This window comes from Melanerpes formicivorus, unplaced genomic scaffold (assembly GCF_026170545.1).
Source record: "Melanerpes formicivorus ecotype bairdi unplaced genomic scaffold, bMelFor1.0.p_v2 SCAF_22, whole genome shotgun sequence".
NCBI lineage: Eukaryota > Metazoa > Chordata > Aves > Piciformes > Picidae > Melanerpes > Melanerpes formicivorus.
The window spans coordinates 9,738,310-9,965,442 of NW_027142374.1; the positions used below are offsets into that span (position 1 = coordinate 9,738,310).

The window sequence follows — 227,133 nt, forward strand, 5'->3', positions numbered from 1 at the left end:
AGCAGATTTCTGAGGCTTTGTGTCAGGAGGAGTTTCATAATTTGATACAATTGGGGTGGCTGATGAAACCGGCTGCAGTTTGCTTTCAGGACACAAGTTCATTTACTGTGCAGTGGTATCAAAGAATGGCTTTTGTTGCACTGATTTTTTTACAAGAATTTTTTTTCACATACTAATATCTTGTTACCAGTCCTTTCCTTTTCTTTCGATCTGTTTCACTTTCCTTCCTTTTATTTCTTTTTTTATATTTTTCTTTTTTACTTTTCCTTCCCTTTCTTACTTTCTTTTTTTCTTTTCTCTTTTCTTTCCTTTTCTCTTTCTTTTCTTTTCTCTTTTATTTTCTTTTATCTCTTCCTTTCTTTTTGTTTTTTCTCCTTTTCTCTTTTATTCTTTTCTCTTTTCTTTTCTCTTTTTTTCTTTTCTTTTCTTTTCTTTTCTTTTCTTTTCTTTTCTTTTCTTTTCTTTTCTTTTCTTTTCTTTTCTTTTCTTTTCTTTTCTTTTCTTTTCTTTTCTTTTCTTCTTTCTTTTTTACTTTGTTTTATTTTTTCTTTTATTTTTCTTTCGTCTTTTTTCTTGTCTTCCTTCCTTTCCTTTTTTCTTCTTTTTTTTTCTTTTCTTTTTCTCTTCCTCCCTTTTCCTTTTTTTCTTTCCTTTTCTCCCTTTATTTATTTTTTCTTTCCTTTCCTTATTTTTTTCCTTTTCTTTCCTTATTTTTTTTCTTTTTTTTTTTTTTCTTTTCCTTTTTCTTCAAGCAAAGCAAGAATATTTCAGTGATGGTTTGCATTGTTGTGAGTCTCAGAGTCTTCCATAAGGCACTGAAGGAAAAAATATCAGTTTTTCCTATTAAAAGTACATTGCACCATCATCAATACGTGTCATGCCTGACACCTTGGAGAGAGTATGACTGGCTCAGGTGGTCCGAATCCATGAAGTAGCCACATTCTCTGCTGCTTCTCCTCTTGCATGCTGTCAGGTTGATGATCTACAACAAAACCAGAAAGATTTCATCACTGCTGGCAGCAAAAGCCAGGGAAGCTCAGCCTGCAGAGAGGCATAGTCTGTGGGCCATAGGCTAATCGGGCTTTTCCAGGGTCATTTTTCAGCAATTCAACTCTACTTTTCGTGCTTTAGAAAGATTTTTTCCTGGTGCAGAGGTTTTTGTTCTATTGTAGATTTTTTGGAGACTTCCTCAAAGCACTTACCTGACCTGATTATAGCTTAAAAAACAAAACGGGAAGAGGTCACTAGCACAAGAGATTAAATTCTGATTGCAGTAATTTAAAAGCAATTAATGAAATACTTTTATCTGTGCTGAATTAACACGATGCTGGAGAGAGGAGTTACTCACTTCAGCATGAAGCCAGCCATCACGTATTTTAACGTGGGCTGGCACCAAGCTTACTGCTGTTCAGGGAAGAAATACAAACCACTTCTACTTTGAGACTGCCAACAGACGATGCTTCAAAAGCCCTTTTGCAGCAGCTCGCACCAAAATATCACACACAGCTTGAAAAAAACCCAAGAAAGACAGAAAACCCAGAGGGTTTCAGCTCGTGGCCCGCAGCCGTACCCCTAGATTTTCACACTTTCTGTGCCGTACACGTTGTAGCCTTCTCTGTAGGTAGCATAATTCTGGGTGTTGGTGGTGGGGGCAGGTTTGAAGTTCTGTGTGTTCTTGGTGAGTTTCATTCGCTTGGACTCGGCCCGAGACTTGTAGCAGAACTCGATCAGTGCCACCATCATGGCCAGCCCAAGGCCTCCAACAAGGATATAGAAAACCCCAGCAACATTGCTCAGGCTCAGAGCACTGGTCTTGTCCTAAGAGAAATGAGCCACACTGTTAGTTTGGCTGTGAGGAGCAGACAGACACAACAAGCTACTTTGCACATAGCCCTAGCTGGGATGACTACACTCATGGCATTTAATGTCCCACTGTTGGATCAGTGCTGTCCCCCCCGGCCTTGGCAGCCCAGGGCAGTAGCTGATCTGTCTCTCACCCTTTGGTGGGTGAAACCCTGTCTGACTCCAAGGCAATGAGATTTTTTTTTTGGCCACTGACTTCCCCAAGGCCTTCAGTGTCCCAGAGTAAACCTGTCTACGGATGAGCATCTTTGGTGGCAGAGTCACCTTGGGAAAGCTCTGACAGGGAAAGTAGGTTTTACAGAAGGCCATTATGAAAACAGAAAAAGAAAAACCCAAACCACTGTACACCTGGTGTTGGTGAATGTAGACAAAATGACTGAGATGCTGCTGAGATTCTCTACCTGCTTTTCAACAGTTAGGGGATAATTGAAAAACATCCTAGGAAGGTGGTCAGTTACTTAAAGGTCAAGCAGCAGAGCCCTAAGCTAAACTAGCACCTTCAGTGACCAAGGGAGTTACTGAGAAAAACCCAGTCATTGTAACACAAAAAGTGCTGGCCAGGGTTTGCCTTCCTTCAGTACATGTCAGATGGGGGAGAAAGCTTGCATTTTTAAAATCAGGATTCTGTAACCACATTAAATAGTGCTGCAACCCTTTTGCTGCTGCACAGGCTGGCTGACTGTGTGCAGGAATCACTGTTGGCAGGGGCAGGACATGGTCCCTGGCTGGGCTGCCACACCATACGATGCCGCACCTTGCCTTGCCTTGCTGCACCAGCCCAGCTGGAAGGGTAGATGCCAGAGCAACCTGTAGCAAGGGGCTGTGCCCAGGGAAGATACTTGCTGATGGAGCTTTGATTAAAAGTATCTCCAGGGACAGCAAAACTCGCATGTAGACAGAATAAAACATGATCTACCTTGAGTGTGTCCATACATTTCACAGGCAGCTTGGAAAGGTGCAGTTGTAGCAAACAGGCTGCCATTTAAACTAAAGATGTGACTAATTTACACCATTTAAACTGAAGATATGAGTAATTAACATCTTTTTTTGAATTACAGTTTCCTTCTGTAGCTGATGTTTATTCATATGTCCCCCAATCCCAAATTTTACTCATACAGCAGCTACAGGTTTGTGCAGTTTGTGCCCTAAGCGACTTCCAGTCCAGCTGAAATCAATAAATTTTTATTATCGGCTTTGATGGAACTTGAAATTGTCCTCTGACACTGAGAGGGTGCTTCCAAATTATAGTTTTCTGTTTGAATGATTATAGAGAGCACTTCCAAAGGCAACAGGGGAGTTAGTCACTCGACTGCAACTGATTTCAGCTGGAGCTGGGTTTCTCCTCCTCTTGGTGCCTTTGAAAATGTCCTTCACTCCAAAAAGCCCAGCACTTCTACAGGATTTTTTTCATCAATGGCCCTATAAGCATAAAAGAACAAAAATCAAATTCATTTTCTTTTAATTGAGTGGTGCAAATAAATTTGCAATTTAAGTGTGCAGCTAACATCAAGTTGATCCACCTCAGATCTCCACTGGGGTCTGCAGTGGTCCTGCCTGAGGAGCAACTGGAGGCTGACCAGTCCCTGAAGCATGGCTGGTGTAGGACAGGGAAGTACAGCAGCAAAATGGTTTAAAGCAGAATAGAAAAGAATACATAATATTTATCTAGTGAATTACCAATGTTCTTTCTAGATTTTTGTTTAAAAAAAAATCAAGCCAATTTCAAATTGAACTGGGAAACAGGGCAGGAAGGGCACTTTTATCTTAGCATGGCTCTGTCCTGAACTTGTCCACCCTTAGCAAGCAGGTGACTGTTCCCCAAACTGACATGTAGAGAATCTAAGAAGTCCTGATTATGAAACAAAAAAGATTTTTTTCTTCAATAAAACTAAATCCAAAAAAACCAAACCCAACCAACCAAGAAAAAAACCAACCAACCCCAACCAAAAACCCCCCATCAAAACAAACAAACAAAAAAAAAACACAATAAAAAAGGAGATGCTGGCCTGAATAATAATAATACACATGGACTGTGTTGAAACTTGCACATTTAAATGAAGATACCAGCTTGGGAGGCTCTAGGGGCTCCTCTTTCCATATTTCTCTAGCAAAACACTCAAGTAGTAAAACATACTTACAACTACAGTCTGTCACTGCATAAAAGAAAAATGCTGTCACGTTCAGAGACTTTTTATTTTTGGTTGGTTTTTTTTTTTCCTATTCTTTTCTTTCAACCTTCAAAATGTAAATATCAACTCTTGAAAGTCATTCTTTGTATAAACAAACAGTGGGTCAAAATGTGATTGCTAATCAGTACAAAAAGACCTTCAGCGACTGACCTTACTTCCGGAGTCCTTGGCTCCACATTCACCCTTATCGTACCACCATTTGTTTTTCAGCTTGTCTAAGATGCCTTGTTCACTGAGTTTCAATACTGCAAGGTTTACAGGAGTTCTTCACGTGGGAAATAACATAAATAACATTATATTATGTTATTTTATGTTATTCAATCTTTAAACTACTTTAAAACTATACAAAGCGATAAAGCAGGGTTCCTGGCCACAAAGTATTTACACTGCAGGCAACTGGATCATCCCCTTAAGTTAACGCTAGAGCAACTCTATATTACCAGGTCCTGCCCATATCGCTTCGAGTAATCGGCACCCACTGTTAAATGAAGGTAGAAGAAACAAAGCAAGGCCAATTCCCCAGTTTGGCACAGTCACAAGCACTCACAGTAGCTTTTTGGTTCAAGGTGGGTTTGATCCAGCAGGACTCCTCATGTTGCACTAACAGACAGCAAGTCCCACTAACGAGCAACTGGGGCTCCAGACCCCCAGACAGATTCCCCACTCTGGGGGAGTGTGTGTGTGTGCACATCAGCAAAGCAAAACCCCAGGGTGGGTGCCATGGAGGGAGGTTTTGCCAGCCCTCATGGCTCCTTCCCTGTCAGCAGTGGCTTTCCTAGCTCCAGCAGTTGTGGCTGCAGGGGCTGTGTTTGGTGGCACTGCATGGGCAGCTGCTCTCCCCTGGAGCTACTGCATCCCCAAGTTTGCCGGTCCAGGAAACTGCGGTAGAGAAGAAGCAAATGCAGACCATTATGAAACAAATTAGTGATCATGGAAACTTGGGCTGAAAGTGCCCAGGGTGGAAAACGTTGGCAGGATGAAGGGAGCTGCTGTCTGTGGTGTTTCTAGGAGGACCTGAGTTTGTTCATCCATTCCCTGTGGGAAAAAAGCATCTGAGGAGCCCTCAGTTGGGTTTTGTCATTTCCATTTCCTTCTGTAATGTTCTGATTTTTTTCCCACCTGTCAGTTTCCATGAGACAAGCTCCCTGCATGAGAGACATATCCAGTTCCTCCTCCTGCTCCAACATCCTCACTCAATGGCTGTACAGGGCAGGTAGTGGGGAGGAAAGGGACGGGTCCTTCTTCCCAGCAAATGCTGTACCTCTTTGTATGGGATAGCAGCAGGCAGCCCCACACAACAAGCCCTGCTGCAGGTCCATCTACACCTGCTGTCAGCAGAGGAGATGCAGGAGGCCAGCCCGTGCCCAACTCCCTGTCATCCTCACTTCTCACTCTTGCTGCTCCCTGCCTTTCTCCTGCCCTGGCCCAAAGTGCCTGACTCTCTGCACAGAGGAAGTGACCCAGGAGACAGGGCAACATGATCCACACCAAACACCTTAATTACAATCTTAGTTGCATGTCAGCAGTTAGGGAAATGTCCACAGACTGGGAAGGGCCACAGCCCTGGAGCACCAGGAGTAGCTGAGCCCTGCTGCTGGGGCAGGTAGATACTGGAGGAAACAGCTGGAGAAGAAAAACACTGATCCCTCATCTGCCAAGAAGCTGCCTCCAAGATGGCCATGAGACCTGCTGGTGCCTGATGGTGAAAAGTGCTGCCCTCAGAGGTGCTACTTTGGGCCCTTCAGGAGGATAGTGGGCAGGAGGTGCCACCATGTAGGATGGCAGCCCATGGAGTGATGAACTGGCTATGCTCAGCTGAGCACACCATGAAAAAAAAAAAGCATGTTCAAGACCTCCTGAGCTGAATGTTCCACAGGCTGCACCAATGTGACCCAGGGTGCTGGCATTACTGAGGCCAGCAAGGAGGGCAAAAGCAGGGAAAAGCCATTGACAGGGGGAGAACCACTGGTCCCAGTGGCTGCAATGATGGCACTGCCCACTCTGGCAGAGCTTCCTGGCTGGCCAGACAGAGGCAGAACCACTCTTCCTGGTCTGCAATGAGTTCAGTTTGACAACAGCCAAGATTTTATTTTTGTAAAATGGCTATTTTTAAGCAGCAGCTGTAATCTAATTAAGTATCAATCAGCAAGGGCTGTACGCACTCAGCTGGACACAGCTGACGGGCAGCAGCGACAAGCCACATGAGACAGGACATGTTTGCTGGCTTGGCATTAGCAGCCCGCATGGAGCCCCTCCACCAGGAGCTGGCAGCATGGTAAAAAGCCAGCTGTGCTGCAGCTATGCTGGCATCCACCTATAGAGAGGGCTATAAATTATCAAGTGGATCAAAGCATGCAAACACCCTGGGTGCCACACGTAGGGCACCTGACCTGTTGGTTTATGCTGATGGGGTCTAGCCAGGTTCTGGCCTTGGAGCTGCCTATGGATGTCCCTGGACAGCTGCACTGAGCCAAGGCCCCTGGTGTCACCTGCGCACATATGCTACAAGATGCCACACGCAATTGCATTGCAAGGCAGGGGAAGCTGAATGCCTTTACCCTCCTGTTACAAGCCCCAGCAGAGAGTGCTGTGGGTTATTGCTTAGAGAACAGTGCTCCCATTTTAAATTTCATTTAAAACCCATCCAATTTGGAGAGATTTTACGCAGTACATCTCTCTGCTTTGAAAAGCACTGCGCAGCTGAGAGTACAGGAACAATAGGGAGAAGGTTATAAACACCTCTTCTCCTACCCGCATATTTTACTGTGCAAATTTCCCCCTCCCCCCAGTCCTATTCCAAACACTATTTTTAATTTGCATGCCTTTATAAACCCCATATGGAGTAGAGAGAATTTGCATAGCATCCAATACATTATAGATTAGCTTTCACAACATTATACAGTATTGGGAAATGAGAAGGCTTAACATGCTAATTAGGGTGCTTTATTTTTTTTTTCAAAGCCAAGATTGCAGCTAATTGTGCACATGCAACTGCCAAAAGGGGAAAAAAAATGTAGTAAACTAAAATTATCTTAACTAAACAGATGGGAATTTGCCTAAAGTGGGGTTTTCACTATAGTTTGTCATGGCCTTATTTGTCAGGTGAGGTATTGCAATACCACAGCCTGGGTGAGAAGGTGGTGATTTGCTCTGCCTGTCTGTCCCAGAGCTGTCACCATGCTGGGATTGCTCCCGTGCTGGGGGGGGTGGGGGGGCTGTCAGTCATCTTGTCTGGCATGGGGCTGTCTGCTGGAGGCTGGTACAAGATGGGCAGGTTGTGTAAGGAGAGACTGGAGGAGGAAAGCCTGACACAGAATCGTAGAATCACAGAACCATTTCAGTTGGAAGAGAAATTTAAGATCATCAAGTCCAACCATTAACCCAGCACTGACAGGTCACCACTAAACTATGTCCTTCACCACCACATATACATGGCTTCTACATACCTCCACCATTTCCCTGGGCAGCCTGTTCCAGTGCCTCACAATACTTTTGGTGAGGAAGTTTTTCCTGATATCCAACCTAAACTTTCTCTTGAATAATTTGAGGCCATTTCCTCTTGTCCATGAAGGAGTCTTGACATGTCTTCTTTACCTGAAGCAGAAGCTGGATTGTCCTTCCAGCGAGCAGGTGTCCTGGAGATTTGCCTGAGTGAACTCTCTTGTGCAGCATGGCTTGAGTGACTGTGGGACGAAGACCATTGCTTCTGCAACCTCCAGGCCAGGGCTTCATCTATGGGGACACAGTGTGAGCTGGTGTGGGATGGACACCCAAATTCCCATGAATATATTGAGAAGTGAGCCTGGCTGCTGGTATATTTCCAGTTGCTCATCTCCAAGTAGCCTTATTCAGTTTAACAGTTAGAGCCAGGAATGGCTTTGGCCAAGATCCTGATGAAGATGCAGAAGGATCATGTCTGGATCATGGTATTTTTCTCAGAGTGCTCAGCAGTGCCCATTGAATGTGAACTCTCCATGCCATGCCTTGGCTTTTAGCTCATCTCATCTCAAATAAGGCTCTCAGGCAGCATCAGTGCCCTGCCCACACTGGCAAGTCAAAGGCTACCAAGATGCAAAGTGTTTTGTTTGCTGTTACAGAGGAAAGTGCAGGGCTCTGATGGGAGACAGGGTTCTGCTGGCTGAAGGAAGAGAATTTTTCATAGCTTTCCCTGGCACCACTTGTTTGAGGGGGGATGTTTTATTTTGCCTTAGAGGCAGAGAAATGGAGAGACCAAATAACTTGCCCAGGTCCTAAGGGAAAGCTGTGTCACAGCTACCCACCTGCCTCCTCAGCCAGTTGTGTCATCCCAAGAGCAGTTGAGAAGATCATTTGCTCAGTTTCAGGGTCTCTCAAAATATTTCCACTTCCTCATCTCTTTCCTAGGATAATGTTGTGCTTTCCAGCTGCTTTTTTAATTAGGTTGCTGTAGATTTGTACAGGATATCCTATGAGGTCCTCAGCTCTTTCCCGGGTGGCTGCAGTTGTTTTTCTTCTGCCTTTAATTTATGATGGGATTCTTTTTCATCTCGCCCTGTGTGGTTTCCAGCCCAGCTCTCTGGTAGTTTGGTTGCTTTTATCAAAGTAAAATGTTGAGAGGTTTGAGAGCTTGTGCTCTTTTGTTGTGCTCTGTACTCCCACGAAAAGAAGCTAGGGCAGTTAGAACAGAGATGTCAGCATCCCTGATGTCACAGGACAGTGTTCCTGGGCAGAAACTTGCAGTGTTTTTCTTCCTCACCATAACAGAAGATTTTTTTGTTGTTAATTTACCTGTGCTCTTTCCACCCAGATGTAGTAGGTTTGGCTGATCCAGGCTTAACCACATGAGGTTGGGTCTGTTGGGCAACTTTAACAAACTGTACTAGCAAAGAGGGGTTTTTTTTTTGCTGACATCTACAAATGACTGGAAGATTTGAGTCTAGAGAAATGGTACCAGGAGCCTCATACTGCATAGTATTGCCCCCAGTGGAAAATTAAACCATTTGCTTTGGCTGATTTACTTAAGAGAAGCATGATATTAAGAAGATCAGTGCTCATCTATTCTCACAGGCTTCACTTTATCAGAGTTGCAAACATGATTTTACACCTGAGACAGAGGTGGGTTTTATTGGTGTTTCAGCAGTTTGGTTTCTCTGCTTCCCTATCAGAAGACTTTGCTTGGTTGCTAGCAGCATTATCTTTCCCTCTTCGGCCAGTTTCTGCTAGAAAATAAGCTGTGCCAGTCTTTTTCCAAATGCATCATGACACTGTCTCAAAGGGAGCCTCCTGTTCCTTTTGTCCCTGTGGCCTCTTTCCTTCTGTATTTCATTTCCTCTTGGCTCAGGACAGCAGTCCTGAAAATCATGCTGAAACCCTTAGTGCTGGTACTCCAGGTGAGACGATGATGCTAACAGAATGAACTGAACTGATGGGCATTCACTCAAAACCTCACCCCTGAACTAGATCCCCAAAGCTTTGAGTTCAGTTTAAAGATCCTGGCCACCACTCCCTTCAAGCTCAGGAATTGCTCCTTTGGCATGAAGGTCATCATGCATAAAATACAGCATTGCTTACAGAGTATGTTCCCCACACTGATCCCTCTGAAGAGCCAGCTGTTATATGCTCTTTGTAGAGTATCTATTATTTCTATTCCATTATTATCTATTTTCCATCCACACCATGTGGAAAACAGGGAATGTAATGATGTGGAGCCCATCTGCTCTCTCAAGACACCATCACCCTGTCTGAGGAACCTCTTGTCCTGCCTCCTCTCACCACAACACCCATTTCAGGTTAGTTGCAGTAATTTTTATCTCAATTGACTGAAGACTTTAAGATTCATCTTCATGTTTTCATCTGCACCTGTATAAATTAAGATAACCTCAACCATGTATTTCACCTACTGCCACCCCTCTAGTTTCTTCTGGCCTAAGAAAGAGACTTTGCAGGCTGAAGTCCTGCATACAACTGCAAAAGCTGGCTAGGATGTTCTTTTGGCACCCTGATTCCAGTCACTGGCCATCATGTTTACAAGCTGGTGCTCAAACAGGACCCTTCCCTGAAAAAACTTAGACTGCAGAGAAGATTCTGAGCAGCTCCTTGGAAAACTGCTGTTAATCTATGAAAAGAATGTTCTGATCTTGCCAGGAAATGGCCATTTTCCAGGAATGAGTGACAGGATGTACTGATGCTAGTAGGCTTTGTAGTCAGGGTATGGGTTGGTCTTCACAAGTCACAGGATGTGATGTAGAGAAGAGCCAGTGACCATTATAGGTGAGACTTAGGAGTAAAAAAGTCACTTAGGGACTCAAAAATCTCACTCAATAACCTGTACACTTCCATCTGCTTCATGTAACCAATACTTGAGTGGCATAAGTCTTGGCAACACTATAGTTATATTTGTTACTTGCAATCGATAAAGATTTAAGTGGTGACTGGAACAGCTTTGGCTAATTCACATCCCACTCTGTGGTCTAATGGATGTAATATAAATGTTATACCCAAACCTGGTCATTGCCAAGGAGACCAAAGGAACATGGCAGACAGCACACTGTTCTCTCAAACCAGATGAACCTTTGCTCACATTTAATTTAGACTTTTTAGAAGCAATCTTTCAGAAAACAGAGCTACAAAGAAAAGGTAACAAGGCTCCTTACAGCACAAATTAAAGGGCTTCCTTGGTGTTGTGTGGGACGAGATGGCTGGTGCATGGGTTGCACTGAATATCCCAGGTAGTGGGGCTGTCCAAGGGCTCACCTGAAAGCTTTCTCCATCTGGGTTAAAAAAGCTGAAGGTACTTGTCCACCCATTACCAGCTAGTTTCTGATGTTCTGTAGAATATTTGGTGTACACTAAATGTTGTTGATTGCAGCATCTTGAGAGTCCAAATTCAGCCTTTTTGGAGGTAGGGGTTGAAGAAATCCCCCATGAACTTGAAGAAAGACCAGAATAACACAGAATCATAGAATACCAGGTTGGAAGGGACCTCAAAGATCATCTGGCAAAAGAACGGAGCAGACAAGATAGCCCAGCAATTTTTTTCAGCTGAATTTGAAAAGTGTCCAATGTTGGGAACTTCCCCACTTCCCTGGGGAGGTCACTCCGACGGATGATTGCCCTTTTTGTGAAACACCAGCAGTGCGAGCTCCTCTCTGGTCTTGAAAACATCCTTTCTTTGCTTGTGCCCAGGACTGAGGACCAGGATAGCAAGAACAATTGCAGAAAAGCTGATCAGCATTCCAGCCCAGGGAGGGATGCCCAGGGCCTGGCCTGTTCAGGAGGATGCCAACCACTGGACAAGATCTCCAGCTACCACAGCTTCATTGCTTTTATGAGGAGTCCCCGGGCTGGAGAGATCAGTGAATTCTGCAGTGCTACACAGGCAGGATGTCTGCATCCCCAGTGGCACCAGGGAGGGATATGTGCCATCTCACCCAGGGACAGTTCACTGAGTGATGAAACTAAGAAATTTAAGGTTAGTGGCAACAAGGATTCTCCTCACAAAGCAGATGGATGTGGGCTCCAAACATATAGTAAACATGGGCAGTGGGAGCAGTTCTGGTTAGAAGGTCAGAGACAAGAGTTCCTGAGGTGCGTAATACTGCATCTGCCACAAAATGAAATCCTGCATGGTCTCTAATGTCCCTTTTTCATTTTTTCCCCAGCAGTTTAACATCAGGTGCCAAATAATTCTGGTTGGAGAAGCGTGCTGGAAATGCAGAAGCAGGAAGTGGTATTTACAGCAAAGCTGTTTGTGTTTTAATGTACCTGGCACTGGTCGCTTGGGTACATCATGGGAGGCGAAATCACAGCACCAAAGACACCCCTGGGCACCGGCTGTGTCACACCACCCAGGCACAGAACAGCTGTAAATCTGGTCTAATATCTGGCTGGGCTGGGTTTATCGCTGATTTGTGGGATTAGAACAACAAAAAGCCACAGGAGGGTTCTGGTAAATCCATCCCACTGAAGATCACAAGATAAATGAAGTGTGACGTCCATCACCCTCAGAGCCAGTGTACAGCTCTTGCCAAGCCATCAGACCAAGAGCTGCAACCTTTGCAAAAGGCTCTTCATTTTCCCATCCAAATTCCTGTGGTGTGAAGGAGGTGAAAGTCCATGGTGGCACTAGGTCTCGGTTAGTGCCTTGTAAAGTATTTTTTGACTTGTTCTGTTTTTAATCCCTGTTATTTTTACCCAACCTTTACTCAGGAATCTGCGCACTCTTACTTTTGCAGCAGGAATTGATTTTATCTTGTTTATTATGTCCAAGGCTGTCCTTGCTGATTGCTGACATCAACACCACTCAACCAAAAATGCTGTAATGTCAGAGTTTAGACATGAAATGCTTGGGATCCTCAAACCACCTCATCGTGTCAGAGGAAAGGCAAGTGGACTAAGGTGCAAACAGATACTTAATTCAAAATGCTTCCTAAAATCCTCTGGGGTGAAACTACTGAAAATACAGAATTGTTCCTGTTGGTATCACTGGCAAATCTCCACTAACTTCAGGGGAAGCAGTGTGGAAGACATATGTGAAGTGTCTGAGAAATAAATATCTGAAAGGGACAGAGAGAACGACTGCACCACTGCTTTGTGCTGAGATTTCAGCCTCATGCATGCAGCACTGCAGAGCAGCCCCCCGACTAGGCACCATGGTGAATCACCAGCACTCCCCACTCAGCTCTGATGGGAGGATGGGGAGCTGATGCTAACAGGGCCTCCAGTTCTGCTTGCTGTACCTGAGCAAGGCAGAAGGCAAGCGGCCCATCGCCACGTCCTCGAGATGGCCTGCAGAGACGCACAGCAGCACAGGGCACTGACAATGTAGATATCAAGCCTGGGCACTCTGCTTAATATGACAGGATACCATACAAATCTCACTAACAACCATCTTAGTATCATTAAAATATAAAGATAGAAACAATCCAGGAAGAGAAACCGAATCCAGCGTTATTCTATTATGCTTGAGCACTTTATTCCCCCAAGCTCTATAAATCCCAGCTTGATATGCAACTATGGAATGGACTTTTTGTCAGATCTTGTTACTGAAATAACTTCTGACTAGCTACAAAACCTGCGGGTGAATGCACTGTCCAAGTCCTCTGCTCTTTCTGAGATCAGATCTATCTGCCTGTCATAATTTACCAATCTAGCAATGCCTCTGTGCCAAAACCTCACATTTTGCTACACACTGATATATGAGGGACAGGGAAGAATTTGTATGGAGATGGGCTCATTGTTAAAACCCACTGCGTTTGTTTAAAGACCACAGCCACTTGGTACTTCAAACAGGTCTGAACAGAGCCCTGAAAATATGTGCACAAAAATGTATGGTCACTCACTATTCCTATTTATTGCTGTCTGTCTCAAAAAGCCATCCTCTGTAATTCACACTGAACATTTAATATTTGTGGGAATAGCACCAGGCATTTCTTATTTAAAAATGAACATGTGGTTGCTTTTTCTACTATTTCAGACCTGCACCACTCTTCCCCTATTCTGTGTTACTAGAAGTTGCACCTCTACAAGATTTAACATTTGAGGGATTGAAATGCTTTATGGGTGGGCAGAGGAAGGGATAAAAGTGAAAGCCATCTAGTTTGAAAAGACAAAGAGCTTTCAAAATGAGAAGATTAAAACTCGGTGCCTCAAGGCCCATATATTCCCCAGCCACCTTAGAAATACACTGCATGTCGATGGCTTGGATAGTGCTCGAAAGCACTGGGCACAGCAATAAATTCCACAGCAGAAGGATGCTGTTTTTTCTCAAGAGCAGTGCCAGAAGCAGTCGCCTTTGCTCAAGGCCCCACGTACTGGTTAGCATCACTCTGGGACTGCAGCTCCCCAGCTACCAGCACTGACTATGGACTTGTCTGGGGCCATCACCAATAGCTGGCTGTTACTGTCCTTGAGGAGGTCACTGCACATTTTGCTTTTTTTGGTGACTTTTGGAACTGAAGGGTGTCACAGGATGATGAAAATCTTATTTCTGAAAAAACACACTATGTAGGTTTTATATTGCCAGTAACTATGGGAGACAGGGACAGGAGGTGGCTTCTCCAGCCATAGTGCCAGGGCATGCCAGCCCGCGCGCACTGCTTCTGTTCTGCGGGCATTAGTGACCCCTGCACAGGCACACTGGCTGTCACTTCTGCTCTGATGGCAAATGCTTGCAAGCGAGAGGCTTTGCAAAGCTGCTGGACACAGATTTGCAATGGTCATTTGAGTGCTATGCAAATCATCTGCTCAGATATACTTTTTCTAGTTGCTTCTGAGTATTTAATAGCTGAGGCAGTTCTAGTTTTCAATGCTGTTGTTCCATAAATAGCCTCTTTTTGGTCAGTGCATGGATATTTTTTTAGAGGCAGGTTGGGGCAGTCTTGGGGTATCTGTAGGGTTCTTCCTTGAAGTGACTAGGACTGCATTTTAAATTCACATTTCAGCTGATGCTGTATTTGCTGCAACTGGGAGACATACACAGGTGCATGATACAACATGTAGCACGCTCCAAATACACCTACATGGAGCTAGGCATTTTACCAGCAGAGAACTGCAAGTTCTTCCACTCTGTGGATAGTGTGCAGCCTGTGTTTGGCAGCAGCAACTGTCTCTAGGAAAGTATATTTATATGTTTCATAAATGCAGCTCAAACAAATTAAACTCTGTACTAACAGGATCATAATTTAATACAAGTGCTGAGTGCTAATGTGATAAAAGGTGCCTATTGAATTAGGAAGTGCAAGCCAAAACGAGTCACTGCAGTTCATTTACAGCAGTGCCTGGGACTTGAGCTACAGATGTGGTGAGGGGGTGGAAGAAAGAGCTACTCGAACAGGGAGGGAGAGTAAGGATGGGCAGGTGCACAATGTCATGCTCAAGCTTACGACAACTGAAACAGCAATGTGGATCTCTCCTGTTGTTGCCTCAATTCTTTCTAACCTGGGTGGATATGAGCAAGAGACTGAACTTACCTTGCATGCAGGCTATCCCCTCACCTTCTCTTTCTCTTGCCTCTAGACATATCCATTTTCCCCCTCGTCTTCTATAATTTATTTTCCTCCTGGGACGACTTCCTCTGTGACTCCTGCTCTTGGGCTCCTCAGCAGGCTGCAGGTAGGTGCTGCTTAGTCCAAAGGCTACATAAGACATTCAAAGAACGTCGCTGGTATAAAGCTAGAGGTGTCCAAACCATGAATACAGTGCTGGGGAGCACAGAGAAATCCACCAGGGCAGCACAAGTGCCTCTATCCACGTGAGCTCAGTGCTGAAACGTTAGAATCACTTTGAAGAAGAAGAAGAAAGGCATTTACTTCTCTCTTTGTATGTAAGTGACAGCAGTTACTATTAAAGAGGAAACAGCCAAGCCCAGAACCCCAGGGAGATATTCAAAGGAAGGGCCATGCTCCTGCTGCTGGGAGCCCCACTTCAAGCTGCTGGCTTTCCTTTTTTCCTTTTCCAGTCCCAAGGAACTCTGCCTCTGCTTTTCCCATACTGAGGCTTACAATGCAGGATAAATGACTCATGCCAAAAATTTATGGAAATTAACTAAGCACCACGGGTATTACCAAAACTGGTGCATGACTCACAAGTCTTCCTCCCAGATTTCTTGTGGCCATGAAGCTGGGACACAGTGTCACTGCTCGGAGCCCAGCTCTGCCGTGACTGACATGGCACTAGCAAGTTTCCTTCCACACCTGGGGCCAGCCTTGTCAAGGTAGCAAAGCCAGTCCCTGTGATGCTAAAGGGTAAACAGGCAAACCAAATTGGTTCTCAGTTCTTACATGCCAGCCCTGACTCCACCAGTTCCCTCCCAGCCCGGGCAACCTGCTCATCCCAAATTCTTGTTGAGTCTCCTAGTTGCATTCCCAGGAAAATCTCCTCAAAAAACATGCACCACAGCACAGACACTTCCACACGCCAGAGCAGGCTCTCTACCCTTCTTGGCAAAGCTCTGAGATGCACTGATGAACTCCTAGAGCATTAAGACTTCATTATTGGCACAAAACATGCACAATATTATTTTCTAATATGCTATAAAGTAATAGCTGTCAATTAAACAAATATTCTGCTGTCTTCCTTTACAAATATTATTTTGCTTTGTCACTAATTTGTACAATACAATAATTTAGCACTACTTTCCTAGCTCTGAGCATGAATTAGCTCTGTGCTGCTATCACTGTCTCTCACTGTCCATTTCATCTCTTTCCAGCTCATAACCTAGGCCTGTAGAATGGGTGGCCAGTAAATTCATGGTGATGAACATAATTTCAAACAAATTGCTCAAATAAATTGTGCTGCATCTTCTGAAGGTAGCCATTTCCCCAAGTGTTCTCTTTAAGGCACGACACACTTGGCAATGATGCTCTTTAGATGTCAGGTACCATCTAAAACAATGCATAACAGATTTGATCTAAATATATACCACTTAAAAAAATTTATGCTGCAAATGATAACGGCTGTGCTGAAAATGTATCAAAGCAAAACAGCACAGAGAAAAGGGGGAACAAATCCCATCTGCTAATGGTCACATTCACAGCTCGGGAGGGCTTTGGAATGTGATGCTTTATGGAGCATGATGGCTCTGAGGGCAGAACTCAACTAGCACGCCAGAGAAGTAATCCTATGATTAAAAAGAAACAACTGGGAGGTGAAGTAGTATTGCATTCCATGTCATTTCACAGGTGTACTGCAATAGAGTATCAGCCTACAAAAAAAAGAGGCATATATTAAAGAAATTAAGTCAAATAATTAACAAATAATCTTGGCATATGGAGTTGGTGAGATGCCGCATTCAGACATTCTCCTTCTGTGTTGGTTGTCATTAAATGCTACCATGGAAGTATAAAAATAGGAGAGATGTATCAACAGCAGACCTACAGAAATGTATCTCATCAGAAAATGGTTCCTATGCAAGTGAATAATTAGTTTCACTTAAGTCACTCAGTCTGCTACCCCTGTCTGCATCCCCCTTTGTCTGTTTCTTGTTAAATTCCTATTCAGCCATCACTCAGCTCTGAGATGACAGGGTTGCATAATAAACAAAATAATTAGTTTCCAAACTCGTAATACACTGTAACGTATTTCCTGGAATATGTTTGGGGATTTTTCATAACTGCTATTTAGCATTCTCTCGTGACTGAGAACTCAGCTCACATGTAGAAGAAAATTTGGAGACAGTATGATTTTGCCATGAAGCCAACTGATGAAACTAAATTCACGCTCATTCAGGAGAGCTAAGTGAACAAATTTTGATGTACATACCAGAATGTCTGCACCAGACAAGTCAGCCCACACGTATCAACATGCATCACAGACAAATTATGTATGTGTGGAGCATGCTCCCCTTCAGACTTCTTAAATAAGCACCACTACTGAAACGGGGTAACTCCCTTCTCGAGGGCAGCACTGACAGCCAAGATACTGCAGGGCAGACAGGCACCCCTCTGCTCCACACCAGTGCTGACCTGTACTGGTAGCACTGAAAATGAGACATATGTCAGCTGAGGCCTTTAAAACCATCTCATTAAACTAGCACAGTCTCTTTAGTCTTAAATTACCAGTGGACCCCAAGTCTAACCTTACAGTCTGTGTAACCAAACAGATTCAAAAACTTGCAGAAAGCCAGTTGAGTACTTTTTCCTTTTCCCTGCTGTAAGACTCAACATCCTTGAGAAAGTTGAAGACACTGTTTAATTTTCCAGTGGTGATGAAGATGCCATAACAAGAGGTGAACTCACAGCTCAGAATCATTCACCTCCAGACACAGGCGAACCCCATGCTAACGGCGCGGAGTGTGAACATGGGACAGCATTTCCTGGGTAACTGGGGCTTTTTCAGTACAACAGTGGGCATTGGCACAAGCCAACAGGCTCCATACTTACCTCTGGCCTTCAGCACAAGCTAGAAGATCAGACTACACAGAGGAATTCAGCTAAGAAACTGGCATCATCAGTTTGCAGCAACTGACAGCTATACAGAACTTGTTAGCAGTAAGTAGAAAAAGGCTGATTACAAACTTGGTGCGGCAGTTTCCCAAGCCTGGGTCTCTACTGGTGAAGCTAAGAGAGGTGGTCTCTCAGCTTAGCCGGTAGAGAGAGCTGCCCCAAGTGAGTAATGATCTCCATGCTACCCTGCGTTCTGGGGTGCAAGGAACATTTTTGAAGCAACTCCTCTGAAATGCTCTAGAAATGAAGCCATGTTCATACGAACAATTGACTGGAGAGATGGAATGAGATGACCAGGATAACTCAGGTTCTGGTGGGAGGATGGAGAGGAGGAGAGACAGGTCAGTGAGACTGTTGGGGTCACAGCACCCTGAGCGCAATACCTCAAGTTCTTGCCTTCCCTGAGAGGGCAGCGGGGCTTCTGTGGGGCTGGGGCACAGCTTGAATTCAACGTTAGTAAGTAATGCTGAGGAGGCATCTGCCTGCCTGTGTACTGCTGCGGGTAACAGCCTGCAGCATGCAGTGCCTACAAAATGCTACCTCAAAAGAAAAGCCATTTGGTAACAAAAAACCCCGCTGATTTATGATAAGTCTAGAAACACCTAACCCCTTCCTTGACTCCTCTTGTTTAGACTCCTGCAGGAGGTCTTCTCTGACCCACATTCTCCTCCCTGGGGACTTCTGCCCTGAGCTGTAGCTCAAATAAACAAGTAGCCCTTCATCACAGCGTGCTATGACAAACTGTGGAAAGACAGTGCTTTGTGATTTATGGATCAAAACAGCAAAACACACATCATGGTGTTCGCTCCTCTTCCTTCTTCACTGGATATGTACCCATGGTAGTGTGGCACCTAAGTCCATTGCCTTAACATCTACGGACAAGGGCCAAGGGCTTGCTAACAGATGGTACTGCTATTTGCAAAAGGTCTTTCAGCACAAGGAAAAATAGAAGGATGGCTCTGCCCTAATTATGACCATTTAAAAAGTCCTTTTTAGTTTCCTTAAGGCTGTAAGCATTACTTGGCTGGGTTTAATTCAATGAACTTGGAGCAATGAAGTTCATTGAAGCTAGTTTGTACAAAGGTTTTTTTTCATGGAGGCAGCATTAGACAATGCAGTGCTGGATCCCAGGAGAATATTAAACATTTAATATACTGGCAAGTATAACATTATATTAAAATGTTATGTGAAGGATGAGCAGCTGAGCTAAAAAGCATAAAAAAGCTCATGCTCATCTCCAGGTTGCTGCTGAGCACTGCAGACCTCTAGCTATCAAACAAAGCTGACTCCCAGAGCTTTTCCTTCCTTTATTACTATACAGAGGCTTTTGCTAACAGCAGAGATGAGTAGCTGAGTAACTTCCTATGTAGCCAACTGTAAGTACTCTTATTAATAGAATGCAGCAGTAATTTGCAGTAATTGTCTGAAATTGCAGTTTACTGAAAATACTGTTGTTATTGATTTTGGACCAAAGCTGAAGCATTTTTATAAAGAGAGATTAGGAATTATTGTTCCTTAAGGAACTGGTTTTACTAGCTGTAGGAGAGTGTCACTATGAAAATTAATCTCAGTACTTCTCAGTCTAACAATGTCTTTTAAATTAATTTTATTGGTAAGTCCTGTACTCAAGGTGACCAATAGTACACAGCCTACTCTAGCTACAGCTTCTTCTCACCAGGTTAAGGGCTGCAGACACTGCCAGTTTTAGAGGGTTCGTTTGGCAACGTGAAACCTTACTGGTTAACTTTTGCAATACACAAGCTCATAAAAGCAGCTTTGAAAGCCTTGCTACTGTAAAGGCTGCCTGAAAGATTGGGGAAAGCAGAAGGCAGTGACAACTCTGTCACCATCATCACTGGGGCTAGGATCTAAATCCACATCTGCGTCCAAAGCACATCAAAGGCAGCTGCAGGGCTCCCGCATAGGTGTGTGCAGAGGCTGGTCCATAGAATGCAAAAGGTGACATGAATATTCTAGGTAAAACTATCACACCCCCTTTCCTTAAGACTTTTTTTCAGTTTAGTGAATCAATTCACTTCCTCACTTCAAGCAACATATCTTTTTCCAGTTTTGCCTATTGCAAGCTCTAGCTTCTTATATACTACCATTATTGCTATTGTTTTACCATTAATGGGTGACTACCATCTCTGCTTAACGTTATGTCTCTGCTATAACTGCAGTTAGATGAGCAGCCACTCTTTCCTGCTCTGAGCTACAGATCCACCCAAGCAGCTCTTCCCTAGAGATCAGAGTTCCTTCAAGGTGCTCTAGGGGCACGAGTTCATGTTAGTAAAGCAGTATGTGCTGATTTGCTCAACTTCTCTCCAAAAGAGCAAAGGAGCAGGGAGTCTGTTCACCTTCAATTCTGTGCTAGCCCAGCTGGTACTGGTAAAATAAGCCTCTCATAAACCACTCTACATCACAGCTAAAACATGGAGAAGCACCAAAGCCTTGTAGTCAGGGGCTAATACAGTGGCCAGATGTGATCACTGGTTTCTTGTGCAGTTACGAGTACTGAGTTGCTCTGTGTAGTTCTCACCAATACTGGACTTTCTATCTGTTAGTTTAATAAGGTTTCCAAGCTTGACCAAGCCTGTTGGTGATACTAAATAAGACCGTTTCTTTGAAAGAGCTACTGGGCAAGCAAATGGCTTTTTTTGTTTTCCCCACCACAATTATTCAAATGGTTTTAATCTGTGGTTTTTGGTTTTGTTTTGGTTTGTTTTAACTTGAGAAGTGAAATAACAGCCTTGCCGATTACTCTTTGCTAAGGTACCCGATTGTGGTGACATTGAGGCTGACCTTGGAGTCACCTCCCCCGCTGCCGCACTCTCCTTTGTCGTACCACCATTTGTTTTTCAATTTGTCCAAGAGGCCTTGCTCATTCAGTTTTAATACTGCCAGGTTAACAGCATTTCTTGAAACGATAAAACATAACTTGTAAGAAAAAAATGCACAAATGCTTAGGAAATCGTAACGTATAAAAAAAGGAGCACAAGAGGACAAATTGGCTAAAATTTCACAGAACGTGGAGCTATCAAAATGTCTGTACAGCAAATACAGGGTTAAATCTTGGAAGGTGGCATGGAGGATAACATTTGCTCAGAACTGAAGTGTGCGGGATGGGGAAATCGTCTTTGAGAAAAAAAGTAACAAGAACACCACATCATGCAGTTAACATTCGTCACATATGGCAGGTTAACTCGGCTTTTACCATTTAAATTGAAAAAGCCATTGAACTGTAAAATTAAAACAGCAACAAACAATCAGAAAGGACAACACAAAGAGAACACTAAAGAAATGGATGCATTAAATAAACGAAACCATAATTTACCGTCTTATTTAACTCCATGGAATATTGAAGATTTTAAACTTTAAAGTTACCTCAAAATCCACAAGAAAGAAAATGACAACACAATACATCAGGGTAGGTGGAATACTATAACAACATGGATATTGTTATATTATTCCACCCACCTTAATGCTGAGCCTTTGGGGGTTGCTACACCATAGCCCTTGGAATCCAGGTTGCCGCCAACTTTCATGGTGTCGCAGGGCTTGCGCTGCTCGATGTACTCGTTCATGGTGGACTCCAGCAGGAAGGCAAACTTCCCCTTGGACTTCCTCACCCTCGCCACCCCGTCCGCTGTTGTTTTGGTGAACACCGAGGGCTCAGCTGACTTCATGTAAGACCACATTTTCTCGTAGACAGCTATTTTTGACCTCTGGGAGAGAGGAAAGGAGGGAAACAAAGAGTCATCTTGGCAGTGGCACAAGACTGAGATCCTTGGCCTTAGAGGTACAGTTAACACCCTATAACTAAAACTAACAAATAAAAACATCAAGGTAGCTCGGAGAGACATATTGCCTCTCAAACAATGACCAAACCATGAAATGGTTGGGGAGAGGGAAACATATCTCAGACATTTATTTTAGCAATTGCCATGTAATCGGCATCCTGGCACTCAGAGTGAGAAATGGTGCATGCCTGTCCCAGTACCTCAGTTCCTGCTCTGTGGCACATTTATCCACCTGCATGTTGCTCTGATACTGAGCCTAAGGGAGGACCTTAAATCCCAGCCCATCCACCATGGCGAACAGATGCAAAAGAAGCCTCTCTTCTTCACACATATCCTCAGCACTGGTTTTTGTGCTATCTGGCAGCTAGGAAGCACCACCAACATGTGCTTATCATGAGTTTCCAGCAAGGCACGAGTTCGCTTTTCACAGTGGCGATGGCAGGTCTATTATACAGGGGACCAGAACAGCTCTAGTGGCTTCTAATAGTGACACTCATGAGGGAGATAAATAATAAGGACAAAATCCTTTATGAATCACTAGTGAAACTTACAAAATTCAATGTCACATTTCCCTAAAAGACAGCAAACACAAACATAACCTGAAAAAAACTGTTTAACTGCTTGCAGGTGACCTCTTTAAAGGCCCCCTCCAACCCCTACCAATCTGTGATTTTGTGATTTCCCCCCCCCTCCATTTTACTAATTTTGAGACTGAGTCAATTCTTACAGCCTCTAGCTCAGGACACAGGTTTTGCAAAACTGGAAATGTTGAGAAATATGCTAACTTCTTCCTCCTCCCCACCAGTAACATTCAAACCACCTCCAGACTCGTAAGCATTCATATCCTGGAACACTAGTTAAACTTTCCTACTTGGCCAACAGAAAGCAGTAATGCCAACTGTATTTCTCTAAAGTCTAGAAATCTGAAGGATTTACATAAAGCTTTTGGTCCAAGCTGTGGGTATCTCAAATTATGCCTCCTACTCTTTGGCAGGTTCCTGTCTATAAGCTTTCCTTGCAGAATGGGAACGAGGTAGGCAGGAACTAAATCTAGCTTGAATGAAACAAACTTGTGGCAGAAGATTGCTAATGTCCATCAGCCTGATGATCAAAGCATGTTTCTTTCTCATTGAGGACAATTGAATGTGTTTTGAATAAAGGAATGCTTAACAACCAGATTTCAAACACTGCATAGGAGTAGCCCTGCCTCCACTGTTCTCCAGATTAACATGCTCAGATAGTGTCACTACAATGGATGGAGGGGAGCACAGAGGGCACCAGTTTATTTTAATTACCTTTCCTGATGAGCTGAAAAACAACTGAAAATGCAAACCAATTAAAATCAGCCCAACTGACAATAGGAAATCAGACAGACAACAATGCAAGTGCAGCTTCATTAGGAGCTGGCTGGGTGGTGAGGTTGTGAAAAACAAGCCAGAGGGATTCCAGCTGAGAGCATTTCTTGGCTAAAGATGGGCTGTATGGCTCTGTTCATCCAGCATCAGGAGGGAAGTGATGGGAGGAAATAAAGCTTGAAATGGTCCTTACACAGGTACAAGAAGGAACTGGGGGATTTGCTTGGCTTCCTCCTGCAACAGCAAACTCTGAATAATCTGAGATGAGGCCAGGGAGCTCTGAAGCCATGAGGGTAATCATGGCAGATCAGCTTCTGGCAGAGAGCATGTGCTCTGGCTAGAGTGAGAGGGTGAGGGGATCATTAGGAGGTGAAGCAAGCTCAGAGCCCCAGTGTTGATGGGGCTTTGAAGAGTCAGCGTTGCTCCAGCAATACCTTGCCAGCCTCAGACAGCTGCGTTTGGACACGGGCAGCTCTGAGCCCCAAGACCATGGATCCTGATCAAGGAGAGATGTCTCACTGGGACTCTTGGTCAGACACCCACGGGCTAGCAGATAAAACACCCAGATAGTTGCTTCTCACTGATTACCTGAGATGTCTTCTCCAAGCACGATGACCTTAGTGTCCTGCTTTTCAACAACCCCTTGATGCACATGGGCATTTTCATACCATCTTCCCTGCTGGGACCTGCTCAGGGCACTGCCCTCAAGCACCTGCCAGAGGTCTCCTGGAGACCCCAGGGCTACCAGAGCTACTGGGAGGTAGTGTCTTCTCACTGGCTGATGGGCTGCCACGATCCTTGTGCCCTATGGGAAGCAGAGCCTGTGGCAGCTGCATGCAGCTGCATGAGTGGCAGAGCAGGCAGAGCGTGCCACAGCCCAAGGCATGCACTGCCCACAGCCCATCTACCTGCTCCATTGCATCTCTCTCACACAGAAAGGTATTCAAAATATCCTGGCTAGCCAACACAATGAGAGCTCTGGTGTGACCTAGTTTCAAGGTGCTTGTCCTTCTTTTAACATAAATAATACAAATGTATCTGCCCACTTATATTTGCAAATGGGCACCTAAAGGACAAAGAAAGGTAAAAATACAGCTTGCTTCTTTCTGTTTGTATTTCTCAGCAAGCCCAAGTGGTTAGCCTTCAGAAATTGTGAATGTATGCTTTCGCTTGTTATCCCACTCACAGTGCACCTTTAATTACACAGATAAACTGGAATTTCTTTTCCTTTTCATCTTCTTACTCACACTGGAATATCTGTCTTTAATAAGTTCTTTCATACCCTTTCCAGCTGGCCTGACTACCTAAAAGCAATTGCCAATACATCTGTGCATTGTTAGTAATAACAGTTATCTGATGAGTGCCAACAGCATGCTCAGGGCTGCAAATGGTCCAAACAAAGCATGTTCCCTGCTCCAAGGGCAATGGGTGAATATCACCCTTCATGCTTCAAAAAAACAAATTCCACAACTCAAAAGCATATCTCAGCTTTAACAAATAGCCTAAGCTTTATAGCTTGCTCCTTTCATTTAACTCTTTCGGATGATCTGGTTAATAAAAATATGTTTCTATATGATCACTGCCCACCTCTTCTTCTGCCAAGTGGGATTTTCATAATATACTGTTATTACCAAATTAACTAAATGAGTATAGATCTTGTGGAAGTGGGCAAAAATACAAGCTAGAAATGAACACAGCAGGGACTGCCTGGGAAAGGTTACAACAAAATGCACTGGGCATGTGTTAATTTTGGAGTGGCAAGAGCCTGTCTGGGGGAGCCTGACCGAGGCCACACAATCACAGAATGACAGTAGTTGAAAAGGACCTCTGGGGATCATCTAGTATACCCCCCCTGCTAAAGCAGGTTCACCTAAATCAGGTTGCACAGGGGCACATCCAGATGGGTTTTGAAAGTCCAGGGACCAGGGAGGTGATGAACTCCAGCACCATGTCCTGCTAGGTTAGTGCTGCTCTTTGCAGCCATTATCTGATATTCATAATGAGATTGAAATAATTATTTAAGATGAGGCTTCTTAAAGAAAGGGACAGTGTCACCAGAGGAGCTGTAAAAAACAGTAATTTCTATGCTTGAGGGAGTTTTCTGCTCCAGGAGCCATATTTTACACCTACTCAATGACATGAAATCACTGGTTGACTAAAGGCAAAACCAGATGAAATGAAAAGTAATTTTTTGAGTAAATATTTTTGTTTTTCCAGTTGCCTCAGGAAAACCCCAGAAGATCCCCAAAGACTTATAGAAAAGGAACATTTATTTCCTAACTAGAAAGCTGCAAATCCTCTGCTGAAAGAACATTTTCACCCATCTGTCCTCCTCTGCAGACACTCACTCCACCCCTGTCAGCACCTGTGTGCCCCCGAGGAGTCTGACACCCGAGAGGGGCCAGACAGCCGGAGCCACTACAGAGAGAGGATTTACACTCCAAAATAAGGTGAGGTCTGACAGATCTGCACTGCTGCTAGAGTTCAGTGGCAGTAAAACATTTTCCCTCTCATTAAAGTGTTACTTTTAAAGAGATACTGAGAGAAAAAGCTTAAAAGCCAAGATTTAAACCAATTCAAAGCCCATAACTGCAGTAACTCCCTATGCACTGCAACTCCTATTTCATTCCTTTGATATTGCTCTCAAGAACTCCGTCACACACATTTCCTCAGGATTTCAAGGGGATATTATTATCACTTTTTTCTTAAAAGCAACATTTTCAGTGTTTCATCTAGGCCTTGGGACACATTAAAGCATCTTTTCATTATCACAGCCTTACTGCAGATATAAATAGAGCTGGCCTTTGCTTTGTCAATAGTGCTGGCTTTCAGCTTTATTTGGAGCTGTTTATGCAGAAATATGAACCACACACACCTCAGCACAAGGGTGTAGGCAGCTCCCTTTTGTGTCAGCAGAGCCAGAAGCTCTCACACTCTTCACTCAGCCCCTTACTAACCCATGCCTAAACACACACTGCTTCTGGGTGCAATGTGCTCATTTTAAAAGAAGGTGCCAATTCAATCAGTCCACAATTTTGATGCTGCCTTCCAATCTGATCCTGCTAGTTTTGATGTGTGGTTGGCTCCAGCACTGAGCTAAAAAAATCAAATGAACACACAGAGTGCCTGAGCATCCAAAAGCACAGCTGGCCAGGGCAGGGCGGCAGGGAGGAGGCAGGTTTGCCTCCCAGTTGTGGTTACTTTTTCAATCCCTTCAACAACAAAACCCTTGCACTCACAAACCTGTCTCCAGCTGAGCAGGACCAGATGCCTTGGCTTCATTTTCACACATCCTTAACCGCCTAGAGATACAGTGCAAAGCCCAGCATATCCTGGATGATTCCTTGACATTGGATAAATTTAGCTCTAAAAGATGTGACTGAAGTCTTCTCCCACTGACCGAATTACCTTTCCCCCTCTGCAGACATCTCTCTCACACTTTGCTGAAGTGACATTGCATCACCCCCTCCACTACAGAGCAGCAGCGAAGCTATTGTATTTGAAAGAAACAGCACCTTCCAGATACAGCTGAAGTATGTTACAGGGATGCCCTTTGCCTGTTTTAGAATGCTTTGCCCTCTCTGCCACCTTCTCTGCAACCTGCAGGTCATCTTCAAAATGCACCCTGTTGGGATATTTCACCAAAACTACCAAAATGGTCCCTTTGTGTCTTATGACAAGCACCACAAAAGGATTTCCCAGCAGTTAAGCTCAAAATGTTCTCTTATAGGTGATGCAGTCATGATACAAACTGACTCCAATCAATTTTACTTTTAAAATTCTATATTCTCCATTTTATGGAATGCCATGTTTAACATTTTATATTATATTGATGTTAAATTTTTTACCTCTGTCTTCAAAACTAAGAGAGTGACAAACATGCTCAAAAGACAAGAGGGAGGAGAGAGACCTCAAGTCCCCCACAGTAATCCATGACCTGGGCTACAAGGAAGAGCAGAACACTTCATGCTGGGCAGTATTAACATAAGAAATGGAACAGGCATACTGGAGAGGGAGAAGACCTGGTCTCAGGGCTGGGTCCAGGCTACATAAACTGCAATAAACTCTGGAGCAGGCCAGCAAATCCAACTGGGAAGTGCAGCAAATGGGAGTGAGAGAAGTGCTAAGCAGACAAGAGTATTCTGACCTCGGCGCACACACAAAGGTAGGCAGAGACATGGATAAGGATCTAAAGCAGCCGAGTTAGCACGCTGCTCTGGTCCACCGGCCCTATGAACACTTTATAGCTCTTTAACAAGGGAAATCTATAGCCCTAAATCAGACAGATGCTGCTGATACAAAACACAAAGGTCTGCACTAAAACCAGTGCAGGTATTTAATCTGAATAATACATGCTGCCTTTATATAGACACACACTTCACTGGTCTGAACTTAGGTAGTTAAGTTTGAACCGTAGCTTCATTAGCATCACTCATTACTTTTCTTTCACGTCTGCAATTAGCTTTTCTATAGTAGATAATGAATCCTGTAGCTTATGAACCATTAAAAAGCAAGTCACTAAACAGGAGTGAAAAAACACCAGGAGACTGCCTTGGTACTACCGCCATTGCCTGGCTTGGGGAGCACTTTGAGATCCATAGGGCTTAGGCTATTGCGCTCTTGGACTTTCAATACAGCAAACTGCAATGGAGTAGCTACCCCTGTCTTGGTCTTTTGGGTAACACTTTAACCAGGTGCTTTTCTGCCTCCTGCAAGCCTGACATTGAGTCATCCCTGCTACAGATGCCTCTGAGAGGAGTGAGGGACAGGGGTTGAAGCCCCCAGCCTATTGCCAGCTATGCAGCACATGAAGGCTGGCCTAATGATGCTATATTAATAATAAGAACATGATAAATACTATTAGTAAGGTCCATCTCCCTGAGTTTTCCAAGCTCTTTATTGAGAAGGAAAAACTAGGTCTCAGAAAGGCCAGAGGGCATCATTAGTCCCCTTTCCCAAGTGCAGACATGAAAGCGGAGATGTCATTTACTGAAGGTCAGAGGGCAAAGTCTAATAGATCAATGTCACAGCTTTTAGCTGCAGATAACTTGTGATGCCAGCAATTTACTTACCTATATGGACAGAAAAATCAATCCCATCATTACATGAACCTCTTGTTTTTATTACATTCTCAGCAGAAGAAAGTAGGTCAGATGCCATGAGCATGCACAGGACACTTCTATTAGCAAGGCCAGCCCCCAGAACTACCAAACTCTGCCCATGGTTTGTGATTCTATGGAATGCCACAGATATATGAGGTTCAAGCATTCCCATGCACATGTGTAGGAATACACAACAATATTTCACAGTCAAGTTTGTGATGGGAGACACCATGTTGGTTGATTGTTCAGATTAATGACATTATCACTTCTGCTTTAGAAATGGCATTTCCCTTTGGGGCACATGAAACCCAGACAGCTGAATGATCAGGCCCACAAACCCTGGGGCTGTCTGCTTTCCTCCAGCCTCTCCTAAATCTAGAGCACAAGTCTTATGAAGAGTGGCTCAAGGAACTGGGGTTGTTTAGAATGAAGAAAAGGAGGCTCAGGGGAGACCTTACCTCTCTCTACAACTCTCTGAAAGGTGGAGGTTGAGGTGAAGGCAGGTCTCTTCTCTCAAGTAACAAGTGACAGGTAAAGAGGAAACTGCCTCAAGCTGCACCAGGGAAGGTTTAGCTTGGATATTAGGAAAATTTTCTTCACCAAAGTGGTTGTCAAGCCCTGGAACAGGCTGCCCAGGGAAACAGTAATCATCCCTTGAGGGATTTAAAAAACATGTAGATGTGGTGTTGAGGGACATGGTTTAGCAATGACCTGACAGTGCTGGGTTAACACTTGGACTTGATGATCCAAAATGTCTTCAACCAAAACAATTCTATCATTCTGTGATTCTAAGTCAAGATTCAGGCAACCCTTGTACAGGAAATGTAAGGAGAGTTACTGTCTTTCAGAAACAGCCCTCTCATCCCACTGACAGTGTTCCCTCCCCTGAAAGAAACAGGGATGGAAGCCCAGCAGAGAGCTGGGGGAAGAGGAGGTGGTGGGGAAGGAGGGTCAAGCCAGCACTGTACACACAGGCAGCTGGGGAAGCAGCCTGTGAAACACCCTCCAGACTTCAGCAACACTACAGGTTTGCCACACTGTAGGTAATGGGCCAATTACAAAAGAAGTCTAATCTATCTCACAAATATAACAGAATATTTCAGGAGTTTCCCTCCATATCAAGGTAATTTTGAAATTGTGTGCTTTGTTAGCTGGCAGGTAGGTGCTGTAGGTGCTGTAAGACTTCTTTTCTGGAGTGAGCTCCACTCATACAAACAGACAACCAAAGAGTTACTCCGGCTGTAACTAGAAGTCGTTGACGTATCAGTGACAGTCTTGAGTAGCAGAATGTAAATCAAGACTTTAAGAGGTCCTTTGGTGGCACAACTGTGAATTTCAGACTACACCTATATTCATCTCCTCGCTTTATTGCTGCCATCCATTCCTCCCTCCTGCAACACTGATCGGGAAATTAAAATGAGAGTCTTACCGAGAGACAAGAAGCTGCCTTTGTAAATCCTCTGTGATTCATGGCCAGAGCCAGTGCTCGGCCAGCACTGCCCCTGAGCACCCACACTGTGAGACGCCAGGGGCTGGGGATCAGTACGGCCGTGCTCCATGTGCCTGTCTGTCTGCCTGCCTGTCTGTCTGTGGGCCCGGGGAGCTGGAGGCAGAATGCACCGGAGCCGGCCGTAGGCAGGGATTACATCAGCCTTCAGGCTAAGGGGCATCTTTCCAGCAGTGACATATTTAGCAGAGTAGTCTTGTCTGGGCAAGTGAGCAGCACACCAGCACTGCTCTGGATTTGGCCGGTAATAAATTAACAGAGAACAGCGTTTCCAGCACACGATCTGAACATTGTCAGGTCTAATGAGTTTTCAGCTCCAGACAGAACAGGCCAACATACAGGCAATGATGGAGAAATCCCGATGGATTGCAAGAGGGGATGCTTCATATTCACATCATTAGTTTCTAAACCATCATGTATTTTCTAATTATTCTAAAGCAAGAGCAGCAGCACTGTGAGTAGTTTATCATCACCCATGTATTTTAAATGAATCCCTAACGAGCATGTATTAATATGACACAGCAGCATTACATAAAATAGGAGAGACTTGAAGTACCCGGGTCCTGGCTGTCTTGAGCAATGTCATTATCATTATCATAGAGCTGCTCTTCAAAAAGTAGAACATTCAAACAGCAAGTGATTTTCCCCTGAGGCACTCTCTGCTTGCCTTTGTAGTGCAGACACAGTTCTGGCGTTAACCCACTGCTTGTTACTGTGACAGGCTTCACCCTGGGCTGCATCTACACACACTGACCCAGGCAAACCATCCACATCTATAATGCATCCCTGTTCTTACGGAGATCAACTTCTGAGCAGTATTGAGGCACAGGTGAGCTGCAAAACCTAAACCACAAATGCAAGTAGGGCTGTTAGACAAATGCCATCAGCTACTGAAGATAATAGAGAGACTTACTAAAATATTTGTTATTAAGGAAAAGCTTTGTTAAATCCTGACTTGTCTGCTGAAAGTAGTAAAATGATTCCAGCATCTTAACCCCAGTACCATCCAAATGTTTCCTTTCCAATGGGTGGATGATTGATGAGCTGTTAATTTTAGTTCCCGTAAAGATACATTTTCCTCTCCAATCTACGGGTTTAAGGACATTAGATCACTTTGTGGGAAACCATTTCTTTTGTAATTATGTCACATTTGATTTCCTGATGCCTTTAAAACTGCCAGTTAGCCACGTGGCAGAAAGGAGGTTCAACAGATTAAGAGAAACATCCCCCGTACACTCCCAACAAGGCCATCCATCATTTACACAGAGGCTGTGGTCTCTCTGCACAGTTACATTCAGCTTTTAATATTTGTGCACACCCTCACCTGTATCAAACAGGGAAGATAGAGAGGGAATATATGGGTAAGTTTTTTCACACTTTCTGTGTTGAAACACAATTAAACCACAGTACTTTTTTCCTGATTAATCACTGCCATGTTGCCTGTCAAAGATCTGTACAGCTCCTATTTGGAGCTATCACTTTTCTGTGATGTTTTGTTCTTCAAAGTCCATAAATACAATCACACTTCAATATTTTTGTCAGGCATTTGTTATGATGACTGTGTTGTTTTGCTTGATGCCAAGAACACAGAAAGCTTAAAGCTGCTAATCATAGTTTTATCCAATGGCAAAAGCAAGGTATTTGTATGAATGCTGTGTTAGAAACAAGTCCTTCATCTTCACTAGCAAAGTGGTTCTGAAATTAAAAATCAAAGAGTTTAACTACAGATGAAACCCTTAGTGCTGCGTGCACAGAGTTCACTATGCTGTTTTTAATAGGCTGTAATGATTATTTCAACATTATTTCATTACACAGAATGCATAAAAATCACACAGTAGCTATTGGTTCATAATTCAAAGCTTTTTCTTACCTAAACCACTTCCTGGTGGAATTTATTTCCCCTAAGTCTTGTCTTTCCACCACCTCATCATCAGAGGAAAACAATAAGCTCTTTACCTCAGAACTGTCCTGGATTGAATTGAATCTGCTGCATTATGGTCCTTATTCCTCCATCTCCCCATGATGGGTGTGAGATGGTGAATAATTTTTATTTCCAAGGAATTTGGGATTAATCTGTGAATTTATTTTCTGCTTTGGTGCAAATCTGTCAGGTGTTTTTGTCTTTTCTTTGGAACAAAATGTTTGCTGTATTGGTTTTACCTTTACTAGCTTCACAAGCTGTACTTTAAGTTCTTTTCAAGAGATACCTCATCAGTCTCCTCAGCATATTTATATGTTTTTTGGTTTTTGTTTGTTTTTTTTCTCCTGGTACCTATTTGCATGTCAAAGCACCTTTCCTCAGCATGGGCAATCAGAGCTTCAGACAGAGATGCAAAGACTTTTACCAGGGCATCTTGAGCTTTTCTCTCTGCTCTTGCTGAACTATGCAGACTTGATGAAATCAAGGAGAGGGAAAGAGAGGGGCGACCTTAGAGGCCATCCCTAATACGACTTCCTGTGTTCTACAAAATGTAGTTTTAAATCAGATTGTATGTGTATATGAAATTCAGAACAGCTTCACAACTGAACCTGGTTTGGAAAGCACCTCTGAAAAAAATGATGAAGAGGAATTTCAAGTGCTGAATGTGCCCACCATGGAATAAAAAGAAAGCATCACCTTCTTGTAAAACATTAATTCAGAGCAAAATATTACTGGAGAGTGTGGGCAGGCTATCTAAGGGCAATGAGAAGAGAAGCATTCACAGAGGAGGCAAAAGGAAAACATGTGCAGACTTCTGAGTGCCTCAAGTCAGCTATCACTCTGGTGTGTCCTGAGGTAATGGAGACTTCAGCTGCAGCTGTGAATTTCTTGTTGCAAAAAAAGTCCTAGAAATGATATCTCAAGTATCTAAGCTGTGCTTGAAGGCTGTCAGCCTGTGTGACTCCTCCAGGCACTGAGCCTACAGCCTTTATTGACAGCAGAGCAATGTCAGTGTCAAAATCTCTATCCAATACTCCTGAGCAACAGTGCCAGGTAGGAGTAATCAACCATAAAAGCAGAGGGTCTTTGGTCTTTCTACTGAAACTCCTAGCAGACCTGGCAATTTAATGCTATCTTCAGGAGAAAAATTTGGGAACTGACTTCAGAGCAGTAAGTTATTTCATCTGAGGCACAGGAGGGCCATCAGATAGCAGTCATTTTGTCATGGACACCCTTGGAACCACTGCTGAGAAAACACAACGTTCTACAATAAAATATCAGTCTTTTGAGACCTCTTTTCCCCCGTAGTTAGCAGTGATTAACTACATTGGTAATGACATGATATGAGTTGTCTTCAATTTCCCATAAAAGGGAGAAAGAAGGATCTGGTACGGGACCTTGCTGCATGTTACCTGCCTCAATATTTCAACCTCTAAAGCCTGGTCACGTCACATCGATATCAAGGATGCCTTCTGAGATGTCAAGTTTCCAGTAAAGTGCATAGCTGTGTTTGTCAATGACCAAGCATGTACTTTGCAACTGATTTCACAGAGGCTTCTTAACACAGATATCTGCTACCAGAAACCACCTTAAACTCAAGAGGCATTTGTATTTCTAAACATCTAGAAACATCTACTGAAGTTTAAATACAGCCATGCCACGTTTACATAAGAGTTACTAATTGGTCGCAAAAATCATGCCTCTTGAATGTATGCTTATTGGAGGTGTGAAACTTATTGGACTGTGGAATTAGGCCTAGTGCTGAATTTGGATTAAATGGTGTTACACTGATTTGATGAGCTGCTCGGATATGCTGAAGGTTTAATTGTATTTGAAGATGTTAATTCTAGCAGACACACCCTTAAAAGTAGCGGCTTAGTGACTTGTAATTGCTTTCTAGCACAGGCCTTTGTAGTTTTTCAAGAAAGAGAAAGGGGTAGTTTTGTGTCCTTAACCACAGAATCATTGAATGGTTTGAGTTGGAAGGGACCTCTAAAGGTCATCTAGTCCAATCCTTCTACAGTGAGTAGTGACATTTTTAACTAGATGAGGTTGCTCAGAGTCCTGAACAACCTGACCTGGAATGTTCTCAGGGGTGGGACTTTGACTACTTCTCTGGGCAACCTGGGCCAGTGTCTCACCACCCTTACTGTGAAAAATTTATTCCTTAGATCTGTTCTAATCTCCCGTCTTTTAGTTCAAAACCATCAGCCCTTTTCCTGTTACAACAGGCCCTACTAAAAAGATTGTTCTCATCAGACCCTGTAAGTACTGAAAGGTTGCTGTAAGGTCTCCCTGGAGCCTTCTCTTCTCCAGGCTGAGCAAGGCCAACTCTCTCAGCCTTTCCTCACAGGAGAGGTGTTCCACCCTTCTGATCAATTTTGTAGCCTCCTCTGGATCTACTACAGAAGACTGTATGTTAATAAATATATAAGCAGAGGCTCTTTCCCAAAAGGGAATTGATGCAATTGATTGCTTACCATTTAAATGCCTTTATAAGCTAATTAGTGCAAAATGTTAAATGTTTCTAAGGAGAAACAAGTAATAACCATGAAAATACAGAAAGGCTCATTGGGTTCTCAGACATACTGGGGGACAAATGCCCTGGTGTAGAGTCACCCACAGATGAAGAGTGTGAATAATGGTTACTGTGAATCTGTAACAAAACCCAGGCTTTGCTATTTGTAACTGGGAGAGCCACATCAAGCTGATGGCAGTCATCATACACGCTTCAAACAGCAATGGTGTATCTAGCTTTAACTCACATATCTGGGATAGAATCTATGCGGGAAACAATGAAATGGCCAAGACTATAAAATAGGTCACTGGCTGGAGCCTCCCCAGGTTTGAAGTGGCTGAAAGTTATTACCATCTGTTCTTCTGAAATGAGGTGCTGGCATCAGTCCAGTTCCTAGCAGATAGGTATCCATGCTCTAAAAAATAAACTTTAAAAGTGATCTCAGTTGAAAATGGGGTTGGCAGGAAGGAGCCATGGACTGAAGGCTCTGAAGGAGCTTCTTCTAGCACATGGAGACAAGATGGCAGGTATCTGAAGCTGAAATATATGTAACCCCTCTATTAGGAGGCACTTCATCCTTGCTGTTGTTGATCTGGCACTTCTCCCTGGCCAACAATGGCCACTAAGACCAGTATCTGACTAATAGCTTTGTTTGAGAAACACTTTGGTATTACAACTCTAAAAAGAGATATACCCATACAAGCTTATTTATGGGACTGCCCTGCACCTCTTGTGTGATATCATGGCCCCACTACAAAGCCCAGTTACTTTCTTGGTGCCTTTACACAAGCACTGACCTGCTCACAACCAGGTAACTCCTCCCACCTCTAGGGAAAATGTAGCTACCTCTCACATGCCTCAGCCAGTGTGTTTGTAGATATGTGTGGGCAAACAGTGTAAGTCAGGATTGTATTGACTTGCTCATGCAGCCATTTGCCCAGTCAGAAGCTTCCTTTCTCACTGGGTGGTTGATCCTTACCTACTCAGCCAGCTACTGCTTAAACTGGTTAAATGCTGTTGTGGAATGGGTGGAGAAGGCTATTCCCCTCATGGAGGCATTAAGCATCTCCTTGTACCCAGGAGAACTCATGGCTTTTTCTGACTCTGACCACTATCACTCCTACGGATGCTCTAGCAGTAGTGAGAAATGAGTTTACAGGGAGAAAGGTATCCCAAACCACACAGCAGGCATGGTCTATGCAGTAGACACTTGTAAAACAAGAGTCCTCTAAGAGTTATTTCAAGTTTCAGCCATCATTACCGTAGTAAGTAGCTAATGAATACTGTACAACAAAGTATTTATGTGAACATACGCATTTAATCTAAGGCAAAGCTTTTGCCCTTCTCAAATCAACTGAAGAAGAGTCTAATTACAACAGTTTCATAGCTGCATCACTCTATTCAAATTAATTACTCTGCAAAAGTTAATACAACTGAAATTATGTTGTGTGCCTTGAGAATGCTGAGGGGAGAGAAGCACCACTTAGAGCCCATTCTCCTTCCCACTTGGCCCATCTGGATTGCCCTGAGCAGGTGTTATGCCTTGCTCCACAACTCCCAGGGCTCTGCTCTCCTCCTTCCTCATATGACTCCTCTCCCTGCCTGATGGAGCTGGCAGCTCCTGATAGATAATCCTCATTTACAGCCCTGCTTCCCCCAGTACCAGGAGAGTCACAGCTCATCTCAAGACTATTAACAGCACAACAAAGTATTCATACATTTACTAGACTTTGTATCCTTTCACATGAAACACTTATTCCTTTGATCTGTGTGAGAAGGGATTTCCTCGTTATGTCAAACTATTAAGGAAATGAAGAAACAGCCCCATACAATCCCTCTTTCTGTATTAATGGCAACAAGATATTGAAAAGGGGACCCCCCTTTCCCCCCAGAACAGTATGGTGACTAAAGAGCCCCAATATTTCTAACCAAGTTGTGCTCCCTCTTCTGACAGGTTCACTCAACTCATTTTTGCTATGCAGACAATACTGCCTCAGGCTGACAAAGAGAATACACATTTTTATGCACTCATGTCACCCTTACAAGGCCAGTGTTTATCTTGCAGGGCTTTAATACAAAAAGAAGCTGTTGTAATGTACCAGCCACAACAGTTAATGAAGAACTACTGAGTATCTATTTTTATATGAAGACCTTGCATATAAGTAAGGCAGAGTACAAAAGCTTCAAAAAATAAAGCATAAAGCATTCACTTTCAGCTTTATATCAGATTCATCTGTACATCTCTCTGTGTTTGGTCATGTATTGAAATTTTAAGCAAATTCAAGGAGCCATCAGTATTTATTCAAGGAGCCTTCTGTATTTCATCAGCCTACATCAGTAAGAAGTTTTTTTGCCTCCCTCCTCCCTCACACTTGCACCTGGCCAGTGTGCACAGGCAGCACTGACCACTTCTTTATATATAAGAAAAATGTTGGTTTGAGTGGCATCTGATTGACACTGCTGAGAAAGAACCAGGAGCTTCCTGAAAGGGCTGAGCATTCCAGTTCACCCTGAGAACAGTCAGAAAAGAGCTTTTCAGGTTGCAACATTTCTAGACACGTGAAAGTGGTCTGAGGTCATTAGAGTTCTTCATCAGTCTCACCAAGCTCTGCAGTTCAGTTTCTGGCTTGGTAAGTGGAGAAAGAAAGGATGATCTTAAATATAAGTGTATTCTTCCCACTACCCCCAGATATTGCCAACCAGCAACTAAGGTGACTGCACATCCCTAACTAAGGTGAATACACATCAGTGCTCTGGGGTACAGAAGTTTCACCCCTGACTGGTTGATACAGACCTAGCGAGATGCTAGTGAGCCATGGAGACACAGCAGCAACAATTGCAGCAATCAATGTACCATATAGAAAGGAATGGCAACACATGGCTCCCATCCCCCTGCACATGCTGGCAGGCAAACACCCACTCGGATGGCATAAACGGCTGCCAGCTGGGCAAACACAGCAAGTAGGTCAAGAGCATCACTCTTCCAAGAGTTTTCTTTGCTAAATATTGTGCTAACGACTGCATTATTGCTCACCAGACCGAGGTTCTGAAACTCACGTTAAAAAGCTCCTTCCTGTGATAGCAAACGCCAGGCTTTCCATCTTGAGACGTTTCAGGTTGAGCAAACCTACCCATTTTTGATAAAACACCTTTTGATATTAAAATCTGCACTCAGGCCTGTTCTGACTGCACAAAGCAGCTTTCACTGGAACAGCTATTACAGTTGGGTAAAAACAAACAACTGGAAACCATATATTAGGCACTCAGAGTTTAGAAAAGCTCTGATGGGGATTGAACAGACTTACTCTGAAGAATTCTTTGGTTGAGCCTGAATCCAAAGTGCCATAGGCTATTTCAGTTTGTTTAGCCAGGTCCTCTGCGCTCTCTATGGGAGAAACCATCCTTTCCACCGTAAGGAAGGCAGCAAGATTAGCAGTGTAGGAAGAGATAATGATGAGAGTGAAGAACCACCAGACTCCTCCAACAATTCGCCCTGAGAGAGATCTAGGGAAAAACACACATCATCAAATTGCTTTGAAGCCATTCCTTCACTATTTGTTATTTTCTTCTTTTGAAGACACATCCACATGCACAACCCTTTTGTCCAGATCTTCCACCTATCTGTGGAGGACTGTGAGCCAGTTCCTGGTAGCCTTCCTAAGGAGAGTAAACTTGATGTGCACCTGTCTTACTTACTTAAATATTCTCTCCAGTTTTTTGGTGAAAACAAGGACAGTCAATTAAGAAATAATGCGTCTGATCAAACTCCCACCAGAGGTTTGGAGAGGAACAAGCTCTCCTGGTTTCCACAGACTCTCTGTTGGAAAAGTCCTTTGCCAGGAGACTTTTGTCTTCTCTGCTTGCCCAGCCTTTCCCTAAGGCTGAATTTGCCTGCTGTGATGTGCCAGGATCATGTCTCTTTGGGGGCTGCCCAGCTTGGAGGACACAAATGTACCATTTACTGCACCAACCCTCAAAACGTAAAATGCAGTAAACTGCAAAATCCAGTATCCTTCTCTCCTCATGCTCTAGCAGGAATTACAGACTGAATCTGCATATTGAAGTGAGGAGAGAGGCTGCTTTATGTTTTATGTTAATTAAAATTTGCACATTGCACTCTTCCAAGTCACATGCATTCCTGCTTTATAACCACCAGGACAACAGAGAGGAAGCAGGAAAAAATTTAATTGTGCTCTGGTTTTGTTGTGTCATCCTTTGTTTTTTAAAGAAATACCACAGGGATTGAAAAAGAGCCTATTTGTGAACACATAATTGCAAAATGCTCAGTGGTCAGAAGGTCTAGATGCTGTCAGCAAGAGCTCCTGATGATATAAAGCAATTGAACATCAAGGTCAAAATATTTGTTCAGGATTGAAGGATGCCAGTGCCGTGTTGCTCGGCTGGGTGGGGAATGTGCCGTGCTCATTCTTCAAACATGGCATGTTGACCAGGAATCATTTCAGCAGCTGAGACAAATCTATTTCATATGTTTTGTCTTAACTCTGCTCATACCAGTGGAAGAAAAACCAACCTGAGATGCATTAGATACGTGGAACTTGAATGCTGTAGTCCTCAATTTGTGTGAAGGGAAGAAAGAGAAAGCAAGAAAACTCTTACCTGTTTATTTGTTTCCTTCAAGCCCCTCAGTGCCATCCCCAGACAGTGGGTACAAGTTGTCCTACCACCAGATGGAGACAGGAAAAAACCTCACCCACACAGGGGGGGTTAGCTGGTAAAGTGCCTAGTCTTGGCCTGAACCTGAGATTGCCTGAGCCATTAAAAAATCCCATTAAAGAAAAAACAGTAAAAACCCCCAACAAACAAAACCCCAAACAAACAGAAAAACAAACAACAAAAACCCCCTAGCAATCCAACATTAAAGAACACAGTAACAAACAAACAAAGAAATTGCCAACATAACAAAAACAGAGAGAGCAATCTGGAATAAGTGGGAAGAATATGGAGAAGTGAACTGAAAGGTGAAGCACTGCTGTTCTCCACTCTCTTCTACCCAGGAACCTGAAGCTGCAGCTCCTACAGAGAGGACAGATGTAGGCTGGTTTCTACACATGCACTACTTGCTGGTGCAGTTAGCACCTCAGGGTCTGTTGCGTCAAGTCTGTACCAATGTGCAAGGTGGTTCAGGTGGTTACAAAGCTCAGGGAAGCTTGGCAGGTGAAGTGTCACTGCTTTGTCCATCAGGGAGCAGTGACTTCTGATGAGTGAGCTCTAAGAGATGTTGCCATCGCTCTGGCCTGAATGTGCTTCCTTGGGACAGGCACACATTCACTGGATCACTGACAAGGGGACGAAACTTTCCTGCGGGCCTCCCAAGAGGATAAAAGGCTTCCACACTTCAGCCTGGGCTGTGCTGCAGCTGCTCTCAGAAGGCTACTGAGAAGATGGAACAGCAAGTTGCAGAAATATAAACCTAGAATGATAAAATCAAGGAATTTCTCTACTCTGCTCTACATTTTTATAGGTATCAAGTGAGTGTCTTGGGACTTTATAGGTGGCTGAAGTCCTTTCTGGCCAGCCCCCTGACCAGTTAGATTCTTGGCTTTAGCTACTCTAAAACTTGGTACTCCCCGCATCAAATCAGTCTCTTAAATGGACTGATGTAATTTTTGCCAACACAGAGCAGTGCCTGCTGAACTTGTCACATAAGGCTCCCTTTGGAGTCAGCAGAGAGGAGAGGAGACAGACACTCTCTGAAAGAGATTTTGCTCACTTGCTCATGTTGGATAAATCTGAAGGTGCCCATCTGTCTCATGACTTTGTAAGGAACTTGCCTAACCAAAACACCAACTATTGCTTTTAGATGACTACATCAGGTGAAATTAATCTCCCTTTTGTTTATTCCTTCATTGCATACTTTCCATCTTCAGAGAAGAGCTGGAGTTGATTCCTCCTCCTAGCAGTGAGTTGGGCAGTTTCAGAGCCAGTTGAGCAAAAGTCTGCCTAGTAAGTACAGCAGATCAAACATCTGCTTGAATACAGCAAGACTAGCTTCATCTGGGGTTTCCAGATTCCTGTATCTTCCTTTCTTCATAGTAAGCCTTGAAATAGGAAGATTAATAAAAAAAAAAAAAAAAGAAAAGAAAGAAAAGACTTGCTATGGTGTTTAGATAAATTCAGCAGAACTACTGGGAGCAAAACAGTATGCTCCTGTTCTCCCTGCAGCTTCCTATAGGACATGTCTTACTTGCATTGGCAGCTGCCCTTTCTGTTAGCAGGAGAGATGGATTGCTGGGATGAAGACATGAAGAAGACATTTACCAAACCAGTGAAACCACAGGCTCACACCGATGCAACGCTAAAGTCTGTGTTGAGCTGCATGCTTGTATGGTGTATTATATACAGAGAAAGGTAAAAATATCTTGCCCCGGAGATCCTGCAACCTGCTCGAACCAAGTCAGACAGATACAGGACAAAAGAATGGAGAACAGCTGAGCATCAGGGGAAGTGGACATGGCTGGAGCCCTTAATGAAGAAGGCACTTCCCTGGGGGTCCTACATGTAAGAGAAGGGTCTTGCTAGATGAGGATCGGAGCTGATCTCAGAAGACTTTAGGTCACTTGAAAAAAACCTGGATGTCACTACAGAGCTGTTTCTCCCAGTCTTCCAATGAGCATGAAAAGGAAGGTTAAATGGCTGCTGTTAAATGGCTGCTACTACAAAGCAGTCTGGGCTGGCCTAGCTGTAAGTGGTGGTAGAATGGAATGGGGCAAACCAAAACAAACCACAAAGTTGACACTGAAGGAAAGAAGGACAGAGTATAAGAACAAGAACACAGACGAGCATAACTTGGCAGCCTCCATGTCCAAAGGACACCAGTCCCACCCAGTCCATCTGCTGATTTGAAGACTCCTTATACCCACTGCAGGGGCTGGTGTGGAGGGATGTGGGAGAAAAAGGGTTAGTACATAAATACTGTGCTGGCAATAAAAGAATACTTGTATGGTTTGTGCTGTGGACCACAGAAATGTTTGTCCATTACTCAGGTAATAATTACAGAAAAATCAATCACAGATTTAACACCATCAGCAACTTTTCTGATGAAGACATCCCTGTCCAAGTGTGCAGTGTTGTAATTTAAAAACAAGCAACTAATGCTTTTTCCCAACATGTCATTTTCCAAATTACCTCAATAAATATTTGCTCTGTACCACACTATTTTAGAGTGAATTAGTGTGTTAACAAGGGAGAGCAGCAACAAAGACCTGGAACAACAGAATTATAACTTAGTTATCAAAACAAGGTCAGACAGCGTTTTCAAAAGGAAGTAAACAGGAAGAGTGCATACCTTGAGAGGAAATTTAAAAGGAAGCATGGAGTCAAATGAGAGCCAGTTAGTGACAAAAGGAAAACAAAACATACATTCAAATTCAAATTCAGTTTCCAGGAGAATAATACACTTAAACAAAACCTCATTCATTTATCACAATAGCTGGAATTCTGTTTCTACTCCTAGCCATAAAACAAATCTGATTTCCTACATGACACAGAAACAATAAGCCTCTCACACCACTCAGTTTTTAATTGGGCTCCTCTGATCGATACAAGGTGGCTGTTAAACTGACAAATAATCCTGAAAAATGTTGGTGCAAACTCTTCTTGTCTAGAACCCCTTCAATAATATTCTGACACATGCTATCTGGTTTCTCTCTAAGCTGAGAGCTCTGGCCCTTGCTCGCTCACTGGCCAGCCCTCTACCTCTCCTGCCAGCCTCCAGCGGCCAGGCAGCCCTCACCTCACCTGCTGAGACAGAACACAAGAAAAGACAGCATCTAAAGTGCTGACTTGAGATGCTTCCATCATAGGAACTGGCAGTGGGAGTTTCAGGAATATCTAGTTCCTCAGCTCTCATTGTTACTTTGAAAGTCCCACAAAGTCATTCCCATGGTCTTTAATAGGAGTCTCTTGAGTTTTCAGCTGTGAAAATAGGGATCTAGAAATACAGCCTCTTAAATGACCAACCTCATGAGACATATTTTAATGAATCCCTTGTCTTTTTCCATCAGCAATTAATTAATCTGGCCTCTTTGTTCTGCATGAATAAAGAGCAAAATGAAAATACATGTTCTCATAGAGATTTAAAAGATATTTTCACTTAGAACAGTGTTACAAATTTGACTGTGTTTGCTCCTGATTTCATTTTCTGTACACATCTTACATTAAAGCAAGTTTAATAATCTACTTTTGATCCATCAAAAGTGAATTTTCAATGCTTTAGCTCACTATGCAGAAAACACAGCAGCCTTTGATAGCAGAACAAAACTGCTGGAACAAATGTTGATTCCATCAAGGGATGCACTAACCCCCATCCTTTGGCTGCTATCTGAATCTGTTTAGATGACTCCTATTAAATACAAAGAGGAGAGTATAGGGATATATCCTCTGGAATATCCGCACAGCATACTCACCAAGGATAGATCTAACTAGTCATTAGATGTCACAGCTGTTCCACACAAAGGCAGCTGAAAGAGCCTTTATCAGCAAGTACAAAAGTGATCTCTCCAGACTGCTTGTCGGCATCTCTCTACAAGTGCTGTACGCTCTCATATAAGAAATTTATTCAGACAAAACTCACAATGGAAGAATGAAGCCCCCTTTAATGGCAATAAAATAGTATGAAACACTCATATAGTCAATGTACTGTGAATGGCATAACCTTACAAAGATTAAGAATGGAATACTTGGGAAAAGTCCCTTCTATGGAGAAGAATTTTGACATTTAATCAACTTAAAATCAACATATCAGTCAAAGGAACAGTGTTTCTGGAATTTAAACCAAAGGATTAGATTTCTCTCTCTCTCTCTGCTTTTTTTCCCCCCCACCCCCAGTAACAATGCATGGAACTGACTAGAATCTGTTATCATGATGGGTAACAAAATAACTGGACAATGTCTTCAAATGAGGGCCATGTATTCATACTGAGCTAATAGCTTCTGATGGACAGATAAAATAAATAGGCCTACTGCTGTCTTTTTGGGGGGTAGGTATTTCCAAGGCACTTACCATGGCAGTATTGAAAAAAAATAGAATATGTTCCTCTCATTATATAAGGTAAAGGGCTGAAAATGTCACATGAGAGCTTAACAAAAATCCTATGCACTTCTATTTAACTGTCAATAAACAGACCTAGCGGAAACAGTGCAATGCCTGCAGCTTTCCATGTGATGTCCCAGTGCTTATTTCCCGGTCCTTTATATTGGGTACACACATGGTCAACAGCAATTTAAATGTTATCACTACGCATCACCTTTAACGGCAAGCAGAGAGGCAAAGTTTCAATACAGGATTTAGGCACAAAGCAGAATGCAGTGTATAAACAGGAGGAGAAGGCCAACGGCCAGAGCTCTACAGTGAGGCACTCACGGGTTACTGCAAAGACTAAGTCACAGTGACATCCAGGTGAAAATGTGTGCGTGTCTTATATAGTATATATACACATCTGTTGATAAGTAATAAATCTAATTGCTGCTATCAAGACTTGTTAAACATTTGCATGACATGCACCAAATACCACCAGGTGTATGCCAGTATCTTTGAGTCCTGGGCTTTTTGAAAGAGTTTTGAATATGCGGGAACCTGAAGGACCATTATTACACTATAATGAGTAAAATCATGATCCTTTCCATAGAACTTCATAGAAGCTTTGTCACTAGCTCCAGTGTGGCTGCTCAAGATCTCTGCTGCTAGATGGACAAGGAAAAGCTGGTACCTTTTCCATGATGTAGCAATTGAGAAAGGCACACAAATATGGAGACCAAGAAGGTGTATTTTGAATCCGAGAGCTTGCTTGTAAAAGAGCTCTCTCTCGTGCTTTAATTAGCAGCCTTGTTAAAGGGAAAAACTGCATCCTTTTCATATTAAGCATGTGTTTTTAATAATTAAAATGGCTGTAAACTTGTTAGTAAAATATTGTCATACAAAATACAACTAGTGCTCCATCACTATGAAACCTAGACAGTTTTACTTATCACAGGCACATCACTGAAGTATTTTACCAGCATAAATGTAGAAACATTCTCTCTATATTACTCAAAAAACATTTATGGTATGCATTGCTCAATTAGAGAGAACTTCACTAGTCTGGGGTGGTTTTCAAAATGCTTCTTTTCAAAAAAGAAATGTAACTCTACAATAGTTCATACCAGTGCTCCCTGTTAAATTTGAACTAGTATCAAACATGTTTTACTATAGCCTTATTCAGAATGTCTTTGTGACTAAGAAAAATCTTTATGGAAACTGGCAATGCTTATTGGACCATATTGACCGTGGACACAGGGACAACAGACTAGAGTGGACTGAAATAATGACACAGACAGAGGGGAGTACACAGTAACTGTTAGAGGGGGAGCACATACAGAGACCTGAACATATGGAAGACAGTAGTAAGTGAATTAGTAATAGATGAAAGGATGGTTCAAGAACAAAACTAGATCAAGTGGGCACGAAAGAAAGCAAAAAGGCAGAAGCCATGACAGGAATGGAGGCGTTTTAAAGTGCTGTTGCATGTGGCTTTTTAAAATCAATGTCTGGTTTTGCAAAGCAGAATATGTTATATGCACCAAGGAGATGACCGTAAAATGAGATATGCAGCAAAAACACGGTAGCCCTCCAAGCATTGCTGAAAAGAGATGACCCTATGCATTTTACAGCCTCAACATGGTGTATATAAGTTTGGCAGAAATGCATAAACGGTATTATAAAGCAATGCCACTCAGTATGGAGGTGAACGTCAGCAAGCATGGTGCTTGATGATGATGCTTAGCACTGAATGGGATGTCAGAACAAAAAGAAATTTGGAATCAAAAAGAAATTTGAAAACGTAACATATATGCACCATGGCATCAGAAAATGACCATAAAATGCAAAAAGGTGATGGAGTGATATGGAACAAACCTTGGAGAAATATCGCATCCTTGCTGCATAAAGGCACCCAGGGAAAACCAAAGGCTGTTAAATATTCCAAACTCATTTGGAGGGTCAGGAGGATTCTGAGGGTCACGTGGTTCTTCATTGCTGTCTTCCAAATGCCATTCGTAAGGGCTGAATCTGCTGACTAGGAAAAGAACCACGCTGACGCCAATGTAAGCAAAGACTATACACATCCAAATTTCATAAGCCAAAGGATCCAGGAAAGAGAATACGCCCGGTTTAGATTTCTGAGGCTTCTTGATCATGATGGAGATGCCCAGGCTCATAAAGGGTTTGGAAAAGTCTATGACTTCTTCTCGCACCAGTGTTATGGTGAGGGGGGCAACAGCTATATCTGCTCTCTGAAAAGGGAAAACAAACTCAAGTTAGTTACAAAACAGTTGCAACACAATCACTACCTAGAGTCTCAGGCTAATGAATCAGATGACAAATCACAAGAGTAGGAAACATGGTCTTTGCAGCCTATTTTTGCAGTCACTGAAGTTAAGGACTACATGATGTTGATAGAAAATCATTAATAAGAAAAAATACAATCAAAACTGTGCAAGGGCCTCATGATAGGAAGGCATGTACCAACATATATTTATGTTTTTACTACATTAAAATGGGTGAATAATGCTCTGTATCCATCTGTCTTGAAGACTTTGGGCAAATTTTGCTATTTTTCCATTTTTTCAGAAAGTTTTCTTACACTAAAGATTAGTCCAGAATCTAAAGAACCTAAGAGAAGCAATCAGTCACTGACTTTCAGATGCATTTGGGTACTACTGCTCATATACTCCTATGAAACCCCACTGCAATAAGGGATAGAAGATATTAAAATGGAGGAGTGATAGGAGTGAGACAGCCCACCCTTTCTGTGGTCACTGAAGAACAATAAGACAGATTTGTGAGTCCCTGAGAAGTAAATAGCCTGGGATATCTGAGAAGAATGCAAAGCAGCATTTTTACTGTATAACGTATGCTATCCTGTTTTACAGAACTTAACTCTGCAGCTCTCTCAGATCTGTAACACAGACCACGCTCTGGGGCTGTGTCATCTGGAAGCACAATCTTATCTCATTGCATCTGTCATTCACCAGCCTGTTGGAATACCCTTCCCTTCAATCAATACATCCCTGCTGGGTGTTACAGAGGGGTAAGAATGTGGAGTGAAAAAACCCCAAATTACTTAGTTACATGACTAAAAATAACATTCCAGAATAAAATGTCAACATATTTAATTGTATCTCTATGGCTGTGCTAGAAAGATTCAAGTCATGCTGTTTAGATAACCTAGCCTTGACTCAGCCAAGTACTCAAGCAGGTGTCAGCATTTGCAATAGAGGGAAGTAGAGTATTAAAGAAAGAGAGGCACTTTTAATTTCAAAGGTTTTGCTATGAGAACTTACATACTTACAGACATTTTTTGGGGTAATCTTCTAATCTGAACACTCTAACTATTCATGTTAGTGATATTTGGAATGATGACCTTTCACTGGTAAAAAATTCAGAAAGAGAAAATATTTCTTGGGGGAAGTTTAACTTACCACTACCTAAACCATTGTACATCTCTTAAAATAGCTTTTTATTTCCCACTAGCAAGTATGTATCTCTTTCTGGTGGAAAAATAAAACTCAATTAAGTAGAAGCTTGAATAAAAGTTAATAGGAAATGTTAATAAGAAGTGATTAAAATCTGTGCCATAAAATAATTGAAGATGCTTTTATGTAAATCTGATGGTGATGTGCGTGACTTTCGTTAATGTCTGATTCATTCCTGCTCCTAAATATTTGTGGGTTTGTGTTTTTTTTCTTCTTTCTTCTCCCCCCCCCAAGTTTAATAAGCAGAAAAGACAAAGGATTCTCATAAGGTTAATCTGAGTACCACAGGCTCTGTGCCAGCTGGTGCCTCAGCAGCACTGTGCAGCCATGCCCAAGGCACTTTTTGTTTAAAGGCTGAGGCTAATGGCAGATTTGTTGGACTGACCCTCTATGGCGCTGCCCATGGCAAATTTCCCTCCATGAAGCACCCATCTGCACACATGACCTCTAGATTTTCTCCAGCCACTCAGGAAAATCTCAGCACTGGCATGAGCAACTCCAAGTGCACGTACAAGTTCACCGCTTGAAATAATCACATAAACCATGCCTGTGCGTGTAAGGAAGCCATTCGGAAATCATGGCCCTTGGTGCACCCTCTCACAGCCCTCCTCAGCTCCTTTAGACATTCATGCCTGCTAGGATATTGCCTTTCCCCTTGAGTGACTGCTTTCCTCAAGGAGAAACCCTTCAACTCATTTGTGGTAACCTACTGCAAAAATCTAGCTTAATGTGGCTTGAATATAACAACTGGAAGTGCCATCTGCCTTTGGATGCCTGGGTGTCTATTGTCTCTGCGGAGGAATGTGCTAACAGCCCAGGTAACACACTTGGGGGAACATGGGTAGAGCATGAAAGAGGGACCAGGTGATGCTTGAACCTGTTCACTGATGAATCTCCCAAACAGAGATATTTGTCTTGTAGCTGCTGCTTGGTGAGCTGCTGTTAAATATTACATGTCAGTGAATATTCTTTACAGACTATCAGTTTTAAATGTAGTCAGAGCCCATGGCTGGCTGGAAGACTAAGCACTTTGACCATGACTACTGTATTTCATGTTGATCTAATGAAGTACTTGCAAATTAATCCTCATCAGGGCAGGCTTAATGCAGCAGGACTCTTGCAGAGACTTTACTGCCAGGTATTTCTGTACACGGACAACCAGTCTCAGAATAGCCTGTCACGGCAGGAAAGGCTGGTTCAGCTATAATAGCATTTAGTTTCTGTAGCATTTTCCTGGACCTGGAACCAAATTCTCCCAAACTAGCATTTTAAGGGCCAAGGCAGACACAGTGGAACTCTTCCCAAGTGCTGATGCAGTATACAATAAAGCCTGTATTTCCTTCTTGAGCACTTGAGTTCATGCAGGATGCTCCTGTGTGGTCTCTGGGGGTGATGAAGTTGATGCTGTGGTGACAGACAAATATTTTTCCAAAAGCTTGGTTGTTACCATGTCCTCAGTCACATTATATATATTGATAGGTGTTCAATATATTAGAAACACCAATACTCTCATGTCTTAAATGAATATGGCAGCAATTGTTTTCTGCAGAGGGGACAAGCATGGGTTCAGACACAGGGTCTCAGGAAACCATCCACAATTAGGGCACTGAGAGTGGACCAGCTACAATCCAGCACCCAAGCATGTTTTCCCATATTGGTTGTACTAGAGAGGTTAAAACCCAGAGCACTTATTGCTTATTTATTTAGAGATACAGTATTTGAAATGAAGAGCTTATGGAGAGCTCTAAGCACTGTAAAGCATCATTAATAACTGCAGCACAGTTATGAATTTGCCTTTCTGTTATGGCTGCAGATAAGCAGAACTCCTAAAAAGTGAGCTCAGTTAAAAAGAACACAACCACAGCCATGCCCAACCTCAACAACTAAGCTTTGCCAATCACTCACAACTAATGGCGTTTCAAACATCATCTTCACTGCATTTGAGCTGGGCAAGAAATGTCATGGATTCCTCTCAGGCTTGTTCTGTCTTTCACTACTAGTGTGGGAGGGATGGATTTAGCGAGGACATGAGGCACAGAGACACTACCCACTCTGTTCAAAAGTTGACTCTGGGGGCTGCAAACCTCAAGACTCTTAAAGGAAGGGAGAAAAAACAGCAAAAGGAAATACTCTTCTACATGAAGAAAGAAAAATGATAAGATGTTCCATCTCTGTAATCCAAAAGAAAGTCGTCTTCTTATGGACCTTAGGGTGAGTCTTCCTAATTTCAAAGCCATGCACTAGAGAACAGCCAGAGATACTGATTATCCTCCTGCCTGTACTTCTGGTCATTCATGCTTGCAGAACTGAACAATTTCTTTGCTGTTGTTGCTTTTCAAGAAGTGGGTCTGGGCTACAGTCACCTTTGTATGATGGGCAACCAGCCAGCACTCACTATGTGCAGACTGAACCAGAGAGACACTGCCCGATTTCCATCAGGACCTGAGGTTCCAGGAACCACGGAAGTGCTGAATGCAGGTACACAGCAGTGTAGGAAGAGACTGTGCTGCAATGATGACTGACTCTGAGCACATTTTAGGACTTCTCAGTGCAGTCTGAGATTTCCAGGAATCAGAATATGGTGTCAAACATAGCAACACATCACCTGTGGTATCTGCTGGTAAAAGCTACCTTGTGAAGAGAGTGCAGTATACCCATGGATATCAGGGTGTGCTGAGAGGCCAGGTCATGGGGACAGCACGTTTTTAGCACATTAGCTCACACTTACTTAAAAACAACAGCTGATATTTGACTGGCAGCATGCTGTACTGAAGTCTTGGTGTGTATCAGCTGAACAGGGTAAAAAGGTATTAAGGTGTTAAAAGCACAGCTGGCCTTGTCTGCCGTAGTCTGTCAGTGTTGAGTCCATGCGTGCATGATGTGGATACCCACAGCTCCTGCTGAGGCACTGCCACTGTACGCAGACGGAGAATTTAAGGGTACATCTGCTTTTTTGAGCTGTGGACATATGTGTGCTTCCTCTGCTTGTGCTCAGACACAGGTCACCTGAAGTCTGGGACCACATCAGCCTGGTTCTGTGCCAGGACTGAGGTCCTGTCACACTGTGTGGCATGGTGGCAACAGGGCTCAGTGCTTGGGCAGGGACCCCACATCTGTCCATGCATGCACAGGGCAAAGGTCTATCTGAGCTGCAGGGCAGTGGCACCGCATGGCTGCCTTCAGACACTTGCGCCTGGGCTTCCCTCCTGCAGAATCTGGGGTGAGGGATGAAGGATGAGCTTCTCCCACTCTTGGCACAGTCAGGCTCTGCCATAGGCTAACAGCACATGGAACACTTTGAGGAGAATTAGGAATTGAATCAGTCTTCCCCTCTGCTACTATTCAAAGGCTGCGTGTGCCATCTGAAGCCTTTCTTTTGCTGGTGGGAAAGCCAGAGAGGCCAGCACAAGCTGAGGCTGGTTAGGCTGTTCAAGGCAAGAAGATGTGTAGGTGGGCCCTTTTTGACAGACTGCGGAGGCTGCCTGTGTTCAGGGGACTGCCTGTCCTTTACATCTCTGCTTCATTCCTTTATGCTATTTTACATATTGAAAGGCTTTTATAAAGACCTTTTTTATCTGAGAAGAGCTTTAAAGGCTGTGAGGTCTGGTTGCTCTTTCCACTCCCAAAGCATCTGAGGTTACAATTGGAATCTGTGTTAAACCTGCTGTCAATTAGCCTCAGCGATGTGTAAAGCATCAGGCCCAGGGAGGGAAGGCTGAGAAGTGAAGGAGGAACAGCAGCCTGCTGTAAAAGGGAAAGAAGAAATAAAAGCCTGCAGAAGGAGGCGTACCCTACAGAAGAGGAAAGATGAGAGACTGGTGCTCAGCGGCTGGTGGGTACAAAGCCCTCAGCACCAGACTTACTGGATGTGTGCAGCAAGAGATGATGTTGCTCACCAGCCTGTGTGGAGGGCATGGCCTTACTGGGTGGATCACTGGAGAACAGCAGTGGCATTGCTGGTTTGCTTTTCTGGTTAGATTTAAATAGTGATTCAGTCTCCCAGACTGGGAATGATTTAGCTACTTCTCTTTTCTAAAATGCCCAGGAAAAAAGCTTTACCTATTTGCTATCTTTGTTCTGTCAAAAGTTTCCATTATGTTTCAGAAAATTCTCTTAATTTAAAACATAACAGAGCTTGAATTGTTCTCTTGTTTTTTCTTTTCTTTTTTTTTCCTAGTAGGAAGAAGAGACTTATTTTGATACCATCAGAGTGAAAGAGCAAATTTTAGCTTTTCTTCAACCTAAATGGAAACTTTTTGATCTGTGGGAAAAAAATAATTCATTTTTATAGCAAATGTTAGTATTATAATTATTAATTATTATTGTTACTGTTAGTACTGCTACCACCACCATCACCATCTGAAAATTGCTTACAACCTACAAGGCCCTGACTAGCTCCTCTCTAACAAAGCTTATGGGTTCTCCAGTCCAAAGCAAAGCAGTTTGGTGATATCTGCTTGGCAGAATTCCCAGCCTCCAGGGCTGCCATCCCTATGCTGCACAGGAGAAAGTCCTTCTCTGTAACCAGGTTCATTTGTACACCCCATTGTAAAACCACAAGAAAAGGTCCAAGAGGACCAGCTGACCTTGTCCTTGACTTTGGGGGGCCCTATGACACTGCAGACTCTTATGCTCTCCAACCAGCCCTGATGTGATGTGGGACAGGGGAGGGAGAATTGGAACGGGAAATATTTTAGTGTGTCTATCCCAGAGATTGCTCGAGTCAGCCTACCTAATACAGACCTCCAGCTAGTCTCACAAGGCTGTACTGGCCAGTCTCAGGACCTGCAGTACCAGAACAGAGCACCCTCACTGCTTTGGGTACAGCTCAGTGCACACTAAGCCCCCACCCAGCCCTCCCTGCTCCATACCATCCAGAGCACTCCAACAATGCAGTGGTCTGGAGGCTGCCAGGACCCAGCTGCACTTTCTCTCCTGGCTTTATGCTGCATCCCATAGGAAGCAAAAGCCACAGTAACAATGAACTGGCACAAACTAAACATTAATTACAGTTAATTAGGTTTGGGCATTAAAATGACAAGCCATTCACTTCCTATGACTGTCTTAAGAGTGATTTTAGAAGAGTTTCATAGCACAGGGCTATGAAAAAAAGGGCACAGCATTCAAAAAGCCTGGTAAGACTTCCCAGCAGTGCCAGGTGGTGGAGAGAAGCTTGTTGGGTCAGGAATGTGCTGTATTTGACAAATTACCAGTCATTGTTTATCACTTGAGACAAAAGCAATCTAAAAGATTGTGTTTTCTGCCCCTGCTTGATTCTGCTGCTGGATAACTGGTACCAAAGCCAATCAAGCCCCTTTTATCCCCCCATGCCTGTCTTCCATACATGCTAATAAAGGCATTTAAAATCTAATCTCCCTCTTGTCTTCCCAAAATGGAATCCAGAGGAGCCAAATATGATAGCAATTTTGCAGACAAGGCACACAGGGGCATGAGGGGTAACGTACAGTTTTAGTTCCCTAATAGAGTTTTAAACCCCTGAGAGATAAAGGAAAGTCAGCACGTAAATGAAGCACTTGCTCCACATAATTAGCACTTCTAGAGAACTTTTCATCTCCAAAGGGCTTTGTGCACATCCTTGTGAGAGTGGTACACAGCCCCCTCTCAACAGATGGAGAAAGAGGCCAAGGGTATTTCATGTTGTTTGCAAACAGGGCTGAGAAATGGTCTGGAGGGCTGGTGAGATTTGTGTTTAGAGTTTAGGGGCTGCTTTCCTGCTTACAGAAAGCCAGGTGGATTTCTGTACAGCTTGCCAGCTCAGTTCAGCTTGGCAGGATGGGGAGCTAGCTCAGCAGCGTTGGGCTGTAAGCATTAACCTGGGTCTACAGTGAAACCTCAAGGGATGCATCTGACCTTTGAATAATTGAGCACTGCAGTTACTGAGGTTTCAGTAACTGAGCTCACAGCGTGAGAAGAGTTGCTGTTGGGGGTCATGGAGGGAACCATTCCTCAATTTTTCATTAATGAGAAAATACAGATGAAAACTGTGCTTCAGAATACAAAGGAACAGACCTTGTTGCAAAGGAAAATGACAATGTCAGAGTGGGTTTGGGGATGCTTTAAGGTATGGTTTCTGAAGCCTGTGAGGCATTTTTTTGCTGGTGTGGACAGGTCACAAGTATGGTCAGGTCAAGGGGAAGTATCTGGGGCTTGATTTGATGTTAAGGAGGCAGAGCTTGCTGAGCTAGGCTTGTCCCAAGGGGCTGTGGAAAAGGCAGCTGCAGTCAAACTGTATATCATAGAATCACAGAACAGTTTGGGTTGGAAAACACCTTTTAAGGTCACCCAGTATAATCCCTCTGCAGGGAGAAGCGAACTCTTTAACTAGATAAGGTTGCTCAGAGCCCTAAACAATCTGACCTGGAATGTTTCCAAGGATTAGGCAGCTACCACCTCTCTGGATAACCTAGGTCAGTGTTTCACCACCCTCATTGTAAAAATGTTCTTCTATAGATCTATTCTAAATCTCTCCTCTTTATCACAGAATCACACACAGAATCACAGAATTATAGGGGTTTGAAGTGACCTCTTGAGATTGTCTAGTTAAACCATCACCCCTCACCCCTTGTCCTATCACTGAAGTCTTTGCTAAAAGGATTGTCTCCATCTTTCCTATAGACCCCTTTAAGTACTGCAAGGCCACAAGAAGGTTTCTCTGAAGCCTTCTCTTCTCCAGGCTGAACAACCCCAGCTCTCTCAGTCCATCCTCAAAGCAGAGGTGCTCCAGCCTTTTATCCACACGTGTCTTGCATCATACAGCAGCTGCACAGGCTAATCTTATTTGGCTCAAGTCCCACAGGTAGTGGCCTGTATCACACCTTTCCTCCTCTGGTGTAGATGGCTCCTGTGCCCTGGCTGTTAGCAGTAATTTCAGGTTCTCTTTTGCTATGCCTTCTGCATATGGTATGATTATTTTTTGAAATGAATAAACTGTTCCATTGCTTGCCAGTTGCAAATATATCAAAAGGTCCCAATTACAGCTAATACTCTTGATATTTCATAAACCACACACAGGGAAACTGAGGGTTTAGGTTTCCCCTGCCAATGTAATTATGCTTGGAACTAAACTAAACCTTTGCTTCAGAGGTTCTCTATGTACTTGTATTCTCTAAGAGAGAATCACTTTCCCAAATCACATAACTGAGGCACGGGGAGTTCAGAAGATTTGCATTATGGTAAACGTCAATCAACAAGGAAGTGAAGATATAAACCAAGGGTCCAGACCCCTGTTTCATTTCTCTAATCAGTAGATTTCACTCTCTCCTCTTAATACAATACTACTTACATAAATACTACTTCTTGTATTAAACATTTTGAAGTCAAATAGGCTACCAAGAATACAATAAGGCATTAGGACTGGCTGCTCCAGAATAGGAAAACTTTTGCAATTCTCAGTCATTCGAAAAGAATTCTCTTGCCAAGCATTTTGCAGCAATGACAATATGTTATTCCAAGGAAAATTTTGAGGTGACTTTCAGAGATTGCACTCAGCCATGGAACAAAAGGAGGCACTGGAAATACCCACTTCTGCTCAGATATTTTTAATAAAGGAAAGATGGTTAAAAATAAACTGTAAAGAAGAGTTGGGCGGAATCACAAATCATCTCATTAGCATTGGGGGAGGAAAAAAAAGCAAAAAAAAAAAAAAGCAGAGATGAAATATCAGCTTGTAAAGTCTTTTCTGCAAAGCCAATTTTCTCCCCCTTCCATCTGGTTTATCTATATTCCAAAATTCTCCTTTTCAAAGGAGTTTCTAAACCGGCAATTCCGGTCTGTTTTTGTTCTTGCTAAACAAAGCGATGGATGCCCAATATAGGAATATAAAGAGGAATGTAATGAATTAGAGGCTTGGTGTTTGTGGGATTTTTTTTCTTTTCTTTTTTTTTTGGGTGTCTTGGCAGTTGATTTTAAAAGCAAACCCCAGGGTTTTTTTTAAAAAAAAAAGGTGTGGGTGATTTCTCACCTGCATTGCATCTTACCCTGAAAAGCAATCAGAGGGATAACTGAGACTTCAGTCTCGGATCAAACACAAATTGACATGAGTGATCCAACAAGGCCAGCGTCCTTTAAAAGGAGGGACACCATCCCAGCATGTACAAGAGTGGCAGGGAAAAAGGAGACATGGCAAATGCAAAAGCAGCCCTTGAAGGGCAAATTGGAAATTCTGCTGTAGACGAGAATTTGAAATTTGCCCAGTGCCACTTCTCAGCATTCTGGGGACTCTGATTTGGAGAACAGCAGTAGAAAAGTGACACCTTCCTGCAATCAAAAGATTAGAAAAGCAGACTATAAAAATGCCACTACAAAGAAATATCTAGAATATTAAAGGTGGTATTCAAACAAATGATCTTTATTTTGCAGTTTATTAACTTTGAGCATAACGTTTTATAAAGAACATTAAAATGAAGGTTAAGAGAAACTTACCCCATAGACCAGTTCACCCACCATGCCATTCCATATCTTAGTCTCAGGGTCCCTAGCTCCATATTTCCCATCTCCAACAATTGACAGTTTGTATTTTATTCCAACATGTTTTGCTATTTCAGAAGCTAAGTCTACACAATATCCTTCATATCTCTCATTCCCTTCTAGTTGTTCATGGTTTTTCTTATACATTACATATGGTGATTCCTTTGAAACAAAAGTAAAGATCAAAAGTCTATGAATGTAAAATACAGCCTTAAAACATACAAAATGAGAGCTGTTAATATCCTTATATTACTGTCAAGTTTTTACAACATTTCCTGCTTTGGTACAGAAATTAGAAAGACAGACTACTGCACTTTAAAAATCCTTGGATGATCCTACAGCCACACATACTATGGATTTTATTCCAACTAAGACAACAGGACTATTCCACTTCAACAAAGCTACACTTTTGTTTGCAGGATTAGGCCTGATTAGACAGTCAAATATCACCACTGTAACCAACAATTCAGGTTTTAGTGCTTAAAAAACTGACATACCCAACATCTGTACCATCAAAATAATTTCTTAAGGCCCCAGTAGCCTAGAATGGGGCTCTGATGGAGACTTTTTCAAAGCAGCCTAAGGGAATCCTCAGCAGCAATTTTTGTCACTAAATTCCCTTAGCCTTCTTGGAAAATCCTAGCCAAAATGCCAATTATAGTTCTCTAAATTCATAGGAGTATAAAATACAATGCTTCAGGAAACAGCATAAAATTGGTTCATGCTTAGTAGAATTGCAACAGGCATAAAAGTCACAAACAATACTGTACAGAGCACATCTGCTAGAGGCATTGGGACTGACACAGGTGCTGCTGTTTATGAGACACAGGAAGAGCTTTACTCCTTTGGAATTGCACAGGTATAGGTCGCTTTTCACCCCGTGCTAGAGCAGTTCCAGTTCTCTACAGGCTTCATTGTGCCACCCTTACTCAGTCCACACGGGTTGAGTTTACAGCAGCTGTACCTGAGTGAGGGGTACAAGATTTGACCCTACAGCAGGAAGGCCAAATCCTGCAGTCAGTTACATACATGCATAATAACTTCACTTATGTGAGACATTTGATTGAGTTCAAGTGTCTGAGAAGCAGCAAAGTGTAATGCTGAGCTCAGTGAGCTCCTCCTGTGAGTACAGTTACTGATATGCACAGAAGTTTGCAGGGTCAAGCCTTCAGTACATCTCTGGAAGATGCTGAACTTTTCAGTCACTTGAAGTCACATAATATTGAATACCTGCCTCCTGGCAAGGTGTCTAACACACCTCAGGAGCCATGCGTCTTATTTCCTAAACACAAACACACTAAGAACATGATACTTACCAAGATAGTAGTGACTACTATAGTTCTGTTCTCCACAGATGAAGTGTCATTAGAGGGCAGCTGATCTAATGCTGGCACAAATCTTTCATACTCATTCCAATAACCAGCCTGTAAAAATGGAGATTGTTACCTTGTTACGTATGTTTACAAGGACTGCCTCAGAATCTTCTCTCAAAACACATGGCTTTGTAACACTAATGCTACACTTTTGTCATGAAAGGACTACATTAACTATAATTTAATTTCCTTATTGGAGCATTATTCTCAAGCCCACGTGCAGATAAACACAACCCAAATCTAAATGAAAATACTTATTAACGTCTGTCTATCTCAGTTCACATAATCACATACATTTCCATGTATCTATAGCACAAGAACATACTACAGATGAGAAAATAAACTGCACAGAGGTTTGTCTGAGAAGGATATTTTATTTTCTAATTATTCCCCATATTGTGCTGGGGTTCAGAGAGTGAAGACAGTCCCTGTACACACGACTGAGCGAGCTTTAGAGGAGATGCACAGGTATCGTTGGCCATGCAGGCACAGGAGTAATATCTTCAGTAGGGGAAACAAAACCCTCTGTGAGCAGGAGGTGATTATTCGTCAGCTGGCTTGCACTGACCTTCACAGTGCTGTGGCCACATTTCTGTGCTAGTTTTTGTATCTCAGCACAACACCGAAGTGATGCTTTTGTCTGCACTGTAAACCCAGCTGAATGGCTGAGCCATGACCAGAGGTATTTTGTTATCAAGGATTTGCAGAGGAGTCTCAGCAGTGACTAAACAGGTGAGGTAACTGTTGCCAGGTGAAATCGGGGGAAATTTAGGTGCCTCAGCCACACTGACTCTTCTCTTGCTACTCCTGGGACCCCATCTACCTAACTGTGACCTAATTGTGGCCTTCCAGTATCTGAAGGGGGCCTACAGGAAGGCTGGGGAAGGACTTCTCAGGATCTCAGGTAGTGATAGGACTAGGGGGAATGGAATGAAGCTGGAGGTGGGGAGATTCAGGCTGGATGTGAGGAGGAAGTTCTTCACCATGAGAGTGGTGAAGCCCTGGAATGGGTTGTGCAGGGAGGTGGTTGAGGCCCCGTCCCTGGAGGTGTTTAAGACCAGGTTGGATGAGGCTCTGACCAGCCTGATCTAGTGTGAGGTGTCCCTGCCCATGGCAGGGGGGTTGGAACTAGATGATCCTTGTGGTCCCTTCCAACCCTGACTGATACTATGATACTATGAATTATTTTTTTAAAATCTGCCCTAAATTTCTTGTGTAACAGGAATTTAGGCAACTATCCCACTTAGGTTCTGGACTTTGTCTAGGAGAAAGGAGAATGATAGCAAATTCTAATTAAAACCAAACATTTTCTGTTAATTTCAGGTTTCTGAAGTACACTCTGAAGGCTCCAGCTACACTAGTGCTCTGAAGCATATTAGAGAGAGGAAGGAAAAGATAGAGAAAAATTTAGAAGAGCACAAGAACATGACAGCAGGTATTACACTTGGAAGTGAAAAAGCTCCAGAAGGGTTTTAAGGAAAAAAGAAGCATCTGAAGTTGACATGGAAACCAAGGAAGACACTAAGCAGGGCAAGTGGTTTGGTCAGAAACAGAAAAGAACAAGGTTCCTGGGATAGGGAAGACAACAAGAAGATGAGGTTTCTTTAGAGCCCTGTGGTACTTTTGAGTTTCATTAGTTCATTGGAGTAAATATTTGTGAAGATGTGAAATCTGAATGCATGTCTTGAAACTCACCTTCCGTGATCCACCAGCTTTCATCTCATACACATCAATTGTATAATTTGTTCTTCTCCCATATGTGTCAAACTGGATGTTCCCTGTCATTCCTTGAACTTGAACCTTAAGGGAAAAAACAGAAAACACATTTTAATAAAAGATTCACTCTGTTTTTCTCTCTGCTACACTTTACAGGCACCCACTAGCTCTAGCACAACTTTTACCTACCTAAGAGACTGACACAGCCAGTTACACTCTTCACAACAAAAACGACCCCAATTCTCTCATTTTCAGCTGTTAGTTAGTACTCAGCCGGTGACTCACTACCACAGAGCGAGCTGCATTTAAGTGAAATTGGCCCTGTAAGTACGTTAAATATAATAAAGGCTGATCCTGCCATGCTTCATCACGCTGGGCTCACTGCTACAGCGCGGAGCATCGGCAAGGCGCGTGTAACAATTCAGTGTCATTAGCCCCTCACACTGTGGTGTAGGGTGATTTGTGATAGGGACCACAATCTCTTAGCACTGCTCATTCTGGGAAGTGCTTTATTTTAAGATCAGTCCCAGTGTAGGAGAAGGGAATGAATGTCTTCTCTGAAAGAGCACAGACAACTGTCTCTACTGCTTATGGAGTTTTGGTCTCAATCTGGATGGATGGGTGTACAGACGGTAAGTCATTATCATTACCTACTCACATGAATCATCCTAAGGGGAAGTATAAAGTACTTTGTTTCAAAGAAACAATCTTTCTTATTTCCCTGTATGAAAGGGTGAGATATTTCCATCTATCACTTATCAACACTGACAAGCTGTCATCTCAGGCAGAAGCCTGAAACTTCAGTAGGGGTAAATTAGCTTTAATATTTAGCAGAAAGCTGCAGAAGTTACAGGGAAAAGCAATGGAAGACTAGTCAAATGGAAACTGTTCAGGGCTGGTGACTGATCTGCTATTTCTGGTTTAAAGATGGTGCAATCAGACTTGTTATGGTGGACAAGGCTACATGAATGAACCAGTTAAAATTCCTTGCACTCCAAATTATCCAGCAAGTCAAATTCAGACTGATATACAAGAAGTGTGATTTTCTTTTTTATCAGTAAGTAGATTTGAATCTTAAAATGGTTTATATCATTTCAGGGATCTGGAAGAACGTGTGGGTTATTCCTGGCTCCAGACAGCTAGAGAGATGAATGGGACTGTGAAAACCAAATTTGCCCCCAAAAGGTTTTATCCACTGTGGACAGAGCAAATATATGTGTAAAATAATTTAAACACAACTTGCAGCCAGATGTGAGTTACTGTGCCTGCTTTTGGTACTTACTGGAAGCTGTCTGGCTACCTTAGCACAGCAGTGACCGTGTGTCTCAGCAGAGCTTGTTAGGTTGGCTTCATCTGGCATGTGCTGAGACATGAGTGTTGTGCATTTGACACCTCTGACTTCAAAATCAGTTTCTTTCTATCTTTTGGTGGGAAGCCTCATCACTTTTCAAAATCTGGTTGCACTGAGGCAGGACAACTCGTCAGGATTGAGAGTGGTTCTGGTGGCAGTGTGGAGAGGCAATCACAAATGGAGTCACTATTCATAACTGCCGAGACCTGTCCAGATGAACTGTCTGCCACTGATCTGATGTCTTAGAATCAGCTTTATGAATACACACACAAAGAGTTCTCAAGACTGTAGAGAAGCAGAGTCAGGTGATGCCTATTTCCCTTTTGCCAATGGGGTAACTATAGCATGGCAATGAACCTTCTCCTGGCACAGGAGTTTTCAAAGATGTCTTGGAAAAACTATTATCTGAGTAGTTGCTATGAAGTGGAGAAGCAGCATTGTTAAATCAAATGTTTTTTTCCTGAAGCAAAGATTCAAGATTGTCGTGTGCACAGAGGGAGAGAGTGTGAAGAATAGAATGGGGTCTGGCAGGCAGTGTGGGATGATCTTGGGTAGCACTTGGAGGTGTACATAAACCTCACTTAGATGACTTTGAACTGCTAAGATCACACAAGGCAAGCAGATGCAAGTCAAACTCCTGCATTTTTTGCCAGTCATGAGTTTGGCTTTGTATATCACATGAAGTATGCTTTTAAAGTAAATACACCCAAATAAGGGAGTGTCCTATAGAACTGCTGGCTTTCTTTGTTGCCACGAATACCTGGCATCTCATCTGGGGGAGATTTATGCCTTACTTGCAATTACATACAAACAGACAATACAAATTCTTTAACTACTGTGAAAGTCAAATTTAATAGGCTTCTCTTCCAAAGCATGTAGTGCTATGTCAGTGAACATGCAGGTAGGGCATTTTTTAGGAAGTCACATAAAAGAGCTCTGGCAATGTCAGACTGAACCATCGCTATCACTCTTAAGAGTGATACAATGTGAGTAAAACCTTCTATAACTCATTAGAACTTTCTGATATAATCCTTTCAATGTGGTGTTGGGGAAAAAGCAGTAATTAAGCTAAGTGTATGAAGGCTGACCTAGGATTTGTTTATACTCCCTCCACTCCCATGCCTACAATCATATAATCGATCCTAACAGGTTTGTTTTGGGGTTGAGTCAGATAAAAGCAGATCATATTCTTGTCTTTTATGTCTACAAAAATGTTACCTGATCTTCTCTGTTGTCACTTCCTTTGACACATAGTAAAAAGAGTAAAAAATCAACGAAATCTGGGATGTAAATGAAGTAGGATCCCATGCAGTAACTAGTATTAGGAACAAAAATTAGGCCATGCAGAAGGTAATTGGGCTGAGTGCAAAGTTATGTCAGGAATCGAAAGTGGTTTGAGGCCAAACTGTGTAAAGGTTCAGGCTTGCGCTGAAATCCAGCCCTATTGCTCTGATCAACAATCTTTACTCCACCGAACAATCTGAGTTGACTTTTTACTGGTAAATTATCAAAACTGCATACATGTGTTTCAGTTCATAAATACCCATAGCCCTGCAAGACTTACAATATACATGCTAAGGACATAGCCTAGTTCTGTAAAGAAAGGTTTGCACCCTGACTTTAGAAACTTCCAGTGTTAGGGGTGAGTCAGACTATAGCTGCTTTGGTGTGGACAATCGAGTGGCTGCTGCACACATGGCAGAAGGCTGTAATTTTGACAAAGGCTTTGAGAACTAATTTATCCTCTATTGAATATATTTTAGCCACCCTTTGTTTTTACTTATTTTTTCTTTTTTTTTTTTTTTTCCTTTTCTTTCTTTTTCTTTTCCTTGTTTTTCCTTTTCCCTGCAGCTCTTTGAGTACAGAAGCTTTGTGCAGATGAAAGCTCAGTCCCAGTGGAACTGTTGCTGTTGTGGAATATACTCACACATTCATTAGCTAATATGTTTGTTCTTACCATTTTCAGTGCTCTTTCTATATCAATTCCTTGGCTCCATGGCACTGCAGGGTTAGCCAGGCAGTCTCCAGCACTACCTCTCCTGGAGACATCCACACGCTGTCTTCGGAGGTACCGGAAGGCCTCTGCTATGACTAGGACTGCATCATGGGTCAGTGCAGATGTATACTGAAATTGATGCAAATAAAGTATGGTGAAAAACTACAGTCTTATAATTGCCCCCAGGTTTATCAGTCTAGTCCCTCTCTTTGTTAAGATACCCTTAGAAGAATCATGCTTGCAAGCCCTTTTGCTTGCTCTCTGTCTTGCTGCAGGTGCTTTGTGTAGTTTAGCAATTTCATCTATTTCAATTAACAAATTAAAAATACTTTCATTTTGAATAGCATACAGCAGCAAAATAACAAAGCTGCTTTGTAGTTGCATAGAGTTTGAATTCAATTAGAAGCCTGCTCATCTAAATGAGGTCACTACCGAAGTTTACAATTCCACTCTGGCCCATATTGCTACCAAGAGCAAAGAGGAGTTCATATTTGGTTTTTCTTTGGAGCATACTTTTTCTTTTTAACAAGGTTGCCAAGGCAGTTTTGAATTGAAGTTAACATAAATCATTTCTGTTTAGACCACAGTCCTGATTAGGTAGCATCTGTGGCAAGGAGCAGATCAGATTACTTTTCTTGGAAGCAAGTAATCACAAAAAACTTTCTGCATTATGTCTCCTTGGTAATTCCACATCCGCCTTTTCTTACTCCGCGGTAAATCTGAGGAGGGTGGTAAGCTTTGAGTAGCAGCAACTCTTCAACAAAACCCCCAGACTCCTTAACTACCTGTTCATGTTGCTGACAGCTTCAGCCTTCAGCCATTGCTTTTTGTATGTATCTGGTGACATGTCCCAATGTGATAAATTTAGTGCCACTTACAAAATACCATGGAGGGTTTGTTCTCCACATTTCTTCTCAATTGATGTAGTTTGTCTGAACATATTCCTTCCTAGAATGGCCAAGGCTTTGCATATGACGTCACTGGTTTTCAGCAACACTACAGCACACCTGTACTTTCAGGGTCTGTGTGCAGGGGACCATTTCAACAGGTACATGCTAAGAGCAACTGAATGGGTTCGGTGTGTAAGAATAGATTTCAAGCCTCTTGTAACTGGTATTTGTATTGCTACAGTGTTCGTAAGAGAATGAAGAGAAACAAAAAATAATGCAGGGGGCATCTACATGTACTGGTGCACCTGCCCTCTGCCTGTCTGTGTGATACCACAGACCACCTGGCTCACTAACACCTGACACTGGAGTTAATACAAATGTTAGAATAAACCTTTATTAGAATAAACCAAACCAGGTTGGAAGAGACCTTCAAGATCATCGTGTCCAACCCATCAACCAATCCAACCCACCCAAACAGCTAACCCATGGCACCAAGCACCCCATCAAGTCTCCTCCTGAACACCTTCAATGACGGTGACTCTACCACCTCCCCAGGCAGCCCATTCCAATGGGCAATCACTCTTTCTGTATAACTTCTTCCTAACATCCAACCTGAACCTCCCCTGGTGCAGCCTGAGACTGTGTCCTCTTGTTCTGGTACTGGGTGCCTGGGAGAAGAGACCATCATCCGCCTGTCTACAACCTCCCTTCAGGCAGTTGTAGAGAGTGATAAGGTCACCCCTGAGTCTCCTCTTCTCCAGGCTGAGCAACCCCAGCTCCCTCAGCCCCTCCTCATAGGGCTTGTGTTCCAAACCCCTCACCAACTTTGTTGCTCTTCTCTGGACTCGTTCCAGCAAGTCAACATCCTTCCTAAACTGAAGGGCCCAGAACTGGACACAGTACTCGAAGTGTGGCCTAACCAGTGCAGTGTACAGGGGCAGAATGACCTCCCTGCTCCTCCTGGCCACACTGTTCCTGATGCAGGCCAGAAGACATGCTGCCCACACCTGGATTACAAAGGGGGAAATCCAAGTTTCAGCTGCACCCTTACCTACTCTCTTTGTGGGTGAGACCTATTAAATTCAGAAGTTAATTCTGTCCTGTAGGGCAGGAGAGCACAACTACTGATCTGTATTTCTTAAAAATGTGCATTATCTTATTGCAAGCTCTTCAGTTTGATATAAAGCCTTAGGAAATCTGCGCAGAATGAGGTGTGTCTGCATGTGGAGATCAAGAGAATTGTATCTGATATAAAAGAGCGCAATAGCAGGACTGTGCAGGAGGTTGTACAGCAGCCATTCTTACTGAGTTTTCAAAGACTGCAGTTTATAAACTCTTACTGGGTGTGTGGGGTAGTTTCTGCTCTAGCTGCATCTAAGTACATGTTGACCCTGACCATCTTTAACTCTGCCTGTGATGCTTTGCAATGATCATCCTCTCCTGTTCTAGCAAGTTAACAAAGGTTATACGTCATGTTCCACACAACAATACAGAATCAGATAGTAATTTTAAGGTTATTTGTTCTTGTATTAAAATAATCTTGTAATTGCTGTCCAATCTAGCACTACATAAAACTTACACACTGATAATTTTTTCAGCAGACTGCATCAATTGTCAGTAACCTTAATGCAGTCCCTTCCGAGTCATGCCAAGAGAGCTATCTCATTTTCCACTTTATTTGAATTCCACTTAGAAATGCATGAGCACGCAAAGAGAAAAAAAGAGAGAGAGAAGGGAAAGGCTGATAAAATACGGAATAAATTAAACATCAGGGCTTTAATCTCTAGGCAATTTTATTTCCTAATCAAAAATATTGTGCATCGATTTTTTAAGTATGCTTTTTGTCTGATTGACAAATACCGCGCACACTTCTATAATGAGCAGTACATTTGTGGAAAGGTAATGTAATCTTTGTGTTTGTAGCATATACTTAATATTCTTGTTTTTTAAAAGATGGAGAATAATTTTTTTCCCTCAAGGTAAATTGCTTTCAAGTGGAATAAAATCTTCCCAGGTTAACTTTATATATTTCAGAGCTTTTCAGATTAGTTGATACTTATCTTCGCTTCTCCATCAGTGCGAGGAAGCTTTAGAAAGCAAGCCTCGGTTCTAATCAACAGGGAACAATACACTAATCCCAGTTGTGTGGGCCTCTGCCTTTCCCTGCTTCCTCTGAAATGCCAGCAGGGCTGTTGGGCAGCATGGGATTAAGGTGATTCTCTTTCCCCACAGAAATCACCTAATCCTAGGGCTGGAAAAGTATGCCTCTGAATGGCATTGGTAGCAGTACCTCATAATTGGTTCCTGTTCTTTTTGTACTCCATCTCAGTGCTTCTACCTCCTCTGGACTGGACTAGATTTGTCCTGTCTAGTAGTATTTTATGCTTCCCTGAATTTTGTCTTACTAATACCAGCACATTACTCCAGTTTATTGAGTAATTCTGAATCTTAAATCCGATCATCAGTTTGCATGCATTTCTCCCAAATCAAGCAGGAAAGACATGAACTGTTTCAACTAAGCTGTTTTTCTTTGCCTGAGAGTGACAGCATTTAAGGTCTTCTCATCCCCCACCAGTCCCAGGTTTTATTCACTTATGTGTATTGGTGAAAAAGAACAGGTCTCATCAAGGGAGGAAGAGAAAGAAGGAACTTAAAAGGAGTATTAATAATATGCAGTGGTCCTAGAAGACTGGGTGGCTTTAATTGCTGGATAGAGTACACCTGACATATTCTATGACTGGACAGTGAATAGCATCCCCCACTACTATAGAGTAGTTCCAGAGGCATACAAAATTCTTGGGCAGATATTAACAGGTTGTGACTTTCCTAATGACAGTAGTCCTTCATTCACCCAGAGTGACAGGATTTGCAAGGCCAAGCCTTTGCCTTGGAGAACACCCACCACAGTGATCTCTTATGTCCAACCGACAGCCTATGCCTCTTTCTTTCTTCTGGATGGGCAGTGAATGTTGTTAACACGATTATGTTATGAAGATCTGCACTATACACATGCACACACCTAGGGTTGAAATCCCCCCCAATAATTGTTAAAAGCAACTCATATAGTCTCCATCACTGCCAGGGTAAAATAAATACCTTTAATGGCGAGTTTTTGGCTTCAGGGAATTCCCTTTCATCGAGTCTCACCCAGCGTTGTAGAAACTGTTGAACCATTGGGTTTTCATTATTAACGATCTGGAATCCAGTAATGTTGGCACCTCCATGCATTACTCTCTCCAGAACAATATCTGTGAAACCCTGGGAGGACACATGTAGGAAACAAGAATCACTGAAATCCAAAGTCTCTTTTATTTGGAAAAGAAAAGTTTTACCTGCTACAAGTGTAGCACAAAAGAAAAGGATTAATTTAGCTCTTGTTAGTGGAAAATATTCTACCTGTTAGTGGAAAATATTCTACCAAGGACACAATTACTATCATGACTAGGACTGTTATAGTGGCATAGAGCAGAATTTAAAATGTCTTCTTGTTCAGATCTTTGCAATAGAAAACTGCCCTGTTGTGTTGTGGTGATGTGGTCCATTATTTTCACAGGTCAGGAAGAAAACAGTAGACAAACTTGAAGCACTATTTCCTCTTTTCTCCTTGTCATGGCAAAGATGGTCAAAGACCTCAATCCCATTTGTGCAGCAAAGTGGGCACAAAGATTCAGTGCTGGGAGCAGAAAACCGCTAAAGAACCACATTGTTCTGTGGAGGCAGAGCACACATCTCTCTGCGAGGCAGCTCTCTGTCACAGCATTACTGAACATTTTACTTGCAGACAGAATGGTAGGATTCTCTCCCACTCTGTTGTTATTTATACCTGAGGCAGTAAATTGGTGTCTTTTTGATTAGTATGACTTGATTGCAGTCATGTTTATCTGAATGTCTATGGTTACACATGCTAAAAGGTAACTCAGAATCAGAACCTCTTCAACGCACATGCTAATCAGTGAGATCAGGACTGGGTTGTTATAATGCAAAGTGACACATCCTAAAGTCATGCAGCACTTAAGAGTAAATAAGGTATTTTAAGATTTATCTTTTCTGCTTTAACCACACAAAACCAGGGATACAAAGAATTTTCTTCTAAGTGGGATTGCTGACTTGAAAAATGTGAGTTTTGGAAAAACATTTTTTCCACTCATAATAGACACTGAAGCCCAAAGTTATTCTTGCTGCAGGGTTAATTACAATATAACAGTTTTTCTAAGGAACTCTAGCAGATGGTGTTTCAAAGGCAGCATAAACATCCCTGAAAGTAGTTTCAGAATCCAGAAGAAGCTCTAATACAGATAATAATGTGTTATCTTGTCCTGGAAGGTCAACACATACACAGGCACCACCCTAAACTCTGAGATACAAAAGAACAGCTAAACAATCTGTTTACTTGATGGAATTGTTCTAATTTGCATCTTTTTACTTCTTATTTTATACACAAACGTGCTACAATTATTTTTTTCTGGACTGCTTAAATTTCAAACGTTACATAGATTACAGTTATCAAGTGCCTTGTTTATGAGGATACAAATCAGTGGTGAACACATCATTAAATTATTATTTTTAAATCAGTAGAGGATATGAGATTCCTAGGAAAAAGAAAGACCATAATCGAGGATAAATAGCATACCAGTTCTAGTACTTACTGAAGTAATGTCTCAAAATCCAAGAGCTCATCCATGCATTTCCTCTTTTTGCGGATTAAAGTTGCCACAACCTGAACAGAATATATTACCCTCTAAATCTTAGCTGTATTTGCAACGAAGAAAAGATCTTACCAGGTTAGCCAACATGTAGTGATAGCCTCTAGAATGTTTGCCGAGGATTACAACCTGCGTGAAGGAAAAAAAAATACATATTATTCAGCTGTAAGAGGATGACTCTAAACTAGTGGAAAACACAAGTTGGTAATCCTCTATGCCAAATCCATGGGCAGCACAAGTGTTACAGACCTGTGGCCTTAGAGATAAGGCAGTCGGTTGTGTTTTTAAAACATGTAGGTACAGCACAAAGAAAAGTAACTCAGATGGCTGAGGAGACGCTGGTTGTGGAGATGAGCTTACCTGGCAATCTCGCCCTTGTGATCACAGTGTCTCCTCTGTTAGCAGTTCAAGTATTTCTGCACTGAAATGAGGTATCACTGCATCTACCCACTCAGTAAATTCCTTTTTATTTTATTCCTTGTTTGTGGAGTGTGTGAGAGGGGACTGACACAGCCCAGCCACTCACTATGTTTGTTAAACTGTTCCAGCACAGAGGGACTTGGTAGGCTTCAGGTTATATAGGGGGTTTCTTGCCGTGGGAACCCTGGCCAAGTCTGGTCATAAATGAATGTTTAAACTTCAGAGCATCTAAACGGACCTGTGTGACCTCATATGGTTCGTGAAAATTTATACTAAATGTGATACAGAATACAGAATTAACCAGGTTGGAAAAGACCTTTGAGATCATCAGATCCAACCTATCATCACCTAATGTCATGTTGCACAGTCTACTAAACCACCTCCTCTTGCCTTCCCTGACCCCACTCAAGCATTTCTCTCTACAAATGGAGTAAATGAATGGAATCACTAGGAGACAAAAAAGCAGCAGGATGATCTGAGCAGCTGGACTCTGCCAGGGTAACAAGAAGGGGTGGAGCAGCACTGTCTGGCAAGTCTGAATTCTGTCATCCTGTCTGCTCAGCCCCACTCAAGCAGCACCATGCTTTTGCAGAAAGGAGGGAAAAACACAGTTCCCATATCTATGCAGCCAGATACCAGCACACCAGCAATACCTTTTGTGCAAGATGATGCCATTGCATTTAGCACTGGCACTGTTCCCTTGCCTTCAGATTACAATCTCAGCAAAAATGATCCAGTCCCACAGCCATCAGGTGGAACAATGTGTAGCAGCATGAATTTACTTAATAATTGTGGTGATTACGTGTGTGTCAGGATACAGTCAGACTTACCCAGACTTTCTGGGTTAAGCTAACAAAAGTTAAAAATTGCAAACTTAGCGATGGCAATACCCGACAGCTGTATCACAGACTATCCCCTAGGAGCAGCTCAAGTGAACAGATGATGCTTTTTGATGAAGAATCACCTGAAAATCTCTACATATCATACCAACCTACTTCTCTGTGGCTGCAGATAAATACTCTAAATGCCATACTCCAAAAGGTACCTTTTCAACAGGATGACTTAGGGTTTTGCTAAAAACAGACATTTGAGTCACTGACTTTAGATATACTTCTGAGCCTATTAAAGTTCTTGATTAAGTTCCCAATTGCCTCTTTCAGTTGTCTTGTCCTTAACAGATACCATTTCTTTTAAATTCACATTTAATTCTGTAGGAATTTGCATACTTCCAACAGTCTGAAAATAAATTGCTGCTCAGGTCCTCTTGAGAACTGTCTGTACACTCTGTTGGTAGAAAGCATCTGCTTTCCTACACTCACATTTGTTTTCTATGGAAATGTGCAGGCTTCCTTCAGATCATCTGGTGTGTGTGCTATTTGCATACTGAATTCTCTGTATGTATGTTTTAATTTCACCTTAAAGGCAGCAATTTACTTTTAAAAGGTTAGAGACAAAGAACTTATTTATCAACAATGCTCTTTGCTGGTAACAAGTAACAAAGCTTTTACATTTCTCTCCAGAAATGTGTTTATTTAAGAGAAAAATATCCCAGATTAAGTCAGAGGCTGTAAGAAAAACGTACATGGAGCTGCTACAGGCATCAGGAGCAATACCGCAAACAGGAAATGTAGGGCTCATTAGCATAGATCAGACTCAACTTCATCTCATCTGTTGTCATGTCTCCAAACCAAAGAGAAATAACTCTGTTTAGGCCCCTAGAGAGGTCCAACATACTACAGTCAAATTTTTATTCATAAAGCATCTTCCAGGTTCTTTCAGAACCTGCCAGCATTTCTACTCACAAAATCAAGCATGTTAGCTCATAATTATTTAACTGGATCTTAACAATGTGTTTAGAATTCACTGTGCATGCTGTCCTAAATCTTAACAGGCACAACTCTCCTCCTCCCTCCCTTTCCACCTTCTACAAACTGTCCAGCGTCTTGAAAGGTGCTGCTGGATTAGTGAGTCCAACAGAAGCAATCACAGACATCAGTGCTACACCTAGGGGAGCCAAGGGGTGGATAAAGCTTTTTTATGAAGAAAGAAAATAAGAGTATAACAAATAAATCTCATTGACTGCTTATATATTGTGAAGCTTATATAGAAAGTGGGATATTGAACACCAGTGGTGAATAGAAAGCCAGGATTACAGGACAAGGATTTCACAAGGCTACATGTCTTTACTGAGTTTCACATCCATGACTTAATATTGCTTTCACCTTGACTGAAAGAAAAGCTTATAAGATTTTATACTGAACAAAAGAGGAGGGAAAAAATGGCTGGAAACTATCATAAATATTTCAGACTCCTGCTCCCACATGATTCGTACCTTGTAGATAAGAAGATCATAATGTCAGGTTTGGTATAGAATCCAGTAAAGTTCATATTTTTCATAGTTTCATAGTTTCATTCAGGGTTGGAAGGGACCACAAGGATCATCTAGTTCCAACACCCCTGCCATGGGCAGGGACACCCCACACTAGATCAGGCTGGACAGAGCCTCATCCAGCCTGCTTTTAAACACCCCCAGGGACAGGGCCTCGACCACCTCCCTGGACAACACATTCCAGGGTTTCAACACTCTCATGGTGAAGAACCTCCTCCTCACATCTAGCCTGAATCTCCCCACCTCCAGCTTCATTCCATTCCCCCTAGTCCTAGCACTACCTGATATCCTGAGAAGTCCTTCCCCAGGCTTCCTGTAGGCCCCCTTCAGATACTGGAAGGCCACAATTAGGTCACCTCGGAGCCTTCTCTTCTGCAGACTGAACAGCCCCAACTCCTTCAGTCTGCCCTCACAGGAGAGGTGCTCCAGCCCTCTGATCATCCTTGTGGCCCTTCTCTGGACACGTTCCAGCACCTCCACATCCCTCTTGTAATAGGGGCTCCAGAACTGGACACAGTACTCCAGGTGGGGTCTCACCAGGGCTGAGTAGAGGGGGAGGATCACCTCCCTCGACCTGCTAGCCACACTTCTCCTGATGCAGCCCAGGATCTGATTGGCTTTGCGGGCTGCAAGTGCACACTGAGAGCTCATGTTGAGCTTTTTGTCCACCAGCACCCCCAAGTCTCTCTCTTCAGGGCTACTTTCCAGCCAGTCACTGCCCAGCCTGTATTTGTGCCTGGGATTGCCTGGGATTTTTAATTAACTATTTGGATATTTCCAATTAATTAAGAGAAAATCTAGAGGCAGCATAATTAAAATATATCTGGTTTTAAAATACAAGTCAGATCTTCTGGCCAGCACCAGGCTTACTGGAAGTACAGACCCATATGCCAGATTTGAGAAATTAAGTCAGCAATGCCAATTTTAGTTTATCATTTGCATGGGGGAGTTATTTTTTTGAATGAAAGCATAAAGACAGTCTGGTTTCTACTGCATCAGGCATCATGATAATAAACAGACAACAACATTTTTTCTGCCTTAGCTTTTACAGGTTTGGGAGATAGCATTCTAGAGCTTAACTGGCCAATATTACATTGGTATGGAACATTGTGGTATTTCTAAAGCAGTAATTATGATTCTCTCATGATGTAGTTGAAAGACTGCACAACACCTGAAAGGAAAGAGCAAAGAGGAAGCAAAATAACTTTATTACTAACCTCACAATTACCCCATTACCCTTTGACTTATTCCCTACTGAATTTACAACCACAGATATATCCTAGTCTAGATAATGGATCAGTGGGCTTTGGCCATGAAAATTAAATGTTGGAGTCAAGGGTGAAAGGAGCATTTCATGAAGACTGGTGAACTGTGGTATGAAAGTCAAGGCAGGGAAGATGTTTTAAACAGTAGTGATGGAGACAGATCTGGGGGATTTTGCTGGAATACTTCCCCAAGGACTTGACAAGGAACTAGAATGGTAAGAACAGACTGTGTAGGTGAACAGTAGTTTGTGTCTGACTCATAAAAGGAAAGAGAGCTTTTCTTTTATGGATGGAGGAAAATTACATAATAGGTGAATTTGGTAGGGACATCTAGAAACTGACTACTCCAACCCCTGAGCTTAAAGGAGGGGAAGCTAGAGTAGTTTGCTCAGAATCACATCTATCCTGTCCCAAAAACAGAGACTTCACAAGCTCTTTGGGCAGCCTATTTCAGTGTCTGTCCATTCTCAGAGTAAAAATGACTCTTCTGTTGTCTAAACAGAATTTCCTGAACTTCAGTTCGTACCCTTGCCTCTTGTCTTGTCTGGACACCCCTGAGACTCTGAAACTCAGTGAGACTCTCCTCAGAGAGTCCTACTTCATTCCTCCCATCAGATATTTGGGATACATTACTAATATCATGCCTAAGCTTTCTCCTCTCCAGGCTATGCAATCAAAGTTCTCTGTCTTTCTTTACACATCAGATGCCCCAGTCCTTTAATCATCACACCGCTGTGTGAGTGCAGTGCTGGCTTGTGCTCAACTTGTCTGCCAGGACCCCAAGATCCCTCTTTGCAGAGCTGCTTGCCAGCCAGGAAGCCTCTATCAAGTCTCTCCTGGTGCATGGCTTCAGTCTTTCCCAGATGTATGACTTTGCACATCCCTTTGCTGAAGATCATGAGGTTCCTTTCTGACCTCTTCACCAGCCTGTCAAAATATTGCTGCACAACCTGCAATACACATCTGGTGTATCAAGCAGTCCTAATCAGGTACCATCTGCAAACTTGCTGAGTCTACTCCATCCCACAATCTTCAGAAAATTAATAGAGAGATTAATTAGTTTTAGCCTCAGTAGCTTCAGGGTGCCCCAAATAGTCACTTGCATCCAGCTGGCCTTTGTGCTGCTGATCACAAGCCTCCAAGCCCAGCAGTTTAGTCACATTTAAATCCACCTTACTGCCTGTGTGGGCTTTGATTTGGAAGTCCTAGAAAAATACAAGGTAGGAGGTTATGCTTACACCCTTACCTAGAGAAGTAGCTATCACAGTTTTGGCAGCAGTGAAAAGAAAACTACCCTGTCCAATTAATACCTGTTGGGAGCTCATCTTCCCCTCATTTGAATCTACTACCATCTGGTCAGTTTAGTCTGTTTGGTCAAAGTTATTTATCATCCTTTATTTACAAATGAAAACATGAAGAAAATATAAGATCACAAAAGTAAAGGCTATCTCATCTACTACTCAAACCCATGATATTTTATGACTCTATTAGATCCTTCCATAACATAAAACACTGATGGTGATAGGCAGTGTTGTCACAAAGAAGGTCTAAAGGTTTTTACTGTGCTTTTCATACCTGACAAGTGGCAGAAATATGCCACTTAAATGGAATGACAGGCAGAGATCTGACCTGCTGTAATGTATCTTTCCATTTTGACCATACCTGGGAACAATGAGGCAGTTTAAGTATAGAACACTTCTTTCCCATGTTTTAAAAAGACAGCAAGAAAAAAATGAGATGTCCTATATGCTCAGAGTAAAAAAGCATCTTGTTGATATTGTTAAGGTGGTTCATTCATTAATTAGAGTTCCAATTTTGCAAAAAGCCCACGTTTAACAACTGTTTCTTCTGATTTTTAAGCATATGTGTAAGTTTCTGAGGACAGGAGGATAGCTGCCTTCAGTTGAGCCTTCACACCTTGCTACAGAAATACAATTTATCACACGTTGGCCTTCAAAGCCCTGGGCTCAGGGTGACTCGAACACCTATACGATAACACCAATGTCAGAAGCAATAGCAGAATTCTGTCTTTTCAGAAGCAAACAAGAAAAGACAGATTAATGGACTCAGGTATAAAAAAAAACCAAACCAACATCATCATCAGGATTAGCTATCAGTATGGCCTGTACTTTGTGGGAACAGCACGGATATCATGCACAGCAACTGTCTGGCAAGCCTAAATTGTTTCAGAGCACACTGTCTCCCCTCCTGGGTATCAGGTCAAGTGATTTCTAGTTTCTCTTCCTAGTGATAGCATTTCTCTTCTGAAGATGGAGTTACTTGAACCTTATCTCAGATCAGAACAGCTCCAACCTGATATTGGTTTGAATGATTGAAAGGTTGCGCTGCGTAATGCAGCACCCCACTGGACCACTGACACAGGCTAATTTGGTCTCCAGGACACAATTAGGAAAGTATAGAAACAGAGTATCAGGGTGACAATCCAATTAGTTCAAATAAAAGCTGAAGTCAAGGCCCTAAAAGTTCTTGTCAGTATGTTAGCAAGGATGTTTAGCTTATCTTGAGTGGCATCTGTAACCTACTGCATGTCAGCTGTTTCTACCACTCCAGCAAAAGAAGCCCTTCAGCTGGAAGAGATCACTCTCTCTGGCCTTCTTCCTACTCTGCAGGCCCTTGCTGCAGTGGGGAAGCTTACCGTGGGGCTTACAGTCACGTCTAGGGTCACTGCCGCATTAACAGCAGGGTAGTTACTTTCTACAGCATTACCATGTGTGTGAAGGTGCAAGAGCATTTGGCAGCCATATATAATCACTCCTCACTATGTTTACTTTGCACAGGTCACTCCTTGTCATGCAAATTTTCCAGATAGGAGTACAATAAATAGGAGAACAGAAAAGAAAAGCTCTCCTGAAAGGCAAGCAGGATTTTCCTCATCTAACCAGATGCCACAGTAAAAATAAAATCCCCTGTAAACTCAGGAGATCCATTTAACTGCCTGCAAAGCCCATTCTTCTGTTTTCCAATTTACACACATGCTCCTGCAGAAAAAGCAAGTTCTCTTTGAGGATTATAAACAGCAGACAAAGCTCCGTCTTCCCCCAGCAAACTTATAAAAATTAGATTTTTTTGGTGTCATGATTTTGTCTCTTTTTATCACACCAACACCACCAGCAGCAATACATGAGGTTAAAAAGAAAATGCAATCCTGTGGCACCAAAAGATACATCACAGCTACCCATGGACTGTCAGAGCCTAACAAGTGATACTTCTGACTTCACTTCCACAGAAGCAAAGCCATTTCCACATTCAGTAGAAGTGACTTCCCTATGCAAAGGGATTGTAATTGCAGTGCAAGCCCAGGGAAGGTGGTTTAGTTCTTCACTTAGTATTAATGGGAACGGAATCTGGCCACCAGGGATTGTAATGGTGTAAAATATGCAGTAAACAATTATTTCATTTATATGAAAAATGAGTACTATATTACATTTGAGATAAATATTAAATGAAGATTAAGATGAAGATTCCACACACGTAGTATTTGTTGCAGATAAAAATAACTGCACGTATAGTTGTGATTAATGCATTCACCAATTCAGCGGCTTCATGCCCTTTAGGGAATGTCATGAACCCATACACAGTCCCAGCTGCTTGATTTTGTATTTTTTTGCAGTGTATGGTCCTAAGAATTTTATTTCCTTGCAACTGCCAGCTTATGTATTTGTGACTACATCTCATAAAAAAAATCCCTACTTTACTCTACGGTAAAGTATCAAAATAATTTCGTTGGGCTCATAAAATATTCTTCAAACAAACAGCTTTTGGCTGTTCCACAATGTATCTCTCACGGAAAATAATCTCCTAGACAATAGGAAACTCCTAGAAGAAGGGAACAAAAATGTGCATGGTGGGAGCAGGGATCAGAGTTGCCTCTGATGTATTTCATTACAGTTCCCCCCCGGCCCAGCCCCCTCCTTGTGCCCTTCTCTCCCTCTCCTCTCTCACTTCAAGAGCAAAATTTTACTTCTAGGTTGTCTCCAGATAGATGATGGTTGTGCTTGTTAGCCCTTGGAGGGTAATTAAATGCAACATCCAAAAGCTGCATTGTATTTCATTCTCCCTCCATATGGCTAAACTCTCTGTTCCCATAACTAATCTGACATTTGCCGATTGAAGATTGTGTGGCGGGATACACATTCAATTTGTGCATAAAAGGTTACATTAGAAATTACTTAGGGAAAAAATTACAAGCTGCAACACAGGTTTTGAGGGCACGATGCTTTCTCCTAATTTCTTTCACTGTGATGACAAACTTTTCCGTGAATTTTCTTGTGCCCTGAGACAATTTTCCTAAATTCATTTTCCTCGGTGTGATTTAGCAATATTGTCAGATTCACAAATCCATTGGCACAGTTACTGTTACAGGATATATTCAACTGCAAAACATCAGACCCTGGGGGACACCAGGATGAAGATTTTTATGATGCCTGGTAACTGACATTCATAATCACAATTATTTACTCTTTAAGCTGAAGAAAATGGATTAAATAAATTCATCCTTGTATCAAAATCTCCGCTTAGACAGATGAGAACAAGGTTGCATTGCTCAGGACTACATCTCTCTTCGTAAGTCATGTCCCTTGGTACAAAGGCCTTTGCATCAAAGTCAATCATAACTTAAGCTACCCTGCATTACTTGAAGTCATTTCACTAAAAACAAGACCAAATATGGGAGGTAGTTACAAACATAACAAAAATTCTTCGTGGCATATGAAAAGGGATACTCAAAATTGCCGAGACCTTCGCCCCTTATTTTGCCAAGATATTCTCAAGAGAAGATACTGTTCCCAGAGAGCTTCCTTGAAGAAGAAATTTTTCATCACTGAATGTTTTTAAGCTTTTTGAGGGAGATTAATAAAGTAAAAATCCAGCTGTGTTCTGGAGGGTTTTTTTTCAGTTGTATTTATGGGAAGTAAACAGACTTAATTAAATATGTTACTTGCAGCAGTCATTTCCACACACAGGTTGTTTTAGGAAGGAGATAATATTTTAATTGTCTATGCAGTTCTAGTATATTCTTTGAGAAATATCCTCCCTTGAAAAATATTCATAATGAAGATTGATTTTACATCCAAGGTAATTTCACAGAGGTTTGGTACCTTCTCAAGCCTCTGTGAAATCTTAATTTCAAAACTCACCTGGAATTTCACATAGAAGCTTCAGATCTCAAAGAAAACAACTGAAAAACCAAATGTGTACAGGAAGTTTGAAATCACAATAAGCTCCCTGTGTTGAGTGCCAGAGTTGCTTTAATTAGACTCTGACAAACCATACTGTGGTACTCTCCTCACTGGTTTCAACTTCAGGATCTGCTGGTTCAGTCTTGTCTTCCTCCTGTGTTTTTGGCTATACCATTCTCAGGTGGCATACTACCAGAAGGTCTGCCACCATGACATTACGGGGCTCAGGTTATGTTCTCTGATCTAACACATTGTTTTGGCATGAAGTTTTTTGAAGACAGCTGATTTGGTAGCGTATTTGGAAGCTTGCAACTTCTGTTTCTCTCTACGGATCTTCCCGAGTCCAAGAAAACTGAAAATCCTATTAGCTGATAGGAAAGGTACACAGAGAAAGATTCTCACTGTACTCTGTCTTCCTGCTACTTCTGATAAATTCTGAAATATTCATCTACCTTGCATCTAACCCTGTCGAGGGTGTCATGGATGAGTGACAGTCAAGGCCCTATGGAAATCGATCTTCTGCTGCTTAAGCCTCAGTTCACTGACTCTAAGAAACACGAGGTTTTGCTAACTTGAGAGTGAATACATACTGCTGCTACCTGTGCTGTGGTACTCCAGAGAGCCCAGAACAACAGGAATTTATGTTAACGATGGGCAAGCTTTTCAGTAACCATCACATGTTTTCAGTGACACACAACCACCTTTTCAAAAGATACTGGCATTTCTTAGGCAGTTCTCAGCTCAGAAACATGTAGCTGGCTGCACGGCTAGGGTTGACCGCCCTTCTCTAGCAACATTCACAATTAAATTTCCTTCACTCTACGATTCAAACAGCTCCTACCTCTTATATCATGGTACTGTCATGATAACACCCTCATTTCTGAGTTCACATACACCCTTTCTACTTACGCTGCCCTCTTGCTTCACAGCAGTTGTGTATACTATACCGCATCAGGTACATCAAATTCAGCATTATCAGACTTTTGGACTAGCATCCTTTGCTAAGTTTCACACCTAAAGTCACTTTCACAAAGACTATTAATAATGGTAATCTTACCTTTATTTTCTTAGTTTCCCAAATCTTCTGCAGAGATCACAAGTACTTCAGCACTGCCATACAGTTTGAAGGCATACCCATATAATTAACAAGCAGTTCTTTAGTGACCTTTGCACCATGTACCTACCCCCTGTGACACAGCAGATGATACCTAACTGCTCCTTTTTGGGTTTCAGTGAATGGTGTATGCTGAACGTTCTTAAGAGTACATTCTTGCAATCACAGACAAACATAAACAATGCTTATTTTCTCTTCCCATACCCCAGAGAGTAAATGAAACTCCTTCACTCTTAGCTGCTCAAAATATAAAAAGATGTATAGACACTGGGAGGAAGAAAGTAGGTAAACTGAGGTACACAGTTTTTATTTTAAAAGTATATACATTTCCCATTTTCCCTACTCCTCCCATCAGTATGCTAGAGTAAAATCCCAGTGTGACTCCCTGGAATTGAACATGAGTCCCTGGAAACAGAATTCTGCTTATGTAAACCATTACTGCATGTCAGGATTGCTTCAAACTATTATATGGATATAACCCAGAAGTGTCTCAGTAATTCAGTCCCAATGCTCACATGAGAATCTTTTGGAAGGGATTTTGTACTGCAGAGCACTGCCTTCAAGCAGACTAAAAAAAATACTGAATAGTAGCCATTCTTCACCCCACCGCCCCCTCCTTTGGAGTGATTCCTTTCCTTTTTAAATGCCCTATGAAATTAAGAAAAGGTAAACAAATCACTGCAGCCTCCTCTAGGAAAAGCAAGGTTACTTTTCCGATACCTTCTATTATAAATGGTATTTTATTGTGACAAGCATTGCATTCAGTTTGCTCTTTTCAGTGCTTTGAAGGAGTTCGGAAGGTTTATTCTGTTTCACTATAAACAGCACTCTGTAATATTCCCTGCCTAACTAGGTGCATAAACCATGAACTGAAAGAGATTACGAGGAGTTAATTTATTTTTACTAGACTTAGTGTATGCAGCAGGGGAAGCCATTTTACTCACATGAGGTAATAAAGTTACAGCAATATTATTCTTTTCTGATTCTTTACATGCATCCTCCCAGGACAGAAGATACTTGGGGTATTTTTAAGGGTCTATGTCTATCACTGATAATTTTATTCATTACATATTTCAGAAGAATGAGCTTCCAGTAGTACATATGCCAGCATAGCAACTTGTGCATGGTGTGACACAAATACATTTAATTTAGTAATATGGGCTTCTTTTAAGCCTGGGAAATTTAATTTCCTCTAAAATTGTTATGCTGTTTTCCATCTTCATGGTCGAACCCTGTGGGATGAGTTTGCATTTCAGGTTTAGTTTGATGACTTACAGGGTCTGATACTGCACTGGTACAAAGGTGGGTTAGGAATCATGTATGAACTTGTAATGGCAAGCAGTGAGTGACTTTGCCATATTATGGATGACCCAAACTCATCTGCAGCCCTGAGAAAATGCACCATAGCTCTGGATGACACATAGGGACTTCATATTTAGGGACTTCCCCCTACTAGGCTATAGCTATCAGTTGCTAGTGACTTATGTACAGCGCTGCCAGAATTCAGGCTGAAAAAGCCCTGTAGGGTGGTCCCTACTATGAAAGTCTTGCTCTGTGAAGCGTGGTGCAACAGTCCTCTATGAAATGTATTTGGGAACATCTTGGTGGATGAGGGACCCTGAAAAACAACAGTGGTTCTTTTCCTCCCCCAGAGACATGATTCATATCGCAGCAAAGCCATTAATCCCAGCTTAAGTCAGCTGTGAAAACAGACATACACTCTTGTGCGGCTTCTCTGCTACTGAGTTAGGTCTTCTTCCCTTGTAAATGAACTTATGAGACACCAGAACTATCATGCTGTCACTGGTGATGTACAACGCCTGTTTGCACAGTGGTATTGTGCTATTACTATTCATTTTGATAGTGTGTTTCCTTCCTCTCCCTGCAGTTGGTTCATCTGAATTGTTGCCAAGATGGTTGCCTTGGAAACTAATTAAGGAAAGCCTTTGGTTAGAAGCAGAGTTTCGAGCATTAAACTATTTGAGAGACAGATGCAGAAATTAAGGTAATGTCTGCTAAGATGAAAGGGTTTATCCTTTATAGGAGAAGAAAGAACCACATTAAATGCTAGGACTGTAACACAGTAACTTCTATACAACACTGGAAAAGATGCGCAAAAGAGGGATTTTAAAACCAGCCAGGGGCTTAGAAGAGGTGGCAAAGATTCATAGAGCTGGACAAATACAGTGGGACAAAGAACCTCAGGAGATCACATGGTCAGCAAATTCCAGCCAGCATTTCCTTTCCCTCAAACACTCTCTACCTTTAAAAGACTTCTTGTGAATGTTGTTTTTGAAAAATAGGAGTACAACCAACAAAAGACCAAATAGTTTCCCCACAGACCAGGTACGGCATCAGAAGCATCACTGTGTACATCTGCTTCCAGAGTGCATCAAATGCACAAGTCAGAGGCTATTGCAAAAGGCCCTCAGGCTCAACTTTTCTCCTGAGACTGTCATCAAGGGTAACAACTAGTGTCAGCTGCAGACACAGCCCACACAAGCTAAATAATGACAAGGACCCTGAGAGGGCTTTCTGAGGGCAAACACACATGCACAAATTCTATGCCCTAAAAAAAATGCAACAAAAGGTGAACTATATGGCAAATTGTGCTTTTACAGCTATCTATTAAGCGAAGTTCAAAGCAAATACAATCTCTCTCTGAGCACTATGTATCCATTAAAATATTATCTCCATCATAAAGTTCAGGCTAATGGTTGACTTGCAGCAGTGTAATAGCAAAGACTTTGCCTCTCTGCATTCAATGGCATTGCAGAGGTTGCCAGACAAATATGCCTGTAATTGTATAAAAGTATACAACAAGTGTTGTGGTAAAAATATGCAAAAGATCAAAAGCAGGTGCATGTGTGTGCATTGGGGTGTGCACTTATACCCCACGAATTATCACAGAACATAAACAGAGGAATTGCTCCTATTACAGCAAAATAAAAACCCTGATGGTGACTTCAGGTTCTGGCATAAGAAACCAGAGTTGCTTGGCAGCAGTCTTTCTACGTATAGCAGCTTGCACATTTATGGTCAGACGTTTTTGGTATTAATTATTATTATTAGTGATCAGATACGTTTAAAACTGTTCTTTAACGCCTTTTGAACACTTTTAAGCTTTGTGTGCCATTACCTCAGTCATTCTGCAGGATGACTAATACGCTGCTCAATTCCTGTCATTTGGAACCTGCCTTGCTTTATGAAGTTTGGATGATGGCTTTTGAGAGAGGTTACTATTTACAAGCTAGAAAATGTCTCCTCAGGTATGTGTGAATGGTGCTCTGTGTGGGGTAGATTAGCCACAGATGTTACTTCTCTCTGCTTCAGCAATCCATCTCTGGCCATTTATTAGTTTTACAGCTGATAGGAGCAGGCTCTTTAAGGCAAACACAGTTGTCACTTTTGACATAGGTCCGTTTTTTAGTTACCTTCCACTAGCAACAGTCCTGAGGGTGGCTGACCCAAGTAATTCCCCTTTGCTCCCCATACAGACTTGTGAGCTGCTGAAAGGCTCTGATGTGAAGTGAAAGAAGTGACCTTTCATTCTGCTTTAGATGCTGGTTTCAGCAATACCCATGGGGACCTAATGAAGAAATGCCCTAATTTCCAAGTTTCTAGTTAATTGGAAGCATAAAAATGACCTGTACCAGTTTCTGAGTGACATTACCCCACACCGTACACATCAGATGCTCTCTTGGAGCTTCATTTGAACCCCTCCTCTGGTCTACACAGAGGATAAAATTGGGCTATGACACAGCTGTGGCATGGAGCCCTCGAGACTGTGGCAGGGACATGGTGCTCTGGAGGCGGTGTTCCATGCAGTGCAGTACCTTCAGAAGACACAGCCTTACTAGGGTTCATAAGCAAAGAAGAATCTGAAGGTACTCATAGCTCTGCTCCTCCTTGAAGTGCCCCACTGTGTTCAAGGCAGTTATTATATTTTTAATTGCTACAGAGAATACCAACAAACCCATGCCAGACTGTTTAGAATGAAAGAACCCAGGAAGCTTACAAGAAAGTGGTATTGACTTTTCAGCTCACATTCCTCCTTATCATTGTTTTTAATGACTACTGGTCAAGTGAACACTGCAGTTTTGTATTCATTCTTATGACATCCCAAAAGCGAAAGCTGTTGTGCAATGAGCACGCTCCTCTGAGACCTGAGCAGCTCAGCAGAGGGATGAAGCTGTGGCTGCACTTAAAACCTGCAGACCATCTTCCAAATCTCAAAATTTCAGACTCAAAGGTGAAGTCATAGCCAGCGCTTGCACTGGACAGAGTTCAGTCAATCAGATTACCCTTCCTAATCCTACAGATGCTTTACTGCAAGCCTTCTTTGACAGCCTGACTGTCATTGTAAAGTTTTGGGGACTGCATTCTTTGCTGTAATATTGCTTCTGCTTTGTGAGACGCTTCCACTCAATACAGATGCTGCCTTAGAGGCTAACCTTTATGACTACATTTGGAGATAGTGTCCTTTTGATAAAAGCATGCAGTCTCTGGTATAAACAGGCCTTTTGTAAAGTTTCACCATTTTGATCCTGAATGGGGTTTCTTCCTCCTTATTTTCCCTCAGGAGATTTTCTTCTAAATGGACATAAAGCCACTCTAGTCTGAAAAACAGCTTGTTATCCTGGGAATAAGAAAAACATATTTCTTGACTCAAAAACATGTCTCTCAATACACGGTTGAACAGGCTAAAGCTTACTGTTAGTTCTTAGAAGAAAATGTTCTTCTGTTTATGAGAACAAAATTTTATATCTATCTGTGAAGGAATACTGGAATATTTTAGCATCAAGGGACAAGAAGTGTGGGGAGCTTATGAATTTTGCATGACATAAGTGTTGCTATCTGTATGCTTCAGAGGCCACTGGATGATTAAATTGGATATAGTTTTGTTGCACAAGGAGCGTTATGGATCCACACGCTCAGTGGTTACAGAACTATAGGGCACACAAACAAGCAGATGGTAACTTACTGAATAACTATTAATCTCTCTGCTTGCCCTTACTCTGCAGCTGAAGAGACAGGGCCAGAAGACTCAATACAAGAGGCCCATCTCAAGATTCTCTGGAAGGGCAATGAAACCACTACAAAGAGAAGCCTGGCACAAACCAGATTACCAACGGAGAGTAGAAACTGAGATGACCTCTCTTCCCTACCTTACCTTTACATACCAGAGGGAGACTGCTGGAGATGACCCTTTCCTGGGCAAGAGCCAGTTCTGAGAAGTACTTCCTATGACATGTTTCAGATCCTGGAAATAAAGGGACATACAGATGTGCCAGCTGCTGAAGACATATGAAATATTTGAGGTCACTGGCTCACACATCTGCGTGTCACTGAAGGAAGGCACAGAATATTCCAGCAGTACCTGAAGACTATGAAGAAAATCCTCAGATGTGTAATTGTCTTTAGATAAGCCTACATTTTTGCAGAAGAGGCATACCCTGGTTTGAACTGGTTGAAATAAAGCATCAGAGGAAGAAAACTGCACACACTGACCAGCCTGATATAGGAGAAGAGGTCACTCTTATTCAGTCCAAGCACTAACACAAAGCCATGATATGTAGTTTCTGGAGCAGAGAACTGACAAGCTTGCTGAATGGCCTGGCCAAGAGCCCAAAAGTCTGATAGCAAACTCAGCACGTGTGTAGACTGTTTAGTGGTTTACAGTCTGTTTATTTCTGCCATTCCATTTGCTCTTGAATAAGTCCTGTTTAAGTTTCTGAAATTCAGGCAAACACTGAATTCCAGACAAACACTGTTCCTGAGCAAATCAAATAGCAGGTGCCACGCAAACCCACAGCAACCACAGCAAAACCCCTCTCTGAAGGGGGACACAACTCTGTAAAGTCTTGCACCTGGGGGACCAAAACCCTCATGCATCAGGACAGGTTAGGGACTGACTTGCTTGAAAGCAGCTCTGCAGAGAAGGACCTGGGAATGCTGGTGGACAAGAAGTTCACCATAAGGCAGCAATGTGCCTTTGTGGCCAAGAAGGCCAAAGGTATTCTAGGGTGCATGAAGAAGAGTGTGCCCACCATATCAAGGAAGGTTCTCTGTGCCCTCTACTCTGCCCTGGTGAGGCCACACCTGGAGTATTGTGTCCAGTTCGAGAAGGACAGGGAACTACTGGAAAGAGTCCAAGAGAGGGCCACAAAGGTGATTAGGGGACTGGAGCATCTCTCTTACAAGGAGTGGCTAAGAGACCTGGCACTCTTCAGCCTGGAAAAGAGAAGACTGAGAGGGGATCTTATAAATCCATATAAATATCTAAAGGGTGGAGGTCAAAAAGAAGAGACTGGGCTCTTCTCAGTGGTGGCCAGTGACAGGGCAAGGGACAATGAGTACAAACTATAACACAGGAAGCTTTACTTGAACTTAAAGAGAAACATTTACTTTGAGGGTGACGAAGCACTGGAACAGGCTGCTTGAAGAGACTTCAGAGTCTCTGTCTCTGAAGACTTTCAAACCCCATTAGGACATGTTCCTGTGAAACCTGTCCTAGATGTATTTGTATTAGCAGGGAGGTCAGACTAGATCTCCAGAGGTCCCTTCCAACCCCCACCATTCTGTGATTCTATGACCACTGCTGGAAGGTGATGGGAGGGCTGATATGCTCCTGGCGAGGCCAACAAAGGGAGAGGGATGGAAAGGCAGTTGGGCTGAGGCAGGCTGTGTCAATCCTCTGTAGGACAGTCTTGGCTTCCCCTTGATCTCACTGGGAAAAAGCTCTTCAAAGCCATCTGCAGTCCTGCAGTCAGGATGCTGTTAACATGTTCATATTTACCACCTCTTAGCTGAGCAGACTTTCTAGACTCCACACAAAGCACAGATTTGACTTTCTAAACTGCAATAAAATGCTAGATTTGAAATATGCAAATCCAGGTTTATCTTTCCCCTCAATGGTGTGTTATCAGCAAACACAGTTGGCTAAAAGGAAGACAACTCACCACTCCCTTGAGCAAACTGGCTGGCTGGATTTAAGCATCACACATATTTGTGAGATATTTTTAAAACTACTTTATGAGAAGATAACAAGGTAAGCAGAGGAGATGAAAATAAAACCAAGAATTATTTAGCTGTTATTTAGCCTGGAGTCCTCCATTACTGACTTTCCCTGCAGAAACTTAGATTATTGCTTTTCAGTATGACATGAAAATACAACTTCTGAAAACTGTTGCCAGAAGATAGTTTTTAGCATCAGAGGCACCACCCTAGGATCTGGTTGGACAATTCTTTGTCCAATGAACGGTCTCAGTAAAATAAAAAGAACAAAAAAAAGTCCTGCATAACTGGACAAATCTTGCTAGACTACTAAAAAGACATCATTAGTACCAGAGCATTTATCTCTGAATGTTATATTTCATTTGCTTTACTGTCTAGCATGGTTTCCTAACAAAAAAAGTTCTAAATCCAATTTTGATACTGTACATTCAAACAATTTTGCTGATGAGTATCTTCAATGAAATTAAGTAGAAACAGTTATATTACATCAACAGGTGACATAAATCACACATTATCTATGTGTGAAAATGTCTGCAGGATTTGGTTGCATAACACTGGAGTGCTCAACTGATTGCCTAAAACTGGTTGACAAAGTCCTAAAATCCAACTGCAAGAAAACTTTAGAATAGAATAGAATAAACCAGGTTGGAAGAGACCTTCAAGATCATTGCGTCCAACCCATCAACCAATCCAACCCACCTAAACAACTAACCCATGGCACCAAGCACACCATCAAGTCTCCTCCTGAAAACCTCCAATGACGGCGACTCCACCACCTCCCCAGGCCAATAGCAAATCACTCTTTCTATGAAGAACTTCTCCCTAACATCCAACCTAAACCTCCCCTGGCGCAGCCTGAGACTGTGTCCTCTAGTTCTGGTACTGGCTTTAAGGTATTTCAGAAATATTTGAGACAAGTTGGAATAAAGATTTCAGGGAAATGCCACAATTTTTTGTAAATAAAGCTCAAAAGACCTACAATGGACATGATATAGAAAAAGAGTAATTTAACTGTACAGAGATGGGCTACATACAAACCAATAATGACAGTAGAAAGGCTATAATTGTGCAAAAGTTGGAGTACTGTACAGTGTACTGTAGAGTTTGGAGGCTCCAAGAGCAAATCCTTAGTTACACAGATGCTAATCACATTGATAGAAAGCTGAATCAAATGTTTAATAACACTACAGCTTCACTAGGTCTGAATTTAGAATGCTTGCATTAGAAAAGAGTTCATGAGAATTTTCCTCTATGGTTTCCTTGGTTTATAGCTTTCATTAAGCTGCACCAGGGGAGGTTTAGGCTGAATGTTAGGAAGAAGTTCTTCATAGAAAGAGTGATTTGCTATTGGAATGGGCTGCCCAGGGAGGTGGTGGAGTCACCATCACTGGAGGTGTTTAGGAAGAGACTTGATGGGGTGCTTGGTGCCATGGTTTAGTTGATTAGATGGTGTTGGATGATAGGTTGGACTCAAATGATCTTGGAGGTCTTTTCCAACCTGGTCTGGTCCGGTCCATTCCATTCCATTCCATTCCATTCCATGTAGTGGAATGGTTTAATTTTTTTTTCCCCTCTCAGTTGCACAACATAAGAAAATGAGAAAGCACAATGTAAACAGAGTAAGAAAGATCAAACAAAAGGCCTGCTCCCCAGCTGAGAGTGTGCCCAAAGAGATGTTGAACCTTGGCTGAGGAGAGAGCACTCTCCTGCATCATCAGAGTGGGCTGTGGGTATGGTGTTTTGCATCTTTTGCAAGAATATGAGAAACTAAAATTAAAAATAAAACAGGAGAAAATGAGTTTCTTACACTTTGCTGTATGATTTCCCTGAAGAAAGCATTCACCATATTGACTAAAGATGCAGTGTGAAATGCAGTGGTGTCTGTGCACATCCCAACCATGCTGCCTGTCAGTTACCAACCAGCATTGGCTTGTGCTAGGTTCTCTTGAGCATCTCTTTCCTTCCTGTAAACAGCACTTGTGGGACCTGGCTGTGACACAGTGATTCAGTCCCTGCAGACTGATGATACACCTCAAGGCTTGACAAGAACCAAAACTTTTGAGCAGGAACTCAGTGACTGTAGCTTCTTCATTTCCCAGGGTGCACAACAGCAAGGTCAGCTTGTGACTAGTTTACAGTACAACATTTCTAAGAGATATGCTAATGCTTCATGAAATTTAAATGCTTCTTTTATCTATTCCATGATATAAACCCATAGTTAAGTTTATGAAGTGGCAATAATCAGAGGCGTTTTCAGTCTTAATGTAAGTGAATTCCCACATGCCTATGAATAAACAAGCAGCATGGATTTGCTTCCATACCAACATCAGCTTTGCTGCCCAGGCAGCAGGGAACTGGCCTGCTTCTTCTCCCTGTGGTGTGTATCTATTGCTACACCTCTTTGAGCACATCTCACAGCACAACCAGTGGTGCAGACATTCAGGGTAGCACCCTGGCATGGCCAGAGGACATGGTCATTCCTCTAGGGCAAAGCAAGCCCTAGAAAGTCTATGCAGTAGCAAACCAGCCACCTAGAAGTGCATCCTCCCTAATAAAGGTATTTAGACTTTATCACCACAATTTAAGGCTGTCAACAGCACTGGCTGTGCAGAGGCAAGAGCTTTGTGTACCAAAAAGTACTAATGAAATACTTGGACTGCCAGTTGAATTTTTCATTAGCAATATTTCCATTTGGGAATTCTTTAAGATGATTCAAAACTACTTTGCTGGCTTTTTATTTCTTGTTTAATGTTCCATTAAAAAAACTGCACCTGTCTCACAATTCCTACAAGTAGCCCTGATGCCAGTAACATAACTCCTGCAGCCAAGGTTTTGGGTTCTTAACCTACTTAAAAATAATTCATTATTAACATTTGGGAAAAAAAATATCACAGAGACATTTCCTTTCCTAGTAGGTTACATGTAAGTGCTGTCACCAACTATGAGCATCACTGAGGCATTTTAATTGTCCTAGGTAACCAGCCAGCTGTTAGGATTCACATCTCAATGGGGATTTAATTAATTGTTAGAAACAGAAGTTTCTGGAAAGTTTAATGCTGTATGTCACACAGAGACCACAACTTCTGAAAAGCATATACCTGTTCCAAGATGGTGTTGATTCTGTCTACTTCACAGTCAATTAAGTATCTTTTTTCCTGTCGTCTGTCCATCTCCTCTATGATTCTTCTGAACTCTTGAACATCCTTTATGCTTCCTACAGATCTGGCTGTCACTTGCCAGTTGTTCTGTACTGCTGCTTCCATAATCGCCTGAAGAATGGAAAATCCTGTACAGGGGAGAGACAATGCAACCATTTAAATACAGAACAAAAAATAAAAGCTGTTTTGAGTGTCTGACAAAGGCTTCACAAAAACTTGCACCATTTAAAGGGACACAGAGGAGCTAATAGCCTGCAAGTGCTTCCTTACTTGAGAAAGCAGTGTAGGGACCAGTTTCTTCTTTCAGCTTTGCCACGTCCAGAGCCACTGACCTCAGCAGAATTGCTCAGCAGTATATTACTGTGAAGCGTATCAGAATCTGTCCAATATATCATATTATGATCCTCTCAGGAATGTTTATGGTCGTGCTGGGGTCTGTGCCAGCTGGGAATAGGAGCCTGCAGCCATTACTTGGGCAAAAGTCCATCAGCCTGAAGAGCCGGACAGAAGGGACTGTGCAGACTGCAGCAATGGGTCATTAACTGGCAAAGATCCAAGCACTGTACAAGAATGCCAATTAAGTCATTGTGCTGGTTATTGGAGCCACAAACCACTGGAGAATATTTTACTGATACTCTGATTTAAAAAAAAAATGCTCTAAAATATGGAGTCTAGCAGCATTAACCACACTTTCAATGCTTTCACTACGGCAACACCAGCTCAATCAGCAGCCTCGACAGGGGAGAGAAGCAGCACAGAATGACCAAAGACTGCACAGAGGTAAATTACAGAAGCAAACAGCATTTAATTTCCTGTGAACAGCCCTGCCTTGGTGGCAGACAGGACTCAAGTTCCTAAGTGAAAGGTGGTGGAATTGGGAATGGTAAATCTCCTTCCAGTCATGTTATATAGGAGTTATCAAACACTGATTTGCATTCTTTTATTACAGCTTGTAGCTGGGAATTTGGTGAATTACCTGTTTTGATTCAGGAAATTCCATATTTTGCATAATTCTAACTGTTTCACACCTGGGTGGATGTCAATCAAAGACAGAGGTCACCACCTTCAAGCACACATAGGCATTTCCAGTGGAGTTTCTTTGTACAGAAACATTCATGTGAGCTGTGTTTCTGTCCAGATAATTTATTTGCAAAACTTTCAGTCCAATGACATAGCCATGCCATGGATTTCTTACCCACAGCCAGATCTAAGAAGCACAGAGTGCTTCACACACACAAACACATCAACATACTGGATCAACAATAAACTGTGTTCTGTGACAACCAGGCCCCTACACTTCTGAAAGTCATAGAAGTATGAGCTACAGAACATGTTCACTGCTTTGAGTGAAACCAGTAACTGTTTTGAACTCAGATATCCCTGTAGGGGTGTACCAATAACAAGAACTTGTGCTGCAATTTGATCTTCCATAGCCTGCTGTAAATCTGTAACAGCTCTCTGAAGGCAAAGGAGCTGCATCATTACCTTGTTACAGACACAAACAAGGAATGAATGATTTTCTAGACTGCAGTTATATCATTATAATTAATCATGTGACTTCCTTAAGTCTCACTCAAATGCCCTCACTTTCCCTGTGCAGCCTCCTTGATTCTTAATGCTTCTCTATGAATGCACTTTACTAACCCATGAAAGGTGGGGACAATTAATATGTACACTGGTTGGGAATTTTTTCTGGCATCTTCTTTCCCCTGAGACTATTGAAAGAGAGACATTTACATATGTATAGCACAATGAACTCAGTCTTCCTTAACATCATATTTTACAGAAATGGCTGTGATGTCTGTGACAGCATTGTGATTCCATTACATGTAGGAGGGAAGATCTAAGCCTAAGATACTCGTCTGGCTGCAAACAAGGAATTTTGATGTGGGAACATAAATACCACTAATGGAGATTTACAAATGCTTTGTGTACAAAGATGTGCTTTAAAAAATATGATTCTGCTATGCAATGAATATTTACAACTTAGACACATATGAATGATAAAACAAAGTATGAACATTGAGCTTGCTGTAAACAACAGAAAACAGTTCATAAGTGCTTTTTTTCACTCCAAATTGAATAAAATGATTTAACATACTATATATATAGAAAAAGGACACTTAAAAAAACTCTGTAGCTCTAATTTTTGCTAATAACACACACAAAACATAGGAACTGTCTCAAGAAAAGAAGCAAAAATAAACATGTTGAAGAGCAGATGTTATTGGCTTCAGTTAACACTGTTTGAGTCAGAGCTTGCTTTGTCAAACCTCGAATATCTCAGAAGAAAGCTGGGCAATTTTCCTAGTTTTGTGCAGTTGCATGTTTGTGTGGGTGTGCGTGTGTGTGTTTTCATATGTGTGTATTAGTCAGTGGTTATCACTTCAAGACAGAGAAAGCAAGGTTACCCAGCAGCCTTTCTCCTATGCATGAAAATACAATTACAGTAATCTTAGTGTGAAAAGGTTCCAAGAGCTTCATCATTTCTGTCTTTCTACCTCATTTCTCCTTGTCACATCAAGCCTTTACAGTCACAGTCCCGTCTACCCTTGCCAGCGCTTGAAATCCTCCCTACGGTCACTGTCCATGATCCGCCAGCTCGCTTCTTTCAAGCTCCCTCCCTCTCCCGTTATCACTTTGAGATGTACCATTTGCCCCTCCTGCCACAGCTTGTGAAGCCAGTCCTCTGATGACCTTTACAGAAGTGTGGCTCAAACCTCCTGCTATCAGGCAGGCAGTGCATTGGTACCTTTGCAAATGTATTCACCATTTCCAGCCTTCAGCACCATTTACTTCACTTTACCTCTCTACCCAGGTATTCCTGTAAACAACATGTTCCAGGCTCCATCTGTACTTTACTATTAAGAAGACTATTACATAAGCAGTGTGATTGTTTAAATAAAAGGACCATTTAATCCCCAGATGTGAACTTTTCTTTCTCCTTAGCATCACAGTGCAAGCTATGACAGTTTGGGGGTACTGTCTGGGTAATGAATAGGGAAGTTATTTCCTCATTCCATGCATGCCAGACCTGTACACCCAGCTCTTTCATTCCCTGCCTTCCAGTAAACACACTGTGTGAATGATTCACAAGAGATGCTCACTTCTGAGAATGCTGGAGGTGCTGCACTTTGTGCCCCTCATTTCACTCACCCTGAGGGAAAACAGCCAGCTCAACAACTCTGTTTTGTAGTTTTTCTGTGGTGTACATCAGATCTATTCCAAATGACTAAAAAAATGTATAATTCACCACAGGTCTGTGAAGAAGCCACACAGGAAAGGCTTTCATTAATTTATACTACTTCAATCAATAACACCAGAAAATACTGGATAAGACAAGAAAAATCTCACATCCTCCTAGGAGATGACAGCAATGAAATAATTTCAAAACAGTTTCATGATACCATTACTGAACGCAAATACAGACAACAGGAAAAATTAATTCAGATTTCAATCTGATCTTTCAACCTTTGGGTTTTTTTTTCTTAGTCATACCTTGGATGTGAAAAAGCAGCAGGATGGAAGGCGTGCATTTTCCTGGAAGCACTGCTTCTGATGGCACTATGTCCCTTTGCTGCAGTTATGTTATTAAGATGTTGGTGTTACTGATTTACAAATATTTCTGGTCATACAGTGGCAATGTCCATACTTGCCAAGTCATCTAACAGACCCATGTTATGTTTGGGTCCCTTTTAGACATGTACTGGGAAGAGGTTGTTCTTGTGATCTATGAATGAAACTCCACAAGTCAAACTGACCTTCACCGATTAAAGCTGAGACAATCCTGGCCTTAATATTCAAATGTGCCATTGTCTGGACAGTTCTTAAAACACTGATGATTTAAAAGAGCTAACCCTCATCTAAACAGTCTGCAAAATGATTGGGCTACAGTTAGCTGTGGTAATAAACCCAGAACAAAACAAGTGCCCACCCTACTGTTCATTGAGCTGAAGCAAGTATTTTGAGTTTTGCTGACTGAAGCTTGCAAATAGGGAAAATATTCAATATATTTCCCTCAAAGCAGGGAACACATTATTTGTTGCAATGCTGTCTCTGGGCTTTAAACAGCCCAGACAGAATTAAATTCTAGGCAGTCCTCCCTGCAGCTGGACTAAGACACAAATTGACCCAGAATCTCCATACTTCTGCCAGGGAAATAAAGCCTGTACCTCAGTCTTTCAGATCATCCCTTTGATAAATGGGATCAGCTGGTCCTACAGAGTTGAAAAGGACATTTCACTCTTTTCCATCCACGAAACTCTTCCTACATCCATGTAGCAAGCAAAATCCATCTGAGCAGTTTGATCAGCCACATGAAATTCTATGCACTACAACACTGAGCTGACTCGTTTTTAGGTAAGAGCAATCATTAACATGTCATATGAGTAAACAACCACACTAGAACATCTGTAGCATCATGTGAGTCCTTGCAGTTGGCACTAAAGTAGTGATAAAAAATTACCACTTCTGTAAATCACTCTTTTCCTGAATGTTCCTGATAAGATCTTGGACCTCAGCCTCCAATGAGAAATGAAAGAGCTTTTGCTTGCAGTTCCTCTTTCTTTTGCCTTGCTGAGGACCAAACATCTTTCAGGGATATATTTTTCCTGGCATGCAGCATGCTTGTGCCAGCTGACTGAACATCAGCTCTGATCTGAATACTTGTGTTTCTGACTATGTATCTGGGACATGATACAAGTGAACCTCAGGGATTTAAGTGTGGAGCTGTGTTTGACAAGGGCACAATGAACTCACCACAAAGGAGGCCATCAAGGGAAGTGCTTCACCAAAGCAAATACAAACTCTACTACATCAGCTTATATTTCAAGAGTACCAGAAGTCTATAAGTTGGCATACACTTAGATATTCCGTGTGTTTGGCCCTCAGCCTAGCACTAATTTAAAAGCAAGCAGATCAAAGATGCTAGACAGGAGTGAAAAACAACTAGCCAATCCAAAACACACCCCAGCATTCAAAACCCAAACATGTCAGGCAAATATGCTTCATATAATTTAAGTCTGCTTAACAATTCTACAGTAGGGGAAGAAGCAAGGAACAATCTACTAAATTAGTCACCAGTAAAAGATGCAGTAAATGACTGGTACACTGGAATGCTCTTTCAGTCTAATACATGTACATTCAAATTATTAAACAGAAGCAGAATAACCTCAATTCAATCTGGTTTTGACTGGACCACTCCTATCTGGTAACCAGCACATGAAGTGCTACACTCTGCTATTTTGGTACCAGACAACCTTCTAGATCCAGTGGCAAACACATTCTGATTCTCCCTCCCCCCTACCCCACGCCCACCCCTTTTTCTAGTCTGTAAACCTCTGTTTTCCCTTGTGCATTCCCCATCACCCATAAACAGAGAAATCTACACAAATAGACATGCCAGTTTGGTTGAGTGAATGTGAACTTGCCTGGCTCTAAAGAAGAATTTACAGGAACCATCTGGCTTGCATTTGCTCAGGATGGGATACAGCTAAATACGCAGGCATTCAGACATGCTGAATGCAAGTGAAATATGACTTTTTCTTTTCTTTCTAATGTCTCTTTCTGTATGCATTTCACCTTGACCTGTTCTTTCTCAACAACCTTCCATTTAACTCACCCCTCATTTACTCGGATCAGGTCAGTGCAACTCCAGTGCTTTTGAATGAAGTTCTGCTAATGTAAAATAGAGAGTAATGTAGTTAGGGATCAGAAAGTGCAATAACTAAGGGCAGGCACAGAGATGCTGTAAGCAATGCTGTCACTTCCATAAGGGGACTTATTCACATGACTTTCACAATGTCCTGGTGCAGGACAGATGGGTATCCCTCAACACAACAATATGATCCAAAGTTTATCAATAAAGCTGTGTTCTACTTTCAGCTTTGCTTTGCAAATCTTTATTTAAATATTTTTTTTGACAGAAAAGTAATGGAGAAATCATAGCTGCTGGATGAAGATGGGCAACAAAACAGATGAGATGTAAACACTTTAAAAACAGAGTAGCTTCTTCACAGAATCACAGAATTGCCAGGGTTGGAAGAGACCTTGCAAAGATGATCAAGTCCAACCTGTCACCACAGACCTCATGACTAAACCATGTCACCAAGCTTTAGGGGTCTGGATTTCCTCTGTGAAGCTCTGCTCTGAGTCCAGAGTAGCTGAAGACTTGAACTTATGAAGTAAGCACAGTATATGGCAGTGGGATGCAATCTAAAGAGTTCAATTCCAATGACATTCCAGCCCAATAATAATTTCCCTGAGTGCCCTGAATTCTACAGTAAGGATGTGCTGCAAGTGACATCAGCAAATTCAAAATAGAATAGAATTAACCAGGTTGGAAAACGCTTTGAGATCAAGTCCAGCTCATCACCCAATACCATCTGATCAATTAAACCATGGCACCAAGTGCCTCATCCAGTCTCTTCTTAAACACCTCCAGTGATGGTGACTCTACCACCTCCCTGGGAAGTCCATTCCAATGGCAGATCACTCTTTCTGTGAAGAACTTCTTCCTAACATCCAGGCTAAACCTCCCCTGGTGCAGCTTGAGACTCTGTCCTCTTGTTGTGGTGCTGGTTGCCTGGGAGAAGAGACCAACCCCCACCTGGCTACAACTGCTGCATGCTATTGCTATCAGGAAGCTAAAGTCATCAACTTGGTATATTATCACAGCTTTGCCGTGGGGCAGCCTTCTTTCCCTTTTATTCTAGCATTTCTATCCCAAGACCACACCGTTTTGCAATCTCACTCACTGCCTCTCATACAGAGCAAGGCAGAATGAACCGACACCAAGCCCTGCTGCCTGCAACAATAAGCCTTCCACTGAAAAGCCTTTGAATTGATATAATCAGAATAGAAGTTTCTTCAGGAAAAAAAAGAAAAAGAAAGAAAGAAATTAAGACACACACATTACCAACTACTTCCGTCAGAGCTGGTGTCATAAAGTTGAGTATAGCCAGACCTACGTGAGATGCCTTGGTTTTAGTCTGTCCTTAACTTACAATCATAGAATTCTTAAGGTTGGAAAAGACTTTTAAGATCTGAAGGTTCTTAAGATCTTAAGGTTGGAAAAGACTTTTAAGATCTTCAAGTCCAACAGTAAACCTAACTTCAGGTGCATTTGGATGACAGTCTCTTGTGTTCTCTCTCTGGTCAGGAGCGAGAGATGCTGTGTAATTTCTCTGTGCATGGAAATCAGTGGAATAGATAAAATACATAAAATGAACTCACAACCTCTACCTGCAATTGAAAAACTAGAAGAGAACAAAAATCCCAATGCGTTGACTAGCACTTAACTGATGAGGCTAATTACTGCATGTTAAAAATACATTTCTAATTGTGTTTATGTATTTATCTCAGCAAAAAGATTCTAATTAGGAATCACAGAGTTAGCAATTATCAGGCTGGTAAAGAAAACCTAACTTGTCTGCAAAACAACTGTATTGCATTCCATGTGAAGCCACTTCTCAAAGGGAAAGCCTACAGAGCCCAAAACCAGAGCTTTTGCAGATGTTGCAAGATGGAGAGAATTTAACTCATCTTTTGGTGACAACACTGACTTTGAGGAGATGTACTTGGCCTATCGTATGACTGGGAGAAAAGCAGAAAATGAAAAGCCACCTGAAAAACAATGGAACAATGTGCTGTTGCTCCAAGCTGTGGAACTACTCTCAAGGCTTGACTGTGGCTGGTGTGAATGAGGTGGTGCAGTGAAAACTGCCTTTTATTTCAGAAATAAAAAGTCTGCTTCTGTATGTAACACTAATGCACACTGGCATTGATATTGCTGTATGGATTTCCTTCCTGTCTTTGGTGAGCCTGCAAAACTCCTGATGTATCTCTGTATTGCTGACACATTTTAGTCCACCTTCATTATTTCAGAAGTACATCACATGTAGACTAATTTGACATGGAATTAAAAAAATTATTTGGTCTATCCCTTACAGAGAATCAGCAATTTTCAAACTTAGGTTCTCCTGATTCATACTCAGATTTGTTTCTATTTCAAGCAGCAACACAGTCAAATATGTGCTTTTAAAGATTGCCTACAGATACATTAGCCACTGGTGTTCTCTAGCAAAAACATCAGTATGGTAGCTCAGAATACATTTGCCTCGTATCTTTTTTTGATAGAGTAAATTGAATAGCTCCCTAGCCCACAGTGGGCTGGGATACTGATGGAAAGCATTGTTTATTATTAATATTGTTCATATTTCATATCATATTATTATTATTCATATTATTACTATTAGTCCAGGTAAAGAGTACAATGGTGATACAAAGACAAACACAGTTAGAAAGGAAAGAACTGTGTGGAATTATCACCTAAGAAAGGTAGTAAAAATGAATTATTTTTAAAGCTTAAATGCAATTTTTTTCCAGCCCAAAGAGAATATTGGTGCATTTATTCGGTGATAGGCAATAAATGGTCTCAAAAGAAGGGAGACCTTATCCACTTATCAACAGCAGAGGATTTTGAAAATAGCTAAAACTTGGTGTCACATATCACTGCACTCATCTAAAGAGCTAGAAATGTAATTTTGATGTATGCTGCAAACTTAAAATTATTGATATCACAATTTCATTCTTTGCCATGAAATGTATAGGGGTTTGAGCATGAGCATGCAGGAGTACTGCAGACTGCCCTCTCTTAAAAACGTCTGCAACTGCTCAGTTTAAAAAAATGATAAATATTATCCCTTTGCAGAAACAATCACAGGAGATTATGGTAATCAGACTATGAATTGAAATACATATTCATCACAAAACCCCCCACAACAACTGGATTCACCTCAGATAAATGTCTTGGAAAAAAAAATTATGCTTGCTGTATTGTCCTCAAACATAGCAAAATTATTCTTCCTATCTGACCTTCAGTCAATCATGTAAGAAAAATATTTATTCCTCTCCCTAACCTTTATCTACACTTTCTGTTTCTCAAACTACCTGAGCAAACAAATCTTTTGCCTCTGAGAATTTTCATTAACAGATGCTATCAGCCTTTCAAAGTCTCTCTTCATCAACATCTCACCCTTTGCCATCCAGCATTTTAATTGCCCTTGCAGCTGGAATGCGCCTCATGTCTCAACCCATAAGTTAATTTCCTTTTATTTATTCTGAACACTAAAAAAAAAATATAGCAATCAAAGGGTGAGTACTGATTTCAAAATATTCTGAAATTTAAATGAGTTTTTATGATAATAAGAATGATAATTTATGGATCCATACTCACAGCCTGCATGTATGCTTCTTTTTAGTCGCTCAGTTGGCCTTTTATTGCCAATGGCTCATAATGAGGGGCTTTTATTATTTTTTCAGTATATGCATTTCCTTTTGTAGCAATGATGTGTTCATTAATTACAAGGCTTCATATTAGTTTGAAACAGGTCCTAGACTTCTTGGCAATTTGTTCTGACTCGGTTTTGAACATGAAAGTGTCGTTCTACCACACTGACCAGAGTACAGAATATATCATCTAACGTGCTTTATACTGATTCATAGTTTCATAGTTTCATAGTTTCATTCAGGGTTGGAAGGGACCACAAGGATCATCTAGTTCCAACCCCCCTGCCATGGGCAGGGACACCCCACACTAGATCAGGCTGGACAGAGCCTCATCCAGCCTGCTCTTAAACACCCCCAGGGACGGGGCCTCGACCACCTCCCTGGACAACCCATTCCAGGGTTTCACCACTCTCATGGTGAAGAACCTCCTCCTCACATCCAGCCTGAATCTCCCCACCTCCAGCTTCATTCCATTCCCCCTAGTCCTATCACTACCTGATATCCTGAGAAGTCCTTCCCCAGCCTTCCTGTAGGCCCCCTTCAGATACTGGAAGGCGACAATTAGGTCACCTCGGAGCCTTCTCTTCTGCAGACTGAACAGCCCCAACTCCTTCAGTCTGTCCTCATAGGAGAGGTGCTCCAGCCCTCTGATCATCCTCGTGGCCCTTCTCTGGACACGTTCCAGCACCTCCACATCCCTCTTGTAATAGGGGCTCCAGAACTGGACACAGTACTCCAGGTGGGGTCTCACCAGGGCTGAGTAGAGGGGGAGGATCACCTCCCTTGACCTGCTAGCCACACTTCTCCTGATGCAGCCCAGGATCTGATTGGCTTTGCGGGCTGCAAGTGCACACTGAGAGCTCATGTTGAGCTTTTTGTCCACCAGCACCCCCAAGTCTCTCTCCTCAGGGCTATCCTCCAGCCAGTCACTGCCCAGCCTGTATTTGTGCCTGGGATTGCCTCGACCCAGATGCAGGACCCTGCACTTGCTCTTATTGAACTTCATGAGGTTGGCCTGTGCCCACCTCTCCAGCCTGTCAAGGTCCCTCTGGATGGCCTCCCTTCCCTCCAGCGTGTCTGCTGCACCACACAGCTTGGTGTCATCAGCAAACTTGCTGAGGGTGCACTCAATGCCACTGTCCATGTCCCCCACAAAGATGTTGAATAAGACAGGTCCCAGGACTGATCCCTGAGGGACTCCACTTGTCACTGGCCTCCACTGGGACATGGAGCCATTGACAGCCACTCTTTGGGTGCGGCCATCAAGCCAGTTCCTTATCCATCTAGTGGTCCACCCATCAAACCCATGTGTCACCAGTTTGGAGACCAGGATGTGGTGTGGGACAGTGTCGAAGGCTTTGCTCAGGTCCAGGTAAACGACATCAGTTGCTCGCCCCTCATCTATTAATTTTGTCACCTGCTCATAGAAGGCCACCAGGTTGGTCAGGCAGGATTTGCCCTTGGCAAAGCCATGCTGACTGTTCCCAATCACCTCTTCACTATTCTTTTGAGCGAGTAGTGACTCCAGGAGGATCTGTTCCATGATCTTTCCAGGCACAGAGGTGAGACTGACTGGCCTGCAGTGAGTCCACAGGATGACTGTTTACAAAGCTAGTAGAGAATTAGCATGACATCAATAGCCAACACCTGACCAAACGTAACAAATTACCCTTCAAAATATTTCATAGACATGAGGAGTCAGAAAGAGGAAGTCCTGGTTCAGTGCTCTCTATCAGTGAGCATTACTTATTGCAGCATTATGGTCTGTGTATCAAAAAGATCTGGTCTATTCTGCCCAGTGGTGACACATAACAGGCTCGTGTAACCTACAGGCCAGGGATTATCCATAGTCCTACAGCAAATTCATGAGTCTTTAACCATTAGTGAGGGAAAAGACAAAAGTGGAAATAACGCTTTGCTTTTATTACTCAACCTTATAATCCTATTTGAATCTTGGAGGTCTCTTTCACTGCATCAAACATCATCATGAATTTTAGCATTAGCTAGCTCTGCTAACACACAACTCTCTTTTTTTTCTCTTTTTTTTTCTTCCCACCCCCCAACTTTTAAGTACAGGGCTTGGACCAGTAAATCTTAGATGGGTGAAAAAAAACCAGTGGTCAGTTGCTGAATATGCTATTCCTGATTTAGCTCAGGAAGGCAGCTCAGATGAATGATTAGACTGGATTACAGAGAAATGTGCAAGCATTTCAGCATAAATATTCACCAAGTACAGACAGGGATGTGATTCAAAAGTTTAGCTCTGGCTTCATCTCTCCAAGTTTCGATGTGCTTAGTCGGGGAAGGAAGGACAGGGAGACTCATGGATTTCACTTCAGATATTAGTAAGGGCTGGGCTTCAGATACAGACTTTTCTACAGCATCCAAGATGACAACAGCACTCCCCACTCCAGGAAATTTTTCCCATGGATTGGATTTTGCCCCACCCTATGGTGCCATCCCACTGCATTCACTTTTATGCTTCACAAATGGAATTTATGCAGGCAGGCAAGGAAAGGGAAGGCAGGGAAAGGGAGGAAGGGAAGGCAGGGAGGAAGGAAGGAAGGCAGGGAGGAAGGAAGGCAGGGAGGAAGGAAGGCAGGGAGGAAGGAAGGCAGGAAGGAAGGAAGGAAGGCAGGCAGGCAGGAAGGAAGGCAGGAAGGAAGGCAGGAAGGAAGGCAGGAAGGAAGGCAGGAAGGCAGGAAAGAAGGCAGGAAGGCAGGAAGGCAGGAAGGCAGGAAGGAAGGAAGGAAGGCAGGAAGGAAGGAAGGAAGGCAGGCAGGCAGGAAGGAAGGCAGGAAGGAAGGCAGGAAGGAAGGCAGGAAGGAAGGCAGGAAGGCAGGAAAGAAGGCAGGAAGGCAGGAAGGCAGGAAGGCAGGAAGGAAGGAAGGAAGGAAGGAAGGAAGGAAGGAAGGAAGGAAGGAAGGAAAGAAGGAAAAGGTAACATTACCTAGGCATGGGCAGAATTTGACTAACTTACTGCTCTCATAATTGATGCTTTAGAAACACCAGTATGATGGGCTTCATGGAAAAACTGGACTCAGGCAATAACCTGTATGACTTTAAAGGGAATTTCAGTAGAGACTTAACCTTATCATACTTGACCACCTTGGGCAAAATCTGGTCTTGCATATAAAGAACATGCATATACCCTCAAAATATGTCCTCAAATTAGCATAATGGAACTGTGCACTGCTGGATCACCATGAGCACAGAACAGTATCAACAAAAGGTTATGCATCCTAAAAGAACTAAAGGCCACTAAACTTTCATTAACTTCTGCTGGACTATACACCCATATATATATATATCTGTGATTATACAGCAAAGTGTTTTACATTGGAAACTACTTTTCTTACTTATGTATTGCCTATAAATATTAAAAAAATAATTTAAGAAATCTTGCTCTTGGATGTGCACATGGTAAAAGGTAAAGATTCTGTTAAATGATCTTGAAATACTAACAACTGGAGTAATTGAAACAATTTTTTTGCCTATGATTCACTCAGAAATTAACTCACTTTGCAGTGCAACGCAGGTACAATTTTCCCAGGTACCTGGATTTGCTTTTCAAAAGTGAATTGGATAGGATGGTAGAATTAGATTTGCAGTGGCAATTCAGATGCAGATGCTGATGAATCTCAGCAGGCTGGGTACCTGCACTCCACTGATGCAAAGGGTAGCCAGGCATAGTATCATAGTATCTGTCAGGGTTGGAAGGGACCACAAGGATCATCTAATTCCAACCCCCCTGCCATGGGCAGGGAAACCCCACACTAGATCAGGCTGGCCAGAGCCTCATCCAGCTTGCTCTTAAACACCTCCAGGGACGGGGCCCCAACCACCTCCCTAGACAACCCATTCCAGGGCTTCACCACTCTCATGGTCATGAACCACCTCCTCACATCCAGCCTGAATCTCCCCACCTCCAGCTTCATTCCGTTCCCCCTAGTCCTATCACTACCTGACATCCTGAGAAGTCCCTCCCCGGCCTTCCTGTAGGCCCCCTTCAGATACTGGAAGGCCACAATTAGGTCACCTCAGAGTCTTCTCTTCACCAGACTGAACAGCCCCAACTCCTTCAGTCTGTCCTCATAGGAGAGGTGCTCCAGCCCTCTGCTCATCCTCGTGGCCCTTCTCTGGACACATTCCAGCACCTCCATATCCCTCTTGTAATAGGGGCTCCAGAACTGGAGGCAGTACTCCAGGTGGGGTCTCACCAGAGCTGAGTAGAGGGGGAGAATCACCTCCCTTGACCTGCTGGCCACACTTCTTCAAGTGCTCCAGCTTCCCTTCAGACCTATATCATGCTTTCTTCACTCAAGCTGATGTACATTGCATTCTCTACACGCAGACATTGGATGTCTTCCACAATAGCTTAGTATTCTGCATTAGAGACTAACAGATCAACTCTTAAGCATCTGATCTTATTGAGGTGCTTTTCACGATCCCTATGCTGAAACCCTAAATATGTCTGAAAGACATATCCTATGTGCCTTTGGAAATCACTTATGAAAATAGGGTATGTGCTTCTCAGAATATGTACTCTGTGGCCTGCTTAAAAAGTGGCACAGGATTCTCTACAGAATATACTGCTAATTAGTTATTTCATTGCAACATGTTCAACAAGTGCACAGATAAGGACTGCCTCACTAAATGGGATGTACACATATCTGAGACAGACAATTATTAGCTTATAGAAGAAAAAGGAGATAGAAAATTCTCCTCCAAGGTTGTGGAGTGGTAGAGTATCCATTACAAAAGGAAGGGCTTGCATATAAATGGCAAGCTCTCTGTTTTCACAGTTTCAAGCTAAACTGTTCTTAATGTTTTCTCAGCATTGTTCAGTAAAATTAGGAAGCTGAAGGATCACATCCTTGGGACCAGTCAGCGTCAGTACTCCAATTATGTTGGGCTTTGCACCCAATTATGCTGCTAAGTGTTTACTATTATTTAAAATGTTTATATGCTCTTTGAATATTCAATCCAATATTCAGTGAAACAAAAGAACTCTTCTATTCCATTTGTTTTGATATTATACTGATGCATGACTACTCTTCCATGACTCCAAAGCCCTGTAAATCTGATTGCATGGTTGCAAAACACAATGATCAAATATACAAATAGTTTAGTATTGTCTAATCTGAAGGAGAAAATATACAGTAAATGGTACACACCAACACAAAAGCACAAATACTGATAGTTTTGGTCGCTTGGTTTACCTATACTGTAGTGGTTCATGCAGAGAAGGACTTCACAGAACAAGAAAAGTTCCTGGTATAAATAGTGGAAGGGTTTTACATATTCTGTGTAAATCAGTACTTTCAAACAAAAAATTCTCATTCTACCACTTCCCTCCTTCAGTTGGGAGGCACTTTTGTTTAGTCTTGCTTTTCTTCCCCAAGCAAACCAAGTAAGATTTCTTTATTTTAACACTTTCTGCCACTGTAATTATCTCTGTGCAGGTATGAAAAACAAGGGAAAACCAGGACTGTCATGCCTGTGAGCAAATGCAGTCACTTCAATAAAAAATTTCCATCAAACCTTACTAATTATTAATGTACAGATGTTGTAGGCTCAAAATATAATGTCTGTTCTTACTCCAGGGAGCTGGTCCACCTTTCATTGTACTAAATACTAAGTAAGCCTCCCCGTGCAGTGAAATAGCAAGCCAATATCTTTCTTTTTACTGCACAAAGTTCTGTTACTGTTATTTCAGAAAGAAAGAAAGAAAATATTAATATTAAAAAAGCATCTTCTTTAAATACAGGAGCAACATGACTGGGCACAGAGCACCAGGAGTTCAAGAATCCATTTCTAACTGCACTGCTGCAGTTAACAGTTCTCACCAAGGTCTTAGCTCTCAATGCCAGATTTTCTTGCTCACTTTTTGGAGCATGTCCCATCACTTCACCTATTCAATTTATTATTATTTTTTTAATACAGCAAAGGTTTTGTCCCTGTTTCAAAAAGTCTACACTGTGCATCTGTGCCCTCATTCTTTGGCTAGCCCTTTTATCTCAGTCTATAATGAAAGCCTTGGTGTCTTCATTCCTGTCTTTCAGAAATAGTCCCATTGTCTCCTCTGACACACTCCATAGCCCCTGCTCATTTACCTTCTCCAATATGATTCACCTTTGTCACTTTGGATGATGTGCATCTTAGGGAGGATTGAAAATAAAAGCACACTAAAAGAAACAGGGCTGAGACTACGGGCCTATATCACACGGTTAAGTGCATTACATCTATACCTTCATTGATTACACATTGATTACAGTGGCTCAGGTACTCCAGAAGAAACCACTTCAGACTTTCAGCCTAATGTAAGAACACTCCCAAATACCCTTTGTACTCACAACTGCAGAGAGGAGTGGATTTATGCCATTATCTGTCCTGAACAGCAAAAGAGAAACAACTTGACTTCCCAGTTCCTCAGCCTTCCACATAACACCACTGACACATTTTCTGCACATATTAATGTTCTATCTTCTCTCTTACAACCTGGAACTATAAAACCTTGGGAGTGAAGCAGGAAAAGAGGTAAGTCAACTGTTCTTGTTTTAGATCAGTTCCTTTCCATTGCTTGCAAAGAGTTTTAAAACACAGGCAATCAACATTAGCCTTGATTTGCTTCTTGGCATTTGAAGACCAAAACTGTGGCTTCTCTCCCAAGTGTTCCAGAATACCATCACCGGCACAAAGGAAGGTGGGAGATGAAGCCTCTGGTGTAGCAGCACTAAGACTGAATTAATGAAGTTGTTCCACACTCAAGTGGCATATGGTGGAAGCTACCTTCTCCTTACTTTGCTGGACTGCATCCCTCTATGCTGCACAGTAAATAAAACTGCAACACCTGTCTCTCACACATACATACTGACCTCAGTGATGAATTGGTAAAAGGCTATTTCAAACAGTCGTCCAAAAGTCACATGGATAATCCACTTCATTTCTTTGTAAAGAATCCCAAGCAAAAACAAAGAGAGATTGTTAAACACAAAAACATTGCTGTGGTGTCCTTACTATTTTGTTTGTTTGTTTTTCAGCCAGAAGCTGTGCAATTCTTTTCTGGCTGGCTTGTTCTGCCATGAACAGAATTACCTTTATTGAGTGGTCAGCAAATGTGATGGTTTTAACAGAGCTACTGTTGCAGCAAAACTGATGCACCATTATTATACTCTCGTCCATAGAAGGTAGAAGCTCCACTGGGTATTGTCAAAGCAACACATAGCAGCTCAATGCAACAATCTCATTAGTGAAACAAGCACAGTTCATGCATACAGCCACTTCCAGGCACCACTAAAAAACAAGATCTCAACGTATAAGAGCTTGCCTTTTAAACTACACATTTCCATTAAGTGCAGAATCAAAAAGTGGGGGTTATTTTGTAATTTGGCTTCATCTAAAAAGCCCAGACGTCCGGAAGGGGCTACTTCCCCTTACACCACTGTGGCAATGCAGGCTGATAAATTATGATCAGGGCCACAGCTGATGGAAGAGATACCAGCTCCTCTGTCCTCCACGAGGAGTACAAAAAAGTTTGCTTTCCTGGCAGTTTTCTGTTACTTAGCTTAATGCATTCTGGAGCCTTTACCCTATTGCTTAGGATTTTTGCTTTGAAAATTGAATAGGACAAAGGAAAAGCTTTCATCAGCTTTAATGGGATTTTTATCATGGTGTATGTAAAGACTAGTGCTGATACATGCCACCAGGGCTAAGAGATAAGACAGACTCAACATTAGATTTTGTCTAGGTTCATCTACTCTCTCCACAAAAATACTCTGACCACTAGAAAATGCAATTATGTACCACAGCTTCATATGAGTCCTGTGATGCCACTGCACTATTCATCTTCTGTATGGTATGAGATGAGACAAAAACAAAAATAACAAGAGATCAGACTGACTGTCTGAGAAGTACCATGGAAGAAATATGAGAGCAAGCAAACTTGACTGCTTCTTGGCTGATGGTTCCTGTGTCTGCTTAGGACTGTCTCTCATAGCCCTAACTCTTAAATAGCTCCTTACAACAGGCATGACTCAGACATCTCATTGTGTTAATCATTCCTCATGTAAATACAAAATAACACCTGGGACAAAAGGAAAGCATCTCTCAATTTGCATCAATAAAATTATGTTCTTATTCACTTTGCTAACTTGTGTTTAAATAAGCAATGTTTGAGAAGCCTGCAAGGATAATGCAATATCTACACACCTGTGCAAAAGTCAGAGGGATAAGACCACACTGAGAAGAAAATAAAACAAACATGAAAACATTTGCTCTGCACCTGAACAATTTAATCAAAACCTGCTATGTTTGTCTTAGCAAAATGTGCTAATGATGTCATGTTTATCTGGGATGTGTTTAGAAATATCTGTAAAGGCCAAACAATTTTATGTAATGCAGAAGGGTCGTGCCAATGGCATCCTGGCCTGCATCAAGAACAGTGTGGCCAGCAGGAGCAGGGAGGTCATTCTGCCCCTGTACACTGCACTGGTTAGGCCACACCTCGAGTCCTGTGTCCAGTTCTGGGCCCCTCAGTTTAGGAAGGATGTTGACTTGCTGGAACGAGTCCAGAGAAGGGCAACGAAGTTAGTGAGGGGCTTGGAACACAAGCCCTATGAGGAAAGACTGAGGGAGCTGGGGTTGCTCAGCCTGGAGAAGAGGAGACTCAGGGGTGACCTTATCACTCTCTACAACTACCTGAAGGGACGTTGTAGACAGGCAGATGATGGTCTCTTCTCCCAGGCACCCAGTACCTGAACAAGAGGACACAGTCTCAGGCTGCGCCAGGGGAGGTTCAGGTTGGATGTTAGGAAGAAGTTCTATACAGAAAGAGTGATTGTGCTATGGAATGGGTTGCCTGGGGAGGTGGTGGAGTCGCCGTCATTGAAGGTGTTCAGAAGGAGACTTGATGGGGTGCTTGGTGCCATGGGTTAGCTGTTTGGGTGGGTTAGATTGGTTGATGGGTTGGACACGATGATCTTGAAGGTCTCTTCCAACCTGGTTTGGTTTATTCTAATAAAGGTTTATTCTAATAAAGAAGGGCAGCAATTCCACAATTTAATGATTTTAAAAATCATCACTAAATGTCCATTTTGCTTCTGACCAAATTTAACGCAGGAACATCTTTGGAATTCATTTACAGTATCTTAACTGGGATTTATTTTTATTTCAAGGACTATTAATAAAATAAAGCATGGATGATAACAAGGGAAGGCAAGTATGCAAATAATTCTAGTCTCAGTACAATTACATCCTCATGCAGAATAATATCTTGTATTTAACCAATGTGTGGAGATACTAAAATAATGTCCCAGCACATTTTTTTTTCTGGCAAAAAGCAGCATGTTTATGGCTGGCTGGTTTTGTTCTCTAAAGTGTGGCCATTGGCCATTTTCAAATAAATGAGAAATGTTCTTTGATGCCCTGCCTGCGCCACAGATGGGCATATAACTTCACTTACTGTTTAGGGAAGTGTCCTGTTGGCAGTTACAGCTCCATTAATTCAGTAATAGAGCCGGTAGATTTTTTTTTCAATTAACATAACTTTTACTGGAAAAGCAGACCTTTAGGAGAAGGGAGAACCACAGCTACAAGTGAATTTTTAACTCTGGCTGAAAAAAAAAAATTAAGGAAAATATTTTTCAAAATCTCAGTGAAAGTTTGTCACTTACAAAATGTGAACAAGGATTAAACTCAAGCTGAGTCCTGAAATAACTTGGAGCAGAATTTTTTTGCAGTTTTAAGCTTGGACTGAAATGAGATTCAGAATTTCTCTTTCACTCAACATTTCCCACTCCTTCTCAAGTTCCAGTTGACCTGAACAAAATTTTCTTTCTAAGCCTCAATTCTGTCAGTTAATAACATTAACAAATAACATTTGTTATTTATGTTGAAGAACCTAGTGCTAGATTATCGCAGCATAAAGTAGAAAGCCCTGGAGAAGAAACAAGTAAAGGCTGAATAGTAACTTGAGAAGAAGGCACTGCAGCAATGAATATTCTGTAAAACAACAGTCATTAAAAAAAGACTCAAACTAGGGAAATAAAACAGCTTTGAACTTTTCTTGAACAAGTATGTACCTAAAAATCTCTGAAGGATCACACAGAAACCATTAGAACCTCATTTTTATTAGTTTACAAAAAGCTAGTTTCCCTTGTGACACAATGATTTCTGTTTTCATTGCTCCTAGGCTCTGGTCTCTGTGTGGCAATTGAGGCTGCTACTCTTCATACTGCAACTCATACAAATATACCTCTCTCTAGTAACTAAACTAAACCTAATTTGCAATTTTCCAGTAAAATGTCCAATGAAGTCTCTTTTTCCCCCTTCATTGTAATGTCATAATCATTAATTATTTGCTTAAAATAGTTCTCAAGAACACCCTTTGTGGTAGATGGTGTAGAAACAGAGTGCAAGAATGTATTCCCTCCCCACCTTGAGTAATGACTGCAGGCTAAGTACAACAATTAAGTGGATTTCTACCATCTGACCTCAAGATTGATATACAATATGACAATCAAAATATTACAAAGTGGCCTGCAATAAAACTTCTCATTATTCATACAATGAACACATTGTTCCTAAGCAAACATTTTAAATAGCATCCATTATTCATGTGAAGTCCTAAAAATTACTTATCTGGGGCTTGGAAAAAAAGAACGCATTTGAATATCAAAATATTGGAGAATTTTTCATCTTCCTTTACAATGATTCTGTACAGGTTTTTATCCCTGTGTTACAACTTTTCTTTCAAATGGACCTGTCAATAAATTATTTTTAAACATATAAGGTCAAATCTTCACCTGTGTTATTCTGCATTGCTTCAGTGCAAAAAATGGAATGAATGCCTTATGCTATGCTGAGGTATATTCTGATTTTACACAACTGAACCGACTCAGTTACACTCAGTAGCAGTCTGAATTCCCTTCAGCAGAAGTTTTAATGTTATAAACATTTTGACAAAATCCAGCTTTATAGTCAGAGGGAGGTCACTAAAGTCACAAAACCACTCTCTGCAGAAAAATGCACATGAATATCCCATAAACCAACACCATATCTATGCAAAATGACTAGCACTTAAAACTCAAGAACAAATGACATCATTGCTCCCATTATCTTTTTATCCTTAATTTTCATAGGAGACAAAATAAAGTGTTATGAGGATGCAGCTGGCATCTAAAATTCACTATAAGACAGTCGATGATGTCTTTATTTTGCCCACTGTGGCCAGTTTTTGAAGGTTGATGAAGAGATTACTTAAATTAAATCTAAACTGTAATGGTCTACAGCTGCTAGCACGTAATATGTTTGCATTCATATATATTATTAATGAAAATTCAGTGTAATTCTCTACACTGCAAACTTTGGAAGCCACTGCTCTTATTTAGGCTTCCAGATGTGCAGTTTCACAATAATTCTTAACCTAATGGAAATTACTGCTGGATAAATGGGAATTCATAATCAAACAGCTAAGTCAAATACTTCCCTGTGAGGAAATGGTGCTTTAAAGCATAAATATTATTAGATGGTTCATGTCCAAAGGGAATCATTGCTTGGTCTTATGAGTTAAGGATGCAGCCAGACTTTTCTCTAATTTGTAGCATAAGGAAAACACACAAACCAAAATGGTCATTATTCAAATGCATGCCTTTCACATCCATTTTGTTGCGTTGAGAACGGGAGCTAAACGGTTCCAGAGAGGGCAACTACAACAATAACTACACTGATACAAAACACATGCTTTATCTGAAGGCACAATTTGCACTTTCATCACCATATCTAAAAACAAATAAGCAATGAAGCCACTCTGAAAAATCCTCCAGGGCACCCAAAGTCATGTTAAAATGTGGAAAATAACTATCCTTTTTATATCATTTGTTTGTTTGTTTTTCTTGCTCAAGCAGGACAACTGCCACACTGTGATGAATTTGTTTCAAATGCTTGTGTTCAAACCATCTCTATGATGGGGAATATGTCTAAAATCAACACACACTAATGTAACAGAGGCAGTTACTTTGTAAGGCTTTTTTTAAAATAGCATAGCATGAAACTCAAACTGTCAGTGAATAAATTACTGCTGCCTCGAGGCTGCAATAACTTATGCATCCTTGTATTCACCCCCTCATATACTTCCCCTTTCAAAGAAAAGCTCAGATCTCCCCTCCCGCCCCCACCTCTCCACCTCTTTGTGGCACCGGTTACAATGTCATTAAAAATACCATTCTGTGTGTAGATGAGGGAGTGAGAGAACTGCATAGCAAGTGACAGAAGAAACAAACAGGAGGGTTTGGGGGGGGGGTTTATTGTTTTGAAACCTCTGCAAAAAGTGTTACTGCAATAATTACGTGCTCATGGAACTCATTATTATTTGTCCACAGCCAGGTAGAATTTGATTTCATTTCTTTAATAAAAATGTGATCTAATTTGAGGTTATCATTGTCAGATCATCGACAAAACCAACCGATCGATAACGCTACTACTACTAAGCAATAGGCAATTCTATCTACAGAGCAATTACTGACACCACTATCGTCAGCTGGAAGGTTTGATCTTGCTGAGCCAAACAATGTCAGAAGACTGGTTTCTTTATTTTTCATTTTCCTTTTTCTTGGGTGTGTTTTCCTCCCCATCCCCTTAAAGAATAAAGTCTTATCTTTCTAATAAAAGATGTTCTAAACCACACAAACTAAAGACTAATATTTGCTCCCAAAATCACAATTTCCCTTTTTTTTTTGAGCAGAGGTGGGGGGAAAGCCAGTGAGAAATAAGACTGCAGCAAACAGCACTCTTTGATCTAGAAACACATTTACAATATCCTTAGTCTTAGGAGCAGATCATGACACAATCCAGTCTAGACTACAATGGTGTCATGTGTATATAATGCTGGCAAAATAATTAAACTGCACTGAAAGGATTTTATACTGCAGTTCTGACTTCAACTCATCAAATTAAATTCATCATGAATTAACGCACACAGGCTGAGGTCGATGTGGTATATGACTTTGACATTTCACAAAGATGAGTGACAATTATGGATCCTTTCATGTATTTTAAATGGCTCAGCAGGACATAATGGCAACTGAAAATTACGTCAAAGAGAGGAAATATATTGTTTATAACATAACTTTATCCAACATTTTAGTTAATTTGGTGCATTCACCCACTAGAATCACTCCTATTTGGGTATTAACTATGGCACTTACACTGAACTGAAGGCACCCAAGAGTTTTAATAAATGCTTTCCCATGTTAATTCTGAGACTACATTATTAGTTTTATATTGCCAAGAGGATCACAGAATAAATCTGCAAGGCCCTTGTACTACGTACTATGCTACACATACCTAGCATATATGCTACAAAAATAACAATATTACATGCTTAGAGTGATCAGCATGAACCATCTTGCTAAAAAGACACCTGAGAGTGTCTGTATTATTTGCTGTATTTATCTGATGGCTTTGGATTGTTTAAAATATCCTAAAGTACCCTGAGAAATGCTACAATGATCACTGTCATACATTTTCTTCTTTGGAAAAATCTTCCTAACTATGAGTCTTGAGATCTGGACAGCTTAAGAAAAGCTCAGAGCCATTGTCTTTGAGACTGCTTCATATTCCAGGCCACAAGAACATCATGAAAGGAGGGAAATGGCTTTTTGGTGATCATTGGTCATTTCATCAGCTAGACTAGAACAGCCAGAAGGAGCCTCTGTTAAATGCTCACCACATGTAGGTACTGATTAAAAAACATCACAACCAAACAAAGCAAATTGGAACTGTCTTTGGCCTTAGGCAGTATGGTTTAATTCTCAAGTACAACTTATCAAAATATGAGTTATCAAAAATCAACATGACTAGAGAGTCGAGAAATGAACTCCTAACTTCAGCCTATTCATCTGGAGGTAGGACAGATGTCCTTCAGGTGCAAATCCAGACTCCAAGGCCCACCTACTTCACAGACCAGTGCCTGAGGGATCTGTTCCTGAAAACTGAAGGAGAAACACCTAAGCAATAAAGGGGACATTTTACTGTTGTAAGAGATGACAATTCTGTGTTTAATCACATCAAGCAACTAAAGAGGAGCCCTGACTATATGCTGCTGTGCTGTGCAAATCACTGACTGATGATTTGTTTCTTTGGGCTGCTGACAACCACGGCAAGTCAGAAATATTTCCAAGTGCAAAGTAACAGGCTGTGAACATGATGAGCTTAGGATCAGGAAGAATAAAATCTTAGGTCACCTTTCTCTCCCAGTAATTCTGTGCATCATGAATCAAAGCAAAAGAAGCAGCCTGAAAAAGCTATGCCTCTAGAGCTGAAGAGATGAATAATTATTTGTTACAGAGAATAAAATTAATGTCAGGAATTTTTCACTTTTTTCTTTAGAGATTAATAATTAAGGGAAGTATTTTCCATGCCGCTCCACTACAGCAGCACACTGTCTTATAGACCTTCTGAAGTGCATGCTCACAGTCCTGTACTACTGTAAACTGAAAGGACAATTTAATAATAGAAAAAAAAGTGGGAAAAAAAGAAAAAAAAAAGGTGTTACTTCAAATGTCTAATGAGAAACCACAGAAGTGGTTATCACTGTAACAGAAAAATCCTTTTAAACTACTTAACGATATGAGGTTATTTTACCTGCCAGCTGAATGGGTTTGTCATATATGCATTCATATCTATTTTTCTTCTACAAAGCATTGAGGTCGTCTTTAGTCTTTCTGAGACAGCTGGTATTTTGTGGAAAGAAAAAGCTATGTAGTCAAACCAGTTTGGTAAATTCTCTCGAGTCTGAAAGAAGAAACTACATCTAAAAAGGCACAGTGTTGTAGATAAAGGCAGGCACTGAAGCTACAACCAATAGATTTCTTCATATGAACTTCATGTCACAGTATCACAGTATCGCCAAGGTTGGAAGAGACCTTGAGGATCACCGAGTCCAACCTGTCACCACTAGACCATGGCACCAAGTGCCACATTCAATCCCCTCTTGAACACCTCCAGGGATGGGGACTCCACCACCTCCCTGGGCAGCACATCCCAATGGCTAACAATTATCTCTGTGAAGAACTTTCTCCTCACCTCGAACCTAAACTTCCCCTGGTGCAGCTTGAGACTGTGTCCCATTGTTCTGGTGCTGGTTGCCTGGGAGAAGAGACCAACCCCTTCCTGGCTACAACCACCTTTCAGGTAGTTGTAGTCAAACACCACTTACATAACTACCTTAAATGCAAAGTTTCTTAGTAAGCCATTACGAGTTTCTTCAAAAGCTCAAGTATTTTTCCAGGTGAGAAGGGACATTCATGATGAAATTTAAAGGAGTTTTTGTGTTCTTGATGTTCTGCACATCTCTTAAGTCAAAGCTCACCATGCTTTCAACTTAACAAGGGTGTTTCCATATATGAAGTAGAAGATCAGGTTGTTAACCTGCTGATCAGTCCATTGAATCTTCTATCTGAAAAACATGCCTGCAAACCCTGACATGCCTCGTACAGATAATGTTGATCTTTATTGCTAGAGACCATCAACTGTAAATCACTTCAAAATCACAACACCTTTAACAAAGCTGAATGCTATGTAGTCCTGTATGAAAAGAAATTCAAACTGCATATGAAGCCTCTCTCTTAGTAGTGAGGAAAGAACATTGTTGTTGCTTAGCTGAGAACCTACTTTGGACTATCTGAGGCCACTCTTTGAAAGCAGAACCTTTGATTTACTAACTTATTAAGAGACTCCATTTTACTTATATATTCTTCATGCACAAGAGAAATCTCCCTTGTGTTTGTCATTTATTACCACTTGCAACTATTATGGTCATGCCATTAAGCCACAACAGCCTGTGCTCATTCCACAGAAGTTCTTCTCCTGGTGAGCCATTCATTTGTCTAGGATGAAGATCTTCTCACTATTGCATCCCACACGTGTCAGGTCTCTTGTAGTGTATGTAAGGAATCTGCTCGCTTGTTGTGAATAAGGAACAACCATTATTCCACAAAGTACCATGGGCTATCAACAGTAGCTATCACTCAGGTTAAGAATAAGCTATTTCTAGGGGAAGAAAGATGCACAGGAAGAGTAAATATTAAAAAACAAACAACCCCACAAAACCAAACCAACAACAAAATAAATACACTTGCAAGAATAGGACCATACTAAATAATTCCATCTTAACTGCATGAAGATATAGGGTGTCAAAACCTTACCACTTTGGAAAACATGTGATAACCAGAACATGCTACTCCACTGAAATACATAGCAGAGTTCACATATTAATGCAAAGTTACAGATCTCTCTTCTTGATACATACCTGGAAGTTGCTTCATCCTGATTCCATCACTGACATCACTGAACAGTGCTGTTTTCTTCAGCCCCACCCAAAGCACCAATCATCTTATGCAGACTTTAAGTCAGCAAAACAGTTCACATCCATGAACAGAATCAGCACAACTCCCCAGAAAAAGCTATCCAGATGCCCAAGATACCAAAGGCTTCCAGTATTTAAAGCTATGCTACATGTACAAATGCAAAAAAAAAATAATCTCACGGATCTTTAAGTAAATTCTTTGATCTGTTGGGTGAGATGGGTTAAATAAATAGCTTTGATAAAAATTTACTCCCAGTCTTTTTCACATAGGTTTTATTTTTAACAGCCTTCTTTTCTATTCTAAAATGTTCCATCTCCTCTCTGAGATCAGCAAATTCCACCTTGTCTTCTCTGTTTCCAAGGGAAGCTTCCCCATCACCTCTATGACTTGGCTTTGTGTCAGCTCCTTGCCCTTGTCTCAGAGCAAAAGGGCCAACAACTCCTCTCATGTATCTTTTCAGCTCTGCACCCACCCCACCACCTGTGTTTGGAAACTGTCTTGAAGCTTTGCTTCACAAAATCTGGAAATGTGAGATCCTGGCCATTTAAGCATTGCAGACACACACACAAAATCAACTGAGAACAAAAGCTTCTGCCACTTAAATTACTTGTGCACACAATAAAAACATTTAAATGTTATGGCTAGATCAAAAGTTGATAAAACATGCATATTTATGAACAGCTAAATATTTAAATGCATGCACTTACACAAGTCAGTTTATAAATACAGTTTGCAGACTCTATCTCTAAGGCATGGGAGAGTGGCAACCCTGCCAGTTCTCCTGTTTACTACATAAGATATTCTGGGCCTCAGCTCATGTTCCTCAGAGTTCCAGCTGCTTTCATCAGGACCACAGTGGCCACACAGATTCTGCTTTAGGCTTCCAGAAATTATTTATCGAGGACTTTCCCATTCATACTTTGTACCCTGAATGTTCTGACTTGGTCTTACAAGCTGTTTTCACATGAAGCTAGGTCAGATTCTGATGCACTCTCAGCCGGAACTGGACTCACACTCAGTGTGAGTGAGGTTACCGTAACACCCTATAACAAGACATCATTATGTGTGGATGGAAGAACAGATATCACATCACTGCTGCACAAGCAGTACCAGGGCTTTGTCACACCATGCTCTTGCTCTGGTGATCCTGTTTTTCTCCATGAATGGGCTGACATACTTCCTTTTCCTCAGGGGGTCCATAAAACAAGACAAATTTATGGCACATGTGTAGATAGTCCATGCACTGTTGGAAAATACTGGTGACAGTAGTGCATGTTTTGAGACCTTCAAGGGATGCTCAGGCATTCTGCTGGGGCATCTTAACACCAAACTGAACCCACTGTGTACACACAAAACTCACAGAGGCACAAAGCTGCATTACAAAATACTGCAATAAACTCTATGCTGATGGTCTTCAGCTGCATCTTAGTCTTACCAGTATGATACATGCTGGAGGACTTTCAAATTTGCTTCACTCCTCTTCTTCATAAGCTGGATAAATGGTTTAAGTGATTATCAGAGGTAAGCTAGACAAATAGCAGCTAATGGGAAAGATCAGGAGAAAAATGTTTAAGGCTCTCAGTCCATTCTCCCACACAAGGTCTCAATGTTTGTTTGGGAAACGATCAGTAAAAGGGCTTTCTTCTGTATCTGTGTACCACAGAGGCCAAGATAAAAGGACTCTTTATGAGACTTTAGAGATTTCAGAAGGAATAAATGGAGAGTGATTATCAAAACCTAGATTTAACTATTCAAGCTCAGAATATTATCACGCCCAAACACATTTAGGCAGTAAATTTGTACAGTAAAGCAATCCTGGAATACTTCAGTTAAGGTTCTGGCATGTTTCCTGAATAGAGCCTTGGTTCCTATGTTGTATTGCTGAATGCAAGGGAGCAATGTGCCCTAAATAAGAATCATAGAATCAGTCAGGGTTGGAAGGGACCACAAGGATCCTCTACTTCCAACCCCCCTGCCATGGGCTGGCCAGAGCCTCGTCTGGCCTGGTCTTAAACGCCTCCAGGGATGGCGCTTCAACCAACTCCATGGACAACCTATTCCAGGGCTTCACCACTCTCATAGTGAAGAACTCCTTCCTCACATCCAGTCTGAATCTCCCCACCTTCAGCTTCATTCCATTCCCCCTAGTCCTATCACTACCTGATATCCTAAGAAGTCCCTCCCCAGTCTTCTTGTAGGCCCCCTTCAGATACTGGAGGCCAGAATGTGAAGATTTGCCTCTTTTGTCAAAGTAAATTACTTATATTTCATGCAAACATTGCTAAGCCATATCTGTGCTTTTCCATTCCATATAAATCCAAATTCTAGACTTTAGAAGATTGTAAAGTCACTCGTTCCCAAAAGGCTGACAGTGAAAGAAACAGATAATTTTCTTATTGCACTTAAGTATATGAAGTATGATTGTTCTTTAAATCTAAACAATGGATTTTCTACCATCACTCTTTACACTGTGTTCACTCTCTATTGTACCAGAGCTTGAAAACTTCAACATCATCACATCCTCTCAAGCAAACCCATGCAAAATATGCAGCACTTTGTGTCTGTGTTGCAAGCTGTCTTTTGCTGAGAGCATGACTTACAAGAAAATTTCTGGATGGCAGTTACTCGGACACACGATTCTTCAAATCTACAGACCTGTGATGCCTGTTCCCAAGACATGGAGGCTGAGCCTCAGATCAGGAGCTCTTGCCAAGATTTTATTTCCCACTGTGCATTTTCCCAGTATATAAAGTAGTAGGAAAGCAGAATGAGACAGCTCATCTACATAGCTACCTAAATGCCAGCAATTGATATTGCCTACATGCCATCCCTATGATCCTGGGCTGCTGTCCAAAACACTCCTGCAAAAGAGCCAAGAAACTCACAAGAATCAAGGTTTGCAGTAACTCTCCCCCTGTTCTTTCACCTTTGGTGTTTTATAGGTTTCCAAACACGCTTTGCATGTTCCATTATTCTCCACCATATACTGGTATTTACAGAAGATAATGTCAAGATTTTAAATCCTTTCATACTTCTGAAAGTGTAAGTAAAATACATTTCATCAGCCTCAGAGGTGTAACTGAGAAGAATTAAACAAGTAGAAACACACCAGCAAAGAAGAATTCTAATTTTGAAGTGGAACAAGTCCATGCTTAATTCTGAGAAAACTGTAAGCCAGACTTAAATATTTTTTCCTTCATGGAATAACTCCCCTGCTCTGAGAATAAATATGTTAATGAATGGTTCAGCTATTGATTCTTTTGACATTTGACTGTTTGGCAGGTGTGAACTTCAGAATCTGCTAATGCTGGTGTAGCTGCTACCACCAGTTTAATTTTTCCCCTTCATTGAAGAATGATCTTTATAAATGAAGATAAAAGTTTCTGACACGCAGAAAGACAATAAGGTGTTTAACAAATGAGCTCTGTGGAAGGACTATCTGCTGATGGAAAGTGCTTACAAACAGGAGTCGGCCATACTTGTTGGATTATGTTTGTCATTGCTGTGTTCTGCAGAGACTCAGCCCACCAGAAAAAAGTCCCTAGAAATGTACCAGGTACTAAAGCAGATTCTTTATAGATTCCACAAAAAATAATCTTACTCCAGATGTTTTGGAAAAAAAAAGTTATGTTATACATATCAGTAATTTTCAGCACAACTCTTATTCCATGAAAAAGTAATAAATTCATCAGTGTAACTTTGTGAAAGATATAATGAGTCTGATTCTACATTCCACTTCTTTTATCAGCTCAAATCTCTCATTCTCCAGGGAAAGCAGTACAGAAGTGTCTTGTCCTTTGACAGCAACAGATAACTAACCTCATTTTGTAAAAGCAGAACTAAACAGAAGAGTTATTCTTTGTTTTCAGCAGAAGCAGTGAATCAGATCTCATTGCCTTGTACTGAACCCAATTTAAGGCAATTTGATGCCTTACACATAATCGTTGAGAAGCCTACAGTTGTATCTTTAAGACAAAACAACACAAACCCCCTTGTTTTTTTACCTGGCATTTCTCTAAGCAAAAGGATATCAGAAGGTTTCACATTTAAAAGGAGCAGGACAGCTCCCATCTGTTACATTCAAGTCAAATTTTTGTGTTTCTGTGGTAATATAGATTAAAGATGTAACTGCTTTTAAAGCAGGTCACTTCAGCTGATCTTAGCTAACATGGGCTTTAGGCAAACACTTCCACACTTCAGACTTCATTTTGCCAGTGCTAGCCAAATAAATAAAAGATACTAGCCAATAATAACTCTGTTTACCAAGGCTTTTTCCACCCTTGATTTCAGTTATCACTAGATGTCTACTGACAGACTAAATCAAAACAACGTGACATGGTACTCTGGGACATGATTTAATGGCCATGGTGATGTTAGGTGGATGGTTGGACTTAGAGGCTGTTTCCAAGCAAAACAATTCTATGACTCTATACTAATTTCAGATTTACAGAGGTAAAGTAGAATAGAATAGAATAGAATAAACCAGGTTGGAAGAGACCTTCAAGATCATCACGTCCAACCTATCACCCAACACCACCTCATCAACTAACCCATGTAACCAAGCACCCTGTCAAGTCTCCTCCTGAACACCTCCAGTGACGGCGACTCCACCACCTCTCCGGGCAGTCCATTCCAATGGGCAATCACTCTCTCTGTGTAAAACTTCCTCCTGACCTCCAGCCTGAACTTCCCCTGGTGCAGCCTCAGACTGTGTCCTCTTGTTCTGGTGCTGGCTGCCTGGGAGAAGAGACCAACCTCTGCCTGTTTACAACCCCCCTTCAGGTAGTTGTAGAAAGCACCCCTGAGTCTCCTCCTCTCCAGGCTAAGCAGCCCCAGCTCCCTCAGCCTCTCCTCATAGGGCTTGTGTTCCAAGCCCCTCACCAACTTCGTTGCCCTTCTCTGGACTCGTTCCAGCAAGTCAACATCCTTCCTAAACTGAGGGGCCCAGAACTGGACACAGTACTCGAGGTGTGGCCTAACCAGTGCTGTGTACAGGGGCAGAATGACCTCCCTGCTCCTGCTGGCCACACTGTTCTTAATGCAGGCCAGGATGCCATTGGCCCTCTTGGTATTTAAATACAATGGCATAAAGACTGTGATCTATTTGTACCTCTGTCTAGACTGAGCTTGCATTGTGCAGGTAGGCATTACACAGACATCAAAGTCACTTTCCTGTCCTGTGATGATTCCTATGATCTGAAGGAAGAGGAAGACGACTTGATGCACATCACAAAAATCACTTGGTGTGATTTTGTTTAAATGATCTGCATGACAGAAATCAATGTCTTTGTGCACAGCAGGTATGACAAATCAAAGTAACTTAGGACAAAACGCCTGCGTTTTGCTGACAGATGGGAAGTGAACAATCTGTACTAAACTGTTTCTCAGGCAAAAATAAACTGCAACGTTACTTAAGAAACATGGAAATGTAAATAAGAGCTTCAGTATTACAATCTACTGTGTCATTTCTGTAATTAAATGTGATGTGCTTCATACTTTCACACAGCATTGTCTAAGGAAACCACAAGCTTACCTCTCCATATATTTATATGAGTGTTACTCTGGTCCACTGACTTCAGTGGGATAACATCTGGTTTACAGTAAAAGTAAAGCAAGAGGAGAAACAGACCTGGACTGGAAATAAACCTCAGGGGTTTGATGAAACATAATCCTCAGCATGAGATGCAAAAGGTGACTTTCCTGACAATTGCTACCCAAATTCTTAATAGCTTTCTGTATGCAACCCCATCTCATTTCATCCTGACATAATCTTAATTAGTCTTAGTTCTACTGCAGAGAAGCCTACTGAGGCAGTTAGCACCACATAATTAATCAGTTATTTTGCACGCATCACAGCAACCAACAGTGTCAACCTACTGATGTGAGTTAATACAAACAGAAATCAACCCTGCCTTTCCCTTTCACATGAACCAGAAGCATGTGGCATGCAATGAACATATGACTATTTCTCCTATACGCTGCCTAATGTTCTTCCCTTAGCAGCCATTTCCTACTGCATCATTGCTCTCTCTAAAGTATAATTATTTTATTTTTTTTTCCCTGTTGGTGCTAGGAGGAGAACATGCAATTTGTTATTTCTCTTAAATTTCAGTTTCTTCACAGAAGAGTATGTCCAGCAACTGAAATAAGCAACGGCAAGACATAATTCTTGCTGATGGAATTCGTAAATCTCACATATTATTTTTTCTTTTTGTGAGTTTTAGCAATTTTTAAGGAACTTTAATTTTGCACCTGCACATAAATATGCATTTGAGAGCACAGCCTGCCAAATGCAGTCATCTCACAGCAGCAGAAAATAGTGTTCTTACAAATACAAACATATACAATGTACTCACTAGCTCAATGGATTTAAAGCTTCACCACCTATCTATGTAATTGTAGATTTTAATTTTATTCTATTGTTCAAGCTCTAGCTTTTGTCTTCATTGCAAGAGCCAAACACCACAGTATTGTGCCCAATGTCACTGAGGGGGAAACCATATAATTATGTGATTTGGTGGTGAAGAACAAAAAAAGCCGCTGTTTTTAGGAAAAGCAATTTTATAAAGCTGATTCTCCATTCTCCTAGCTGAATGGACTGAAATAGTTCAATAAGCTGCATAAAACCACAAGAAGCAGTTGATTCACTTTTGCATGGCATCTGTAATATGCTGTGGTATTTATTAATAGTAACTGCCATGTTTAATACATGTGTTGCTTCACCAGAATGCTGTAAGACTACTTGCAAGAACAGCTTAGCCCATAACTAATATTCAAAGTAAGAAAGAGTAGCCTAATGTCTTGCGATTTCTCACATTCTCAGAACAAACCAGTGAGAAAATAATCTTTAGAAAAAGGCAGTATTTAAATAATAGTTTATTTCAGGAATTGACAGTAAACTGCTTAACACCTTGTCCTCTACAGTGTTTGTGCCCCAAAGCAGTTAAGTATCTAAGACAGGTAATATTAAAGATTGTGACAGCTCCAGTGTTTCCACTTCCAGTGGTATCTCAGCACAGGAACCTGTACAGCCTGTTCACCGACTGGCACAAGGAGTCATTCACCTAACTTGTACTGCCTCTCCCAACTTATATCAGTCTTCTTAATTTATCAAACAAGAGCAACAGGGGCACATGTATAGGAGGGAATAACATCGTATCCCAACCAACTCAAAGCCCATCTTCAAACTACCTATATACACTGATGACTCTTTCATCCTAAAGATACAACTGTCCTTCATCTTCTAACTCTGAGATACATGTTCACAGAATCATAGAACTGTTTCAGTTGGAAAAGAGTTCTAATATAATCAAGTCCAATTATTGACCCAACACCACCACAGCCATTAAACCATCTCTCAAAGTGTCATATCCACACATTTCTTGAACGCCTCCAGGGATGGTGACCCCACCACTTCCCTGGGCAGCCTGCTCCAATGCCTGACCACTCCCTCAGTCAAGACATCCCTCCCAATACCCAACCTAAATCACCCCTGGTACAACTTCACACCATTTGCTCTTGTTCTATCACCTGATACTAGGGAGAAGAGACCAATCCCTACCATACTTCAACTTCTTTTCAGGGAGTTGTAGAGAGCAATAAAATACAGAAACCACAAACTATGCAGCAACTGAGCTCTGCACATCATTTGTTAGTGATGTTGCACAACAAGTTCAAGTTAAATTAATTCCTCCACTAAAGAAGAGTTTTATGTAGGAACAATGAAAATAATAATTAATAATCCTTCTAACTGCCTCCCCTGCATCTGCTTGTGAGGACTTCTAGCATCTACACACATAGATAACAAAAAGGAACAGATCAATTGTATTATTTAATGGTTCAAGAAAGGCTATGAGGGTTGGGATTTGTTTGGTTGACTCAATTAAGCAACCACAGGATTTGTAGTTGTTTGCACTAGGGTGCTGCAGAAGCCAACAGCCTTAATTTTGAGACTGTAAGTCCAATGAAACCCTCCTGGCATGGAATCAGGACGGGGAAATCTGAGGCTGCGCTTTGATGTTTGGGCTGTGTTTGAAATGCATGAGTCTGATGAGTTTCTGTCAGGTTACACTTCCTGTCTGCAGAATATGCTGGCCCTGTCCCACTCCAGATGGGTTTTCATTCTCACAACACTGTGGGGGTTAAACCCATGCTCCCCTTCACCCATCCCCTCAACTCCCACCAACTGTGCCTCAACCAGGGCTGCTCAGAAATCACTCTAGGGCCAGCTCCTTGTATTTCACCATGGACATTGCAAGTACAATGTGAATGGCAATTCGAGACAAGAGGCAGAAGGCAACAGAGCTAAAGTCAGATTCCTGGGGCTAATTTTGCCAGCAAGAGATGTATTTTATCCTGTGATTAAAATCTAAGTATGAACAAGGCAAAAATGAAGCCTAGATGCAACTGTTCCAAAAGGATTAGTAATCATAATAAGCTCACAATTAGGCTGTGTCTACCTAAAAATTGTACACACTGAGAATTATAGAACAAATGCAAGTCTGAATCTGCAAATCTTCCCTCATGGCTTCTGTTAGCGTGTCAGTCCAGTAGTCATATCATCTAGACAAGTTCTAGTGAAACCCCCACTGTTTGTATCATTTTTGCAGTCTGAAGTGCCAAATTTCTTACTAGGCATGATCTTGGATGACTGACACATCTCTTTGCAAAGTGGAGTATATTAGCCCTAATCATGATAAGCTTCATCAGCCCTGAAACCCATGACATTTTACTTTACCACATGTTGCAAAGTTTATCACATTTGGTCATATTAAACCTTTCCTACTCTGCCAAATGGCATATGGAAGTCTGGGTAACAGTTTTAAAAGACTCAAAAATTAATGTCACTCTTATCTTCTCCATACTTACCTAGTTTAAGACTTGATCTTTATCAATATGCAATATGTTAGGGTACCAGAACCTTGTCATGGGAGCAAGGAATGGAATCTAAGCTTCTTTTGCCCCATCCAGACCCCTCTGAAGGTCTTGAACTTGTTAATCATAAAGCTGGTAAGAAAGGCACTGACACATCTACCTGACTCAAAAAACACTATGCAGGTGAAATCTGTAACCAAGCAAATCTGTACACTCAGACCAGGTGTCAACATCTGCTCCACAGAAATATTCAAGATTCTTCAAACAAAATGTTTTCTGATGCTTAAATCTCTTTTTGACACGATTTGCTACCTTTGATGCTTCTTAGTTAACCATTAGCTTAAATACAAAAACACAGGTGTAATGTTTTCACTTAATAAAAGAAATCCCTGGTCACTCTTGCCATCTATCTAAATCACTCTCTGGATATCCATGTGACATATCTAGAGCATCTTTTCTCCAGCAGAGCCTTTAAGCATTTTATGCATTATATTCTTAGATGGTTATTGATGCCTAGACATTTCCAGAGTGTATCTCAGCATGAAATGTCCAGTGAGAGGAGAAAGGCACATTTATATAAAGTGGTGTGGGAATTGCAATGTCACGCACAGTGGAAGGTCTTGCTTAACAGCCTACTTCATAGTGCCAACTTTATTTATTTCTCAAGAACTCAAAGACTCTGGCAAGTGTTGAGTCTGTGGTTCCATGGAAACCAGGTATTCCAAATTGAATGCTTACACTGCTAAGGCTATCCCTCAGACAATCTCTTTATAAACAATCAGTAATATGAAAATGCCTTCTTTCCATTTATCCATTTATTTTACTTTCTCCAGAATAAGCTTGTTTTGCAGGGCCATCAGAATGTGCTACCTGCATCCAATAGGAAATTGGGATGGGCTGCACATTTGATTCTGGTAATACTTATAGCAAGTCATGAAATATAAAAATCACATAAAATGATGGTGCTTACCCCGCTCTGTGTCATAGAGGTACACAAACTTTTCCCATTTATAATGAGTCAAGAGACTCAAGATTGCTCCTTTTAATGCTGGACGCATCTGGATGACAAACTGTACATCTGCATCTGTTGGGAAGCTGGGTGTGACAAAGGACGTGTGAAGGGCTCCACAGAATGACGTCAGTGTGTTCATTGACATCTGGTCATAGAATCCAAAGATGGCATAAACTCCTCTGGAAAACTGTGAACAGACTAACAAAGACAGACAGGGGTGTTAAAATCTGACATATAATGGATGCAAGCAAACTTTTAAACTATATTTGCAGTAGGTCTTCTAAGCAATCCTGAAATCGTTAGGCATGATCACAGTATCACAGTATCACAGTATCACTTAGGTTGGAAAGGACCTCGAGGATCATCGAGTCCAACCTATCAACACAGACCCCATGACTAGACCATGGCACCAAGTGCCACGTCCAATCTCCCCTTGAACGCCTCCAGGGTCGATGACTCAACCACCTCCCTGGGCAACCCGTTCCAATGCTGAATGACTCACTCAGTGAAGAACTTCCTCCTCACCTCGAGTCTAAACCTCCCCTGGTGCAGCTTGAGACTGTGTCCCCTTGTTCTGGTGCTGGTTGCCTGGGAGAAGAGGCCAACCCCTTCCTGGCTACAACCACCCTTCAGGTAGTTGTAGAGGGCAATGAGGTCACCCCTGAGCCTCCTCTTCTCCAGGCTAAACAATCCCAGCTCCCTCAGCCTCTCCTCATAGGGCTTGTGTTCAAGGCCTCTCACCAGCCTTGTTGTCCTTCTCTGGACACGCTCAAGTGTTTTGATGTACTTCTTAAACTGAGGGGCCCAGAACTGGGCACAGTACTCAAGGTGCGGCCCAACCAAAGCAGATAATGTAGCAGACAAAGTGAATTCATGAGACAATATATACTAATTTCAGTGTAGCTGTGAGTTGTACCAACTTTGTCAAAATTAGATTGGTCTGAGCACATTTCTGATTGTGATTTGTCCTGCTATATGGCTATAATACAAATTTGGGATTACACTGCTTGTCTATAAAACACCTTCCCTCCAAAGAGCAGCAGCTTCAGAGCTCTGTTGGCAGGTATGTAACAAATGACAGGTTTGCCTAAAAGTCAAAATGAGAAGATGCAGTTTTACCTTGTTTATCCTGATAAACCTGCAGCTTATCCCACACCCTGATTCAGATCTGGTTCAAAGAAATCTGGATGGCGTATTCCTGTATAGTATACAACTCTGAAATCTTGCTATGAGATTTGGATGTGGCTTTTTCAGTGACAAGTCATGGTGGCTTCTTAACTGTTACAAATTTCAGGAGCAAATTTGCAGTGTATAGCTCATTAATGCCAATACATATGAGGAACACAGATTGTTGCTTCATGAAATGAAAGCTAATATCCCTTAAGATGGAGGGTTTCAGTCATTCACAATTCTGGTGTCCTGAGGAACTCATCTAGCACCAGAAAATAACTACAATGCAATCTAAGGTGTTTTGTTTCACATGCATTTATCTGGGGAAACACTTCCATACCTTATAGACATTGGACAACGTTTTTGGACAAAAAATTAGAGTATTTTAATTTACAAATGAATTTATAAATCTTGGGAGTTGCAGGGAAAAGAGGTTTTGTTTACTTTGTAGGAACAAAGCAAACTTCCTGTGACCTGGGGTAGACTGCATCAGAGACAGTGAGAGAGCCTGATACGTGAGATGCTGGGGCTCTGGTTCATAATAAAGACTGCACAACTGAAATACACTGCAGCACAGCAGCATTTTTCAATAAAAACATTTCTGGACTGAGATGAGTTACTCTTATTTGTAATGCAAGAAAGTTTCCCAGAAAAATGTTCATTTGGCATTAACAATTTTGCTTGTCAAGAACTCAATTTAATGACAATTTTTGACTAGCCCCATTATCCACTTTTGCCAAAACATTGCATATTTAACCTTGCAAAAAGCAAGGGGGAATAATTGCCTGTAAAGAAGTCATGACTTTTGCGCTAAAATACAGAGCATCATTACTGCTGAAAGTACCATCGTGAAACTTTTCCTACCATAAATGCCACCATTCAGAATCACTAAAGCCTGTTAAAAGTAATTTTAAAACAGATCTTCACAATATCAGCTCATTGACACAGCAGCATGGATAACACCTCAAACAGGTAGTCAGGTGTGAAAATTCGATTTCTTCCTGGAAATCCAGGTGCAAAAATAGAAACGCTATTAAGGAATTCCTTTAAATGTTTAAGCCACTGTAACAGGACATGACAGAGTCACGGATACCAGCAGCAAAAAACAGCTGGTGGAGACAGAAAAGAGATGCACAGGAGGCACAGAGATGGAATAAGGAGTGATTCCTGAAAGAAAACTTTGCTGAAGTTCTCAACTGCAGTAAAGGTAAGAAAAGTTGTAATACAGCAAGAACTCATTCCCAGAGGCATGACTGAGGAACTAAATACACTGTTTCAAAAGTCGTTCTGTTAAACTATATACCAGTGGGATAGAAAGTAGAAAAGCTAATATAAAAATTATCTGCTGAAGTAACACGTAAAAGGCATTAACTTGCGGGTGAGAAAAAGGAGAAAATAAAGACTGCATTAGAAAGCCTGGCAGTCTCAAATCATTTCAACAGTGTGCAAGCTCTTTAATTCCATGGGAATAATCACTGAAGTAGGGTTAGCAGAGCTGAGAGTCCTCACATACACTGAGTCAGTACTCACACATCAGGCTGCTTTTACATATTTATTAATGGCCTAGTTTACTAGTTTTTAAATGTAGATTCTGTACTGCGGAGAAAGCACTGAAGAGCAAGTATTCCAGGAAACATCCCTCCTTGCAGTCCAAAGAAAACATATTCTCTAATGTCTCCTGACCCTAAAACCTCAGAGTTATTTCTAACGATCCTGGGTTTACCCAAGGCTCAGGAATGTTTCTGAACTGTGCCTCCCATGAAATCTCTCAGATTTACAGGGAGACAGTATCTGAAAAAAAGAGTCGTGAGGGGACTCAGAAAGCCACCGTGCTGCCCAAGTGTAGGCCTGTAATGAAGAGTTCAGATTAGCCCCTGTTAGGACTGCTAGTTCCCACACCCCAGAGTCACCAGAGAGAACAGTTGCAGTGCTAAGGGTAAATGATAATGGCTGGCTCCAGCATGGAGCAGCTCCTCTGCACTGTGCTGGGAGCCAGCTGAGAATTGACCCCACTTACAATTTTGCTTGTTTTTAGTGGTATGACACTTAAGCACTGTGGTCAACAGCTTGGAAGTGGTTCAAAGTTTCTGTCTTTGGGACAAAATGCTGTCTTGCAGGACTACTGTAAAACACTGAATTAAAAGTGTATTTATTTTCATAGCTGATTGCACTCATTTGTGCAAAGAGCCCATTCTCAATTTGTGAGTAACCTGAGAAAAAAAAAATCAGTCTGTGAAAAAGCTGACCATAAGTGGGATTCTTTATAAAGAATATCTAATAGCCAGCATGGAGTCCCTGTTTGTGTGGAGCATGCCCATGCAAGTGAGAGCTTCTGATTTGGCCTTTCAGGTATTTGCAATTTCCCCCCCACCCTAATGTTCTGAAGGATCAGCAACAATATCATTCAATAAGTGCATCTCCCTGCCCAGTCTTACTTTCTCTGACTCAGGTTTATATTGTCTGCAGATTGTTATGATTTAACACTTCTACAAACTCTCTCTCTTCTATTACTTTTGAAACAAATCTCCATTTCTTCAGGTCCTCTGCCTTTTTCTTACAGCTAATTCTACTTGACTATCTATTCTGCATACACTGTAGGATGCCAGTTCAATTTTACTGGTCCATTTAAAAGGCAAATAAACCTTTGTTTTTATAAGGAGAAGTTAAAAGGCCAATTATGGTGGACTTCAGTATTCATTTGCATTTCTGAATTCACAATTTTGTAGCATTAGGTCTTTTGTTTAGCTTGTGAGTTAATCTCCTACGTGATCAGATGAACCTGCTGAATATCCATGAGCTCACAGACATACTACTTGTGTTCCAAAACGTGTAATTACATTAATTCTAATTACATTATTGTTCTAACATCACTGAGCCATACACAAAATCCATTAAAAAAAGCCAACTAAACACCTTAGCTTTGAGCTCTTTTTCCAAACTTCATTCTGCTGACAATCAGAACAATCCTCATGGTTGAGTAAGAATTTGGGTGTTTTTCCTTAATTAATCACAGTTGACTTATGTTTGTTTTTCTCTATTTCAAAATTGCAGATGGTCAAACGCATACTTTGGCTGTTAAAGACATGATTTGGACACATCCTGATGCAACCTCATTTCTCAAAATAAAAGAAAAAGCTTTTTTATTTCTTGCTGAGTTAGGCCTTTATGAAACTACTCTTAATTGTTAATACTGTGGATGTGCGTCTGTTTCTGAGGACACCACATAACCAAGCTGCTTCATAATCTGACCTGAAAATCTGCTGCTTCCACAAACAAGAGCCAGAGCTCCCAAGCAGTAATAATCCAACAGGGGATCATAAATAGATGTTGCTTTGGGATTAGGTGCAAGGCGAATATTTATTAACAGAGTCTTAACCCTGGGCTTGTTCCCAGAATAAGTTTGCTGCCACATGCCATCAATTTAAGGAGAGGAAGGGATGCTGTGACAGAAGCCTGTGAATTCTCAAGCATGTCAAGAGATGATAAGGAACTTTCAGGTCATGACAGACTGGTGTTTCCTGCCAAGGAAGGAAAATGCTTAGAGCCAGAGTGGTAACAGTGATGTGGTAAGCAGAATCTGCTTAAGTAAAAAACGGCAACCAAATGCCCCAATCAAAACAAATAAACCCCTTTATTCTGCATGAATAGCAGCTGAAGCATCTCAATCATCAGTGGAATTCAATGGACCCCAACCTTGTGTTTTTACTAACTGTTCCATCCTCCCTCAAGTCAGCCCCACCATAAAAACTTGCTAAGATTAACCAGACTTTTTCTTTCACACAGATCCCAGGAAGGCTTCAGAGTAGAATCTCAAAAGATGTCCCATTTCACACAAGTTATTAGATATTTTGTGTCTTTTTAAAATTTGGGTTTTTTTGCTTTCTAATGGTATTTACTACTTCTACATTTAGTGACTGTGAGCATTCCTGACACAACACAATTGTGTAGGCTCTAACATTTCTCCAGTCTGTTGCCTCGAAGCGAAAGTCAAAACTTATCTGACACCTTTTTTTTACTTCCCCTCCCCCTTCCAGTTCTTGCTATAAACAACTGAAGCACTTCTAGAAGCAAGTAGGTTTCAATTTTGCTTATTACAGAAAAGATGCATAAAACCAACTGAAGAAATATGTTAATGGAGCATAGAACAGAATCAGAGAATCATAGAACCATTAAGGTTGGGAAAGACCTCTAAGATCATCAAGACCAACTGTCAACCCAACATCACCATGACCACTAAACCATGTCCCAAAGTGCCACATCTACATGGTTTTTAACACCTCCAGGGATGGTGACTCCACCACTTCCCTGGGCAGCTTGTTCCTTGGATTTTAATAGACCATTTCCACTAGACGATATCATTAATGAGTGATTTGTAGAAGTTGGCAGGATCCTCGCACATGCGGCATACAGCACACTTTTGCCTGGCGTCTAACAGCCTGGTGGCTCTGGAGTCAGGGGCTGGAGGTTACAATCCCTCAGACACTATTCCTTCTCCATTACAGTTTGTAGGGACAAGGAATTTCCTCTTTGTTAATACATTTTTTTTTATAAAGTAGGTCTGACAAAATTAACCTGGGTCCAAGGAGCACTGCAAGGCATCACATCTCTTTGGGATGAACAGCATGGCAGGAGCACGATCACAACTGATATTATTGTGTGTTGCTCATACCAGTTCCTTGGTCTTGTGTTCTGTTTCCCTCAGCTGTGAAATAATTTTATTCCCTCCACTTTTTTCTGCCAATTGTCTTGGATTCCAGACAATTCTCATTGCCAGCCTCTGCCAACAGATTAATGTTTCATAGTTTCATAGTTTCATTCAGGGTTGGAAGGGACCACAAGGATCATCTAGTTCCAACCCCCCTGCCATGGGCAGGGACACCCCACACTAGATCAGGCTGGACAGAGCCTCATCCAGCCTGCTCTTAAACACCCCCAGGGACGGGGCCTCGACCACCTCCCTGGACAACCTATTCCAGGGTTTCACCACTCTCATGGTGAAGAACCTCCTCCTCACATCCAGCCTGAATCTCCCCACCTCCAGCTTCATTCCATTCCCCCTAGTCCTATCACTACCTGAGATCCTGAGAAGTCCTTCCCCTGCCTTCCTGTAGGCCCCCTTCAGATACTGGAAGGCGACAATTAGGTCACCTCGGAGCCTTCTCTTCTGCAGACTGTACAGCCCCAACTCCTTCAGTCTGTCCTCATAGGAGAGGTGCTCCAGCCCTCTGATCATCCTCGTGGCCCTTCTCTGGACACGTTCCAGCACCTCCACATCCCTCTTGTAATAGGGGCTCCAGAACTGGACACAGTACTCCAGGTGGGGTCTCACCAGGGCTGAGTAGAGGGGGAGGATCACCTCCCTCGACCTGCTAGCCACACTTCTCCTGATGCAGCCCAGGATCTGATTGGCTTTGCGGGCTGCAAGTGCACACTGAGAGCTCATGTTGAGCTTTTTGTCCACCAGCACCCCCAAGTCTCTCTCCTCAGGGCTATCCTCCAGCCAGTCACTGCCCAGCCTGTATTTGTGCCTGGGATTGCCTCGACCCAGATGCAGGACCCTGCACTTGCTCTTATTGAACTTCATGAGGTTGGCCTGTGCCCACCTCTCCAGCCTGTCAAGGTCCCTCTGGATGGCCTCCCTTCCCTCCAGCGTGTCTGCTGCACCACACAGCTTGGTGTCATCAACAAACTTGCTGAGGGTGCACTCAATGCCACTGTCCATGTCCCCCACAAAGATGTTGAATAAGATAGGTCCCAGGACTGATCCCTGAGGGACTCCACTTGTCACTGGCCTCCACTGGGATATGGAGCCATTGACAGCCACTCTTTGGGTGCGGCCATCAAGCCAGTTCCTTATCCATCTAGTGGTCCACCAATCAAACCCATGTGTCACCAGTTTGGAGACCAGGATGTGGTGCAGGACAGTGTCGAAGGCTTTGCTCAGGTCCAGGTAAACGACATCAGTTGCTCGCCCCTCATCTATTAATTTTGTCACCTGCTCATAGAAGGCCACCAGGTTGGTCAGGCAGGATTTGCCCTTGGCAAAGCCATGCTGACTGTTCCCAATCACCTCTTCACTATTCTTTTGAGCGAGTAGTGACTCCAGGAGGATCTGTTCCATGATCTTTCCAGGCACAGAGGTGAGACTGACTGGCCTGTAGTTCCCTGGTTCCTCCTTCTTGCCCTTTTTGAAGATGGGGGCAATGTTTCCCCTTTTCCAGTCTGTGGGGACTTCACCAGACTGCCAGGACTTTTGAAATATAATAGAGAGGGGTTTAGCAACCTCATCTGCCAGTTCTCTCAGCACCCGTGGGTGTAACCCATCGGGTCCCATGGACTTGAACACTTTCAGGTTCTTCAGATGATCACGAACCTGATCTGCACTTACAATGGGCAGTTCTTCCTCCCTGTCCCTGGCTTTGACTTCCATAACATCAGGAGTGTATTCCATAACATCAGGAGTGTAAATGTATGTAAATGGCATTACTTTATAATGGAATAATATGCCATGTATTTCAGAGCAGTTGCTATTTTCTAAGGTTCCATCCTATGATTTTCTTGCTGCAATACTGCAAAAGTTATCCTTAATGTCACTTCAGACAGTAAGCATATAGGCTCTTAGAGAGATCAACAATGCTCTACTGCTTATTTTCCCTTTTGTTTCAATGCACTGAATGAAAAGATACACTGTCTGTCTTGAGGCCTGGAGGGATCACCACCACACTGCCCCATAATGCAGAATGAGCTACATTTTGGGGGCTCCATGCAAAGAGACTTGAGAGGTTCCTTTAAAGACAAACTAATTATATATATAAAAAAAATTAAAACTAAGTGAACTCCATTTACCTATGGCAAATACAAACAGCTTGCACATTTAAAGTGCTAAGGTACTGAATTCTGTCCAGAAGAAAATATTTCTGAAAAGATCTATTTCTGCAATAGCTAACAGTGAATATTCTTGGTGGTGGGAGGGAACCAAGAAGTTACTACTTGGAATTAGATACAAATTCTCCTGAGATATTGGCTAGAACATCATAGCAAATAATGTGCCCTTACATAAGGATTAATCTATTAATATTTTGTGAACAATTCCCTGGAGATGTTCAAAAAACATGTGGAGATGATGGGATATGGTTTAATGACCATGGTGTTGTTAGGTCGATGGTTGGACTTGATCGTCTTAGAGGTCTTTTCCAAACAAAACAATTCTATGATTCTATAAATGTCCAGATCCAAGTATCCCCAAACATTCTCTAGTCAATATCCAATTCAAGGTAACTTCTGTCATCCTATCACAATTTCATCATGCATTATCAAATGAGTCGACTTCTTAGCTGCATTGCAGAATGATGTTGCACTCTGACGACAACTATAGGTGCTGGGTCCTGTACAAATATGTTGCCAAAACCTTGGTTTCCTTCAGTATGCCAAATTATTTATAATATACATTAATTGATTCATTAAACTTTACACATTTTGGCCATTAAATATACTTATACAGTCAAATAAAACCCGAACAATGTACGTTAATTTGCTGTGTGCTTCACACTGAAATATTTGTGTGAATTTTATGAGCATATGAAAAATGCCAGCTTGCAACAATAAAATAGGCCACTTAGGCTGAAACAGTGTTAGTAGGAACACCAGTAGCACAAAGCCTGATGCACACCATGATACCATTAGGTGCCTGTTGAGACCTGAAAGGAAAGAAGTGCATTATCTGAAGTCAGATCCTTTTAGACAGACAGGCTGATGAAAGGCACAGTTTCAGGAAGCACTCAAATGAAGGCAGTGAAGTTCATTCAGGTATCATGCGTCTTGTTCACTGGGAGCAAAATTTCTCCATTACCAAACTGCCAGTTCCAGGTATATGCAAATAAAATCTTTACTGTTTTTTAAAGCTAGCTAATATATTTAAAATACCAATAACAAGGACACCCTTGGGCACCAATATGTAAGACAGACTGATCATGACCTGGATTGCACTGAGAAAGCTGTGCATAGCTTTTTGAAAGTGGTGTTCATCTAGTCAGAGAACATATTGCAGGTGGCCTGAACTTGGAACAGGCTATGCTACTTGTGTTGTTATTACCTACTTGCTTGCTGTTTAGTTCCCAAGATGCTTCCAGACTTAGGGTTATGTAGAGTCTGTGCTACCTCTTTCCAGAACATTGGATGCAAAGCTTACAAAAAATTAAGTAAGAATTTTGTGGAACCTTGCTGATACTCAAGCACAACTTTAGTATTTTGTCCTGCAAGCCAACCAAATTATAATGTATGTTTCAGCAGTATGTCTCAGCACTGGTTAGGCCACACCTTGAGTACTGTGTCCAGTTCTGGGCCTCTCAGTTTAGGAAAGATGTTAAGTTGCTGGAATGTGTCCAGAGAAGGGCAACAAAGCTGGGGAGAGGTTTGGAGCACAATCCCTATAAGGAGAGGCTGAGGGAGCTGGGGTTGCTTAGCCTGGAGAAGAGGAGGCTGAGAGGAGACCTTATTGCTGTCTACAACTGCCTGAAGGGAGGTTGTAGCCAGGTGGGGGTTGGTCTCTTCTCCCAGGCACCCAGTGACAGAACAAGAGGACACAGTCTCAAGCTGTGCCAGGGGAGGTTTAGGCTGGATGTTAGGAAGAAATTCTTCACAGAGCGAGTGATTGGCCATTGGAATGGGCTGCCCGGGGAGGTGGTGGATCACCATCACTGGAGGTGTTTAGGAAGAGACTGGATGAGGCACTTGGTGCCATGGTTTAGTTGGTTAGATAGTGTTGGATGATAGGTTGGACTCGATGATATCAAAGGTCTTTTCCAACCTGGTTAATTCTATTCTATTATTTCACTTTCCATTAGTAAGGGAAAAAAAAAAAAATATAATCACTGGCCATCAAGATTGTTTGTATTTTCAACACATATCTGATGGCAGAAGAAACCCAGAACTCTATCCACTCAGTTTCCAGGAACAGTCTCAGCTTCTTATCAGTAGGTCCAAATTATAAAAAGATTTTCTTTAACTGGAATCATTATTACAGACTGATTTTTTTTTTAAACACCATGGATTTGGACTTCTACGAGAACATTCCTTTTGAAAGGCTCTGAAACAGATTATCATGGTTCAATTTGAAGTATAATCTACTGGAGTTTGAGGGAAGCAAAAGAGGAGTTTAAAGCTTAAAATGGATTAAAGGTGAGAGGAGATACGTGTGTGCCATACAAATCAACTGATTTCTTTGAAGGATGATTTAAAATGTATGTTAGGTATTTGAAGACTAAGGTATCAGAATACTACATTATCTTGCCTGTGTCTTTACAAGATGGATTTCAAGCTCTCAGATCAGGCAGCACCAATTATAGCCAAATTTTCTATTTTTAAAGCCAACCTGGCAACCCACAATCTTCCACTGTTAACAGATCACTTTCTGTCCTAATCCCAGCACCCTCAGAAGCTGCTCACAAGGGAGAATTCCTCTGAGTTTTAAAGGGAATCAAATGCATATTACACAGACTTCTTTTTTTTCTTTTTTAAAGAAAAAGCTCTTAGAAAGAAAAAAATGTAACACAGTTGCAGAGCTTAGATTTAGATGCTGTAGATTTGTGTTATTTGTGAGTTCTGCTCCCTGCATATGATGGTTCTGATACCAATGGAAGTAGCTGTAGGGATAGGATAGGATAGGATAGGATAGGATAGGATAGGATAGGATAGGATAGGATAGGATAGGATAGGATAGGATAGGATAGAAAGAATAGAATAGAATAGAATAGAATAGAATAGAATAGAATAGAATAGAATAGAATAGACCAGACCAGACCAGACCAGACCAGACCAGACCAGACCAGGTTGGAAGAGACCTTCAAGATCATCATGTCCAACCTATCATCCAACACCACCCAACTAACCCATGCAACCAAGCACCCTGTCAAGTGTCCTCCTGAACACCTCCAGCGATGGTGACTCCACCACCTCCCTGGGCAGCGCATTCCAATGGGCAATCACTCTGTGTAAAACTTCCTCCTGACCTCCAGCCTGAACCTCCCCTGGTGCAGCCTGAGACCGTGTCCTCTTGTTCTGGTACTGGCTGCCTGGGAGAAGAGACCAACCTCTGCCTGTCTACAATCCCCCTTCAGGTAGTTGTAGACAGCAAGAAGCTTCTCTTCATAGACACTTAAACTCATTGCTGGAAAGAAATGGAAAGGCCTCTGTATCTGCCTTTGTGCTTTGCAGAAGAGATGTTTCTTCTCAGTTTCTCCAGGACAGTCAATATCTTGCCCATAACATCAACACGTGCAAATCCAATGCTCTGCCTCTGACGCGCAGCTCCATGGTCCTGGATGCTGAAGAGTTCAGGCACTGGCCCCAAGTTTAGGGAATGTTAGAGATTTAACAAGTGGTTGTGAAGGAGTTCATTGAGCCTTTGCCCTTTGAGAAAAGGCTTAGTCTATCCTACACACATAACCACACACTCCTTTCTCCCTGAAGCATGGAAGATGCTCCCTTTGTGAGGGAGCCAGAGTACCTGGTAAAGTTTCCCCCATGAGAGTCTAAATATATTTGGGGGGGGGGGGGGGGGGGGGGGGGGGGAATTGTGTTCTTCACATCCAAGAATCCCAATCTTGTTTCATAACTGATCTCTGCAGAAACAAAGACAGCGTGCATGCAACACAAATATGTAACAAACACTTGAGTTAAATAACTTGTTTCCATCTGTTGCACCGTTTGAAATGCTTTCCATTTTAATCTAGTATGTTATGCCAGCGTGCTGTGATCGCTTTGGATTGTAACTGTAGCTCTTATTTTCTGAAGCAATTTTTCAAAAATGTTGGTCAGAAGAAAAATGTAAAAGCTCTGTTTTTTTTTTCCAAACATATTCAGCTATGAAACACAAGGGAATTTAGCAGCCATTTACTTACAGGCAGCCAATATGCTCTACTAACATGCGCATTCTAATCATCAAATAGGAACATTTACTAGTTTAACATAAAGTCATGACTGCTTCTATAATTTTATTCAAAGTAATAAGAGTTCCAGCAGCCATTAAGTGCTCTGCCTCGGAACAAATAGACACATCCAAACAAAAAAGTGTTTTTAAGGAATTTGACAAGATGTGGTAGATCAGGGAGTATCCAAGCGGCTATTGTTACCATCTTCAGAGACAACCTATCTCACATGTTTTGTTAATACTTTAAACAACAAGTCAAAAGCAAAGGAAGTGCTTTGTGGTATGAAAAATAAAATAAGTCACATCCACGAGAAAACAGCCACAGTTTGCAATCGAGGATGTTAAGCAGAACACAGGGCTGAACGGAAGCACAGCAGTTAAAAGCAATGCTGCATCTCAGAGCTGCGAATCAGCAGCAGCTATCTCCAGCACTCCAATACTCTGAAGGGATTGCTTATTTCATTGGAACATCCCAGTATGGAGGAAGTAAAAAGGCAGAGGCATATTATTAAATGTATGCTTGTTCAGCAGATCCTTCCCTAAGTGATTTCAGAACTTGACTTCATTCTGGGCCACTGTGGTGAAAGGCAATAAATCAAAACAGGGCTCTGCCAGCATGATGAAAGATGAGCTGAGCTTGCTGAGGTGGTGCCATTTATAGGCATGTGGGGATATATTACAACGGGTAAGGCAGAAGAGGCAAAATGGCAAACACACCTGGAATCACTGAACTGGGTAAAATTCACCACGAGGTAAAGGCCAGGATTAAGGTTGTCCAAGGAGAAAGGGAATGCAATTGCCAAAACAGCAGCTGTGCAAGCAGCCTCCAGCTCTGGAGGGCTTCCAGTTGGCTGCCTGCATGCAGAGCATGGTGCTGGCTGACAGACAGTCCAGTTTACCCAAAGCAACAGTCCCTAACTCTTTCCCGTAGGCTCTGCAAGAGTATTCCAGCAAGTGCTGTCACTGCAAGTACATCTCACAGGATCACAGGATGTGAGGGGTTGGAAGGCACCTCTGAAGATCATCGAGTCCAACACCCCTGCCAGAGCAGGACCATAGAATCTATGACATTTCGGACCAGTGGACTGGATTTCACATTTCCACCTCTCCTCCCTGTTTAATCAAAGTTCACAAGGTTCTCACCCACTTCTCATGTCCCATTGCTGTCAGGTCATCAGTCTGAGAGTCCTGAGATCAGTTAATACAGAAAACCAAACAGAATGGCTGTGAAAACCTGGTTTCATCAGCCAGGGAAATTGTATGGACTTGTTCCTTACAGGTCCAATCAAGTACTTTCATTCATTCAAGAAGCTCTCTTGGACTTCAGCACAAGCTGGACTTGAACTGAGAGGCTTACTCAGTAGACTGAAAGAGCAAGCTATGGAACATAGAACCAAAATCCCAGCTCCACTTTCAAAAACAAAAGCAACCCCATCTAATTTGATTCTTGGTATAATTTCTATCTGCCTTACAGTCCAATGAGTCCTTCTTGCTACCAGCAAGACCTTCACAATCACATCTGCCAGTAATTCACAGACCAGTACCCTCAGCTAAGCCAGTGCCTTATTTACAGGGAAAACAAGAATATTATTCTGTATAAATTATGCATAATCACTATTTATCAAGCTGGGTTAATTGGCACATAACAAAAGAGCTGTCTGGTGCACAGCTGAATAATGTAGGAGCCAAAACTGATGGAAATGGTACAGCAAAAGCCTGACTGTGAAAGGAAAGTCACATTGCTACATGTTCATTCTTAACTGAGTGCTGCCCTTTCAGAGGAAGAGGGGGTGGCCAAGTGAGAAAAATCTAGTCTGAAATTATCTGTTACTCTCAGAGGGTTTGGACAAATTGTTGTAGCTTTAAATACTGGTTCGAAGTCTGCTTTCAGCCAGCTGTATAGTGAAATGCTCACCTGGTGCAAATCCATTGCTTTTCTGTGCACCATGAGACCCTGCTACATTAATAGACAGAGAACAATCTCATTAATCATCAGCAACAGCATGAGGCTGTGGTCTGCTGGGCTACGTGTGACTGGTGATAGAGATGCCGGACTCTTCCCACACTTTCTCTTGAAAGAGAAGAGCAAAATTCCTTATACCAAAACCAGACTAGCTGTACTTTGGCTCTACTCAGGGGGTTCCAGAACAAACCTACTGTGTCATAAGACAGTGGCAGTATGAGGCAGCGCTCGAATTTCTCTAAAACCACACAAAGAATCACAGCTTGGTTAACCTTATTCTACAAGTAAGGACTCTCTCACTGACATCAGCAAAATTTTACTGCATGTCCTAGATCCTGGATGCTCAGGTGTTCTGATGAGCAGACAGACTGGAGTACATGCTAGACACTGAATCAAAGCTGAGGGTCAAATTGCCAAGAGGTTCACTCCAGTAGGAGGCTCCCCCTTCAGCTATATACACTCTTGCTCTACTAAGGATATTCAGAGCTTTAGCCTCTTTTACATCATGGCACTTCCACATGTCCCTAGTCTCTTCTCCACTAACACCTACTAAAACCTCTCCTAGCAGGAAAACACCTGCAAATCAATGACTTCAAAGAACAGCCCTCTCTCCCCTCTCTCTCAAGCTTGCTCAATTTAACAGAAAATGAAAAGACTCACACAACATCCCAACCCACTACATACTGCTATGAGCTAGCATCTCCATTATTCACAACCACCATGCAGGCCAGAGAATACTGTTATGATCTCATCATATCTGTGTTTTCAACAGCATAAGTACAGTGGAATGTAGAACCACAGGTATTTTTAAAGAATTCTGGATTATGTTATCTTCATTATAGCTCCTCCACACTGGCAAACATGGTTGACAAACATTAGCTTGCCTCTGAAAACATTCTGACATTTACCAGTGTTACCAAGCTGCGCACATCGTTCACATCATGGCATGTCATCGGGAGGTTACAATTCATGCTTCGCATTCACATCTTCCTATTCAAGAGGCTCCTATTTCTGAATGCTGGCTGCCCCTTGAAAAGTCTAAAATGGCCTAACAAGGAGAAGTTTGTTTTATGTGCAAAAGCATCTTCATTGACCTTTTAAAAAAAAAAAAGAAAAGAAAAAAGAAAGAAGTCTTTACTGCAAACACCACCTGAAGTCACTGGCAGTTCTTTTGATTGAAAAAGTGGAATCTGATCAGTGAGGCTGTGTATGCTGCATATCAAGTGCTCACAAAGGTTAGTACCTGTGATGTCATGATGTTTGTTGCTTTCTATGTACAGTTAACCAGTCTGCTCACTGCAAACTTAGTGTTGTCACATTATCACGTTCTGGTATGTGATCAGATGTAGTAATTGTACTGTATTTCAAGCATAGGCCTGGTTTTATGTAATGCTTCTTTGTATGTAAATAAAATACATACTTAAGCAATTTTGCTGCTATTGAAATAAATACATTTTCAGTCTGCTCTTTAATCCTCTATACCAGGCCTGCTTTTCAATTTGTTCCTCAGCCTCTTGGTTCACAGACATGCTACTTCCTCAGAGATGCATTAGCATCCTTAATCCAAACCCTTCTCTAACAGTAGCATTTATTAGAAGTATCTAAACGTTCTCCTCTCTGGCTTTTCACAAGAATCACTAAATCTGCTAATATGGTGCTTGTAGACACCAACAAATTCCAAGCATCCTGCAAAACCACTGTAAAGTTAGGAGGGAAAAGAAAACTGAGCTAGGAGGAAGTCCAAAACAGCAAAGGAACTGCAACACTATCCAAGTCTTTTTCAGTCTTGGGAGCAAAATCTCTAATCTTTATAGTAGAAAATAAGTATGAATTTCTAAAGAGCAATGCAGTGTGGATCCTTGCCTCGGCAAGTCACTCCAGGGAACCTTCTGCACATCTCAACTAGTCCTTGCCATACCATGAGGAATTAGCCCATTTATGGGGTATTGTTCAGCCGAAGATGAAGCAGATGAGTCTCACCAGGGTCTCAAACATTACTATGCAACAGCCAGATTAGTACAAAGTTGAAGGAAACAGCCTTAAAACAGCAGAGTGTCATCCCTGTGACAGCAGTGCCTACCACCAACCTACCAGCACCAAACAGCTTAACTCTAGCAGTTTGGATGAGCGGTGGCAATACATCTCTGTCTCATGGAAAGCTCTCACATAGCTGGACCATTGTGGGAAGACCTGTGGTAAGCTACAGGATCAGAACACTGTCATCCTGAAAGCCTGTCCCCATTGCTGGTTATCCTTTTTTTGCAGCATTACCTATTCTATGAGGTCAACCACTGGACAAAACTGCATTAAGGAAGGGTAGGAAGTATCACAGAATCACAGAATCAACTCAGAGATCGTCAAGTCCAACATATTATCTAATACCTAACACCATCTGACAACTAAACCATGACTCCAAGTGCCACATCCTATCTTTTTTTGAACACCTCCAGTGATGGTGACTCCACCACCTCCCCGGGCAGTACATTCCAATGGCCGATCACTCTTTCTGTGAAGAACTTTCTCCTCACCTCGAGCCTAAACTTCCCCTGGCACAGCTTGAGACTGTGTCCTCTAGTTCTGTCACTGGTTGCCTGGGAGAAAAGACCAAACCCCACTTGTCTACAACCTCCTTTCAGGTAGTTGTAGAGAGCAATAGGGTATTCCCTGAGCCTCCTCTTCTCCAGGCTCTTAGCAAGAGATGACAAACTGGAGAGAAACACCACCAGCCCTGGATGACGTGACTAGGCTGTGTAGGTAGGGAAGCCCTTAATCACAGCAGGCACAGACGTAACCATGGGAGGAGCTCTTTCATGAACTCAATGAATTAGATTAATTTTTCCTCTCCCTTTCAACTAAGCTTTGAAAAACCCAGCTTGCTATGCATAGGAGAATAGAAACCCGTATGTGCTTCCAGTTAGAGACTGTAAATAACACTGTACTTTAAGATCAAATGTAACCATGTCCTAACCATATATAAACATACTAAATTCCTGCTTGACTAACTTCTTATAAATTAATTCACAGTATCTTACAGGCTTTATAGATTGACTCTGAACTTTAACTTGGAAATGTCAGTGCTGATTTCAAGTTTAAACTTGAAATAAATATTTTTCTTCTGTTAAAACCAGTGTGACAGTCATCAAGAGAAGCGCTCAGGTCATTCAGCAAGAAGCACCTCATGACAAACTTCGGTTCCAAACAGGAGGAGATCTCTCTCTACACACACACACATCATATGCAATTCTGTATTGCCTATCAAAACAGCAGACAACAGAAAGGTCTATGATAATGTAGTTTTGTACTTGTTCAAGTTAACACATCATACAGAGCTAATGCTTGGCTACTGTTACTGAATTTTCTACGTATGACTTTCAAACACACTCCCTGACTTCAAAGCAGCCCATCAACAGACTATTTTGGGACTTGAAAATTCTGTAGGCCTTGGAATAGATTTATTTGGTGAACTTAGGTAGTAAGCTTTTCAAATAGATTAATGGACTAAGTGAAGTGTCTCTACAGACTGTAATAGAAGATATAAGAGACCTAATTTTCCAAGAAATATCAGTTATAGGCACAGAAGACTTCTTTGTATGCTGATTTTTGTGGTGTATTTTTCATTTCCATGGGCCAGTCCAAGCCCTCCTATACTGGCAGAGTTATCACTGAGACAATACCTTTCTATAACAAAAATAGCAAAGAAACTAGCATGAGAAAAATGAATTTGATAACAATAGAATGACTTTCTCATAATAATTTAATACATTGAAGACATGAAGATTTAAATCCTCCTGCAGAGCTGCATAAAAAGAACTGATGAATTCATCAGCTCTTCCAAGCTTCCCAAAGAAGCTTCCAGACAATATTTCCTAACCTCCTGTTCTAGACAGATCACATATAAAAGAAAAACAGGCATTCAAGTCTCTCTATTATACTGTTCTTTGCCTCTGGGGCTAAACTCACTGTTGTATCTGCAGTAAGTAAATGTGAGACACTTAAAAATATTCCCATTTGTTTCTCATCGTTCTCATTAGCTTAATACACTTGAAATACCCTTTCTGCTTAGGAACATGGTTGTGAACCCTTAAGTTACTGTATAGACATATAGCAGGCTACTGATCTTTATAGTTTTTCACCAAACCAAGAAAAATCTGCAAAAACATGCCAGAAGTGCAAATGCAGCAGAGGTGTCGCTGGCTTTAGTTAAGCACTGTCAGTCTGGAAGACCTGAGACCCACAAAATCCAGATAAAACCAACCAAAGAATGAACTTCATAAATTGAAAATTCCCAGATTATTTTGTAACCATTAAAAAAAAATATTAAAACCAAACAAAAATCCCCACTGCTTCCTGGCTTTCCATCTTTCCGCAGCTGAGAGCAACTAGTCCTAAATTAAATCCTATTGAGGCCGCCCTATTAAGGAAAGTAATCAGGATTTGAGTTCCTGTATTGAAACAGTTTATTCTTTGTTCCAGTACTAAATTTGTTTTATCCCAGCTTCTTTTTCTCACCCTCTTCAATGTATTTGTTCCATCCTCAGCTGGATATGAAGTAATTTTTTAAAGATCATTTTCAAGGCAGTTTCTGGCCCAGGACTAAGCCCAGCTTGCTCAAAATCTTTTATGGATTTCACAGCATATGTTTACAGTGTACAAAAAAAGCCCCAAAGATAGAAAGTGATGGGACTAATGAACACAGGGTTGTGAGCCTGTAACAAGCTGGAAATTTGCTGCTACTTGCAAAAATAAATGAGAAAAAAAGAGAAATGTTTCTTCCAATGAGAGTCATGTTGGTCCTTTGAGTATGGACAGCAGGAAAGACAATTTTGCAGAGAGTCTAGGTAATCCATAAATTAAGAGCATCTCTTTAAGTGCATAACCTCTGGGATTTTTTTCTGTTTAAATATATATTCTATAAAAATCATTCATCCCATCAAAATTCTCAGATCTACATGGATTAAGACGATAGCCAGCTGATAGGAGCAGCTTCTCCTTTTATTTTGCTGAGGGACTATGAGAACAGGAAAAAAAGATTGAAAGTAGCAGGATAATTCACTAGCCATGAATATGTGGATGCACACTACACATTAGCTCCAAAAGAAGCAAGTATGATTTAATTTCTGTTCTTCAGAAGGAAAACTTCCCTTCCCCAAAACCTATGCATGATACAGCAATTGAAAATCTTTCAAAACAGCTCCAGCAAACACTCCAAGGTTGTGCCCTAGAAGGGGATACTTTCAAGCAATTTCACATTTTAGAAAGCAGTGCAATTTAACTCTTTTGGGTCTAGATCCTTTTCTGAGCTGTGCCTTCCCTTTGCTTGTCTGGTCCTATCCTTTCTCCCCTCCAGTCTCCAAAACTGTTCTCAAATAAAAACCACCCTGCTATCACACAATTAACTTCGAATAAAAACACAATGTAATGATCAGTATCACTAAGTTTGGAAGAGACCTCAAAGATCATCGAGTCCAACCTGTTACCACAGACCTGATGACTAGAGTAGGGAGGACACTTACTGCCCACTGCAGGCTTGAACTCACGATCTTCCCATTAAGGGTCTTATGCACTACCAAGTGAGCCACAATTAAAATATAATATGTAGACTAAAATATAATATGTAGATATAAAATATAATATGTAAAATATAAATGTAATATTATCTATTATATATATTATATTATAATGTAAATATATGTAAAATATAATATGTAGATAATATGTAATACGTAGAAAAATATATATGTAGACTATATTACTAGGGAATAAAGAGAAATAATCAAACTGACACAATAAAAATATTGTCTTTTACTGAGAGAATGGTTCAAACAAATGTAAATGAGTATCTAGGTTTTTCATGAGTTCAGCTACACAGAATAAATGTGCTGGGCCAAGACAGTAACTGAAACTAATCGTGGAGTACAGAGCTGTGGTCATCTGACAAGTCACATTCCAAAGTCTTTTCCTAAAACCAGTCTCTCCAGTGAGACCATTCAGACTCCCCAAACAAAAGAATCCAAAACATAGTCACTTAATAAGGCCAATGATGTGGGAAAGGCAAGATAATTAAACTCTTCTCCTAAAAGATTTATTTCTGAATACTCTGGGAGTCTGAGAGGAACAAGTGAGAAACTCATCCCATAAAACTGAAGTTACTTTTGTGAGACTCTTGTTAGGGATTAAGGAATCATTGTGGTGTAGCTTGTTCAGAAACATTATTGATTACAACAGTATTGCACAATGATGCTGCCACACCTATAATGTTAAATATGTTGTCCTTGATATAAGCAGATGACTGCACAAACAACAGATGTACATGTAATCCATGATGCCATTGCAATGGAAAAGAATTATATCATCTTTTATCCAAAAGAAAAAAAATCAAGACTTATTAAAATAAGGAAAATCAACCAGCAGACAAAACATGATTGAGAGGGTAAGGGCTCTTTCTCTAAGACAGCATAATCAGGGTTTCTGTGTTTAAAAAGTTGCACTGTTGTCTAAGATTAGAAAAAGCCAAATAGATGATCCTGGAAAGGCTGATCAGGTGAAGAACTTGGGCTTGTGATTAATTAGATAATAGTTAAGAAAAAGAACCAGTTATCTAAACTAAGCAAGCCCATGTTCTCACTCTTTTTAAAGACAAGATCTCTGTCTAGAAACATCTAATGAAAGACCATAGTGGTGACTACACACTGGCACCTTGGCTCTTACCATGTATATCCTTTCTAAAAAAAAAGAGCAAGTGCCTGAATTAGAATATCCACCCATCGTTTTAAACAGATGAGTGGACTGCTGAAAAGCAAGTTTGGGCACAGGAGTGGTCAATTTCAACACCTGAGCTCTCCAACAAGGTGTTAATGTCATTATGGAGAAGTGCATATGTATTGAGGAATATCTTGCCTAAAGACAGAATTCTAGATACGAGCCATATATGAGTACCCTCTCAAAGGACAGTATTACTCTATTTCCTCCTCTGCCATTGTTTTCTTGAGAATCTAGATAACTATCACATGTAATCCTTATTATCATAACTGATCTTGCATCTTTAAAAGACAAGCAGGACAGAATCAGTCATAGTGCAACTCCAAAGAGGAATGAGAACATAACACTAAGGGAAGGCTCAATTTAATAGGAACCAAACACTGCAGACACAAAGGCACTGCAATGATGATGATGATGATGATGATAATAATAATAATACAACAACCAGGTTGGAAGAGACCTTCAAGATCAACGCATCCAACCCATCAACCAATCCAACCCACCTAAACAACTAAACCATAGCACCATGCACCCCATCAAGTCTCCTCCTGAACACCTCCAATGATGGTGACTCCACCACCTCCTTGGGCAGCCCATTCCAATGGGCAATACATTCCTTAGGATTTCCAGGAAATTTTCCTCTTTATTCAGAAGTGAGCAGCAGAAACTATCACAGTTTTCCATCATCATCATCATCATCATCATCATAATAAGAGGAATAAAGAGATTCACCACTGTACATTTTCCTCACCCTCACACTGCCCTTTCTCTTTGGGAAGCCAGAAAAGCAGAAGCATTGAGAATACAGAGAAACCAAAAATACCTGATTGTCAACTCCCAAATCAGATTTTAAGTAACTTGCTGCTGCAGCTGAATAGCCAAACTTACATCCATGCTTTAATTATAGACAAGGGGAGCACCTACTGTTTGCATTTATGGTGTATCTGGTTTATAAGCAGGAGGAGCAAGTTCAGCCATCACAACTCTTCAGCTAGTGCTGCCCTGATGCATTGTTTCTGTGGGGGAGGCTCTGGTGACAATCACACAGAGCCATTCACAGCTGAAGAGACACAGAAATTTTGCCAAATGCAGTAGCTTGTGTCTTATTCTTGCACTGGTACCTTGTCAGCCACTGCACCACACCAAGTATCATCAGAACCCATCTCTCTCTACTCTGACAGCATGGGGGTGTCTATTCTCCCACAAGCATGTCGGATATTTATCCCATTAACTCACCCACTCTTATAGAGGATAAGCATGTAACTATCCTGCCTCATAACACAAGATCAGATGTTAAAAGAATTTTAAAATAAAATATCATCAATTAACGTGGCTGTGTTGCAACAGCTCCACTGCAGAGATGAATGAATACCAAGATAAAGAGAGCAGAAGTGTTCAGCAGAAGGAAGCAGACATAAGGGGTGGCTTGCTAGGAACTTTCATCATTTATACCTATAGAGCAATACAATGGATATTTCTAAGCACAGTATGGAAAAATCTATCCAATATTAATTTAACAATCATAGTTTTTCAAAATATGAAGTCTTCAAATGTGCAGCAATGCATCAATGAAAGATCATATTGCCTGAAGTGCAAGAGGGGGGTTTATTGCAACTTTTGGGGTTTGCTCTAACTCATTATGAGTGAGAAAAACAGACTGGTCCAGTGAAGGGACAGAAGCTGCAAGTGAAAAGCCATCTGCTGAGCTTCTCTCCACCAAATCTCACAATGGGCAATGTTATCACAGTATCACCAAGCTTGGAAGAGACCTCAAAGATCATCGAGTCCAACCTGTCACCACAGACCTCATGACTAGACCATGGCACCAAGTGCCCTCTTGAACACCTCCAGGGACGGTGACTCCACCACCTCCCTGGGCAGCCCATTGCAATGACGAACGACTCTCTCGGTGAAGAACTTTCTCCTCACCTCGAGCCTAAACTTCCCCTGGTGCAGCTTGAGACTGAGCAATGCAGGCAATTGAGATACACACCATTAAGGAAGCAACAGAACGAAGGATGGAAAACTTCTGAGGGTAAACATAGATGAGCACAATCCTCAAGCCTAAACTTCCCCTGGTGCAGCTTGAGACTGAGCAATGCAGGCAATTGGGATACACACCATTAAGAAAGCAAGAGGATGAAGGATGGAAAACTTCTGAGGGTAAACATAGATGAGCACAATCACTGCATCATTGCATTTTTTTAAAATCAAAAACAAAAACTCAGAAAGATGAACACATTTGCTGTGAAGCCAGAAGACAACTATTGTATGCACTGCAATGTGGGCTTGTCTCAAAATTTGTCTCAGACCTTAAAACAAAACTGCAGTGATAGTAGATTTAATATGGTCTCTTTTATATCTAAGTCTTCTAAGAAATTGTTCAATCATTTAATGAAACAAAACTTCCCCCACCTCCACAGCAAAAGATGGTTTAGACCAGCTAGCATCCACTGAGATTTCATCATTTCAGCTCATTTTGACACAAACTTGTTACTTCTCGTTTCTAATGAAGCTTTTGCCCTGTTCTTCGGTGTCTGATAGTCCATTCTATATTCCTTCAAGTAACTTTTAATACATTTGAATTAGGATTAAGAAAAGCCCAAGGACACATAATTCAGTGTATCATTTCATAACCCAGCTATCAACACAGACAACATTTTTATAATACATGTATTGTATGCATGCCAGTATGAGATGAATAGTCCTGTAACTATAATCAATACTGTTCATTCAAACAACTGGCAGTAGCATTTCAGACAACTGGCAATTTCATCAGTTTCACTGGGCTGCCCAAAAATAAACAGCTTGAGAGGAATGAATGATCTCTGTGGTTATCTATAAATAATACTAATCTCAGTCATTTGTTTTAGGGGGTTCATCACTGAGAGTGGCAGAAGCCTCGAATCAGTGCAAAAGGCATGGCATTCAAGAAACTAAAGAAATGCTGAGGAATTACATTTGGGTTTTCATTCACCCATGTATGCACAGTCTCCACCAGAAGTATGAGGATCCCTCCAGCGTCACGTCACAGCAGTTCCAGCTCTGCAGGAAACTCACACGATCTCAAGGATTTGTAATCATCTCAAAAGTCAAACTGGATTCAAAGAAAGCTCCATTGATCTGAGTAAACCCATCCTGAGAATAATTAAAGTCACCTCTGAGCAAAGTTGGGATTTTCAGCCACTTCAGTGTGAATCTTGCTCACACTCAGAGAGCGAAACAACCCCAGCAGCTCGATGTGAATGAGTCTGATGGGTGTGAGGTGAACCCAGGCAGACAGGGAACAGAAGGCACCATTCACAGGCCTGTTCACTGTCTCTTAGAAGTGAAATAGCTCTTTTTCTATTTTTATTTAAATTATGGTCTATCTGTTCCTATCTATCAAAGCAAGGCAAGAATAGAGGAAAAGGAATGAAGACAGCTGACAAAAGAGAAAAAAAATGCACATCTCTGCAGAGTACAGATCCCCTCAAAAACCTTCCAAAGTCCTTTAGTTAAAAAGAAATTACAATCCTGGGGCTGAAATGACTCTCTCTCCTTGGAAGCAATTCTGGACTGTGGGCTAGCACAGCAACACCACTGTTGCCCAGCGTGCAAGCCAGCCTGGGTCCCTGGCCCTGATGCTCCAAACACATCTGCTCTTGCAGGAAAATCTTCTAACCACTGTCATTAGGGCTTCTATCCTATTTCACCGGTTAGGAATCACAAGATACTTGGTGTGTGCTCTAGGGAAAAGAGACAAATGATCAATTCTCCCAAAGACCTAGAGGTTAGCACTTATCTGCTTCCAGGCCAGATTTTTACTGCCATGAGATGTAACTGCAGAAAGCTCAGCAGACCACTGGACTGCAGCAATTTCCGTCCTGTGGATACCAGAAGTGGGAGCCAAAGCAGCTTCACACAGAGTGTAATGCTCCAAAGAAACTCCAACAGATCAGCCCTGCAGAAATGTCCACACCCTCTGCACAGACTACCAAGCAGGAAGCAACAGTATATGTGCACACATCTGGGAGACCAAGCCACAGCTGGATCAAGTGTAAAAAGTTTTAAGTGTTCCATCTATAGCCATAAACAATGACTTTCCAGTCTCAAAGCCTGCTGTTCAGAAAATGTACATCCTGGCAATTAGATTAATCTTTGAGTAGTAGGATTATCTGATTTACAAGATCATCGCTAGTGTAATATGAAGGACAATCGGTACATCCAGTCGCACCAAGGAAGTATTTCAGTGGGATGTTTCTAGGATAGTGGTTGCCAGCATAAAAGATTAATGCTACAAACTTCTTCAAAAAGAGAAAACTTGCTTTCCAGTGGACAAACAGGGGAAGCTCACAACCCATGAGAAATGAGACTGGCTGTATCAAGGAAGTTACCTCTGCAAACACACTCAGTGGCTGTTTTAAAAGGAAGCCTTGATCATAGCATCAAAGCAAAATTGTCTGCAGGACATTTGTAAAGAAAAGCCAGCTTTTAAGAACGGGTGAATTTATCAAGCTGCAGATCTTCAATGCTTTGATCACCAATATTTTAAAGTTGCTACTTTTTATTCTATATTAGCAATAAATCTCCACACACCTGAACTGTAATTGTCACAGCACAACATGACACTTCTCAGAGATATAAAGCTGGACTCAGTCACAAAAAAAAAGCACCCCAACAAACTGGGTAGGAGCATAGTTATACTGGTAAAATAAAATCTTTCAATCTCAGGTAAACAGTTAGGTAGCAGTGTACACTGCTATTAACCTAAAGTCCATAATGAGAGCTTAAATTAACAGTTCTAAGTGGACTTTGTAATGGAGCTGCACTCCTGGAGCTGGCACTAATTGACCTTTTTGCTGGCAGGCTCAGCAGAGAGGCAGTCAGCAGTGTCTGAACTGCAGGCCCTTCTCTGTCATGCAGAACAAAGTCACAGTCCTGATTATCCAGGAGGTTTGATCTTAATGCTTTACACTTCTATAGCATCTTTCATTCAGGAATGAGGCAGGCAGGAGAGCAGTGAAGAATCTTAAACTGCTATTGCCCTTCCCACACCCATTTTGCAGAAGGAGGTCTCCTGTCTTCAGAGCTTTCTGATACTTTTTGCAAGTGTAGTCCACAAACACTGAACCACACAGCTGAATTTCTGGGGACCTGAAATGATAGATTCATATTTCACACATAGCTTCACCCAGGCTTCCTGAAAACAAAATTAATAATCGATTGTGATTAAATTACTTTTGAGAAGATTTTAATCCCCTTACAGAGAACACTGCAATAGATTGAATTCAACCCACCATCCACAAGAAATACTGATAGAATAGATATAACCATTTGTAGAGACTACATACTAGAAAGGAGGAATCATATTAATTCTGCTTGCAATTCTGACCAGAAAGATGTAATTTTTAAATTCACAGGAAGATCCTGATTAAAGCAGGCTATTCCAGAGCAGCAGATTCAGGAATCAATTAACAAAAAATTCTTATTAACACAGGGAATCTCCAGACATTACCAAGGAAGCACAGAATCTTTTCAGAAAAGCCCACAAGGAAAATGTACTTTAATATCAAATGGTATCCTCCTGCGTATGCAAAGATTGCCTCAAATCTCCAATGCATCTTATGTGAAACAAGGGCTAGCACAGCAGAACAACACAATAAGAATTTAAGACAGGAAGTGCAGGTAATTTATCTGAATAAAGCTTCCAGGAGAATAACTGATTTATGTTGATAATGATCCAAGCTGGAACCTGTTCAGGATGCAGGAGTTAGCAGCATTGCCACTCACAACAGGTTCACTACTCATAAAAAAATAACAGGGTGTTTTTACAGATGAAAATAGGTTAAAATGTTAGCTTTATGCTTCAGCCCAAAGACCCTGTTTTGCCAGAGATTTCTTCTTGATTTACCTCCAGAGCAACTCAGATAAAGGTCCCATGTTTTTCAACTATTCATGCAAGCACACAAGAGATGCTACGAGCTAATTTTCACAGAAGAATCTTCAGTGTCACACAGTTTCTACTCACACAAGAACTGCAAAATCCACAAACTGATGAAGAGAGTGAGAAAGAAGTAGTGAAAGGTTCACAGCTACAAAAATACACGTATGGAGGGAAAGTGAAAAAAGAAAACAGAAAACTGGAAAGAAGAGAGGGTATATGTGACTCCTGCTAAAAGCAAGGTCAGCACTTTCCACTGGAGACTATTTTGATTTACACTATTTTGTTTCAATTGAAAAACAAAGCCTTACCCCGGCAGAGTCTTCTCTACACAGTCTATTACAGATACTTTTGAGATACCCAGCATCATTTATAAAGGGACATTTATTACTGCTGAACGTGAACATTTTGTTCAATTTCCCAAAGTTCCAAGAGGAAATATGTGCAATGCTACACAAGTGTATTCACAGTGAGTTGTTGAAATAAAGAGCCTGGAAACCCAGGTAGTCCGGGAGGAGAAGTCTGCTATTGATTAAGATGCTCCAAGTCTCCCGCAAAGAATCCATTGGCTGTCTTGGATCCAGATCCCACACTTACCTAAAGGCTTAAAGCCAGGAATACTCTGTGAGGGACCAATCTGTTTTTACTGGCTTCACTCCTTCAAACTCCCACAGAGCTACTCCAAATTTACCCTGGTGTAAATCATCATAGGAAGACTCCATTATGTATCTTGACTGCCCCTACCTACCTAACAGGATAAAAAGAGGCTTTCCCCCTGCTTTCTGTAAGAGTAGAACAATGAAGCACTAAAACATTGAGGTCCCTGTGGTCACTGCAGATATGCACAAATAAGTATCACTGTTTGCAATCTTTTTTTGTGTTATATAGCACAGAACAACTGGCCTTAAAGCACATCTGATGCATATGAATGCACATCTTTGAAACAGAACGTTGTGGCTATAGGAACCACCACTACATTTATGACACTCTGCAGGTAGCAAAGCTGTACTTACTCATGCTTTAAACGAAGCAACTTCTGCACCTGGAGTAGTGGGAAACTTGAGTAGGGTTAACTGGTCTCATTTTGATCAATTTTGGGCTTATGGCATTGCCACTCCAGGAAATAAAGCAAGTTGCCTGTAGATGGTGTGGAAAGACACGCTATACACACACTTCCACTGAAAAAAACTGTCTATCCATCAAACCCATCATGAGCAGCTTGAACTATATACCTTCAAAAAAGCAGACAGCTTCTTCCCAAACACACACAATATTATTCTTTTTTTACCATCTATCATCTACATGACATTATAAAAATTGGACAGAACAGGTGCTTTTACACTGAAAAAAGAGCTTCAAGTCTGCAGAAACATCTTGCTAAATCTGATAAGCTTCACCAAATTGTTCTGGTCAAAAAAGAAAGGTAAAAAAATGCTGAAATTATAATTTCCAAAACAAAACATTTGGCTTCAGCTGAAACTGAGACAACCTTTTCCAGTCTGAAACTACTTTAAAATAGTTTATTTTTAATTATCTAATTTTCTGGTTGATTCCAATCTAATCTTTGAATCCGTTTCAGAGCCACATCTGAAGTGAAAGATTAGTAAGTCACACAGCTCCCACCACTTCCAAGCAGATGTGTTTTTGAACTCATGTATCATGATGTTCTGTGACACAATCAGTTTCTGGGATGCACAGCACAGAAATGGGATAATGGTTCTATAGAAATACTCAGTCTGAGCTGGCCAAGGCATTCAATATATGAAAACTAGCATTAGTCATGAGAATCACACTGCTGACATGGCTGAAATAGGAAAGAAATTGGATTAGTTGGCATAGGATGACCATGTACATAGTTTCTCATTATTTTATATTCATCAAGAAGTTATAAGTAAATAGGCACAAAAAGCAACATTTTAAAAAGGAAATTCAAAGTAGGTTAGCAGATATTGTGCTGGCTGCTCTCTCATTCAGCATTTCTTTAGGTCCAACTGCTTTTGACATACTCCATAATGGTACTGAAGCCATTCTAGAGATGCTCCCTGACTACTGCACACTTTCTCTGGTGAAAGATGGTTGAGTACATTAAATGTGCTAGACAATTTATAATCCTCCTAACAATTTCAATCCAATGCAGGGTTAGACCCTGGGTCAGTCCTTTGCAAATCAATGGGCACCAATTAGCTTTCATCTAACTCCCAGGAACCTGAGTTTTCTGATCATCAGACTTCATTAGAATCCAAACTTGGTGACACAAGTGGTAAAGCCTAAGAAGACAAAACCCCTGTAACTGGCAAAACCTGATGTTTTACCATGTTCTCCTGTAGAGAGGCTATGGAAAGTTCATCATCTGAAATAAACTTACCATTTCTCTCCAAGCCACCTCCCCATCAGAAGAAAAATACAAACAATGACAACCTTCAAGAAGTTTTAAGGAATTTAGTACACACAGCAGGGTACAAAGACTGATCAAGGCATGTCTCATGATGCAGTAACCCTGTGATTCACAAGACCTGATCCATGTTCACTGCATGTGCTCCAACCCCTTAAATGCACTGCCACGTTATCTCTTGGAAAAGATGGCAGCTGTGAGATACTGATTACAGAATGTTTTATAGACCTCACTGAGAGGAATCAATGGGCAACACTGCTTCTAGCAAAGATGGTTCTTTCTCCACCTCTCAAATAAGCAGAGTGTGGTTCAGGTAATCAAGAATTGGGCACATGCTGTGGTGTAGAAGTATGTACCATACTTCTAATAAAGATCCAAGGTGTGTAGGAGAGAAAGAAGTTTCCAACAGTAAACTTGGTTTCTTTCCAACAGTTTTGCTTATTTCAGGTAAAGAGCTGAAAACTTCTCCTTTGTCAAGTGATAGATTGCCTTGCTGTACAGCTGTGACACATGTTCTCCTAGGTCCATCCGTGGGAATGTACATCTTCTGGCAAGGACAGCAAATTACTAAGCGCTAATTTCAATTTAGTTTTCAAAAGCATGAGGAGTAGGCTGGGGGTTGGTGGATTGTTTTTTGGTTTTGAAGTTTCAGGAAGGGCAATGGGAGAAGTGATCAATAAAATGAAAAGGGCACTGTCAGCCAAAGCTCTCCAAGTATTTTTACTGTAAACAGCCCTGTAATACCTGTCTGATACAGGTGAATTGTATTACTCTTGTATAAAAGACAGCAAAGCTATGCTACCAAAAGTACACAGCCTTAATCCAAATCACATCGAGAGCCATCAGGAGACCCCACAATTTTCCAAGCTCAGTCCCTTTACTACGTGGACCAGTCCCTTTACTACGTGGACTAGGTCCAATTACTTGATGCTTGTATATGACAAAACTAGTGGTGAAATCAGAGAGCATCATTGCACACATCAGTCCAAGAGGAAGTGGTGTGAAAACAATGAATTATACATGGAGTGAAGTAAGTAAGCGTGAACTATACACCACCAGAGAGTGGATATACCTTTCCCAGGTACTTGCATATCATTTTAAAGACAGTTCTGTATTAAAAGGGACTCGAGGCAGTGAAGTCACCACTCAGCCCTGCATTTAAAAAAAATCCTTGATCAGAATTTCAAATATCACATGTGAAGAAACTCCAACAAACCCAACACAAGGGCAGGATCAAGCATCCCAATACAATCGCATAACTTACAAGTGGTCTGAAAGCGAACAAGTTGTGTTTGGGGAAAAAAACAACAAAACCAATACAACAGAAAACCAAAGGAAAAACCTTCAGCATATATGAAATGGCTAAATAGTCTAGCAAAATAATTACATACAAGTGACCAGATAGGTCGCTCCATTACAGCAGAAGAGTGCTCACCTGGGTTATTATCCAATTCCAGGAGAGCAATTCACCCTTTTTACAAGTGCCTGGGCAAGTTGTGCACAGTGCAGTGTCCCTGCAGGTTGATCCTCATGCATAAGGGCTTCTGTGCTTCCTGTGCAATGTGTATGAGGGGTACACATTGCCACTCACTATTTTAGAAGTGATTGATATGATAAAACTGATCTAGTGCCTCAGACATCACAAGGAACAACTGCTAGGTACATTCAGTGACATAAGTAATTCCTCCCTTGCTCTGTCTATATACAATTCTCTTACCCCAAAAAACTACATCTTGGTGAGATCAACTGCAATGACATGCACTGCCTTTGAATGTTTCACATATATCTGTGCACTGATAAATAACACCACATTTACTACAGAAGTCAGACATATAGTCAGGCCACAGAACGTACTGTGAAGTTGTGTGGTAGTTACTAGTGTCCACACTGCAATGACTACAAAAGCTCAACATGAGTGTTTTATCTTGGCATCTTCATCAGATGACTGCACATGAAAAACTTCACGATAATTTCAAGTTTGAGGTTTCTAGGGCATCTGATATTATGAAGATCAACATTAATGTAAGGCAAGTGATATAAGGGAGGAAGTGTGCCTCTGCCAAAAAGCATAAGACACACATTGAGAAGAAAAAGAATCACCATGGATGAAATCTGGAAACTGCTTCACTGCAGAGATCATCATAGTTTGACAGCAACTGGTTTGATCTAGATCAATAACCTTTATATTTCTACTTTGAGACTGCCACATAATTTCAACGGAAATACAAACCTTTGTACAGAGAAACTCACAACGATAAGTATAGAGGTTTCAGGCTGCCTTATAAGCTCTCTTAGAAAGGGAGCCATGGCTTTCCAGAGGTCTACACAACAGCATAGAAAGCACCCACCTTAGGCTGTAACTTAAATACCAAGTAAGAATTCATATGTTCCTCTTTCTCACAACAGATGAACACAACTTTTCAATTATGTGGTTTGGCTGGGTTTTAAACCCAACTCTGAAATCAAATTGTTCCTGCTTTAAAAATAACATCTTCTAAAACATTTTAAGGACGCCTTAACTAAAGCAAAATTAGCATTCCAAAATTGGTAATGACAAAATATGTACTTTAAATGGAAAAATGTTAAATCACTGGATTGTGACAATAAAAGATCATTAGAGATACATCAGCTCCTTCATTTCACACCTTCTTACATAACAGTCCTACACTCGCAGTAGGATGGCCTCCCACCTCCCAGACACTGAACACAGTGAACCCAGAGGAAAGAAACCCACTGTTTTCTGTGACTCTTGGACAAGCTCCCGAGTCAGCCTTCAACAAAACTGTGGGTTTTTGTGGTTGTTAAAAGCTACTGTCACATGCTTGTTTCCTATCATAGCATCTCCATTTCCTCCCAGAGATAAACTACAGCTGTTACGCATTTTATTGGAATGTCTAGTTAATCAGAAGCTCTGCAACCCATGCCAACAGTCTCATGGGTCCTCCAGGCCCAGCACTACGTAGGAAAAGGAGAAAAATTTCATCTCTGCATCTGCACGAAATCTTTCCAAAACTGAACAAGCAAAAGGGTGCACTTCATCACACTTTGCTCTTCATTCATTTGGTAAATGAATTCGGGTTCTCAAAAAAACATCCATTCATGCATTTCCCCCCCCTCCTCTGCACAGTGCAAGTGCAATGGAATCCCAACACCTAAATGGTATGTCAATGCTATGTATGCAAAAGAGGAGGAGGAGAGAGAGTCAACTTATTTTAAAATTAATTCAAGAAATAAGACAACATACTTCAAAGCAGTAGGTTCCTTCTGCTAACATAGAGATCACATCCATCTTACTGCCACATCATCTGCTCTCTCATGACGTGGAAACAAACTTTAGTTGGGACACACTCTCCACCTTTTGACATAGCCCAATATTGCACAAGTTTTGACCCCTAAACTAAAGAGAGCTGGGGTTGTTTTTTTTTTTTGTCACACAGCAGTAACATGGAATATTTGAGCATGTTCTGCAGCATTTTCAGGACATTTTCAGGGATCTGTAATGAGTAGAACTATGTATAAAGCACATTTCCAGGTGTTTTACTACAGAATGCTGGGAGAAACCACAGTGCACTCCTTATCAGGAGAACGAGGCATCTACCCTGTGGTCTCTACTCACGCAAAACCACCAGCACACAGCCCAGGCTTGGCAAGACTTGCAGTGAGACATGCTTATGCTCTTGGCAGAAGGGAGCTGACCGCTTTCAGCATCAGTGTCCTTTGCCAGCTGGCCAAAGAGTACACAGATGCAAGGGAAGCAAATTATCTGCCCACTGGCAGAAAGAAATGCTGAGCAGCACCTAAGGAAAAAGTGTGTGCGTGTGCATGTGTGCACATGTGCAAGTGGCTATATATCTGAGCATGTATCTGTATGCACCTATGCCTTGGGAAAGGGGGGAATACAGCTGAACTGGAAAAATTGTCTGCTAGTAGCCCTGTGGTATCATTTGCTGTACTGTTCTCACAAGAAGAAACAGGCACCTTTTTTTCCCCATTAAAATTTCCCAAGCTGAATTTTAAATGCAAGGACTGCAAGGATGCTAAAGAAAGGTTTAAATATTTTCTAAGAAAGTCTGAAATCAGACTCCTTTAAGAAAGCCTCCATCCAATCACTTACAGGATTCTAGCAACTTAAGGTAAGCCTGTCATTCTAGCTTCCCTCTCTTTTTTTTTTTTTGTCTCTTAAAGAAAGAATGCCTGTAGAAAAAAACACTATGCATCAACATTTGGTAAAATACAGAAAGCCTCCTGGGTTCAGAAGATATATGAGAAATAACTCAGCAAAAATTAATGGGCCAAGAATTTGCAGCTGATAGGTTAGGTTTAGCTGAGAGAGAATCAGCCTGTAGATTAATTAGGTTCTGCAATCACAGCCCCTTTTCACCCATACACATCCCACCACTATCATTACATGATCAACAGATTTTAATGAAAACTAATGCTTTCTTTTGAGAAATTCCACCAGGACAATGTATAAGGTTGGGTTTACTTTTCCAAATATTTCTTGAAAATGGTACCTAACCCAAGTGCCCATTTGTTGGCTGTAAAGGTGTACAACAGCAATTTTTTGCAATGACAGTGCAGAGAGGGAATATGAGATCTGTGTGCTAATGAGCTGACACTGCAGAGGCTAGAGCAGTGTTAGTATAGTGCACTACAAGTGCAGAGCAGAAAGACATACGCGGGTTATTTCCAGGGAATACGATCTACAGAACCCTACGCATAATTCCACATTAATACTGACATCCTTCATCAGAGGTTATAAGAAAAGCATGAAAGATGCTTTTGTGATGAATTTGTACAGCGCAGTTACTATTTTCACATTACTCTGAAAAAAAGCCAGCTCACTCCCTACAAGAGCATTTCTGAAGAAAATATCCATGTTTTACTTGATTTTATTTATTCACAGGTCAAGTTAACTTTCCTCATTTAATGATGGCAAAAATATGCCTATTTTGAAAGATGCAATCAATCCCCCCCATAACCAACTGATAAACTTCAATTCCATTTTCATCTGTGTTTGCATTCGCACTCTGTTAAGATATCATACGGCTAAATAAATAAGCAGGGTGATAAACATGGAGTGGATGAATACTGTATGCATGCATGTGCATTAAATATACAGAGAGGGGCTCGGTGCTAACAGTGAAGCAGGGAATACATGTATATAAATCAGATTATGCATCACTTAACTGAAACAGGAATGAGAGGGAGGGGCTTAGGGCAGGAATTTTCTTTTCCTTCTAAGCAAGTTTGTTCCCATGTTGGGATATTGCCAAATCAGCCCTAGCGAGGTGGGCTTTTTATATCTGGCTCATGAGGATACTTCAGAAGAGATTTCCCCCCCCCGCCTCTGGAATGCACCAGATTGCACCAAGTGGGATGTGCAGCTGTGTATAAAGAACACAAGCCTTTCCCAAGCAAAGCCCCCCTCAATTCCCACACACATGAACACTTACTACTGCCTAAATCAAAGTAAAGGAGAACAAGAAGTATTATTCTATGGATAGTGACTAGTAGAGGCACTAGGCTCAAGCTAAACAGGCTACTTTCTCTGACTTCCCTTCAGGTCCTTTACCTATCCCACCAGTCATTCACAGTCTCTCTCTCCAGTGAAGGCAGTCAGAGTCACTGCAGGTTTCTCTCCTGTGGATCCCTGCCAATTGCAAATATTGATCAAACGGCTGTGTGACAGCACCGGAGACAATTTATGCTTATCTCTAAGAGAAGTAAAAATGTTGTGGAAAGAACCGCTTCACGGATACGGTAGCACCCTGAAATTATCTGCCACTCCACTGGGAAGTGAGGATGTGATTAAGGGTACTTAGGACAGAATGTTTTAGGTGTTAGCCAGGCAGCGTGAGGAGCTATTAGTTCATCCTAATGCATTGATAGGTATGAGAATTCTGACTTTCAAAGAGAATTCCTTCCAGATCCAAAATTATCTCTTTTTGTTTTTTCCTTCTTATTTTAATTTTGAGCTACTGAGACATACATGACTGGTGACTTGGGCCCACTGCATTCTTTTCCTACCAACTGTATTACCAGATTATTGACAGAGCTATGGACAAGGTCACCTTTTCATTTTCTTTCTTCTGTTTCTTTTTTTCACACCTTCTATTTTTAATAGGTTGCTGTAGGTTGGTATTCCCTGGTCTACAGTATCTCCAGAGACCTAAGTTTGCCTAATTTTGCTACACTGGTGATGTGTGTGTTGGATCGTGGAGTCCTATACTACAGAAACCCATTTCATCTTACTAAAATTCTCATAGCTTTCACTAAGCAATGACAAAGATCATGTCAGAAGATGAGAAGCAAACTGACTGAACAATACATTGACTACCTCTGAATGAGTTTCACTTGTCTTAGAGTGACCTGTAAAGAAGTGCTGGTAGAACTTTTAAAAAATAATTAATAATGAATCACTCATGCAGTTTCGTGCATTTAGTTTAAATCCATATAATTGATATTTAGGAAAGCATGTTTGAGATACAGCCTCTTGAAGGGATTACACTGATTAAGGATTAATAGTCTGACATTTGCTGTAAGAGCTGTTGAGGCTGGATAGGAGTAGTGAAAGAAGATGTAAAATACAGACGTTTTTATTTACCTTTTTTTCCCCCACTGTTCCAAATATTTTTACTGCTGATTATATAATAACCCCCCCCTGCAAAAGTTTTAAAGGTCCTAATTCAAAGCCCTTTAAAAAGTGTAATGCTGCACTAGCAAGAAGCAGTCACATGGGGGATATGTTAGAATATCAATCCAAAATTTGCCCAACTATTTCCTTGTTGTATACTTTCTAACCATCAGCTTCTCAGAACAGAGGTGAAATCCCAGAAGAATAGACCATCTACTTGTCCAGGCTTCCAACTACACAGCTTGGGACAGCAAAAGAAGAACTATCCTATCTCCAATAAACAAAAAAATAAAGTAGGATACTCAAACCATGAAATTGTTTTAAAGTAAGGGATGCTCGTTTTCTGAACCTCAATACCTTGTTATTTTAGTACAACGTTTCCTCTTTGAATATTTTATACTACATGTGAACATGTATCCTATTCATGATGCAAACTTAGTACACTGCATTCAGAGGTCCTATAGATCCTGTACAGACATTTCTGTGTACTGCAAAGTTCATGAAAGTGCCTTGCAAGAAAACTCCAGTCATTTGCAAAGGTTTACAGTAAGAATTCTGTAAAACTGAACTTGGATGCATCACTAAAACAAATATTCATGAACTACTATTGGTAAATGAATGCTTTTTTATAATGCAGCACACACTCTAGTCTTTCAGAAAGAGATTTTGTGTTTTAACACCACATTAACACTACTCAAAGTTCTATTTTGCTTCTTTTGCTAATAAAGACTCAAGTTGTACGTTTGCACTGCTTGTGCAGAGCTATTTCCATAACGCTAAGCATTCTGATTCCATTTTCTCTCCCCTCAGCTCTAATGGTATGTGTCAGTTTACAGTCTCCTCAGCTTCTAACAGGACTTTCACTGTAAGAAAACCACCACAGAGGAGGCAAGTAAGACCCTCTAGCTTTGTCCCCTCAAGGTCACTTGTAGACAGCTGTCTCTTTATTATTTGCAAATGATGTTGTTTAACATGGCTAGGTTGCAGCTTCGACAGAACAGGAATGCTACTTCAGCAGCAATTCACCGATCAGAACTACCCAGCACTGCTATATAAATGTTTGTTTTTCTGGAAAACAAAACAAAAAGGGGTGAAAAGAAGTGGAAAGAAAACTTTCCCTAAGGTACTCTTCAGCCACATAATGTTGCAAAATCTACTAAATCTCAAGTCAGTACACACATTTGTTGCACTGTACTCTATAAGCAAGAACTCCAGGTTACCAGGGAGAAATTGACTATAAGGTAACAAATGTTTTTGTAAAAAAACAGGTATCTACTTACAAGCATTTGTCACTGAAAAACTGTTGGAAGAGTCCAAGTGATCTACATGATAGTTCAAATGGAAGGGCTTTTCTGTGGTATTTTGGTTTGTGTTGTATAACTGCACAGCAAACCGAAATGCACTGTGCTCCTGGACAGTGTTCCTCATGAAAAGTCCACCTGGGGTAAAATAAAAAAAAGAAAAAGGAATAAAGAAAAGATATTTCAGAATGCTTTTGAGGAGAAACAGTGGCAATAAGTTACATCTGCATACTGCACATCAGTGGAAAGAATGAACAGGAGCAGGCTGAACCTAAGCACATAATTCTGACAAAGCATGTACACGAGAGCACACAGTCCACGTCCAAAGTTAAGCTTTTAAAGCCACATACCATACCCAGGTATCCCCTGAGCGACCGGGACTGAATGGGAGCTGCAGGTGCCCCTTGAAAACCAGGCCATTTATACACGGATGCCCCGATTCAAAAATCTAACTTGGGGATCTGTGGCTCCTAAATGATGTCCAGACTACCCAAATACTGCCTGTGTAGAGTTATGTGCTAAGGACAGGGCTGGCGTGCGGCATGGCAAACGTGCGGTTCTCAACGGGCTGGCGGACGACGGGCACCGCTGAGGGCTGCTCCGAGGGAGAGGCAGCAAAAAAGCCAAGTTTCCCTGGCGTGCCCTCAGCATCACGGCACACTCGGCCCCAGGTTCAGGGCACGTCGGTACAGATTCACGTCGTTACACTCTCACATTCTTTGCTACATAGGATGCGCTGCTTCAGGGCACGATTCCGCATGAGCACGGACCTAATCCTTCTGCTGCCTCTGAGGGGAACGGACGGCGCAGCAGCCGAGCTCCGCTCCCTGTCGCCCGCCAGCGGTACCCGGGCACCGCTCCCGCCTCTTCCTCACAACAGTGAGAAGGAGCTGGAGCGGGGCAGTCCCCGAGAGCTGCCGGGGCTGCCCGGGCTCTCCCCCCGCCGTGCTCCGCTCCCCCTCCGCACAACTTCCCCTCGGCTGGCGGGGGAAGGAACGAGTCGCGCTGCCGCGGCGGGCGCTTACCTATACTGATGGTGTTGGGGAACCCCGCCAGAGCCTCCCCCAGCAGCCCCGCCAGCAGCAGCAGGAGGGTCCGGGGCACGCTCTGCCCCATTTTCTTCAGCTCCTGCGGTTCAGCCCCTAAAACGAAACTGGCGGCACAGGCATGGGCGCAACTGGAGACTCGGAGTACTGTCAATGGTGGTGGCGATGCTGGCGGAGGTAGTGAGGAGGATGGTCCCCCTCCTTTCTTCCTTTTTTTTTTTTTTTCTTTTTTTTCTTTTTCTCTTCCTTCTCTAAATCCCTCTCCTCTTGCCTTCACCCCAGCCTGGGAGGGCTCATTGGCTGCGAGGTTGCCTTTCTCCCCCCGTCTCCAGCAGCCCCCCCCAGCGCAGGGACTTCCCCCAAAGATGGTGGGTAGCGCAGCCGGCGAGGTTGCTCCGCCCGGGCCAGGAGGGGGGTTATCGATCAAACTTGGCGTGAGGCGAGCTGGCAGTAGCTCGGCTCGCCTTGACTCGGCTCGGCCCGCTCAGCCCCGGCACTGGCGTCTCCCGGCCGCGGCGGCAGCGCTCGGGGCTGCGGTCGGAGAGAGCTCACCGGCCTCACGTGGGCCGGCCCCCGGGCTGCAGCTGGCCCCTTTAAAGCTGCATCGCCTCGGCGTGTGTGTGAGTGCGTGTGTGAGAGCCGTGCGTGCGCCGGTCTAAGGCGGGGGAAGGGCGGGGAGCCGAGCCGAGCCGGGGGAGGAGAGTGGGGGGCAAGAGTGGGATGCGGCCGGGGTGCTGTCCGCGGCCGGGGTGCTGTCCACGGCCCGGGTGCTGTCCGCGGCCGGGGCGCTGTCCGCACCCGGCGGCCGGTCAGGGAGGGTGACGGCGGGCGGCGGTGCAGGCGCCTCAGGGCCAGGGAACGAAAGGCGGCAGAGGCAGCCGGGTGCCGCCGGGCCTGCCCCTTGCCGGGGGGGTGGGAAGAAGGCCCGCCAGGGGAGAGAGAACTAGCAGGGAGGCGAGGGCTGCTGGGGGGAGCGTGCAAGAGGCCACAGGGGTGCTGAGGGACAATGTGCTTTCCCAGAAGGTTTGCCTGCCCTACGCCCCAGTGCTAACGCCTGAGGGGGGTGGCTCCCTCATCCATCTGCCCACAGTACCACGAAGTGAAGAAATATAAGTACATCCCACACAAGGGAATATTAGGTCCTTCCCAACTTCCTCTAAAGGAAGGAAATCCAACAAAGTCTCCCTTTTTCACCCCTTGTGCTGGAAAAAAGACAGGGAACATCCTTTCTGTCAGAGCAGTTGCCCCAGCACAGAGCATGCACCGTGGCCTACCGGTGGCTGTGGGGAGCAGGCAGGTAGGTGTTGGACATCCCATGTTCCTCTCTGCTGCCCACAGCTTGGCAGAGCATCAATCCTGATATGCTCCTGGCCTGCACACCCATAGGGAGCTTCTGCTTGAAACTTGATTCTCTGAGGGGTTGATCTTGCACCTGTCTCCTTGACACCTTGCTATATGGATCCTGCCGCTCATTTATCTTGTTTGTTGCTTTAAGGCTCACTAAACTTGCAAAAAGGAGGCACAAGAGAGATACTAGGTCACCTAGTCCATCTCATAGGCTCAGGGAAGATTGTTCTTTACTTAATGTTTCCTTTCTCTGATTTCAGCTAGTCACTTCCCCTTGGTCCTCCTCTGATTTCTTTTTTCCCTTTTAATCTCATGCTCTGGTGTTTAGGTCTGTGTTCACTTGAGCTAGTTCCAAAAGCAGTTGGCTGTGTATTTGCAAAATAAGCAACCAGTGCCACTGGCCATAGCTTCCTACCAGTACTCAAGTTGTAAGACAGGGGCTGATTACTGCACATATGCTAATGAATAACATCAGAGATTCAAAACATTACTCTTGAAGGAAGCCAAAGGCACAGGTGTCATATTCATGATGCAAGAGCATAACATATAGCTATGGCAGCATATAGGTAACTTCTGCTTACTCCTGTGTGCATGCATTAGTTGCTGCATATTGTGTGTTCCTTTATGAGAATCATGCCCAGGAGATGGAGTCTATTCCAATTCAGAGGTGTAGAGACCAGGATGTGGGGTGGCTGGTAATGTTCTCTATTTAGACTGAGATGGCAATTATCATGTTATCTTTTTAAACGGTTATTTGTATGGATGGGACATAAAGTCCATCTTTTATAGCACTTCCCAAGCTCAAAACACTCAACAAATACTACCTATGAATTTTCTTACAAATGTGGAAACTTAAAATTCAAGGAAAGCAATTGGCCCAGCTCACCTAGGCAGGTTTCAAACCCAGACTTAGATCAGGAGCAACAGCTTTGTTGTAGAGAACTCTTCTCTCAAATATCCTTTGGTGAGCATAGCAGATCTGAAAGTACAGACAGGTATGTGAAGTTTAGACATTCAAGATAGTTGTGAAAAGCACATTCCTATAGGTAAAAACCATATCTTTCTGGTTGCAAACTACTTATTTTTCCTCCACCTCCAGTCCATTTCTAAAACATTTTCCACAAAGTCCTGCTGCTGCTATTTGCAGATACAAATGGAACAGCATGCATCCCATACAGATTTTTGAGATACCCAAAAAGATCCCATCCCAGTTTATCTTTCTTACAGCAAGCCCAGTGTGTCCTGGGACAAAATAGTAGGAAATTGGTTGTCTTAATGGGGATGTTAATGCCATGCAAATAGTTTATGTACTTTGCTAGGGATGGTCAGTGACTCGAGTTAATAAGTTCCATGGTAACCGAGGTCATACCAGATGCCTTCCCAAACCTTCTCTAACTAAATACAACCAAGATTTTCAGGACAACCAGAGTTTCACATTTAGATGATTTATAGTGTTCTGGGACACAAGGGGATTCTGAGTACTATCTACCTGAGCAGGAGGAGGTAATGATTTATAATTAGCGTTCTCATTGTAATGCCTAATAGTGGATTAGAAAAATGCTATGGAATTTAGGACACAGCGTTCTCACTGAGCTTGCTGATGTTACTAGGCTAAACTCATAGTGTTAGCATAAAGTCATGGCAAAATCTACACTAGGACCTTTGTGGTTCAAGCTTCACTCTAGCTGCACTGAGCTGACTTTATCACTTTTGTCATTCCCATTTCTAATTGCACAAGAGAAGCTCAGGCAGCAAGTTTCTAGAAAGCCTTTTTCTTCTCCCAATACCAACCAAATCAGGTTTTAATTGCCAATAAATGTATTAAATATTGTGTCTTACTGCCTTTTTTTGTTCTTTTAAACTGGTTATTTCTTCCTAAAAACAAAGGACATGTAACTGAACTGTTAATGTCTGAATTTTGATTAGCTAAATGGATTAATTCCACAACAGACAGTTAACAGAGTGGTAGTGGGGAGAGACAGAAGCAACAATGAAAAAGGATTCAAGGGACAAGGTGAAATGACAGATAGAAGGAGTCAAGGGAAAAGTACAGTGTCAAAGGAGGGAAAATTAATACAGACATTACAGCTTCACACATGTTGAAAAAAATAGGTCAAAAGGACATCTAGTTAAGATTTGGTTATATTATGAGTGGGAATAGAGCAAACTGTTGAAGCTCTCCTATTTACCTTTCATTACCATGTAATAAGAGAGACATAAAATGAAATTAAAAGGCAGCAGACAAGAGAGAGTTTAACAGAACTCTTCTGGAATGCAGTTTATAGCTAATCCATAAACCTGTATCATACACAATATTCTTGGCAAAAATAATTGTTTTTTAAAGTTTCAAATTTTATGTGAATTAGTAGAGTATGTGCACTAAACCAACTCAGAAAATGTTATTTGGATTAATATTCAGTATTCATGGCAAAAAGTAGCTCCTGGATGCCTCAAGAAAGACCAGATCTTATGTGTTTCAAGAGTTTCTAATATGTCCAACATTCTCTGAATGTTTTTGTGCTGGTCAGCATTAGGAGACCCTGGATCACTGATTTGCTTGTTATTCTTTTTCGCTTAGGACAGTCAACAGATGAATCCTGGAACCACAGAAATGTATGGTAGGTTAATTACTGCTATCATCAGAGCTAGAATTTATCCATGGCAGCCTATGGTCCAGCATGTAGGAATATGTTCCAGTACATGGAAGGAAGATGAAGGTTTGTCTAGAAGGTAATCTAAGAGGAAATCTGTTGATAAATATAAACTTTACTCCACTACTGGAGCCTAATCCAGCTTCAGGTAGCAGAAGCAAATTCATGCAGCAACTTTTATCAGAACTCAGCACAGACTGTTTCAGTGATAACCTGTATCTATTACAATTACACAACTAAGCTACAAATGTGGAAACAGTCAGCATGTACAAATGTCTTCATTTTTCTTGGGTTTGTGATATCTTTAGGATACATACTTCTAATTCTTCTAAGAGCTACATAGCTGGTGGAAATGTAGTGTTATTATAGTCCCATAATGTCAGGAACAATTTATATTACCTTCTGTTTTCTGATTAACTGTACACTAGGCACTGCTGGCATAACACAGCCCTACAATTCTTATTTAAACCTGTACTTCTGCTGTGCTCATCTATATTTATTACTTAAGGAAACAGTAAATCAAATAAAAAAAGTAATGCTATCCCCTATATACTGTTAATAAAGTGAATCCTCTCTCTTTCTTTCATACCTATGAACAGAGTTTTCAAGCAATCTTGGAAGTTTTATCCAATTCATAACCACTTCAACTGTTCAAAATCTGACCACTGAATATTTAATTTCTGTGTATAATTACCGAAGTACATTCTCCTTAAAGACAATCTCTTTTAGCTCTGAGTAGTGATTAATCATGTCAGATGACCTTTTGCCAGTCAAAAGTCTATTTTCCTCCTGTGTTATCTACATCTCCATAACTCATCTCAGTTCAGATCTGCACTAGTGTCTTTTAATGGAGATGTCTTTGGAAAACAGCACATAGAGTACTAGAAATGGATGTTCAGGCAAAAAGAATTTACATTTTTTTACTGAAATTTAAAGGATTTCAGATTTGTTCTGTTCCACTTGATCAGACAGAGACTCCTGCCCTCTTCTAAGCCATCAGTCTGGTAGTTACAAATTTTTAGGAGTTATGCAGAAAACTGACATTCATTTCTCTGCTAATTTAAAAAATCCTGTTTTGCTTCTGGAATGAATCTTTTTCAGCACTAGGGTATGGAATCAACTCACTTCTTAGAGTTCATTCAATTCATACAAATAAGCTATTAGTTAACATGGAAAGGAAGTTATAGAGAAAAGGAACTCTAAGATATATCTCCCTTCATCCTGGCAAATATATTGTCCGTGAAGCCTTGGTCTCTCCCTTGCTTTGCCACTACCCAGGAAATGTCACTTTGAATGTGAAAGGGTTTCCCTATGAAACTTCCATGAAAACAAAGTATTTCCTTAGAAGAAAGAGGTGTGTATAGCAAACACATTAAGATTGAGTAGTTCTGGTACTTTAAAAACTATTTTTTCCCCTCTCATATGGAGACCTACCTAACCATCCAAGCATTTCCAAAAACATCTCAAGGTCTAACAAGAAGACAAATGTAAGAAAAAAACAGAGGATGCTAGCGAAGTGTTAATATGGGGAATTTACAGAAGACTCCAGAATCTGAGAAGGCAACAGAGAAAATTCATAGGAAGAGAGCACTATCCTATTGCAACATGTAGTCTAACCCACAAGGCTGAAGAATTTGATCCCTGTATACTAGATCTAATACACAAGTCTTTAAATTATGTTTGTTGTACTGTGACGGATTTGGTTTGTCCATGTGAAGAGAGAGGAATTTCACCAAACATGATTTGTTTTATTGATTTCAACAGGATTAACTGAGAGTATGAAGAGTATGAGAGTATGACTATAGTTGTACACTTACACTGACATGAATAACACAATGTGGTTCTGATAATCTGCAGTGCTCAGAAGACAAGCAAATCCTTCTGAAACCCAGTGGCTTCTTTGAAAAGGTCTGATATTAACAATACAGCCAATGTTAACAGGAGTGTTCTCATGCTTTATGAAATTTCCATTCCTAATTAAAAGTTGCTTGGCTTTGTAAGTCACACCTTGTAGCAATTGTGGAGGATCTTGATAATTACAATGTAAAGCTATTTCATTGCTCTTCAGCACAACAGAAAGCATGAGAAGTGAAAAAAGAAAAAAAACCAAAAGAATTGCAGAAGGGTTTTGTAAGAGCAGCTCTCACCTTATATCAATTTGAAGAGTCTTAAGTATTTTCCAATACATCTGCAGTGGTCCTTATATAGCAAATTGAAGTCGACTGACAATAGAATTACTCTTAATTGCCTTTTGCAGACTCTTCAGAAGTAGGCCATGAGTCCCGAGGAGTCCATAGACCTGACGTGCAGGAAAAGATATTTATATTTATTTATAATATTGTGTTAGTATCAGCTTATCTTGAAACTGCTCTTGAACACATAAACTGCTAGAATCCTGTTTGGAGTTCTGTTGTGTCCTTATAAGCAGTCAATAACTAAGCACTCAAGCACTAACATGCTATCACTGAACATCTATTTTTGGGAAGCTTGTCTAACCCATGATGCTGCTAGAGCATCCTACTTCTGATGACAATGCTCTGTGTTATATATACAGTAGATACTTTCAGTAAGTTTGAAAGTAGACTTCACAGTGTAACTGACTCAGACAAAGCCAAGGAAAAGGCTCCCATCTACTTGATGCTCATTGTCCCAAAGGTCTTAGGGCTGCATTTCAAGTCATACTGGACCAAATCCTCATCCGGTGTAAAACACTGCAGATCAATGAAATTAATTCTACTGTGCAGTAGGATAAATTCACTCTTTTTGACTGTTCTGCAGTGTAAGTGCAGTTGTCATATTTTGCATGGCCCACAGATTCTGATCAAGGCCTGCACACCAGTGAATGGTCTATTTAATGTCACTTTTTTCACCTTTCCATGTGTCTTGTTTAGGAACTAGGCATCAGACTGCACAATTCTTCTGGACATCCCTTAAGACTAAAGGTTAGGCAGAAATTTCCTTCAATGTAAAAATTATTCTATTATCTAGAATTGAAAATTTATTTTTGCTGTTTAGCTTAGCTGCATATGTACTCCCTGGAGATTCATGTTTCAAGAGTGCAAAATTAGCTGGAAAAAGAAGCACTGTGATTTTTCTTGCTTCAAATTGCTTAAAGAATTCTAGGAAGATTTTTTTTTTTTTCTTTTTACTCTTAAATTATTACTTTGTCTTCTAAATGGCTTTCTGAATATTAAGGATGTCAAATGTGATTGTTTCCCCTTTTTACCACAGGCCCCTTTGGTACTACAGGCAACTGTTTGAAACATCAAACCATAGCATGTGTGCTCAATCTCAGACAACAATTTGTGTATCTTAACAAATGCAAAACAATAAATGTAAATCAAATCAAATCCTTCCTTTCCATGAGTCAGATGCTATTTCCTTGGTACTTGTGATGCAGTAGCCTGGATCTTAATCTAAAGCCCATTACATTCATTAAGCACCATTCTATTGACTTCAATGGTCTTTGAATAAAGCTAATAGCCTTTTTTTGTTCCTACACATCCATAGTGCTGAGGTGGAAGGGAAGCTGGGGAGCAACAGGAAAAGGCAGGAATAGATTTTATATATTTATTTTTTTTGTATGTTTAAAATATCTTATAAGCTATTTGTTCTTGCTACATCATAAAGTATAAAATAAAAGAGGATGATTTTTTTTTCCTCTTTTCTGGAAAAAGGTGTCAGAGAGGCCACACTGAAACCTGTTTACATAAAAATTACTCATTTTCAGGAACAGTAGCTCTGCCTCCTGGACCTAGGTTATAATACTGACTCTCAGAAGCATCCAACTTCACAATTACTTTTACAGTGATTAAGTAGTTAATTAAATTTCTAAAAGTAAGACAATGCAGAACTGTCCTTAACACCTTCTTGTTAATCAGCTGTTTACACTTACCAGAAGGGTTAACTAAGAAGTGGCCAGACTTACATAGGATTTCTCTGGGGCTGCAGTACTTTAAGTGTGATGTAGTGAGGAAAGAATGAAAGGCAAACATGTAATTTTAGACTTAACTTTGAATTTCCCACTTTTGTGTTGCAAGGTAGACCTCACACATTGCTGTGACATACTGCTGTTATTTCCAATATAATCTCACATAATAATTAACTCCAACTGATCCACTGCAGTGCTTTAGCAAAGTATTGGAGCCTATTAAATTGGACCATGAATACACAGAAATTTCCTTATTTCTAACATGCTGCTGAAGAAAAAAAGCCCAGCAGATTAATGGAAAGGCATTGCTAAATAGGGCTCCTTGGTGCTGTAAATTTCTGGAGTGCTGTTAGAAGGTTTTGAGGAATTAAGTACATATGAAAAGCGATGTGCTGGAAATCCTTTGAAAAACAGTTGTTTCTGTTATTCTTTAGGGAAATATTCTGCTGTCAAAGGTGAAATCCAATGACAGCAACACCAAAGGGTATGTTTTCGCTGCAAGTTTATTCGTAGCTTTTGGGCCACCCCACTCCACTCAGCATCACACAATGCTTTAACGTACATGAACTTTGGACCTGGTTTTGCCATTAGAGCTGAATTCAACTTCTAAGTAGATCAGCACTCCTAAAGTTTTCAGCGAGAAGTTTGGCTTTAAGGCACACATGAAGCTATGTGTTTGCTATGTACATCTGTTTGGTTTATGGATTCAGTTTGGAGGATAAATACCTCTTTCATGGACTTACTAATGTATTGAGAGTATGAAAAGCAAAGAAAATACCTGTGGTAATCAAGAGGGAGACAGGGCATTATTCTAATTCTGTATGAATTAGAGCATAATGATAACAATTTTTCAAGATATACATCTTCTGGACTCTGTAGTTTCTGAATCATCTATCTCCCACTTGGCTTTTGTTAGAAGCTACCTGTCAATGTATATACCTGTGCTCAGCATTTGACCTCTTTTTTTTTTCACATGCTCTGTGTATTTTTGCAGAAGAATGCAAAAGATGTCACCTCAGCAGGATGCATTGTTGTAAATACAACAATGGCTAGCTGTAAAATGTGGCTTCAAGTGCCAGAAGCTTACTCAGCTCCTCATTCAGTCAGCAGTCAATGGCAAATATGTGCACAGGTGAACGAGTTACCAGTCCAGTGATGAGTATTCTAACAGGTCAGTTCACATATGGTTTTTGGGAAGAGGAACCTGCCTGACTTTAAAAAATGATGCTTGGGGATTACACTGTAATTCAGAGGATGAAACAAATTCAGAAAAGGCAGAAAGTGTTCTAGATCACTTCATAAGTCAGTATACAAAGAAACTTGAGTCAGAGACAATTAGCAACCTGGGAAATGCCCCTGAAGACCAACTTTCAGACCCATGAAGGACATGGCTCCACAGAAGCACAGAATTGTGTGGGTATGGTTATCTACTCCAGACATATCCTGCTAGTTTAGCTCAGGTCCAAGCCTCCTTGACTGCAGCATGAGCTTTGCTCAGGCTAAAAGAGCTATTTCACATTGGGGATGACATTGGGAACTTACAAGTGCTGAGATTTGTATTTAAACCAAGACCGGAATCCAGCTGTTTTACTTGTTCTCAGTGAATGCATTTTTCATACTTTGCACAATAATGAACCAAAAGTCAACTAATTTCTGCATATTTTCAGTATGCAATATATGTACCAGCTTTTTGGTAATAGATTATTCCTGTAGTTCTTTGCAGTCATTTGGTCAAACATCAGAATCCCCATAATTTTACAGGCACATATGCCTTGATTATGCTACATTTCAAATAAGCTGATAGTGATCTTCTAAAATAGATACATGAAAATAATTTTCTCAGAACTATAGCTGTAAGCTAAAAACACAAAGATCAGCTGACAGCACTTCTCACATCCGTCAGCAACATTCATTTCTGATGACAAAACATAACTAAAATTTCCAAGAGTGGTTCATCAGGGAAGATCTACTCTCTCAATTTAATTGGTGTTCATCAAAAGGCTTTTGCTGATTTAGTGAGGTTTGGGAACATGCAAGACCACTTAGGCTGCTCAAGCCAAAGGGAAGCTGAATGGCAGCTTTTAGTAGCAACAACATTTCCCAAAGTTCACAGAATGCCTCAAGGTCAGCAGACCAATAAGCCTGGGAATACAAAGATTTAGCCTTGAGATAAAGTTCTGGTCTCACGCACAGTGAATAAAAAAATCCTCACTGACATGAGTAGCCATCAGGCTGAGCTCCCAAGTCATTAGATCACAAATGCAAAAAGCTGTAGGGAATATTATTCTAGCTTTCTTTTGAATAGGCCCTGATGGTCACATCTTAAAAACATGCAGCACGTGTAATATATACATGTTCCCCACAACTGGAGATGTATTTCTGATTCAGAAGGTTGAATACTTCCAACTGACCCAGAAATTAAGTACTTTGCAGCAGCTTTGCAAAAACAGCATTGTGGAGGCCTGTGCATCTCTTGATTACTTGTACCAAACATATTCCTTTTAAGATTAAATATGCACTTTCAAGCTCTCAGTTCTCCAAGCTCATTTGGGGCCCTGAGAATCAAGTCATATTCTCTCTCCCCCTGATCTCACAGCCAAGAACAATCTTTAAAGGCTAAACAAGGCCTTCCATGTTTCCTGTCTGATACAATTGCATTCTAATTACAGCCCCAGTGACGTCCTTGCAGCTTGAAGCCTGTCAGTGGGGTTTGTCAAGCTTAACACACTGAAACTTCTGCAACTTTCAGTCCCATTGAAGATGCTCAGAAGAATGCAGCTTGCATGTGCAAGCTATGTGGGCTCTTTCTGAAAAACAGAAGCGAGATAGCAGCGAAAGCCTATTTTTGGCACAAAAGCCAGCATAACTGATTCTTAAAGCTGTGATGAGGACTGCTGAGTGTGAATGTGCAATAAACAAATTTCCCACTCTGGACAAAACTGCTCAGGTAGGGGTTAGTGTGTATTTCAGCTCTATGGATCTGTACTCCACCCCCCAAAAAAAAAGGTTAAAAAAAATCTGGAGATCAAAGGTAGTTTAATTATAAAAACATCTCTGTTATTCCAGGAGCAGTATGGAGAGGAAAGCTGTCACAGGCATTTCACACAGACATGATCATGTTCCCTGCCTCTGGATTCAGATTATTAGAAAACTGTCTTTATACTGTCCAACCCTCACATCCCTTGCCTAGTATTTTTCAGTGTTTCAGAGAAGCTGTTCTCTAAATAGGTTGTTTTCTAAAAAAACACAATAGGAGGTTGAGCCAGATAACCCTGCAAATTCTGGAGTGTACTTCCATCTTCTGTAGATTTTTCTGTCAAAGAAATGATTACAGACCTCAGGATCTGGCCCTATGATTTGTATGCAGAATACTGAAATCACACCTTAGCAATTTAGGAAGCCAAAAAGAATACAGAGCAAGAAAAGGATAGTTAATATCTAAATATTTTGGTTGTTCAGCTATACATTCAGACACCAAGCACAGATTAACTGGATTTGGAGCTATAGAAATGACTGTAACACAGCAAGGTCAGGCTGAATGAAATGACTAGAAATCGATCAAATGGGTGAAGTACTATAGGGGAAGAGGGCAGTTAATCATTTCAAAACTTTATTCTGTAGAATGTACTGTACGTGATCGATGACAGAGGAGATAATAAACCAAGCAGACTATACAGCTGTTCCATACATAAATATGGTGGAATTGTGTTTGGTCTGATCAATTCAGCAAAATTTGGGTTGCTAATTAACGATGCTTTAATCCAAAGGTAGAAGAGGCAGCTCTGGGAGCCTAGGGAGGGACTGTAGTTTATTTGGACTCCTAAAAACCTATATGAAGTGCATATGCTTCGGGTACAAGAAATGCTGCCTGCTTGGCATCCGTTTATTGGGAGTGGGATATGCATTTACAAGCCCCTTTTGCCTGCTAGCACCAAGGAATTAACAATGCACCAATTCTTTGAGCCTCAGGGCCTGATTCTGTATCACTGAAGTCAATAGAAGCTTTGTCATTGACCTCAATGGGCACAGGCTCAAACACTCAAAGAACACATTATGTGATACATGTTTTTTTTTAAAAAGGCTTAGCAGTTTTGTGTTTGCAGAGCCAGGGATGACTGACTGACTGATATAAAGAAAATGAAAGAGAGAGGTGAAAAACAATCTCTGATTCCCTATTTAGGCAACTGACTCTACATCTGAACAGTTTAAAAGCAGATAGAATAACTGCACTGAGTAGCTGTATTTTGCATTGCATTTAAACTGTGAATAATGCCTCCTGAAATCAAGTCTCTAATTTAGGTACCTAAAAAGAATATAAATCAGAGAAAGCAACAGAAGCTCTACAACTCAGGGAAGCCTGGTTACTTTATGGTGAAATATAGATGCAGGAGTCTGTATGTCAGGAGGTCTAGATTAGAGAGTTTCAACTACTCTATACTCAGAGTATCCCTTCTTATTTCACTGACATTCCTTCATCTGCCTCTAGGATCCTAGGTCTTAAACGACATGGTCACAGAAACGTGAGAAACCTTGCTAAGAGCAATTGGCTACCACATTATGCAGAGGTGTAAGCAAGTCAATGACTGCACATAATAAAATGCATAGTTTGTAACCACATATAGTCAGTGGCTGCATTTCCCCCTTCTAGCTTCAGCATTAATACCAAATTCTTTCAGTTTTCTAAAACTTAATCTCTAAACAGAACAGCAGGGCCTGCATATACATATTCATGTGAAAAACCCTCCAGAGGAATTAAAGGCAATAGCATTGCTCATCTTCCTTACATACTGAACGAATGAAGTGTTTGCTCTCTAGGTTTTTAAGTGTCAGAGGTCACCTCAGTCACATATCATTGCTTCTGATCCATATCTGGATGGTCTGCAAACACATCAGCTCTTTCAAAACAGCTTTGTGTATACTTCCAGTGAGAATGCGTCTTTGCTCAAAAAGTTGGGCTATCATATGTACCAAAAAAAGTCTTGAGGGAAAGAAAATGTATTCTGTCACCAGCATGTGTAAAAATGGAAAAGAAGCCTTCACTGGCACTTCCAGGCACAAGCTGAGCACATCAGCAAGTACACTGTATGGGAGGGCAGGGGGAAATGCTGCAGAAGTCTCATACTAGTAGGGGTTAGAGCATCAACTCCCAGACACAAAGATCTTTTGTAATACCAAACCCCAAAACATTTTCTCAAAAGTCAGTACGATTATCACATCCCAGTGGTGCAGAATTTTTAATGCTGAGCAGCTAGTACATTTTATGAATTCATCACTTTGCTGTTGAACACTGGCATGCACTGATAGCTAGGCACAAAAAGCTCCAGTGCTGTACAGAAGTGGCATTCAGCCTTTGACAAGCGAAGAGCTACTTTGTCATCAAACAGAGGCTCACAAAGCCATGAAAGAATGAACCGCATTTAAAATGGAGAAATGTGTGCAGGCAGTTTATGCGAGAGTTAATACTCTGCTCCAGACAAGTCAGCAGAATCTAGTCAGAACAGTGTTTTTCAGAGCACAGCCAAAGACCTAGACTCATTGGCTATCTGTCACCAGTCTCAGAAGACTGGTTCTGTACAAGTCAATACAGTCCATATGTGTGTGGGCGCACTCACACCTCTATTTTTTGTTTCAAATTGCCTGGGGGCAGCTGCCATATCACCTTCAAGACACCGTATGACGTCTTAATCAAATGTTAGCAAGGAGCCTGAAGCAGCTTAGAAGCCACAAATGGGATACAAAATACTGGTGCCCAAAAATATGACATCACCAAGACAGCAATGGTTAGCTTCATGGTTTTTTTTCTTGCCCTTTGTATGCTTTTCTTGTGTAAGATGCTCTCTTTATGCGTATTTCTTCTGAGCTGATATGAAAGGAGATAACAAAGAAATGTCTGCTAAGCAAGATTATGGTTTTAACAGGAAGCTTTTGGTCTATTTTATATATCTTTCTGCTGTCTAGTTGCCTGGATTATAGTAGCAACTGAACAGAAACATGGTACTGCTGCATTCTAATCATCTCTAAAGCTTAAAGCATAAGCTTTGGCCATTTTTCAAATATGAATTCTGGTTACAACCCAACCTTGTCATCCTTTCATGTGCAATCTTCACACTGTGATCACTAGGACTTCTGAATATTTAAAGAATACACGGGAACTTGGTATTTTTTTCTCTTCAGTTTCTAAATGGCTAGTGGAAAGTTGTGTCAACCAGGGAGAAAGAGAGGGAGGGAGAAGAATACGAGGAAGTGTGAACAGAGCTAGATAATGCTGTGCGCCAAACGCTTCCCAATCAGCCCCTTGGCATGCTGCTAGAATGTTGGAACTGCAGCCAGAAGCATCGCATTTGCAAGTGCAATATCTGCAGTCCCTTGCGAGCAAGTTCTCAAAGACAAATCCACTGACAAATACCAGTACAAATAACCAACACTGTTGCAATGTTTTAACACAGTCACCCAAATTTTTCTTACATGATTTTTCTTACTCTTCTTATAAAAACCAGAACAAAATATGTTCAGAATTCCCTTTACTGAAATGTTTATGCCTAGTCTGAAAGGGTGAAGAGCACATTTTGAGTACCCACGGTCTCTGTAAGATAAACACAAAACTCTGGCACAGCTGGTGCTTGACAGTGGATATGTTTGTCTCTGGGAATTTTGTATTAAGGAGATTCCTTCATTAGTAAAAGAACCTTTTTAGTATTCATTCTCAGATTTCTTTTACTACTTGGTTCAAGGCAGCGCTTATTACTAAATATGTTATCTTAACAAAGTAACTTTCACCAAATCTTAATAGTTGGCAATGAAAGCTATAAATATTTGTTTTCAAAGTCAGAAATTAATAATACATTTATTAGTGTTCCTTTTAGACAACTCAATATACTGACTTAATATTTACTTTTTTTAAACCCACATTCTAAATTCACACTATTTTTCTGTCTCTCGCTGATGTTTAAACCACACTGTACTTCCTCTCCAAAGCAATGAGGCTTTCAAACATTATGATTTCACCTCTTGAGCCTGCAAGAGAATTTGTTCTGGTAAAGGTAAAGGATATCCTAAAGGACTTTTGGAACTTGACTAGAACAGACTGAGCTGTCTTCCTTATTATTAGTATGGTTTCCTCAAAGTAAGATATTTGTTATTCCATAACAAAGTTATATATGTTGCCTGATCTGGTACCTACAGTCAGAGTCTTCTCGCTTCATACCATCCATTGTCATTGTGTTACTGTCCAAATGACACATGACAAGATGGAAGCGTCACTTAAAATACATTACAAAGAGTTGTCTAGCTGGCTTTGAGATTTATTCCTATGCTGAGTGAGATTACATTTTTAGTGACAACAGTGCAAAGGATTCTGAGACTTGAAAGAATAGAGTCAGTTTATGGAGGTGAAGGATGCATTACAGCGAGTGTGGGAAAGAATAACAGAACTTCTATCATCAACCTGTGTTTTTAGAAGCATTTCACAATGAGACAGAATTTACGTTCTTTTGGATCTGAGATAAATAACTCTATATATAGACAAAACATTACTGGTCTCTACTACAGGGAAAAGTCTGTCAAGTACTTCAACTAGTCCTTTTCATTATTGTAGCCACTCCTTCACAGAGAGTCAAACACCTTTCACAGCTCAAGTGATAACAGTCTATAGTAGTACTGTGAGGATACAATTGGTACTCTCATAGTATATTAATGGATGCAAAATTTTAGTTCAAACTAAAATGTCTAAATCCTCTGCATGCAAAACTATACAGAGTTAATATTGGGTAAGATGCAGCAAACACCCCCTCTTTCTTTGTAGCTTCTGTTGAAAACTGAGAGCTTATTCTCTGAAAACTTCAACTAAATAAAGCAGGCATAGAGCAGCCGAAGGACCTTTGGTCATCCAGTGATGGTTGAACGCTGGTTTTATGTGATGTCTTCTTTTGCTTTTTCATAGGATGTCCCTTTTCTCCACCCCAAAGCCAAACAAATCAATGCTCAAAAAGTGTTTTGCACTTCTGTGGTTTGCATTGACATTGCTTACGTCTTTACTTTGTTCCAGTTTGTCTTGTCTACTCCTTGAAAATTAACCTATAGCACTCAGTGCAACCAAACACAGGATTAGCACACAGCTCTGAAGATGAAAGAAATTATACTTCAGGATGAATTAAGAATTATTTCAGGATCTTAAAGGCAATGGAACTTAACATTGGTTAAAAACTGTAAAAAATAAGCTCTTGGAGAACAATTTTAATACATTCCAGGTGTCATACCATTGTAGTCAACACTTACAATATTTTTAAACTGACTACAGTATGTTTATTCGATAGAGGAAGTCTCCTCACACTGTAAATGGTTGGAAGATTAGTATTAATCTGACTGAAATGTCCTGAGCCATCCAATTCTCTGGTTAATTCTATTAGGCAGAATTTTCCACATGCTAGTTTGAAATGTTATCATATGATGACAAATGTAAGCTTTTTTATTGGATTTATGTAAATCCTTTCTTCACTGAAGCCACTGGAAGGATCCACACACTGAAGAGCATCGTGAATACCTTGTAAGAGACTGTTTTTTTTCTTGAGAAAGTCCACTGCAGACTTCGAAAGCTTTTTCCTGTTACAGCACTTGAAATGGCAGAAACCTTTCTACCTGAGCACTGTCTTTATGACATTGTCTACTGTTAAGGGAGAATGCTATTTCAGAGAGAAACCAGGAGTGAAAAGGTTTAAATCCCAGCTTGTCCTAGCACTTCAGATTGTAGAAACTTCAAGGGTTTTTCATCCACATGGCTTTCATTTGTTGCAGTTTCTAGCTGAGAATTGGCAGGTTGAAAACCACAGCCCTTCCAGTTACACAGGTGAGCATGAGAGACAGAAATTCTGTCTGGATACCGCTTTCCATGCATGGAGAGCAGAGCAATTAGATTCATTGATCTCGGAAAGGTCTTAATTAAAAACACCCTCCCACTGAAATTGCCAGCTTTTTTAGCAAAGTCCATTGTGGGTTTTGGCTTTTGGTGGTTTTGTTTGGTTGGTTGATTTTGGTTCATTACACAGCAGGACTGTGATCCTAGGGCACAATTACAATGCACATAATAAAAAAATACAATGCTGCTTACCTTCAAGCACAGGAGCAGACCCATTGGCTGCACTGGGGGGCTCCTACACTTAAAGTCTGTTGTATACTAAAGCACTTTGCTGGACTGGGGCCTCCATATCTCAGATGAATAGGCTTTTCTTCAATGATTTTGCCAAGTCTCCTTCCTAAAGGTCAAAGAAAAAGCCTCTTTTATTTCCTGCTGAACTTGGTAGACCTTTTAAAACACATTATATTCATTTTCAGCATATGTCCTATAGGTATTGAATATTAGTTGACTTCAAACACAGGAGACTCAAGAAAATAGTGCTAGTGAAGTGTAAAAGCTAAGGGTGAATTACACCACCCTAGATCTAGGCGATTTTGTAAAATTTCTTTGTTCTTATTTATTTAGTTGTTTTTAATTCAAAGGCAATGTTCTATCTGGATGTGGAGATTCAGTAACACTTTCCAAAATATGAAAGGCTAAATGCCACATTTACAATTGTTTCTGAAAAGGGTTGACCTTTATTAAAGTTACTGAGTAAATACAATTCCGAAGGTTTTCTGTCTTTTGTAAATTAAATGGTACGTTTGTAGATGGAAAGGTCAATTTTCAGTAAAGCTGAGCTTCAGAAAACATCACCTTTCTTAGCTAAATTAAAGGAGTTAATTAGTTTTACAGATGGAATACATAATATATAATTCTCTTATCTTTGCTTGAACATCAATTGTTTATGGCATAAAGAGGATACACTTGTCATCATTAGGTGTAAATGTTTGTTTGCTGCAGCAGCTAATATAGACTCAGTCTATCAAAGAGCTTTGTATATGTGAGACACTGAGGTCCTCTGGAAGGTTTTGTGTAGGGCAGTGTGTATCCAAACCCTTCCCAATACCACTCTGCATTAATTATTGAATGTATTCCATTTTCTATGAAACTATGATAGTTTCATAGATAGAATTGCACTACAAAATTATCACTAGGCATCAATAGCGCTTTGAGAGCTCTACAGTTTAATCCCTTTCCTCCTACACTGTCCTTAACTCAAATCAGGTTTTTACATTTAGTAATTTTAATGACAATTTCAATATGAGACCACAATATGCATTAACAAACATCAGTTGAACACCTGGGTGCATTAACCAGAAAGAGCCTGGAAGGCTTGGATTTTCTTGCCTAGGTTTGTGATGTCTTGTACCAGCATCTGGAGCCTTGTGGGAAGTATTGAGCACTACAAGGTTGTGTTGACCACTCATTACAGAGAATATTTTTTTGCTTCTTTGGCTAGAAAATTGTTGGACTAACAGTCAGTATCTCCTGACTTCAGCCTCCCTCTTTGTATACCTTTCCAAAATCAAGGGAGGGAGGTGAACAATGCTTTTGCTATGTCTAGTGTCTGTTTAAATCAGCATGTTACAAAGCTGAGCTTCCCATCTAGTTTCATGAATGTCTCTAGGAGGAAGACATTTGAAGTCAGATACATAGAAGATGCTGGAAGAATTCAGTTCTTTACAGAGATGTACTACAACAGCATAGTGGCTGCAATATGGGTTTCTTCTCCCATGTTTACTGGGAATGTCCAGGGGTTTCTTTTTGATCTTACTCTGCTTGATTTGGCCTGATATTGTAATTCTCTCACATAGTGCTCTAAGTGCTCATTGCTGCTATTATTTACAGCTACATACTTTTTACATCCTGTTTATACAAATCTTATCTGATAAACTTCTCCATAGAATAGGTTCTTTGGGATAAAGCACCGACCCTTGCCTCATCTGAAGCAGCAGAACTAGCTTTATTTAAAAAGTTATTTTAGCATCATCATACCTCTCTTCTCCCTACAAGCAGAAAATATCTAATGTTGATATTTGTTCTCACAGAAGGGTGCCATATGGGGGAAAAAAAAGAAGAGAGACTATGATGAAATTGTCTGAAGAGATGAGTGAAAATAAAACAGCTTATGTCAAGCACTGAGATTTGTAAGAAGTGATGTGCTGACAACAAACACCTTCACTAAGGGAAAGGAAAAACTACAAGATAAACATATAAAAAATACAGGCAGACTTTCCAAGCTGCTTCACTTTTTATTTATTTTAACAGAAGCCAGGTGACCCAGTCCTTCATAATGCTTTTGCCACACTTAAACCCTGCAGCTGTTACAGATAATCTAACCTTTGATTTTGGATGGAACAATATTAAACTGAACAAAATTCTTCTTGCTCTTGCAGAGCTGGGTCAGAGTAGTTCCACGGCTAAGTGTAGACTAGGTAATTTGTGTTCTGGCACAGAGATTCAATTTGGGCTTTAACAACAATAGCAAATCCAAATTACCTTGGACTAGGCTCTTAACATGAGTCCAGTAGTACCAGAGGAACCAAAACAGTTTTGTTAGCATTCAAATTATTTGTGAACTATTTTTAACGTCCTGCTCTTCTGTTTGATTTTCTGGTGTGGTGCATTCTCCATATCCAAGCAAATTTGAGGCAAATAGTCAAAACTAATTATTGAGTTTATCTAGGATGAAAATAAAATGCCACATTCCATAACATCAACAGAAGCTTTCTGTTTAAAAACATCTCCAGACAGCATATGTATGGAAGGTCTGTGAACAGTATGGTATGAGGGCTTAGATATTATATGTGGATTTCATAGAGAACTCTAAAGTATAGGAGATGCAGATAAATTGTATAAAAGCTATAGGTGCTGGGAGTTGAAGCAGGAGACAGTAAATCATAATCTTTCTGACACACTCAGTACTGCTGTTCCAAATCTGCTCTTGCAGTGCACAGGTAGCCTGCTCAGTGCAGATTCATACTGACATTCCTAACCATTGTGCTCTCTTTGTGCCTCTTTTCACCTATCTACAGAGCAGCTCCATAGCAAACCTGTGCCCTCTAGCTTATTAAATCACTCATTTAAAAAGTACAGCCCTTTAGGTGATATTACAGATGTGGAAAAGGATGTAAGGGTTGTAAAGAACACTAGAATTTGGGGACTGCTGTGGGGATTCAATTGAAGCAAATAATCAGTGGGCTCAAGTAACTACAGTCTTCCAGTGCAGCCAATATATCATAGCCAAACACTGAGCTGTATGAATGCTGGGATCTTCAATCAGATATTGCTCATTTAAAAATGGAGCTGTGCAACAGTGGCCCTATCTCTTGTACTCATTTTTCTTGGAGCAGCAGTCTGACATTTCAAAAGATGAGAAGCACCTTTCAGCTTGAATAAACTCAGAAATCTATCTGTAAACACATTTGGCCTCATCTTGAGAAATGTCAGATTTCTGGAATGAACAGCATGAGTACAATATTCGTGTCAGCATTTAGACAGGCACATGTAAGAGAGCAGGCACGGTTGCAACATTTCATACTTCACTTTTTCTCAAGTGCAATAGCTTAGGGAAGAAATGCACAGTCCACCAAATATCTTTGTCCTGCTGTACCAGTAAAATAGTTGCAAAAATCAGTAACTGAGTCAGTAGTGGGAGGAAAAATGTCTTTTGTCTCCTTCTCTGCTTCATTGTAATCAGTTCTCTGACTTGCTGGGTTTCCATGTAGGTATCCTTCCTGACACTAGATGACAATCACTGTGTTCATTCATTATTGTTATTCATTGTTTGGGTTCCAGCATTGTCACCTGAAATCAAGTCCTTGCTGTGTTGAGTACTGTACACAGAAAATGGCAGCTCCTGCCCTGAAAAGCTTGCAGTCCAGAGTGACAAAACAAATGTGAAGTGAATGACAGCCTACAAGCAACATTAGTCCACTGCTTGATTTGTGTGTGTGTTTACAGCAGTGGTTTTCAGCCTACAGTTTGAGAGCCCCAGAGGGTAGTGTCCTATAAGGGATCCAAGAAAGGTGACTAAGAAGAAATAATAATTTTTAAAAAAGGCTTAACTTCATCTTACACAAATCTCGGCTTCCTCTGGAAAGTGTTCAGGGGCTCTGTTTGGAAAAAGACTAAAATCATTGTATATGGATTGCCACAGCTAAGCCTGTCATTTATAGCCCCCTGCAACGCATCAGCTTGCATTTCTGGTTACTGCTTCATAGGCTCACACACCAGTCTCACCCCAGCCTGTTTCCACTCCAAGTAGAGTGGTATGGAGTAGAGAAGACCCTGCAATGTGCTTTCCCTCCTGACTTGTCACACCACTTGGATCGTGTGCTCAGAGAAGCCTTGCACAGCACTTCACACCACAGCCCTTCAATCTGCCATTAACACCTTCATCTCCCTCTACTCCTAGGAAGATAAAAACACCCACATCTCGTGTCTTCAAATGACAAAGACTTAAACTGTCCTTAGTACTTGATTTGCTTTTTCCTCCAATGGGAGTACCATACAGGAAATATCTGCCAGCAAATAGCAGTTAATGTATCAGTTAACCTGCTTGAAAAACACTCAGTGGCAGGACAGATCTGTCTTAACCTCTAGAAACCGTGAACTTTGTCTGACCATTACCAGAGATGGCATTCTCTGGCTACTACATACAAATAAGCGGCTCGCACACAGAGAACAAGCACTTGGCTTCTGAACTCAGGCTGTTTAATAAAGCCAAGAAATCTCACTGGCTGTGGATTAGCCCTCCAAACTACATGGTACTATGGTATATTTTTCATAAAGCAATTCGTTCTCTTACAATCTTTCAGAGAATAACATTTTCACTGACCCAATAAAATATGCTAAAATTGCTTATAATGGCACAGTATAGGATTAGGTAGGAAGCCTTTATATCATAGTTTACAGAGCTAACAGCCAGTATTGAGTGTGCATATTGTAAACTACAATGAAATGGGAAAAAATTACTCTCAGATGTATTTTCACTCTGTATTTTGTAATAACAACAATATATCAACCCCTCTAATATTCTTTTCTCATGATTGAGTGAACCTATTTGGTTTGTTATTCTACACATGTAAATCTTACAGTATCATTTGGCAGCTGTTATGTTCAAGCTGGAATGCCCTTAGTTCTGATCTCTCTGCTTCCTCTCTTAAAATATCACCTTGCTGAGGAGCAATAAGGATGACACATGAGAAATCTGCATCCACTCTGAGAACATGAGAGCATTTCTACTTCCCCAATACACCTGCTTTACCTTATGGCCAGTTTCATTGGGCTATTTATTCTGCAAATATGTCCTGATGTAGGATAGAATTTCGATTCATTTGCCATTTATTTCTCTAAAATATCTGATCATGCCCAGGATTCCACAATTTATTTTAGCCAATGCTTCTGCCTCCCTCTCTTCTTTGATGCTTTACTTTCTGAAGTACATATATATGTAGATACACTCATTCATTATTTTTCCTGCAGAGCAGATAAGAACAGAGAACTGGTAAACTCTTTGTTGTTGGTACAAAAGAAAATTTGGCCTTGCTCCAATATGTTCACATCTAAGGAAGATCAGATACTAAAATGAATATTATAACCCATCTGTATAAATATGATATCAGATGAAAGCCCTCTGTATACGCATCTATAAATTTGAGATAGCTCACAGATAACCCACATCCAACTTTTCTAACTGAATACTATTTGCTCTGGAAATGCAAGCTGAAGTCTTGATAAAACACTGTTCATATTCATGCTCCCATTTCACTTAAATGGAATTAGCCCAACAAGAAAGGCAAATAAGGTGCAGGATTAAAGGATTTCTTAAGGACAGTCTCAAGACACATCTTTCAGTATCAAGTTAAGACATCAGTAACTCACACAACATTCAGAAAAGTTTATCAGATGAAACAAACCAAACTATAAAATCACATCTATTAAACCTTCAAATCAGAAATGTTTTCAGACCAACATACATAGATAGCTCCATCCCAGGAGTCTTAAAGTGAATGAACTCTCTCACAACCAGCAATATTAATTTTAACACTCTTTGGCCACCTGAGAAAATATCAAACAGCTGGTGACTGCCAACATGCCACCAATATATTAGAAGGATGATGTAGAGAATAACAGATTGGTTAGTCTGATACCAATAGCGGCTGAAGTAATAGAGAGTTCATTCAGGACTGTGCCAGCAAAGCATCTGAACCTAAAAACATAACAGACAGCAGTCAGCATTCCTAGAAAGCAGATCTTGTTCTTTTGGCAGGAGTGTGTGCTTGGTTGATAATGACAACTCTCTTGAGGTGGACTACTGAATTCTTCAAGGCATTTGACTTAGTACCACATGAAATTTTGGTTTTAAAATGCTCGTAACAGTGACAAGGAACAGAAGAACTTAGTCACATTGCTGGCCCAATGACACAGCATACAGGTCTTACTGAGGGGATATCAACTTTCTGGTTCCTGTTAGTAACACTTAAGTGCTAATTTGGTTCCAAACAAACTCTGGTGTTTTTATTAACACTAAGGTTGGTCATAAGGAGAGACTGCTGTCACAGTGTGATATGAGTAAGTTGATAAAAGAATCAAAAGTGAATATAATATTTTTAATTTTACACAAATATATATCAATCTTTCCAGAATATGGATGAAAGTGCCATCTAAAGATTAGATCCACCCAATGCAGAGAAGCTCATGAGCTACATCAAATGAGCTCTCACTGCAATTCTCTAGTGGTACCATCCAATATGATCCTTGGATGAATAAAAGCTGAATAATTACCAAACTACCTTATCCATCCTAATGGCAAGAACAGTATTAGAGTCTGGCATCTACATTTGAGACAAGATATAGAAACCACTTAGGAAATTAAGACAAGCTGTAGGACTAGGACAACAACCACTCCTCTACCTCTTATTACAAGGATAATTAAATACCGGAAAGGTAGTAGAATCTCTGGAGCCTTCAGAACAAGATTAGATACTTCTTTAAGAATATGATTGATTCCAATTGCCTTTCCTAAGGTGCTACACCATATGCTACACTATGGCTTGTCTAGAAAACAGAAACTCCTTAACATGTGTATACATATAGTGTTGGATTGTTCAAAAAGTCTTGTCCTTCCTCCTGAGCCCATGAGGAGAATTCTCTTCACAAAGAGAATGAATAAAATTAGATATGATGTGACCAACACATCTGGAGGGACCAGGAAGGTTACAATCGCCAATGCACATTGCTAAATGTGTGTTTAGCTTGTCTGCTGATTTGGAACCACTCTGTGCTCTGTGCATGGCAGCTCTTGGGAGCACAAAAAATTATTGTGGGAATGTCCAGCTCAGAACCAGGGCTGTCTGGATGGGACAGGTATAGGTAGTGCTCAGAGAAGGTGAATGAACTGTCTAAGGAATATGGAGCAGCTACAGATATGGATTCTTTGGAGACTTTAGCACTACAAGTAGTTCCTATAGAATGTTGAAACAGTGAGAATGACAGGAAGCAATTCCCAGCCTGTAAGCCATCTGCCAGGGGAAATGTTAAAGCTAGTATTCGTCTCACCTAGTGTTAGACATCTAAAGGAGCAGCATTAGGCAAAGCTAAATTATCTGTTGCTCTGCTTTATACATTGCTAGGAGACAGGTACCACTAGAAAGCAATCCATATTGCTCTAAATTAAGAGTCAAAAAAAGATGGAATTAATGACTGTGATATCTCTTGGCCATATGACAGCATAGGTGAGTTTTGACTGGATAACCTGTTTTTTGATGGCCATGGTCAAGTGAAATGAACTTCATGCTACATAGCTTCTCCAGAGTACAGAATTAGTAGTGTTCCTTAATTAGTTACAAATATGTTTATATTAGCAAACTCGTTTATCCCCTTCTGTTACACTTCTCTGAAACACATTCATTCTATTTCAGTGGAAAGGTCCCCACCAGCCTGGAGCAGATATTCTCTACATTTTGGTTTTGGTTGTTTTGGTTTGCTTTTACACATACTCATTTAAGATTGTCAAATCAAAGAACAGGAAAAAAACTCTTCCAACAGAAAATTATCTAATATTATATATTCTATGCTCCTTCAAAGGAGTGCATTCGTCTGAGAACTGCACATGGTGCCACAGCTTTGTTTGAGGTAAAGCACTGTGTGTGTTGATGTGCAGGTTGAGAGGGGAGAGTGCCCATGTACCCAGTGTGGGCTGCACATACATAAGCACTAACATGTCTCAAGGCCTTCAGTGAATTTCATCTTGTCTTGGAACTGAAGAGACCCCTTGTTCATGTGCACTGAATAATAAACTTTGTAGGCCACAGGGGTGGGGGTCTAGATTTTACTTCAGTCAGGTGAATGCATTTGTAGAGTATTTACCTACCTATAATACAATGCAATGTTTTTTTAGCCTTTGGATACACTTCATTTTGAGTCTCAGATTTCAGTCACACTAATTTACTTGGCTTATTGGGTAATGGAACTTTTTTGATCCTTTAAACCAAAGTGAAATGGAAGTCAGACTTGGAAAGCACTACACCAGATGAGATTTGGCAAAGAATCAGTATTTTACAGTTTAAGTATGTATTAATCCAAAGCAGAACTAAACCATTTTAACTTTTTATATGGCCAGCATTTTACCCTTGTGGAAGTGTATAAAAGAAATATATAAAAAGGGCATATTATGAAGTTATTTTTCTGAATGTTATTTATGATACGCTTACCTCACCGGGGAAAAGCAAGAGCTAGTGATATCTGCCCAGGGAAAAATTACTGGGTGGTAATTTCAAGAGAACTTGAAAGATTTAGAAAGTCAATTCCCAGTGAATTGGGAGTTATGACAAGAGTTATGGCTCTAAATTATATAAGCACTTTTGAAAATCCAGCTCCTCCTTCTCCCTTTATCACTAATTGAGTTAATTTGTCTTTTGCCTGCCTATTGTGACATTCTCAAGCAATTTGAAGCTGCTTCAGAAATAACAACAGGCAAAATGTATACATACAGTTTTCTCCTGTCAGAGATGCTGTGTTGAGGACTGGAGTTGGGCTGAGGGCTGCCTCTCTAATTTACTCCCTTGTTGAACCCACAAAGGAAGCAGTGCTTTGATGTTATGGGCCATCATGTGCAGAAGCAGAGGTAATAGAGAATGTCACCGACAGAAGCTGGAGTGTGAGACAAAAGCACTAACAGCTAAGCAGATACAATCCTGATTTCTCAGCTGAAATGCCCGGTATGGCTCTGCACCTTCCACCTGCAGAGGTGGCAGGTCCATCAGAGTGATTGCTGCTGAGCCACCAGCAGAACTTTGGTCTTGCTCAACTCCAGACAAACCAGCTCCTTCCTACACTGAGTTCTAAGCACCTGCCTGATACCAACCAACCAAAATCACTCAGTCTCTGAGGGCTTTTGTAAACGACAAAACCCCGCAACCATCCAGAAATACTCTTAGTACCTGAAAGGCTTTTGTAGCAAACCCAACAACAAAGTGACCAAAAAAATGACAGTGGTACTTTCTCCAGTACTTTACCAATGATTATAGTATTGATAAAATGATAAATTATGTCATTATATACTGAGGATAACTGAAACCAAACACAGATCTTTTCATTTAACCATTCCGCTGTGAACTAGCCATTTCAATTCCAATTCCTTATTAGCAAAGAGCTCTAAAATCAGGAGTTTACAAATAGGTGCAGCATATCTTTTATTTCCTTAGAACAACTATCCATAATGTACTCCTAAGACAGTGGAAAAAATAAGTTTTTAAATGAGGAACCCCAAAACTATACCACCATTGCATGGAGAAAATTTCAAGTCCGAGTTTAAATTAGAATCTAACGAAATTGAAAACAACTACAAGTATTCAAGGCAAGGTAATAAACAGGTAAACCAGACACCAGAGAAATGCATAACTTACAGACATAAACATAAGTTCATCTTAGACACTGATTTTTCTGTCATGCTGAAATATGAGCATAGCTTATGATATTCTGTTTCATTTTCCCTCAGAACACAACCCTCCTTTTCGGACATCTTTATTAACAACTTATTTGCACACTGAGTGTCTGCAATTATCAACATTGTTATTTAACATTTATATAATAGCAGTATGGACATATGAGATTCATGATGAAAGGATCACAGAATCAACCAGGTTGGAAGAGACCTCCAAGATCATCAAGTCCAACCAATCATCCAACCCTAATTAATCAACTAGATCATGGCATTAAGTGCCTCATCCACGCTGACCCCACCACCTCCCTGGGCAGCCCATTCTAATGGGCAATCACTCTTCCTGTGAAGAACTTCTAAGATCAAGCCTAAACTTCACCCTTCCAGATAGAAAGCAAATACTTCTCACAAGAAAGTACTGAGGCTGTTTGTTATATATACGAGGTTCCAAAAAAGTCAGAAGTTTGTGCCTCTGTGTGAGAGATGAATATCTGAGGCAAGTGGAAATTTGGTCTCTACTATTCCCAATTTACAGGTGAAAAGCTGAGACTGAAAACTGTGATTACCCAAAATCACAGAGATGACAGAATAGACCTGATAGCTCACCTGGCGGGATCCTAATCCAAGACAGCCCTAAAATTAGGTTGAAGCATTTCATATTAACAGTAATATACATAAATCTGGAAGGATCTAAAGTGATTAAAAAAATTAATCATATACTTGCCACAATTATTGACCAATATATAAACTTTCTCAATGAAAATGTCCTTTCCTCTCTCTTCCTTTTAACTCTAAATTACAGTCTGTGCTTACCAGGAAAAGAAAAAAAATAAAGTATACCTTGTAATTCATGTGTACCTTAAACAAACTTACTCCTTTGTTCTAACTGACTTACAGTCAGTCTTTCATGTTGGAAAACAAGTTCTGAATCACCAATCCCATCTTCTCCTTTATCTGACATGGACTGTCCTAAATATTCTTCCATTCCTGACTCCTCACTAGAATGGTTCTCCCAAGGAGGGAACGATCCTGTAAGTGGGTGCTTCACAGTGGGCTTACAACCTGGCTGATTTTCTCAGGACAGAGCTGTGTAATATGCTAGGTACAAATGCTGTATCATAGGTGAGCTCATCACCTCTGCTGTAGAGGAGAATATGTCTGCATCAAATTATGAAGCCTGCTTTGTGTCTGGACTAAAATACCAGTACTGTGGCTTCATTAGTTCTCTCTTGCCCCAGGGCAGCCTGCTATGCTATTATGTTCTCTGATAAGCCTTATTAGATCTCTTGTTCTGAAATCACAGGTTTTAAACTAGATGTATTTGGTAATATGATCTAGAAGCGGCTACTCTCATCTGGGTATCATCAATACACATAACTCTACTGAAATTATACAACTTGAAGAAAACAAGTAATGTAGAAATGATCTTAACATTGTTATATAGAATACCTGCTGAAGGTACAGCAGATAGGCAGGGTTCTGCATCCAGCACACATGGTGACATTTTAAGATATATTGCCTGAAATCTTGGTCACAGAGTAGTGACTAGCAAAGCTCCCACCCATTTCAATGAGGTTAGGATTCAGCCCACATGGGCACCGGGATGCAAAGCCAGTATTATTTATAACATCCATGGTAAACCACAGTAGCTGATTGTTCTTCCTGGAATAGGTTTCTTTGAAAGTTCTTGGTAATGAATGTTGCTGCTAGAAAGGGGAAAGTGGAGCAAATAATTCTCTTGTTAAAATTGGAAAAAAGCCTTTGCATGACCATTGGTTCCTAATGTGAATGCATTAGAACCTGCATGCACTTCCCAAGTATGTTCCAGGCAGAAACTAAGAGCCACCCTTGACACAGCAGTAAGTTCTGCACATGCTGTCTTGTGGAAAGATGGGGTTCAGTTTTATCGCTTCCTAAAACAGACAAATGTACACAGGGTGATAGATGGAGCCAATGTCCCTCTTAATCTCAGGTGAAGGGACACTTGACTGTAGAAGAGTTTTTAGGGCTGCTGTAACTTGGGATCAGTTGCCAATGGCTCACACTGTAGGATTAGAATAATTAAGGGACAGGACTATGTGGTAACTTGGCATATTTTTCTCTTAGGAGAAACTTTACAAAGCAGCTTGGGGCTGACAAAGTCAAGTTTCATCTTACTAGCACAGTATGAGAGCATTTGTTGGAGACAAAAGAATGAATCCATGCTACTGTTTTTGTGCAAGCTTGAGCTAAAGGACCACCAGGCAGCTCTGAATTGAGCTTCCTTTGCCTCTGTGGAAATAGACAATATTTTGTCACGTTATGTTTATGTAGTAGGTTATATTTATTTGTTTATTGTGTTTTGGCATATTGATACAAGTGACATTCATCTATATAATTTTAGTTTATTTTCATATTTAAGTACATTTAAGAAAGATATATAAATATGAACTCTTTACTTATTGTGTTAGTCATTTATAATTACTGCATTCTTCTTATTTATTTATTATGCTTATGCATTGCAATGTAGCACAATACCAGACAGAAATACCAAATGAGCATCCTGCTGCTTGCTCAGAACAGGCTCCTTACTGCCTGTGTCTGTGGCTGATCACTTTAGTTCTTTCCAGTCTCTGAAAGCTGATGCCTTCCTGTCCCTAGAAAATGTTGTTACTTTTTCACTTGAAAGCACACTAAAATCAACCAAGTGCAAGAGTTACTGTACTGAAAATTACAAATTTGGTATAGTCTTATTTTCTTATCAGTTATTATACTGATCTCTAAATGATATATAAACGAGCCATATCAAAGATAACTTGCAATCCAACATAGACTACTAATATATAACACCTTGGAAGGTAACTGTTGGTGGGTTTTCTTAATATTTGTATATTTTGTAACAGCAAAACAGCAGCTGTCTGAAAATTTCCCTGTGATTAATGACAAGCCATCTCCCCTCCTCCCATCTAATACTTAGTGAAGCAGGAATGACTGACAGGGAGGACTTTCTGAGCCGTTAATTACCAGATAAGCTGTCTTGGCACAGTCAGCTGTAAAGAAACATCCCCTCCATCAGCCATTATTGCTCAAATATAGCCAAAATTTGTGCATTTTGAATTCTTGGTAACACCTGCAGGCAATATTACTTTTAAATGTGCATATAATGTAATTTGGAAGAGCAGGCATATTTATGTGAGTGCCATCCCTCTGTGAATTCAGTTGACAGATGTTGTGTGTGTTGTCAATATAGGGAAGTAGAAGAGTGAAAAGAAATACCATGTGCTGATACATCAGCTTTCCCAGAAGCCTTTTTGTTTGATGGAGCCTTCCATTTGTGTTAAGGTTAATCTAAGACACTTGGTTAGGCACTGGGAAGGCCAACGCCCTGGCAGATGTTCCCTCTGTATTTTTCCAAGGAAGTGGCAACTTGTAATTATGGCAAGCCAAAAACAACAGTAAAAAAAAACACCTACAGCAACATGTGTCAGAGTTCTCTTATCATTCAGAGCATACATAAGCACTGAAGACTTTCAAAGTCAAGATCCTTGCTATGACAATGGAATTTAGTTAATGAAATAATTTGCTATGAACCTCAGCCAGTCAGGAGTTGTAGCAGACACCATCTTGCATGTTTGCTTTTGTCTCAAACTGAATACTGGGACTTGAGGCACTCATTTGAGCTTCATCTTTTTTTAACTACAGCATCAACTCCAGGTAAAACACTGTCAGTTTATGCTCAGATCTTTGCTCTCAGTGCTCCTTTAGGTCTACTGCCTAGCTTTAACGGGACAAGAATGAAAAGCTTCAATCAGAACCGAGTAATTGAAAAATCTTGTTTCTATTTGCCATTTGCAAGACACAGAAGTTATTAATCTTTCCTCTTTTTTTATTTATTTAACAGTTTTGTCAGGTGTTAATCCTCCATAAACTCAAATATAAACAGCACTACTAGCACTTCTAAATATTTTATGTGTCTTCAGCAGTAAACCTAGGCAGAATCTGCTAAAATTCATGGCTTCCCCTTAATTTTTCCACTCTTGTTCTTGCTGTACCTTTTTTTTAAGAATGAAAATCACAGTACCTACAAAGCATTGAAACCTACAGCCTCCCCCCTGCAGCTCCTCTTACTTTAACAGGGAAATATCCAGCAAATGTCACTTTTAGGATCCTTTCCCAGACAAAAAACACAGCCAGAGCTGATTGTAGCATGCAATGAATGCCCAGCTGTGTGTTTGGATGATAAATACCAACAGCATTAGGGATTCTGTGACCGGCTACCTATTTTAAGCAACTTGGGCCATTGTAACATCTAAAGAAACTAAGGTAATATGGATAAAAAATTCCATAGTGATATCCCTGCCCTCTGTTAATTCTCTGCTTTGAATATGTACAGTTTCTAGCAGGTTTTTTGTTTTGTTTTTCTCTTAAAAAACAACAGATCAGAGCTAATGAAGAACACAAAGCTTTGCTTGTAATAAGAAAGAAATGCAAGACTAAATCAAGCCTCCTTATTGCCTAGAGAGATTTGTCTGTCTTGGATAACACATGCACATTTCCATTGGTTCTATCAGAACTGACAACTAAGCAAGCTCTGTCTGTCCTTTGATCTTCAACAGAGCAGAGACCCTGGTCTCACAGTCATCACCCACAGGAATGGCGCTGATGATTTGGTACTAGTTTGAGTTACTGCTGTGCTGACATCCTGAGACTGTGTTGAACAGACCAGCAATAGAAGTGCTGTTACAACCGCCTCCCAAAGCTGCCACCGTTACTCATGAGAATGGTGGTACACTTATGCTCTGGAGAATTCAATGAAATTGGCTGAAAGTCTCTCACACACGTGTAGGTTAATCTCTAGACCACCAAAGTTAGATTGAATCATTACAGCAAAAAACGAAAAAAACCCCTTAGTGTTGCAGAGCTACCACAAGTTGATAAGAAAATAGATGATATTCTATTATTTTTATGGCTAAAAACCTTTCAAATGTTAACAGCAGATGTCAATTAATTTGGGTATCAGGGAGCTGTTTGTAGGCCATTCTATGCCAGATATTACAGTTTCTTACAATTTATATACTATCTCTGCCTTGCCACTGTGTAGTTTTGAGGGGATCATCTTGAAGGACTCAAAAGATTTTTGAAGGACCATCTCACTATATTGTTGCAGCTCACTTCAGTATTGTACCTCAGCTGTTTCTTCGGACCAGTCTCTTGAGGAAAACTCAATCAAATTTGTTGTTTAAAACACACAGGTTATAATCCCCAGTATATAACACTGATGGTTACTTTCAAACTATAGGTGTAGGAGAAAGACTACAGAGATAATAACTCTTAGTGAAAATATTTTCTCTAGGCTCTTGAAGCGGATGCACAACAGACATTTAGCTAGCCACCAGCTAGCCGCCCGTTGTGAGAAGTATCCAGTAAGTAATAACCCATTTTCACTTGCATGTTCTCCTTCTATTAGAGAATAAAAATTCTAACTTGTACTCTGGCAAAAAGAAAGTACCAGAGCTATTCTTAAACACGGGCTGTCAATGGCCTTTTGATGCAAATGAATACATATAATTTATCTCTTCTTATCTCACAAGAATTATTGAAGCAGATTTCAACTCTGTAAATAACATTGGCATATTTGCACATCCTTTTGCTGTATTATTAAAAGCATAAATATGAAATTGTGTATATGATCAGTGTCTGAAGACTTAAGAGTCCTGACTGGCTTTCCTCACTGTAAAAAAACCCCACGACAAACAAAACCAAAACCTAACAAAAAGCTTGATGTCAGCAAGCCTCCTGGCTAACAGCTTTTAAATCAATACTACAGAAGCCTAAAGGTAAAAACCTCTTAATAACCTTTCATAAATTTTATGGGAGTACTCTGCAGTATGTGAATGGTGGGTGAAATTTTACAATGATCCCACTTTGTAGTATGTGTGAGTATCGAAATTTTCCTTTAAAAACAATGGATTTCATAACAAACAAGCATGTACCTTAATACTGGTATTTATGTATTGCATTGATTTTTGGGGTGCCTTTGAAAGTGAAGTGATCAGTTAAATTCAAGCGCAAAATGAACAACTGTGCTGACATGGGTACCACTGAATAGCTATTCGTTCCTGAAATGCTGGCCACTGCTTGTATTGTGTTTGGGCTGAGCTGGAGTTAATTTTCCTCAAAACATCTTTCTAGTGCTATGCTTTGCAGTGCTGTAGCTGAGTGTTGATAACACAACAGTATTTTGGCTGCTGCTGAGCCAAACACCCTGGCTGTGCTGTTCCAACATTTCCCTGTCCCAAGTGCACACTAAGGGGCTGTAGTGGAGCCCGCTGACCCAAAGTTGCCAAAGGGGTATTCCATGCTATACGACATCAGCTCAGAAATAAGCACAAAGTGAAAGAAGGAAGAGGGATATTCATCCATGGCATCTGTCCTCCAGAGGAACCATTAAGCATAGAGAAGCCCTGCTTCCCAAGACCAACCACTGTCCTGCTGATGGGAAGCAGAGAATAAGATATCTCTCTGCTTTTGCTTCCATGCAGCCCATTGCTTTGCTTATCATTATTATTAAATTGCTTCTATCTGGTAACTGGCTTTTGTTTTATTTTCCCCTCTCCCCTGCCCATATAAGAAGGGGAGTGATACAGCAGCTTTGGTGGGCATTTGGCCCCTAGCCAGGGCAAAACCACCACACTGCTGCTGATTGGAACTTGAAAATTTAATTTGCATACAACAAATTGTCTTAAATTGGAACAAGATGAAACAAGTACATTTACAACTTGTTAGTAGTCAGTCAGTGGTCCAGCGGTTAGCACAAGGCACTGAGGGTACAGCAGCCCAGAGGACATTGCTACCTGTCTCTTGTCCTAATCTGTCCTAAACTCTGTGGTGTTTTCTGGGCAAAAGCAGCATACTCTGCTTTCTCCTCTGGAGGAGGAACTCTGCCTATTACTCACTGACCTGGAAGTGTTAAACAAGAGAGACTTCAGACCTGGGACTTTAGGACATTCATCTAGACTGTGAAGTGAAGCCCCTTTCAAGGGATTGGAACCATATTTAGCTGAAATGTGGGAACTGGTGAATTACCAGATACAAGAGACAAGAAGTTGGCCGGTAACTCCTGTAACACCTCATTTCCTTTGCCTGTCTCACAACAGCTTGTAAGAAATGAAACTTTGCAGGACAAACTTTTTCTGTGAGCTTGGTGTGGCAATCATGTTTTAAAATTCAGTCCTGATCTAAGAAATAGCCCCCAAACATCTCATCTATTTTGATACAGCAGCTCTACTCCAAACAAATTAATTCATTGGCAGCTGAGATTAATGAACACACCTATTCCCTGCCATGCAGTTCACATATTTTGAACTTTAGAGGACTACACAGACAGATTAGGCAAAGCAACAGAGAGAGCAGCTCCCATCCTTGTCATGTCTCAAGAGGGATTTACAGCACTAAGGTTCCACAGGTTGTGAATCTGATGGCCCTCTGCTCTTGGCCTTTGTAAACCTCAAGGGGAAGGGCTCCCTTCCCTTCAAGGGATCTTGGTAAGAAGATTGGCTGACATAATTCTTTAGAAACTTGAAGCATCAGACCTTTTGACTTACTAACGATACCTGGCATATTATGATCAGTGTGTTCACATCTTTTAAGATGAGGCCTTTGGGTACAAATAGTTCTCTATGCTTTTAAATCCCTTTGCAGAAATTTCTCATTATGCGTGGTGTATTAACTTCCCACGATGTGTGCATCTGCAAATGAAAGAGGAAGCTTTTGCAGTTGGACACCCTGTTTCATCAAATTGACATGGCTTGTTAAAATATTTAAATTAAAAAAAAAGAAGTAAAGTATTTCCATTAAAACAGAACCAAGTCAATTTACTTACACTTTGAGGGGTCAGATTTCAGCAGAAATTAATTGTGCTTGGGCTAGGTTAGGTTTTCATTAGTGATCACTTAATTGATATTCATTGCTCATTACAGTTAAGCAATTTCAGGCTAAGTGTACAAACACCCAATTCAGTGAGGTCCTGTAAAAGCTGAATTGACCACAGATATGTAAGGTCTTTCCAATAACATTGCAGGCATTTGCTCTGTTATACTCAGGAAAACTACTTGCAAAACTAATCATCTTGGGAGGTAATTTTGCCAGCTTAGGCACTGATACGTTTGAAAGTGCTGTGGTGTATGAAGTGAGATAGAATACAGAGGTCAGAAATCACGTCAGTAATGGAACAAATCCTGATTTATACAAATTTTATCTAGGATAACAGTATTTATGGTGATATCCAGGAAGAACGTGGGAGCTAAACCATGACTGCAGCTATAGGAGCTGAATACAGAAATGACTGTGTCTTGTTTTATTACATATTCTGTGAAGATCTACCATTCATTGCTGGTTTTCACATTTGGTCAGAGAAAAATCTGATTTGGTCCCTTTCTAGTCTATCTTTTTCTGGCATTACATGTGCTATTAATTGTTCTTCTTTGTACACACAGATTTTTTTTCTATTAAAAAAGGGTAAATGAGCTTCCCAAATCCCAGTGTTTGTTTGCTACAGCTGTGCCTCATCTTTTGTCATATAACATTTGGTACTTCCACATTCGGGATCCTAGGAAATTTCAGTGTTCATTGATAATACAGATCATTCAGTACTAGCATCGTGACACCCACCATGGTAAACAGTTTGTTCAGTGTCCCAGGAATTCTGGGTCCCAGATTCTTGGCACTAGCATCCCTACAGACCTTGACTAGTCCTCTCAGGGAAGAGATGCTAAAATAAACCTAGAAAACACAGCCTGTGAGCAAAGAGAAAAAACAACCCAGGGACTCTGGAATGGAGACAGGAAACCAAGCTCAAAACCATGGGAAGAAATTTTAAAAAGGGAGTAATCATAGATTCATGGAGCAGTTTGGGTTGGAAAGGACCTTTAGCTATTCCAGTCCAAGCTCCCTGCAATTAGCAGGGACAATCTCTTCAGCGTAGTGAATAGGATGAAAAGGGGGAAAAAAAAAAGGAGAGAGTTTATATAAAGGGGTTCATATGTAATATTGGGAATAAACATTAGGTAAACTGAATGGATACCAGGCCTCACAGCAGCAGGAAATCTTGATACTGACAGAGATAGGTACTTTCTGAACCAAATCCCAAGCAAGTATAACTGTTCCTGACTCTCCAAAATGTCTGCCTGGAGGATAAATGAGAATATCTATTCTGGTCAGCAGAGCTCATTGAATATTTATATGTAAGTTTTCATTTAAGTGAACTATTTCAAGACATTTACAAGAACTGAAGAATATGGATCTTTGAAAATAAGAGTCAAGAATTTACATACTCTGCACCTATGAAAAGCTTGTTCAAAAACTATGAATAGACACAAATCCAAATAATAATCATGCATTTTTGAAACAGTGTAGTCTAATAGTTACGGCAGCGTTGGGTAACTGGTATCTTTCCTTCCGCTTGTCACTGATATATTGTATAGCATTGGTTCTCTCCATTTCCCTGTCAGCTACGAGCCTGTTAAGCTTTCAGAACATTTAGTCTGAAAGTCTCAGTTCTCATGTTCTGCAGAGAGATCTGCACACCCAGGAGTTGAATGAAGGACGTATGGTCTTGTGATTACTTTTACCACAGGAGATAGGGATTTGTTTCTGTGTAATCTTAGAGAAATCATATTCAGCACGCCTATATTCGGTGATGCAATGTCCTGCAGAAATCCTAGAGCTTGTGCTGAACCATCTGGCTTTGAAACATGAAGCATTTTAGTCCTTGCACGTGAGCCTGTGCTGCTGTACTGTACATGCAGATCTAGCAATTTCCATGGAGTTAGCTCCAGTATCTCTGCACTGGCCTGCAGCTTACAGTTGTCTTTTTTTCTTTCTGTTCCTTAGCTCTCCAAACGTAAATTAGGAAGAACAGCACCTCAAAGTAGGCTATTATGAATGTGTGCATGGATGGTCAGGAGAAACAATGTGCATGTAGACATCTCGGAGATAAAAAATGTTCTAATATCAACAAACCAAAATAAGTAACAGAAAGCAGCAGCTTCTTTGCTTAATTTGTTTCACATCTGAGAAATAGCCTTAGAAAGGGACAATCAAACAAATAATTCGCCTCCTGTACTGGCAAAAAGTAACATTTGCTAGGCAAATGTTGCTTATAAAACTTGCAGCTGTAGAATATTTAATGAAAAAAAAAGTATAGTGGTTCCACCAAATGTAGTACTGAACACATATTTTTGTTAGAATACTGGTATCAAACTTCTGTTGGAGTTCTGAGCAGTTAAGAAAAATTGCAGGAGAGGAAAGATTCATTCCACGCAGTAAAAAAAGGGAGAAACTACTGGAGACTTTAATTGCAGTAACATACTGAAGGAATAAATTCTGCAGGAAAACTAAATCTTGAAACTGAATTCTGAACTAGAAAGCTGGATAGAAAATTCAGATATAAATATGAAATAGCTCCTCTTATAACCTGTTCCATATTTGCCAGAGCAAATGAGAATAGCATTTGGTTTTCATCTGAGGTGGAGAAAAGCATCTAAGTCTGATGTTTATTAGGCTTAATATGTCAGATTTATGGAGGTAGGTTTCCAGTTTGGATTATTTTGACAATGCCAAGGAGAAGACTGACTTTGAATGGAGCCACAGGATCACATAAGAAAACAACAGACAGAAATCAAGGTTCAAATCCAATTTGGTACACACTTCATTGACTGCTGTCAGGGTCTGCCCTGAGGCAGAACATCTAGAAGACTGACCAGAAAGAAAGCGCTAAGGACCTCCTCGTGTAGTTTTAATTTACTGGATAATCAGAGTGATACTAGGGCAACAGATCAGACAAAACCCCTAAAACAGACAGAATGAGAAAACATCGGGTAATGGCCTTCAGGGAATGAGCTCAATGACTCACTGGGATAGTGTACCTTTACAGGTATTTAGTGGGCCAGGCAGCTCTAGGGAGTATGCAAGTTTTCTTATTTATGAGCAGAAGCAAGATCTATACCATAAATCACTGTGCAAGATGTGTAACTCTAAAGTACATTTTAACAAGCACAATTAAGAAAAACTACCCAGAAGCACAGCACTCTGTGCTATGTAATTTAACACAAAGCTCCGCTATGATTTAGGAGTCTCTGCCACAGTTGCCTTAATAATCCCTAAATCACATGCTGCTATAGAAAAGCCTGCTCCCACCCCCAAATATATAGATCTGTGTTGAACATGAAAGTTATTTAACTGCTTTGTGCCAAGTGGGGCTTGAAAAGCTAACCAATCAGCAGAAGAGGCTTAACAGGACTCTGAAGGACCACTACAGTGGGGAAATCTCATTTCTGTATTCTCCTTTGACTCCCTGTTTCCAGACTACATTGTCTCCCAGGTGACCTATTCTAGCAACTGACCTCATGAAATGTTGACAGACAATAACTTTTATGGTCAGAAAATATTAAAACCTTATAAAAACACCAGAAACCTTTTATTTCTCAATTTTCTTGGCCTGTAGCAAGTGAGCTACTCATCAGATTATCCAGAAAAGTGTTATGATGTTTGCAAAATGCTAAGACAAAAATAGCAAAGATCTGACTCCTTGAAATCAGCTATTTGGACAGCCACAAGTTTGAAACTCTACAGGAAAGGAGTAGCCAGCAAGGAACCTTCACAGAAGAATAACTTGGAAGCAAATTAACGTTCAAGAAAAGAGTAGATGATGTGTCAAGAGAGCTATTATGGATTGCAGTCAAAGGGATAAGCCCTTGTAACCAAAATAAAGGCAAAACCTTTTCTTCAGTCTTTGTTACACAGTGGACATAACATTTCTGAAATACACACAATATTTTTTTTCTTGATTAAGAAAATATAAAGTAAATGTTTCATACTTAAATAATTTATAAGACTTGTCCCTTAATTGTTATCTCTGTAAACTCTGACTCCTTAGCAAGTATCTTCAGTGAATATCTTCAGGGACTAGGACCACATTTTGGGACAGCGAATTCCTAATAAAAAATGAACATACTATAATGGTGATTAAAAGCGAAGTGGAAATAAATTCCTGATATACAGTGTAAATGGATAACTTATCTGAGTGTGGTAGGTCACATCCTACCTGTAGGATGTGTACTTGGTCACATATCACAAAGAGAAGTCAAGTCCTACATACACAGTCAAGCCGTTTTTACAAGATAAAAGACCAGCATGGAATCACTGACTGTAAAAAAGCCAGCTGATTCTGGTAAATAACCATCATGTGATACTGAGGGCAAATGGATTAATGAGATTTTTGAATATATAAATAGGAAACTACTGATTAGGAGGAAATTCTATTTGATACTGCTGGGACTTGCACTGGAAGATTATAATTCAACAGACTTTTGCTACATAGCATAGAGAGACATAGGAATGCTTAGGAGACTGCAGGGTGCGTGGGCACCAGGAACTTGGTCTGTTTAGTTTATGAATGAGAAGATGAAGGAGAAAGAGGACAGCTGCATAAGGACCAGTGTGGAGAACATAAGCCTAACTCTGTCTATGGTATCTTCAGTCTGCAAACAAAGCTTTAACAAAGGCTCAGGGGGTAGATATGGATGCCAGATACATTCAGGCTAAAATTAGGATTCACAGTTTAAACAGCAGGAGTTGTTACATCTTGCAACAATTTAATCAAGATTGTGAATAATTCTACCAATGGCAATTTGGAAATCAAAAGCAGATGTTTTTCTTAGAACTCCAGCTCAAACAAGAATGAGTTCACTGATGTTTAACACAGCTAGGTATTAATAGCAGAGATTTCTCTTGGCCTTGTAGTGTATGACCTTATTAACTAGATGGCACATTAGGACTGAGGTGTCTCTGGGGAGGAGTGCAATTTACATCTGTTTTGGCTGCAATGTTTACATCTCTTTTGTGCACTTGTACAAACAGAAGGATTATCTTTTATTTACCACTCAAAGGAGCAAGTGCTGATGAATCAGCTTTAGAGCACTCTGCCTTCCTACCATGGTATTGCTTCTGAATTTCAGAACACTAAGAGGACAATGAGGTGAAGATGAGAGACACCTTCTACCAGCTGTTACACTTGTGAAGTGTTGATCTGTCCAGCTGCAGGCTGCGCAGAAAACGTTCTTCAGCTTGTTTACAACCACAGTGGTATATGCAACAGCTTTGTTGTCTCAGGCTGGGCTTTGGGATGCTTAGCTGAGCAGATCCATTTCCAAATTCTGTTTCACTAACTTATGGATTGTTTCAATTAATTTTCCTCTTTCACTATGTGTGACTTCATTTGCACATACTTAGCTAGTACATGAAATAGCCATACTGCAGCAAGATGCTTATTTTTCAGTCTCTGGTACCTGCCCTAGAACACACAGAAGTCTCAATGAATTTTCTGTTACAAAGCAGGCTCTTAAATCAAAAAGAATAGTTTCAAATACAAAGCTCCACAAAAGCTCCCTACTGGCTCCCACATAACGAACTGAGGTCATTCTAAAGAAAAGAAAAAATGTTCTGGGACTAAGAGTGTGAAGTGTTTTTAAGATCATGGCATATGTAATTATTGTGTGTTTCTTCTTATTATTATTAAACACTGAGGTGACTAGGACAGAAAATCAGTACAATGCACCACCTTCAAACCAGTGCTTTTGTGTACCTTTAATTAAGGATTCCCAGCCCATGTTTTCTTGTGCTGGATATATGTGAATGGGAAGATAAAGATCTGGTGGAAGGAGATGTATCTTACTGGAAATAGTCTACACTTTATGCCTTACACTCTTGAATTGACTGACATTAGCATTAGAACAGGTGCATTTCTCATTCCAGCTTGTGTACTGCAGGGACCTCTCGGGCCATTCTGGACATGACCTGCTTTATTTCTTTGCTTGCCTTACTAAATAATAGTTTGATTGCTACAGGAGAACGATTGTGGGCAATAATGCACTTAAACCAGTTCTTCAGTGATACCACTGACCATTTGCCCGTTTGACATGGCTATGATTTCTTTGGGTTCATTATTAACCTATTTGGAATTACAGCAGAATAAGTAGGTCTTCTCTCTAATTACAGATAAAACATTTCCATTATAACAGTAGAAGTTCAATGACTTTGTTACCTTAAATCTTTACATATCATTGTCTACTTTATTGCTTATCCCATTTAACAGCAGCTAGCCTTTGACCTTTCTTTCTTTTCCTTTTCTTTCTTTTTTTTTCCAGAGGAGTGTTATAAGCTTATTCAGGCTAAGGAGGAGGTCACATGTCTAGTAGATGTGCATAGTGAATAAAGATAAATACATCTCAGTAAGAGACATACTTCAAACATTACTGAAGTTCCACAGTGAAGAATACTGCAGTCAAAGGAAGGGTTCTCATTTTTGAGTCCTGACTTTGCCTGAATCAGTAAGCAGAGTGTATCCATGTTCTGGTTCATCACTAGGTTCTTCTCCCTGCATGCACTTAGGGCACATTCCAATAGTTCAGTAAAACTGCAATTTTTTAAGAGTATCAATTTATAGTTTGACAATTACTATATTTAGTACACCAGGAATGGTAATTTCTAATTCTTTGTTTACAACAGGAAAAAAGTATCTTTGCACGGTGTCTATTAATGTGGGATCAGCTGTGTTAGCCAGCAGTTTGAGATACAGCAGATAAAGCATTACCTGATTTTAAAACCACAATGGCAGGTTAGGCCATCCTCCTGATAAGGGTGCAAGCATGTTTTCTGCCTAATGCAAATATACAATGTTTGCAGAGTCAGCAACAGGATAGTACATCTGCCTGTTTCCATTGAAGAAAAAAAGAATAGCTAGTTGCTACTGTCAAATTTCCTTCTGTGCTGATACTATGCACTGATCCAACAGCACTTGCAAAGGTATGGAAGGCAGTGATCCACATAACCACAGTCCACCTTCTGCCATATTAATAAAGCAGAGTTGCACTGGCTGGTGAGTCCCCTTTGCATGCCCAGCCTTGTCAGCTCCCTGCTGGGCCTTGGGCCAGGGAAAGATCTGCACTGCTGCATCCAGCCCAAAAGCCCTGCCCCTGGATCCTCAGCCTCCTGGGATGCAGAGCAAACACCACCTCATCTGCTGGCTTAGTGTTAACTTTGGAAAAGGCACCTGAGCAGAAGCAGTAGTAGTTCAGCAGCAGCCAGGTAAACACTTTTACCCTTGTAGGCAACCAAAGTGGATCTCAATCATCTCTGCACTTGGTCTGGTCAAACTTGCCAGCTCATTAGGCAGCTGCTGTTTAATGTACTATCACAAGTATGCCAGTCAGATGAAGAGCTTCCCACTTTTGTTGATCTGTAGAGAGTACTTACACATACAACCTAGGCACATGACAAGACAGCATTGGCTGTGCCATAGTGAAAGCTAAAAATTCTTTCCTTCTTCAGGCTGTTTCTCCAGGTGTTTTAAAAATTGCATGTGAGTTTGTCCTCAAATCTGATTAATTCAATGGGCACAGGGAAGCATCTGTGCTCTGTGCTGGACCTCCTTTGAGCAAATAAGGAGGAAACACTTTGTCCCCCTGCCTTTTTCTGTGCCACAGGCTTCCTTTAGCTGATAGTGACTGACCTTCCCTTTTCGTCCTTGTGTCAGGGATGTAGTGATGAAACCAGTGCCCTAATCACATCCCAGATGGTCTCAACATACACACAAGCTGATGCCTGGCACCCTCTCTCCTCTTGAGGAAAAGACATCTGTGATCCTTCTCACAAACCCCGTTTGCTACTCTCTCCTCTAGGCTCTACAGAGAACCATCCTACTCCCCACTTAATGTGCAAGGGAAGAGGGAAGGAAAACACAAGTATCACACAAAGCCTTTCACTTTCTCACATCCATATTTACTCTCTTTTAAAACCTTTCAGAAACACCTCTTTGTGAAAGCTCTGCAATTTTAATCCAGCAATGACTGTGGAATGATTTCAAAACAACACTAGCAGTACTTTCTGAGTGTCACATGATCATCAGATAAGACAGCCTTGGAAGACTAAAGCTCAGTACAGACACAACAGCTTTACATTTATATTTGAGAAAAACTCATTTAAAGGGCTCTATTTGAATAACTCTTTAAAAAAGAATACAAAAAATTACTTGAGTGCAAAATTTACCTGGATTATTTTTTATTTGCATGCATGAGATCAACTATAATGGAATAGTATTTCTGGCATAGGTACAATGGCCTGTCTCCAGAGAAGGAGACAAGCTCTCTGCTCTATATATGGCAAGCACAGGTAACAAAAAGTAAATGAACAAAATTATTTTCATCTGATGGGAGTTTTGACAGATTTATTCCTACTCTAAATTTCTTTCAGAGGAACAGAAATGTAGAGAGGTCTTCCAATCATACCTGAAAGTAGCTGGATTTGGAAAAGATGAAAAGAAGGCAGGACAGAGAAGGAATTTCTCAATTGATGGGTTGCTGTAAAAGAACTTTTAAAACTAGAAATAAGATGACTTCATAGACATGTTAAGCATGTAATCACACTTAAACTGCAATAGTGACAGAATTAAACTCCACAGGAGTTTCCTCCACAGGAGGAATTGAGGAAAACAAAATAAAACCAGCAGAAATTTCCATTCTCATGAAGCTGATCTAGGTTCAGCAGTTGACCTCTTTTCATTCTCTCCTTGTTGGTCTATTAAATACCAGGAAGTTGTAACTCTACTACAATGCAGTATTGGATTAAAATAATTTTTCAAAAGTACTTCTTTGATCACTTTGGAGAAATGTTCTATTTCCTTAAGTATTCAGCTTTTAAGAAAGGCCAGGAAAAAAGCACAGAGATGACACAATGTTACAGTGCTGGTGCTCATTCACAGCAATTGGAGATCTCTGAAAAGGAGAGGTAATTTGTCTAAACCTACAGACTCAGTATTACGCCTCAAATTTCAGCTAAGACCTGAGCAGATCTTAAGAGGACTGAGTAGCAACTGTATGAATTCATGCTCAAGTGATTGACAGTAATTTTATTGGCTCCTGTTTAAATCTTACCCCAAGTCCAAAGGGAAATTTTAAGCGCAGGGTGTTTTTAAATAAACATTTTTGTTTACATTTACAAAGTAGATACACAGAAACACAAAATTCAAGCAACTTTCTTGTGTACAGAATTTCTGCATTCTGTAGTATTTCTGGCTGCAATAAAAAGGCCATTCATTTCCAAAATGAATCAAGCCAAATTAAAAAGCCAAACTGAGACACTGACATGCAAGAAGGAAACCAAACAAAAACCAAACCAACAAACCCCCAATCCTCTGTATTTGTGTATAATCCAGCTAGAACATTGCAGTATGTTTGGCAACAGACTGAAGCAGGCTTGGTCTCTGTGTTCCAGGTACACATCCCTGTTTTATCTGTATCTTACCATCTCACACACTATCTCAGATTGGCATGTTTCATCAAGATAAATGGATATTTTTCTAGAGCATGTACTACGAGGCAATAAATAAGAAAGACAACCTTGTATTATTCAGCTTACTTACAGATGAGCTCCAAGTGGCTATCCTATAATTTCTCAGCCAATAGAGTGGGTTTAAAGTTTCATCAGAACAACTGTTTCTTGAAGACACATTGGCAAAAAGTACTTACACAGCCCATACTTTGTTTTGACAAATACAAAAACATTCATCTAGATTACAGCTGTGATCTCAAGTGAGATTGTAATAGCACTGAAATGAAAAGGGGATGCCCATAAATCACTCAATCTCTACCTTCAAATTACCTACCTCCTTGCTAATTTCAAGGTGACAGTTACCATCTGGTATAGAAGTACAAGAGTTTGTCAGTTAATGTCAGCAAGGTTTCTAAATTATTTTAACTTTAAAATTGTAATTTCAACTAAAAGTGAGGTGCAGGGCTATTTAGGCTGTGGGTTTGGCATTGTGATAACAGAGAGACTGTACAAAATCAGCACCATCATTTTTAAGCTACTGACTCTTCTGGGTCTCTTTTCCCTTTACTGCTCTGATCCACACATTGATCTAAATAACACAGGAGCTGTTTATAAAAAAGAGAGAATATCTTCAGAGGACCTGGGTGTACACATCTTTGGCCACCAAAGAAGAGAGACCTCATGTCCTAAGAGGTGGTCACCATCCACTTGATTTTCCAGAAAGACTGAAATGCATTAAGATGTGCAAAGACAGAATCATGCTGGACATTTCAGTTGTGAAAAAGCCTCTAATGAAGCAAAATCTGTGGGATGACTAGAAAATTGAAGCAGTAAAAAAGGTCTTTGGTGCTAAATGCATTAAAGATAGAAGAATCCCCAGTGGAATGAGGTTCTAAGACGCAATATACTGCATCCTAATTAACTCCTAACTGACTTTTCTGGTTATTTGGTGTCCAGAATTAAATACAAGCTTGCATTTCAATCTGGTCTGTCACATGATGTCTTTCCATGTCCTGACCCAAACTGTGTCTGTCTTTGATGCTGCCATATCAATTACAAATTTAAGTCTAATTTGCTGCTTGCCTTCTCCAGCAGGTCTTTCCCAGCATTAGTACCTTCCACTTCCTCACTGCTCTCTAATCTATTTATTATGGACGATGTTTTTCTCTGCATTTTTAAGGTTGGCAATTCACAAACATCATTCAGGAGACAGAACCAACACAGAGATGCAAAACCATAAAAGTCAAAAAGTAAACCAGACTCACTTACATCCCCAACAAGCTCAGAATAATTGCCCTGAATGAAGTCATTCTTTCTTAAGAACAAGTGGGTTTTGTTTGTTTCTTTTTTATCTTTTCCAAAGCAGGAGCACTAAGAATAACTGTGCACAGAGTGGAAAACTCAAGGAAAACTCTGGCCTTCACAGCATCTCTGTTTTCCTCTGTGGGACTCCTTCTGCATTGGCTTTAGCAGGAGACTCATTAATTGACATACATTTTGCTCTCATTCCCCTGAGGAGAGCTCCAGTGCTACGGGAGTTGGCAAGTTCTGGACTAAACTGTTCCATAACTACAGTTCCTAAGTCATTTTGCAGCCCTGTGTGCATGTGGGAGTCTCCATGTAAAGGCTTGGCTCTTGCTGAGGAGGAGGCAGTGCATGAGCTGCCATGTGTACCATGTGCGGTCAGAGCAGGTCCTCCCAGACAGAGCTTCTCCAGGCACTTCAAATAACACATTCTTTGAATTGATATTCCACTGCTGTTTGCCTTCTTTATCTCCCTCATAGACCTTGTCTCCTTCATTTTACATCTCTGGGAATCTTCTATGATAAAATGGGAGCTTTGGATCAGAGGAGAGGTCATTATTGATCTCACTTACTTTGGTCAGTTTAGAGAACAGAGACACTGACCCTACATGGATATTTCATGGTTCTGAGGAATAGCCAAAACCACCTTTGCAGTTGTTTTATGGTCTAATAGAAGTTTCTGAGTGCACTCCATTACCTTTTCTACTGTGTATAAGTGCAGTACTGAAGCCTCTATACTGCTGTATAAATAAGTTTGATTTTGCATTTCATGCTAAGTTGGTATAGCCAAAACTTGCTGCCCAGGTTTTCTTAAAACATCAAATATAAAAATTCATATGTGCATGAAAAGAACCAACATGTTCATTCCACAGCTAAATAAGGAAAAAGGAGGTTTACAAAAGCACATACATAGATGAGCTGATTGAAAGTTTCCTATTCTGTGCATTTCCATGACAATGAGGCTACAGAAATACATTCCATACTGAACTGTTCACAGTGATAAAAGTGGGCAAAACATCAATACCATCTGCTCTCTCCCAATGCTCAAAAAGAGTCAAAACCTAAATTTAACCAGAGAAAATGAGCTACTAGATAACCCCTCTCCCCCTCCCAAACCTTAGAGGCCTGTACACATCAGCAAATAATTTGACCTCTAGTTCTTCATTGTTCCATATTGTAATACTTGTATTTACTTTCTTTAAGTCCCTGGAGGTGTTTAAGACCAGGCTGGATGAGGCTCTGGCCAGCCTGATCTAGTGTGGGGTGTCCCGGCCCATGGCAAGGGGGTTGGAACTAGATGATCCTTGTGGTTCCTTCCAACCCTGACTGATACTATGATACTAAACCATTGTGCTAGTGCAGAGTCGAAGGTTAGGGCTGGGCCAGCCACTAAACAAGTGACTGACACTCTCTACTAATCCCTCTGCCTTCCCAAAAGGAAGAGAGAGAGAATAAATTAATTGGAAAAGAAAACTAAAACTATTTTAATTAAAAGAATAACAGTAAAATGCAATATATATAAGCCAAATATTGAACCCACCCCCCCGACAGCAATTGCATCACCACACCGTGAGCAGGTGCTGGGGAAATCTCAAACTGGATTCAACAACAGACAGGAACTGGATTCAGGAACTGAGTGAAGTTAAAGAAGGAGAGATCTCTTACAAAACAGGTTGGACTGGGTGACCTTTAAAGGTCCTTTCCAACCCAAAGTCTTCTGTGATTCTAGGATTCTAACATCTCAATCTGAAATAACTCACTGTGACCCTGTCCACTTTCAGCAAGGTTGCTTATGAATGACAAAATCTCAGCCAGATTCTCAGTACTCGAGAAAAGATTTTTCTGGGAAAAGCAGGCAAAGAGAGTGCAGACAGCTTTTGTTTCTTTTCACAGCACCAAAGTATGAGGATGATGTCAAAGAGCTAATTTTCAGTTTGCTGAAGCTTAGTCTCGGGGGATGTAGAGGGGAAACACTGAGCCTCAGAAATCAAAGACATATGGAAATGGTTGTAAGATGTGGATCAAAGGCCATTCCAATCAAAGGAAATGGTAAGAGCAGAATTGAAGATTTTGGGAAAATGGGCAGAGTTAATCTATGACCAGAAACTAGAGTTGCCTCCCATTTTTGCATTTTGATTCTACACAGTACGAACATGAAAACATACATCTATATGTGATTTTTATTTATACAGATTATCTCAGCAATGGCAATGGAATTATTAATATATGGAGTATGTGCTTTGTTCTAGAATCTGAGCCAGCATACAGTGGGTAAGTGTCTAAGTTCCTGGCTGAGCTGAGTGCTATAACCCTCACTGTTCTGTAGGACCCTGTGAAAGTGACTTGTTACCAGGAGCTTTATCCCCTTCTTTTTGCAGTATATAAATCTGGTGTTAATACTAATGATGGTAATCAAGCAGTACTGCTCTTGCTGCTACATTTACAAAATATGAACAACATAAAATTATATCTAAAAAATACTTTTATTTGAGAACCATTAATAAATTTAATACAGAGAGAGATTTTGAAGCCTCAGTGAAAGTGGAAAGCTAATACCATTAAGTGGCTGAGGGTGATTATTTTTGCAAAGAATGGATTATGCTAGTTCTCAGTATAAAAATAAAGAGAATAAACCCATGGTTATAATTTCATCTTGGCAGTATAAATAGGATAGACAGATGCTTGATATTGTGCAGTAATTATGGATGGCTGAACTGAGAATAAACCTTTTCTTGTAGAGAATGGTTTCTGATTTTGAAGGCCATTTTAAAATCTATGGTTAGGGTTTTGTCTTCCTGCCAAAGGCATGAGTTAAATATTTAGTATAAAGTATAGTGGTGGTTTCTGAGCTTGACTTTTAATTATAATATGCAAGTGGGCTGATAAGTCATGGGTCAAACAACATGACATTCACCAAATTGAAAGAGACAGGGGTGGGGGTGTAATGAGATTATAAATTTATCTGATAATCAGAATCATGTAACGTAACTAAAAGGAGAAACGACCATGGCATCTTTGTAAGTATTCTGTGCTATGAAAGGACAAAAATGAAGGAAAAGACCTTTGACACCTCCCTGAATCTCAAAGCTGTCTAGCAGGGTATCTTTGTGAAGCTTTAGGCTCTGCAATTGATATGCCATAGCTCTCTTAATAGATGCAAGAAAAAAGGAAATGTAGTACTACAGAAAAGTAAGAGGGAAGAGACAGAGTGGCATTGATGTGATCATCTTTAAGGGCATTTCACCTAAAAGAACACCTGAGGCAACAGAAGCAGAAGGAGCAATAAATAATTCAGCAAGAAAATTACATTTCAAAACAATGAAGTTGTCTTTCCTTTCCTTCTCCATGAAAACCACTTTCAAAAAACTTCCTGCAGAAACTTCTGCTGAGCAGCAGTCTCAGTCACTGATATTTGGTGAAACAATTCAATCCTCCTCATGCAGAAAGCTATGCTCTGGAAGGACAGGAGTCTAGAATAAATCTAGTTTCATGAGGAATTGAGCTGTGAAACACAACCCAGTGCTCTCAGGCCAGACCTTGACTGGTAGAAATTGTCATAAGTTAGTTGCCTGACTTCAGTGGAGCTCTGAAAACTTTTGTTAGAGTCAAGTTAATGACAATGTAAGGTCAGCACACTGCAAACTGGCATGCAGGAGAAGGGGAAGCCTGTTTACCAGCTTGACTTGGCTGCACTGACAGTGAAAAGCACAGGATTTTCAGTCACTGGAGGGTGTATGCAGCAGATAAGTCTCCACTGTATGGAGAGATGGAGAAAGAGTGTGGAGGATTTTAAGTAGGACACAAAAAGCTTTATTTAAGAGACAAAAATAACCTGAGTTTAAAAAGGGATATATGTTTAAAAATGGGATATAGCAGATCAGGACAGCATAACTTTTGATTTATAGCATGTGAGTAACCCCATGGCGAGGTACATCTGCCCTTAACTAGGACTAAGCACTGCATACTGCAGGCTGACATCTCTCCTAATGAAATAGAGTAAACCTCCTTATATTTACTGAATCGTGGGACATACCCTTCAAAGCATTCTGTGGCACAGCTCACAGAATTCCTCCTTCCTGGGGAGTATGTACTGTGTTTTATACTACTATGAAACTATGATGGGCTTCTGACATCAAGCAGAGTCCATTCATCAATAGTTTGTCCTCACCCTTCTTTGGGGATTCACTGTTATTATTGTATGTGAGATGAACTGTATTTAACAGAAGAGATTACAGATAATAGGACAAGGAGAAATGGAGGAAAAGAGGATGAAACATTTAAACCCTTATAGAATTCCTACTGATGTCAATAGGAATCTTCACAGGTTTAGTGGAGTGTGAGCTATGCCCTTATTTATCTGACACTTTCTCTGTGCTGCAAAAATGCATATAGTTACAGATATTCATTAAAAGTGTTCCTACTAAGAACAAAGAGTGAATGAATTATTATATAGTACTGCTGCCAGAGGTAGATAAGTACTATTTTATGCATATCATGATAACAGGGAATGAAATGAATTATTGATATCTGAAGAGGTTTGAATACAGTGATTTACTGTTGAGGATGGGTACACATGGAGTTGCTAGAACAACAGAGGTCTCCTGCACTAAGTACTCTAAGATCCTAAAATTAAAGTCCTGCTTATTACAATTAATAACTGAGATTTAATTTAATTTCATTTAGTGGAATCAAGTCACATTTGCTCACGCGGTGAACAGAAGTTACATGCGACATATGGTTTAACACTGAAATCCACTGAAGTGTGTCTTTGAATATGACACAGGAAGAATTCTGCTAGATGACTAAAAGCCTCTTTTTACAAACTAACATGGCTGTGAAGCCTGGAAGGTGAGTTGCCCTGAAGGATGCACATGATGAATCTTTAATAAGAGAGCAAGCTACCTGCTAACTTCACAGAAACCACTAAATCCTTTTTCAGTCAGTAAGGCTCTGCTTATACTCTGTGGTACAGACGTTTTATGGTGCACCCAGCTGCCATGGCTCTTTGGTTGCCCAACATTCCAACTGTTAGACATAGCCCAAGTTTTCTGCTATTGCATGAGTATGATGACAGACAGTGTGACCAGCCCAAATGTCACAGCAGTACATTCATTCACACTCAGGCTATGAGCTGCTTTCAGCTCGTGGAAATTCTGTTTGTAGCTGGGAGGAGGATGCTAATTCCACAGCATCCTTTGAGTAGGTTTTGCCATCGCTGTGACAACTGTGCTATGAAATGCCAGGTGGTATTCAGCTCCCACCCCATCTCTCAGTTCTGCCCACCACAGAAATGAACACTTGCATGGCACAGAATGTGAAAACAAATGCTGTACAAAGCAGCTAAGCTAGTTATAGGCTAGCTCCAACTTTAGTGAGCATCTATAGGATACTGCAAAACATGCAAGCAATTAAATACTAATTTTTTCCAGAAGCTATTCTTTGTATACTGATCCCCACATTTGTTCCCACTCTGATTGCAGTATACCTCACCCAGCATAACTTCTTTCCAAGTTAAGCATCTTTCTACGTATCTAGTCAAGGAAGAGGCAAGAGAGTCTCCAGACGGCAATCCCTTCCTTCCTTAGGTAGCTAACTGAGAGTGTTAGACAAACATCTCCCACAGAGATCTTTTTCCATGCACTTGAAAAACGCTTGAATACACAAAGTGGTGAACAGGACAGTTGAAGAAATAACATTTTTGTATAGTTTGCAGAGTTGCTTTTCAGAGTGTAATGGAGTTTTATTAGTAGTTAACATTTGTTCTTTGGTCTCACGTATAATAAATAAGGCACTGCCCTGTAGGCTAAGTATTTAGCAAACACATGATAAATCAGCATCCTTAAAGCTCTCCTTGTCTGCATATCTAAGTGGCCTAGAAACCTATAGCATGTATGCCCAGCATAACAAATGGAGGAGCCAAAGAACTGAGTTATAGTTTGGGTACAATAAGGGGAAGCAAACAATTCTTAACTCGTCAGGAGTAGAAATTAACAAGGCCATTTGTTATATGGTGCCATGCTTCTGTGGGAATGATGAAAATGGAGGCTGGCTTCCTCACCAGGCAGAAATGAGACACAAAGTCTCCATTTGTTAAAAGAATATAAAACCTGCAACAACTGAATGCAAATGTTTGTTTCACATACCCTTCTCCATTGACAGTTCCTGCACCTTACTTTGCCTAGATGAGTTTATTTCTTGATTGTCTATCTTTACCAGAATAGAAAGGACAGAAGGCTATAGTATCATTAAATATATCCTCATTCTCAAAGATTTTCCAAACTTGAATAGTCAAAGCCCTAAGTAACCTGAACTAACTTTGAAACTAATCTTGCTTTGAATAGGAGCTTGGAATAAGTCATCTCCAGGGGTCCCTCCCAGCTTCATTTTTATGGCTTCTATGGTCCATGAAGACATCTACAATGAACTATATAATTTTGCAAAACAAGTGCCTTAAGCAAACAATGTACCAACACAGCACACACACACAAAAAAAAAGCACCATCATGTCAGGAAACTGAGTACCTTTCAACCATAGAAGTTGTGGTTCAAGACAGGGATTGAAGCCTATGGTCAAAATGAGAAAAGAAACATTATACCATCACTTTCCAAGTGCCATGTCACTGAAACAGTAACGTTTGGACATAACAATAAAACAAGGAAACAACCACAATTTAGTTAGAGCTGAGCAAATTGGTGCTACTGCAGAAAGCACTGTGGGTTCATGGAAAACAAGCTCTTCTCATGTATGGCTGCTTTGCAACAACCTGCTGAGATCGACAGCCTGTTTGATACATCCACTCTGAAGACCTGAAGAGACAATTTGTAGTCCCAGTAATGATTGAATACTTCCTTCTTGAGCCTTAGACAAACTTTATACTAAGCACAACCTAACTGCACATTTCCTGTGCAACGCCATTCTGTTACACTGGGGATTAATGCAGGCAGGAGCTAACACAGGTAGGGATTAATACATTGGTTGGTCAGTCAGGCACCTGAGGTGGTTTTCCAGTGGTGAGGAGTATATGGTACTGCAAAATACTCTCTGGATATGGTTTAAAAAGGCTAAACAGCCTCATCTCTGCAAGGTTTTTATCAGGTGTCTTAATGCAGCTGACTGAATCACCATGGTATATATGCAGTGTATGGTATCGATTTAGACTGGCACCATCTCAACCAGACAGATTGCAGACTGCCAAGCCAATTGCCCATTGGCTTTGTGCTAGGAAGATAGAAGAGATGAGGGCTATGGAAAAGGTACTGTTAAATGTAGTTCAAACAATTTCACTCCATTCTAAATGTCAGCCTGAAATTTTCCAGAGTTTTAGCCTGCCAAGCGCATGCAGGCTGGTGATTTCAGATGAATGATTCCCAAGCTTTATCGCCCCAATCATATTTTAAAGCATACACCTTGTTGGAACAGGCCAAGAACACCCACACAGATTAGGTGGGCTGGTGCTTCTCTTCTGCTAGCTAAAAACTGACAAATAGGTTTTTATTTTCTTTGATGCTCTACTTGTATTGTTGTAAATCCCACTCAGCTTTGGAAAGGAAAAGAAGAGACATAGCACAATTACACCTTCTTCTGAAAGAGTAGAGGATTTGCTAGGGAGTTTTGTTCAACTGTAGGAGGCCAAATACATCAAAATATTCTCCATGAGACTGATAGATTGCTGTACTGAAAAGGTAATGCCTGGATGAATGTATCTGTAGGTAGCCATAAAAATGCTGTGAAGACAAGGAGAGGAAATTAAAGGAGCTGAAATGTCACTTGGCAAAGCAGAAGTGATTCTGGGAACAAAAGCTGACACTTGGGAACAAATCCTATGAGAGTGAGATTCTAAGTTCTACAGCATTTTGCAGAGGCCCATGGAAGTTAGCATGAGTACCCCACAGCTGAGTATTGAATGATACACCTTCGTGCTTCCTCCATACAGTGAGAATGATATTTGGCAAGACTAGGAACAAAGAAATCCTAAGACATCATAAAAGATCTCTCTCCACAGAGGGTGGCTGCTGTTTGCTTTGTTTTGCTCCAGGTGAACATAATCAGACTGAGCCAGGAAAGTTTAAATAGAAGCTCTGGAGTACCCTGGGAGGGTGGAACTTTTGGGTGACCCATAAATTCACATGGTGACATCCCGCAGCTATGTTTCTCTCTCAACATCACTGCCTGCTGTTCAAGATTCAATTGTTCCTTGGAGGTCTCATTGCTGCCTGGAAGGTACAGACAGTTTAGATAAGAATTGCTCCCCTCTGAACTTTGATAACTGTATAGATATATATCTAAAAACATAAATTAGACTTGAATCTGATTTTCTTTTTTCCAGATGCCACTGCAGAGATTTTCCAGAATCAGAGTACAAGATCTGGAAAACAAAAGGAAGGCCAACAGAGAGCTGTGTGAGTCAGAGAACTGGCAGCATGATGTGAGGCTGTTCAGTTCCAGCCCACAGGGACTAAGTAAATTGAGAGTACCTGAAGGTCACCTCTATATGCTGGCTCTCAACTGACCTATATGAAATGAATTTTTGGTCTCAGTCCATGGCTCAAGTGAATAGAGGGCTATCCAGAATCAACAGACAGTTCTTGAACTTAACAGTGTCCTGCATGATGGATCTTTTCTGTATCCATTTTTGTACAGGCTCAGCTTCCCAGTACTATTTGTCTGACAACTTTTCTTCATCCAAAGCTACATCAGAGCAAGAGCAATTTTCAGAAAGGGATACTTAAGGCTGGATTCAGCCCTGCTGGCACCTGGATATGCCAAACAGTTAAACAATTTGTAAATTGCTGTCTCAAAGTTGTTCAGTTACACTTGCTCCATCACTTCCCATTCCATCTCCTTAATTTGTACTTGCTATTGTTACTTGTTATGGCCGGAAGTACGACATCCTGGCACACTGCTGCTCTCTCAGCTGGAAGAGAGTCTGCTGTTTCTCCCAGTGCCTTGAATGTTTTTATAGACTGTCCCATCCTCTGATTGAGTACACCAGAGTCCTTTTGCCAGTGCAGACACATGCTGTTGGTGTGTCAATACCGAATAAAATATCCCTTTTCTTTAAACTGGACACAGTAGGTGTTAGCAATAGTCTTAATTTCACATTAAGATGGGTAGTAAATTTTGCCTTGTATTTTTAGAAAGGAAATTAATTAAAGGTATCCATTAACACTTAAACTAACATGAAAGCTGCAGTTCTGTGCATGCATTAGCTTACAATAACCTGAAATAATAATCCCTGATAGTACGATAAGGTATCACTTGTGGTGTCCTTTTCTGAAATCTAAAGGGCAGATGAAAGGATCCTCTTCCAGTTTCACTTGTGCAGTAAAATACTCTCCTCTGCAGGAAATTTCCCAATTTTTCAGTAGCATAACAGTAGTAAAATCTGCATGATGAAATAAGGTCTGCGTCCTCTTGTGTATCTGCAGTAAGCCCGGTTGCATCAGGCTCCAATCTTCGGCTATATGTTTGGGTACTACCAGAAAATGATGGCATTTCTTATTAGCAGTGATGGAATGTGGATTTTTGCCTTTAATTTAGGCCACAACCACTCAGAGAAGTATGAAAACATTTATCTGATGAAACTGAGGAGCTGGTTAAATGGAATTCTAAAAAAAAACCCCAAGCCCTACAGATTGCTGCTCTGCAATTCTCAGGAAGCTTTTACCTTCTAAACATGGAGATAAAAAAATAACAAAACAGTATAAAAAATTTATTATTGCATCTGAAGACCTCAGCATGTCATTAAAGTAAGCAGAGAAGCACCCCCAGCTGGCAATAGAAAAATGCTACAGGAAAGCTGTCAATGACAAACCAGCAAACACTGCAACGACTGGGAGGAAGATAGCATTCAGTGTGAATTGAACTAGCCTCCTAAAAATATTACCACTAATATAATGTTCACTGGCAACACCAGGAATCTTCAACTACACATTATAGCAAGCCAGTATTTGTAGATGGTACAGAAAGAGCTCATAAGATTTTCAAATAGGAGCTACATTCCTAAAATCCCTTGGCCTAAATCCTCTAGTCTCAAGAATCATGAACACTGCTGTGCTCTTACGTGTCTAGGAGATGAGCTCAGAAGCTTCTTGACTGAATCCATGCTGAAGAGAATATTAAAGATTCTGATTTTCTCCTGATCTCAGCCCTCCAGAAAAGACATAGAGTTCAGATCCAAATGCTACTGTGCTTTCTAAGGCAACCTCCACACCATTTCTCACTCTTGCTTGTGTGGCTTGCAGAAGTCACCTAAGAAAAGTGATTTTTCCTGATGCCCGGATTCAGGGAGAGGATTCCCAAATGAGAATGACCAAGCCTCATTTAGGGCACATTTAAAATAAAATAAAGTTAATGCTAAAACATCTCTATTGTGCTTTTAAATGAAAGATTAAAATTAAGAACAAAATTAGTTCATTACAGAACTAAGAGATCTGCATGGTCTGTTAAACTGGGTAGAGTCTTCTTGCAATTTCTGAAGGGAAATAACACATCTTGTACTATGCAAAATACAAAAGAAGAGAAACAATAGAACTAAGATGCACATCTCTAGTAGCATACTGATCCTAATTCACATTGCCTTGCACCTGTCATAAATGCTCCTCTGAGTGGGCATAATTTTATGCTTCCTTTGCAAAATTGACAGTTACCACATCATCTGATTATGGCAAACTGGACTGAACCTATTTGTCATAGAAATGTTTTCCATTACCCCGTCCTCAGGAAACAATTACACATACTGAACCTCACCACTTCAGGATCAACACCATTTATCAAGAGTAAAAACACACCTTTTCTTGCCAACTGCATGACTGTACTAGTGAGCAGATGTGATCTGTCCTGTTGGGGTCAGCTTTATCTGATGTGTAACCACACAGACTTCAGTCAGACTAGATTGGGATTTAATTTGGTAATCTGGTATAAAATTGGTCTATTTTTTTCTAGTGGGTAGTTTGATGCCTCCAGGATAGCTGACCTGGGATCTATATGGACTCTCCTCTGTGCCCAGGCAGAAGTGTGTACTATTGATTATTTGTGTGATTTTGCCCCTTACAGGCCAGAAACAGAAGCAATATTATTATTAAAGCTATGTGTGATTTCATTTCCCACGAATTAGGTGGTAATTTATCCATCATGATACTTTAACAAGCATACATTTAATGAATGATATGACTTATTATACACATTATAAACTCTTAATGATATTTCACATATCTTCTGCCTGGAATTCTGTGACAATCTACCTTATAGCTATGATTAGAAAAGGCTCCATCTGGAAGAGCCCTAGAAACACAATTTATCATAAGCACATCGTTTATTCTCTTTAGCATTTTCACAAAAATGGATCCAACTTGCACCATTTCTCTTTTTGTTCTGCATTTTGATGTGCTCATGAAACTGGCAATACACTGAGACTGAAATTTTGCCATGACTCACAACTGCTACAAAGATTAAAAGAATACAGAAAATAGAATAAGTCTTAAAACATGCTTCTAATAATCTCTTAGCTGTTATACTAACCGAGTTAGAACAAAATTCTCTTGATAGAAATTGTAATGAACATCCACAGCTGTTACAAAATTAACCCATAGTCACATCTCTGAGTGGCTTCCCCTGTCTTCTCAATAGACAGTGAAAACTTAACTTTCCAAAATGGTCTTCTTTTTTTAATTACCTGAATTTTCTTTGCTAACTTGATAAATCAGCAACTGTACATGACTCGCTGACTCTGTCATTAACATTTTAGTATAATAATTGGCATGGTGATTGATGAAAGCAGAACTGTGTGCTGTGAAACTCTACACATATCAATCACAAGTGGCAATCCCAGCTTTCTCGATGCTATAACATTTCCCCTCATTTGTGTCAGTTTCCTTAATTTTATCACAGTTAAATAATCTTAATATATGCTAGTGAAACCTGCTTTGTACTTAAAAACTACCACTGCTGATGGCAAAGCAGATGACTAAAGGTTTGAGGGGATAACAAAATGCAAGAGCTGTATCTGTGCTGATGAAACTTTATCAGGCAATCAGGAAAAGCTAAAAAATTTTGGAGAACAAATGAAGGAGCTCAGAAGGTGTGCTGAAAACTAACCATTTTGGATATGCATGAATAGTTTCCAGAATCATCTTTATGGTGGTGAAAAAAAGAAGTAAAATCTACATTACACAGCATCTTCGCCACACTGGTCAGAGCAAGGCTTCAACAGACTGCGGAGCAAGTGCAATTTGAGACTGAACTAATAGGGAACCAGAGAGAAGCCAACTGAAAAAAAAGATTTGGGTCTAAACACAGATATGACACTATAGAAATTATAAAGAAGGATTAATTTATCTGAAGATATGATTCTTTTCTTTCAGTGATGTCCCCCCTCACCCCCTGCAATGTGTATTTGAGTTTCAATAGAAGGTGAGCTGCATGTAGCAAGTGCAATAGCACCACCATCTTCTCCATTTCAACTTGTTTATATATTATGCTCCTCTCCCTGTGTGTTTGCAGCTGCTAGGTAGTTGCCTGCACTAATTCAAGACACCCTGTAAGGTAATTTTTATTATTAATTGCTGCTTGCTGAGGGAGATCATCATCAATCAGCTTCTTTGACTATGGGCCAGCTTAAGGCTGCTCACTGATGCATGTTATAGCTGGGAACTGGTGCTACAGATGATGTAAGTCACGAGGGAAAGCCAAAATAAATAAAAAAGTCCACAAAGAGAAGGAGCAATGCAGTAAAAAGTCACTTAACCAAAGTGGTGTTTAGAATCACACAAAAGACAGTCCAAAGATAAATGCAGGATTGTTCTATTGTCTACTAAAGAAAACACTTCAGAATAAAAAAGTGCAGCTTAGTCTACTGTAGATGCTGTTTGTAGGCAACTGAAAGTATCTCAGTAGGAGTTAAATATGGAAATAAAGATGCTAGGAGAGAGGCTTTGCTAAAAATGTTCTCCTCAGCTGTGGATGGGAAACTTACCAACCAAAACAGAGAATGTTTTCAGAAGAGCTTTCACCTCTGTAGTCTAGGCAACAATAAAGTTGCTATTTGGAAACAACTGAAAAATTCTTTGCAGATTTACTGGTTATAGGCAAGAAAAAAAGTTTGAAAACCCCCAGTGTTTCACTATACATCATCTGAAAGGGTAATTTCCTATCATAATTTATATTTTCTCTCTATGCCTCAGCATGTATGCTACATTAAAAGACTCAAGCTTTCACCTTTATGTGACTAAGTGGGCAGACCAGCAAGTCCTGGGGAACTTAACAGAATTCACATTACTGTAGTTTACTCTCAATTTGATTCAAAATATCTATGTCCTATGCTTAAGAGACAAGTGCAAGAAAATGTGTGCATTGAATCACAAACTTAATGAAAGAGCCATTTGTTTTTCTGAACTGTACATAAGTGGGTAATTATCTCCAGCAAGCAATTTTTGTCAGCTTGTATACAGAACAATACAGCAACACTACAGCACTTCTCCATCTCCAGCATCAGTTTATGTGCATAATAAGAAGCAGGAAAACAGTCATTGTGACTGGTGTCTTTTACAACAACAATTGCCTCATTAACCTTAAGATCTTTCTGACCTTAGTATGAATGAAAAAAAGGCAAGCTAGGGTGACAAATCATGCACAGATCCTGCCATTGCCAGGAAACACACAGGACTCCATCTCCATCTTCCCATACATCACAGACTCTGCAGGCTGCTCTGAAAAAAGACTGAACAGTAAAACAGTTTAGCTGATACCAAATACAATCTAACTGGGTGGAAACCAGACCATGCCCATGACAGTTACATACCATAAGCAAACAGGCAAAAGCAAAGTGTTTCTCTGATAAATTCTCAGACTCACAACTATAATGGGAAACAAGTTGCTCACAGCCATGCCCTTAAGTGCAGGTTTGGTATTACCCTCGAACAGCTGGCAGTGGTCTGTTACTGGGGGCACTCAGTGGTGCTGCTATTGACTATTTAAACAGCAATGGAAAGGAAAGATTACTGGAGCTATTACTGTGGCAGGAAACCAAATACCAACTACAGTAGTGCAATAAAAGCCCTTGTTTGTAGAAAGATATTACAAGATTCTGCCTACCTCTAGCAAGTAGCTCTGAGAAATGAGGATGGGGCTAAATTTTTACATCTCTTGCAGGCTAGGGAAAAAAACTTTCTGAAATCTTTGTCTCCATGGTTCTGATTTAAGCATCTTTTCTGAAAACACAAATATTATGAAAAAAAAAGAAAGGGAAAAAAAAAGAGTAAAAATAATCCCAGACCAAACCCATGAGAGGGTCTAAATTACTTCAGAAAGGCTTGTGAAGTAGATGTTTAGAACTGAAACAGCAAGACAACACAGTGGGACACAAGCAAGACCCATGTCCTCAGAAGTGACATTAAACCCACTGGAAACACAAATGATGAAAACTCCTACTGCAGATATGCACATTAGGAAAATGCTTAACAGTTCCCAGAGTTAATAAGAAGTAGCTGTACTGAGCTAATGAATAAATGGAAAAATGCCTAAGACGATCATTGTTACAGATAAGATTTTTCCTCTGCTATTTTTGGATGAATTGGTAAATTGCTTTTCACTATGAGTAATAACTGCTTATGCCATATCATATCACGGATTAATTGTAGTGCAGCTTGATTAATTTTTTTCTTCTTTACCAAGCAAGCAGTAGCTAAAGCTGATGAGACTGAAATAATGACCTGCCTGAAATCTGTCCTCAGGTATGAAATGAACTTCCCTGGATATCAGCATTGTTTCATTTAGGAATGTGTAACTTTCAGTAAAAGGCATCTACTTCATTACATTTTTTAAACATCATTTCTCCCGGTTGAGGGATCACTCATTCAACCAAACCACTCAGCTGCTACACTGCACTGGCATGCACAAATGCATTGCTCCTACGGCGTCAAGGATTCTTTGCCCAGTCTCTTATGCCTCTGACTTCAATTATATTAGCATCAATCCCCAAGGCTATTTGATAGATGCCTTAACTGTCAATTAGACAATAAGATACAGGTTCTATGTGATTAGATGGAAATGGTACACTGGCCAGGCTAACAGAGGCTATGAAAATGCAATATTGGAGAAAAAGCCATCCACAGCTACAGAGAATTTTGCCATATTTTCCTTATATTAGAATGTGTAAGGTTTAGATTTTGCTGTGATTTGGACACCATTTGTAGGTACAACTAAGTCACACCAATCTTAACAACACCCTTACATATCCATGAGGAGGAGGAATTTTATATATTGTTCATAGTGTTAGCACAATACTCTGTCAATGCAGTACAACTATATATATACATGTACACACAGTCATCTGTTGAAAACACTCAGGGCACTTGGCAGTTGCAGAAAGCATAGAAGAACACAAGAAAATAAGCACTATCTGTAGGTTAAGTTTCCACTAATTTGTTTGTAGAAGCCTGTGCATCTCCAGCCTGAATATTTACATGCTGACGCACGGGGCACTAGGAATCATCTACTGCAAAACTGAAGATAAATGGCATCTTTGCGACTGAATCTTAATTTGTTCTGTGATTCAAAGTCATGAGCAAAATTATGCTTGCAATTCATTAATTTGAAGGCTGGCAAGTATTATTAAGCAGAAATTTGCATACAAAAGGTGTTGCTTTTTAAATACTTGTGACAGAAAAAGTAATGAGTATACAAATAACAAATCTCACATGAATATGTATATGGCTTAATGGAACCACTCCTTCATCTTTTCCCCAGATTTATCTACAACCGAGGAGGCTTACAGGTGGCACTCAGTAGGCTATGGTGTCACCTAAATCACCTAGATTTTACACACTTTGAGATGTCTGGTAGTCCATGCTGAATTACTTAAGCAGTTTTTCTAAGCTCTGAAAAGCCTGACTGTGTAGCGGGTGTGGGCAAAGGCACTCTAGAACATCTCCAACCAACATGCACCTCCCATGCAGCCACAGGGCAACATCTTCTTCACCTACAACTTTTCTTTGTGCTCCATGTTGACAATTTATCAGAAAAGCATAACGACTTTAGGAGACAAGGATGGGCTACTGTGTTAAGACCAGAGGTAACTCAGTGGTGTTGTACTATCTATGACTACAAAAGTGAATACAAAATGGAAAAGCAACATATATTTTCTTTAAGCCAGAATGGTTATACATTTACTGTGGGGCTTATTTCCAGGATTTCTTCAGTAACTACCATAAGAATGCCTTGATCCTGCATAAAAAAGTGACTTGGTGCCTGTGCATAATGTGATCTTTAAGCCACATGACACTGAATCCCACACATGCCAGACTGTTTTTTGTCAGCTCTGCTGCACTGTGTGTATGGAGAATGTGCTATCTTTAGGAAGTCCTATAATGCAGTTCACATACTGCAGTTTGAAGTGGTCTGTCAGCCATTTCCAAAAGGCAGATCCCCACAAGTCATTAAATAAATAGAGCAACGCTGCTGCCATGAGATGGTAGGAAAATCCCATGAGATGCCTCTAAAAGCAGGAGAATCATTAGGAGTAGTTATCATTTAGCTTGCAGTGCTCCTACAGGCTTTCCAAAAACAAATGGAAAAATACAGTTTCTCCCCAAAGTGTCTTCAAGACACAGCTGCACGTAACAGAGCTAAAGAGAGGCTCAGTAAGGACGTTTTAATCCTGACCTTGTACACATGTACCCTAGCACATCCTTAGGGATGACTGTATTTTGATGGCCTAGAAAACTTACATAATTATCATTAGTTATTTCTACAAAAGCTCTATCTAGGAGATAGGTTCCAAGCTCAATCTCTTTACATTTATGTATTAATTATAAAATGTTTATTATGGCTTCCTTTTCATCAGGCCAGGATTAGAGCAACAAAATATCTAGGACACATTATGTTACTCTGTTAACAGGATTTTCACATGATTATGAGGCCCCAATTGAGTGTTGCCCTATGTTGTTACACAAAATTGCATGCCAGAGGTATTGATTTGTAAATTACTGGGATGGAAAAAGTATTTAAAAGTATATAAACAAATGTGTTAATTTAATCAGGTAGAGATGATGGGGAAAGCATTTTCATCTAAACCACTCACATTGTTTACACAGCTGTAATACAGCAGTTTGAACAACATGAACAACCACAAAAGTAGAAAGTGCAGCTATGGGTAGAACCCACACTGTGAGAGGTGCCACAAGGTCAGCATGGCTTTCAGCACAAATTCTTAGACACTGCTAAGACCTAGGACTGGCAGGTGGAATTTTCATTTTCACAAATGTACCAGAATCCAAGGCTGAATCACAACATGGGGTGTGCCAAGAACATCTGGCATTAGAATAGTTAACGTAAGCAAAGCTTGGAAGGAATGTAAAAATCTCATGTTCTAGGGATTAAACTGATATGTAAATAGCAGAGATCAAGTCAAGGCCTTCACAGGGATATATTTTCTCATGCCTACAATCAAAGTTTTAACATGTTTCTCTCTGAAGATCTCTTCACTTCAATGTCAGGTTCCTAACTTGGGTGGTATCTTCAGCTGAACCTCAGACATTTTAGAATTCTTCCCTTCTCTGATGTTTGGGCCATATAAAAAGAGAAAAAAAAAACCAAGTAACTCCTGTTTGCTGTGCAATAGAGGAAGACAGCAGTGCAGAGACCGCATTTCTTTTCATGCTCATGAAGAAGATTCACAATTCTGCTTGGCCCAAGGCCAGGCTGCCTCTCCTTTCATTCTCTGAATTCAGTGAGAAGGTTGTTTTATTATCTGAGATCTCTGATAATTTCTTTCTTCCTTATGGCTACCCTATACTTTGGGCTGCAGTACTGAGAGTAGGAGACAGGTAGAGTTTGACCTTTTTACTGATCTATGTTTTCACTCCCCTGTGCTTTTTCAGATATATCATGCAGAATTTCTTGTTTCTCCATTAATATTTAAGGTATTCTAGCAAGGAATAAAATGAGCTGTACAACCACTGGTGGGGTAATGTAAAGAGCACCCACTACTCTCATAGGCTGTGGGAGGATGTTAAATGAAAGGGCAGGAACAGAGACAAATCCTATGGGTAGAAGTTTCATCTGTGAAATCAGCAGGTGTTGTTGTTGCCTCTGAGCCTTTGGGAGGAGGAAAGAAGCAATCAGCTCTTTCATCATGAGGGTCCTAAACTCTCTACAAAGCAAGCTTAACACTAGCTGTCCTAAACACACTCAGAACACTCCCCAAACTAGCTCAGGAACTACCAGTCCTGCTCTCCAGAGCTGTGAGTACTTTACTAGCTGTGGTTTTAGTAGATCTTTGAAGTTCACTCAGATCACACTAAGTTACAGCAAGTGAGAATTATTGTCCTCAGCATTGAACTGGGAATGCCACAATACAAAGAGGTTGAGAACTTTAATCAAAATAAAGCAGCATGTGTATGTCAGGACAAACTCATGCTGGTCTTGATCCTGCAAACAGAATTATGTGCTCCCTAAGCCCACATTAACATCTCCCTGTCATTCACCTCTGTCATTCCTATTTTAACGTCTTATACTTTTCATATATACTTTCATATATACTTATACTGCTTTTGAAGGAAGAGAAAATATTCCTAGGTTGAGATATTAAATTCTTGAACAAGCTGCACAAAGTCTGCAGAACACATAAATACTCAATTAACATGGATACACACTGATAGAACTTGTCAGCTTTGAACAGGGATATTAACTTGTACTCACTCTGAAAGCTGCTTCATAGGCAAACAGAGGAAGGCCAGAATGGTTTTGTATGAAGTTCACCTCTGAGCATCTGACAAAATATCTTACATTCTGAAGAATATCAGGCTTCCTCTGTGATACAAAAGTAGGGCTTCAGAGAGTAAAGTGAAAATGGTGACAAAATGTTAACTGTCTCTTGTTCAGCCCTCTTCACTTACCCTGGGCAGCACAGGGAATTTCATTGGGGTTGGATTTATGGATTGAGTAGGTTTATTCCTGTAGGCGAGCATCAGTTAAGGGGAGACAGGGTTGTGAGTTCAGACCATAAAGCAGTACAGAAAACATTGTGTCTTTCAGTCTGATTACTCAGTGAGTGAGCAGATTTGGAAAGAGTATTTCTTAACAATATAGTTTATTGCAGCTCCATCTTCAAATATAAACTAAGTTTTGCTTGCATTGTTGTGTTTTCATGGTGGTTTTTTTCCCCCTTTTCTTTTCTTTAGGAGAAGTCAAAGATACAAATAAGAAAATCATTAGAGATGTGGGACTCTCTAGGTAAGGTCCAAAGGAATTACCCTGTTTTCTCTCACGCTCTCTTGGGTTTATTTTTTCTTCAAAATATATCTCTGTTTGTATCACAGTTTGAATTGTTCTGTTTAAATTATTATACTTTACACTCTTTTGCAGTGACTATACACAAAATCAGCATTTTTCTCTAAAGGGCTGCAGGTCTGGGTATATTTTGGTGTTGTCAGAAAGACTGAGGAAAGCCTTTCAAGCCTTTACAGGAATAGAAGCAATTCTGATGATGTGAGTTCTGGTGAAGTATCACCTTCTTATCAAGGCCACAATAACCTTTGTGTGGTTTTGAGTGTTGCTTGATTACAGAAACATGCTCCCAAATTCAGAATCCCTGTAAGCTTTGGTAAATATATAGTGTTAGTTGACATCAAAACAGTCAAATGATCTCCACAGACATTTTTTTAAGAAGTGGACTTAATGTTTTGTAGTCTGGGTGACACTGATAGACAAGGTATGGTAAGGTTCAAGTACTTGAAATGTGTCACCATTAATTTGTAGGTTTTATCTAATAATTGAAACATTTCAAAGGTAAATGGTGCCAGTGTAATAAACTCATCAAAGAAAAAGAGACTGTTAAAAAGTAACGTCCGTATGGCACAACTGTCTAATCAAATAGATACATGAAGCATACCAATACAGAAATACACATTGTGGTTTTTAAAGGCCATTAAATAGAGAAATATTTCTACTTGTATCTTTGTATACACCCCTATCCCTGCTGTTAGGAGTCATTGATAGCAAGATTAAAATCTTATTCAACTAATGGTCTGATCAGCCTTGCATTTAAAGGAAGGGTGTATGGTGTTAGGTTTATGATGTGTTTGTCTAAGTTTATTCAGTGAGTGGAATCGTGGAGCTCAAAAAGTCATAGCACATTTGATTCAAGATGATTTTCCACTATGGGAGGAAAGGGATGAGAAAAAAAAGAAAGTACTGACTCTGGGACATTGGCACATAGCTTTCACTGATGTCAATGAGAAGACTGTAAAAACTA

At 40.9% G+C, this 227,133-nt stretch overlaps 1 protein-coding gene across 4 annotated transcripts; it reads right to left on the bottom strand.

Moving 5' to 3' along the window:
* Positions 1-586: 586 nt before the first annotated feature.
* On the bottom strand, positions 587-161,921 carry GRIA3 (glutamate ionotropic receptor AMPA type subunit 3). 4 transcript variants are annotated; one of them, XM_068152107.1, is made up of 16 exons: positions 161,424-161,921; positions 160,378-160,536; positions 123,285-123,524; positions 87,726-87,913; positions 67,300-67,353; positions 65,618-65,779; positions 61,593-61,760; positions 58,264-58,368; positions 56,512-56,619; positions 55,151-55,357; positions 45,090-45,466; positions 37,483-37,681; positions 21,452-21,699; positions 4,203-4,317; positions 1,571-1,818; positions 587-982 (listed from the first exon to the last, which is right to left on the bottom strand). In XM_068152107.1, exons 1-15 carry the CDS (start codon positions 161,512-161,514, stop codon positions 1,573-1,575), a joined length of 2,667 nt encoding a protein of 888 aa, XP_068008208.1. In that variant the 5' UTR covers positions 161,515-161,921; the 3' UTR covers positions 587-982; positions 1,571-1,572. The 4 variants fall into 4 exon arrangements, 3 of the variants coding, with proteins under 3 accessions (XP_068008208.1, XP_068008209.1, XP_068008207.1); XM_068152108.1 differs by lacking the exon at positions 4,203-4,317 and adding an exon at positions 20,777-20,891; XM_068152106.1 differs by having other exon boundaries at positions 1,601-1,818; positions 161,424-161,602.
* Positions 161,922-227,133: the final 65,212 nt, after the last annotated feature.

What these genes read in the sequence shown, in the direction of transcription:
- GRIA3 (XM_068152107.1), bottom strand. Translation starts at nt 161,514, where the DNA reads ATGGGGCAGAGCGTGCCCCGGACCCTCCTGCTGCTGCTGGCGGGGCTG. An exon ending in TAGTAGTCACTACTATCTTG is followed by an intron (nt 55,358 to 56,511) that starts GTAAGTATCATG and finishes TTTGTTTCAAAG; the next exon opens with GAATCACCATATGTAATGTA. An exon ending in CCAAGGACTCCGGAAGTAAG is followed by an intron (nt 1,819 to 4,202) that starts GTCAGTCGCTGA and finishes CATTTCTCTTAG; the next exon opens with GACAAGACCAGTGCTCTGAG.